The sequence below is a fragment of the Stigmatopora argus genome, chromosome 3 (genome assembly GCF_051989625.1).
Source record: "Stigmatopora argus isolate UIUO_Sarg chromosome 3, RoL_Sarg_1.0, whole genome shotgun sequence".
NCBI lineage: Eukaryota > Metazoa > Chordata > Actinopteri > Syngnathiformes > Syngnathidae > Stigmatopora > Stigmatopora argus.
In genome coordinates this window covers 20,087,026-20,372,215 of record NC_135389.1, presented here as the reverse complement: position 1 = coordinate 20,372,215, position 285,190 = coordinate 20,087,026, and the positions used below count along the sequence as shown (strand labels likewise).

The window sequence follows — 285,190 nt, the reverse complement described above, 5'->3', positions numbered from 1 at the left end:
CGGGAAATTTGGACCTTTTCTTTAGCCTGATAATTACTAGGGCATTAAGTATGACTAATTAGTAATTCAAAGTTTGTATTTAGGGAATTTGAGCAACGATTTAAATGGTCATTATCAATAACCTTCTGGGCGACCAAAAGACCGGCGACCAAAAGACCGGCGACCAATCGACCGTCTAACTATAGACTAGTGCGCCAACTATCGGGGAAACGAGGGAATTGCAGGGAAAGGGAAATGAATGAGGTCATTGATTTTTACTATAATTTGGACGTCGCCGGGCCAGATTAAAAAGCCTAACGGGCCGTATATGGCCCGCAGGCCGTAGTTTGCCCATGCTAGTATGTGTCATCGTTTATCTTCAACCTACACAAGGGACTAAAGATGGAAATTAGCCCTCGGCTACAATCTTACATATTTACATATATATATATATATATATATATATATATATATATATATATATATATATATATATATATATATATATATATGTTCATTAACATGAATAGATTATGTGCTGTCCCTTATTAAATAGATACAACTCAAACTCAAGCCTAGCAACATCAATGGCAGCTAACGAGTTAAATGAGTGCCCTATATAGAAGTTGACAAACTTTTTTTACCACAAATACTCCAACGTCATTTGCCAAGAATACCTCTGTGACAGTCATTTTCTTTTCTTTATTAAAAATACACCACGAAAAGGTTAAAAGACTTAAAATCGAACGGCATGGGGATAAAAGCTTGATGGTGGCATTTTGAATCCACTGCTGTACAAATAAAAGCCAGTAAACACAGACCCGAGTGACTCCAAAACAATAGAAAGCTATTCAGACATGCAGACTTGAGAGTTTTATTCCCGTCACAGGATTTGTTGTTCTACCGCTGACCCATGGTATCCGAAGAAAAAAAAATGTCACGGTTCGCCAAGTACTTGGAGATAAAAGTCGTGTAGGTGCTGTGCTGAGTAACAAAAAAAAAAACTAAATTACAATACGTGCTGAGGAGAAGTGACATAATGAGGCTACCGTGCAATTTTGGCTGCTGGAGCGTCGCCGACCAAGTGCGCCCCGTGTTTAGTCGCCACGACAGGCTCAGTGGTTTCCAAAAGCCTGGTGTACCCAAAACTGTATCCTAATATGCATCCCGAATTATTTGTTGACGCTTCCGAAAGAACGCAGCCACATTTGACTACAAGAGGGTTGTTTCACTGGGGAGATGACTCACTCCCTTTATGAATCACTTTGTCTCAGCTCAAGATAGCGTCAGATTCACTGGAAACAGAATAGAACAATCGATGCCGTGGCTTCAGTTTGTGCCAGCAAGCACATGTCTTCCCTTATTGATGCATTTATTGAGCAGCATTGGACAGCTCGGTGCTTCTGCGAGTCGTCATCAGTATCCACAAGGCAGGGCTCGAAATTCCCATGTCATCTTGAAATGTCTGGGTGTCGACGCAAGATTCTTATTGATTCGGAATATCTCTTACAAAAGATGGCCATGTTGGAGAGGTCATATCTAAAAGCCTTTGGTTCTACCATTCGTGTTACGATCGAGACGTCGTGGCGCGATCGGAGGGATTTGGACCCAGTAGCGGGGAAGCAGGAGGGGACGAGACGAACTGTGCTCATGATAATAACTTTAATGACTCAAAAAGCCTTACAAAATAACAAGGACTTGTACATCCCAAAACGAAACAAAACCGGAGCATAGAGAACAGTACCTTTGCAGCGATTTATGCAGTATCACGCAGGACGATCCGACAATGACTACCACTTCTGTGGTGTTTAAATACACACATCAGGAAGTAATCATGAATCACTCGCAGGTGCTCGAACCCAACGGCAAGCCAGGAGGGACAAACGAGCTGCTGCTGACAATTCGGAGGATTTCAACAACGTAGGAAGTCAATTTACTGGATTCTCGGCCTCCATCGTCGACCTTGATTAGTGCCACCTGCTTCGTCCGCCATTCTTGAGCAACAGCTCCTCCAAATGGAATTGTCATCCAACCCCACACACTTGACCCCACAACTTCCCTCGTCTACGACTCCCACACAGAAACAATTTTGACAACTTCCCTCAACTGTCTTAGACTGAGACTGACAAAAAAACTGAATGGCCTTCAGCAACCACTTTTGAAAACTGGCCTCCACCAACCCTGACTGACCCCTGCGACCTCCATTCCTGAAAACCATTTACAATCGATGGACCGGAACCCTCCCCCAAACCCCACCCACCCCCAATTACCTCCCTAGACTGACAGTCTTGACCACTACCCTTGCCCTTAAAAAAACATTTGACTTCCACCCCTGACCATCACTTTTTCATGCATTTTTTTGACTCCCTAATCAGCCAACCATGAACTGCCACTTTTGACAACCACCCGCAACCTTTGATCCCAAACTCTAAACTGCTCACATAGACTTACCGACTTCAAACTGTACCCAAGACTCCTGCGTTGGAATTTTACATCACCTTCAACCATTGCCATGTTCAACATCGACTATTAACTTTCACCTTCAAGCGAAACACTGAACTATTTTTCCCCAACTGGTGCTTTCAACCCACTCAAACCTTTGCCAGATGTTACCAGCCCGTACCACTTTTAGCTCTGTATTATAGGGCAAGTACCGTATTTTCTCACATATATGCCGTATTTGTCACTCAAAAAAATGATGACTGAATGCAGGGTACGGCTTATATGCGCACAAATTAGACTTGACATGCACGAAACGCCATAACGCAAGACAATGTGTTTACGTGCAGGCAATCTTTTCGATTCATTCAGAATCTCAGAAATACCACGTGTGATGATGTTTCTTAAGATTTTCCTTTCAAAGTAACACATTTGTACTCCTTATTAAATTAAAACATGAATATGGAGGTGAAAATTGTGAATCAGGGGCATCTTATAAGAGGGAAATTGTAAAATTCAACAATTTTAAGGTCATTTTAAGGGTGCGGCTTATACGCGAAGGCGGCTAATATGCGAGAAAATACGGTAACTATTTCTGGTCTGTTTTTTTTTCAAACTCTAGATCATATAGGCCACAATATTAGCATTAGGAGTGCATGTGTGAGCAATATGAAGACATTACGTGTGTAGCTTGGCTACTACAACATATGAGTTAACATAAGGCTGCTAATTACATGCTGTCAAAAACATTCTTTGACTGATTACTCATGAATATTAGTAGATTGAATAGTACATTACAGTTGCATCTATAACTGTAACATCTGTACCAAGTTTGTAGCATCTGTAGACTTATTTGTGTGTACACTTTACGGTGACTATACATCTCATTGTACTTGTATAATGAGTATAAAGGCATTTAATTCAATTCAATTCTATTCTATTCAACGGACAGATATTTTTAGTTTAATGTGAATTGCACCCACATTTATTCATGTTCACGATAATATGCAGTTGGTCGGTGAAGTGGATCAAATCTTTGGCTCAAATGAAAAGCTTATTCCTCGTTTTGTCCTGCAGGTCTTGTTGGCCTTCTTTTCATTCATCTATTGATTTTTAAAGCTCCACAAAATGATGTTATTATGCAGTAAAAGGCAGGCATCCAAGTTATTCTTTGAATTGCTGTCTTCAAACAATATTTTGTCTGAAAGATTAAAAAAATATGTTTCTGGGAGACAGACATTATGACCTATGAATTGTCTAATGACAAAAAAAAACCTTAGTTTGTTTTACCACCACCAAATATTACTATTTACAGGTGTTTAAGTCTTGATTTGGTGACATCATAACACTGTTTAATGCAAGAACAGTCGGATTGTCAGACAAACGAGAGTATATAAGCCCCCTCCGCATATAAGCTGTACCCTTAAAATTGCTTTAAAATCATTGAATTTGTCGATTTCTCTCGTATAAGACTCCCCATGATTCGCAATTTTCCCTTCCATATTCATGGTTTTAATAGGAGTACAAATCTTTAAAAAAAATCTTAAGAAAAATCATTGTATGAATCCAAAGTATCATTTCACGTTTTATGCAAGATAATTTTTTTCTTGAATTTCATTCATAGACGTCAAAATGTTGTTTATCTGTTTATCTTTACTCTATTTTGAAATAAATCTTTGCGACCTTGCAGTTTCGTGCGTGTCAAGTCTAATTTATGCGCATATAAGCCGTACCCTGGATTCAGTCATTATTTCTTGAGCAACAAATATGGCTCATATGCGAAAAAAATACAGTAACTGAAAAACAACTTGGATGACTTGTCGGTTCTAAACATCCACTCAAAAAAAAACAATAATAATACAGCCATGTTTTTATACTGAGCCAAGTGAGAAGTCCATGTCATGAATTAGCTAGGATAAAATGTTCTGTACCAATGTGGGTGGTTCTTAACATCTGCAGAGGCGTCCTGGGACGCAAGCCTGCAAGTTTGACCTTGCGCCAACAGAGTTGGACACGACGTCTGTGATGCAAACGGTAGGACACGACGCTTGAAGCCCGCGTGCAAAAACAACGGTAAAAAAACATACACACACACCCACCCACACGCACTTGTTTGCGGTGCTACTTGACACATTCATATCCATCACAGACAAACAAGCCCAGCTCTATACTTTCCCGCCTCGGGCCTTTTTGAAAAAACACCATTGCTGCCGTCGTCTGGCTAGCGTTTTGTTGTCATAGCCGCAGCTGCTCCCCTTCATTCACACCCTTACACACGAACACCTCTGGCTGTGTTCTCACGACAATTACACCGATACGCGAAGGCGCCCTCAAGTACAAATCAACGCAAAGGAAAATACATGAGTGGGTTTTTATTTAAACAAACAAAAGGCTCCACCGGGGCCGTCTTCGTTGTGTTACCCCCATTTCTTTCTTTTTTCCCCTCACGTTCTTCTCTAATATCCTTTAACATCGTCCCTACTTGTCCCCTTCGAGTTTCAGTCTGTCAGCCTGTTCTCCTCATGCAGGCATCTGTATTTGAGGTGTTTAACCCCCCCCCCCCCCCCCCCCCCCCCCCCCCCCAGCATCACACATCCCACTCCCTCGCAATGTCCCTTGGCTGATACATTTTATTTCCTCACCTTTCTCTCCTTACTTGTCCATCACACCAGAAGCTTGCCATGTACATTTTGCAATAGCAAATAGGGCGCTCATGTTGGCACCCCAGGTGCAATTTCACTTTCGGGTTGCTCCAATTTCCAAACTACCTTTCAACTTATACGTTTTTTCCTGTATTTTATTTGACATGTTTTTTGATCAATTCAAATTGTGTACGCCACGTGTCAAAGTGGCGGCCCGGGGGCCAAATGTGGCCCGCCGCATCATTTTGTGTGGCCCGGGAAAGTAAATGATGAGTGCCAACTTTCTGTTATAGGATCAAATTAAAACGAAGAGTATAGATGTATATTAAATTTCCTGATTTTCCCCCTTTTAAATCAATAATTGTATTTTTTTAATCCACTTTTTGTGTTTTTAGTTCAAAAAACCATTTTGTAAAATGTAAAAATATATTTTAAAAAAGCTAAAATAAACATTGTTTTAGATTTATAAAAAACTGAATATTCAAGGCTTTTAATCCAGTTCTTTTAATCCATTTATTTTAAAAAATCTAAATATTATATCTAAAATGGTCCGGCCCACATGAAATCGAGTTGACGTTAACGCGGCCCGCGAACCAATGGTCTGACACCCTTGGTGTACGCCCTGTAGCAACTTTTGTATGGGATTTTTTTAAAGTACATTTCCGTAAAACCGACCTCATTTTAGCCATTTCGGCTCTAATCCGGATCGTCTCGGTCACTGGTAGCAGAGGAAAACTTTATCGTGGATTGCTAATAGTATAGTCATGCTTTAAGCATGAAATTCACACATGCATTCCCTTTTCACAATCCAAATATAGCGCGTCAGCAAGCAATGTACCCAGACAGTCAAGTTGTCAGCGTCATACAGCGACATCTACAGAATCCATGCAAGCCTCATCCAAATAACAACAAAATGTTTTTCCATATAAAAAAGGGGCATTTGCTTGATAAAACATTTTGTACATGATTAATTTATTATTAATTTACACCTACAGTTTTGTGCCCTTTGGCTATTCGGTGGCATTTTCAATGAAGTTAGAACATTGCGTAAGCCGTAAATAAAACGCACAATGATTTACAAGGAATAAAATGAGTTTTTGTTCATTCATTTTCTATACCGCTTTTCCTCACAAGGGTGCTAGAGCCTATCCCAGCTAACAATTGGCACCAGGACACCCTGAACCGGTGGTTAGCCAAGGAGAAAGGCAACCAATCATAGGTAGGAGCGAATTACAATGTCCAACCAGTTAGCCTCGCATGTTTTTGGGATGTGGGAGGAAACCGGTGTACCCAAAGAAAACCCACACAGGCCCAGGGCACAATAATCAAACCCTATACATGAAGGTCGAAACCCACCAGGAATTCAACCCCCGGATTTGCTGCCACGACATATGCAAAAGTGCCCCATTGATTACATTTCTTCCCCTCCTCGTCGTTCTGCTCCTTTTCATCCTTAGCCAGTTTCCCCGCGCTCACATTAACGGCAAAAGTATGATTGGTCGCTTTCCGAAAGCTGAGCTTCGGGTTTACATAGCGGCAGACAGGCACGAGGTGAAGAGCTATTTTATTGTGTGTTTATCTGAGTGCAAGAGAAGGGAAACAAACAGTGGGACAACATGGAAGCTCAATATCGCCCCCTGGCGTCAGGTAGCGGTACCCATTTCCTTCAGCACACTTTTTTATTTAAATGTTCCTATAAGTTCACCAATGATTCAATCATTTAACCATTCTATTCTATACATTTTCAACGCACACAATATGTACGACCAGGTCAACTTTGATTGTGCATCTTAATTACGAAGTACAGATCTCAAACTGTAAAAAAAGTGTGTCTAGCCATATAGACGATAAATTATTTAATCATTCTTAACCTTTTAAAGAGCACTCATCTTACTCATTGGCAGCTATTGAGGGCATAAGGCGTCCTGTCCATTTTGGACTAGGAGAGGCTGGCAGTCATCTAATGCTTTTAATGGCACTGAAGAGCGACTGGTCGCTGCCGGACCTCTAGATTGGACCTCTAGCTGCGGAAATTGCACTGAAATTCAACGCTAGTATTCTCAGTTCAAGTTTCGTGCACTTAACTTATATATGTGAAATAATTATTTTTGTTTGTGTTTCTTATTTTACAAAAATAATCAAATGAACACATTTTAATAAAAACAGGCCTTAACCCTCCATTCATTTATTTATTTTCTATTCCACATACCCTTAAAGGGGAACCAGGGGTGCTGGAGCCTATCCCAGCTTACAATGGCAAACTTGTCAACTTGTGTTTTTTGTTCATTTCAAATTGTGTACGCTGTATAACAACTTTTGTACGTTTTTTTGTAAAAACGATCTCTTTTAACCCATTTCGGCTCTAATCTGGATCGTTTCAGTCACTGAATGCTAATATGGTCATCCTTTTAGCATGATATGCGCACGCGCATCAGTCATGTCCGCCCTTTTCACTATATAAATATAGCGTGTCAGCAAGCAATGTACCCACAGTCAAAAAATTTGAGGTTTTTAAGTGCACCCTACGTTATAAAATATATGCCATGTTGCATATCTACGGTATATTATCACTTAATAAGGGGAATTGCAATCACTAATAGAGGGAGCGATTGGCCGAGGTTGACAGGTACGCAATAGGTAGTAGGCAGGCATCTAGGCACACACTATACAGTGGTACCTCGACATACGATCTTAATCCGTTCCGGGACTGAGATCGTATGTCGAGCTTTTCGTAACTCGAGCGGACGTTTCCCATTGAAATGAACTAAAAACAAATTAATTCGTTCCAACCCTCTGAAAAAACACCAAAAACAGGATATTGGATTGGAAAAAACGTTTTATTTCTTCTAATTTGCCATCTATTAACAAAGTAACACATAACTAGTGGTTTAATAGTAATAAAATGTGTTTAATATAACTAAAATTGGGCGGTGTTGTGTGCACAAGTATACTTAATTACCCAGAAAGCCCTATTTTTGCCCGTGCATGCGCGTTGTCCGTTTCCTGGTCGAAACTCGTCTGAATAAATCGTTCAGTGCCCGTAGATATCTCTTATACACGAAAGAGATGCGGCAATAAAAGACAGTGCGCTACAATGATAAACAGCCTCTCATGTCATGGCCACCTGGCTTGGTCGCATCTCGAAATTTTGATCGTATCGCGGGCGAATTATTCGATCGAAATTTCCGTCGTACCACGAGGAACCACTGTATAGTATATCTATTTCGCATTTTTAGCAGGTATAATTATTATTTTTGTTTTTAACTTTAATTACTTGTCTCAGATTCTCCGCGAAAAGACCATTTATCTGCCAACGCATCACTTGACAACATCACGGCGATGGGTTACTGGTGACAAACGCCTGCACACTGCGTGACAGTTCATTGGGTTCTGGCCGTGTCGCCGAGTGGGCGGCGGGGGCCTTCGGGCGCCGGTGCCAACCGCAACGCCGTGTGGAGAGAGTACAAGATGTTTGCATGCCAATGTTGATCTGCTGTGTCAGCACAGTCTACACCTAAGACTAATAGCCAATCAAAAAAATAAATACATTTGAGAGTTCTCCGCATAGAAAGTCTGATCTGAGTGGAATCAAGAATGTCAAAAAGACAAAGTAAAATATTTCATTTTTATGGACTAATTTCCTACTGCGCTACTATGATTTGCAGGCAGATGAAATGTTAGCAAGCCATGCTTCATCTGCAAGTAATATGCAGGTGTGATGTTTCCCAGATCCTGCTTAACAGCTCCTCGAACCCGTGCGAAGAGCTCTCATATCAGTCTGGCCAGGGAAAAACGGGGGTGTGTCATTATCACCTCAGGCGCTAATGGGAATGCTTGAGAAGGACGGTCACGTGAGCTTGGTTAACATCACCCTCGTGCGTGACATTCGATCACCTCACTTGACCTTGGTCAACATGTCCTTCTCAAAAAGTCCAAAAGCGTTCAGCAATTTTTTTGCGTGGATATTCCGCGTGCCACCATAATGTGTGATGACGTTTACGTGTGAAGGTGATTCAGGGGAGTTGATAAGGTCAATGTTCTTGAATTATGTCCGCCATCAAGCATAATGGGTGTGAATGCATTCTGTTCAGTATGTGTATATGGATGTTTGTGTTCAAGATAACTCAAGAACGAATAAAGGGATTGTTATTAAACTTGGGGGAGGGGTTTATAATGGGAAACAGAAGAGATGATTAAATATGGGGGCAATTGGGGTCAAGGGACACAGAGGTATAGAAAGGAATTTTGCAATTATGGTGATCGATCCCCTATTTAATTTGCAATGAAGGAGATAGCAGAAGAAAATGTGTCAAAGGTCAGAAAAGAGTCAATTTTAATTAAATAGACATCTGCTCTGAGAGTTTCCCAATATTTCTAAATTTTTGGGAGCTTGAAAACAAAAAAGTTTTTGGGACACTTGTGTTTTTGCGTTGCGAATAATGTTTTTGTTGGATTTCTTTTAATACTTGGGGGAGTTTTTAAAGTGTGTTTAATTCTTATTTCTGTGCAATAACTTTGGGGTGTGCAATAACAATGTGCAATATTTTAGAATTTACCTTGCCAGGACTTTTTATATTTTTATATTACTTATTTATGTCATTTTACTCTGGGAAAACGCACTTTGTTATACGCAGCTGTGTATGATGACAATAAAGGTTTTTGATTTTGATTTGATTAATAAATTGGTATTGATTGGGCAGATTTGTGAATATTAACATTGTACTTAAAACAGTTCCTGGATGTCTGTGTTCAAAATAACTCAAGAACGAACAAAGGGATTGTTATCAAACATGGGGGTTTATAATGTGCGACAGAAGAGGTGATTAAATATGGTGTTAATTGGGGTCAAGGGTCACGAAGGGAGGAAAAGGAATTTTGCAATAAGTTGATCGATCACCTATTTAATTAGCAAAAAGTGTCAAAGGTCAGAAATAGGTTAATTTTAATCCCAATATTTCTCGATTTTTAGGAGCTTTTGAATTTTGACATTTACACTTGAAAACAAAACATACTTGATCATGTTGTTGGATTTCATTTGATACTTAAGGATGTGTTTAATTGTTATTAGTAAATTGGTATTGACTGGGCAGATTAGTGAATATTAACATCGTACTTGGAACACTTAATAAAGATTTGATGATGGCGACCGCTTGAAACATCAATAACGAGCACTGGCCCTTTTAGTCTACTAAAAGATCTGTGTCATTTTGGAGTTTTCAGCCTCGCCGGTCATAAAAGAGTTGCGAGATACACCCGGAGGGCTGATTGGAGCTGTTGTCATCTTGATTAAAATCTAACATGACTCACAAACTAAGCAAAACATCTCATACATGCTTGGGGCAAAGCAAACACAATAAACACAAAATGTCTGTTAGGCAAAAGGGATCTTAATAGCCAGACAACTTCTAATTGTATTATGCATGGCTGTTGTTTTTAAAATAAATAAATTACATTGTTTGGGGAGATTGCAAGCGTGTGTGGACCACCGTGGGAAGTAAAAGATGGCGGTACATTTACAGACTGAAAAAATAATAATGGTGTAGTTGTACATACGTAGCGTATTTACTCGCATATTAGCCGCATCCGCGTATAAGCCGCACCCTTAAAATTGTTGAATTTGAAAATTTCTCTCGTATAAGCCGCCCCCTGATACACAATTTTCACCTCCATATTCGTAGTTTTAATAGGGAGTACAAATGTGGTACTTTGAAGGGAAAATCTTAAGAAAAATCACCTTATGTGGTATTTCTGAGATACTGTATAAATCAATTGCTGGATGGCACATTCCAAAATGGTGTTGCCTGCACATAGACAAATTCAAAAAGGAAGTCATGTGAGCACTACAAGCAGGAAGTGTGTCCGTAGCGGTCTAGTTTGTCATCCCAAAGTAAGATGGCTGCGCCCTGAGCGAGCAATTGCAGGACAAGTGAGGTTTTCTTTACGTTTTATGCAAGATACGGTTTATTTTTTTCTTGAATTTCATTCATAGAGGTCAAAATAAATTTTAAGTAGCGTTTTATCTGTTTATCTTTTCTCTATTTTGAAATAAATGACCGTATAAACCGCATTGTCTGGCATTATGGCGTTATATGGCGTTTCGTCTTTATCACCTTGCAGTTTCGAGCATGTCAAGTCTAATTTATGCACATATAAGCCATACCTTTGATTCAGTCATTGATTTTTCTAGTTAGAAATACGGCTTATATGCGAGAAAATACAGTCGGTTCTCGCGAATAACGCGTTTTTATTCGTGGAAGCTTTCAGACGCAGACACATTGGTCTAATTACAAAAGCACAGACAGGCAATTAATGATTTTCAGTACAACGGAAGATATGAGCAAATGTCAATAAGGACTTTGGCTGGTCACGCTCGGGCATCCGAGATCCAAATAGTGGAGGGATCGGATCGTGGAGCAGAAGGTGATCCATTTTTTAATCTGAAACCTCCGTATTTATTAATGATAACACCTGCCCGCCAGCGCGTCAATTGCCAGACTGGCGAGTCAGGGAGTAGTGCACGGAGAACAGCTGCAGGCCGCTGGCTAATTACTTAAGCTTTTCCTTTTCCAAGTACTGTATGTGGCATTAGATCAATTATGAACAATCTCAGCTGGCTACCGTGTTAACACAATTCTGGCAGTGGACGACTTCTTCTTGGAAGCACTCGAGTGCACTTGGGAGACCTCCCGGCAACCCCAATTTTTACTGTTCAAAAACTTTCATTGGTGGGATAACATAAGGACAATATTTGGGACTGTTTAATCAAATAAATTGGGGGGATGAAAACATAAATGAAATAAGCAAAACTAGTGTACTATATGGATACATAAACACATTTACTTATGGGTTCTTATATAGTTCATCAAATTTAATTTAAGGCTTTTGGAAGACTATTTTGAAAATGATTTCCTAGAATGTCAACGAATTTTCCCGCAAAAGATTATTAATGCAGTATATTTGAAAATGTTATGAATTCTAGAATTGCCGGACAAGACTATCAAGATGACTATTTTTAAGACTTTTTAAAAAATGTATTCTACATATTGATATATGAAAACATTCATTCCTATCTTCCTATGAAGATTGAATTTATTTTTGAGTCCAATCCTATTTATGGAAAAACTAAAATTGCTGAATTCCCAGGTTTCCAGTCTGAATGGCAAAGTTGGTTTTTAGAAAAGTTCTCCTATCCAATTTTTGGAGACTATTTTGAAAATGATTACTTAGTTTTCACCCAAAAAATACCTAGAATGTCAACGAATTTTCCCACAAAAGATTACACATAATGTAGCATATTTGAAATTGTAAGGAATTTTAATATTGCCAGTTTAATTTTCCAATTGCCACTTTAGCAAGATGGCTATATTTAAGACTTTTTAAAAATGTGTTATACATATTGATATATGAAAACATTCATTCCTTTCTTCCTATGAAGATTGAATTTATTTTTGAGTCCAATCCTATTTAGGTAAAAACCCTAGCCCTACAAAAAACTTGCTCAATTTACAGGTTTCCAGTCCGAATGGCAACCTGAGATCGGACAATCCATCGCTTATAAAATGTTGGTTTTAGAAAAGTTCTCCTATCCAATATGTTTTTAATATTTTTGTTAAATATTCAGTCCAGTTTTTGTCTTGTGTTTTGAAAAATGGACTTGCTTACCTGCTTGGTAGATCAGTGGTCTGACTGCCCCATTGTAGAGGCCTGGGTTTGATTCCTACTTGGGGGTCGTGTTAGAAAAAGCCTCTGGTGTAAAAACTCGTATTTTGCAGATCCACTTATTTTCCCTTTGTTGACACCTGAGTGAAAAAGACGAAACTGATAAATGGCTAAAGTTTAACAGCCACATTGTCATTCTATTCATGCTATCTATCCTGCAATTCTAATTTGATGTCATTAGGCATCACGTTGGCACTGCACCAAGCTTGTTTGTACACAAAGTAAGGTCATTAACAGAAGAAGCCATCTCAGCAGACATTGAAAGGCATCGCACCAGCAAAGAAAGCTAACAAGCCCAGTGAAAGGATTACCTCATTTAGCATTCAGGCAACGCGGTTAGTTTTGTCAGTTTTATTTCTGTACACGTTAATGTGATTGTCAATTCTCTACTGAAGTGCAGCGGCTGCCTGAAGACCTCGTCGACCCAAACCTCCTTTTCAAGACAACTCTAAGTCCCTTCCAAGTCCTTTCCAAGGTCCGTTACAGTAATCATACCTGTCCACCTCTGCCGATAACTGCCCTTATAAATGATTATGATTCCCCTTACAAACCCCCCAAAAACCTTACAAACACCGTACGACTCGTACGAGTCGTACGGTGTTTGTAAGGTTTTTGGGGGGGTTTGTAAGGGGAATCATAATCATTTATAAGGGCAGTTATCGGCAGAGGTGGACAGGTATGAGTAATATAGAAAACAATTTCGCAACTCAGTGCTACAACATTACAATGCTGACCTACACTAAGTATCTTGCACACTAACAAACACCTTTTAGTCAACTTTACAAACAGTCTTAACGAGTCAAGTGATATTAAAACAGTCCATGATGAGATCGAACATCACATGTGTCTCTTGTATAACAGAATCCGGTTCATTCTTGCATGGAGCTTAGCCACACGGTGCAATAAATGACTGTAGCATTTCGAAAATATGATGACGGCGGAACTAAAGCAACTAACTGCGCACTCTTCCTCTCAAATAGTGACTTATGTAACAGTTCTTTGCTCCAGGACCATGACTATTAATCGTCACTAAATGACACGTTAGGAAGAAACTCGGGATTACGGACTCTGGGTGCATTTGGAGGTTACATTCATTTAATCCTCTAATCTTTGTCTTTGTTCTTTCTCTCGTGACGCCCATCTTTGTCCTAAGGTGTTGTAGTGTGACGTTTTACTATTGGTATCTTACTTTTTTTATTTTGACCGGGTTTTTGAGCCTTATTAATTTAGTCGTCTATACTTCATTTGTTGAGTTGTCCTGACCAGACCGAAAAAAAAATGACTCCAAAGACCTTCTACGAACGGCACCATAAAGAAACAGCATGTTGCCATGCCCAAACACGGGTCAGAAGATAAGAACGTTGAATGATTCCAGTGTGTCAGTTGAAAAAGCTTTGTTAAATTTGCAGAGTAAAGCTGTGAATTAACAAATTACCGTATTTTGCTGTTTAATATATGCCCCCATTTAATATACACGGGTATATTAAACAGCAGGGGTATATTAAAGGTACACGGTCGATTGGTCGCCGGTCTTTTGGTGGTTGCCGATCTTTTGGTCGCCCGGAAGGTTATTGATAATTACCATTTAAATCGTTGCTCAAATTCTTTAAATACAAACTGCGAATACTATTTAGTCATACTTAATGCCCTATTAATTATTAGGCTAAAGAAAAGCTCCAAATTTCCCGGACTTTTATTGTTTTTGTTGGAGAACTTATTAAGACCCTGACTGACGTAGCTTCTTAAAGGGACAACGCATGTACATACAAACTCTTATACACTCACGTCTGCTCAGTGAAACTCCTCAGGCCCATTGTTGCCTTTTATGGATGCGTAGACAGTGTTGTTTTACCTGGTTTTGTCGCCGGTCTTTTGGTCGCCCGTTGTTTGGGTCCGGGCGACCAAAAGACGGCAACTAAAAGACGGCGACCAAAAGACCGGCGACCAATCGACCGCACACGATATTAAATGGCGCACAAACGGGAAGGTACGATCCACTACGCACTCTTGTGACGGGGTGCATCAACGTTTTGCAGACTAAAAGTACTTACTGCTCAGATTAAAACTACTAACTGCTGAATAAAGTCTATCTTGGAATTTTGATGAACTTAAGTATGTATAATGATACCCCCATGAAAACCATACAAATCTTGCCAAAAAAGCTGAGTTGCCGTTTAATATACCCGGGGTATATTAAACAGCAGGGGCATATTAAATGGCGCACAAACGGGAGGCTCAAATAAGCAAAAATCATTTAATAAAATAGCATATTAAACGGCAAAATACGGTAGCTCTGAAGCAAAAATAAATCAGCTCCATATTTCGGATCCCCTGTCTTTTGGCAAGGTGAATTTAACGTTGGGAGCAATAGACTCGCTTCCTTCCTCTTCGATCAAACTGTCATTGCGATACGACTTCATTATGCTCATATCACAATAGATGTGCAGGATCACGACTTGGGCTCTCAGTCGCTCACTGCAAGAGGCCCACATTTATTTTCTCCCGTGCTCAATAACATCATTTACTGCATTAGTTCCTCTCCCTCACTCGCCACTAATCCTCTTCTTTCCTCCCACTCTGGCGGCTGAAAAGGGGGGAGTCGGAACGAACGAGTCTCGAAAGGACAGCCGAGAGAAGTGGGGAGTGATGTCACAAGATGTGAGGGAGGATTCGGGAGGCAAGGTGAGGATGCGGGAGGGGGAAATGTGGAGTGTACCGACGTGGGAGAATGGGAGAGGAATCCGAACGGTACAAAAGAGTGATGACAAAACCGAAACGGAGAAGACGCGGGGGAAGAAGGATGGCGCATCCTGTTTCAAGAAATGCCACAGACGCTCGACCACGGTTTAGTACACACTACTGAATCAGTCGCAAAAATTAATGGCCTTGTAGAGTGTTCTCGAGGCATTGACTGGATGTTGCGAGCTATTTTGCTTCACTACTTCTACGGTGTTACTTGGTTAAAGGATGCGTGTTTAAACGTTTGAAGAGACCACAAACTGGAATATGTTCCTCTTTTTAATGGTCCAAAGAGTACAAGTGATTGATTCCTATGAACCTGGCTGAGCCACATTTTCTTTTGATGATAAAACATCAATCCATTTTATATGGAGTTTGCTCTCATTCCATTAATGAGCAAAGCTATCCAAAAGCATAATATATTGGAGTCTTCGCTGAAAATATGGGAGTAGATTGGAGTTCCTTAAGAAATAAGTTATATCATTACCTGACCAAAAGTGCTTAACCCATTGTGTTCATTTGGGATTTTATGTTACAGTGTTGACCGTTAGCATCCATGAGTCACAAAAATGCAGTGTTTTTGAAACAGATGAGAACACAAGGTTAGAACTAGAACTGGACCAAAAGTTGAACGGGCTTTTTTACTATAAGCAGGTAGTCTGAAATAAAAGTCCCTTCTCGATTGTTTTTGTTTCTGATAATCTTGTAGAGCACATGTGTCAAAGTGGCGGCCCGGGGGCCAAATCTGGCCCGCCGCATCATTTTGTGTGGCCCGGGAAAGTAAATCATGAGAGCCGACTTTCTGTTTTAGGAACAAATTAAAATGGAGAGTATAGATGTATATCAAATGTCCTGATTTTCCTCTTTTTAAATCAATAATTGTATTTTTTTAATCCATTTTTTCTGTGTTTTTAGTTCTAAAATCATTTTGTAAAATCTAAAAATATATTTAAAAAGCTAAAATAAACATTGTTTTAGATCTATAAAAAGTGAATATTCAGGGCTTTTAATCCAGTTCTTTAAATCCATTTATATTAAAAAAATATCTAAATATTATATCTAAAATGGTCCAGCCCACGTGAAATCAAGTTGACCTATAAAAATATATATATGCATTTTTTTTTTTTAAACACCCAAAATGATGCCTAGATGAATCGCATCCAGAAAGTTAATCGCTGTTCAAAAGCAACTGCACATTAGTCTGGATTTAACGAAATAAGACCGATAGATAATTGATCATGGACTATCGAAAGTAAATTTTCAGCACAGCAAAGGCGCATCGTGTGTCGTCATACTTTCACAGTATTGGGTAAAACACACCCGTGTTTAAAATTATGTGAATGGACGAAGCATGGGTTGGAAAGCTTGAGAGTTGGGGAACAAGTTCATATCACCACCAGAGTGCAGCACTATGAGAATCAACTGAATCATCATAATCGCTGGATGATTGGGAGGTGGGAAATGTCTGTGTTCTGTTTCAATATCCCAAAGTGGTTGAAAAGAAGTCAAATGGCATTTATTAAACTCGTGCAACGACGGTGGGGAAAATGGAAAATGGCTCATGAAAGTAAAGGAACCCGCGTCAATGGAAGATTCGAGCTCTAAGCCTTTGCAATATTGCTCAGGTGAAATGAATGAGGGGAGAATGTAGGTCAGAAAAGTGATGGGGGCGCCATGAAAGTCGACCTGAAACAGTCGATAGGCAAGAAAAACCTTTTTGAAAAAGAACATTTCCATCTCAGAATGGCCTTGTGTAAGTTTGGCTTATGTTCGTGTCATGGAGTTGACCTTTTCAGACTGCTCTTATGAATCTCACTCCAAAATTAAAATTGATAACCCAGATAATTTGCCACAGAAACGGTCGTGGAAATCAATGTCTGGTTCCAATTCTATTGATAGACTTGACTTGTGAATTCACCTAGCGAACGTGTGAACATAAGGCAGCAAAGGTTGCGTAAAGCAAGGACACAAGCAGCTGCTCGCTTATGATAGGTGTCAGACAAACAGAGCACGTCTGCGCTAAAGTCAGGAGAATATTTTAATATGCGATGAATCCCATTGGTGCATCACGTTTTGTCCTCAAACCAAAACCTAGTTCTCACTCGTTGGGTTGTTCTTACGCGAATCCGCCTATGGAAAGCTTTGAATTGTCCTCTTATACTGTTTAACCTTCATGAGAACAACCGACTAAAACTGCATAAAAGTATCCTCGACATTTATTGAAGCATGTAAACTTCAACACAGCTTCAGTCGCGGGCTCGCAACATTCATTTACACGGTTTATTTCATGTTAACATCCAATCTACAGCTATTATTACCTAAAAATGCCAGTAAAGACCGTTCGCTACACATTTTGCTACACTGTGCTGCATTTAAGTATAAAAAGAAGTCTTGGCCCTAATGCATTTTCCTTGTAGTTTCGAACCTAGCGCTACAAATCACTTAAAAATGCTCCCGGCTGATTCTTTAATGGATTTCTGCAATGTGAGACTCCCAAGTTCACCTGCAAGCACGTGTGCTAATACTCGCTAAAAGCTCGGCTTTTAATGAGGCTTTGGAAAATAACGCTGCGTCCCGGTGTGCCTCAGATTTTACATTGGGTTTAATACGCTTTGTTTCAAGACTGGAATTTAATCAAATCATTCGGTCGATCCGATCTAGAAAATGGCCTTGTCCTCGACAGTTTTTTTGGGCCGGAGAAATCTGTCTGCTTTAAATCTTATTGGTGTCAGCACTCGCTGAAGGCGCCGAGATGCATCAAAAAAGCTCAGGGACTCATTACCAATTCCCTCTTCCAGAGAGGGATTAAATATTATTTATGGTGCAGGGGGGGGTGGATTTAAGTTCACTTCAATTGCTTCTACTCCTGTTGTCAATCTAAATGACGGCTCGCAGGCATGAGGGCCTTTATTTGAGAGCTGAGTGTTTGAAACTCCATTTTTGCCCCAAGATGTCCGCCAGATCGGCGAGCCAAAGTAGGCTGAATGCACCGGGGGGGCCCCGAGAAATTGATATTGACTGACAAGAGCAATTAGAATATGTCTTTACGTTCCCGTCTGCTAGCAACATTTGGAAGGTGACCACTGATGACTATTGATATGTGGTTCAGCTAAAGACCGATGAAATTAAAGTCCGACTTTCTATAGGACACATTTTATGTGAGGCTAAAACTGATTTAGCTACCAACCCAGTACAACTCACACAATACTCTCTACCTTAAACCAGAAGTTGTCGTAGAATCAAGACATCTGTGTGAAGAACAAAATAGCACAAAACATCAAGAATGATGACAATACAACCAAGTCGGAAGAACTAGTTAGGTTTACTCGTATTAGCTTATCTCCCTGCAACTTTGCAGTTCCAAACTATTCTACTCTGACTGACTACATTCTAATTGGCTATCATTCAGTTTTGTCTTCATCAAGGAGTACAAAATGAGAGAAATCCAGCAGATGTTGGTTTCTGCACCAGTCAAACCAATACAAAAACATGAAAATTCCAACCTTGCTGGGTTTCTTGTTCTGTTTTGATCCTTATTTTATAGTAAAGAATCCACATACCCCCTTAAGACTACGGTCTGGTAATGGGCCTGCATTGGCGGGTCGACAAACGTAAATTTCGGCAATACTTTTGTTTACAAAATGAAAATACCAGGAAAATAAGATTGGACTCAAAACGAATCCATGAGGAACTACTTTCCATCTGCCTAAATAATTTCACTGAAGCAGTATTTGAGTAAATATTTTCACATACCTGCAGCTATTAAATGTTCATTGAAAGCAAATATGTTGTTGACAAGACTTTGTGTGTATTATTCAAGTGGAAGAGTTCAAAGTAAAGGATAAAGATAGACGTGCCCTCCAGTCTAGCCAATTTTAAGCCATGTCGGAGATGTTTACCAAATAATCTGATCACAGCTTGGCATTCTTATGAAGTCTGCATCCTTGATAAAAAAAATTGGTTCCATTAATACTCCTTTGTGGGAAAAGATCACTGGCTATCTATCTTTTTAGCCCTTTGCTTTATCGATGCCGCATCCGCATTCCTTCAAGATTAATTGGTATCAATGGTGCGTTTTGATGTGGCGCCACAGCCAAGGTGTGGCGATATTGGCCCCACGTCACCGGCAGCCTTTCATCTCCGCGTTCAGTCTAGCCATCTGTTCGCGCTCATCAATGCGGGTGCCGTGGTGGGGCGAGGACGTGCTGGGAGGGGGAAATGTCTCGGTACAAAGTAACATTAAAATGTATGTGTATAGAGATCTCAGCTTTGCTAAAAAAGTGTTTCTGGGACGAGAATGAAAAGCGCTTTATTGAAGGTGTCAGCCGGTCGCTAGACACAAGACGCTGGATTTCTGACGGGATTATTTTACCAAAGACTTTGACAGAGCCTTGGAATTTAAAGCCAAGCGGCTCCCAAACGACAGAGTTTTCGGTTGACGGATAGTAGAAATCAAATATAGTCAAGTGGTTTTGATCCTTTAAGTCCTAGTAATTGTACAACGTGTGGCGGCCTCTAACATATCGACCCGGCAAAAGCTATCCTTTGAGTACAGTGGTACCTCGACATACGAGTGGCCGGACATACGAGAAATTCGAGATACGAGTAAAATTTCGGGCAAATATTTATCTTGAGATACGAGACAAATTTTGATATACGCGCAGAGAAGCTGCTCATAAGAACATCACGGGCACTGTCTCTCTCCCCGCAACTCCCTCGTGTAATGTCTCGGGTCGCAACTCCCTCTTTGTAATGTCTCTGCGAGCACTGGGCGGAGCGTTGCATTTTTTTCAGTGTTTTTTTCCCGTTAGTCAGTAAGAATGGCGTATATACTACATCCCGTTGGCAAGTGGTCGTTTGTTATCCTATTGTGAGGACATTTGTGTGCATCATTTTGGGAATATTTTGAAGGGAATACAAACTCAAACAACCCTCGATATTGACTGAAAGTCAGTGTGGAGGCGGGGCCAATAGACCCAACCCGGGAGAAGAAAAGTATCAAAATGTGGTACTCGGATGTTTGGTCGCTGGACGTTTGGTCGCCGGACGTTTGGTCGCCGGACGTTTGACAACATGACAGTTTACTGTTGAAACCAGCTCTCAAAATTATATTCATGAGAGAGAGAGTTTAATATCTAAATATCTACTGTTGAAACCAGCTGTCAAAATTATATTCACCCAAAAGTCCGGGCGACCAAACCTCCGGCGACCAAACCTCCGGCGACCAAACGTCCGGGCGACCAAACCTCCGGGCGACCAAACCTCCGGGCGACCAAACCTCCGGGCGACCAAACGTCCGGCAACCAAACGTCCGACGACCAAACGTCCGGGCGACCAAACGTCCGGGCGACCAAACCTCCGGGCGACCAAACGTCCGGCGACCAAACGTCCGCCGACCAAACGTCCGGTCATGTCAAAATGTCAAACAAAATTAAAATTAAGTTTAGGTTCGATTAAACTTATTTTTAAGTGTGTCTGCATCGTAATCCAAGTTCATTTAAATTTGTTTGTTACGAGCACGTTGCCGTGCAAAAAGCACCCCCCTCTCCCCTCCGCGAAATCCGTGTAATTTTAGTACTATTAAACACATTTTAGTAATAATAAACCACTAGTTATGTGTTACTTTGTTAATAGATGGCTAATTAGAACAAATCAAAATGTTTTTCCAATCCAATATCCTGTTTTTGGTGTGTTTTCAGAGGGTTGGATCGAATTAATTTATTTTTAGTTCATTTCAATGGGAAACATTTGTTTGACTTACGAGAAAATCGACATACGAGCCCAGTCCCGGAACGAATTAAGCTCGTATCTCGAGGTACCACTGTGCTGTAATTTTGCGGGCTAGCATTGGACAGGGTGATTCAAAACAACTGCTGAAATGAAAATGAACAAATATTTTGAGACGAGACCATCATCCCGATTAATTTTTATACACTTACTTCAAGATTCATTTGAGGAATAATGTTTCCATCCCAGTGAAACCAAAAATTTGCCCGCGCTGAAGTGTGGCCATAATGAGATGCCAAAGCAATGATGGTGGATTAAAAGATAACACTTTCATTAAGCTTAAATAAATCAATTTGGGGAAGTAAAATGAAAATTGTTCAACTATGAACGATCTGAGGCCGTAGCGTATTAGCAATCTGTAATTAAAGTCAACTCTAGAAGCAGTTAGTCATGCTTCATTAAGAGCAAGAAACACTACACGCAACAGCGGCTCGGCAAGGGTTCATCAGTTTACGTTTTTTTTCCCCCGCTTTTGACTAAATATAGACTCTTAGGCCGTGTCTTTGCCAGTCTGTTCATGTGGTAATGATTTGCCGTGATCACCGTGCCAACCTGCTCGAATAGCTTCGGGATTTGCACTTTTGAAGAAGCTGCTTTTAATTCCTTTAATGAACTCAAGTCAAGCCAAACTGCCCTCCCCTCTTGATTGCCCAACTCTTTATTTCTTCAAATCGTACTTGTAGACTCAAGTACTTGCGCAAAAAAAGTAGAAAAGAGCATTAGAAATCAGTCTACTCTTAGTACTCCAATTTCTTTGGATTTGGATAGACAAATTTCCCTGACTACCAGCTTGAGGTTTGAACTTGTGATTGAATTTTTTGGTGTTTGCTCTAGATCAGGGGCGTCAAACTCATTTTTTTGTCGCGGGCCACGTGGTAGTTTCAATTACATCTGCCTTTATGTCTTCCAACTACATTGCCAAAATTAATCGATTAATAAATTGACAATTTTTGCAATTATTGATTTAAAATGAGGAAACAGGAAATAATCTACAATCTTCATTTGAATTTCATTATAAAACTGAAAGTTGGCACTCATCATTTACTTTCTCGGGCCACACAAAATGATGCGGTGGGCCAGATTTGGCCCGCGGGCCACCACTTTGACACCTGTGCTCTAGATCCTCAAAGGAAAAAAATGCCAGAAAAACTGAATTTAGTTTTCCTAAAGCGTAATAGTGGGGGCAACTGTGAATAAAATCCAGTATTTCCAGACGAGTATACTATTTTTGTCTTTTGATCCACCCAATATAATTTCCAATTTTTCAAAACGTCGATTGTGAATGAATTACCATATTTTCTCGCATATACGCCGTATTTTTCAATAAAAAAAATGACAGAATCGATGGTACGGCTTATATGCACACAAATTAGACTTGACGCCATAACACAAGATAATGCAGCCGATACGTGATATGATCACATGATCATCTTTTTGAATTTGTCTACGTGTAAGCAACACCCTTTCGATATGTGCAACCCAGCAAACGATCCTTTTGATTTATAAAGTATCTCGGAAATAACACGTGCGATGATTTTTCTTAAGATTTCCCCTTCAAAGTAAAACATTTCTACTCCCTATTAAAACCATGAATATGGAGTTGAAAATTGTGAATCAGGGGACGGCTTATACGCGAGAAATTGTAAAATTAAACGATTTTAAGGCAGTTTTAAGGGTACGGCTTATTCACGGAGTCGGCTAAAATGTGAGGAAATACGGTAAATATAAGGTCATAATTACTTACCGTATTTTCACGACTATAAGGCGCACTTAAGTCTTAAATTTTCTCCAAAATAGACAGGGCGCCTTATAATCCAGTGTGCTTTATAAATGGAAAAAAATAAAATGTGTCATTCATTGAGGGTGCGCCTTATAGTGCGGTGCGCCTTATAGTCGTGAAAAAAAAATCGTATTTTTTTTTTTATTCTTTAAATCTGAGCTGAAGTCTTATGAGCCGCATTGATGGCTCAACTCAAGTTAGCAAAATTCAACTTTGCCTGTGATGCTCACTGGACTGACAGCTACTTCGACATCTTGAAGGTTTTGTGAATTCGTAACAAATGTTGCCAGAATTCCAAAAAGTCCAGTGGGACAGGCACAGACAGAACGTAGGAGAGAGAGATTCGACACTGGAGGACTGTGGAGGAGAGAAGATGGCCAGTAAAAATGACTGACGCGACAACTTGTTATTCATATTCCCACATGTGAGATGTGCCTGACAGTTTATGCCTCTGAGCTTTACACGAAGCTTAATGACGAATCTCTCCACAAATCTCTTCTCCAGACGAAGCCACTAAGTAGCCACTCCCCACCCAAAAAAACCTCCGTCGCCACTTGGTGGAACGAACTTGGACGAGGATGAAGGGTCTCAGCGGGGGTTACTCAATTATTCAAAAGTAGCATCTTCAGTAACAGCTCTTCTACATGTGTGTATTAAAAATGCACATGCCTACGACTTTGGTCTTGGCATGCAATGCTCGGATGGTCTTTAAATTGCGTGGATGAGCAGAAATGTCTCCTTCAAGTCCACCTGGAAACATTGTACTTTAGAGTGACCTATTTTACTTGGCGTTTTTTTCCAAAAGAGTCTCACTCTACGATGACCTGTAACTGTACTGCCACCGGATGGTCTAAATGTGAGTAAATATTGGGTTGTTGGTGTTTCTAGAATGAATTACCGTATTTTATAGCATATTGACCGCCTGCGCGTAGAAGCCGTACCCTTAAGATTGCCTTAAAATCGTCGAATTTTACGATTTTTCTCGTATAAGCCGCCCCCTGATTCACAATTTTCACCGCCATATTGATGGTTTTAATAGGGAGTACAAATGTGTTACTTTGAAGGGAAAATCTTCACAAAAATCATGGCACGTGGTATTTCTGAGATACTGTATGAATCCAAAGGATCGGTTGACATTTTATGCAAGACAGTTTTTTTCCTTGAATTTCATTCAAAGACGTCAAAATAATTTTTGTTTTATCTGTTTATCTTTTCTCTATTTGAAATAAATCTTGCAGTTTCGTGCATGTCAAGTCTAATTTATGCGCATATAAGCCGTACCCTGGATTCAGTCATTATTTTTTGAGGGACAAATACGGCTCATATGCGAGAAAATACAATGAAAAACAAAAATCTTAAGAAAAATCATCGCACATGGTATTTCTGAGATACTATACAGTATCTAATCAATTGCTGGATTGCACATTCCAAAAAATATCAAGACAATGCTAAGTAGTTTCTGTCCCGTGACATGCTCTCCCAACCCTAACCCTTAAAAGGGATTCAAAAAAATTGGACCGGCTGCCGACAAACCATTTGTATATTTGACATCTTAAATTAGACTAAGACTGCCATCTTTAAAAAGAGACTAACATCTGACAAGATATTTTCATCCAAAAATGCAAACTGTAGTCTTTAAAAGACCTTCATCAGACTCACTATCACGGGTGTCAAACCCACAGAAAATAACTTCATCTCCACTCGTGAATTTTCACACCCCAATGATTTTTAAATAGCGTTAAGTGTTGTTCTGGACACACCTCTGCGCTATTCTCTTATTGGTATATCAAAGACACCATCATAAATCAATGCCTTTGGATACATTTATGACCACAACGCAAAGTGTCATTTGACGACAGATTGTCTTCCCCTTGCACCCCAAAGACAAACAACACGCACGTGAGTCGCTGAGGCGAAGCTGTCGTCAAGGTCGATTGATTTAGCAGGCGTCTCGGGGCATAATCAAAGCCCCTCATCCCACAGGCGTCGCTTGCCTGGCTGCACTGCAATCATATTTGCACTTGATCACATCCCCAAAGAGGTTGTCACCTCGGCACTAGGTGACTCTTGAGCCCAATATACCGAACACCATGGCAGCCCAGCGATCCACTTGTTAGAAGGGAGTTGACCTTCCTGAGATCAGGTATGCGTGCAAGCTCCAGTGTCTTGTAAATGAGAAATGCCCCCTCGCCCGGGCAGGCGCGAGCTCCTTCACCCGAAAGGCTGCGAGAAAGCTGTGTGCACCAAATTTTAATTGAGGGCAAGTGGGAAAGCAGCCTCTGGTATTTTTTAAAACTTTAGCGGTTATGTACAGTCTTTTTTTTCCTGTTTGCAGGAGAGCGGAAACAAAAACCCACAAAAATATATTTGACTAAATGTTAAATGGCGGTTTGAGTGGTTAGCACGTCAGCCTCACAGCTCTGGGGTCCTGGGTTCAAATCCAGGTCGGTCCACCTTGTGTGGAGTTTGCATGTTTTCCCCGGGCCTGTGTGGGTTTTCTGCGGGTACTCCGGTTTCCTCCCATATTCCAAAAACATGCATAGTAGGCTGATTGGACACTCTAAATTGCCCTTAGGTATGAGTGGGAATGTAAACGGTTGTTTGTCTCCTTGTGCCCTGCGATTGGCTGGCCACCGATTTAGGGTGTCCCCCGCCTCTCTCAGCTGGTATAGGCTCCAGCACCCCCCGTAACTCTAGTGAGGATAAAGCAGTCCATAAAATGAATGAATGAATTTTAAATGGCCAGAAGTTGATAACATTATGTTTGCTTGGATGAAATTGTCATCGTAAGAATATTTTCCAAATCATGTACCGTATTTTCACGACTATATGTGCGCCTTATAGTCGTGAAAATACAGTATTTGATTTTTTTCCCAATAAACAGAACAAAAATGACTGAAATCCTTTAATATAGTCTCTCCTCATTCTACTCGCAGGTCATAGCAAACGAATTAAGCTCCAAATACTGCGTTTCTGTCTCGATTTCGAAAACACGGTGCACCAGGGACATGCCTATCATTGGCTAAGTACATCTAATCTCACCGATTACATATTCATGGAGTTTATCCCTGATATTAAAATGTTCAATTATATATTTTCTTTACGAGGCTGTTCAATAATTCGGCTCAAGCGCCTGCATAATTATTCCACTTTTCTCGGGCTTTACGCAGCAGACTGTAAACATGGATGCACATATCGTCCAGGGAGAATTGCCTTTGGTGGGAGTGTGGATTGCACAGATTTATTACCCAATGAGTGAGCTTCCACCAATGAAAATTGCTCAGAGATAAACAGTGGCTCTTGCCTATCTATCCAATGAGCAGGAGTCATTATTAAGCCTCAGGACACTCTGTTGATTGCATCCATACCTCTGTTTTTGTAAATTTACAAGGTAACTTTTCATGTTGTTTTTTCCAACACCGCCACTTTTATGCTTTATTGTGGATCTGCAAGTCAAAATAAATCTTAAAGGGTTGTTCGTGGACAGGCTGCACGTTTGACAGCATGGCAATCAAGTGAAACCCGTTGCGTACGAGTTTGACCCTGGAAAAGGAGTTGATTGATTGGCGGTCAAAGGGATTAATGACAGACGGCATTACGCCTGACCGGCGAAAAGACACTTTCAATAAATTCCCGGCCATTGGCCATTCTGACCAGCACGCCCCTTGTCACTTCACCTCTGGGCCAAGTGATAGATGGCAGCTGTCAGTAGGCCGGCCACTCCACCTTGTCGGCAGCTCGTGATGTCACCTCTGAACAGATAAGCAGCAGCCTCTCCATTTTTCTCATAGTGGCGGCCACGTTGGTTAAAATGGAGAGCAACTCACTGCTCCTTCAAAGAAAATAATCCAAATAGCCCCCAACTTCCAAGTTGTTTGGCACACAATTTTCATAAATGCAAGCCAAAAGCATAAAATTGGATCTCTTGAGATCAGAATCAGGCTTCATCTGACTGAAATTCTGACTCGAATGACTGCAGTGACGGCCGAATAAATTTAGATCAGATCGGTCCTGTCAATACAATAATATTGTCAAAATATTATAGTTGTAGAAGATATCATATACATATACATATCTGTCAACCTCGGCCAATTGCTCCCCGTATTAATGATTGCAATTGCCCTTATTAAGCGATAACAAAAACATACAAATGCAACGAGGCACATTTTTACCCACTTAAAAGTTTCAAATTGTCTAAATATGCACTAAATTCAAGATTCTGTCTATGTCGCTGTATGACGCTGACAGCTTGACTGACTGTCAGGGTACATTGCTTGCTGACGCTCTATATATAAACCTTGGCCAATTGCTCCCCTTATTAATGATTGCAATTGCCCTTATTAAGCGATAAAAAACAACATCCCAATGGAACACGGTACATTTTTTACCCACTTAAGTCTCAAATTTTTTCCAAAGTGGAGTATGCACTAAATTCAAGATTCTGTTGTCGCTGTATGACGATGACAGCTTGACTGGGTACTCGGACGTTCGTCGAAAGACGTTTGGTCCCCGGACCTTTGGTCGACCGGACCTTTGGTCAACCAGACATTTGGTAGAACGGACGTTTGGTAGAACTGACGTTTGGTCGCCGGGTTGTTACTGTTGAAACCAGCTCTCAAAATTATAATCATGAGAGAGAGAGAGTGAGTTTAATATCTAAATATCTAATATCCAAATATCAACAGTAAACTCCGTCATAATTTGACAGCGAGCGAACCCAGCGACCAAACGTCCGTTCTACCAAACGTCCGGTCGACCAAACGTACGGGGACCAAACGTCTTTCGACCAAACGTCCGGTCACGGCTTGACTGTCTGGGTACATTGCTTGCTGATGCGCTACATTTATATAGTGAAAAGTAAATAAGTAAATATAAAGTGACTGTCGCACCTTCACATATCATGGTCAAAGCATGACAAAATTAGCAATCGACAATAATGTCTGCTAACAGTGACCAAGAGCCGAAATGGGTACGAGATCGGTTTTACAAAAAACGTACAAAAGTTGTTATACGGCGTACACGTTGAAATGATTAAAAAAAACGTAGAAACGTGCAAGTTGACAGGTATGAGTGAGAATAAAAGCCCTTATAAGCACTGGGCACTTAACCCCATTTGCTTCCATGCGTTGTAGGGAGGAGAGCAATAGAAAGATGTGAACGTGTGAATTCGTGAGGTGAGTGCTAAGCATGACAAGTAAGTGCAAGATTTTGAGTGTCCCTAATTAATCAAGACAATCTCTGCACTCTCTGGGTGAGCATCAAAGACGAGCACTTTTGACATGACTGGCGCCGAGTGCCGGTGGCGCACCTATTCTTGCTAACGATGTCATTCGGATCTGCCAGTAGCCTAATCGAGGAGCCATCGGGATAGAGTTTCCGATCAGACCATGCCAAAAAGTCGGGATGAAGTTTCCAAACAGACCATGCCAAACAGTCTCTCACAGTTGTGCTATAGATTGCGGTTGTCACAAGACACCTTATTTCCAAAAGGTGACGATCATTGGAAAGTTTCCCAAACACGTTTCCCAATTTTTGTAAGGAATGAGAGGGAACCAATCGAGCAGAGTCACGAGGCGTTGGTGGTTGATCAAAATCAATGAACTGAAGCCTGGCTGGGCAGCAACTGCGAGTTAAAATGAACACTGAGGCAGCAAAATTATATTTTGACAGAATGATCATATCACACATGACTTACTGTCAAACAAATTGGTCATCGGCCTTCAAAACAACACTAAAACCAATTGAAACCATTTATAAGCAAGCTTTGAAAGTATTGGACCGAAAGCCAAAAACGCACCACCACCGTCAGATATTAAAAAAAAACACAAACGCCTGAACTGTAACTATACTGTTAAATATGCAGATGCTACCTTAGTTTACAAAATCTTCCAACACAAGGCTCCTCCTCCACTGCAACATTTTGTACCAAAAAATTCCAACACATCAACAAGGGCTGGCTCCAGAGGTGACTGTGAAGTTCCCATCAAAAAGAGTGCATTCAGCCAAAGCACTTTCTCAAATACCTGGATGTCAATACCAATTAGCGTACGTGAATTCCCTTCTCTGAATCTCTTGGCCAATCATCTTAAAGCCTGGCTGTTAGACCAACAAAATTAAAACTAAAACTGTGCTACGTACGTGTATGTGTGTCTAGTATGTATTTATCTTCAACCTACACAACAGACTAAAGATGGAAATTAGCCCTCAGCTACAATCTTACATATTTACATTCCGTATTTTCACGACTATATGGCGCATCATATTTTAAGCCACGGTATCAGTAACAAGTGCTATTTCTGTATTTGACACACACAAAGGACGCACCGTTTTTATAGACGCAGCCAGGCATGGCAAAACATACACCAGCTTAAACATACGTGCTACACCCACACGCTAAAAACACGTTTTTTAAAAGGCAACGGAAGCAAAACGGAGTTCGGTTGTACTTTATTTAGCCATTTTACAATGTACTCACGTCATCATCACCCACAAATCCATCAAGTCCTCTTTTTCTGTGTCCGAATTGAACAATTGTCAAAATGAGTCATCGAAAACGCTGAGTTTTATACGTTCGTCCAGGCGGCCACAATCCATTCGTAAATAGTAGCTAGCTAGTAGATGGCGTAACTATTCTGGCGCTGCCTTCCACGCTTCGTAAAGCTGTGTTGATGTCAATGTCCAGGCCACAATCCATTCGCAAATAGTAGCTAGCGTAACTATTCCAGCGCTGCCTTCCACGCTTCGTAAAGCTGTGTTGATGCCGATGTCCAGGCCACAATCCATTGGGTGTATTGACAAAAGAACTACATATCCCAGCAGTCACTGCGCAGTACTTTTTCTACGGGAAAATAGTAGAGTCGGGGGCTGCTTGCCATAGTTGTGAGAGCTGTAGAGGATGGTATACCCTATCCACTGATTTATTTTATTTTATCGTGATAATTTTAGTTTTGGTCCATATATAAAGCGCACTGGATTATAAGGCGCCCTGTCAATTTTGGAGAAAATTTAAGACTTTTATGTGCGCCTGATAGTCGTGAAACTACGGTATACATTGACACAAATACAAATGTGTTCTGTCCCGTATTAAATAAATCAAACTCAAACTCGACTTGACGCAACCTTTGATGCTACCTGCGTTTGTTAAGAGTGCAGGACATGACATGCCTTGTGATGTCTTCCCTGGAATTGCTATTCAGACTTGACATATGCTCTTTTATTGGGCACCTTAAAGAACAAAAAAAAAATCGTGAAACTTGTTTTTACCACCCATTATCGACCTCCTTCACGTCCCCTGGAAACATCCGCCATGAAAACCAGACGACATACTTTCAACTTGACGGCTGACCACCATAAAAGCGTCCATAACTCCTACACTAACTTTTTTCTCAGCTAGTGATACGAGCAAATGATCTCAACAACGAAGTAGCTGATGTGTTGCGTTCCATATTTCTCCTCAGCGCCTGCACAACATGATTAAATTTGATGATTCATGAAGGAGATGTCCATAAAATATGACCATATTTTCCATTCTCATTCAACACTTTGATGCTTTATTAAATACAACATTCCTCTCAAATGGTCCCAAGTGGTAAATAATGACTTTTTTCTTATTATTTTTATTTCCCTTCAAGGATTGGAAATACGCCTCATAAATAAAAAGGGAAGAAGATGCTTCACTCTTTTAGGTAAAGATTGAAAGTAGAAGATATTCGGATGAAAAATGGCGCCATTATCAGCGAATCACCTGCATTCTATTGATCCTGAGAGAGCAGTCTACTTTTCCAAATGTAATTTTATGGACACTGGCAGCAAATCAATAGCACACACAGGATGTGGTGGGCTGATGCATAAAAGGGAGAGAAAAAAACATGTATTTCAGGAATCACACGGCTGCTTCTTCAAAATGAGTTTCCAAATAGGTGGGAGTGGGTTTATTTATTTTTCCGGAGGAAAAAAAAAGGCTTTAAGCAACCAACCTTGGGTTTAAAATTACCTTCGACATCAATCAATAGATAAAAAAATAGGCCTTGCTAGAGTTGTTTTCGCAGCCACGCTTTGACCTAAACACTGAAAAGTGGCTCAAAATTGAATAATTGATAGTGTGAAGGAACTTGCGAGTGGATTTTGGAGTTCAAAGATGTTATGAGTGAAGGTAGGATCTATATGTATAACTGTTAGATTAGATTAGAATTTTATTTCATCCCGTATTGGGTAAATTTCTTCGTTGCAGTAGCAAGACAGACACAGAAGACATTGTAGACCTAGTTAAGAAACTGGAGCCATATACAGGAAGTCCACAAGGTGGTTAAGGTGTTACAGTAGTCATTTAATTATTGTAAAATTATATTATCATTTGGATTTTAAAACATGAAAAAGATGATTAATCAGAAGTAAACGATGGACTACATGTGATTAATCGCAAATAAAAATGTACATGTGATCAACCGCGACAAAAAATGTTTTTCTGTGATTAACCGCGACTAAAAGTTTTTCCGTGATTAATTGCGATTAAAAATGTTTTTCCGTGATTAATCGCGAATAAAAAATGTTCATGTGATTAACCGCGACTGAAAGTGTTTGCATGATTAACAGTGCCTAAAAAAATTTATGTGATTAATTGAGATAAAAAAAAAATCTGTGATTAACCGCGAATAAAAATGTTCATGTGATTAACCGCGACTAAAAGTGTTTGCATGATTAACCGTGCCTAAAAAAATTGTGATTAATTGCAATTAAAAATGTTTTTCCGTGATTAATCGCGAATAAATATTTTCATGTAACCGCAACTAAGTTTTGGCATGATTAACCGCACCTAAAAAAAGATTTACATGATTAATTGCGATTAAAAAAAAATCTGTGATTAATTGCAATAAAAAAAATCTGTGATTAATTGCGATTAAAAAAAATCTGTGATTAATCGCGAATAAAAATGTTCATGTGATTAACCGCGACTAAGTGTTTTCATGATTAACTGCGACTAAAATTTTTGCATGATTAACCGTGACAAAAAAAAAAATCTGTGATTAATTGCGATTAAAAATGTTTTTCCAAGATTAATTGCGATTAAAAATATGTATTTCCAATATTGGACCAATCTTGTCCAACACAAGATATCCAGTAATCATGAAAAAGTCAATTAAATCACAAACAGGATAGCTCAATCAAATTGGATTTTTTTTTAAATTAATGCACAACAAAATACAGAAATTCCAATTGTAAATAACAGCTGCACTATTTAAACCTCCATCTCGTATTAAAGCTGAGAAAAGCATGAAAACCTAGGCTGTATTTCCGATTCTCTTGCGGGCCATATTCACCGGTATATTCCTCATTTGCTATGGGCCAATAAAAATTAGCGTGGCCCCCGGGCCGTAGTTTGCACACCCCTTGTGCTAAAGAATCCCCCACAGCTGGATAGCAAGGTCTTTAAAGGTGATGTTGGATATTTAAGCGCGCTATAAAAGGATGCAGATGCTCGCCGGACTTGTTATGTGGCTGTTCCTTCTGGGTGGATTTTCTTACACGGAGGAGGGAAGACGACTTGCGGGGGATTAAAAGGCATAAACATGTCGGCGTGGAACACCGAGGACAGCTTGTGTGTGCATCATCCACGTTTACCAAATGCAAAAATGTGGGAAGACAGGGCAGCGGCCGTACCCTTGACGAAGACGATTAAAATGAGAAATAGCGCCACCGTTTTGCACCAAGTGGAATGTCGGCGTGACGCTGTCGGAGAATGATCGATTCAATTACTTGGGATTGATTATGTGGTAAGTTTAGTGGTTAAAAGTGTACGACATCCGCGTGGAAGGAGGCGCAAAAGCGGGTTGTCGTCGAGAGTTTATTGGCTCGTCAATTTAGTGCATTTCCCAAGAAGTTTGATTACATTCATAGGCTGTTTGTGTGCAACTATTTGTGTTAATTTTTTGATTATCAAATGAGTGGAAGGTAGGAATATTTCGCCGGTGGTGGAAAATTGCGTATTCCGAGACTTAATCCGATATATTTTTAACAAAATTAGAGATGTAAGGTTTTTTTTTCTAGTCCAACTGGATATTTAATAACGTTAATGGTACTGAAACATGGCCATTTATATTCGGTTTAAATAATTTGAAAAAATAAACTACTTTAAAGTTTTTTGTGTTTTTCTGGCTTTTCGTTAATGTATCTTAATTTCATTTAAAAATCAATTTATGATTATAAAACTAATATAAAAAAATACAATAATGAATAATAATTTATATAGAAATATTAACACTAGTCCCTTGTTTTAAATTGCCCAAAAAACTAACTAAAACTAGATTTCCTATTTTGTTAAGAGTTAGCTTTTTTTTACATTTAAAGTATTTTCACTACATGTGGCACCCAGTAAATTTTATTACCTAAAATATATCTGGTCATATATTAATCTTGCTGAATTATAAACCGCATGCTGCAGTAGAGAAAGTAGCGTTTTTAACCCGAAAATTACAGTAAATGTTTGAAATGCTTAAGCAATAAAATTTTTAAAAGTATCAAAATGACATTGTCATTTTTATTCCTTCCAGAGAAATGTAACAAATTGCAGATAATCAATATTCCGACGTACGTCATAAATTTGGCAATTTACAATTGAAATCTAGGTTTTGAGTCGCATTTTCTTGTCGAAAATCTGCATTAATGAGTTAAAGGCCAAACAAAACTGCAAAATAGTCAATAAGTTCACCAACCTTTAACCAAGTCATAACTATCAGATCATAAAAACCAACTAATTACAAAGCTACTTTCTAACCCGTCTAACTGTCAAGCTAAATAACTCCGTGATAAATAAAGAGTCACAGCAACCCTCATTGCCTTCAAGAATTTGCTGAATTTTCGCTTTTGCGTGGGAGTGATGTGAGGGAACCATCTGCTCGCAAAATGCGCACCAGCGGCAAGATGGACGACGACATTTCCTGTCGCCGCGTGACACCCCGCGGCCTCGTGCTTTGTTAGCGACAACAAGTGTTTAAATGCAAGGCACGGCGCTCGCTGGCTCCTTTTCCTCGTGCTCTGATCAATAAAGATGTCCTTCTTGCGGCACTGCTCATTTGTGCCACGGGCAACACACAAGTCGTCTGATCTCGCTAAACAAACATGGAACGGAAGTCTTCTCACTTGACCTTTTGTCCATTTCATAACTGACCTAACACAGCTCTGGTACATGGTCGATTGGTCGCCGGTCTTTTGGTCGCCGGTCTTTTGGTCGCCCGGAAGGTAAGTGATAATTACCATTTAAATCGTTGCTCAAATTCCCTAAATACAAACTGCGAATTACTATTTAATCATACTTAATGCCCTATTAATTATTAGGCTAAAGAAAAGCTCCAAAATTCCCGGACTTTTATTGTTTTTTGTTGGAGAACTTGTTAAGACCCTGACTGACGGACGTCGCTTCTTAAAGGGACAACGCATGTACAGTCAAACTCTTCTACACTCATACGTCGGCTCAGTGAAACTGCTCATGGCCAGTGTTGGCTTTTATTCATGCGTAGGCCGTGTTGTTTTACCTTGTTTTGTCGCCGGTCTTTTGGTCGTCGGTCTTTTGGTCGCCGGTCTTTTGGTCGCCGGTCTTTTGGTCGCCGGTCTTTTGGTCGCCCGTTGTCGCGGTCCGGGCGACCAAAAGACCCGCGATCAAAAGACCGGCGACCAATCGACCGCACACGCACAGCTCTTATGATTAGACAAAAATAAAAAAAATAAAAAAACCTTCCATCGTAACGTACCACTGTAAATGAGGTTTAAAGTCCGACTATCACAAAGTCTTACACACTAATTAAATGACTAAATTTTCATTCAGTTGCCCCTCCCAGTCAAAAGGGATTGGACAGCTAGCACCATCAATGACAGCCTATGAATTAAATGAGCCTGGGTTAAAGTTCCAACTGACAAACTGCAAGACGATAAACGCAAAAATGACTCAACTTTGACTCGTTGGCCCACAAAACTTTGGAGTCATGGGTTGGCAACGTCTCCACTTGGTTGGAGGGCTCCAATAAATACATTCCATGCAAAAAAAGTGGACTTGTTTTGGGGTGGGAAGGTCCATTAGTCCAAATCTACAGCCAACGCTGCAGGAAAAATGAAGTAAACAAATATAAACCGGCGTCAACTACAGACAAGAAATACTGCAGATCGCTGGAAGCAATGCAACTGTGTGTAACGTCTTGCTTTTAGTGCTTATCGCCGTCCTAATTGGTTTCCTCTGGCTCTGCATCTGCTCTCTGTTACTGTATAAAATAAATTAAACAAAAAAGAAACTATCACTTTCCCTACAGCTTGGGACTCATCTCTCGCTACCCTTCTCCGACTGGACTCCCTAAAACAACGAAAATTCAATTTCGTCGCCGCTTGGAAGAAGATAGAAAAAACATACGTTAACCATGCAACAATATGGAAGAAAATTATTTCCTATAAAACCCTGTCAGGTCATTTTTAAAATACCGAATTTCAGGAAAGGTCAGACAGAACATTTTTCTTTTATCGAGTAAAGGGGTGTCCCGACCCCAACGTGTACGAATATCGAAATACACAAAGGTAAAAGCTGCAAAAATATGAGTGGGATTTTTTTTTCAATGATTAAGAGGTTTGAATGACTTTTTAAGCATATTTGTGGAATACTTCATACTACTACAGCTCCAGTGGCTCTGGATAAATTGAGTTGAAGACCCCCTACTAAAGCCTTCAACTCGGTATCGAGAGGGCACGCCGAGAGCGCCCGCTAAAAAATGTGAGTGGCACTTGAGTGTAACTTGCAGGTCCAGCCAAACGATGGCTTATAGTTTGGAAAATATGTCTACATTTTATTTTGAAGCATCTTTCAGGTACCCAAATTCACGAAGCAAACATGGTTAAAACGAATAAAGCAGCAGAGATAATGTATTGTAGAAATTACCGTAAATTCTCGCATATTAGCCGTCTCCACGTATAGGCCGCACCCTAAAAATTGTCTTAAAATTGTTGAATTTTACAATTTCCCTCGTATAAGACGCCCCCTGATTCACAATTTTCACCGTCCACATTCATGGTTTTATTAGGGAGTACAAATGTGTTACTTTGAAGGGAAAATCTTCACAAAAATCATCACATTGAATTTCACTCATAAATGTCAAAATAAATTTAGCTTTGCGTTTTATCTGTTTATCTTTTCTCTATTTTGAAATAAATGGCCCTAACGGCAGCATTGTCTTGTGTTATGGCGTTTGGTCTTTGTCACCTTGCAGTTTCGTGAATATCAAGTCTAATTTATGCGCATATAAGCCGTAACCTTGATTCAGTCATCATATTTTGAGCGGCAAGTACGGCATATTTACGAGAAAATACGGTAAACTAAAACGGCAGATAACAGAATAAACCTGTTTCGAGTGTTGATCAATTAAAGTGATGGAGTCCGTTTTCAGTGGTCCAAAGACAAAGGGCAGAGTGGCTAAAGGTTCAATCCCACACAGAAGACAGGAGGGCAGAAGAGATGGCAAGGTAAAGGGTTTTCCAAGACCCCAGAAAAGCAAGAAGGAATGGCAATCTGGGGGAGGTCACAAAGGTATGGTGAGGTGACTTTATTGGTGGCCTTGAAAGTGCAAATTTTTATATTGGACAGAGATCCAATAGAGTTCTTACAAGACTGGAGTGATTTTTGGGGGTTTAGATGGTCCTTGTATAAATACAGTATGAGACAATTGTCCAAGAAAATGGGAAAAACTGTCCCTTTTGGCCAGTGTGGACTTGCTATGAGTAACACATGGGACTTTTAAGAAATGATGTCATCTGAATAACAAGTTTGAATATATGGAAAATATCACCGAGTGGTAAGATGTATGTGAAAAAGAGATAGCCAGAGACAGAGCCCTGGGTCACACCGGATTTAATAATAAACCAAATGTGTTTTATATATTTATTTTTATCTTTACAGGGACTGAATATTGTCAAATGCAGTGGTGCCCTTGTGAAACAAGCCCCCCCCCTCGCGAGACCCACACAAACGTAGGAGCAGTTGGCAGCTGTGTCGCCTGAGGAAAAGTCGGAGGTTACAGTGAGGGGGCGCCAAACCCCTCTCCATCTGATTTCCCTTCTGGTCCGGGTTGCGTCTGGTGCCAAACTAGCTTATCTAACCTTTAGGCCATGTCAGCCCACTTGCTTTACGTAACGCTTTTGCATTCTATTGCAAATGGGACTTTTTATATAATACTGTACATTTTCATTCAGTTTTAGCATGCAAAACACTCACTGAATATATCTGCACAACCAGATGGAGGTATGAGGTTTGGTAGTTGGTTTAAGGACCCTTTTAGAGTTTCAACTTCCAGTTTCAAATCAGAGTCGAAAGGCCGTTGAAATTTCAATCGTTAAACAATGCCTTGATAATGACAGCATCTCTCCAGCAACTAGCCTCGAGCGTTTCTATTATTGCATTCTTTCTTCCCGTGTGGAAGAGAACATTATTTTAGCAGACTACGATCAGGTTTTAACAATTTCCACGAGACACCCGCTGCTCGCAGCCTATTGAAGCTGCGGAGGAACACAAAAAAAAGGTGCAATCCGTGTGTGTGTGATCATAAGATGACCTGCCACACAATGACAAGAGCTTGTTATCTAGCAGGCTAAGAACAGGAGGTAAAAAAAAAAAAAACAAATCAGCACGACGGCACTTAAGAGTCACCCCACGTCTTTTTAGCGACCACACTTACTGCTCACTGCCGTGCATGAAACTGGCCTCAAACAAATTGACAATTTTTTCTTTAAAATATGTCCACGTTTTCTCGGAAATTGCTTTTTTTACTCAAAAATATGATGTTTCTTTAATGTATATTGATCAACACAGCCCAAAGGATCATCAACTTCCCCTACCTACCCTGTCGATCATCAACTGCCCCTACCTACCCTGTCCACTCTCTACAAATCCCGGTGCCCTAGAAGGATAGAGAGCATCATAAAAGACAACACACATCCCGGTTTCCACCACTTCAACCTGCTGCCCTCTAGAAGGCGCTACAGAGCCATAACAGCCAAGACAAACAGACTCTAGGACAGTTTCTTCCCAAGAGCTGTCACTATACTCAACTCAAGTTCTGCGCCTAGAACCTAATCAAGACTTATTACTACTACTTATACTACTTATATATTATGTTGGCCACTTATTTATCTATTACCATTTTCGGATTATTTAAAAACGAGTCTATGAACATATTATAAACAAATCACAAAGTAAAAAGACTTATCCAATTCGGTACATTTTTTAGCTGCACGCATAAAAATGTATAAATCGAGCTGGCCTATAAACTGCAGTTGTCCAAGTAAAATGGGATGTTCCCAACCAAAAACATGGAGCGCATTAACTATAAACCGGATATTAGTAAGGGTTTATGAAATTATAAACAGAAAAAGCAAAGAGCTTTTTTTTTAATTCCCGGAGACCCTCATGTCACAATATTTTATATTCCGATGTTTCAAATTGCTTAAATTATTGAGAATATTCTTGGAGAAAGTGACAATTTTTGGTAAGGTAAAAAAAGGAAGTGATTTCTTGCTTAAATATGAACTATTATTGCTTTTTCATGTAATTTGTTGAAATGTTAAAAATGTCTCAAAGCAGAAATACACTATGGTTACGACTTTTTTAATGATAGTATTTAACTTATAACATGAAAAGACATTATATACTTATTTAAAGCGGCTCATATTTCAGTGCCATTGAAGAAGAAAAAATGACTTTAAAATCTTCCTGCCCAATTAGTGCATGTATTATGGTGTTGACAGTTAATGAAACCATTTCCGATTCAGATATGTCTGCACTATTTGCAAACCACAATAAACCTCTGCGTTCCAAACCCGTCGGCCGCATTTTTTTACATGAACAAAAAAAAAAACTAAACATCATATATTACATAAGCGAGAGAAACATCTGCTCCTACTTCAGAGGAAGCCTCGTGCGCTTTGGGAGAAGCTATTAAACTCAGTCCATAGCACGCGGGACAGCCTTTGAGTTCAACATTTGCATCTTGCAGTAGATCTTTTTTTTAGGATGCAAGGAATCTGCTGGTTAAAAAAGATATCGGCTTCAGTGGCGCTTTCATGTGCGCGTGCGTTTATGTGCCCCATGTGGCCTGCTGAGATTAAAGACAACATACTGATTTTGCAAATTAAAATACCTCTGTCGCCCACATGTATCCCAACATGCTTTGGTCAAAACACACCATGAAGAAGGAACAATGTAATACTTTCGACAAACGAGTCATTCTGCGACAGTGAAACACGAATACTTCTGTTTTATAGAGTACAAATACTGCATTATTGTATGAGGAAGTCCGGAAGAAATTGACACCCGCTCCAAAATGATGTTAGATGCAACAAGAGGGTGTGCTAGCATTCGTTTTAAACGATCAAATAGGTTAATTTTTATACTATTTTATGAAACTGAAAGAGGAAGACATTGCGAAATTATTTCTGAAGCTCTCTGACAGAAACAGTTGCCACACTGTCGTTGACCTTTGTACCGTTCTCGTTTTACCGCTTCTATTGGTATGACCTTTGCGGCGGACGAACGTTATGATTGATTATCAGATTCGACCTTTATGCCTGTAAAGTTCTTGCTTTTGGGTGAATGTTTTGCAAAATGGAATGATTAATTTTCTCATTTAAATTTAAATTAAAAGAGGAGAAAAGTAAAATTCTGTAATGTTCTATGGTGTTTTATATGTACAGTTGTACCTCTACTTAAGAAATTAATTGGTTCCAAGACTTTTTTCGTAACTTGAAAATTTTGTAAGTAGAGGTGTACTTTATATGTAAATTATCTCATTCGTTCCACGGTCCTCACACAACTACCAACTAAACCCTTTAAAATTGGTCAAAGTGTCCCAATTTTGTATGAAAGGAAACAAAGAAAATTATTCATTAATGGCTTAAAATAAATAAAGCATATGAAAATGTGCCCTGCACCGCTGAAATCTCTCCCTTTGCGTCCGTTATAGATATAATACCCGTGTTTGTCCGCCAGATGGCGGCAAGAGTTCGGTTCTACAAGGGCCGAAAGCCGTCCACTTTGGAGTACATTTTAGATTTTTACGTGTGCCCTATGTGCGTGTGTGTGTGAGAAAATATGTGCCACGTTGCATTTGTAGTTTTTAATAGCTTAATAAGGGGAATTCAAAATAAAATAACAGATAATGAAAAGCATTTACTTTTTGGGGGATTTTGTAACTTGAATCTTTTTCGTATTTGCAAATAAAAAATGTCGTAACCTGAAACTTTACCTTTATTTATGACTCTAGGTACAACATTTTCAGGTTACGGAACCTTTTGAAATGCAAATGAGTGCCTCAAGATACGAAAAAAGATCCAAGTTACAAAAACGTCAATAAATTTTCTGTATGCCTTATTTTATTTTGAACTATACATACTGCAATTTTTGAACCGTAACTTGCACCTGACTATAATCCCACCAAATTTTCCAATAAAACAATGACTTGACAAAACATGCAGCTCATTAGCGATACAGGTCTACATCAAATCCACATCATTTAAAATTGGCGGAAAGGAAGCGGTTTTTAGTCCAAAGATTGAGGCATATTTTTATTATTAAGTTAGACATTGAGTTACAAACCAAAGTAAGTAAGATCATAATAAATGATTTAGCCCAATTTGTTCCTTGTAGTCATTATAAAGTCAAATTTTGACCTTGGAATGTTTTATGCTGTAGCCTGTGACAGTTGGTCATATTCCACAAAAGGGAAAAAGAAGTCCGTGGGAGGATAAAAGGCCAGTTGGGCGGTCTCTCGTCAAGTTAAGTGCTTCAACTTCTACAAGTCTGATTGCAAATGAGGCCCCCGCGCACTGGCCATTAGCTGCGCTGCGACCAGTCATTTCCCAACGGCGCGTAACCCGAAAGTCCAGATTGAAGCAACAGCTCCCCCATTCGGACCGCGATAGGACGACATTGAAGTTCTTTAGGCCATTCCAGATGTGGTCTTTGAAAAACATTAGGATTGGCATTCGTGTTGTCATACTCCGCCGCATTTGATTACGAAACAAGTGGTTTTAAATACGTTGTTCCCTGCTGATTACCACACAGCTGAGCCCGTTTAATTTGCCGAGGGAGTTCGTCACTTAAAGCTAACATTCAATCCTGAACAGCTGCTGGAAACGAGGGCCGTGACGATGAGCATAGTTGTTGTCTGTTGTAAAGAAAATTGAAAGAGAGTAGGAAGAGTGTTGAACCCGTGTGTAGAATTAGTGTTTGTTTGTTTGCGGTGCTTTAAAAAAAAACCAAAAAAAAACAATGCAATCTGGCGCAATCGAGTTCTTTTCCCCCAGCAAACCTCAGCTGTCAGTATAGCCTCATCTGGTCCCTCACTCTCTCTCTTTCTATTCTCTCGTCTGTTCGTCTGACTTTTCTTTCAGCATCTTGCAACACACTTCACCTCTGGGCTTTTGAGACCATTGTGAAAGACTGGCCCCGGTCCCGAGCCCGAGGAGGCTGGAGGAGGCTCAGGGGGGCTCAGGGTTGACTGATCGCTGGATTTCACCACAACGGGGATTGTTCAAGGAGCTTTGCCATTTCCGCAGAGACCCTCTCAGATTAAGGACTTCTGGCTTCTGTTGCAATAACATGGCCTCACATGCTGACACAAAAAAAGTACTGCAGAACAACTGGTTGTGTGATCCTTTGAAGTGCACCAACACACATTTTATGCATACTATAGATTTGTTTGCTAGGCTGTCCGTCCATCACAGTCGATCCACTCCATCCCAACATCGAATCACCATTTAATGTTTCAAATATGCTCCAGGTTCAATAATAATCTGCTTATTCATTCTCGAGTTATTTTTGAAAACAATCGTGCAGAACTGATACACACCGGTAAATTTCACCTGCTGGCAGAGTTAATAAAAAATAAAAATGGAAAATTCTGTCGAGAGTTGCCTTAATGTATCACGTTTTGACACTAATTAAATGATAGCATCTTGTCAAAGAGTACTCAAAAATAAATGATCAAAACTCACACAGATTTATAACGATTGAAATTTTACAAGAAAAATATTTCAGGCAACGGTTGGCCTCTGCATAGTTGAAACTGTATTCAGTGAAGGATTATATAGCAGAGGACATATAATTCAATGAAAAACAGTCATTGAGAATTGTTGTCTTTATCGTGCGACGAGTTGGAATACGAAATTGAAAGTGGGTCAGCGGAGGAAGTACGTAACATGTTAAAATCTAAAAATAATAACTGGGATTTTTTTATGGTACATGTCAATCAGATGCTCAAACAAGTATATTTGTGTACCTTCTTGATGTCAAAAATATTCTGAGACTTCCTCAAAATAATTGTTCATTAGAACACACCATGATAAATGTTTACATGATGCTAGGAATTAGTGGAGAATGACATTTGTCCGTTTATATTTTTATAACTTGTTCACGCCCCCATAAAAAAACGAATCCACAGCTAGTTTAAGGAAAAAACAATAATGGAAGATTTGTAACTATGTAAAAGCAGGAAAAGCTATACGTATATACATGTGAAAGATCATTTGAACATATATGATCCTCCACAAGGGGGCACTGCTTAGTACTGCCTTGACCTGCTTGCTAGCCCTATCCCCCTGACTTCATCCCACCCAGAAATCTTAGTTCTTCTTTTTCCACATTCATTTGAATGATGAGATCCATTGTAAAGTGCAAGTGTTATTCAAATTATCCTGCAATGTGCATTAGTCACTTTCATTCTTCTCCAAAACAAGATGGCAGGAGTTTTTCTTTGAATTCCACACACACAGTGTCTTCTTTTTAAAAATATCCTGCATTGGAAGGTGGAGATGTTCAGGTTCAACTCATGTTCAGGTCTAAAAGTACGACTCAAAACCCACTTGGCAACGACTATTCGGACACAAAAGGTGCAGCAACACGTGGAACTATCACAATATCTAGTGGCATAAAGTCAATTTCCTCTAAAAAGGAAGTAATATTACAATGTGTTTGTATTTAATCGGGCTAAATTAATGATGTTTTTTGCTGATATTTATCTTTTAGTTTCAACACTCCCTGACAAAATACATAAAATGGGGTTGTTTGCAAGTTTACATCTGCTTTTAAGACGTGTTTTCTCATTAAGCAAACATGTCAACATTGTTGACAGGAAAAATGAAATGTGACAAGTATCGTCCATAGAAAAATAAAGGCTCCCTTTTTTCCCCCAAAGTGTATAACAAAGCTAATTAAAATGACATCACCCCCAAAGGAAAATAGCCAGCGGTGGAGAAGCGGAAGCACAAATTAAAAGCCCGACAAATAACACCTCACCCTGCTTTTTTTTTTGATCATCTGCAAATGTTGACTATGAGGCTGCAATTGGGACTTTTTGGGTGAATTTGTCCTGTGAGCGAACCGACTATCTCGACGAGGGACTGCCACCCAAGAGACATAAGACAACACATTATTGATTCAAGCCATTTGTGAATACGAGAATAGAAGCAAATTAAATCAATTCCTGCAGCATTTGTGTCACGACTTGAACAGAGAGAGACTTCTAGTATCTATTTGTACAGAATTCAAAGCAGACCAAGTATCCTACCCCTCTCAGTGCAAGGATTTTATTTAAAAAATCCCAGAGATCAATTCTTATCATATAATTTTTCAACCTTTCTTACAAGACAATGCTCACCATGATATGTGGTCAAAATCTGTGAAACCAAAATAATCAACAAAACGACTTATAGGCATTTTAATCCTGTAACTGTAACGACTAGTAATATTGCGCCTTTAATCCCTTAATATTTTTAATCCTTTAATAATTGTAATCTGGGTGTGCAGTTGATTTTTCACTTTGTTTGGGCTCTTGTTGAGGAAAGTCTTGTTTGTTGTTGTTATTTGTGCACTTTATGGTGAAGCTTTAAATCTCATTATACTTGAATAGTGACAATAAAAGTATTCAATTCAACTCTGCCATTGACTTTGCATGGCAACCCAATGTGCGACCAATCAGAACGCAACATCCGAATTGGCAGCAAGTCCAATAACTACACATACTTTAACAGCCATGAAGTAGGAACAAAACAACCGTGACAGAATTTCAATTTCACTTCAGAAATTGAACAGAAATGTGATTGAAATGGTGTCGACTTGATCTAGTCAACAAACGGTTTATAAATGACAACCGGTTTCCACAAAGCTCATTGTTCCCACTTAATTATCCCAGCACTTTTGCCAATCAATACACGATGAGCTAAATAGCGATGATTCGCGACAGCAGGATACCCACTCAAAAGAGCGTTAGCATAACACAGACACACTAGCAAAGGTTGAATCGAGTCCTTTACGACCCAACGGTGGTCCACTGATCCCACGAGACGAGATCTAAACTGGGGCGACGAAAGGCGAGCCGACCCTAAACGACTTCGGGGTGATATTTTCGGAAAACGTCCCTGGTTAAGCCTTGCCTGAGACGGTGACGTCAAGAGGCCAAGACGTGAGATCTGATAAGAGTTGACTCCAAGTGCTAAGGGAGTCAGTCACAACTAAAAACACGTTGCGCTTTTATTTAAACCACATGTCCCAATACGAATACCGGACACTGCGATCGTTAACTTGATGGGACAGCTGTAGCTATCTAGAAGGACCGCAAAAGACCAAAGCCCTTCTCACACTGCCCGGGGCTTTTTAGTCGTGAATCAATCCATTGTATCAATCCATTGTATAGCCTTGATAGCATCACGGGTTGATAGTTGGATAGTTCTTTTGAAGTTGTCTTAAGGCAGACTAACTCAAATTTCCAAATTAAACGAGGACACCACAATTGTCTTACACATTAAAAGGAATTACATGCATCCCCAGGATTATATGTATCGTTACCGTATTTCCTCGCATATAAGCCGCCTCCGCGTATAAGCCGCACCCTTAAAATTGCCTTAAAATCGTTGAATTTTCCAATTTCTCTCGTATAAGCCGCCCCCTGATTCACCTCCATATTCATGGTTTTAATAGGGGGTTCAAATGTGTTACTTTGAAGGAAAAATCTTGATAAAAATCATCATACATGGTATTTCTGAGATACTGTATGAATCCACGCAATGGCAGGCACGAGTGAGGTTTTCACATTTTATGTAAGATACGGTTTATTTTTCTTGAATTTGATTCTTGGACATCAAAATAATTTTTTTAGTGTTTTATCGGTTTATCTTTTTTCTATATGGAAATAAATTACTGTATGGCGTTATGGCGTTTTGTCTTTGTCAACTTGCAGTTTTGTGCATGTCAAGTCTAATTTGTGCGCATATAAGCCGTACCCTTGATCCAGTCATCATTTTTTTAGTTACAAATATGGCGTATATGCAAAAAAAATAGGCTAAGCATTCCAAATATCATGTTTTCATCTGTTAGCTGGTGTTACATTTGGTGTTATAATGCTCACATGCTCGGACACTACAAACATCACAACTTCAAAGATATCCGATATTAACCTCAAGTTCTTCTGATGTTTTTTTCCTTTTTACTTAAACTTCTGATAATGTAATCATCACTACAAATTCATTCTGGGAACTTGTGACAAGGAATTCTCAAATTAGCATGCTACATGAAGAGAGACTAAAAAACTTTTTAAAAATCCACCAAAACGCTGAAAATGAGCAAAATTCACCTAATTCGCCATCATTGATAGCAATAGCCATTTAATCCATATGAACAGGAACTGTCACCATCCAAGTTCGAAAGGATGCAACGTTTACTCACGATAAACTAATTTAGATAATACCATACAATTTTGCGCAACAATTTTCCAACAGTTTCCTGCGGTAACGATACCAACTTTCTTAAAATGGCCTACTATTCCAAACGATACGAGACATATTTAGTTTTACATCTCATGCCGCAACATCTTGCAAACAATTTTTACTCGCCGCACAGCTGGAAGCAGGTATCGAGTAGCCATCATGGCGAGGTTTACGATTTGGCTAACCCAGCCGCCGTCTACCCTCACATTTCCCCCCTTTGCAACAATATCATGAGGCATTGCTAGCATTGCTGTGGAAACTTAACAGTGGATGCACATGTGTGGCTTTGCCTTGAGATGAGAGTTAGACATATATATGGGGTGTGTAGATTTTTACGCATATGACCAGAGCGGATGAGGTGATGTTCCAAAAATTCTGCAATCTAGTGGTAAACCGGGAAATGCCTTCAACATGTTGAAGCGAGGAGACGAGAAATGTCCTAGATCCAAACGTGAAAGGATTTCAAAAGATCGGAATCGGCTGTAAAAGATCGGGTTTTAAAAATGCATTTTTTATTTTTAAAGCGGCTGAGTGGTTAGCGCTTTGGCCTCACAGTGGGAGAACCTGGGTTCAAATCCAGGTCGGTCCACCTGTGTGGACTTTGCATGTTCTCCCCGGGCCTGTGTGGGTTTTTTTCCGGGTACTCCGGTTTCCTCCCACATTCCAAAGACAAGAACGGTAGGCTGATTGGACACTCTAAATTTTGCCCCTAAGTACGAGCGTGAGCGTGAATGGTTGTTTGTCTTCTTGTGCCCTGCGATTGGCCGCCCACCAATTATGCCCCGCCTCATGCCTGAAGGCAGCTGGGATTGGACGATGAGGAAATCCCTACAGGAGACTTTTAATATGCATGTAAAATGTACACACACACAAAAAAAAACTGTTTAGCTCAAAACTCGGCGGGAATCCCAGCATGCATGTTAGACCTTATTAGTGTACTTAAATGAAACATTCTGGGCTAAATCACATGAGGGACTGGCACATCTAACGGAAAAGCCCAGTGGTGATGTGGACTGCATAGCATGCTTGCAAATACAAGGGAGCTCATGACTTGAGGGTGAATTCTATGCATCCCGGGGAGGCGGGAGCGTGTCGTCGGGGTCGCAGGCTCGGTTGGGAGCCATTTTAACCATGGCTCGTGCCACATTGAAAAAAAAAAACAGGGGGGATTGTCATGTCAGAGGAGAGCTAAATAGTGTCGGGTTACGAGCGCCATGTGGCCGCTCGTTGGTTGCTTGCTTAGCATTCTTCTCGAGTTCTTTCAGATACTTGGAGCACTTTAGGAAGCAACTTTTTGCCAACACAAAGTGCTAACTTAATCATTTCTTGATTTGTGACGATGCACAATGCAGGCGTTACGACCAATTTCTGCAAAAATACGGGTTTCCCGACCAATCAAGACCAAACATTTTAAATTCCGAACGTATGTACTACGTTTTCATACATTTCACGTAATTTAAACATTGAAAATAGGAAATCATGGCACACAGCAAGTTTTTTTTTTTTTTTTTCTCAAAACGCATGGTTACACCAAAATGTACGGGAAAAAACATTTAATTTCAGTGGGCCCATTCATTTCCAACTGGAATAAAGCATACCTGTCTGTCAACCTCGGCCAATTTCTCCCCTTATCAATGATTACAATTCCCCTTATTCAGCAAAAAAATAAAATAAAAACGTACAAATGCAACGCACTGCTCATATAAAAGTCTAAAATTTTCTCCAATGTGGACGGGGTGCCCAATCAGTATGCACTAAATTCAAGATTTTGTAGATGTCGCTGTGGGACGCAGATAGCCTGACTGTTTGGGTACATTGCTTGCTGATGCGCTATATTTAGAGAGTGAAAAGGCGGACGGGTAGAAGGAGAATATGCATGCTTAAAGCATGACAATATTAGCAATCGCCAATGACATTTTCGTCTGCTACCAGTGACCGAGACGATCCGGATTAGAGCCGAAATGGGTAAAACGAGATCAGTTTTACAAAAAACGTACTTAAAAAAAAATCACGTACAAAAGTTGTTGTAGTACAATTTGAAATGATCAAAAAACGTATAAAATACGGAAAAAACAAATTGACAGGTATAATAAAGGCCCAATCATAAAGGAAAGGAACTCAAAAAAGCACTAAAATCAACAAGAAATGACCCCGAAATGACCCAAAATATGCATTAATCCAACATTATCCTTCAAAGTCATTTAAAACTGGGAGTTTTGGTTCCTTCTTTCGCTCCTCCCAGTCAAACGGACTGGACATCGAGCCCCATCAATGGGATCCAACAAGTTAAAAGCGTACCCTAAAACGGGCTCCGTAAAATAGGTACAAACCATCTGACGATTTTTCCCCCAACGCCAAATTAACATCGACGTGAACAAGAAGGGTTTGCTCTTTTAAATGGGAATCCTGTCAACAGCCATTTATTGTTTTGAGAGCTTTTCCATCCTCTTACAACATTCTAATTATATTCCCACTTCCCTTGTCAGAAGAAATAATTTGCCGAGCGGTTGACTGTGAGATGGGAAAAACTCTTGACACCGCCAGTGAAAGGAAGGTTTAATCTCGGCACCCGAGCAGAAAGTGCTAATCCTTGTCGGGAGAGTGCGCACGCTCGTTACCGGGAAAGTCGAGTGCAACACTCGATTTAAGGGAACGCCGGCTTGAAAAAAAAAAAAGTTTGTCGCGTCGGTAATGGCGAGACGTGAAGTCGAGCCGGAGAGTCCGCCGCGTGCCCGAGCGTAAGCCTAATTAGTTCGGGGAGCAGGTTAGTGGAACAAAAACATAAAGAAGCCGACATTGATCAAGGGAGAGGCAAAACGCGAGAGCTTGGCAACCTGATTGGTCTTTAATTAAAAGTAAAAGGTTTATCCTTGCAGAGAGCAGGCGGCGATCCCAGCAGGCCACTTCAATTACGCGGCAAGACAAAAGGAGGCTATTCAGACACAGGTGCAATTGTTTAACTCCGAGGCGATTATTTCGTGCTGCATTGTTTCATTTTTCCATTGTCGGATTGAAGCATTCGATCCGGAGCGAGGGGAGGCGGTAGCGAGGGGGCGGAGCTGCAATGCATTGATGGTTGGACAATATTAACTTCGAGTGGGAGAGAAATATTAAAGTGACATTACGATTGTCAGTGTCATTTTGAGGTTGGGAACAATGTTAACTGCTGAACAAGAGCCAGCAGATGGCACCATTGCAAATACAAGAGGTTATGTTTATATATGGAGGAAAACAGATTCGGTAGAGAGCTTTCACAAGTAGATTCAAAACAGAAGTGAAATCTATTTCGCCATTGCGATCCCAATAGCCAAAAGAAAAATTATATCATAATGATTCATAACTGTCAACCTTGGCCAATTGCTAATGATTGCAAATATTCACTCACATAGGCCGCACTAAAGTCTAAAATTTTTGGACGGGGTGCCCAATCAGTCTGCACTAAATTCAAGATTCTGTAGATGTCGCTGTATGACGCTGACAGTTTGACTGTCTGGGTACATTGCTTGCTGACACGCTATATTTATATAGTCAAAAGGCAGATGGGTAAAAGGGGAATGCGCATGCTTAAAGCATGACAATATTAGCAGTCGGCGATGACGTTTTCATTTGCTACCAGTGACCGAGACGATCTGGATTAGAGCCGAAATGGGTCAAATGAGATCGGTTTTACAAAAAAAACGTACTTTAAAAAAATCCCGTACGAAAGTTGTTTTACGGTACACAATTTGAAATGATCAAAAACGTATAAAATACGGGAAAAATGTATAAGTTGACAGGTATGATGATTACTAATTAAAAAAAAAAAAATCCTGACTCATGAGATCCACCCTTTGGCTCACTTTTGAATGTTGAATTTTCCTATTCTGTTTTATACATGAGCTAACATGCATGAGCGTTTTAACTACCAAAAATAGTTGCCTTATAAAGGGTTAAAAAAAACTTGCCTAATGGGTTTGAAAAATTCTAATGCAATACATATTTTGTTCACTTCTGTCTTAAAGTGGCGCCCCAAGCAACCTATGCAGGAAGTCATTCTTCAGCTGTGGAACATATGGATTTGAAAGGTCGGACAGTTGAGGAGGGGCGTATCGGGGTGGCTTGTAATGTGAGGGCGTCTCTCTCTCTCCCAGTCCCTCCCCGGCCGGACCCGGCCCGGCCCAGCCCAGTCAAGCCCAACCCAACCCAGCCCGGCCCCTTCACACAGAGCGCTATCCTGTACTAGGTCCCCAAAGTGGAAAGTCATTCAGGCCCCGGTGAATGGAGTGCGTCTAACGCAGAGACAGCGGAGGACTTAACTGGCAGCACCAAAAAAAATATGAGAGCCCTGCAACCTGCAAACCTGCTGGGTGCCATCCTGACCCTGCTGAGCCTGGCCAGCAACAGCCATGGAGGTAAGGACCCCTGATAATTCCACCCATGTCTTCATCCACATCTATTCCACGTTGGCAGAGACCGCCCTGGTCTTCAAATTTAGGTGAAAAGGTCAACATTACCTCTCAAAGAATGCCTTTAACTTTTCTTTTCGTGGTCTTATTTGATTGACTGATTGGAATTTGAATGAAATTCAAGTCTGGTGAACGCATGTCTGGTTCTCATCCGGGGTTTCGGCGCCCTGACAATGTCTACGGGGGTGTTTGCGTCAAGGTTTCTGTGGTCGGGGGGGTCGGCGGTGAGAGAGGTGGCCGGAAGCTGAGAAGATGAGGAAGGCGCCGGTGAATGGCTCTTTCACGGGGAAAGTCGACGCCGTGGGCCTGGGTTTTCGGCGTATCCGTATAGAGGAGGTGGTGGTTGAGTGGGAGCGGGGGGGGGATGAAAGTAAGAGTGCAGTGTGAGTTTTGACGGGGAGGCAGGGGGGGGAAGGGGTGTGGTATATACAATGGCCCCACAGTGTGCAAGCACAAGTCAGCCTCAGTACCTTTTCCAATGTGACATTGAACTTCCTCCACCGGGTGACTAAAGTTTTTGCAGAATTCAAAAAGGTGAATAAGAAGGGACATGGGGGAATTCCCTTAAGATTTTCCATTGAAGATTCTTTTTCAAATGGTTATGTCCGTGCACCTTGAACTATATACATTTTCTGGCAGAATGAAGATTAAAGTAGACGCAGTTTAAAAAATGTTAATTAGGTTTTGAGATCAGTTCATCCAAAGGGAATAATGGCAATGTCAAAAAAAATAAGCTCCCAGCGCAATGTTTAAATATTTCGTTTTTGTAGGAACAGGAAAGCACGTTTGTTAAATGATATTTGTTAACTTGGATCCCCAACGAGAGTGTTTGCTGTGTTCATTTCTTCCACAAAATGGTGAAATGAAACTACTGCTTCGAAATATTTGTTCTGGTTTGCTGGTCTGATCTTTCTTCATCTTTTCTGTTCTTGCTCTACTAAAAAATGAAGGTACGAGTCCTAAATGGTGGCAATCAACTAAACGATATCATAACAAACTACCAGTTTTGCAGATAGTGATACATTTCCTGCTGTTTTCCATCAAACAATACAACACAAATGTTTAGTAAAAACAACCAAAACATGTTGGCTTTAGCATTTATGCTAGCTAAGCTTCGACACACATTGAAAACAGCTAAACGATTAAAATAACAAGGCATAAAAAAATGAATTTTCATAACATTCTATGGATTTTTAACTCATTGGCTGCCAGTTGCAACACGACCACTCAATGCCATCCCTCCCTCACTATCAATCAGCTAAAATTCAAAATATTAACTTTTGCCTAAATATTTTGATTAGCTTCTGGCTATTGAACTCCACTCTACAAGAGCTGGTAGACTCAACATCAACCTTTGCCTGATTTTTGTACCGAAACGTCGCATTTTTCCGTAGTTAAAATTGCCTGGTGCACCAGTGTGACCACATCTCCCATTTGTAGCAAATTGCTTATCCATTTGTGTGCATGCAAAGTGCAAATGCGGGTCCTCCAGGGCAAAAAAAAAAATGTGACGGCTGAAATTCTGTCAAGAGTCAAAGACTGTACTTATGTTGAAATTGGCAGGATGAGCGTTGGGATTGGAGCAGCCCCTCGAGCGCATTGTCTCGAGTCGTCCGTCAGTCCCTGCAGATCCCGCGCCGCAAATTGCGCGCCGCAATTAAGCGCGGGCAAAGCTCTCCACGAGCGTCTCGCCGCCGGTTAACGCGCGAAGGCGTCACCGTTTGCACACACACAGCAACGCTTTGTTTCGCCGTCGCGGCTTGGCCGGGAAAAGCTGGAATCAATCCGTTAGCGCCGAGAAAACAGTCAGCTGTCCTTTGTTGGTTTAGAAGAGATGATTAGAGACCTACTCCGACGATTGGGTGGTATAGGGTTACGATACCTGTCAACCTCGGCCAATTGCTCCCCTTATTAAGTGATAAAAAAACAAAAAAACAAATGCAACGCGGCACATATTTACTCACATAGGCCGCACTTAAGTCTAAAATTTTGGGACGGGGTGCCCAATTAGTACGCACTAAATTCAAGATTCTGTAGATGTCACTGTATGACGCTGACAGCTTGACTGTTTGGGTACATTGCTTGCTGACGCACTATATTTAGATAGTGAAAAGGGGGAATGCGCGTGCCCAGATGCGTACAGTATAAAAATATTAGCAGTCGAAGATGACGTTTTCGTCTGCTACCAGTGACCGAGACGATCCGGATTAGAGCCGAAATAGCTAAAACGAGATCGATTTTACACAAAACATGCTTAAAAAAATCCTGTGCAAAAGTTATATGGCATACACAATTTGAAATGATCAAAAAACGATAAAATACAGGAAAACGTACAATTTGACAGGTATGTGAAACCTTACTATATATCAAATGCTAATCCCGCAAAAATTCCGCCAACAACGCTAGCTAAACTAACTCCCCACTAAGTACAAAGTACAAAGACTCAGTTTTGATGCATACGTAACTCGGTTAATCGCACAAGTAATTTGTAGTCGCAAACCAAATGGTCCACATGATAGCATCGTCCATCAAAAGGATGAAATCAATCAAAACAACATAACAGAAGACTTTCCCCTCACAACCAGAATCCTCAAGAAGAGCTCACGCTAATTCATGCCAGATGTACCAAATTGTCCAATCAGAGTTAACCTTTCCTTGATAGAATCTTCCCCACCAGCTGTCAGGATGGTGGGTGTCAAGGTTCCCTCTCTCTTCCTTGTGTTTACAACTGCAAATGTCACAAGCCATGTAGCCCACGTCCCACATATGCCAGAGACGTCCCAATTGAGCAAGCAACGGTCAATCTGCATCTGTTTGGACTGTCTCGGCTCAATCAGAAGCAGATTTCGAGCTGGGGGGACGTGAACAGGAGCCCAGAAAGTCATGTCATAACATTTTCCGATCATTTTCTGCAGCGCTGTAGCCCACAACTTTTCCACAGTTTTATGTCCTCAAGTTACTCCCTCTGAGGATCTATGAGACTATGGAATGAGTGCGAGTATTAACAGTGGCTCAGCAAGATGACGGAACAAAATATGATTGTCCAAGAGCTGCTGTTATTTAACATCAGTGCTCCGTCCAATGATTAAACTAAGAATGGATTTTTTTTGGTCATCTCCAGACCAAGGGATGCTTTGTATCACGATTGTACCTGAAATTGGACGTGACGTATCACAGTGCTCTGCAGCGCCCTATCGTGTTTGTGACTAACAAATTTCCTTCAACTTGGGCAGTAACACGATTTGCCGAAAACTGGTAGAGCAGTCATTTCCTGACTGAAAACAGATAAAGCTGTGCCTTGTCATCGATTGACGTGGAGAGGAAAGTTTCCATTGAATTTTGGCATGTGGGGATGAAAGAGGGTTTTTTTTGGTCTTATTTGTGAGAATGCGAAGAAAATGTGGGCTTGTCTAAGTGACTGTCTGCTGATGGAGAGATAGTGAATATTAAAAGATGAAGGGAGAGTGTGACATGTTGAACAGATCCATGTTTAATTGCTTAAGAGTGTTGATGTCTTTGGATAATGATTAGTTGTTTTTTAATATTGGATGTTGGATGAGACTAGTTTTAGGTCAGCCCTCTTTGGATGAAGGCTAATTTTATGTCGGACATCTTTGGATGACAACTAGATTTAAGTTTAGTGGATGGATGGAGGGCTAACTCGTTTTAAGTTTGGTGGATGGATAGACGGAGGGATAACTAGTTTTAAGTTTGGTGGATGGATGGACGGAGGGATAACTAGTTTTAAGTTTGGTGGATGGATGGATGGAGGTATAACTAGTTTTAAGTTTGGTGGATGGATGGATGGATGGATGGATAACTAGTTTTAAGTTTGGTGGATGGATGGATGATAACTAGTTTTAAATTTGGTGGATGGATGGATGATAACTGGTTTTAAGTTTGGTGGATGGATGGATGGAAAACTAGTTTTATGTTTTGTGGAGGGATGGATGGATGGATGATGGATAACTAGTTTTATGTTTGGTGGATGGATGGCTGGATGGATGGATGATGGATGGATAACTAGTTTTAAGTTTGGTGGATGGATGCATGGATGATACCTAGTTTTAAGTTTGGTGTATGGATGGATAGATAACTAATTTGAAGTTTGGTGGATGGATGGATAACTAATTTGAGGTTTGGTGGATGGATGGATGGATGGATGGATGGATAACTAGTTTTAAGTTTAGTGGATGGATGGATGGATGATGAATAACTAGTTTTATGTTTGGTGGATGGATGGATGATAGATAACTAGATTTATGTTTGGTGGATGGATGGATGATGGATAACTAGATTTATGTTTGGTGGATGATGGATGGATAACTAATTTGAAGTTTGGTGGATGGATAACTAGTTTTAAGTTTGGTGGATGGATGGATAACTAATTTGAAGTTTGGTGTGTGGATAACTAGTTTTGAGTTGGGTGGATGGATGGATGATGACTAGTTTTATGTTGGGAGGTTGGACAGACAGACGGATACCTGACTAAACCACCAAAACATTCAGTGAGGGAAATAGAGGGAGAGATATTGACATTAAAAATGAATTGCTAAAGGATATCATTCAGTTTAAACTCATAAGAAAAGGGTCATTAAAGCACAAAGGAGCATTACAGCACTCGGTGATGCTAAGCTTAACGGGGGAAATTGCATTCAGAGTGCGCATAAGAGCCTTCAATTTCCCAGTGAGTTTCATGTCACTATAGCAACATGGGAACAAAAATATAAATATGGAATCTGCCTGAGGTTTGTGAGGCATCTTGATACAAGGTCTAAGAGTATCTGTCTTTTTACTCTATTCACAACATGTTAGTTTATTTGGAAAAGAAGGAAAGTCATTTCATTCAATACATTCATAAGACATTCTTCACATTGTTTTAACTGCTTTCTTTATGAATGAATGCTCATTCCCATGTTGTAGAATTTGAGATAATGCGGATGTGTAAATATCAAAGGGCATTAGCTTACTAATTATATGTAGTCATGGGCTTAAAAGCTAGCCGTCTGTTCGGACTGTATCACATAGCTTTTGCGGTACAGCTGTTGGAACGACAGAAGCAATTTATACATCTGACCTGAAGCAACCGGGTGGCTAGCCCGCTAGCGTAGTGATTACACTCCTTACATCCCATCATGGAAATGTTTGGGGACTTGGCTCGTGTAACGGGAATAACTGTTGGCAACGTGTCCTTGAATAAGACAGACCTGCTGCAGCTCAGGATTGGTCGACAACAGATACAGTATGAAAAAATAAAAAATAAAGTAAATAAAGTAAAGACCAGTGAATGATCCTCTCACCTATCTTTGAGTAAAACAGTTCATTGCTATTGTCACATAAAAGGGCATTCATAATTTAGGCTCCGGCAATAAAATCCAAAGAAGAAATTCTTTTTAAAAAACAGTCACGGAAGGTTAAAGTAACAGAGAGTCAAATTCTAAGCAGATGTTTATCATTCTACAGAACAAGGCCAGTCCGAAGGCTGTCCCTACTTGAAGGATTCTTCATATGGAGCCCGAAAATGCAACCTTCTTTATAAATTCTTCTTGACGGAGTAGAGTACAAGGCCGTGGTCCTTGATGTCCACCCACATCTAAAAGAATCTGTCCTTGAAATTACTTTTTTAATATGGGAGCACAAAGTGTAGGGAAGGTGTGAAATTTACTTTTATGTGCCAAAAAAAATGGTTTTGACCCATTGTGCCAGGTGAAAATGTCGGACCTTTAAACATAAGTGTAATAATGTTTATGAAATACTAAAAGAAGCAATACAGAGTGACAATATTAAGCTCAAATATATATTAATTAGGAAATAATGTAAAGAACGTGGGCGCTATTTTTAATTTTAGATTCCATTTACTGTTTTTTTTCCATTTTGGTAAAAAAAAACGTGTTTTTAGGGTTTTGGGTGGAGGTGTGTGTGCGCGCTTTTTGCCTCATGTGTCCCTCCTGGCTTCCCTTTCCTCTCGTAACCAGCTGTGTGTGTTTTGTGATTAGCATCTGTCTGTGTATTTAAATGTGAGTCTTATTTTTTGCCAATTGTCGCTTGTTTTGTGTTTCCCTGATCGTTTTTTTTGCCAATACGGCTGCCTCTTCGTTCGGGATGCGCCCTTTCCGTTAGTTCGTTACTTTTGTCCCAGTTTTGCAAGATCATTTTCCATTAAAATCCGGAGTTGTGCACCAGCACTTTCGCCGGGTTCTGTCCTCGCTTGTCATGACAAAAACGGACTCCATCTGCATTTTTTTGAAGATATTTGCTGAAACCAAAGACTAAAAAGCACATGGCTTTCTGCCTTTTAGGTTCGCTACAATTCCCCTTCCCGATGTTTACAAAGTGTTATCTGGATTCACAGAACGCACTCTAAAACATCCATCCACACTAAGCTCATGATGACCACAAGTGATGCTAATACAGACATAAACATGCACGAAAAGTAGCCAGACCCCAGGACCATTTAGAGGGTTAATCCAGCTCAGTCTTGGGTGTTCCTCTACGTTCCTCCCCCTCTCATCTGGCTCCTTTGAACCATCCGGTTCCAAATATCGACCATTAACCACGCGGTATGTCTCGATTCCTGACGGCCGAGACGGCACGGAAATAAAACGTCGGACTTGGAAATAGCAACGCTACGGAGACCGAGCAGACTTTTGTCCCACTTGCAAATCTTCCCTGGCTCGCATTGAGATGCAGGACGATAAATAGAGATGGGTCCATTGCCCCGAGGACTGTTTGGCAAAAGATCTTTCCCACATTGCTCCCGTTTTGACAGGCAGCTCGGCTTATATTTGAGGGCTGTGATCTGCTTAGCGGGGGGAAGACAGCCCACACACAGTCCTGGTTTAGCCTTGAGGCTAGTGCACGTATGAGTTGCTGTACGTAAACACAGACTACATTCAGCCCCCTCGCTCAGGGAAGGTGAAAGGGCATCTCATCTTAGGCCGCGCTGTTGTTTTAACCTCGTCCACGTCAATCAGATAAATCGCCGGCGTTTAGCGAGGGGAAGGCCAGATTTTAGCCGCTCGATTGGCAGGTTAAATTGTTGATGGGGGGAAAAAACAACAACGTGATTGTCGCGTCGCTATGTAATTGCAGGGGAATTCCGAGGACGGAGTTTTAGAGGGCTACATTAGCCCGGCGGCATTCCAACATCTTGGCAACAGAGACTAATCACAGGACTGCATTCATAACTTGAATTGTTACATTGTATTTTTTTAAAGTCGTTTTTAGTTCACTGTCAATATTGTTGGAAAAATAACGTGTTTTGCTTGTTTATGCTTTGGAAATTTATCAGTCCTAGTAATCTGCGAAGAGTTAACCCTTATAGAGTGTCTGGCTAGGTCGCAATTTTGTTATTCTAGCAACCTTGGCTAATTGCTGCCCTTATTAATGATTGCAATTCTCCGTATTAAGCGATAATAAAGCGTACAAATGCAAAGCGGCACATATTTACTCACATAGGGTGCACTTAAGTCTAAATATGCACTAAATTCAAGATTGTGTAGATGTTGCTGACAGCTTGACTGTCTGTGTACATTGCTTGCTGACGCACTATATTTATATAGTGAAAAATGTCTGAAACGCGTGCGCATATCATGCTCAAAGCATGACAACATTAGCAATCGACGATTTTTGTCTCCTACCAGTGACCGAAACGATCCGGGTAACAGCCGAAATCGGTTTTACAAAAAAACTTACTTATTTTAAAACATTTTTCCTCCATACAAAAGTTGTTATAGGGCGTACACAATTTGAAATGATCAAAAAACATAAAATACAGGAAAAATGTAAAAGTTGATGATAGGTATGTATTAATAATAATCATTCTTTATTTTTTTTGGAGTAAATACATTTTTAATGAATAAAATGCTGATAAAACAAAATTAATACTATTAAAATTGACGAAAAATAAAAATACACTCTGGTTAAGGCCCTTTATAAGTGTATTTGTTCTGCTTTTATTTTTTTGACGAACGATAGACGTCCAATTCATCTAAACTGAAAGGACTGGCCGTGAACGTTGATGTTTTAGTGTCAGTGACTGTGCAAGATGTCCAGTATATTTTAACTCCCAGTTTAAGCTCCCAGTTGTAGTTATTTTAAGCCACTTCAAGTGTCTTGAGTAACATCTCAGCATTGTGAAAAGAAGATGCTAGCAAACATTATGACGCAAACGTTTTGAATCCGTCAACATTATCTGTCGAGCCTCATCACGATGTTCTGTGAATGGAACAAAAATGGTGGACAAGCTAGCAAACATTATCACCGCCCGTGCTAATAAGAAAATGTCTTGAATCCGTCAACATTATCTGTAGAGCCTCATCATGATGTTCTCTTAATGGAAGAAAAAGAAAACAAAGCCAAGCATGTGAAGTTTCTCCTCCATTTTACCTTAACCCGAAAGACCCCCAAAAAGGGACACTGGCGTTTGAAATCAAAGTGCGATGTGAATGGCAGGCTTACATCGGCCTTCCATACAGCGGCAAAGTCAAATGGTGTGTTTATTTCTGATAAGAGCTTTTGAGTGGAGGGGGCGGAGGGTTAAGCATCCAAAATGGAAACGGCAGAGAAAATTCTCATTATCACACAACTGCCAAGTTTTCAATAAGAAGGAATTATGCATGACCAGATGTTCCGATACAGCCCTCTGTGGTGTGCCATTTATTTATTTATTTTTCTCCAAAATGAACAAAGAGGATTCAGCGCTGTTTTCTATGCCTTTTTTTTTATCACCGAAAATAAATTAAAACGATGAACTGTGTAGGAATGACAACGACGCCTCCATCTTCAATATCCGGGCTCGTGACCTTAAGTCTGGTATCGCCCACATCATCGGCAGTTAATTTAATCAAACCATCATTTCAAGACATGGAAGGGAAAACTTTAACATTCTAATTAAGAAATGTGGATGACATTTCGGAAAGCTGATTTATGTCACATGCTGGATTGAATAGGGTTGAAGATGGCCGCCAGGGAAACATGGTACGCGGTGGCTCAGTACGCAACACGCCTTTTTAAAACGTAGACCAAGGGTGTCAAACCCGGGTTGGTTCGCGGGCCACATTAACGTCAACTTGATTTCATGCGGGGCGGACCATTTTAGATATAATATTTCGATTTTTTTTTTCATAAATGGATTAAAAGAACTGGATTAAAAGCCCTGAACATTCATTTTTTATAGATCTAAAACAATGTTTATTTTAGCTTTTTTTATATATTTTTAGATTGTACAAAATGATTTTTGAACTAAAAACAGAAAAAAATGATTAAAAAATGACAATTATTGATTTAAAAGGGGGAAAAATCAGGAAATTTAATAGATATCTATACTGTTCATTTTAATTTGATCCTAAAACAGAAAGTCATCATTTACTTTCCCGGGCCACACAAAATGATGCGGCGGGCCAGATTTGGCCCCCGGGCCGCCACTTTGACACGTCACGTAGACATTTCATGCAGGATTATTGGGGGTAGTTGTTATTTCAATTGGAATGACTGGCAAGAAACATTAGCATTGCCTGCTTTATAATAACACACTTTATCCATCTTTAAAACGTGCTGCATTTTTGCTTCACAAAGCGTTCTATGATTTGTGAGTCGCATTGCAAACTCACAGGAAACGATAATGGCCTGACGCGTTTAGGGGGGGGGAAATGTCCCCAACATCTGGAGCTGCTTCAAGTTTTAAAAAAAACTGTCCCTCTGCTTCTCTTTTGCCTAATATAGACAAAAGACTGGCATTACGATAAAAGAAGTCTGCCTGATACTGAATGTGTCCAACTGGATGTTGAACATGTCCTATTTAGCCCAAATATTCATGTGCATGCGTTATGTCTACGCTATAAAGACGTTTCCACCAGTGGGAACAATGAATGAGTCAGTGCTTTAAATTTAGCCGGCGAGAATCAAGCTGGAATTGGAGGGACTCCCTCCAGGCCTCAGGCTGCATGAGTCACAATCACAAGGCTGAGCTGCGGCATCATGGGACGGCAGACTACAAAGTTGGTCCCATGCTACGTCAACATGCTAACTTGCCACCATTCGGGAATGAATGAACTACATACAGCGTCTTAGCACTTCAGAATTTCAAGCAGAATAAAAAATACTTGTATTATGATCTGAATTCCATGGAATTAAATGGAGTCGTTGGAAGTATTAAACCTAGGACCAAGATTTTAATGTAACTTCAGGCTAATTGTTGCATTCCACCTTTAAACCTCCAACCAAATCCAAAAATTTCCACTCATGTTAGCATGCCAATATCAGTGCACAAATACAGTGGTACCTCGAGATACGAGCTTCATTCGTTCCGGGACTGAGCTCGTATGTCGATTTACTCGTAACTCAAACGAACGTTTCCCATAGAAATGAACTAAAAATAAATTAATTCGTTCCAACCCTATGAAAAAACACCAAAAACAGGATATTGGTGCAGACACACTCAAAAATAAGTTTAATCTAACCTTACACTAAACTTAATTCTAATTTTGCTTTAAATTTTGATACCTTTCTTCTCCCGGGTTGGCTCTATTGGCCCCGCCTCCACCCTGACTTTCCTATGCAACCTATCGAGGGTTGTTTGCTTTTGTATTCCCCTCAAAATATTCCCAAAATCATGCACACAAATGTCCTCACAATAGGTTAACGCACGATCACTTGCCAACCATAAGTAGTATATACGCCATTCCCACTGACTAACGGGAAAAAAAAACACTGAAAAAATGCAATTCTCCGCCCATAGCTCATATATCAAAATTTGTCTCGTATCTCAAGATAAATATTTGCCCAAATTTTTCTTCATATCTCAAATTGCTCAAATCCGCTTAATTTAATCTCCTGTGGCTATTCACTCATCTGAAAATGTTCCGAGATGTAACGGAGAATCCATTATACAAAGTACAAATATATGAATGCATCCCGACAATTTTTGAAAGCCTCATTACATTTTGGGATCAAAATAGAAACTTAGTGAGTTCAGGTTAGTACCAGAGGTAAAAATAGACAGTTTGGAAAGGGGATACGACGTACAGGGTGTGGATTATGCACAGTAACTGTCCATGTGCGTTCGTTCCGGTCAACACGAGCCTGGACGTGAGTGAGGGGCAGCATTAAATGTCATAACGCCAGTCGCAACATCTTAAATTAGCGAGGACGAAATTACGTGTGCCGTTGAACTAAAGCCTGGAACAGCTGCACAGGGGAGCTGAGGCAACAACCCCGCTAGAGACAACAAGCTCCTTGTGTCTTCATGCTGAATATTTTATGTGTTTGTGGAAATGTAGGCGCAAAAGAAAAAACACACTTTAACGACTACAATAGGACTCCATTAGCCAACTCAAAAAGTATACAAAAACAATGTTCTTTTCAATCGTCTAGTGTGCTGTCCATTCCCGGTTAATTGTAAAATATATTAACGCCTTGAGATACAAGTGACCTGACTTATGGGCTTTTCCAAATGTGGGCTACACAAATTGTGTCACAATTTACAAGCCATTGAATTTTATTTTATAAAAACACAATTACATACTATTTCCTTGACAAACAATTTTGGGGCCAGCTGGAAGGGGTGAATGTATTTTTTGTTTTGGATTAGATTACATTAGAGCTTTATTTCATCCCGTATTCGGGAAATTTCTTGGTTGCAGCAGCAAAACAGACACAGAAGGCAAAGTAGACCTAGCTAAAAAGCTTAACCTGAACTCATACGTAGCAAGACAGACACAGAAGGCATTGTAGACCTAGCTAAGAAACTTAATCTGAACTGATACATATCTGAAGGTTTTGTAGGTTCAATCATACACTAATTCATTTTATATACCACTGATCGGCTGATAACCACTGCAGGGCAGACTCCACCTCTCGACCAATGTCAGTAGGGATAGTCCCCACCCCAAGAAGAGAACATTAACAATATATAATTTAATCTATTAACTTGACTGTTCCAAATGCTACATAGAACATTGCTTGTACAGTCAATCACTTGAGTGTTTTTATCCGCATTAATTCATACAAGGTTAAAAAAAAATGGTTACAAATGTAGCGTTATTTGACCTTCCGCTGTATCTTTAAGGGCAATTTTATAATGCATGAATCGAGTGGCTGCATGAGGAAACATACATGAATGTTTTCCTGTGAAGTGACACTTTCAGTTACGTCAGTGGAAGACTATAGGGGGAGCTGTGTTCATTTATTGAGTACAGGATGAAGATGGGGCGCTCCTTCACGTCTTTTCTGTAGAGGCGACGCTCTTATCTTTATGTTTTATGCATGCTCCCGTCAAAGGAGACGCCGTTCATGGGCAAAGAGGACAGTGTGTGTGTGTATATACTGGGATTCTGTGTGTGGCATTCCTCTCATTTAGGATTGATGGAAATTGTGAGGCACACTTCATCTAAAAATGGGATTATGTGGGATTAGATTCAATCTCACAGACAAAGGCGTCCCGACAAACTTTGGGTATGCAATCATTTCCCCTTTTTGCTGTTGGCTGCCGGCGGCCTGCGATAACGGCAACAAACAAGAATTCCATCCTCGCCATCAGCGCGGCAGATCTGGAAATCATATTTCCGTTTGTGCCTTCAGTGGGAGTTTGCTGTGAGAAATCGTGGGGTCATTTAATATGCAGCTAGTTCGGAGTAGAAATACTTTAGTTGAAAAGCAAAGGGAAAGGGGTGTCGGCATGAATGCTCGTTTGTCGATATTTGCCATGTGATTGGCAGGTGACAAGTCAGCCTTAAGTTATTCAGGACAGACTCGGGTTCATTGGTTGAACTGCTTAGCGCAATAATTTATTCATGCACTTTCAAAATGGAGCAAACGCTGGCTAATGATGCAAAACGGCTGGTGTAAAATGCTGAACACACACAATTTGGGGTGTTTTAATGTGTCCAAAACATTAGTTTTTGTTTGTTTCTAAGTGTTTTTGCCAGCCCTTTAAGTTTTATTCTTAATATTTTGGATGCTAATAATTAACATAGTCATACATTAGTCGAAATGTGTTTTTGCTTATGAATAGTCAATAGGTTTTATTCATCAGTCTAGTTTTAGCGTAAACTACAGACACCAATATATGCTTTTTCTATGAACCCATAACGAGGCTATTTTATCTTTCTCATTTAATATTCTAATCCAAGAAAAGAAGAATAGGCTACATTACAGTGCACAAACCAGCTGCCCAAACACAGTTACGATGCAATCTGGCAAACTATACATGCAATAAGCAACAGTTTCCAAGAACAACGAGTTAGCATTTTTCGTTGTTTCGTTTCGTCAGGCGTCACCTACCAAACGTCTCCTTGTGTTTTCGTCATCGACGACATGTTTAGTTCGTTAACATGAGATCATTGTCATAATAATGGGTCATCAACTTTAACAGGGACAATACCTGCAAGTTAGCATTTTTCGTTGTTTCCTATCGTCAGGCGTCACCTACCAAACGTCTCCTTGTGTTTCCGTCATCGACAACATGCTTAGTTAGTTAACATGAGATCATTGTCATAATAAGGGATCGTCAACTTAAACGGGAAAAACACTGGCGTCTAAAATATGGTGATCAGAATCCGTTGAGTTTCTGAATCATCATTTCACGACCAAGAAAAGGACTGAATTAAAGATCACTAGCATTCATTATTCATCACAGACGAATGGATTCAAGTAGACCGAATGGCATTGGCACTAAAGTTTGCAAAGTAGGCACCTTCTCCCTCCTAAATTTCCTCTTGCTCCAAGAGCCACTGTGTGATTTCAATTCCAATAAAAATCCATATGAATATTTAATCAGTGATAACAGTCGGTGTTAATGTGTTGGCCCTCCGATGCCTTTTTCAGCTGCTAAATCTTATTGACTAAAATGGCCCACCCCCCATTTTTTTTTAGTACACATGGACACCCGACCCATGTACTAGCAAAACATGATTCGATGTAAACTGGCAATTGGACACAGTAGAGGACGCGAAGGAAGAACCGGACATCAATTCAACATTCCTGAGCCTGCGGCCTGGCTGGGTTGGAGCCAAAAGAACTGAATTATCTTCTCAGAGGCTTCCAGGAGAAAGGGAATATATAACAGCTGCATAAAAAGCATCCGTGGTTGCAAGATAGTGACTTCACCAGAGCCTGCTTTGACTATAAACTCCTCCCGATGTGAAGAAAGGAACTGTTATTGTCATTTTCATTTGGCTGCCATCATTTAAGGCCCCCAAATGTGGAAAGTTATAGAAGGAAAGTAAAGTCAGCATGATGGTGGTTACTGCAGAGGCCCTTTTTTTATTTCTATTCAATCTTAATGATCACATTAAAGCAATTTATGGAAGCGTAAAGCCTATTTTTTAAAGGGCTTTCATGGATCTGCTGGTCATTGATGGTCTAGTTGGTTCAATCCTCATGTGAAGTTGAAATAGTTCTTGTTAATTGTTTATTTGGTACAGTTTGAGTATGATTCGTACACTAAATTAGTGACAAAAGCGTAGTAGTAGTCCAGACTGGACCTTCGGAATTATGGTTTAATTGCCGCGTAAAATGAGATACTGGGAAAGTACTTTTTTTTCCATCCATTGGCAAATGTGCGACCAGTATATTTGACATTCTTTCTTACGGCCAAATTTGTGCTTCACACTTCAGCCCAGTTGTTGGCGGTAATGCAAAAATATGAAAGATGGTTCACACAGTTTGCCTGGTGAAAAAAAGAAGGAAAAGTAAAACTTGCTTGGAACCCTTATTTGTTAATCCAAAAACGGTCTATTGTATGACAATCTTCGATTACAAAATGGAAACAGAGCATTTTGTGGTACGAGCATGTAAACACCGATTCCATGAAAACAAAGAATTGCAGATACAGTGGTATTCTTCTTCATGGATTTTTATATATGCTTCTAACTAAAGCACCAGTGTATTGTAGTCGCAAAGTATAGTGAATAACACAATGTAAATTCCAGTTATATTTAAAATACAAGCCTTTACTTTTTGGATTTTTGCCTACGAGTTTCAGTTTGTTACGACCTACAGTTACTAAGCGCTTTGTGCTCTCAAGATTTCGCCAAAAAGTCACACAAGGACACTAAAAGCAGGACCTGCATTGGGTCAAACATTCCATTGGAGCCCCTCATTCAAGGGCACTTCTGTTTTGGAGTGTATTTCCCAATTGCAAAGTCATACGGGCTAACTCCCTTGTGGGTTTGGTGGTTTGGCCATTACCACGAAAGACCATCAACTATTGATGGTGGTCGCCGCCTGAACTCGACTTCTGAATTACACCACAGCGATGAGCTCATGTGGAAGTGCAGGCCCCGAAAACTGAAATATTTCCTTACATCTTGAAAAATATAAACTCTAAAAAAAGGCATCTCTACGTGACATGTAGAAAAATATTATACAATTTGTGCTGAGTGCACACATTTATGTTTTTTCCATTGCGAGGATTTTCATAGGAATGCTGCGGCGCTGAGCACTTTTTATTGCTAAATTCAACGACCACGTGTCGCGCCGCCCCACCCGGCCGCGCCCAATCTGCGCCGCCGCCTCATAATATCCTCCCAAATGTCATAGCTGCTCTTGACGCACACAAGGGTGCCATTTAATCTCATGACTGTAGAAGGAAATAAAACGGCCATCTTTCCGCGTTAACCCAAAAAACATTCTTTGAAGGCTCGCAAATGATTTTCAGCACCACTTGACTTACGATTTACGTTTTGGCTCCAAGATCTAAGACCCTTAGTCGCCCTATTTTCCCAGTACAAACCCGCTTATTGAAAACTGCCAAGCTAGGAATGTTTTTGCGTGTGATCCGTGCCACTGCACAGTTCTCCAGATTATTCCCTATATTTCCACGGGCCTTTTTTGCCGACCATCTTTAGAACATCTGAACGCCAGCTGGATGCTATCGATGGCCTTCGGCGGGATTATTGAGAATTCGGCATCATTTTTACGTACAGCCTTCATTAGTAGAAATAAATCCATACTATGCAGGTTGTTTCATTTGGCCTGTGGAATTAGAATCTCTCAAACTCATTGAAATTCTGATAAACAAGCGTAAAAATATTCATAACTAAGGGCCCGGAATTCATTTCCATCGCATTCGCAAGGGAATCTTTTCACATGTGTGATGTGTTACATACGTGTTTTTGAGCACAATATCATATCTGGGATGCATCATACTTCCACTACAAGTATGGCGGATCTAAAACCAACACGTTATAAATGAAAGGGCCCTGTTACAAGGTGGCGGACAGTGAAAAATGGACCTGGAATGTGTTATGCACACATGTTCACCAGGAGACTTTGATTTTTTTGGGGGGGTGGCAGGGGGCATTCAGGGAGTGCAGCCAATCATGGAGTGTTTAGAGGACTGGAGGTGGGCAAATGCTGCAAGCTTTGTTGTTTTAATGTGGGGGGGTTTGTTGCTGGGGTAGTGAAACGTGAAACAATAAACAGGACTAGGGATACAGGTTTTTGTGATAATGACAGTAAAAGGTTCTCTCTTACCTTGAAGTTTTTAAGACACGGGTTGAGCACCATCCATTTCTGGAGCTTTATAGCATGATACTGGAGTCTTACATCTTTGAAAGTGTATGCTCTCTTCTATACGCTAATTAAAAGAAAGAGAAAGGAAAATTAAGGTTAGCAGAGAGATCTGAACTCAAACGATTTATGCTAATTATGAGCTAGAGAGCCTGGAATTATCATTATTAGGGTTAGGTTATTATACCCGTATTATTCATTATAACAACATAAGTGCTGTGTATTTATAAATGATTTACCTTCACAATTTGTTTTATTGAATGGGTTATGACAACCTTGGATGACATAATGTTTTAAGCATATGGTTAGCGATTAAAGGTATCTATTTGTATGAAGCCGGAGGTATTATTACAAGGTGGCCACAAAAGGCCAAGCAACCTTCAAATGGCTTTACTTGTGGGTTTTTTTATTGACTAAAGTGCTGGCGACTGGAAAACTCATTTCAAATCGACGATTGAAGGGTCGCAAGTATCGTCTTTTGTCGGCAGAACCCACTTTCTTTTACGTCATTAAACCAAGGATCGGCGGCGTTGTATCGGACAGGTAAAAAACCTTTAATGAATAGTTCTCAGTTTTATTCTGGCCTTATTAGTTTTTTTCCTTGTCCTATGATCAGCATGAGTCATAAGTGACTAATTGGAAAACGACACGGTTGTCAATCAACTGCAGGAAAAGTGAGCAATAGCGACGGTAGCTTCTGGGTACTCGGACGTTTCGTTGAAAGACGTTTGGTCCCCGGACGTTTGGTCGAACGGACGTTTGGTAGAACGGACGTTTGGTCGCGGGGTTGTTACTGTTGAAACCAGCTCTTAAAATTATAATCATGAGAGAGATAGTGAGTTTAATATATAAATATCTAATATCAAAATATCAACAGTAAACCCTGTCATAATTTGACAGCGAGCGAACCCGGCGACCAAACGTCCGTTCTACCTAACGTCTGTTCTACCAAACGTCCGGTCGACCAAACGTCTTTCGACGAAATGTCTGGTCACGTCGCTTCTGAAGCAGTCTTGCATTGCGTAAAGTATCGCAAAACAACAGGCTTTGATGAAAAGAATTGTTGTGAAGTTTCTCCCAAAGTGTCAGCCTTGGCGATGACTTTTGATCAAACCGTTTGTAAAACATTTATGAGCAGCATACTGACTCTACGAGAAGCAACAGCTCCACTTCTGCAAACCAAACACTGCACCAAACAGTTTATATCGATGGCTACTGTCAAAGAAGGCTTTGTCTCATTCCACTGCAGTGACGCAAAGACACGTGGAAAGAAATAGTCCAAGTACCAGGTGGGTGAGGCTCGCTAAAAGTATTTCAGGCAACGGGCTTCGTTGTGGAGGCTCTGTGTCTGCCGGGGGTGTTGGTCCCTTCTTTCCAGTAGCGTCAGTCGCCCTGTGAAACAGCGTAATAACCTGTTTCGCTTTCTTAACCGCCGCACGTGTCTGATGTGGTGTCGCTAACTGTCGGAAAGAAATGGTGGTGCAGTCAACGCACGCGTTAGCTGGAGACCGCTAGCTATTGAAGTCAGGCACACCCACGGAAACATGTTTGTCGACTGCAATTACTGATGACAGACAAATATATTTTATATTGTCAATCACTGATGCCTTCACTTCAATATTCAAGTGTATTAAAACACTTCAATAAAACAACATTCTGGTATACAGTGTTGCCTTCGTGGGTTAAAGTGACAGAAAACCATTTGACAGAAACCACATTAAAATTTGGGAGGGAGTGGCGGTATTCAAGGTACTTTTTCAGTTATGGTAAATCTACCTGTTAACATCGATTGGACAAACGTCCACAGTACGTAAAGGAAAGGTAACTGAGGGGTATCCAGCAGATGTGCTTTCCTCGATCTTTACTGATCCATTTTTTGTGTTTTACATAGAATAAACATGTGTATTTTTTGCATGGACATTTAAAACATCAGAATTTGCTGAATTTGTGCAGATTCTGATTGATTTCCAATCTACACAGAACTTCACAATCTGACGACTTTATGTATGTTGGAGAGGTCTCAGAGGAGCCACCTCTATATTTTTGGTTCAGGGTATCTGTCATTTGTAGCTCTCGAGCCACTCCAGCTACTTATATCACGTCACTTGTTCTGTATTAGTGAAAGCGGTTATGTTCTCGACACCACGTGGCCACGGGTCATCATTCCTAATGATTCCAAGCCACGAGGAACAGAATAAGTCATGCACTGTTAATAAGCAGTTGACAGCAAAGAATTATAACCCAAGTTCAAGCTGCATTAATTTATCACACCAAACATTTTTTTTTTTAAAAGGCACTTGTGTTCAGCATCACACCCTTGTTGTGCATGACTCACAGGAAGACCACGAAACGTCACAGGACTAAAACACACACACAGCCTCATTTGTCCGAGACGCAAACATCAGCCTCCGTTTGTAGTGTTAAACGAACTCACGTCATTTATGGAAACAGGCCATGCTACTGCATAAAACACAATATACGAGTTGTTTGGACATATGGCGGCCAGGAATTCCTTCTGGTTCTTTTAGAAAGTGGTTTATATCCAATGCTGATAGCGATTCAATTTTCATCTTTTAAGGGCCCTCAGAAATATATTATATAGGACGCTTGTATCTTATATCACCGCCTATGAACGGCTGTAGAAATTTAAACTCAAAGCACGTCGCCGTCTCAACAGATCCCGAGAGCTAATCTGCAGATTTGTGCTCATCTGCTGGCGTTCAGTTTTGATCTGCGCACGAGCGATTCGTGCGTTTCGCATCTTGCGAGGTTTGTTTAATTAGCGAGAATGAACACATCACATCGGGGCCCCCCCGTGTATTATCATTTCCCGGGTTTCACCAGCGAACATATGTGGCTTTTCCATAAATCAAGGCGAAAGCTCCCAAAAATACGATAATAAAAATATCAACCAACAATGTTCTCTCCTGGCAATTCTTCGTGTTGGAACGCAGCATCTGATAAATGGAAGTGAGCACCAGGAGGTCAAAAGAATAGCAAGGAAAGCTTCCCCGAATCCCGGTAAAGCCCAAAGTGCCCTAAAATGTTACCTGAAATCGGGATTATCACCTTGGCTTCATGACGAAGATCAAAGTTACTTCCTTTTTTTTTTTTATCAGATTAAAGTGTCTCCTCTGCTCTGGTTTCCTCTTTGAAAAGGAACTTAAAGGTGCTGCGGTGTAATTTTGAAACACGCTGAGTGTGTACAAGATGTGAATTCTTATGAATGAGCTGAGGAAGTTTGGAAAAAGTCAATAGTTTTACCTCAAGCTGCGAGATCAATTTTAGAACCACTGACTGGTTACCTTGGGTTTTCAAATGAGGCCATTGGAATTCTATAAGCGCACTAGCGTACCTTTTTTTGCTAGGTTGGGTACATTCTCCACGCGTGCTGAGGTGATATATAATTGATGTGAACCACTAAAGTAATTTACAATTAACTTACCCTGTTGTTGTGAGCACTCAGAAAGTGAATGCTCTCATCGTGTTTTTCTGTATAATCTTATTTGTCGTTTTCTGTGGTTTGATTGTGGTTGAAAACCAAATCTGGGAGAGTAGATATGGTATCTGCAAAAAAAAAAACAATTAAGAATGTCAGTTAGCGATGGACGCATTGCATTCACGTTAAAAGTCGCTTTTGTTTTTGTCCAGTAATCAACTACTGTATCTGAAAATTGTATTTAACATGATATCAGAATAAAACATCATTGGAGCTAGCCATGATAGTAGATGTTAGATTGGATTGGAAAACTTTATTCATCCCGTATTTGGGGAATTTCATTGTCACAGTAGCAAGAGGGTGAGAATACAGACACAGAAAAAGGCATTTTAGACATAGATAGGTAATACGCAAGTAAATTAATAAATAAATACATAAAATTAAATATTTAAGTAAGTAAATTAATAATCTTAATAAATACATAAAATTAAATATATAAGCAAATAAATTAATAAATGAATAAATACATAAAATTAAATATATAAGTAAATTAATAAAATAAATACAAAATTACATATATAAGTAAATTAGTAAATAAATAAATACATTAAATTAAATATAAGTAAATTAATAAAATAAATACAAAATTACATATATAAGTAAATTAGTAAATAAATACATAAAATTAAATATATAAGTAAATAAATAAGCGTGTTACTGAAATATATATGTATATACATATACGTTTACATGCTATATATATATATAATTCTAAATATATAAATATACACATACATACACAGATGTACAAGTATATATACGGTTGGTCTTAAGCAATACATTATATATTCGATGAAGTTTGTATCTTGAGGGAGAATCAAAGTTCCTACTTTTGGTTTTCAGCAGAACATTTTTGGCGTGTGAAGATTGTTTATTGATTAGCTGACCAAGTTTTCAAGCGATTGTCCCCACTGAAGCATCGACTGTAGCGCCGGGCTTTATTTCACTTTAAAGTATAGGCAACCAGTCGGCTGGTTGCGAGTGGATCTCGCACCTCCAGGTGTGAACGAAATGGACATTCTTTACTCTGCCTTTAGCCAGTGTTCAGCGGCTGGCCCTCTATTGATGAACTCGCATTGAGTTTCAGAATTACGCCCCCGCCTGCTTGGATTCAACAGGGTCTGGTCGATAGTCAAGCTAGCTTAAGTGAGCAAAGTCACCTTGCGACAAACTAAATACAGCCACAAATCTACTAAAAATAGCGCTCATTTATTGCATATGAAAAGTGACGTGCCGTTATGCATATGCCATCTGTGCGTGAACGCGTCTTCCTTCGAACATCTAATTACTCACGCGTGTGGCACTTTCATCAGTACGTGTAATTGCGTTGCAGCAAGATAAAGCGGTTTCTTTCTAATGATGGATGAAAGGCTTCGGACGGCGGGTAGGATGGAGTTTGTACAGGAAAGTAAATGATGAGTGCCGACTTTCTGTTTTAGGATCAAATTAAAATGAAGAGTATAGATGTATATTAAATTTCCTGATTTCCCCCCTTTTAAATCAATAATTGTCATTTTGTAATCCATTTTTTCTATGTTTTTAGTTCAAAAATCATTTTGGAAAATCTAAAAATATATTAAAAAGCTAAAATAAACATTGTTTTAGATCTATTAAAAAACTGAATATTCAGGGCTTTTAATCCAGTTCTTTTAATACATTTATTTTAAAAAATCTAAATATTATATCTAAAATGGTCCGGGCCACGTGAAATCAAGTTGACGTTAATGCGTCCCGCGAACCAACCCGAGTCTGACACCCTTGTCTTAGTGGATGATGTGATGGTTTGTTTAGCATTTGCAGGAATGTTAGCCGCTATCAATTAGCGAACGTTTAATACAAGGGTGTCAGACTTGGGTTGGTTCGCGGGCCGCTTTAACGTCAACTCAATTTCATGTGGGCCGGACCATTTTAGATATAATATTTAGATTTTCTTTATAAATGGATTAAATGAACTGGATTAAAATCCCTGAATATTCAGTTTTTATAGATCTAAAACAATGTTTATTTTAGCTTTTTTTAAATATTTTTCGATTTTACAAAATTGTTTTTGAACTAAAAACACAGAAAAAATGGATTAAAAAATTACAATTATTGATTTAAAAGGGGAAATCAGGAAATTTAATATACTTCTCTACTCTTCATTTTAATTTGATCCTAAAACAGAAAGTCGGCACTCATGATTTACTTTCCTGGGCCACACAAAATGATGCGGCGGGCCAGATTTGGCCCCTGGGCCGCCACTTTGACACCTGTGGTTTAATATATTTATGAATTATGACAATCTAATGCTATCTTAACTCTGAATTGACTCATTTTACATAGAGCGCTCTGAAAATGACATTAAGGAATAGTCTAATGAGAGCATATTTTCTGTAGATGAAATAGAGAAATAACAGCAGTCACTCAGAGGCAATGAGGTGCGATGCTTGTAATTACTTTGTTGTCAGAACAGCAGTGTGTGCTTTGCTTATCATCTAAATGCAAATTGGATGTAAAAAATAAAAAGGATTGGTGGAAAAATATGGAGAAAAACAACTCAAACCTTCACTTATTTCTGATATTTTGCTATGTTGTTTTGTTTTTCACACCCACATCTATGCTGCTCAGTTGCTGGGGGTTCTTTGAGATGTTTTTTTGTTTGTTTGGCTAGAGGCAAAGTGGAGTTTTGAGTGAGTAATAAACTTGTGGCGCTGCCGGCTCAAATTCAGACTCATGACCCTTGTCACAAGAAACACATCAAACTTAGAACAGTACACGCTTTGGTGACAAAAGTGAACAAAAAAAGATTAAAGCCACTTTAGTTGATGGATATCAGATCGCAGACTTCCACATTTTAGCAAATCTACCCCATAATTATTATTTTAAGACAGCTCAGTTAACCTTTATGATTTTTGGTCATTTAAATACAAAACTCGCAGATCGTATTTTGTATTCTTATCTTTCAGTCCTATTCCTTTGAACCTGTCGGGTTGTCAGCAACCATTAAAAACGGCAATGAATTACTTTCTTTTGTAAATTAACATGTTTTATAAATTCACAGACGTATATCCACTCCTCCAGATCAAAATGAATTGGACGTCTAGCACTCTAAATGGAAGCCGTTAAGTTCAATGAGTGCCTTGTGAAGGATTAACCATTTGTACTACGTTAGGTTAGGTTAGAACTTTATTTCATCCCGTATTCGGGAAATTTCTTGGTTGCATTAGCAATACAGACACAGAAGACATTGTAGACCAGGGTTGATGCAGACTCGGGTTGGTTCGCGGGCCGCCTTAACGTCAACTCGATTTTATGTGGGCCGGACCATTTTAGATATAATATTTAGTTTGTTTGTTTTTTAAATGGATTAAAAGAACTGGATTAAAAGCCCTGAATATTCAGTTTTTTTATAGATCTAAAACAACGTTTATTTTAGCTTTTTTATATATTTTGAGATTTTACAAAATAATTTTTGAACTAAAAACACAACACAGAAAGAATTGATTAAAAAATTACAATTATTGATTTAAAAAGGGGGAAAATCGGGAAATTTAATATACATCTATACTCTTCATTTTAATTTGATCTTAAAACAGAAAGTCGTCACTCATGATTCACTTTCCCGGGCCACACAAAATGATGCGGCGGGCCAGATTTGGCCCCCGGGCCGCCACTTTGACACATGTTGTCGACCTAGGGAAAAAAAATCATGTGTGTAAATGAAGGAAAAATCATCTTGCATTTCTATGGTTGTCATGTCCGTTAAACTGTTTTAGTACCTGAGCAAGGCATATCCAGCAACAAAATAGGGTGACATTCCAAAGCTCCAATGTTTAACCTTAACTTTCATGATAGGGCTTGTTCTGGATAATGTATCTGATTTAAAGGGATTCTTTCGGCTATCTGTCAAACAAATTCTTCCCATCTGTGATCAAATTCTTGCTCCATGGCGCACTTTCCTTTCTCAAATAATACCTTTGGAGTGAGAGGTGGGTGCAGCAGCCAAAGCCCAACTTCCCCACCCTGTTCTCCGGGCTATTTTAGGCCAAGCGCGACCGCGGCGAGGCCGAGGCCCAAATGTTGTAAAGTAGAATTAAAATCACAGCGTCTGCCCTTTGACTAGAAAAAGATCTTTAGAGTCTTAAATGAAATATGCAGAGTTGTTTTAACAGATTCTCCCATTCAAAGGGCGAATTGTGCCGCTTTAGATTCCAGTTTTGCGGATCATCTGCACTCGGCACAACGAGGATGTACGTGGGTATGACGCACCTCAAAGGCCAATGCGGCGTGCAACGCGGCCACTCTGTGGGAAAGCCGCTTGGCGGGCGATCGCCGACTTTGCCGCCACATGTTTAAACCATTAATGACATGCAAGCCTAGAGAAAGCAGTGTTTAAACTGAAATGGGAGTTCTGTGATGAGACCTCGTGAAGAAATGGAAGGATTCCACAAGGCGGATGGATGGCGTGGTTTGGTGGAAAAAATGAAGGCTTTTGGAAAATCCTTGTTTGTATGAGTGTGCACGAAGCTGGGTGGACTGATAATTAATCACTGGAACTCATACAGAGATGGAGACCATTCCAGGAAGCTCCAGTCATGATTTGTTTGGATTTGTAGTTACTGTATTTTCTCGCATATAGGCCGTATTTGTCGCTCAAAAAAAATGATGACTGAATCGAGGGTACGGCTTATATGCGCACAAATTAGACTTGACATGCACGAAATTGTAAGGTCACAAAGACGAAACGCCATAATGCAAGACGGGGTGGCCGGTACGGTCATTTATTTCAAAATACAGAAAAAATAAACAGATAAAACGCTTAACAAAATGTATTCTGATATCTATGAATGAAATTCAAGAAAGAAAGAAAACTTATCTTGCATAAAACGTGAAAAAAAACTCACTTGTGCCTGCTATTGCTCGATCCGGTGGCGTCTTATACGAGAGAAATTGTAAAATTCAACAATTTTAAGGCAATTTTAAGGTTGCGGCTTATACGCAGAGGCAGCTAATATGAGAGTAAATACGGTTGCTATTGCTCGATCAGGTGGCGTCTTATGCGAGGGAAATTGTAAAATTCAACGATTAAGGTAATTTTAAGGGTGCGGCTTATATGCGAGTAAATACGGTAACTCATTGCCTGCAATTGAAAAGGTTAGCCATCCAATTTATTTCAAAGAGGAACACTTGCTCTGTCAGTGCAATGCAATTGAATTGGATGCCTATCATTGTCAATGGCAGGCAATGAGTTAAATGAGTGCTATTTTTAGGGCTAGCAAACCGCCAATATTATTTTCCCTTTTGGTAAAAGTGAAAACAAAAAGGCAGAAACCTCTTAAAAAAGAGGTTGGGTTCAGACAAGCATTGGGTTTGTTCTTCCAAGAAGAAACCAAAACATGCATGCCACATATTTCCACCGTTTTGCACTTTAAATGCAGTTTATTGGGGTACCATTTGGGAATGAAAACTCGGTACTGGATAGTTTCCAATATGAGACTTGGCATGGCATTTGGGTGTGGCAGGGAGGGCCTCCTCAACGGTAGCGCGGCCGAAAAATGTCGAAGCGGTCGCAGACGGCGGGCTGACTCAGCCGACCGCTATTAATTACCGTACAAGTCTGCTCAACTCCGAGTTGTGTGTTTGTGTTAGCATGTCCAGGAGCAAGTGTGAGTGTTTATGTCTGAATTTGCGCACTTAGCTTTGAACGATTTGGAGTAACGGCAAGACATAGCATCTGGATAATGCATTTTTCTGGCCCTAAATTCAGATGTCTAAGTGAAAAAGGGCTGTCTCTGGGGAAGGGGTGAGGCGCTGGACTTTCGTAAGGGGGGCAGTGGATCAGTCTGGACGGGAATGGGTCAGTCAGTCTGCCGTTGTGTGCTTTCAGCTGGTTCTCATTATGCAGGCTAATGTGACGCTCTGATCGTGAACACACACTGACTTTGCTGGTCCTGCTTCAAGTCAGATGTGTGTGTTTTTTTGGGGAGGCCCATTCACAGCAGCTTCTGTATCACTGTGACTCCCTTCGGAGCACAGGAGAGGCCAGGGCTTATTTGCAGAAAGGTCTGGCTGTCAACTTAGCTCATGGAAAATTTGAAGTTATGATGCTGAAAACTGGTTGCAGCTTGAAAAAAAGAAACAATGCTGTCCTAATTCGGGGTTTGCATTTGAAGGCCGATTCGTCATCACGGAAAAGCTGAAAGGCAACTTCAAATTCAGATTTTTTTTTTAGTCTTCCGTGAAGAATAAGTTGCTATTATCCTCTGGTTATAAAATTACACTTTCAATGTTTCCTTAGTGATGAAAACAGGGAGTTAGCTAAAATTGTGAGCGACTATGAAAAGCTCTGGAAACGAAGAAAGTAGCGACTGAGTCAGTGTATCACGAAAGCGGTTTTCAGATTGAAATAAACAGATTATCTCACAATCGAAAACCATTCTAACATCATTTTATAGATGCTTGTTCCTAGAGCACATGTGTCAAAGTAGCGGCCCGGGGGCCAAATCTGGCCCGCCGCATCATTTTGTGTGGCCCGGGAAAGTAAATCATGAGTGCCGACTTTCTGTTTTAGGATCAAATTAAAATGAAGAGTATAGATGTATATTAAATTTCCTGATTTTCCCCTTTTTAAATCAATAATTGCAATTTTTATCCATTTTTTTCTTTTGGTGTTTTTAGGTCAAAAAGCATTTTGTAAAATCTAAAAATAAATATATAAAAATATTTTCGGTTTTCCACTTTAATATTAAATATCATTTTTTTAAAAATTTGTTCCATTTGAAATGAAAAACAAATGATTATTAGATGTTTTCCCTTACTAAGAAAAAAAGTTCAAATAAACAGTTTTATATCTATAAAAAACTGAATATTTAGGGCTTTTGATCCAGTTCTTATAATCCAATTTAAAAAAATATATATATATTATATCTAAAATGGTCCGGGCCACATGAAATCGAGTTGATGTTATTGCGGCCCGCCAACAAACCGGAGTTTGACAACCTTGTCCTAGAGCTTGTCGTCTATTGAATTTTTCTTGGAGCTTTTCACAGCAGACTTCAAAAGGAGTAAAAAGGCAACACCAAGAATCAAAACCAGAACCTCTCAAACATGAGGCGCACATGCTAACGACTACAACATGCTGCTGCCCTCTGACCATTTTGGGAAATGTACCTTGTATCTTTACCAGTACAAACAGTGTATTGCTACATGGTGCTGCTCTTACCTCCAATGGCATCAAGGAACCAAAATCCAGCCAGCGCCAGTTCCAGACTCAAATTAGAATGGTTGGGTTGGTCATGATTGACATCGGGTCTTAAAACTGATGACACCTGTCGGGAAAAAGAAAAGCTTAGGTGTCAATTCTTCAACTCGAGGTAAAATTTTATCCACACATTACTGCTTGAAGTGCCTACGAATAGAATTATCATCCTAATTACGGTGGCAGAAAGTTCCGTGGCACTTTGACGATTTTCTTAGCTTCTAAAAAAAGAAATCCGAACATGGCAACAAAGTCACATTAATGCCAACAAACAAAGCTGTGGCGTTCATTTGGGATGTTTTGCTCAAAACAAATGAGTCATGCGGCGGAATGATACAGCAAATGTGGTCGGAAATATTGAAGCCATTCAAGTTTGTGTCACAAAAAAACTGCCTTTGATAAGTTGAAACTGAACCCAAACTTAAAGCCTTTGGACGTGTTCTTTACCCTAACCCAAGGGTGTCAGACTCGGGTTGGTTCGCGGGGCGCTTTGACATCAACTTGATTTCATGTGGGCCAGACCATTTTAGATATAATATTTAGATTTTTTTTTATTTTTATAAATGGATTAAAAGAACTGGATTAAAAGCCCTGAATATTCAGTTTTTTATAGATCTAAAACAATGTTTATTTTAGCTTTTTTAATATATATATATATTTTTAGATTTTACAAAATGATTTTTGAACTAAAACCCAGAAAAAAATGATTAAAAAATTACAATTATTGATTTAAAAGGGGGAAAATCAGGAAATTTAATATAAATCTATACTCTTCATTTTAGTTTGATCCTAAAACAGAAAGTCAACACTCATGATTTACTTTCCTGGGCCACACAAAATGATGCGGCGGGCCAGATTTGGCCCCCGGGCCACTACTTTGACAGATGAGCTAACCTAACCTGAAAGTGAACCAAATAAAAAGGGATTTAGAGCAGCCACTACTGGTGACAAGGGAGGCATATTTCTTGGCAAACATGACTCCAAGTTCACAAGACACAGGTGGAACTCATTCCGAAATGAATAGAAAAACAATAGTACAACCGACGGCAGACATTTTTCCTGCGATTACAAAATCTGCGTGAGCTTTTCAACTAGGGTACATCCCCGCTCTTGAACTGTTGTAGCCCGTCGAGTTTTATGTACGATAGAAAAATATATCAAGCGAACTGGAGTGTGGAATGAAGCACCATGCCGGCTCAGGAGACAAAGCAAGAGTTTGAAATATTTCAAACAACAACAGAGATGATGGAATTCCTGATGGGAGAATCTGTAGAGTTGGTTAATTTATGAGATCTGTCTGGGAAAAAGCTGGACTTCAACGGCCAAGTTCAACCGAAACCCAGTCTTTAGCAAGCATTCGCATACTGTATATAACAGTTTCCAGTTTCTCACTTCTTTGAGCTGAGATTTAGGAAGAATGATGTCCATTTTTTGTCTTCCAAAGAGGCAAAGAAAAGCCAATGTCAAGATGGTAATTAGTTGTAAATTGATGAATGGCCACGCCCCTATGTTACAAGTCTGAGGACACTCATTAAACAGCTGAATGGCGCTGTTAATACAATATATCACAAATAACTCTGAGCAATGAGGGAAGAGTTTCTAGAAATTAATTGGGATTGACTCAATCACTGCAACCAACAGATCCAATCCCTGTGCACAGGGAGAGATGGCAGTGAATGACCATATTTTAGAGCCAATTGCATACCTGTCAACCTCTGCCGATAACTGCCCTTATAAATGATTATGATTCCCCTTACAAACCCCCAAAAAACCTTACAAACACCGTACGACTCGTACGAGTCGTACGGTGTTTGTAAGGTTTTTGGGGGGTTTGTAAGGGGAATCATAATCATTTATAAGGGCAGTTATCGGCAGAGGTTGACAGGTATGCAATTGCGGCAATAGACATCTCAACTTTCAACATTTCTACAGTTCTAGTCAAATAGTTTGCTAACAGTACCTGTGGTGAACTGATTATTTTCCAAAAATGTGCATAAAATACAGCATACATGCTCAAATGTAAAAATAAGCTAACCAAGATAAAACAATGCGGCATTAAAGCACTCTAAGATAAAATTAGCTTGCAATAGCACGGTCATGGATGGAATGTGGTTTATTTCTTTCAGCTACTATTTTGTCAGGTAATTCTAGTAACATAGTCCGAATTATCTGTGTTTTTTTTATTTTCTGTTTGTTTATTGTAACGGGCGACCTATATTCCAGAAAATATGGTACTCATAACACAGTACAGCTTAGCATAAACACCAAATGTTAAGGATAATTCAGGTTTTCCACCTCATGATGAGCTCAGGACTGAATCGAGAGCTGTCTAGCGCAATATGGTTTGTTCTTTCAACATTTTTAAGCCCTTGAAGGATAATGAAAATCCGTTAATGACTTCATTAGATTCATAAGGCTCAGTCAAGGTGGAAGGGGCACACTTGAGCTAAAAGATGTATGATGGCAGAAGCCTAATATTCCAGACGTGCCTTCTTCCATTTGGAGCAAAAATCTACTGTTCCTTCCCTCCAGGCTTCACACATTCCCCTCCAACCATTTTTCACACCGTAGAAATTCACACCGGATTTCATTTGGGTGATAAAATGCGTATATTCAATTGATAAACACCTCTGTATTTCAATCCTTAGATGAAAGTGGTCTGCTTCAGCGATGTAAACCAGAGTCAACAGGCCAAAGTGTTCCATACGCAATATTCCAAGGGAGGAAGGGGCTAAATGTTGATTATTATAATGAGACCCACCCAAGGGGGATCTTGGCGGTTTTGACTCCTCCTACCTTGGGTGCACACACAAGCCTACTTTGTGTAGGGCCATAAAGTTAAGCAGAACCTCGACTTGGCCACAATGCTTCTGTTCACACTGTGTTTGGTTTACAATGTTGTTATGCCGAGTGAGATCATCATTTTAGTGGGGCGGGTAGTGATGAGCCAATGACCTGAAAGTTGGTCCGCGTTCCTTATTTGGACTTTTGAGAATGTCCCATTGCGAGAATAGTATTTCTTTGTTGCAGCGTCACAATGTGAAGGTGAATGGCGACTGGGTGTATTTTCACTGGCGGAGTGATGGAGTCAAGTTAATGAAACATTACGTTTTCTTTCCAAGTGAGTAGCATTCATGGAAGGATTTTCCAATGGTTTGGGTTTAGAAATGGTTGACGTTCCCTGCTGTGTCAGGAAAAAAAATATCAATGCTTTAGTGTTCGATGGAATATGAATGTTTACAGAAGTTTATATACCTGTCTGGAAACATACAGTAATGCATGCATGTACTACAATACATACAATGTTATACATAGAGATATAACGGTAGATTGTGGTTAGTAACAAAATAGAACGTTTGGTTTCCAATACATTGCGTAGATTTCTTTTTAAGAATTTAGTTATTATTTTGTTGGTCCATTTTTCTCATAAATTCCATCTTACCATATGACCCGCCAACAAAAAGTTGTTAAAAGCAAATAGCAACTAGAAACAATAGATACTAGACGCCTCTTTGAATTGAGCTGCTTATTGGAAGAAGACGTGAAGAAGATATGTAATGATGTAACATAAATCACAAGACATTTTTGCAAGAAACGATCATTCCAAGTCATATCCCCCCCATGTAGGGGTCTCCAATCAACCAAGTTTACACGGTTTTAGAATATCCTATCCGGAGAAATTCCCCACATACTGTAGTTCACAGGTGCCAAAGTGGCGGCCCGGGGGACCAAATCTGGCCCGCCGCATCATTTTGTGCAGCCCGAGAAAGTAAATCATGAGTGCCGACTTTCTGTTTTAGGATTAAATTAAAATGAATAGTATAGATGTATATTAAATTTCCTAATTTTCCCCCTTTTAAATCAATCATTGTAATTTTTTAATCCATTTTTTCTGTGTTTTTAGTTCAAAAATCATTTTGTAAAATCTAAAAATATATTTTAAAAAAAGCTTAAATAAACATTGTTTTAGATCTATAAAAAAACGGAATATTCAGGGATTTTAATCCAGTTCTTTTAATCCATTTATTTAAAAAAAATCTAAATATTATATCTAAAATGGTCCGGCCCACATAAAATCGAGTTGACGTTAAGGCGGCCTGCGAACCAACCCGAGTCTTGACAGCCTTGCTGAAGTTGTTCCAAACAGCGATTTGAACCCGAATCTCCTAGGTTGTTTTTTTTCTACCCTCAACCACCCCAAAGACTTTAAGAGATTCCACCATATAATATTCAATAAATCAAGTGGATAAGAAAGAAAAATCCCCTCCCGTATTGTAACTCTTCAAACAAAGTTGGACTTTTTGTTCTTTACTTCTCTTGAGAGTTCCTTCCAAGAAAGCACAAAGCCAAACAAGAGGGATTCTTTCACAATCCTCTTTACACACTTTCTCTCTCAATTTTCACACATTCATCCTCCCAATCTCTCCATTGAATTTGAGCAGGCATAATTTTTCGCCTTTCGGCCGCCGTGTCCTCCTTGTCACGTTGGCTTTTTTTCAAAACACAGAGAGCCTTGGAATTTTAACTGTAGGTCCCCCGCCGTGTCGCCGTGAGCCGGGTTTCCTTTCAGATGGGACCTCCCGAGTCCTCGCGGCGGTGTCTGGCAACCACGCGGAGGTGGTTGAGGGATGTGAAAAGGTGATGCTGAGTTGGCTTTGAGGGAGCTGTGAGGAATGGCTCCGCCAAGCCTGTAAAAGTGCGTCCCCGGTGACTTGTGAAAAGTCGGCGGCGGTGAGAAGGGGTCCATATTAAGTAGCGCTGTCAAGGAACGTAGAGTTGTGGCTCTGCCGTGTGCTTTGGAGTGGCTGGAACTTTCCGACGAACGTGTTGGACCAAAACAAGGCTTGCTGATACGCTCGTCGGCCAAAACATTCTGGAAAATCTAATATTGTGGTCCTTGAACATTTGACCACAAAGAATACTTTAATGCTGCTACTGATACGCTAGACTTTGAAACGGATTTGGGTGTGTACCGCCGTCAATGGTCCTTGATTAAAAGTATTCATTGCTGGTCTACCTAGATCACATGTGTCAAAGTGGCGGCCCGGGGGCCAAATCTGGCCCGCCGCCTCATTTTGTGTGGCCCGGGAAAGTAAATCATGAGTGCCGACTTTCTGTTTTAGGATCAAATTAAAATGAAGAGTATAGATGTATATTACATTTCCTGATTTTCCCCCTTTTAAATCAATAATTATAATTTTTTAATCCATTTTTTCTGTGTTTTTAGTTCAAAAATCATTTTGTAAAATCTAAAAACATATTTTAAAAAAGCTAAAATAAACATTGTTTTAGATCTATAAAAAAACTGAATATTCAAGGCTTTTAATTCAGTTCTTTTAATCCATTTATTTTAAAAAAAATCTAAATATTATATCTAAAATGGTCCGGCCCACGCGAAATCAAGTTGACGTTAAAGCGGCCCGCGAAGCAACCCGATTCTGACACCCTTGACCTAGATGAAATGAATTGGACATCTGTCGCTGAATGTAGCAGCAAAAAAGTTAAAATACACTAGTGTAATTGGGCAAAACGCAGTTCTATTTATTTAAGGGCGGCTCGGCGGCTTGAGTGGTTAGAGCACAGTTCACAGTTCTGGGGTCCAGGTCAGTCCACCTGTGTGGAGTTTGGATGTTCTCCACAAGCCTGCATGGGTGTTCTACGGGTACTCCGGTTTCCTCCCACATTCCAAAAACATGCATGGTAGGCTGATTGAACACTCTAAATTGCCCCTAGGTATGAATGTGAGTGTGAATGGTTGCCTGTCTCCTCGTGCCCTGTGATTGGCTGGCCACCGTTTCAGGGTGTCCCCCGCCTGTGGCCCGAAGCCAGCCAGGATAGGCTCCAGAACCCCCCACGACTCTATTGCGGATAAAGCGGTCCAGAAAATGAATGAATAAATATTTATTTTAATAAGCCGCAGCTTGAGCGTTAGCACAGTGCTTAACATACGAAGTAATAAGTCCTCAAGTAATAAACTAGCCCTGAGACCAAAAAAATATTTTTCAGGCTGAGAAGATTGGCTGGGCCACAGCCTAACAGGGGGTCCAATTTTAGTAGGTGAAAACTCACTAGCCCGTCAAGTCAAGGGGCCCGCTGACAGCCCCCGCCCAAGACCCCAGTTCACATTTGTTCCGCCACTGCTTTCAGCCATAGGTTGTTCCAAGTGGGACCAATAAGCAAAGAGTTCCTCCAACTGCACGTGGCGGCAAGCAAACCACACGCCTCAGCCACTCCCAGGCCCCCCGTTGTCTTTTTATAATAGCCAGGCAGCGCTTTTTCCTCACCGCTAAAGTGTGGATGCAGCGAAAGTGGCCAAATGGAACGGGAATGTTACAAAAACGCATCCGCGTAAGTGCGACCAAATGAAATTTGGACTCCGACGTGCAAACGACTAGCACATGCCAACAATTTACTTGCAGTCTTGACATCAGAAATGGTTTGCCTGCTCAGCAAAAAAATGACGTAATTTATTAAACATCCATTGCATAGCCAAATTGATCCCCTGCATTAGATGCCGAGTCATTAGCTAATGACTAGAATGAAAAACGAGTTCAACGGTGAAGTATTTTAACTTTTAGCTTCATTATACGGTAGCAGTGCGTCGTCATTTCCTCTGGGAAATTTTAGCTTTTAAAATGAGAGCAAGTTGGGAGTCAAAAAGCAACACAGAACAGACGACCTTGGCCTGTGTTCAATCAAAGCGAAACTAAAGAGCGATTCTGCAAATCCTCACATTACAAATGACCTGAAATATTTACAGACGTTGAGCGACTGCACCGCGCTGGGGTCAACAAACCATCTAGGGCCAAAATACGTGTTTGCAAATCAAGTTAACGGTTGACTTCTCCGTTCCTTAGCAGCTCTACAAGTCTATCTACAGTCTTCTTATAATACTCCATCCCTGGTGTAATTACCCAGAAGCCCTTGTGCCCTCGCAGCTCAGCCGCAAAGGAAACAAATGAGTAACATAACCACTATTTATAGGCTGAAGCGTGAGGGGGCGGCTTGTTTGGATCCCAGGCGTTGTTACCATGGCAAATTTGTGCTTGCCGCTGAAGAAGATTTTCTATTCAGATTTCAAAACGACAGCCCAAAAAAAATAAGCTCATGTTTTGGGCAGAAAACTAACAATTTTGGTGCTAGAATGCTTCTTTAGAGCAGTGAACACTTGAAGATTTTTGGGTGGTATAATGGTGATTTTTTTAAAGTAATTTTGTAATAGTCCTAGTTAGCATAAAACATTGTTGACCCACTCATTTAAGCCTTTTGAAATAGAGTGATACTTATGTTTAACATCACAAGGCAATTGACTATTTTTGGTCATTTAAAAAAAATAGAAATATTAGCAGTTGTTATTATATGATTTCTTAACATGAGTTATCATTATTGTAATTTTATATTATTACATATGATGTAAACATTTTTATAATGTAATAAAGTTACTAATAAAACCTGCTGTCCTATATCAAATGACACTATAATACAATAAATACCGTATTTTCTCTCATATAAGCCGCCTCCGCATATAAGCCGCACCCTTAAAATTGCCTTAAAATCGTTGCGTTTTAGAACTTCTCTCGTATAAGCCGCCCCCTGATTCACAATGTTCACCTCCATATTCATGGATTTAATAGGGAGTACAAATGTGTTACTGAGTCTAATTTGTGCGCATATAAGCCGTACCCTCACTTCAGTCGTCATTTTTTTGTCACAAATACGGCATATGTGAGAAAAGAGGGTTTAAACCCTAAGGGCAAACATTTAATGATGGAAAGAGAAATGAAATACTTCTGTGATGCATTTATTACAAAAATCATGAAATGATACAACCTAAAAGTTTCAATCTGCCCAAAAAGCAAAAGTCAATGTCTTCGTACTCATGAGGTCCTCTTCAGTTCAGTTTAGTTTTCCGGGCATGCATCAAGAGACCAATAGAGGACGAAGAGAGGAAGTGTAGACGGAGGAGAGAAAAAGCAAACAATCAGGGTCATTCATTAGGTCGTCTGTAAAAACAGCCAAACGACTCTCCGTTTCCTCTGAATGCATGAAATGAACGCCATCTGCAATGGCGCGAAACCGGCGTCGTACTTGACCCTCAATTAGTTAGTGTTAAGTGGCTTGGAGAGAAAATTAGCCTGCAGTTAAACTTCTTGTCGAGGTAGCTCAAACCGCTCGTTGATGCCTTGAAGCATCTGCAATGGACGGCAACGTATTGCTAGAATGATCCCATCAACCTCGTAGCCTCAAGTCTGTGGAGCTTGACAACAGCTTGATGGGATAGTGCTTGAAAAAGCAAAAAAAAATTGCTTTTGCGTTTGCTTTCATCATGCGGACAAGTCTGCAAGGACGCCGGCCGCGGCATGAAAATCACTCACAGGAGTGAAACAAGGCCGGTCATTTTAACCGATAGCATTTGGAAAAATGCGCTTAGGAGGACACTAATGAATTCCAGGTTGAGGAAAAAGTAGCGCTATTGTGCGGATGGCGGCTAAATGTGCTCCTCTTCCTCAAGGCGAGATGAATTTCAAACAGAAAATCCCCGGGCGCAATTGTCTTGGCATGGTTCTCGGCTTCAGCGTTTCATCCGTTCGCTGGGCGAACAATCCGACAAAAGCTCTTTAAGAAGCACCCAGCTCATTGAGCTTCTCTCCGTTAATGCAATTGCCGTAAAGAAAAGATTCTTTGCCGTCGACTTTGCAGTCTCTGCCTGGAGGCTTCTGCGCAATTAGCAGAAGTCATTCATGGAGTATATTCTCCTTGGCGTCAATTACCGGATCTACGACGTGATTGGCTCGGGTCTGTGAGACTCCTGGCTGACTGCGCGCAGAAATTGCAAAATGGCTGTTCTGGAAATAACCCCTTGGTATACTGTTTGCGCTTAGGCATTCTTTTGGGAACTTATGCTCGGTTATTGGTTGAAAGTTTACCCAGATTTTCAGCTCAGGCTAAAGCAGTAAATTTAGAATCTATGTGTTCGATGTCAATATAATGTCATGTGGTTTACTTGGACCAAAGTCGGTTTTGTCCAGTTAAGAGTTTATCAGTGCCCGCGATTGCGGAATTTACGGCAGATTTCAACGCCTTCTGGAAAAAACAAGCCAGAACCGGCCGTTGCAGAACCAGCCGGTGCAGAACCTGACATTTTAGATCTAGTTTTTAATCGAAGCAGCTAGATGTTGTGATAAAATAGCGCCCCCACTGGCCCAGCTTCTAAAAACAGAAGGCTGCTGAAGCCTAACTAGAATGTACAAAAAGCAGTTCTCTCTCTCCACAGAAATCTTAAGGAAAAAAGTGGACTTTGAGAAGAATATTTGTGTTTGGGATTTTAAATTATGAGAGAAGGCAGTATAACATTTCAATAAAACGCATGTCACTAACCCATCCATTGATGGTTTATTTGTAAAAGAGCGTAATCGTTCTTCCATGGCTAATTGGACTTAAATATATACAAATCAGACTTGATTCAACAAAAATAACTTATCCAGGGCCGATACCCAAGGTTGTCTGCACTCAGTACCCAGAACATTATCTACCTGCCTAACTTGGTTTATTTAAACAAAAGTGTTGAAGTGTTGTCCACAAATGAAGAAAAAATAAGTATCACATTTTTAGGTGAACTTTACTACTACCACCCTTTAACCCTTAATTATTCCGAAAGTATCAAATGTCTGATAAACGTCATTTAGAGAGGAAAAAAACTAGACAAAAGTGACCTGTAGAAAGTACTCATCGTTCACGCTAAACATTACAGAAGTCTGCAATCAACAGAAATGATCGAAGACATTTATCAAGTTTACTCAAAATGCTTCGGAGCGTTTGAACATGTGGTTTCGTTTAAAAGAACTGCCCCGGATATTTATTTTAGTGAGGCTACAACATCCATTTTCCTTGGCTAGTCGAGCTAACTTCTGTGCTACAATGAACGATGGAGAGACTGGCTGCGTGTTTTTGGCCAAAATTGAGTGAGCGCAACAGTCTGGGAAGACTAAGCAGATGCCTCTTAGTCAAATCTCCCAAGCAAGGGAGTGACAACGGAGGATTTTGCTTCCGTGCTTGCCGACAGCGAATGAAAATGATTTGTCCTGGATCACAGTTGCTCTGCTGATCAGGGAAGGTTCATTCTAACAGTGCAGGTTGAGAAAGAATATATCCACACAATTTTTTCGCATATTAGCCGCCTCCGCGTATAAGCCGCACCCTTAAAATCATTGAATTGTACAATTTCTCTCGTATAAGCCGCCCCCTAATTTACAATTTCCCCCTCCATATTCCTGGTTTTAATAGGGAGTACAAATGTGTTACTTTGAAGGGAAAATCTTATTAAAAATCATCGCACGTGGTATTTCTGAGAGGCAGTTTCGCGCATGTCAAGTCTAATTTGTGCGCATTTAAGCCGTACCCTCGATTCAGTCTTTTTTTTTCGCGACAAATATGCCGTATATGTGAGAAAATAAGTTATATATTTTGCGATGGTGGCTTTGCTAGCTACCATCAATTACTTTCAAGATCTAGCAACCATTGGGCATTCTTCTAATGATCTTCTCCCACATTGCATGCTTTTTATAGAGAACGGATGTTTACTGTATTGGTTCTTCCTTTTCTGTGTTATAACAACTATGACTTATTCTGTGAGTTAAAAAATGCACTCGTTGTTATTTTGCCACCAAATTTGTTGATATTAAGGGGATATTCTCATGGGAAAGTCCTGAATGTGGAAAACTTGTCTCTCTCATTGAGTCACTATTTCGAAGTCATCTTCAAAGTGTCCTAAAAAGCTTCCGTATCGGGAGCTGAGCCATGTATCTTTTAAATGTGGGAAATTGTCTTTGGCGTTGATCCAGCACAATTTCAACACAGCAATGGGAAGTAGTTGACTTCCTCTCGGGGTTCCCGCATAAGCCGAGGGTCCTTAAGAACACAGTTGGAAGCAAAATGTGTATTCTCTTGGGAATGTCTCAACTAAAGTCTAATGACGTAATTATGTCCTTAGAAGTTCTTTTAATCAATGCTTTACTGGTAAAATACTAATAGTGTACTCAGTTAAATCATTGACAACGCTAGATGTCCAATCCATTTTGACTGTCAAAATAACCCAGTTCAAATAAACGCAAGGTCACACAAGGAGAAATTAATTTTTTTGAGGTGCGAGCTTCGACCTCATTGCTCAAAATGTAATCTGTTCAATATTTCAGCAAGAATCCCTTTCTGCATTCTTGGGTTACCTTGAACTCGGACATATAAAAAAAACTAACATATGTATGGAAACGATAACAATAATTGAGACCTGACATCCCCATATGTGCTTCATTTAGACACACACTTTACGCTAAAATTGTAATACAGTAGTTTTTTTAATACCCAAAATAGTATACTGCCCTATTAAGAGTTGAACACAGTCGTAAGTAGAATTTGCATTCCGTTGGAAATTAGTCTTCTAAGGTCTGAGGACAGCCTGATGTCTTACCGTTAAAATATTTAAGGCCTTGGGAGATACTCTGGAGCAAGATGCTATAAAATAAATAGTATCCATATCATAATGTCTTACTAGGAAGAAAAAAAATCATAAAACGCTGAATTTGCAGGTGTATTTTCATGTCTTATGCCGTAACGTTCTTTGGTTGAGTATAAAAATAAAGTTGAATTGTACAAGTCTTCTTTGACATGGGCAAACTTTTGTAGTTGGTGTAAAGCCTGGCTTTTCTTTTTCCCTTTTTCATCTTCACAGAATCCTACTTTGGGGACAGTTACTGCAGCATCCAAAGCTTCCAAGATGTCTCCAGCTTCCATGTGACACTCACGATGAAGACAAGCCGTAGAAGTGGCTTGCTGCTTCTGGCTGCTGGAATGGAAGATTACTTGTTCATTGAGCTCCTCAATGGAAAAATACAGGTCATTTTGATATCATGGAGTTGTCGCTCATTTTGAATTTCGCCATTCGTGTTAATTCTAACACAAATGTTATCTTTCCACAGGTTCGGATGGACATGGGGGGAGGTGAGATGATTCTGTCTTCATCAGAAGGACTCCAGCTCAACAACCTCTTGGAGCACAAAGTTGCCGTCACGCTGCGGGATGCTAAGCTCACCTTGACAATCGATGAGCTCTTCTCCACGTTCGTTCGCGTCGATGACGACGGGGAGGAACTGAACATCGATCAGGGTATTTGGATGGGAGGAACCGGAGACCTGGACACCCGCTACCTTAGCAATGCCATTCCACCTTTCCGCGGCTGCATGAGCGACGTCAAATTCGAATCCCATCAATTCGATATTCTCGGCACGCTCTTTAAACAATGCCACGACACCAAGGAATCCTGCAGTAGCGAGTTTGAGGCGGGTGACGGAGAGGCGACCAGTTTCAGCACTCCGGATTCTTTCGTGTCCTTTCCCACTTGGAGTGGGGCTAGCGGAGGGCCTCGAGTTTTGGAATTCCTCATGAAAACCACCATCGAAGATGCCCTACTTGCATTTCATCCGGGGAGAGACAAAGACTTTGTCGCTATTGGGGTGGTGAAAGGCTACCTTAAAGGGGTGCTCGACTACGGCAAGGGCATGGAGGTGCTGGAGAACAACGAGGTGCAGTTGGATGATGATCAGTGGCACAGAGTGAAGATTCAAGTCAGTCCGGAATCCTTTGACATTAACATAGACAGCCAGATAGTTTCCCTTCCTCTTGACTCAACTCAACAGTTAGACTTGGTGGGGAATTTGTATTTAGGAGGCGTTCAGGCTAAAATGAAGGATGTCTTTCGTGAGAGCGACTTATTAAACCGGATGGAAGAAGAGATGACGGCAGAGTCTTTCATTGGATGCTTCGGGGAGATAAAGGTCAATCAGAAGGATAGAAGCCTGCAGGACGCGTTGGTGACCAAAGACGTTCACGTCAAATGCGAAGGAGAGGACTACGACTATTCCAGTTATTATGACACCGACACGCCGACGACCACGTCGCCACCACCTCGCACGCGGTACGTCGATATTGAAACTACAGAGTCGCATTGCTACCCAACGGACGACATGCCCGAGATATTCCGAAACGTGACAAAGCTCCTTGATGTGAAACCGCTGCAAGTGACAGAAGGTGGAGAGGTTTTTCTTGACATCGATCACCTGAGCCCGACCTTTGACCTAAGTGCTGCCGGATTGCGTCAGTCCCAGATCATCTTTTCCCTCAAGAGTGACCCATGGTATGGTCTGCTTGACATAGACCTCAACACAAAACGCACCCAAAAATTCACGCTCCTTGATGTAGTCAATCAGAAAATCAAGTACATGCACGATGGACACGAAGTCCACGCGGATCGAATTCACCTGGAGGTGGTAGCCAGCAGTAACGACTACCTTCCCGAATGTCTTAAAACGGCTCAAAGTTACGTGTTACCCGTTGAAATCATAAAAGCTGGCGATGTTCCACGACTAAGCGGAGGAGAAATCACCATCACGGAGAACGGCAGGACTCGCTTGAGCCCGGAACTCATCGGAATCACAGAATCTGCCACCCCTTGTGACCATTTAGTGGTAAGAGTGACATCTGAGGTTTCTGCGGACACTGGTTATCTTGAGAAAGATCAGGAACCAGAAAACATGATTACGGAGTTTACTTGCAGAGACCTGAAGGAAGGGAATATTTATTATGTCCACAAAGGAGGCCAAACCGATGCAATTACCATGGAAGTTTCAGACGGTCAATCTGTCAGCCAGGCGACAACCTTCAAGTTGTCTTTGACACAACCACATCTGACTGTTGTGACCAACACCGGTCTTCTCCTGGCTCAAGGCAGCAATGCTTCCATCGGCGTCCACAATTTGGCAGTTCTCACGCACCCTCGCAACGCAGATGTCGTCTACAAAATCACGCAACCGCTCATATATGGGGAATTGAGGATGATGGCGAGTGATGGAATGTGGGAACCGGCCACGGAGTTCCATCAATCTGATCTGGATCAAAACGCTCTACGGTACTTCAGCACAGATTCCAGTGATCAAGAGGACGTTGTGGTGGAGCTGATTCAGTTTGACACCAACATGGGAACGTTCTCCCTCGGGAATAACACATTTTTAGTTAAGATCATGCCTTCTCCGGTGAAACTGTCCATCCTGGTGCCAGTGGAGATGCAGGCTGGTGAAGAAGTGATCATTGGACAAACAGAGCTTCAAGCTGAAGTCAGAGGCAGAAACCCAGATCCAGAAAGCGTCAAATACATCCTTGTCAAGTCTCCGACACTGGGTAGTCTCATGTTATCGGACACAGAGTTGAATGAAGGTGATACTTTCACCCAGAGAGACATTATGGACAATTACGTCAACTATAGAGTTTTCCTAAGAAGATCCGTCGACAGTACCGATCAATTCCAGTTCAGAGTCTTCGCGGAAGATCAGTACTCGCCTTTATACACATTCCCAATCAGCATCCTGGCTGATTCCGATGCCCCCGCTTTGACCAATGAGGTGCTAACTGTCCTACACGGCAGCGAACAAGTTTTAAACAAAAACAACCTTTGGGTGGAATCAACTGGCTCCTCAGATTTTATGTACCAGATCAATCAAGAACCAAAGCACGGGCGACTCATGAGGGATTCCCCCGAAGGGCAACCTCGATTCGATGGAGCAATTAGAGTGTTCAGTAACGAAGACCTGGAACTTGATAGACTGATTTACCAGCACGACGGTTCAAGTTCCGATAGCGACGAATTCCACTTTACGGTGTTCGATCAGGGCGCCGACATGTTCGGCGTTCAGGAAACGATAAGTGACGTTTTCAGGATATTGATCCAAAGCGAGAACGGACACGCCCCAATGCAGGTCGTGGATCAAGTTTTCAACGTGGTTCGCCACGGACAACGCCTCATCACGACGGACGACATACGGTTCAAAGACGACGATGCAGGTTTTAATGACTCCCAGATTATCTACGCCCGCGAAGATATACTTTCTGGCAACATAGTTTCCGCACAGAACCCCTCGCAATCCCTTTACCGTTTCACCCAAGCTGACCTGCGAGATAAGAAGGTTCTCTTCATTCACCAAGGAGCCGATCAGGAGCGTTTCCCTCTGCAGGTGTCTGACGGCTTTCATAAAACAACCTCTCTTCTCCAGATCCAAGCCGGTGAAGCCTATCTCCGGATTGCAAATAATACAATGGTTGTTATTGACCACGGAAGCACCAAGACCCTGAACACAACACTGCTGAGTGCCGAATCCAACATGGATATCAGGGACGCAAGTGAAATTCAGTTTCAAGTGACAACACCTCCCACCGACGGCAGGTTAATCGTAAGCGGGATTGAGGCAAAAGTTTTCAGCCAGGAGGACCTGAAGAAGGGAGTGGTTTCCTACGAACATAATTACGAGAGCCTCAAGTCGAAGGATGCCTTCAGCTTCAGAGTCCAAGCAAAGGAACTTTCCGAGGAGGGCACGTTTAGGATTAAAATATTCAAACAAGGTTACTTCTCAGAGCCTGAAGTGGTTACCAATGAAGCCATCATTTCCTACGAGAGCGAGCACACCGTGATAAACTCCAAATTTGTGAAGGTGAATTCCAGGAAAAACCCAGTAAAAAATTCCGTCGGTTGAAAATGATGGATTGATTTAATGGTTTCAATTTGTTTACTTTGCGCGTGCTTGGTTCAGGCGACCGTGTGAAAGAATTATCTGCATCTTAGGGGATATATAAGACTATTTGAAGTCATTTGAGCAGCCTTTATCAAACGACTCACTCCAGGAATGGCTCTCTCTAATCTACATTGCAACCACATGAAAGCGGTACTAAATGTGACGGCGCAGTCGCCGCTTTTAATCTAGTTTATGTACTGAATTGCACTCTATTAAGTGCGGAAAACAGAACATTGCGTATCCCATGGGCTGTTTCCCGAAGCCCACCGTGATTTGTAAGAGGGGCCTGCCTGCGAAAGCAGCTAATGGGATTCAAATCATCCGTCAAGTCTAAACACATTCCCGTTTACGTAACTTGATTTGAGACCAATAAACAGCCCTTTTGATAGAAAAATACTTCAACCCAAAGTATACAGAAGAGATGTGCTATCCAATGTGAAGATAGGATAAATTCAAAACCCCTTTTGCCTCGACGGTTTGGTTTTTCCAGAAGTAAAATATGGCCTGGACTGGAGGAACTGCTTCTAATACGTTTCCTACAACACTATTAAATGCAAAGTAGTGTAATATGAAATATAGCGAAAAAGAGGTCATGACTGCTAAACAGGCTTAAGGCTCCCGGGAGCTGATTAAAAACTTTTTTCCCCATTGGATGACCATAAATCTGTCTGCGTGTAAAATGTGTGACATGACACAGTCTGCAACCGTGTCCTAATTTCTCACACGTCTGTTTGTGGAGTTGAAAGAGGTTTTTTTCCCCACCGAATTACTGACAGGAAATACCAGCCAGTACGACAGGCAAGAAAAAAAATGTTATTTGTTATGTCGAGCCACGAACACTTTTCTGGGATTGTTTCGCTCCTGGTCGTAGGTTCAGTGATGACCTTTGACCTTTCTGTCCGTCCTTTTAGGTGGAACAAGCTGACATTTTGCCTACAGAAATGGTTTTCACCATCAAGGAACAACCGCGCCTCGGTCATGTTGTCAAACTGACCAACAGCTCCGATGGCACGGAGTCACCGGTCCTTGACTACATTCACTCGTTTACCCAAGAGGACATTGATCATGGACGCATTCTTTACGTGTCTTCATCCATCCAGGTGTGTCTTTTACTCCCCTGTCATCGCATTCATCTTTTTTTATAAACGACAGACTGAGTTTTTGCATCTTTGCAGGGAGTTGACGGATTTACGGTGGACGTCACCAACGGTTTTACTACGGTTGAGGACTTGCGTATCGCGGTGAACATCGTGCCTCGAATTATCCCTGTTGTGTCGCTCAACTTCACCGTGAAGGAAGGCCTCAGCAAGGTCATCAATGATGAAGTCATCACCATCACGCATCCCTTCTACAAATCCTTCAATATTGAATTTGTGGTGGACGAGTCGCCGCTGCACGGGGAGATACGTTTCCAGGACGGAGACGAGCTGACTTATTTCACATGGGAAGAGGTATGGCATCAAACTTCCGTGACTAGCGTTCCAGCGCAAATAAGCATTACGATATACTGAATACGTTTTTTAGAATACCGTAATCCCTCAAATATCGCGGCTTCAACTATGTGTCATTCCAACCTTAAATTTGGCATGATGCTAACTTTAATTGTCTTACTATGTCCACTTTCGGAAGCTACGCAACATTCATTACAAGACGTTTTGCCCACAAAAATCATATCTTTTGGCCAACCATTCATAATTAAGAGAACGATAATTAGCGAGGTAATGTACTTTTTTTATGCATTACTACATCATTTTTTTTCTGGGGGAATTTTTTTTTTTGTTAATTAAATTTTCATAAGAATGTGAAAATCCACGCTGAAATTCACAAGCGGAAGCCACTCCCCTATCCTCTGCTTGCTACTAGGACTCAGCATTGAAGTAAAAAAAAATTAAGAAATAAATGTATAGTTTTAATAGGGATGACCCTACTTTGTGGTTTTTCAATTGTCGCGGCCATGTCTGGTCTACATTAGCCGCGATAATCGAGGGGTTACTGTAATTGTACTCCTAAATGCAACAGAGTCAAATTTCATGAGTTAAAAGATGCTAGCAACCACTCGACTAAAATAATAGCTCAGCTGTAATACAAAATAAAATATACAAGTAAAGTTAGCATTTTGAGGATGAGATTCTGTTGAGATTATCAGATTTTCTTTCTCATAACCCTCATTACGTCGGTCCATCACAAACAATAACGTTTTATATCAATATCATAGCTATAGAAGACAATCAAATTTGTGATGAAAAATAACAATATAGTTTTTAAAAAAAAAATTACATTGCCTCGCTAATTATCGCTCTCTTAATTATGGATGGTTAGCCAAAAGATACGATTTTTGTGGGCAAAACATCTTGGGACAAAAGTTGCGTAGCTTCCGAAAGTGGACATAGTACGACAATTAAAGTTAGCACCGATTCGTGTACGAAGATTGTAAAAGCCATGCCAAATTTAAGGTTGGATTGACACAAAATAATTGTTTTTCAAATGTTTTAGATTTAAGAAAGCGATATCGTAAAGTCTGTTGTGTTGTGACCACCTAGGGAAATCAGTATATCGGAAATGTAACGTACATAATTGACATTCAGGCAAATTGCAGTATCCTTCTCAAATACCCACGTACAAGCCGCTTCAAGAACAAAAGGGGTTTGTCAATGAGGAGTCACCATCATGGAACTTTCCCCATTACGTAAACAACAGTTGTGCTGTGCTAGCACTTTTCGGAAAATATTAAAAAACGTACTCGGAGCTACCAATGGAAAAACGAAAACCCCAGAATGTTACCACATGGTTTAGCTCGTCAGACCCAGATATCTTGGGCGCTCCCACATCCAGCCCTGGCCTGCATTTCCCTCGCTTCAGTTGACTTCTGGAAAAAGTGATGCTAGATTTTGAGCGCCCGCGGCCAAAATACACTGGCGGCGTGCATTCCTATAATAGAGTTCACACAAACCACGCGTGTTTTGTCGCTGGCAGACCGGCTCGTGGGTCTCGGCGAAATTACAAAATGAAAAAAATCAACGAGGGAGGGGCCGGCGTGGGCATTGTTTGAATCTGCCAAGGTAAAAAGACAAAACTCGTTATATTGCTGCTTTGAAATATTTTGTGTTAGTTTTACTACCGCGTTCCCAAACGAACACCATAGAGCAAGGGTGTCAGACTCGGGTTGGTTCGCGGGCCGCTTTAACATCAACTTGATTTCACGTGGTCCGGACCATTTTAGATATAATATTTTGATTTTCTTTTCTATAAATTGATTAAAAGAACTGGATTAAAAGCCCTGAACACTCAGTTTTTTATAGATCTAAAACAATGTTTATTTTAGCTTTTTTTATATTTTTAGAATTTACAAAATGATTTTTGAACTAAAACCACAGAAAAAAATGATTAAAAATGTACAATTATTGATTTAAAAGGGGGAAATCAGGAAATGTAATATACATCTATACTCTTCATTTGAATTTGATCCTAAAACAGAAAGTTGGCACTCATGATTTACTTACTCGGGCCGCACAAAATGATGCGGCGGGCCAGATTTGGCCCCCGGGCCGCCACTTTGACACCTGTGCCATAGAGGAATAATGGCGGCGAAGCCAAACTGTAATTTTTGACAATTTTCCACAAGTTGAACGCTTCCAAGCTTCTCTCGGGCGTAAGGGCAAATAGAGTTGTGATTGTTTGCACCCTCAGATTCTTGACGGGGGTTCACAAAGGTTATACGACTTTACAGTCTCACAGAATTGCTCCTATAGACGGTTCTCCACAAGGAGATGAAATAAATCAGACATGGCAGATCCCAGCGTGGGATTAGTAACTGCTAATGTCATTTTTCTCCTTCAATAAATCTTGGTTCTGTTATGTTCCTATCAGGTCATAGTCAGGACAAAGGCTTTAGGAAACGTCAGATAATTGATGGGTATTTTATATACATATAATTGGCGTACCATGAGGTCATTGTGAAGTAATGTTTTGTATCCACTAGGTGGCCTCATTCCTCTGTCTTTCCTTTGCGAGTGACTTTAGCGATTTAATTCATGCTGTGTAATGAATGCTCACATTCGGCTCACATTGAGACATTCCAGCATGAAAAGGTATTTAAAAAAAAATGGAGTAAATATAAAAATTGCTATAATTATGTAGTTCTGTGTAACGAATGCTCAAATTCAGGTATTCCAGCATGAAAAGGCATTTAAAAAATTGAGTAAATATAAAAATGTATATAATTTTGTAGTTCTGTGTAACGAATGCTCACATTTGGCTCAAATTCAGACATTCCAGCATGAAAAGGTATTAAAAAAAATGGAGTACTTATAAAAATTGATATAATTTTGTAGTTCTGTGTAATGAATGCTCACATTTGGCTCACATTCAGACATTCCAGCATTAAAAAAATTGAGTAAATATGAAAATTGATATAATTTAGAAGTTCTCTTTTCCAGAAAAATATTAATATGCTTATAACTTGTGTTGCCGCGTTTTTTTAAAGATAGAAATTTAGAGTTTGGAAAGAAACCTTATGACTTTAAGTGCTTCTTGCACATATTTCTCAATCAAGATACATCACTTACAACATACTTCATCAGTAATAGTTATCGTATTTATTTTTTTTAATTTAGATGGCCACCTTGTGGCAACTCAGTGATTTTTGCCAATCACTTTTTCCACAGCCCTAATTTTAGATTAAAAAATAAATGCACGGATCATGAGAGAACGAAGGTTACCTCAGTTAATAAATGCAACCCAAAAGAAACAATGATCTAGTGTGCACGCCGAAACCTAGCTTACAAGAAGCAGACTCGACTCTCGTGACTGTGCTCGGATGGTAATGACCAAGGTTGTTATTCCAGAAGCAGCCCGTCATATGGGATCCATTTGGCACTTCCCGTTCCCCCAAGCATTTCCTCTCGTCAGAGCACTTTACCGGCTTTTATCGAGATAAATGTACAACTGTCGTCTTTGCCGAACGAGGTGCAACATCACTGTCTCAAGTGTCAAAATGGGTCCAGGCGAACGGGACTTCGGGGCTTAGCAAAAAAAAAAAAAAAAAAAAAAAAAAAAAGATGTGGCACTTCTTTCTTTTGCGGGTATTTTCGGAAATTGACTGAATTCAGTGACACTTTTATAATAGCTCGCTCAACAGAACAAACTGTACGTGATCCCTCGGAGTTAAACATTATTTATCATCTCGGCAATGTACAGTGTATTAGATTAGACAACTTTATTCATCCCGTATTTGGGAAATTTTGTCACAGTAGCAGGAGGGTGAGAATACAGACACAGCAAACGACATTGTAGACATAAATAAATAGGTAATAAATAAGTTAATAAATAAATAAGTGTGATGCTGATATATATATATACACATATATACACATATATACACACATATACACACATATATACACACATATATACACACATATATACACACATATATACACACATATATACACACATATATACACACATATATACACACATATATACACACATATATACACACATATATACACACATATATACACACATATATACACACATATACACACACATATACACACACATATACACATATATACACACACATATACACACACATATACACACACATATACACACATATATACACACATATATACACACATATATACACACATATATATACACATATATACACACATATATATACACATATATACACACATATATATACACATATATACACATACACATACACATATATACACATATATACACACATATATACACATACACATATATACACATACACATATATACACATACACATATATACACATACACACATATATACATATATACACATATATACACATACACACATATATACATATATACACATATATACATATATACACATACACATATACACATACATACATACACATATACATATACATACATATAAATACACATACATGCATACACACTATAATACAGACTGTAAAAAAGTATGGTGAATGAAAATAATAATGAATCAATCTGGATCGATATGGCGACGTGTTGAACGTAATTATATCAGAGTTGATCAAAACAAATATTGGGTTTTAATTCAAATGCCTGAAATCATCGTAGCAAAATTTTCGCTAATTAAAATGTGTTCACATGTATTGCTTTAGGGCAAATTGAATAGATGTTTGAAAATGTGGACTATAATATTGTATTAGTAAATGGTAAATGTAGAGCACGTGTCAAAGTGGCAGCCCGGGGGCCAAATCTGGCCCGCCGCATCATTTTGTGTGGCCCGGGAAAGTAAATCATGAATGCCAACTTTTTGTTTTAGGATCAAATTAAAATGAAGAGTATAGATGTATATTAAATTTCCTGATTTTCCCCCTTTTAAAACATTGTAATTTTTTTAATCCATTTTTACTGTGTTTTTAGTTCAAAAATCATTTTGTAAAATCTAAAAATACTTTTTAAAAAAAAGCTAAAATAAACATTGTTTTAGATCTATAAAAACTGAACATTCAGGGCTTTTAATCCAGTGAAATGTGACAATTTATGGGCGCCATCCTGTTCCCCGCAGATAAAACTCGGACAAATCTACTACGTGCACGACAGCAGCGAAACCACGGAGGACAGTTTCACCATCTCGGCGTCTGCTTATGAAATTGACCGGCGCAGCCTTCCCGTCACCGTCGCCGTGACGGTCCGGCCCGTCAACGACGAGCCGCCCAAAGTGACGCGCAACACCGGGCTGGAGGTAAGAGCTTTTTATCTACCTCGACGCAGTCGGCTGTAACGTCGCCGATTGGGAAATCTATTCGGATTGAACCTTTTGTTTGTCGTGCTGCCTTTAATGAGAATTCAACGTGGGAAAACTGAAGAATGCCGCAATATTTTCAGCCTACGATTAACACCCGTACAGTCATTCAATCCTTGTTTGAACCTGGGGGTCCTGGAGCCTAGCCCGGCGCACTACGGGCACCAGGCGTGGGACACCCTGAATTGGTGGTCAGCCAATCGCAAGGGACGAGGAGACAAATGACAACCAATCATAGATAGGGTTAGGCAATTTAGAGTGTTCAACCAGCTAGCCTAGCATGCATGTTTTTTGGGATGCGGGAGGCAAACGGAGTACCCAGTAAAAACCCACCCAAGCCCAGGGAGGATATGCAAACTAAACAAAGAGAGGACACACCTGGGATCAAACCCTCGACCCCAGAACTGTGAGGCCGCCAGACCGCCTTTACACCTTTACACAACAGTAATAATTCCAATACAGTAATCCCTCAAATATCGCGGTTAATGTAGACCAGACATTTTTCATAATTGAAAAATCGCAAAGTAGGGTCACCCCTATTATAACGACCTTTTTTAAAAATATATATTTAATGTTTTTGTTCAGTACCGAGTCCTAGTAGCACGAGTGGCTTCCGCTAACGAGTTCCAGCGTGGATTTTCACATTTTTATTAACTTTAAAAATATATTATAATAAAAATTAATAATTAATACTAGAAAATTTGCGAGGAAGTGAAAGCAACTTAAAAAGATTAATAATTAATAGCAGAACAAAAAATGTGAATTCGCGAAAATCAATGGAAGACTGTACCAAGGCAACTTTGTCTATTAATACTCACAATAAATTTATGCGTTTACATATTTTGCGGACAAATGCACCATCAAATAATATCAGCCCAAGTCAGTAGTCACATGTTTACTTTTGACTTGACAGTCCCAGTTTCTTAGAGTCTCATCACTAGTTTCGACGTTTGGGGAAAGTCATGAGTAATCATCTCCCACAACTGGAACGCAAGCGTGTCATTCACCCCGCCGCGTTCCTCCTCCTGCGGCTCCACGTCTCCGCGGCAACCTATGTTTTAGGAAAAACCGCCAAAGCGTGCGTCTGCCATTTGAGGACGCCTGGCGGTGTCGCACTAGCCTGTGGCTATTCACTGTGTAACGTGATAGCACGACAGGAAGCGCGTTCGCGGTGATCTCCGAGATTACACGATGAGGTCTACGATTTGGTTTAGGCGCTGTTCGAGACAGTGGGTCTACCCTCCTGTTCTCCATTAGTGTTTAGTGCAGGGGTGTCAGACTCGGGTTGGTTTGCGGGCCGCTTTAACGCCAACTTGATTTCACGTGGGCCGGAACATTTTAGATATAATATTTAGATATTTTTTTTATAAATGGATTAAAAGAACTGGATTAAAAGCCCTGAATATTCAGTTTTTTCTAGATCTAAAACAATGTTTATTTTAGCTTTTTTATATTTTTAGATTTTACAAAATGATTTTTTAACTAAAAAGAGAAAAAATGGATTAAAAAAATACCATTATTGATTTAAAAGGGGGAAAATCAGGAAATTGAATATACATCTATACTCTTCATTTGAATTTGATCCTAAAACAGAAAGTCGGCACTCATCATTTACTTTCCCGGGCCACACAAAATGAGGCGGTGGGCCAGATTTGGCCCCCGGGCCACCACTTTGTTTAGTGTTTATAGTCATAACACAAGTTTTTAGTGCATCCTGTTATAACGAAATGCCCTTTGCATCGACACATGTATAATCTTTTGTAACAATATTCAATTAGACACAGTGGGTAAACAACTGCTGATCTATTGTTATAATTGAATACATTATGCAGTGATTCATACCGTGTTGGTTATAAAAATGATTGGCTTTTTTATTTAATGTAAACATGAACTTACCGTGTTGGTCATTAAAACGATTGGCTTTTTTATTTAATGTAAACATGAACTTACCTTGTTGCTGAGTGAAGTTATTGTGGATATTTGTCATTTATTTTAATGGCGCTGGCTGGTTTCATCTTCAGTTCCTTGTAGCACGTTGTAACATTTAAAATGGTGGTCATTCTAAAAGTAAATATATCAAAACAATTATAATCCGTTATGTCCTTCACAGTTTTATTAGTTTGAATATAAAGCTTATGTGAAACACCTGTATATAAGACAATCGTCACAACAACTTACTAGTAGATTAGCAGCAGAAAAAAAACAATTATAACCAGGTTTGCTCAATTTAACGTGGAAACTAAAGTTTGCTATTTTCTGGTTACCTGCCTTCTTTACAGCTTTTTGCCAAGCAAAAATCGTTGATCATAAGAAACCCAAATAACAAAGATTTAAATTGAAGAAGTATGAATATGATGAATTTCTTAACGGACACCCCCAACTCACCACTTCGTATTTTATGCCATGTGTCACGCCGAGTTATTCTTCGTTCATTATGGTGGCGTTGAAATACAGGTTAAAAACAGAATACAGCGAAAGAGGAAGATGTTTCAGTTGTTTTCAAGTATTTAAACATGTGCTGCACCTACCTGGCTGTCATCTATTTTGTGTGTTTATTGGATTTGTGTCATCCAGTCGTTCACGATGGAAAAGTATCGATTGATTCGTTTGTAACAGCAGCTGGTCGTGTGTGTCTGATTAACGAGGAGGCTGTAAACGTCACATGTGGAGTGAATCGTTGTCGCCATCTGCTGTAACCTTGGAGAACTGCAGTTGTTTTGAATTGAACCCTTTCAGTGTCATTAGTATACATTTTTGTTTATTTATATACTTTTATTGTCATTATACAAAAAAGATTAAAACTTCAACAGGAAGAGGACAAATAACAACAAAAACAAATAGACAATTAACTAATCAATAAATACCAAATACATAATAACAATACATAATAAATAAACAATCAATAAAAAAATAAAACATAAATAAGTGACGTCGGGTGTATTTAGTCGAAGTACAAAGAGGTTTAAAACTTCACAATAAAGTTCACAGATAAATAAGTAGTAGTCATAAAAATATTTATATATACAATAAAAAAGAAGTGGATAAATAACAACAACAAACAAACAGACAATTAAATAATAAATAAATACCAAATAAATAATAACAATACATAATAAATAAACAATCAATAAATAAATAATACATAAATAAGTAGTCAACAACATAAATAAGTGACGTCGAATGTATTTATATGAGATTTAAAACTTCACCATAAGGTTCACAAATAAATAAGTAGTCAAAAAAATGTTTGTATTCAATAAAAATGAAGTCAGGTAAAAAAAAAGTGACTAAAATAAATCAAAAACACATTATTTCATGATGAAAAATATTACATGATTTAAAATATAACAATTTTTAAGTTTAATAAATATAACCATAATTTAAATTGTTAGTTGGATGAATTAAAAAACAAAATAAATTTGGTAAAACTTACAATATATTTTGTATTTCTAATATCATTTCAATGTATAGTTTAACATCCATCAAAAGGAAACAGTCAGTCACACACACTGAATGTCAATAAACACGAACACTAAAAAAAATGTTGTCTTTTTTGATAAATTTAGTTAACTGTGTTGAACAATATTAGATATTCCCCCCACTTGATTTGTTTTCCATACTTAATATAATTTCTATGATCATAATCTCACGTCAATGTGCAAAATTCTCTCCTACAGCAATATTTTGTTTCTTTCTAATCATCTGCCAGGTCCTCGCGGGAGAGGAAGCCGACATCACATCCAGCATGCTGAAAACCGATGACGGCGACACCCCCGCCGAAGACGTCTTTTACAGCGTGGAGTCGCCTGTCAACGGGATGGTGGCCTTCAAAGACTTCCCTGAGGAAGCCGCTGTCAATTTCACGCAGGCCCAAATTGACAATGGGGAGATCATCTTCATTCATGAGGGTGAGGAGGAAAAAAATCCTATCCAGATCGTGTTCTTATTGCGTAAAGTCAAAATTTCTTGATGTCTTCCTTTAAATGGAAAAAAACTTTGACTTTTTTGCCTTTAGGTGAAGAATCCGGTGGTTTCAGTTTCACGGTAACAGACGGCGAACACACGTCGCCGCTCTACACTTTTGTGGTTACGGCCAGGCCCCTCACCATCACCATGGTAACGCAAGAGGAGCTGATGGTGTTCCCAGGTGAGGCATCTAGTTCCTACTAAGTTGTAAGTCAAAGAACTTTTTATAGCTTGAACCATAATTCAGGAAAAAGGTTTGCTGTATTGTGCGGTAGCATGTATTTGTTTGAGGGTCTTTTTGAAGCTAGCGATTTAGATCTATAAATCAGTTTTTATTTTAGGTTGTCTCATTTTTTTTCTCCAATATGTCACAATTCTTTGTGTTTTTTATATAAATGTATATATTTTCTTATCAACACCAACTCTTTTATACAGTACAGTCTTCCCTCGATTATCGCGACTTCACTTATCGCACTTTTTTTCTGCTATTAATGATTTATTTTTTTTAAGTTCATATAAAAGTGACTTAGCACTGAAGAAGAAAAAAATGTATATTTCTTTTTAATAGGGGTGACCCTACTTTGCGATTTTTCGATTGTCGCTGCCATGTTTGGTCTTCATTAACCGCGATATTCAAGGGATTACTGTACTTTTTTTTCGGAAAAATTTGCATCTACTAAAAACTCTTTTGGATATGACTTAATTTGTTTTCAATTAACCTTTCATGTTGCTATTTTTGACTACTTTTAAAAACTTAAAATTAAAAAAACATAACCCAATAAGACCTGTAAGCAAGTCGATGTGGTATAAATGTTATGCACACACATAAACTAATTTTTTAAATAAAATCGAACAAACAAGACTGACTTTCAATAGCAAACGATCACTGTCAGACCTTTAATGTAAAATAGATTGGACATCATGTACTCTCAGTGGTACCCAAAGAGTTGAATTAATGTACTTTAAACATTTATTTCATCTGAGGGACTACTAATAAGCACTAATAAAAATGTGTTTTGATAATGTCAACCCTTGAGTGTATCCCACCTTAATAATCATGTCATTTGTATATGAAATCATATGAAACACATACTAAATAGACTCCAGAGTCAGATTAACTCCACTGCCTGCAAGTTAATTTGACACTGATTAGCTGTGTGTGTTTGTGTGTTTGTGTGTTTGTGTGTGCCCTCAGGAACGAGGCAGCCCATCACGAGTGCCAATTTGGGCGCGATGACAAACGAGGACGGAAACGAGATCGGCTACTCGTTGGTCCATCCGCCTCGTTTTGGACGACTCATTCTGGCTAACGAAAACAACCAAATGGAGGAAATCAGCCGATTCTCACAAACGCAGGTGCGCTTGAGAATTAGCTCAGGGGTCAGGGGGTCAGGGGTCAAGGGTCACGGGGTTGGAAGGAAAAATGAGCCTTATCGCTATTGCTAGCAAACTGCCGAGAAGAAGCGTCTCGGTTGACCATTGGAATTCGAGAGTGTATTTTTGTATGCATTTTTTTTGTTTTGCTTGAAAGCGTATTTGCGTGAGACAAAAGTTGAGTTGAGGACACGTTGACCTCGGGGAAATGAAGCCAAGCCGCCACATTCCGGTTCTCCACCGTGAGATGCGGGACGCCAATTTCATTGCGGTTCCTTTTCAACTGCGGCGGAAAGAGGACGACGGCTAAAAAAATGTCAACTGAGCTGTCCAAAAATGGCAAACATACCTCGGTGACCTTGACTTTTGTGTCTTCTGGTCCCTTAGCTTGAGTCTGGAGCCATCTTCTACGAGCACCAGATGCCCGAGGAGCCCTTCTGGGTTGTGAGGGATTCTGTAGAACTGATGCTGAGCTCCCAGCCTGCCCCGGATGTCCGCCACGTGCTGCCCATCGTGGTCTCCTATTACGCCACGCACAGCAATATTTCTTCGCAGATGTGGAAGAACAAAGGTGAATGTCCAAAAGTTAGCGTTATGATTCATTTCGTTCTTCATTTGTGTCTTTTTCGTAAATAATTCTGTTTGGGGGCGGCCGGTGGGTGAGTGGTTGGCGTGTCGGCTTCGCAGTTCTGGGCTCGAGGGTTCGAGCCCGGGTTGGGGCGGCTAGTGGGTGAGTGGTTAGCATGTCGGCCTCACAGTTGTGGGCTTGAGGGTTCGATCTCGGGTTGGGGGCGGCCGGTGGGTGAGTGGTTAGCGTGTCTGCCTCGCAGTTCTGGGCTCGAGGGTTCGAGCCCGGGTTGGGGGCGGCCGGTGGGTGAGTAGTTAGTGTGTCGGCCTCACAGTTCTGGGTTCGAGGGTTCGATCCCGGGTTGGGGTGGCCGGTGGTTGAGTGGTTAGCGTGTCCACCTCGCAGTTCTGGGCTCAGGGGTAGGTCCTCGCTGTGTGGGGTTTTCATGTCGAACCTGGGTTTGCGTGGTTTTTTACAGGTACTCCAGTTTCCTCCCACGTCCCAAAAACATGCATGCTAAGCTAATCTAAATTGCCTAACCCTAGCTATATTTGGTTATCCTTTGTCTCCTCGTGCCCTGCGATTGGCTGGCCGCTAATTCGGGGTGTCCCCCACCTGGTACCCGTAGTTAGCTGGGATAGGCCCCAGCACCCCCTGCGAGCCCTGTAGGTAAGCGGTTGACAAAAATTAATGAATGAACGGGAGATCCTGAAAATGACGTAACGTTAGGGTTTCGAAGTTAACCTGCCAGGGGCGGAACTTGTTGGGGTGCTGGGCCACGGCCTCTAGGGGGACAGTTTTCGGGCGTAGAGGGAGCGTAGTTGGATGACGGAAGAATATAAAAATGAACCTTTGTAATAAGTTGATTGTTTCCACCCAGGTCTGGAAATCGTGCAAGGCCAGAGGAAAACCATCGACGACTCCATCTTCGACGCTTCCAACCTTCAGGCCAGTCTTCAAGACCCCGAGAGTGCGGACGTTGTCTTCGAGATGAAGCAATTCCCCGCCCATGGACGCATCACCCTGGGGGGCCGGGACCTCCCCCGGGGTTCCCCTTACTTCACGCAGGGGGACGTGAAGCGCCGAGAGCTGGAGTACCTCCACGACGATTCCGCGGGTTCCTCCGACAGCTTTTCCTTCAGGGCCCGTCTGAGGTCCGGCGCCGATGGCGGCGAGGGCGCCACGTCCGACGGCGTCGTCCTGGAGGAGGTCTTCAACATCTCCGTCAAACGACGAGGGTCCGAGCCTCCCGAGGTCGTCACCATCGACCAGTTATTGGAAGTTCTGCAAGGATCCACGGTCGTGGTGACCAAGGACCATCTGAACACCCATGACGAAGACAGTCCCCCCGACGAGGTCCACTTCACGGTGACCAAAGCCCCTAAAAATGGCCACCTGGTCGACGCCCACACCCTGGACCACCTCTCCGAGTTCACCCAGGAAATGATCAACCGTGAACAGGTGGCCTTTCGCAGCGACGGCAGCCTGGCGGACGGTTTCGTGGAGTTCGTGGTTTCCGACGGGGAACATCGAACGGAAGCGCAAACGCTTCACATCGGGATCCTGGCTCGAACCCTCATCCTGGACAAAGCGCCGGAGATCCGGGTGAAGCAGGGAGACGACGAAACGCTGGTTACCGAGGAAATGCTGAGGGCCAGCACCGGTGGTCCGGTAGAAGAAGACGTCCTCTACAAGATCACGGGCGTTCCCAAGTACGCCGCCGTCATGGTGGACCGACAGCCCACGTCGGCCTTCACGCAGAAGCAGATCCGAGAAGGAAGAGTCAGCGTCCGTTTCGTCAAGTCCACTTCGCCCCGCGACAGCGTGGCCTTCGTGGCTCGCAGTCGGGCGGCCAATGTCTCGTCCGTTCTCGACATCACAGTCCAGCCCCTGGCCCAGATTGCTCAGGACCCCGTCCTGCCCCAAGGTTCTCTGGTCCAAGTGGACCGGAAGCTTCTGGACGCCAGCGCTCTGGCCAACAAGACCCGAGCCTCCCCCGTGTTCACGGTCATCCGGCAGCCCCGGGGAGCCCGATTCGTCAAGTCCGGCGGTCCAGATGCCGGCCAGTCCCTGGACTCCTTCAGCCAGAAGGACCTGGACGAAGGTCGCGTGGCGGTGGAAATTCCCAAGGACTCTCCCGACTCTCCCGACTCTCCCGACTCTCCCGACTCTCCAGATGGGGTCGTTGAGGACGAGGCCCGGTTCTTGCTTCAAGCTCACGGGGTTCCCCCGGCAGAGTGCGTCCTCTCCTTTCGAACGGAACCCTACAACGCTTCTGGCGTCTACCCCGCCACCCTCCTGAGAGTCCCCCGGACGATCCCGGCAAAGGACGGCGAGGACGCCGCGTTCCCAGCGGCGACCTCGGAGAGTCCGCAATGGAGAGCCAACCAAGACCAAGCCCACGGGTACCCGACCACCGCACCGGCCTCGGACGGCGGCTCTCGCAGGAACCCGGTGGTTTCCCGACGCGGCAACGTCTGGTCCATTCTGATCCCCATCCTAGTCATCCTGGTCCTGCTCTTCCTGGCTGCCCTCTTGGCGTACTACCTGATCCGTAAGAACAAGACGGGCAAGCACGACGTCCAGACGGCAGCCGCGGCCAAACCCAAAAACGGCGAGGTCGCCGGCACGGAGACCTTTCGGAAAACCGACCCGGCCAATAACATCCCCATGTCCGACATGGATTCCAAAGCGGCCGACCCGGAACTGGTGCAGGACTGCCGGACGACGACTCCGGCCTTGAAAAAGAACCAATACTGGGTTTGAGACTTCGAAAGCCTTCTCCAGAGGTCTCCTACTCGGTATTAAAAACTGGTTTTCGTGGAGTTTTGTTCCTTGACGGCAACGGTCTCATCTTTTATCTGGTCTCAACTGTGGACTGATTCTCAAGGCAACAAAATACTGAACAGTTGTTTGAGACAGTTTCATATCTTGGAATGCCACGTGTATATTTATTTTATCATTCCTTTCCAACCGAGGGCACAAATGACATAAACATGCACCGACCGTGTTTGCAAAAAAAAAAAGAAATTATTCTGTTGTGCTCGACCATTTTATATCAAAAGTCCCCGTTACCTGTTGATAGTTTTTCGTGGTAGATTAGTTTTTAACCTCGTGACGTGAGTTAAGTGTACATAAATGAGTAACTCCATAGAAGTGCTGTTTTGAGGCAGTCATATTTTTATCATTTGTTGCCATTCTTCGCCATCATAGTTTGAGTGAAACAAGTTTGAAGTGGAAACTTGCAACTTAAATTAAGAATATTTTACATTAACTTCCTCTAATTGAAGAAAGCAGTTAAAAATTATTCTTTATTGGCCAGACAACATTTTTCCGGTGTTGTTAAATTTGCTGATTTCTGGTACTCATTGACTGCAAATTGTATTACATTACAATTCCTGAAGATGGGGATATTGTACGCCAAATTGTACGTTTTTCCCGTTTTTTATACGTTTTTTGATTGTTTCAAATTGTGTACGCCGTATAACAACTTTTATACGGGATTTTTTTTATTCTAAAAGTACGTTTTTTGTCAAATCGATTTAGTTTTACCCATTTCGGCTCGAATCCGGATCGTCTCGGTCACTGGTAGCAGACGAAAACCTCATCGTCGATTGCTAATATTGTCATGCTAATAGCATAATATGCGCGCGTGCATTCCCATTTTTCACTATATATAAATATAGCGCGTCAGCAAGCAATGTACCCACACAGTCAAGCTGTCAGCGTCATTAGATTTTGTTTAATTTTATTTTTAGATTAGAACTTTATTTCATCCCATATTTGGGCAATTTCCTTGGTTGCAGTAGCAAGACAGACACAGAAGACAATGTAGACCTAGGTAAAAAATAATAATAAACAGCGACATCTACAGAATCTTGAATTTTGTGCAGACTGATTGGGCACCCCGTCTACTTTGGAGAAGATTTTAGACTTTGAAGTGCGCCCTATGTGAGTAAATATGTTTTTTTAATCGCCTAATAGGGGAATTGCAATCATTAATAAGGCGAGTAATTGGCCGAGGTTGACAGCTGAGATATACAAATGGTATTTAGGATTTAAAAATGGTACATAGATAGATTTTCATTGATTTGTTAGTTTTCTATCAAATCTTTTCATGGTGGTGGATTTTACCCAAATACTAACTGTACTGTAATAGTCTATGTTGTGTGTGTGTGTTTTTTTTAGAAGATTTCAATCTGCCTTTTTTGCCTCTTCTGCGCTGTCTACCTTGTTTGTTGCTTTGTTTTGTTTTGTTTTCCCTCCACTTTTTCTCAGGGCTAAATTCATGCTAACATAAACACTCGAAGCTTTTCAGTTATTTGTCTTTTTTGGGGGGGGGGGTTGAAAATGCTAACAAAGCTAGCTTTTAAACTTGAATTTAGCTCCGAGGACTGACAATTTCTTGAACACTTGAATGGATAGGCAGCAAAATATGGGCAGGAAGTTTGGTCTTAAACCGGTCGTGACAGGCTGAAAGTGGCACAAAAGCTAGCATAGGAGCTAGCATAGAAGCTAGCTCAGGGAAAGTGGCGAAGGATAAGGATCGGAACGACGTTCCACGCATTCCGTTTCTGGATTTAAGCGAATTTTAGTCACGTACGACGATGATGGGGATTTTTATTCTGTAACAAAGATAATTGATTAACCATATTTGGTGAACGTTGATTGGTTGAGAAAGTTTTGCGTGGAAATATGGCTCTGAAAGCGTGATTTGATCGTCGATATAAATGAAAATAGGCCAAATATTTATTCATCAATTGTTGAAAGCAAGCAAACTAGACTTTAAACAAATTTCCCACTAAACGGGTCAAAGTTCTCACTTTTGCTACTTATGTTATCGCGTTAAAAACTTTATTTTAATTCATGTTCTGTCTTAAATTGTTGAGAATTTTTTTTCCAGCTGGCACAAAGCTCAGGAAGTGATGTGTTCAAAGACACTCTGTATATTTCCTGTCAAATTCGTGGGTTTTCTCATTTTTCACCCCCCCTAATCATTTTATCATATTTTTTGTAAATATTCTGTTTCATTCAGGTGATTCTATCGATTTCTATGTTTCTCTGTACTCTAATTAATCGACATTTAACGAAGACTAACTCGTAAGCTTGCTGCTCCCTTTTTTTGTATTCATTCAGAGTTTCATCACTTTGGCTTTTTTTGTTCATTCATTATTTATTATTTCTTTCATTGCCCTTACATCACCCCGTGCTATAAAAGATCTTTTTTTTTCTTCCTAATTTGAGCTTCCAAACATCAATCTAAGGTTTCCTTTACACTGATTGAAATAAAAACTCTGATGCAAGCATGGCTCTGTTCATTGATTTTTCCAGTCACGAAAGTTTGACATTTTATTAGAAGTAGAAATTGTTGAAACAGAGGCGAGGTTTTCCTTTGAAAAACTATGAAAAAAAAATAACTTTAGCACCATTGGGGGCCATAAAGACGGTTCATTTCAACTAGAAATGCAATCAAATCAAAAGGTGGTGATTCATAAAAACAGTTAATGGCCAAGAGAAGCTCAAAAATTAATTTGAAGTGACACCAAAAAAAGGTGGCCTAAAAAAATCATCAGGAAGTCAAAATAACTGAAAATCAACAGGAAGTGACCAGTGTCTACCGACCAGCAAAGCATCCCCAATTTCTATAGAAATTAGATTTTCTCATTTAATTTTTATTTACATTTATTTGAAAATTTAAAAGTTAAAAAACATATACATTTAAAATAAAATAGCTATTAATAATAACACATCACATATTGACGCATAAAACATGACGATACGTATTAAAGTTAATTTTGTTAAATTATCAAAATTTCATAGCTTTTTGGTTCAGGCCAAATTTTTAATATTTTGAAATGTCAAGGCATAGCAAAATATGATGACGTAGTAAAATAGTAGACAGTTTCCTATTTAAAGAAAATATTTTTTATTTTAATCAGTTCTTTTTATTGGATCCCTGAACAAACTGTAATCCATTCATGGATTGGTCGCCCGTAAATCCAAACTATGATTTACATTCCAATTGACACACAAGCCAGTGCTGTTTTTAAACACGATTTATGATCTTTATTTCTTTTCCATCTTGAAAAAATAAAACGTAAACATTGAATTAAATTGAATGCTTTCTTGTCATTATACAAGTATAATTAGATTTAAACCTTCACCACGAAGTGTAACAACAACAAACAAACAGACAAATAAACAATCAATAAATGATAACAATCAATAATAAATGGAAACATCAATAAACAAGTAATAAATAAGAAATAAATAAGTACTCACCGAAGAGTTGTCATGATCAACGAAACAGCTGCTATACCCTAAAATGACCACTGTGTGGCAGCCATGTGCAATCATGACAATTGAAGTGAAAAAACAAAAGAAAAAACGAAAACATTCCTGAATTCGAGGGGAGCGTGCGCATGCGTCTTCGGACTGACGCTATTCGCCAAGTGGGCCCCAGCTGCGAGCGCGTGCGTGACGTCATCTCGTCTCAGCTGTGATGTACAAGCGATGTCGCTGCTGGATGTCTTTCAAAAGGAATAGAATCCAGATCTTGTTGTTGTTATTGTTTTTTTTTTGGGTGCTCGGAGACTACCAGGGTAGTGCCATTGACGGCAATAGACGTCGAATCCATTTGGAAGAAAAAAGTTGAATAGTTTCTCCTTCTTTCCAAACATTGAGCAGACATGATGTCCCCACCAGATGAGTCCTGAACTTTGGAATATTCTTTCATGTGTCTGGCGGATGTTGTCTTGCGTAAGTTTGTGGCAAAAGGAATCCTCTTTAAAAATAAAGTCGTAATTCAAGAAAAAGATGGGAAAACAGCTCCCGGCTGGCTGGGAAGAGGAGGAGCCGTTCTTAAGAAGCTGGGACCACAAATATACTCGTTTCCTCAATGTGGGGAAATTGAAAAGAAGACAATGACTGCTAAAAGTTGTTATTTTACATTTGACCCCAAAAAAAAGCCACCTGGTAACCATTGACACAGGCAGTTTCCATAATATAACCCGAGCTATGTCGTAATGAGGTTTTAAGATAAACAAACACTAGCGTTTCCTGTATGGGCTTTATTTTGCCCGTTTTATCTCAAGAAAAAAACGCCTACAGGAAGTGGCATGCATTTGAGGGATTGTTTTTTTTTCTTTTTATGTGGGCCCACTATTGCAAGATATTCCATGAAAAAAGTGGATGTGGGAGCAAAAAGATACAATACATGAAGCCCAAATTAAAATCTTGAAATATGCAAAATGTTACAGCGAATAGAACTTTTTTTCTTTAAATCCAATGCAGTTCAGTTGTATTTAACTTTTAATGTCTATTTTTAGGGCCTCAGTTGGTAGATTATCTGAATGTGATTGGCTAGGTGAGATAGGCTCCATCACCCCTGTGACCCCTGTGATGTTCAGCAGCTTTCTAGATTAACTAATGATTATTTTTTAAATTTTGAGGAATCCCAAGACCAAATTTTAATGTATGTTAGATTTACTTACCTTTTGCTTGACTCCAGTGGAATCCAATTGTGTTTCAAATGTAAAGTTAATCACAATATTCATTTGTTAGGCCACTGTACTAGTGTACATCATTGGAAAGTATTAATTTTGCAGATCGGTCCATCTATCCATCGCAATTACTATTTATAAATACACCATTTCACAGACATGACATTTATTATCATATTAAAATAATAATAAATCTAAAGTCACATCAACATAAGAAAAAAGAATTCTCTGAGAATTGACTTTAAAGCATCTGTCACGCGAGATCCTGGGTTGGAATCGCAGAACCCCTGAGGCCACATGTCGTGGTCAGAGGTCAAAGGTCAATATAACGGAACGCCCTCGCACAGTCTCCTGGAATGAAAAGAGCATTCAGAAAGAGGAACAGTCACATGCTCTCAAACACACGAGACCCCCCACACACACACACAAACACACACACACACATACACATACACACACAGTTGGAAAAGAGTCAAGCAATTGTGTATTGTTGACTTCTGCCCACTGTAAATCACATGCGTTTTTCTGTCTCCCTCTAGTGGTTCATCAAGTAATCACTACGTCAATACAATTCAATTGCAGTATTCACATTTTCAACACTATTCTATTTAATGTTTATGTGTAATGTATAGGGTCCAATTTTATAGAGGTAGTGTTATTTAGACCTTGTTTTTGACCTAAGACTCAAAGATGTATGAGGGATTGCGACATTCCCACAACTCTCTTGAATACATCCACATAGCTGTAATTAAGAATGACATTTTGTATACAACAATGTTTAGAAATGTGTCCCATCGCCTGCCTGTGTTGGTTCACGTTGTCCTGCGGATGACAGATGATCTTTGTAAACAATCGGCGCGCTTTGTTTTTGTTTAAGTTTGCCTTAATGCGACAGTCGCTTTTACCATTAGGACAAGCTTGTTAAGGCTTGAACTGATCAACTTTACTATCTTGTTTCTGGATTTTTTTATTACACAATTCCTGATGTTTAAATGATTTTTTTTATCAAATACGTATTTAGCCCTCTATAAATGCTGCAGTTAAAAATTAATGCTTTACAGCGTCACGTTTGGCTTCTAAACTGGAATACCCCCTCTCCTCCTCCAAAACATTATTTAAGACCATAAATTTGCCTTTTAATGATTTCATTTGAAGTACAAGCTACATTCCAATCACAGCTTGCTCCAAACATTATGTGAACATTAAAAATGATGCTAGCAGCATTACCCCGACCTCATATTTAAAGATTCATAAATCTGTTTTACCGTAAAACTGTCAACATATGTAGCCTAATTCTGCTAGCAGCTAGCATAACCAAATGTGCTTGTGTTGTCAATATTTTAGTGGTTCTAGCTACAGCGTACAAACAATGTGAAGAAATAAATACTAATTCTGACAACCTGAAGCAACTAGCGAATATTAACATCTGTTTTTTGTCCACAAAATGATTGGCATTTTGTCTAAAATGCCAAAAATAATAGTCAAACAGACCAGGACCATGCTAGTTAGATGCTAGCAAAACATATACAAAAGTTTAGCAATTTAGTTGCTTACTACAAGTAGAGAATACCTTATATTATGGGAATTTTAGCAATATTAGGGGACAAAAATCAAATTTTCTCACTCACTAGAGGACTCCTATAACCCTTTGCTAAACATTTTTTGTTCCATAAGATGAATAGGTCGATCTTGAATACCTTTTTTTTTGCATGCAAACGGAGAAAGGCGGTGGTTTTGTACCCGAAGAAATGCTGACAGCGCAAGTTATTTTAAGAGGAGAGTCAATGGGATTAATGGCTCCAGAGTTGTCAAACCTTTGCTGCTTTTCATCACGGCTGTTTTTCAATATGAAGTCATCGAGCGGCGTAAGAGAGGAAAAACATCGGGTTCTCGTTCAAAAACTTGATGACATGCACAACTCTTTAAAAAGACACACTGGCCACTTTTTTTTTACCGTTGTAAACATTACACAGGTGTCTTAATTGTCATACTCTGGCGATATATTGTTTCCACCAAAGCTTGAATCGCTATGACAACAAACAATGACACGATTGGATGGCGATTCATGCTAATATTTGTAAACAATTGCCTGTATTAACCGTTTTAACTGAACAACAGATGTCCAAACTGGGAGTTCAATTGGATTGTATTCACGTTATTTACATGTCAATGTCAGTGAATGAGTTAAAAAAAAGAGTTACAAAGCTAGGCTCTCCTCCATATTAAATACATATTTTTTGTTACATCTTTTAGAAAGTAACTATAACCAACACCAGGTGCTAATTCAATTGGTCTGCAACATACTATTATTAATATACATATATATATATATATATATATATATATATATATATATATATATATATATATGTATATATATATATATATATATAATATATATATAACCCAATTTCAAATATTTTAGACATATTTATAATGATACGACAGTTGAAAACAGATATGTAAATGTAACATGATATGTATATGTTGAAAACAAATATACCACGGATCATTGAGTTTTGCAGCGGAATTGTCTGATTGTTAGCTTCACTGACAAAAAGTATTATTTTTGGGTCCTGTTTGGAAGGTCCAGAAATGGAGAGCCTTTGCATCTCCCCGCGAGATAATAGTTGGCAAAGGAATGTTGTTTACAGGGTGATGGAAATACACTGTTTCCGAGGAAATGGCTTCGTGCAGGCAAACACTTCAAGTCTGGCCAATGTTTGCCCTTTTTTGACCTGTTGCGAGACCAATAAAAACAGGTACTGTCGCCAATGATCCTGTTTCGCTGCCATTGACGGTGATAGACGTCCCGCTCAGAATGGATAAAACGAACACAAAATGCGGCAAATGAGAGATTTGACAATTGTTCAATTGCGAAAACTCTTTGTCGTCACATTGCAAAAAAACAGTTGTGTTCAAAGACCCGTTTATTTTAAATCCACATATTTGTATGTTTTCCGGAGTGGCAATAAATAGCTTGAGGCAAGAAAATCTTTTTTCAATTAATGTTCACTATCTGCCAGATGAGATGTAATGCTGCAAAAATTGCTGAAAAAAATAACAAATTGTTGTTCCCAAGACAAATAACTTTCCAGTTAAAAAAAAAGTGATTAATAGCTAAAGCTTGCGATGCAAAAAGCTAAAAAAACATTAAAAAACAATGTACAATTAGATTGCAACAGCAACTCATGTAGAAATGTCTAATGGCCGTTTTCCAAGGCACAAAATGGACGCCCCATTCACTTAAACTGGCCGTGGATGCTCATTTCTCAGCGTCATTGACGGCCCTAAACGTCCAATCCATTTTTGACCAATAAACGAACGTTCCCACTACAAAATGAAGTTCCCCTTTTTATGTTGCTTTTTTTTAACCATCTGCTCCTTCCCATGTTTGAATTTCCAGGAAGAGAATGAGGTCAAAGGTCAAATCTAGGTCAACGGGGTCGCTGGCAAAAGTCTCACGATGGTGGGAAAGGAAGGGCGGCAGTGGGAAAAGTGCAAACGTGTCAGCCAGCGCTGGCAACTTTTGCGCCTTGCAGACAAACGATGCAGACGCTCGCCCTCCCTTTCCTTCACTCAGCATTTTTGTCTTTTTATACGTATGTCAGCTGCCACTTGCTAGCGCAGCGCTAATGCTTTTAGCAGGCCGCTGCAATCCAACACTTTTTCCTCTTGCGAAGGCTTACACAAGGGAGAAGTTGAGCATGCAACGAAAAAAATTGCGGACCACCTCAAGTATCCAAAGGTTCATCCATCCGGCAGTTTTCAATACGAGGGTTTTTGGCCAATTGCAGATGTCCAAATATCATTTTTTTTGTATCTCACTTATGCGTTATGTTTAATGAGTTTTTATAAAGGCAGAATATCTAAATTAAAAGGGGAAAAATAACGTGTAGATGGTATTATAATCATTTTGTATTTGGTTGTCACTTTTCAATCATTTTTAAATCAATGTATTATAAAATATTGTTTCTGAATTAAGGGAAAATATGAATAAAAACTACATGGATACAATTTAAATGAATGACAATGAGAAATAATCTGGGGATTACCCCTAATGACACTGTAACATGTATTTTTTGTCACTTTTAAATGACCTGGGATTTAAAAAATGAAATGGAGTTTCTAAATAAATAGAATTATGAATAAAAAATCCTTATATAAACTACATGAATCAAATTAAAATGAATGAAAATGAGGAATAATCTGGGGATTACCCCTAATGACACTGTAACATGTATTTTTTTGTCACTTTTAAATGAACTGTGATTTAAAAATGAAACAATTTCTAAATAAATTGAATTACGAAAAAAAATCCTTATAAAAACTACATGAATAAAATTAAAATGCATGAAAATGAGAAAAAATCTGGTGATTATCCCTAATGACACTGTAACATGTATTTTTTGTCACTTTTAAATGACCTGTGATTTAAAAAATGAAACAATTTCTAAATAAATTGAATTATGAATTTAAAAAATCCTTATAAAAACTACATGAATAAAATTAAAATGCATGAAAATGAGAAAAAATCTGGTGATTATCCCTAATGACACTGTAACATATGTTTTTTGTCACTTTTCAATGATTATTGATATTATTGTATTCTAAAACGGAATTTATAAATAGATTGATGCATAAAAAATCCTACATGAATAAAATTAAAATGAATGAAAATGAGAAATAATCTGGTCATTACCCCAAAAAAACACAATAATATGCATTTTTTTCCGAGTATTTAACTAATTGTTTCCCTTTAACGTCGACATCCAATTGATTTAAAATTGGACGACTGACTGTGAGTCATTGACGTTGCCACACATTCAAACCAGCGAATGGTCGCCGCCGACTTGCAGGCAATCCGTTAAAGGAGTACCCTATAAAGAGTTAAGACCACATGACCACATTTTAACACAGAAGCACATTATTTAATTTTCCAAAATGTACTTTGGGATAATGTAATCCAAAAATGGTCTTAAAAATGCTTCATGGGATTTGCCAAAAATAATAACGAACTGGCAACTTTGCAGTAGTCGATGATGATCTATTTCCTTAAAAACTGCGGGCTCTTAAATTTGCTTCATGTACTTTAAAAAAAAAAATGAGCCTTGATTTTTTTACAGTTTTCAAACGTGGAATTAGAATTGTACGTTGTGTACCTTATTTCCTCCACGCTTGATGACATTTCCTTGTGTAAGCCAAATGACATCATCACCACTCATGTTCCATTCCCCAAATTGAAAGATTTTAGCATCTGGGATTTAAGCGGAATGTGTGCAAGCAGATGGATTATTTTCAGGGAGGAAATTATGATGAGGATTCAATTGATCAGAAAAAAACATTTTTTCTCCAAAACCTGAACCAGAACCTGACATTTACTTCTTTATATTACGATAGAAGTCTTCACCATCATTTATATGTAAACATTACCTAGCGAGTAGCATTTTTATAATTTCATAGAAAGTATCAAAATTAACACTCACCTTAAAAACAGTGCCCTCTACTGGATGTGGCGGGGCATTGTCACACTTATGCAACTTATAAATGAAATTATTGAGACATAACAAATCAAATTGAAAGAAGTTAGCATCTGAGTTTTAAGCGGAATGAGTGGCATTTTTCTAATTTCACAGAAAGTATCAAAATTAACTCATCTTAAGAACAGTGCCATCTACTGGATGTGACGGGGCACTGTCGCACGTGCCCCAAATGCAATTTATAAATGAAATTATTGAGACATAACAAATGAAATTGAAAGAGGTTAGCATCTGGAATTTAAGCGGAATGAGTAGCATTTTTATAATTTCACAGAAAGTATCAAAATTAACATTCATCTTAAGAACAGTGCCCTCTACTGGATGTGACGGGGCACTGTCGCAATTGCCCCAAATTCAACTGATGCAGGAAATTGTTCAAATAAGACAACCAACCAAAGAGCATTGAGTGTTATGCTGTTGTTGTTGTTTTTTTATTTTATTAAAAAGTTTCTATGTCCCCCTTCCCTTGAACCAAGTAAGGAATGCTCAGCATTTTTGAACCTCCTGTCACACCACCTTTCATTTCTATTTTACCAATCAAACTTTCGCTTTTTGTATTCCGTCTTTGTCCGAGCCCGCCCGCACATTTTACCCGCGCGAGGACAGATTCAATTACAAAAGCAGAGAGAAAATGAGCGCCGCGGTAGAAAAAAAGACGTAGGAAAATTCAAACTTGTGGGAAAAACAGCCAGAAAAACACGGTCAAAGGATATTTTCAAAAATGTAGACGCTAACATTTGGATGTGTTCACTTTAGGAAGCCAAACCGGAGTTGGAATGTCGCGATTTCAAAATAAAGCGCATCGGAATGCCAATCCAAAACGCAAGGAATATTTTCACAGAGCTAACAAAAACATTCAAATGACGACAACTGCGCCTGGAAAAACAAACAAACAAACGTACCATTGACTTTCAAAAGTAAATGATTTTTTCTTTTCTGACGAAAACAAAACGCCATTTTGAATCACATTTTTCATTTTTGATACCCTCAAGTCTGTCTCCAGCTAATACTTATTTTTATTTTTTTTGCACTATAACACAACTTCCTCCATCGTACTTTTCCACTTCGGTAAAAATCAGTACAATTCGGTCATTTTTACGATGCTAACAATACCCTGCCAGACCTCCCAGTTCAAATGGTTAGGACATCTAACCCCATTGATGGCAGTGAATGAGTTAATTGATCAGAACCGGGTCGCTTGATGTCGTTTTAAGGCACTTTGGTAACATTTGGATTAGTCAGTGCGATTTAAGATAAAAGATGTGTTGCTAACCGTTCACAAAAGGACGATACCTTGTATAAATGACTTTAAAGTGTAAGACCGAGTATTTAAGTATGCAAATTGTACATTTCTTTGACAGCTGACAAATCATGGAATAGGTTTTAAATACAAAAAAAAATGACACTACATTTGAGGGTAGCCATTTTGTGGCATCGTTAAACCAAGCCGCGTACACACAGGTGCATTTCGAAATGGTTTAATGATGTGAAAATAACACTATCATTGAGAAAATAACCTTTTATGATGTGTAGCCTCATTTACTGAATTGAATATTTGTCCATTTTAGAAATGAAGAAATAGTGATAAAGAATATTTTGTCTATTTTAAGAAGAAATAGTGATAAAGGTAGCTAGCCATGTAGATGCTAGTGCTAGCGCGCATGGTCAGTTTTTCAGGATTTGTGTATTCTTTGCTACATTCCCCAATGCATGCTAACTGTATGAAAATTGCTAAAGGGGCAAATAACTAAACAATAAATCCGATAGCAAGGATTTACTCCGCTGTCGTATTTTCGTTTTTCTTCGCTAATAGAATTGGGAAAAGTGAAATTCAGGGTCAGATAAGATTATTTCCGCGGGTTAGCGCATGATAAAGAGGTTGTCTGTCCCTTTAACAGATGGCGACGGAAGGCCAACCCATTTGAACTAGGAGGCCTGGCAGAGACCACTCTTAGTCCAAATGGATTGGACGTCTGACGTCATCAATGGCAGTTAAAAAAAACAAAAACAAAAAACAAAGACATTCCATTGTGACGACGAAGAAAAGGGGGTCGAACCCGTTTTGACGTCACGTCATCATATGTTAAATTATGTCACAATTGTTGCCTGATATGTAACAGGTGCACGGTGAGCGTCCCACAGTCCGACGTGTCCTCAAAGACACTCGTACATCCGCAACGTGCGCTCCAGTTGCTGCACCACGCGCTGGTAGAAGGTGATCTGCTCCCTGAGGTACGCCTGCATCATGTCCTTAAAGTCCACTTCGCGCTGGCGGTGGAAGTGGCTCATCTCGGCCTGCAGCGCAAAGCCCACCGTCCGGCAGCGCTTGCGGATGCCGTCCGCCTCGTCCTGGTTCATCTTGCCTTCGTCCGTCATGCGTTGGCTCTCCTTCACCTTGGCGAAGGCACCTTTGGGGGACAAACAGACGCGGTTCTTCATCAAACTTAGTAGTCGAAACCAATGTTCCCTCTAATTTTTTGTTTGTCTGGGCAGAAAGACAACCTCTCTAAGCACACTGAGTACCGGTGTGAGCAACATCATCATTGCTCGCTATGGGCACACACCAGTAGCACACCTGCCATTAGCAGGTGCATGTCTACTACACATAAATGATTAAGTAATAAAAAAATGTAATGATTAATATCTATGAATGGGGCGGCCTGGCGGATGAGTGTTTCGCGCGTCGGCCTCACAGCTAAAAAAAAAAAGGATTTTATTTTGTGCGCTCCATATGATTTGCTGGCCCACAGGCTGCATGTTGGACACCCTGGATCAAAAACCTCTTCTTTATTGCTTAGGGTGGGTTCATACTTCGAAAAACAAATTTGAATGGGCCTGAAACCCTGGCTACTTTTCGCCCACCCGCATACCGAACGTCTGAAGGCAGGTTGCAACCACATTGGCCCAGACGGGAAGAACGTCGATTTTCCACGGGCACGTCGCCACTTTCATCTGATTAATTCAACCCGCCCAAAACCGAAGCGCTAGCACAAGACATGAAGAAGAAAAAAACAGGGAATATTTTGAATTCTTCCATCGGCGAGCCAGGGCAGGCCCGCAGTCGCCAGGGGTAACGACATCTCGAGTCCGTGTCGGTGCCCGGAATTTGAGCGGAATTCCTGGCAAATGTGTGGGAAAGCACGGAGAAGAGACTGCGGTGTGACCTACATTTTCCGCAAGAGAGGAGGAGAATGTGCATCACCACGTCGCATGGCTGCTGCCATCCAGGAGTTTGGGGGTGTTTGGGGAATCGTGGGAGTTGGGTCGACATTTTTATGGATCAAATCCAGACACAAATCTGATAAAGGACTGAAAAAAGCATCCTTGGATTTTTCATACAGCTTCTTTTTATTTTGTTTGTGTAGCACTCACATTGAAGGAGTCAACTCAGTCATTTAACTCAATGGCTGCCATTAAAGCTATCTTATTAGTAGCCAGCTAGCTTATTCGCAGCCAGCTAGTTTATTAGCAGGACTAAAAAGAGAAAAGCTAAACGGAGAAAAAACTCAAATTTGTACAGATTTACAAGCTTGTTACTGTGATTAGGCCGAATACTTTAAAATGACAAATGAGCGTGACCCAATGAGGCAGTGGTTCTTCTGCCTGACGTTGGGGAAGGCAATCTGGGTTCAATTCCCACTTGGTGGCATTTCTCCGTAAAACAAACAGAACCATATTATATGTATATATTGTATTATATATACATATCTACAAAGAGTATTTCTTCTTTGTTTTTGTACAGGCAGATAATAGAACACCAAAGGGAGCAGTAAACCCGTAATAAGACCCAACCATTATATATAAAGTATGCCATGGCAAGTCATTTTGTCCAAATAACGTTATTAATATATATATATATATATATATATGGTGGTGTACCCTATCGACTGATTTATTTGATTTTATCGTGATAACAATTTTAGTATTGGTCCATATATAAAGCGCACTGTATTATAAGGCGCCCTGTCTATTTTGGAGAAAATTTAAGAGTTTTATGTGCGCCTTATAGTCGCGAAAATAAGGTAATATCACACAGAAAAAAAGCTTAAGACTTGTAAAAACAAAACGTTTTAATTCATTTTGAGGGATTTTTGGGGGGTGGGCGCTTGGACTAATGTCGCAGCGAGACAACAGTGTCACAACTTCACAATCCAGGCAGAAAACTGGATGTTTTACAGTCACAGCGAGACAGTTTAATGACTTTGTGACGACGTTGGGATAGATGGAGGGGGGATTAGGATGGGGGAGGAGTTTACGGGCCGAGCTATCCAGGCCGCCACAGTCACGCATGCGCACAGCGCCCGTAGAAGAAGAAGAATGAGGACGGACAGATTAACTGTGATCACAACACTGCGGGCGGCTGCTCCATTTTTTTTTTTACCCATAAGCCTCAGTGGAGCAGAGGAATTCTGGGAGACGGTGCACTTGATTGCATCTCGTCATTTATTTCAAATTTGCAAGCCGTAACGCCTTTAAAAGTGATAGTACACGGATGAGAAAATGCAAACAATGTTAAAATGAGAAAAAAAATCATAATAATAGAGTGTGAGGGAGTTTCAAGAATGTATGACAGGCTCCAAAACGTGCTCAAAACATTGGTGGTTGCCAAAGTTGCACAATTTATCTTGAATCGGAGGCGCTGTCACGGAATGCTGAGCCAAAATAGATTCAATTCTTTTGCTTTGTTTTTGTTTTTTGTTCTCTTTCGCACACGCAAATCAGGAACAGGATCTTTCAGCACTGATCTTAAGATCCATGAGAGGATCATATTTTGCTATGAATGAAAGAAATATGCTATTAACGAAAAGTTGAACCAAACAAGCAATTGCAAAAAAATTGCATTTTAATTGCCGCGCTTGCTTATAGCTCGTAAAAGGAAGATATTTAACTGTAAGAATCCGAGATATGATATTAATCGGGCCCAAGATGCTTTCTCCTTCTCACATCCGCCATTTTATGGTGATTTTATGTTTTAATGAGTTTGTTAATAACAAAAATTCGGTAACAAAACCTACAAAAAACACCATTGCCAGTGAAAACGAACATAGTACAACTATGGTAATCGCCACAGAATCCTCATCTTTGGAAAATACTTCCTCTTCTGACCCACTTTCGCTTTCATATTCCGACTCGTTACACAATAAAGACAACGAGTCTAGACTACCATTTTCCATTGAGTCATTTCCCCCCCCCGACCAGAGCCTTACCTTCTTTTGCGCCGTCAGTTTCGACAATGGAGAGACAGTTACATAAATTATTTTATCGTTGGAATAAGTCTGTAAAAACTCGGGTTGGAACCTTCCTTCATTGGCCCCGCCCAGTCAAAATGGCGGTCAATAAATTACCAAAACGAACTGGTCCGGCTCGCATGAGATCTAGTCGGCAATCTGTTTAACTACTCTTTTTTCCACTAAATATTGTTTTTTGTGCTTCACAGGTATTTGTCGGTTAAACGCAAAGCATTCTGGGAGAAATGTGCGGTCTCCATTGGTGTGAATCAGCAGTGCGGTGGGCCAATAAGAGCAGAAAGACCGCAGCATGTGGACGGAACGCTTCGTGTGAAGATGAGAGGACATCATTGCCTGGGACCGGATTTATGGCCAAGTAAACAGCGGCGGGAGAGAGAAAAAAAGGAAAAAAAGGAAAAAGTTCTCCGCCGTTGCCAAAGTGGATAGCGCCGCAAATAAACACGATGATAAAAGACAAGTTTGGCGAGGGAAGCTTTAGTTGACCAAGCTTATTGACGCCATGTTCTATTGTATTTTGAAATAATTGACGATGGGATCACGTCATTTTGATGAGGTAAACAACAACGCCTGTTACCATAGTGATGCCATCTATCCTCACAAGTGTCACGGGGGGGGGCTGGAGCCTATCTCGGCTAACACCCTGAATCGGTGGCCAGCCAATTACACGGCACAAGGAAATGGACAACCAATCATAGCTAGGGGCAATTTAGAGTGTTCAACCAGCTAGCCTAGCATGCATGTTTTTAGGATGTAGCAGAAAACCAGAGTACCCAGAGAAAACCCACACAATCCTGGAGAAAACATGCAAACTCCAAATAGGAATCTCCGAACTGGGATCAAACCCTCGATCTCAAAACTACGCGACCGACCCGTCAAACACTCATCCACCGTGCCATACACAAAGTGCTTCATTAGATACAACTTATTTTGGCACTCCACTCATTTCATGCTGAAGAATTATGGGAAACCAATGTCGCATTTAACCCACATTTTAACCCGCATGGATGACTCATATCAAGTTAAATGTTTGATTTGCACGCTTTCTGCCCAAAATGATCTGCCCGGCAATTTTGAAATGTGGTTTGGAAAGTGCAGCCATATGGAGAACAACTAACTTGTAGTCCAAAAGTTCTTGCAGGTGCGCATCCAGCGCCGCTAATGTCGCCGACCACCTTCTACGCGGAGGTCTGGTATTCATCCGCCCTCGTTTTTGTCTCGCTATCGGCGACCACTGAAGCCAGAAGGACAAAAATGAAGTCTTTCCTAAGACGAGACCAATTATATTTTTGGGCTGGTCCACTGTCGCGCTGTCAAATATTTGCTCTGTGGACGTTTGGTTAGGGGAAACAGTGTGGTCGCCATGGATACGGTAATGACAGGAACTGATGGGGCGCTGGAGCCGCCCACTCAGCAGTCTTGTGTTTTGTTAAAAGTGTGTAAGGTTTTAGGAAGTAAGACAAAGTTGGTTTTCAAGACGGAACAACCATTTTTTTTATAGCTAACGTTGCTATCTTTAGGCATGGAAACAGCAATTATTATCTAATAAATGTGTATGACGGCAAACTAAAGATTTGATTCCACATATAGAAAGTTGGTTCTCACTAGCATGTAGAAGCTAACGGAAAAAACAGCGCTAATGAAAAATAGCTAACTGCTAGCGTACACCACATGTGTCAAAGTGGCGGCTCGGGGGCCAAATCTGGCCCGCCACATGATTTTGTGTGGCCCGGGAAAGTAAATCATAAGTGCAGACTTTCTGTTTTAGGATCAAATTAAAATGAAGAGTATAGATGTATATTAAATTTCCTGATTTTCCCCCTTTTAAATCAATAATTGTACTTTTTTATTCCATTTTTCTATTTTTAGTTCAAAAATCATTTTGTAAAATCTACAAATATATAAAAAAGCTAAAATAAACATTGTTTTAGATCTATAAAAAACTGAATATTCAGGGCTTTTAATCCAGTTCTTTTAATCCATTTATAAAAATCAAGTTGACGTTAAAGCGGCCCGCGAACCAACTCGAGTCCGACACCCTTGACGTACATGTATGTAAGCAAAATTTTTGACGGATAGTAGCCATTTTTCCAACTCTGATACCCAATAAAAATTATTTATGTAAAAATCTTTACATAAGTCGGGCCAGTGGATGAGTGGTTAGCGCGTCGGCCTCACAGCCCTTAAGTCCTGGGTTCAAATCCATGTTGGTCCACCTGTGTAGTGGTGTTTCTCCGAGTGCTCCGGTTTCCTCCCACATTCCAAAAACATGCATGGTAGGCTGATTGGACACTCTAAATTGCCCCTAAAATTCAACAGCTTCAACTATCAATGGAAATTTACAGGATGTTACCTTTTTTTTTTTTTTTTTTTACCCTTTGCAACCTTGAGGAAAGAAATAAGACGGAAAAAGGATATGAATTCCTAGCCAAACGGAACGTGTAGGAGGCACGCCTGAGTTCTGACATAACGTGGAGGCCGGCTCCCGAGGGGCGCCTTAAATCAAGAACACATGGCGTCACGCAAACATGACGGCGGGCGTGTATTGAGACATTTAAAATTCCAGCAAATCACGCTACAAGAAGACATTCGGGAACATGCGGACTTGTTTTTGGATCCGGCCCGCCGTGCTCTGTCAATCAAATAGTTTTCAATCCAATTTTTCCACAGGCTGTCACGGATTATTGTTCGTGAAAGATGGAGTCAAAACAGAAAATCTAAAGTTATTTTCTAATAAAAAAATACAAATGACGTTAACATGACGGCTAAAACATGATCCGAGATAACTAATAAAAGTAACCTAAGCAGGTTTGACTTCTCATGTTGAAATTGTCTAAGTCAGAGGTGCCCATTACGTAGATTGCGATCTACCGGTAGATCGCCAAGGAACTATTTGTAGATGGCACGACAATAACATTTCAATTCCTCCTCTCTGTCGATTTTCTTAGCTAGGCTCTTATGAATTTGGCATGTACACCTGTGTATGTGTGTATATGTATATTTATATATATATGTATGTATATATTTATTTATTTACTTATATATTTATTTATTACCTTACTTAATACCTATTTATTTATGCCTAAAATGTATTTTGCTGTGTCTGTATTCTCACCCTCTTGCTACTGTGACAATGAAATTTCCCAAATACGGGATGAATAAAGTTATCTAATCTAATCTAATCATTTCAGAATGTTCCCATGTGCTTAGTTTTGCTACTGAGTGAGTGAAAGTTGGGTGTTAAATACCCAGGGAGCATTTGGAGTCTCGGGGTTAAAAGATTGGCATTTGCTACCTGGAGAGGTGGTTTGAACACATATGCCATTCATTAGGAAATGGGGTACTAAATGTGCATGGTTTGTATTAGTAGACTCGAACTATGTCGCAAATTAGGGGTTTCTTGCTTAGACCTCTAAAACCTGACTTGACCTTTTTTTTCCTCCCGAATATTACAATTGTGGTTTTCTATGCATTCTTTCAGTCATAAAACTTTTAGAAGGGCTCAATTACTCGTAGATTTTCACTATTCACAGAAGGGTTTGGGATTTGGTTCTTGCAAAATCCCTACAACTCTATGAATCCATTTTTTGAAAGTTTACAACAGGGGTTGTGAAACTTTTTGACTGATAGAGCCATAAACAATTCATATTTTTAAATGTCGTTCCTTTAGACTAGAGGCATAAACAGAATTTAAAAGTAAAAATAAATGTGTGCATTTTTTTGTCATTTCAACAGTATTTAAGTACAATAAGTATTTAAATTATTTTACTAACATTGTTATGCTATTGCTAATAAAACGAAAAATTATGATTAAAGTGGCGCTAGCGTTAGCGCCCTTTCAAATTTGATGTGGCAACGCCGAGCTCCCATTGGTCAATAGAAAATAAAAATTACGAGTGAAGCGGCGCTAGCGTTAGCGTCGATTGCATTTGAATGTTGCTGTCCCGACGACGAGCTCCCATTGGTCAATAGAAACGAAAATGAAACAAAAAACTATGAGCAAAGCGACGCTAGCGTTAGCGTCAGCGCCATTTGAATGTAGCTGTCCCAACGACTAGCTTCCATTGGTCAATAGAAACGAAAATGAAACAAAAAAACGATGAGCAAAGCGACGCTAGCGTTAGCGTCAGCGCCATTTCAATGTTGATGTGCCAACGCCAAGCTCCCATTGGCCAATAGAGCGCATTCGAGGTCATGACCCGAACACACATCTGCCAAAGCGAGGCTCCCAATGGCCGATGCTAGAGCTAATGTCGGCGCCACTGATGTGCCGAATACAACAAACTAGTGAAAAATTAGCGTTGAGAGCGCTAAGAGCTAACGAGGGTTTTGTGAGTGGCGTTACCTTTCTGTAGATGAATAATGTCCGGGAAGTTGGCGAGCAGGCCTTGGTATAGCGACAGCGTGTCCAGCATTTTGAAGAGGTCGTACTTGGGCTGCTCGGCGAACAGCTCGCCGATGTTCTCGTAGGTGCGGCCGGTGTGCGAGATGGCGTTGTTGAGGGCCTCGGAGCCGTGCGGCGGGTCCAGCGTAAACGACTGACTGACCGACTGGAAGGAGTTGCCCAGTCGTTGGAACTCCTTCCGGAACCCCCCCAGGTGCTTGCGAACCAACTCCGAGGCCACGTGGCCCAGCTGCATGACGCTGTCGTCCATTTTTTTGGTGAAGTTCTTAAAGGTATCCACCCGCTCCTCCACGTCCTGGAGATCCTGGTGCTCGTTGGGGATCTGGAGGGTCAGCATGAAGTGGGCCCCCACCATCTCGTCCTTCTCGGCGCGCCTCTTACCCAGCTTCCATTGCTTGTCGTCGGAGCACATCAGGAAGTGCTCGAAGCCCTCGTACTGGGAGAGGACCGGGTGGCTGGTCATGTGGTTCATCCACAAGATCAGTCGCCGTTTCCGCTTCTCGATGAAGTCCTCCTCGAAGCGCCCCGTGGCTTGCTTCTCCGGGAGGTGGGGCACCGAGATGACGGTGAACTTGTGCAGCAGCCGGTTATAGAGCCAATCAAAGTGCTTGTAACGTCGATACACCGGACGCCCCGTGTGACTGGGCGTCACCCGGTACGAAATGTAGGTCTTGATCCCCTTGAACTTGGTCTGCTTGGTGGGGTCCTCGATGGAGCAGGAGAACGGTTGCGGACTCTCCTTCCAGCCGGGACCTTGGGGGTTCATCTCGATCCCGTACGATTCGGCGATCTTGGCCATCATGGGCACGTCGCCCAGGACGAAGGCCTCCACGCCAGAACGGACGAAACTGGAGAAGCGGTTCAGGTTGCGGCCCACCATGCTGCCTTTCCTGGAACTGGAGATGCTGTCCTGCCTCTCCATGGCCGCTTTAGCCCTGTAGTGGACGTCGGGGTGGTGGGAACGCGACGGCGTCTGGCGCGAGTGCCCGTTGGCCCCGCCGCCGGGGCCCCGGCCGCGATCGCCGTCCTCCACCACGGTGGATCGGTCGTCCCAGTCGTCCCAATCGTCGTCGTCGTCCATGTCGTAGTAGGCGGCTTGCGCGTTGAGGCCGCCGTCGCTGGCGGAGGGCAGGAAACACGAGTCGTTCCCCAGAGAACCGGCCGGACTGATGGAGCAGTCCGTCACGTTGGAGTTGGAACGGGTCCGGATGACCTCCACGTAGGACGCCGGGAAGAGACCCCGCTCCCCTCGGCTGTTCTCCCCTTGGAACCATCCGTCCACGGAGTTCTCGTCGAAGATGGTCAGTTCTTCGTTCTCCCGGATGCTGATCTCTTCTTGGTTTTCGCTTTGGAACGTGTACAGCGCTTTGGCTTTGACCGACATCATGACGCCCTCCGCTTGCCAAAATAATAAAAATAAAAATAATAATAATAAAAGCAGCAAGAAAACATCTAGGCGCACATGGTGCCTCGCATTGGAAACGTCGGCATGAATATTTCAACTCATCTCACCTAACATGGATCAGGTGTACGACTAATACTGTTTTGACTTATTAATGACTATACTTTACTTATTACGTATTGCAATACAAAAATTATGACTAAACGGTTAGTGCAAAGAATCTTTGGTCTAGAAATGGATTTTGGCATTTGGATCAACCTAAATCTGCCAAGTTAAAGCACAGATTTCGACTTCCCGGTGACAAACACGGCAGTTTAGGACTTTTTTTTAAATAAAAAAAACAAAACCGGTTTCACCGAGCAGCTCCTGCAACGACGCTTTTAGTTTCGGAAGTGGACCGAAACCTTGTTTAATTTCCACTTCGCTGATTTTTGGTCACATTCCGAATCCTGGATCGGGTTCCTGCTGCAAATAATTCCAAGCCCGGGAAAAAAGCACTTTTGTAGGGAGCGATGGTGTCCGCGTACATGGTGGTCACATTCCGGTCTTTCCTTAAACTTGCTCCGTGCGTCTGGTAAACAGGTTCCTGCGCATCTTCGTTCGATCCGGTTTCAAAATCCAGACTCACAACGAGCTTCTCCGGCTCCGGATCATGTCACCTAAGCGGGCCGGTATTGTTTGTGCGGCTTAATTCCCTCACAGCCGCGACACAAAGTAACTCTTTCCATGACGTTAGACTGAGACAATTGGAGGCGAGATCGCCTGTTCTCTTTTCAAGGCTCCTTTTTTCTGCGGGGAGAGAGAAGGGAAAGAAAGGGGGAAAGTGTGACTCGATGACGTCCTCTAGTGGAAATGTTTTATCATTGCAACAACAAAGGAGTTAGGGACAAGTGACGTAGTTCTAGTGTAGTATAGTTCAAAATATGATGCGCTTAAAAATAACGTCATTTTAAGTCGTCGGGCGTCAGTAAAAGTTCAATAATAAGACTTCTATAATAAGTTTTATAATAAGCAGAACTGGCGTCCACCTAATTCACATTTTTGGGTCAGTGTTATGAGTCACAAATGGACCTAAAATGTACACTAAATTTGATTCATAGAGTACTTAAATAAAGATAAACATGAAAGGGAATATATACGACTAAGATACGATTGTTGATTTAAAAAGTCAGCAATACGCCAAGTTAAGAAATATAAACGCAAGCTATTAATTCATAACTATCAAATGAAAACATTTTTGATTAACGTTTTTTACGTGACGTTCCATACATACATTACACTGCGTTTATATTTTTTTCGGTTTATAATTTAGAGGAAAAAGTGAAACAAATATTTGTTGTAATCGCCAACCAAAATTCATTTTATATTTCTATTGCCAATAACTATAAATTAAATGAAAATAAAATAGAATAAAAAAAAACATCTTTGTTGATAATAAATCTCCGGGATAGTTTCCTGCTGGTGAGCCACGAGTGAGAGCTACGGTGTTGTGACGTCATAGCCAAGCGTCTACCTCGATGTCCAAGGTAAATTACTGATATCTCTCTCATTAGATACTACTAAGAAGGTTTTAGCTGTGTGTGTGGTTTTTGTCTTGCAAATAATACCGTTAACCTCATAATTAAACAAAGACGCATCATTGTGCGCCGTGTTAGCTATCGTGTGGACCCGCAACCTAGCTACGTTAGCTGCTAGCATAAAGAATGAAGAGTTGTCTCTTTACTAAACCTTATAACACAATTCAGTATGTGTGAGACTATTGTCAAATTTACCACTAAGGATTATCGCTTGGTAAGTTTTAACGGTTAATTTAATATCCCAAATCTTTAAACTTGACCTAAAACCGTCAGCTAAAGTTATCCCCTAAATTACACTATACTAGTGGCTACTTGGTCATTTTAACACCAAATCATGTTGTTATTCTTGCTCATACTTCGCGTAATGTCTTATTAAACGCCCCTCTTACTAATGACTTCAATCAAATTTTAAATAATTACAATGGAAATACAATATTTGGATTAAAGCAGCAAATTAAAACCTTCCCATAAATCTATTATATACGCAAAAATTGCATTGTCTGTTTTTTTCATTTGTAAAAGCTGTAGTATTACAAATGAAAGTCTATACATGATTTTCCACTGGGATGCACTTGATCAAGGTGTTGTTATCATGATGGAGTCCACCATGTTGTGTCGATGTTGTATGCTAGCTTTAAGTGACGAGTGACGCACTTGCTCAATTTGTGTTCTTTGCCTCCAGAGCCCCAATGGACGACCTGACCCGAGCCCTCTCGGCCAGCTTCGCTGTGTCCAAGGAGCCCAACAGCACAGCTGCCCCACATCCTCGGCTGTCTCTGTATAAGAGCAAGTACAGCGTGCTGGAGCAGAGCGAGCGGCGACGGCGTTTTCTTGAACTGCAGAAAATGTACGACGCGACAAAGAGCTTCTCCAGGTTTGTCCCGATACGGTACTACGCATCTTGACCGGCGGTTTGGGTTTGTCTTCGGTTTAAATCAGCAAGAGGTTCAACTACGTCGACCACGTGCGGTGTTTGGCCGATGGCGACTGGACGGGGGCGGACGACGATGGGGAGCAGGACATGGAGAAGCAGCTGGGGGAAGAAGAAGGGAAGCGGGAGAAAGATGCCGACGGCGATGAAGAAGAAATGGAGATTGAGAGAAGAAAACTGCCGAAGCATTATGCCAACCAGGTCAGTGTTTAGGAGGGGCCGAAATAGCGAAGACGAGATCGGTTTGACAAAAAAAAATACCGTAAAAAAAATTGTTATACGGTGTGCACAATTTGAAATGATCAAAAAACACGGGAAAAAACATGTATGCGCTTGGGTCGATAACATTTGCCAGCTCTTAACATCTCATTCCTATGTTTGTCCTCAGCTCATGCTGTCAGAATGGTTGGTGGATGCCCCAGCAGATCTCGATACTGATTGGCTGATGGTCGTCTGTCCTGTTGGGAAAAGATCCCTCGTTATTTCCTCCAAGGTAGAAAACTGTTAAGGATTATGTTGACATTATTGAATTTATTTTTTTACCTCGAAATGAAGTTGATGAGGAAATGAGAAGATTTGGAAAACAGGAAAAAGAGCCAAGGAAACGAAGATAGGAATAAGGGGTCCAAAAATGAGGTTGAGGTGAGAAAGCAAGTGGATGGAAGAATAAGAATAGTATATAATGATTAGTGGGAATGAGAAATTCCAAAGACGAGGAAGTCAGAAAGGTGAATTGAGGAAGTGAGGAAAGCAAAAGAGAAATGAAAAGTGGTGAAAAAACATCTAGAGCTGAGAAATGCCAAAATAAAGAACGTCAAAGGTTATCTTAGGAGAAGCCTACATAAGAGTTGTGACTCTTTAAAAGTGTACATATGAGGCACAAACACCAAAAGCCACATCCATGTATTGTTTCCATTTTTGCGTACAGGGTTCCACTGCGGCGTACACAAAAAGCGGCTACTGCGTGAACCGTTTCCCCTCCCTGCTGCCCGGTGGGAACCGCCACAACTCGGCCATAGGAAAAGGTAGCTATAATTATGACCTTTCTATCTGTAACAAGTTCCCAGTCCCACCAAAATCCAATCGTCCACCGTGACATCTCTTGTCCCGATAGACTACACCATCCTGGACTGCATTTACAGTGAGGTGGACAGAACTTTCTACATCCTGGACGTGATGTGCTGGCGAGGCCACCCCGTCTACGACTGCCCGGTGAGACGACCGCTTCCAGAAAAGCCATCCGGGAATGTTCCTCAAGCTTAATTGTTTTGAAGTAGCACCAGTCTGGAGCGCAGATGTGCTCTTATGCCATGCGTTTTTTTCTCTCTTCTGCAGACGGATTTCCGCTTCTACTGGCTCCAGTCGAAAGTACAGGAGAGCGACGGCTTGGCGGAGATCGCCAAACGCAATCCCGTGAGTGACTCTTTCTCGTTTTGTAACTCTTCACCGGATGGAATTGATATGCATTTGAACCTTGAAGCGTGCTGCTCGTCATCAGGTAGAGGAAAAAGATCAAAAATTAGTTCTGTTAGCCAAATCAAAATAATCAGATTTGCTACAAAGAAATAGATTTTTTTGGGGTGTCACATATATCATCTTTAATCCAAAATGCTTCATTTTGTTGTGAGGTATAAATTCTCTGTATTATTGAATTGAATTGGATGCTTTTGTTGTCATTATTCAAGTATAATGAGTTTTAAAGCTTTCACCATAAAGTGCACAAATAACAACAAAAAACAGACAAATAAATAATCAACATAAAGAAAAAGGGAAGTGCAATAATCAATAATAAAAATCAATAGATAAATAGGTAGTCAACATGATAACATTAGTCTTATAGAGAACATTTACAAAGAACTGTTAGCTCGCTAACTAGCTAGGCCCGCGCCTAAACCTTCCAGATTAATATTTCTCTGACCCAAATTTTTTTTTTCCAAACGATTTTTTTGGGTGTAACTAGAGATGATTAAATTTCACAGATACATAGGAATTACAATTCAACTTTATCTCGCAAGATGACTAATCCACTTTGTTGCAATCACATTTAATCGTGTTAAAATTTCATTTGAAAAATGAACTGCAAACCAAGTCAGCACAAGCACACACACACACATCTAAATTTTAGATGTGTAAGTTTTATTATTTAGTATTAAGACAATTAGCGACGCTTCATAAGGGAAACATAGTATCAAAAATTCCCCACAAAGCACGTTTCATTGTTCCAACTTCATGTTACAATCTGCTAAACAAGTTTGTTTACGATTGACAACTTATTTGCATATGTGAATGTGATTATTATTATTATTTATTTTTTTTAACCGCTGTACTAATTACTGTATCGTAATAAATGTTTCAATTAACCCTCCTAACCTTGCTGATGTTTTTTTTTTTGCTTGGACAGTTCCGCTTCGTGAGTCTCCAGAGCACCGACTGCACAGCAGCGACCATTCACGGGGCCCTGGCAGCTGAGTACAGCTTCACCGTGAGTAGCAGTGTCAAACATGCGGCCGGTGGGCCGGAAGTGGCCCGTTAGGCGGTCCGATCTGGCACGCGGCGTTGTTCTGGAATCAGATTTGCTCATTCGCCGCCTGCCGTCAAAACAGTGCCTGCAATGAGTTAATTGGGAAACTTAAAATGCCACATAACAGACAGGAAGTAACCCCGTGATGCCCAAAAATCATCAGGAAGCGACAAATGAACAAAAACAATCCCGAAAAATCCCTTAAAATCGATAGGAAGTGTTCCAAAATTTACCGGAAGTGACTTGTAAGTCCCCTAAAAAAATGACGCAAAATTGACAATGATAGATGTCACATTCACTGAAATTGCCCCTGGATGCTCATCTTTCAGTGCCATTGACGACCCTAGACGTCCAATCCAATTTGACTAGGAAGGGCAAATGAACGAACGTGTGCCCAGTCAAAATAGATTGGACGTCTATTATAGGTTTGGCCTTTTTCATTCTCATCTTTGTATGCCAAATTTGTCTCCAGGTGGACGGTCTTCTCTTCTACCACCGGGAGACACATTACACACCCGGCAGCACCCCGTTGGTGGGCTGGCTCCGCCCCTACATGGTCGCCGACATCCTGGGGCTAGAAGTACCCGTCGGACCGCTCACCGCCAAACCAGATTACGCCGGTCAGCAGCTGCAACAGATCCGGGAGCAGAAGAAAAGCTCCGGCGAGGTACGACCGGCCAGCAGGGACGGCGGCTACGAGCTAGAGCACTTGTCCACGCTAACCAATGACAATGGTCACAACCACAGAGCCATCCAGGAAGCCCAGATGGAGGGCTGATCGGATTCATGGTTAATGACTGACTCAATGGCGCTGAATCGTTTTAATTGCAACAATTTTCCGGTAACTTCTCCCACAGATCGCAAATGTTTTTTTATTACGCAGGACGAGCGCTGGTTACTAAAGCTTCCGTTTACCTTCTGGTAATAGGCGGTGTTTTGACATAAAACCGACATTCAAAATAATGAGAAATTTCAGCAGATTTATCGCCAAACTGGTTTTTAAATGTGATCGAACCATCGATTCTTTATTTAAAGAACAGAAATGTGGATGTTAAATATTTATCACCCAGAAAAAAAGGCCTATTGAAAAGGCTTTATTTATCACAATTCCATAGCATAACCGTGTATATTTTTACAAAAATATTTCCAGCCAATTGGCTATTCATTTTCAATACTATGTCATTTAGCCTACAACCCCAGTTACTAATAATTTTTTTTAAATATATTTTTTTACTTTATGATACACATGATGCATGTTTCCAAAAAATAATAATTTCCAATGCAGTCTTTCATTTCATCTGTAGGAATAATGGAACTATTTTTTAAACATTTGTGAGATTTACAGTTAAATATTTCATTTTATTTCTATTCCTGAATAAAGGCTTGTTTCCATTATTTTCTTCTGTCCTTCTTTTACCACAAGTCACATGAGCTTTATTATAGGTTCATTCACTTCATAATTTGACCTTTTAATGCTATCGGAAATTGACAAAATTTGGAATTAGGCAACATAACAACCCGCATATACCGCATTGTCGGGTACTTTTCTTCAAATCGTGACTCAGCTCGTTCTGTACCGCAGGAATCCAGGTATTAGTCAGCAAGCAGCACGGGCCGCTTTCCAGGAAACGCTGTGCTCACGTGTACTTTCACTGACAACTCTCTCACGCACTTAAAGATTGGTCGCAACTTGACCTCAACTAGCAATCGACGATTGTGATTAGTGAGTAATGTGTGGTGAGTCGTGTGAATTTTTGATTTTGTGTGTGTCCATAGGGACGCAAGAACACGACAGCGGAAATAAAAAGTCTATACACCCTTTCGAATAGCAGATTATTGTGTCATATTCATTTTCCATACTGCTCGGTTTCAGGAGGGCGGGGGTGTCGGAGCCTATGACAGTTGGTTGTGGTGTCAGTCAAGAAAAATATAAATTATTTACGTAGATTATTTTATGGGTAATTTAGAGCGTTGGGTCAATTTAGTGCATATTTTTGGGGTCGCGGGGAGAAAATATAGGCTCCAGCACCCCTCGTGACTCTAATGAGGATAAAGCGGTTCAGAACATTAGATGAGAATTTCCCCCCCCCCAAAAAAACAACATCTGTGAGATAAATAGTTTAAGGTAAGACTAAATGTCACCCTGTAACAGTGCAACTGAATTAAAAATAGTCTTTTGTGTTGTCATATTCTGTTTATAATGCCGATTATTGTAATATTACTAATTGATATTGGCTGTATTTAAGGGTGTTTTATGTCTTTAAATGCACGTCTAAATAAACCAGCTGCCAATAATATAGGCCTGATTATTATGTTGACAACTACTACTTATGATGTGAACTACTTATTTATTTATTACTTATTTATTATTAATATGTATTTATTATTTATCCGTTCGTTTGATTGTTTGTGCACTTCCCCACTTATTTTTGTTGTTGACTAATTATATTTTTTGTCTGTTTGTTGTTATTTGTACACTTGTTCACTCACGATGAAGCTTTAAATCTCATTCTACTTGTATAATAATAATAAATAAAAGCGTTCAATTCAATATTGCAGTAAAATGCAAACATTAAAATATTCATTTTGTTGACGTGACTGTAAATTACACAACGGCGTGTTTCTCTATTCTTGTTTTGCTTGCTATTTTTATGAATGAATTTACGTACTAGTCAGACGTAATCATGTGAGACCGTAACTGCGCTTCCAGTTGCAGCCACTAGAAGGCAGTACATCGCGCAGGAAACGACTGGCTGGTCTCGTCGCAGGCAGCATAAAGGAGACGTTCACGTCTCTCCGGCAAAAAAAGAAAAAAATGTTCTTGTCTGGAAGAAGTCGACAGTCATCTGCGCGGCTAGGCTAAGGCTAAGACTGGGCTGGTCTTGGCGGAGGGGACGGTTCGGAAGGCGGCCGAACCTCCATAACCGGGCCTTGTTTTTTTGTTTTTGTTTTTTTTTAGGGGCGAGCTTGCCGAAACCAACCCAAGAACCGCTCGCTTCCTCCCGTCGTTTTTTTTTCGCGAGTTTTTAGATGGAACGTTCGAGTTAATTACCCTTGGGGGGGGAAAAGAACAGCGGTATCGAAAAGTCAACGACCCCGAAAAAGCCTGGTTCTTCTTCTTCTTTTTACTCCTCCACCTCCCCGAATTGGTACCATGGCAGCTACTTTATCGCCCGAGGAAGAACAGGTAGGCCCTGTGTGCTTGTTATGTGTTCAATTCGAGGAAATGGAACCGTGCCAATGCTCGAATGCGGACTTAAATGTTGCCCGAAAGCCGAGCGGAACTGCTGATATCGATTTGTGGCGCATTATTGCATCACCGACACTTCCCATGTGTGTTTAGTTGTGTGTAAATATTTGACCTAAAAACCCTTTTCATGGACGCTTATTACAAATAACATTCATAAAAAGGCATTTTCTCAAAGTATTTCAGTATGTCGTGATGTTCAGTATGTGGGAATTTGTTTTCATTAAAAAAAGTCAAGGTTTATGAGCGCAGCCATTTTGTGATGTCAGTTTTACCCACTCATATAGTATGTATTAATTGGTATTAATGATGTTACAAGAAAGACATGCTTACATTTGATTGGCTAAAATAGTCCTGGTGTTCTGTCAGATTAGCATACTGTGTCAGGGTATACTCAAATGCAGGATATAGTGCTTTTCCAGACTCTAAATCAGTGGTTCTTAACCAGGTGAGTTGGTCTATTCATGATAATATGCCCTGCTTGACCATCACTGGCTGCAGATGATCATGTGACATTGCTTGGCCAATCAGTGCGTGAGGAATTTATATATCTTGAATTTTAAAAAAATCATATTTTAGCTATAATCCTTATAAAGTGTGATTTATGGGTGTATGAGTGTGTGTGTGTGTGTATGTTAAGATTCTCTCGCTACGTTTGTCCAAACCGTGCAACGTAGCGAGGTGATTTTTTTTTATGGTGGCCAGAAACGGCTGTCGGATCCTAATAGACGACCATTTCTTCACTCTCTGTGTGTAAACTCAATATTTTATTTGTTAAACATTATTTTTCAAAAAAATATTTTTTTAATAGCGCAACAATTGTCTTTTGGTTTTACACTAAAGTAGGATTCAATGAATGCGCATATGAAACTAGCGGGGTTCGGTGGCTCCAATAAGGTTAAGAACCATTGCACTAAGTGTATATTAAAGCGCTTTATAATACCTGTTACGCTATAGAAGACTAACCATGTGTAGTGTATACTAGACTACAATTAACAAATATTTTTAGCTGCTATCTGCTTCGGTTAAACTAAAATATTTAGGTTATTACATAATATACAGTATGATGTATCCTTATACGATGATGGTAAGGAATTTTTATTCACAGTACAAGAACAAGACAATTCTGTGTATGAATAATCAAATATATTGAAGCCGCAAAGCTAACTCGATTGCAGAAGCTACGCCAAAACAAAGAAGTTTGTTCATTCCACGCTGATAAAATATTTGCCCTCATGTCAAGCGGCCACTTCCTGGAAATACTGAAAAATGTTTCTCTCCACCATTACAAATCAGAAAAGTGAATTTGCTTATGACAAAGTCACACACGTTCATTCGCCCCCCCCAGTCAAAATGGCGCCCTCAATGATAGCCAGTAAGTTCACTTTTTGGGGCAAAAATAAACTGGCCACCAATCAGCTTGTCCTAATAATCCAGGTTTTTCACCTGCAGAAATGATTCTGATGACTCATGAAGATTTATGTAATATTGTCTTAATTGGTGGTGGGCAATTATTCATCATTATCATCATCGTTAGTTGAAAGCCTGATCTGGCTAGTCCATTTCCTGTGTGAGTTTGGGCCCCCACTAGAGTACCAGATGCCCTTATTACATCCAAAGCTTTGTGGGGTAGTGTGTATGTGTATGTGTATGTGTATGTGTATGTGTATGTGTATGTGTGTGTGTGTGTGTTGTGGGAACACTCATACATGTGTGTAGTGAAACTTCATTCAGGCAGCTGTTAAAAGTATTTCCACGAGACACATTTTAGGGTTGGGGGGTGATGGAGGAGGGATTCCCGGGTGCTTGTGTGTGTTTTTTGATCATGTGTGTGTGGTGTGTGTGTGTGTGTTGTATTTACTCCCAGGAAAAGGAGAAAGTGGGAAGAGAGCACTGAGTGTGATGTTATCGACTTCCTGATTTTAGCCATCAACCAGGCGAGCTTCAGTCGCTTTTTAATATTTGGCAGCCGTGTTAGCAAACGCAACAAATTGGAAGGGTTTTTTGTTGTTGTTGTGTTTACGCCTGCGGCAAGAAAGTATCCTCGTGACGCTACCTAGCTGGTTTTTATCTTGCTTCGGGTGCATTTTAGTTAGGTAGGAAGTCATGATACTATTGGTCTATTTTTATTGCCAAATAAAGGGGAAACATTGTTCAAAAGTGTTCATAATTAGTAGTCATTGACTACATTTCTTTGAGGTGGTTATGCTCTAGAGCACATGTGTCAAAGTGGCGGCCCGGGGGCCAAATCTGGCCCGCAGCATCATTTTGTGTGGCCCGGGAAAGTAAATCATGAGTGCCGACTTTCTGTTTTAGAATCAAAATTATCAAATTAAAATGAAGAGTATAGATGTATATTAAATTTCCTGATTTTCCCCCTTTTAAATCAATATTTGTCATTTTTTAAATCCATTTTTTGTGTTTTTAGTTCAAAAATCATTTTGTAAAATCTAAAAATATATTTAAAAAAGATCAAATAAACATTGTTTTAGATCTATAAAAAACTGAATATTCTGGGATTATAATCCAGTTCTTTTAATCCATTTATAAAAAAATAAATCTAAATATGATATCTAAAATGGTCCGGCCCACGTGAAATCAAGTTGACGTTAAACACTGTTTTGGGATTGGCCAGGCACTTCTCAAGATAGTTTTTGCCATGATTTAATATCTGTATATCAGCATGTAATCAGTTAATTACCATATTTTCCTCACTTAAAGTGAAACTAAATAACTGCCCGATTGCAACAATAAAACAGATAAATGGCACAGAAATAAGTTATTTTTTTGGTGAGAAGTTTATCTAGCCAACCATTTGTCATTATGTAGAACACAGTCACTAGTGTTACTTGATCAACAAAGAGCCTTAAGTGAATTAAATAATTGCCAAAAACGTCCTCTTATTGGCTGGCAAGCAATTCTGGGTTTCCCTCGAGTTGGGTACGGAAGATGAATGAACGAAAACCATGGCATTAGCACAGCCTCGCACACTGTGACACATGACAGTGCTACTGCTGTAGCGCTAACCTAGCGGTAGCATTCTGTGTGGTCCAGGCCTCGTATCTTACTTTACTCTACTACTACCGTATTTTCTCGCATATAAGCCGTATTTGTAACAAAAAAAAAAAGATGACTGAATCAAGTATACGGCTTATATGCGCACCAGACTTTGTGTCGCTATACCCTTTTTCACCAGTAGATATCGGCAAATTAAAATTTACTATTTGTTGGTTATATTCTGTTTTGCAGTAAGAGAACAACCATTAATGGATGAATTACTAACTTCCTTATGACATTGATCCTAATAATGTACTTTTGATTCATACAGTATCTCAAAAATACCACATGTGATTATTTTTATTAAGATTTGCCCTTCAAAGTAACACATTTGTACTCCCTATTAAATCCATGAATATAGCGGTGCAAATTGTGATTCAGGGGGCGGCTTATACGCGAGAAATTGTAACATTCAACGATTTTAAGGCAATTTTAAGGGTGCGGCTTATACTTTACTATTCTCTAAGAGCTCTATAAGTTCTTAGGCTCCTTAAAAACAGGACAAGAGGGCCCTTATGGTCAGACAATGTTAATTAAAATTCCAGATGATGTAAAATTCTACACGAGTAAAAGAGCTAGCCAAACTATGAAAAAACAAAAAACAAACTTCGACTTATATGATGACACCATTCTCCGAAGCTATAAAATAGTTGTCCAACCGCAATATTAATTACACAAGAGTGAAGCAAAATATTTGCCAGGTGTTAAACTTCTCACCCGCGTTCTAGCTTTGCGGGAAACCTTAAAAAAACAGCCCCCCCATCCATCCTCTTACAAAAGTGATACAAAAGACGGGAAATTTGCCACGCAGATGATTCACAGAATTGCAATCAGATGTGCTCTTCCAGGCACAAACAGTGCTACGAGCGACCTGTCGGATTCCGCAAAATAACAACGCCGTAATTGAAGACCTGCCATTGATCTGCCTTTGACGTTTCCAGAGAACGCGGCGGCAATGCAGGAAATTGACAAACGGCATCGCAAATCATCCATTTTGAAAATTTTCCATCAACGACTCCTTCCCGTAAAAGCATCCAAACCAAAGCGCATAGTTCCGCGGGGGGACCGTGGCCGCAGAAATGACGTCTCGGTAAGGATCCAAGATGGCGAAACATTGAGGGGAAACATCTGCCGCGATCAGGTAAATATTTATGCGCCCTCGAGGAAACAAATAAACCACTCCTCCGCTGTTAGGGCGCCAACACCAAACCAGAACGGATCTGTGGATTTGATCCCACCGGCCCCCCTCCGGTGAAACTAAACAAGAGCGACTCCTCCAGGAAGTGGGGGGGTCGTAGCTTGTAGGGCAAGCGAGGGAAGCGGACCTCTGAGTCGTAAAGCGTACCTGACGGGAAGTTGTCCTTGGCGCGAAGATCTATGAGGCTGAACTTGACTTTAAGACGGCCATTAATGTTGTTGCTTTGAAATGGTTGTCATTTTTCCGCTTTACATTTTGACAGATTTTAGCGGCAAGGTTGTAAAACGGCGTCAAGGGTTGAATTTGTGAGCAAACAGAGCGAGGGTAAAGATCTATGTACGCCGCATTTATAACAAAAAATGATGTCTGAATCGAGGGTGCGGCTTATATGCGCATAAATTAGACTTGGCATGTACGGAACTGGAAGGTGACAAAGACAAAACGCCATACGCAAGACAATGCGGCTTTCATTTGTTTCAAAATGGAGAAATAATAAACAGAAAACGCTAAAAAAAAATGATGTTTATGATTAGGGCGCCGCCATTTTACCGTACAGTGGTTGAGTGTCTGTATATATTTATCCAAGTTCATTTAAATTTGTTTGTTCGTTTACGAGTGCGTTGTTGCCGTGGATAAAGTCCCCCCGCTTCCGTGTGTATGTCGCTGTCTATATCCCCAGCGAAATGCGTCTAATTTTACTTCTATTAAACACATATTTTACTATTAAACCACTCGTTATTTATTACTTTGTCAATATATGGCGAATTAGAAGAAATAAAACATTTTTTCCAATACAATATCCTGTTTTTTGGTGTTTTTTCAGAGGGTTGGAACAAATTAATTTGTTTTCAGTTCATTTTAATGGGAAACGTTTGCTCGAGTTACAAAAAGCTCGACATACGATCTCAGTCTCGGGAACGGATTACGATCGTATGTCGAGCTACCACTGTAGTTAAACGTGTTCTGATTGGCTGTACGCGAGTAGCCTTGATACATGTGTACCAGCCAAATAATTCACAATGATCAGGAAAATATTATCTTTATAAGTCAGATTTTAGGGAGGACATATTTTTTTATTGGATCAGAAACCAAGAACAAACATGATTAAAGTAAAAATAGTTTAATGGCGAACTGGATAAACAGGCACTTAATGTACAATTTACAGTTGTTTTTTTGATAATCATTTCTCAAAAAAGGCTTTCAGTGGTCAGACAGAAGAAGAAAAAACAAGTCGCACTTGAGTATTAGTACAAACTATGCAAAAGTGCAACTTATAGTCCGGACAATACGGTAATTTGATTATGAAAATTTAAATATTTACTGGTTGAGCTTATTTTCATTTGAAGTATGTGGAAAAAATGAGAGTGGTTGATTGAATTCTACATTTTTGTGACCGTTTTAACATTTTGTGTTGCGGTAGTAACGGTTTTGGAGTGTTTGGGTTGGATTTTTCGTTCTACCCCAATAAATCGTCCGTTCAATCTGAGCGTCAGGTGCACGCGAAGCTCACGTGGTGCATGCTAAACTTTTGGAACAGAGGGGAAGCTTCATGTCGTGTCGTCTTTCCTCGAGAGAGTAAAGCGCAGACACAGTGGCTTCCTGTCTTCGGGCCCCGCCACCCCTCACTGAGCGTTTTTGTACTCTTTAAGACATTCCCATAAGTGGACTTCCTGCCTTGCACCCCCACCGCAACCCCCTCCACGCTCGTGGGTCCCACCTGACCACAAAAAGCAGAAGGCGGTGTTGGTGTGGGCTGCTGAGAAGGCGAAGATGTGGAGTGGGGGTGCGCAGGAAGCCCCTAACACGCTCGCACGCACACACCCGTGTGAGAATGCTAGCTAAATACTTTTTTTTCAGGGAAGTCTTTTCATAACGGATTGGAGTTACTTTATGTGGATTTGACAATGCTTTTCTTGTTTGGTCAATTGCCCGCTCAGATGGGTTTAGTGGTTTAAAAAAAAATGAAAAAAATGAAAGTTTTGCAATGGTCACTCCATCTTAGTGCCGATTTCGAATTAGCAGGAATTAATTTTAAAATTTGTATAATTTATTTTACATTACCCTTGACAAAATGGCTTACATATTTGAAATCAACTCGCCTGCTGCCGACTCACAACTCTGGCTTATATAAATTTTTTATATACACATAAAATATATATATATATATATATTGTGAATACACACATTTAAATAATGCATGCTAGCGTGCTCACGGCGCTAGCATGCTCAAGACGCTAGTATGCTAGCGTGCTCAAGACGCTAGTATGCTAGCGTGCTCGCGACGCTAGTATGCTAGCGTGATCACGACGCTAGCATGATAGCGTGCTCAAGATGCTAGTATGCTAGCGTGCTCAAGACGCTAGTATGCTAGCGTGCTCAAGATGCTAGTATGCTAGCGTGCTCAAGACGCTAGTATGCTAGCGTGCTCAAGACGCTAGTATGCTAGCGTGCTCAAGACGCAAGTATGCTAGCGTGCTCACGACGCTAGATGCTAGAGTGGTCACGACACTAGCATGATTGCATGCTTACGACGCTAGTATACTAGTGTGCTCAAGACTCTAGTATGCTAGCATGCTAATGAGGCTAGTATGCTAGCAAATGAGCCTGCTTTAAATGCTTCCTCCCATCATATTGTGACTTATGTGCTAATTTTACACCTCCTAAATGTTTACAATTTGAAGCATGGTTCAGTTTCTCACCCACATGAGTTGTGGGAGGATTACTGGATTCATTTAGAGAAAAAAAAGCAGAATACACTTATCAAATTGTGTGGGGTTTTTTTAAATCTCATTTGGGACATAGTTTTTTCTTTAAGGTTGTTACAAATGTTTTTGGTCATCTGTTTCAGGCCACCAGACAGTTCCTGGAGGAAATTACTCAATGGACCAATCAGCATGGCGTCTCTCCACTCTCCAAGGAATTGGCAGTCAAGTTCCTCATGGCGCGCAAGTTCGACGTCTTACGAGCGATCGAACTGTTCCACAGCTATAGGGTAGCTTCCCAAAATATCTCCGGCTCGCTTGCTCGTCTTCATCGGTTTGTATCGAACTGTCTCGGCCTTTTGCTCTCTGCAGGAAACACGTCTTAAAGAAGGAATTGTCCGACTTCAGCCTCAGGAAGAACCTCTGCGCTCCGAGTTGCTCAGTGGAAAGTTCACAGTGCTGGTAAAATTTCATTGTTGACGTACCGTATTTGTGATTAGTGTTCTTTTTTTTGAGAGTCTAATCATTTTAGACTTCTTTAGAAAGCAATATTAATCGTATTTTAGTCTTTTCCAAATTTGTTTGTCTTGTACAATGAATAAGAATGTGTCCAAAGCTTAAGTATGGTATTAATTGTATACTCGTGTACTACACGTAAGATAGCATGCTAAAATTAGCAGTGCAAAAAGGTTCAAAGATTTTGCTTACGAACAATTTACACCCAAAAATGTGAAAAACGCAACCTATTTTCTCGCATATTAGCCGCCTCCACATATAAAATTGCCCTAAAATCGTTGAATTTTACAATTTCGCGCGTATAAGCCGCCCCCTGATTCCCAATTTTCACCTCCATATTTATGGTTTTAATAGGGAGTACAAATGTGTTACTTTGAAGGGAAAATCTTAAGAAAAATAATCACACATGGTATTTCTGAGATACTTTTTAGGGACAAATAAGGTGTATATGTCAGAAAATACGGTATTTAAAAAAAAAAAAAAAACAGACACAATGACAGTACAGTAAATGTATCTGCATTTTAATACAGACAACACTACAAACAGTTCAATGTATACCAAACATCCCAAATCCCAAATTAATGAGTATAAAGTCCACCGCTAAGTAGTATAAAGCCTTTTGAATAACATATAAGATGGTGAAAAGCACTATATCGTCATAGGAGTATGCTAATCTGAAAGAACGATGGATTTAATCTTCTGAATCCCCGCAACTTGTATTTCTTTAGTTTTTTTCCCCTGGTCTTTTTACAGTAGAAATTTGATTATGTTTTTTTATCGGACCTCCAACAAGGCATACAATTGACCTTGCTAAATCCTCCTCCAAACCTGCAAAACAATCTAACAAAAGGTAAAAGATTCTCGCCACAAACCACTATGACATGACCAAAGATTTTGCTATACCGCAGTGAGTACCTGCTTACTTTATTCCTTGTGGTTTTCCTCTGTTTTCCAGCGTTTTCCAAAAATGTGCTTGCACAAATAAAAGCCCCCACCACCTCTGTAGTTAAGTCGAGAAATGCACCCTGGCACTCTTTGCGGAAATACCGTATTTGCATTTAATTCGCAGTTGACTTGGCACATTTCAGATTAATCCGCAACCTTTACGAGCGTTTTTTTTTTTTTAAATTAAGAATCAAATGTTTTTCCAAGCCGACCGCTCGTGCCACGTTAAAGATATATTCCCGTTTTTATTGGGAATATATCCTTCTCGTAAAGACTGCTGACGCAGACCATCGACGTGGATGCTGAGCATGTTGTTCATATTTCATATCCTGTCTTGAGTATTTTTAGCCGTATTCCTGGATCGCACGCCGTTAAATTGTCTTCCTCCCCACCGTCGTTTACTGAATCCAGGGTTGCTCTTCCTGCCATGGACCGAAAAGGTCTGTGTGGTGAACAGGAGTGCCCCCTTGTGGGGAAATTTAGACTTCCTCATCCTGGTTGCATACAATTTATACAGTTTTCCCCATATTTTATGCATTTTTTTATCATCTCAAATGGTGTTCGCCATATAACAACTTTTGTACGGGATTTTTTAAGTACATTTTTTTTATAAAACCGATCTGGTTTTACCTATTTTGGCTCTAATTTGGATTGTCTTGGTCACTGCTAGCAGATGAAAATGTCATCGACTGCTAATGTTGTCATGCTTTAAAAATGCACATTCCACTTCTACTTGTCCGCCTTTTCACTTTATAAATATAGCGTGTCAGCAAGCAATGTACCCAGACTGTCAGCGTCATACAGCGACATCTACAGAATCTTGAATTTAGTGCATACAAAAGGTTGAATGGGGACCTCGTCTACTTTGGGGCAAATTTTAGACTTTTAAGTGCGCCCTATGTAAGTAAATATGTTTTTTTAATCACTTCATAAGGGAAATTGCAATCATTAATAAGGGGATCAATTGGCCCAGGTTGACAAATATGTGATTGGCACTTAAAGGAATGATAGAAAAGTAGTTTTATCCTTTTGAAAATGTGATAGAAAAGGAATTGCGTCTTGTTTTGTTGTTGATTTGGAATGAAACTGTGTTGCAGAGTGCACGGGATCCATCAGGGGCCTCCATCGCCTTGTACACTGCCAAACTTCATCACCCTAACAAGACGGGGAACCACGTCGTCCTACAAGCACTCTTTTACCTTCTGGACCGTGCCGTGGAGAGGTAAGCGTCATCGTGCTCGCCCTAAAAAAGCAGCGGTAGGAAATGATATTGAAACCTTTAGATTTACAACTGCAATCTTCCCTCGCTTATCGTGAATTCACTTCTGTACGATTTTTTTTCCCCCCGCTATTAATTATTATTTATATATTTTTTAAGTTCATAAAAATGTGAAAATCCACGCTGAAACCCGTAAGCGGAAGCCGCTCTTACTACTAGGACTCAGCACTAAAGGGAAAAAAAGGTAGTTATAATAGGGGTGACCCTACTTGGCCATGCCTGGTCTACATTAACCGCAATATTCGAGGGATCACTGTAGTAGCTTAACCTTTTTATGATATTTAAATGAATTGGATGTCCAATATTGTCAGAGTTGGGCAATGAGTTCAATACTATGAAATTTCAAAAGAAAAATTGAAAATGTTATGGGGTGCATAATTCAATTTAAAAATTCATTATTGATTAAAAACATGAATAATATAATTTTAAAAAATGTAGCTAAGGTAGCACTGTAAGAACAGACCTTTGCAAATTTGGATTTAATTAGCTAATGTGTCATCAAGAACAGCAAAATTACTTTTCTGACTTCCGTGACCTTTGACATCAATACCTTAAAAGACTTGTGTTTTTTTACTCGACAATTATATCCTGCAAGTTTGATAATTCCTTTTATTTGGTCCTGAATCATTTTGAACCAAAGTGTAATCTCCCCGTATATGGACGTCAGTTGTTTTATTTTTTTAATTACAAAAATGAGTCACTTGCCCCATTAAAGGGTTGAATTATATTTATATTTTATTGTGGTCCACAGCTTTGAGACTCAAAGGAACGGCTTGGTGTTCATTTACGACATGGCCGGTTCCACCTACACAAACTTTGAGCTGGACTTGAGCAAGAAGATTCTCAACTTACTCAAGGTTTGTTTTTCTCCTGATAGCAGGAAAGTGTATTAAAAAGTATCTAAGGTTAGCTGAGTGCTCATACTTTACCGTGTTTATTTATTTATTATTATTATTTTTTACCAGGGGGCGTTCCCTGCCAGGCTGAAGAAGGTGTTGATTGTTGGTGCTCCGGTGTGGTTTCGGGTTCCCTACAACCTGCTCAGTCTTCTGTTGAAGGAGAAACTTCGAGAGCGGGTAAGCCACCACAAAATATATTCCATCACAAATTATGATTTAAATCAACACTGTCATTAAAACTACTGGCATGATTAGTTTTAACTAAGTACAATGTAGGTGTGTCAACCCGACCTTGTATTGAATTGAATGCTTTTATTGTCATTGTACGAGTATAATGAGATTTGAAGCTTCACCACAAAGTGCACAAATAACAATAAACAATCAGACAGATAAATAATCAATAAATAAGTACATGTAAGTAACAACATAAGTAGGGAAGTACACAAATAACAATCACAAACAGACAAAATCAGTAAATCGTTTAAAAAATAACAATAAATGATAATACCTTTTTAAAAATTAATAAATAATAATTATGAGATGATGATGATAACAATAATAATGATAACAATAATAATAATGATGATAACAATAATAATAATGATGATAACAATAATAATAATGATGATAACAATAATAGTAATGATGACAACAATAATAATAATGATGACAACAATAATAATAATGATGACAACAATAATAGTAATGATGACAACAATAATAATAATGATGACAACAATAATAATGATGATGATGACGACAACAATAATAATGATGATGATGACGACAACAACAATAATAATAATAATGATGACAACAATAATAATAATAATGATGACAACAATAATAATAATGATGACAACAATAATAATAATGATGACAACAATAACAATAATGATGACAACAACCATAACAATAATGATGACAACAATAATAATAATAATGATGACAACAATAATAATAATGATGACAACAATAATAATAATGATGACAACAATAATAATAATGATGACAACAATAATAATGATGATGACAACAATAATGATGATGACAACAATAATAATGATGATGACAACAATAATAATAATGATGACAACAATAACGATGATGATAATAATAATAAATACAATCATTACATTATAATAAATAAAAAAAGTTGTCAACATAATAAATAGTCAAATTAGATAAGCAGTCAACATGAATAAGTGGTCATATAAATACTGAGTAGGTACAAAAGTGACTAAAGTGGTTAGCAACCTATGGAGTTTTAGTGCAAGTACAAGAAAGTCTTGATTAGGCTGTGAATTGTAATGCATCAGTGCCATTGACAGCGCTAGACGTCCATTTGATTTGGACTGGGAGTCGCTTGCAATGATGATGGATTGGTGGTCTAGCGCCATCAATGGCAGCCAGCGAGTTAAACAAGTGCTGTAGAAATTATTATTATTTATTCTCACTCTCCACGACCCCAAAGGTTCAAATGGTGAAGATGGCCGAACTGCGCCAACACCTCCCCAGGGACTGCCTACCCCAGCACCTGGGTGGCCTTCTCCCCTTAGACGCCTTCAGCTGGAACCAGCAACTTCTAGCGGGGCAAAACGGCCGCGCGGACCCCGTGGACGAGCTGGTGGGAATCCCCCTGGAGGACTCTTCCGTTCACGTCCCGGGCTCCGAATCCATGCGTCCTCAGGAGCTGCTGACTCACCTCGGCAGGCTTCAGCGCTCCGGCATCCATCAGGAGTACGAGGAGCTCCGCAAGGAAGCTCCGCCCGGGACATTCCATTGTGCACAGTGAGTGCATTCAAATATTCATCGCCCAATCGATCGGTATATTTGAAAATATTGTCTTTCTTCTCGTTAACAGAGCCGTCTACAATCTGGAGCGGAATCGATATGGAGACGTTCTGTGCCTTGATCAAACCAGAGTCCATCTCAAAACAAGAAGGAACGAGGTCTGCAACGTTCGGTCTTGAGCTTTTTAGGATCATTCAAGTCTTGAATTCAGGGGTACCCATTATGTCAATCGCCAAGGAACTACAGTGGTACCTCAAGATATGAGCTTAATGCGTTCCGGGACTGAGCTCGTATGCCGATTTTTCTCGTAACTCAAACGAACATTTCCCATAGAAATTAACCAAAAACAAATTAATTTGTTCCAACCTTAGACAGGATATTGGATTGGAAAAACATTTTTATTTGTTCTAAGTTGCCATCTATTAACAAAGCAACAAATAACTAGTGGTTTAATAGTACTAAAATGTGTTTAATAGTACTAAAATTAGACGGATTTTGCAGCAACACGCTCGTAACATAACATAAACAAATTTAAAAGAACTTGGATTTCGATGCAGACACACTCAAAAATAGTTTACCTAACCTTAATTCTAATTTTGTTTAAAAAAATTACGCTATTCGCACAAACTAACAGGAAAAAAACACTGAAAAAATGCAATGCTACGCCCAGTGCTCGTATATCAAAATTTGTCTCGTATCTCAAGAGAAATATTTGCCCGGAGTTTCACCAGTAACTCAAATTGCTCGTATGTCGGGGCACTCGTATGTTGAGGTACCTACCGCTGAAGATCGCAAGAGGTTGGCTTAGTGAAAAATTGATCTTGGAGTAAGAAAGTGGGAGTGGCCCTGGTTTAATTGCTCAAATGTTCCAACAGAAATCTGACTACATCAACGCCAGCTTCATGGATGGCTATAAACAGAAGAACGCATATATCGGTACTCAAGGTAAGATGGCGGGAAGATAAATATTGACTCAATTTTTCTGCCCCGTTGCCATTATTTCGTTTGCTTTTCAAAGAGTATTCCCGCATATCCATTTTCAGATTGGGCAAACAGGCTTCCAAATATTCATGATAAAAATATGTTCATGTTTGTATAGAATTACTAATACTGTGGTTTAAACAAATATTTGCTCAAAACAATTCTTGCACTGCAATGGTATGCTTGAAAAAAACCTCAAATAAGCAATGTGCCTAGAGTTGAGCTCTGGGGTACTCCAGTTTTAATTTTATACAAAAATATGAACGTTTGAGTGGAATAGAAGGAATATTATAGCAGCCGTGAAAAGGGTTTTTACTAGATTTGGTAGAGTGTAGCATTAATGTTCCTAGCTAAGATTTATTTATCTAGCAAACTCTGTGGTACACGGTCGATTGGTCGCCGGTCTTTTGGTCGCCCGGAAGGTTATTGATGATTACCATTTAAATCGTTGCTCAAATTCCCTAAATACAAACTGTGAATTACTATTTAGTCATACTTAATGCTCTAGTAATTATTAGGCTAAAGAAAAGCTCCAAATTTCCCGGACTTCTATTGTTTTTTGTTGGAGAACTTGTTAAGACCCTGACGGACGTAGCTTCTTAAAGGGACAACGCATGTACATACAAACTCTTATACACTCGCATGTCGGCTCAGTGAAACTGCTCATGGCCATTGTTGGCTTTGATTGATGCGTAGACCGTGTTGTTTTACCTTGTTTTGTCGCCGGTCTTTTGGTCGCCCGTTGTCGCGGTTGGGGCGACCAATCGACCGCACACGAACTCTGTCGTAGTATCTGCCATTTTTTTTGGACATCACTTAATGCAAGATGGCTTGTTTCGCACTATTTAGGTCCATTAGAAAAGACGTACGGGGACTTCTGGAGAATGGTTTGGGAACAAAATGTGCTTGTTGTTGTCATGACAACCAGGTACTTATTTATTATTTTCTTGCAGGTTTTCTGACCGTATGGTTCCGAACAAAGTATGTATACGTTTTTTTCTCGTGTTTGCAGGACCGAAGAGGGCAGTCGAAGGAAGTGTGGACAATACTGGCCGCTGGACGAAGGCGGTCAGGAGGTCTACGGCCACATGGCGGTAGTGAATCAAAGGGTGGACCATCACACGCACTTCAACCACACCAGCCTGGAACTGCACAACACCGAGGTCAGACCGGGGGAACTTTTTCCACATGTTGGGTCACCTAGATGTAGCGTAAATGTCTTTTTGTTTTGGGATGTTTCAGACGTGTGAACAGAGGCAAGTGAGTCACTTCCAGTACCTGAGCTGGCCCGATTACGGCGTGCCCACTTCTGCCATGACGCTCATCGACTTTCTGGCGGTGGTGAAGAGGCAGCAGTTGAATATGATCAAGTCTTTGGGATCCCGGTGGACGGGGCACCCGCAAGGACCTCCCATTGTTGTCCATTGCAGTGCGGGGATTGGGAGGACAGGTGAGGTGGCCGCAACACTGGTATTTACAGTCATTTGAACATCGATGGCACCCAATCAGATCATTGTTACGCCATCAAATATTGGTCTACATGTGTTGCCCTACCATTTGTCTTTAAATATCTATTGCTGTGTGTAGTTTGCATGTTCTGCCTGGGCTTGAGTGGGTTTTCTTTGGGTACTCCGGTTTCCTCCCACATTCCAAAAACGAGCATGGTAGTCTGATTGGACACTCTAAATTGGCCCTAGCTACGATTGGTTGTCCTTTGTCTCCTTGTGTCCCGTGATTGGCTGTCCACCAATTCAAGGTGTATCCCAAAAACATGCTAGGCTAGCTGGTTGAACACTAAATGATTGATTGGTTACCCGTTGTCTCCTTGTGTCCTGTGATTAGCTGCCCACCAATTCAAGGTGTATCCCAAAAACATGCTAGGCTAGCTGGTTGAACACTCTAAATCAGGCCTTGCTATGATTGGTTGCTGTTTGTCTCCTTGTGCCCTGTGATTGGCTGCCCACCAATTCAAGGTATACCCCCAAAAAATGCTAGGCTAGCTGTATGAACACTCTAAATTGCCCCTAGCTATGATTGGTTGCTCTTAGTCTCCTTGTGCCCTGTGATTGGCTGCCCACCAATTCGAGGTGTACCCCAAAAACATGCTAGGCTAGCTGTATGAACACTCTAAATTGCTCCTAGCTCCAAGTGATTGGTTGTTTGTCTCCTTGTGCTCTGTGATTGGCTGGCCACCAATTCAGAGTGTCCCCTGCCCGGTGCCCGTAATTAGCTGGGATAGGCTCCAGCACCCCCGCCACCCTTTTGAGGATAAGCGGTTCAGAAAACGAATGATGGAATGTCTGTTTTCAAGTTATTAAAGGGATTTTTTTGGTGCCATTTCAGGGACCTTCTGCGCCTTGGACATCAGTCTGTCGCAGCTCCAAGACGTGGGCTCGCTCAACGTGTGCCAGACGGTTCGACGCATGAGAACACAGAGGGCCTTCAGTATCCAAACCCCAGACCAGTACTACTTCTGCTACAACGCCATTTTGGAGCACGCCCAACGGCACGGCCTGCTCCCGGCCAATCAGTGAGAGCCTCCGCCGCCGCCATTCCCCTCCCACAATTCTGCTGTTCCTCTGAGAGGCGTCTCGGAAATCGCCGTCCTTTTCTTTCTCGGGACCATTCGTCAGCATGTGACAAAGTACGTGTTGCCAGACGTTCAGAAAACAGGTGCGTGGGCATCTAACTGTTGTTTTATGGTCTTATTGGATGGTGGGAAAATGTTGAGTGGGGAAAAAAATAAAAATAAAAAAATGAGTTAGCTATTTTGGCTAATACCCGTCTGTAGCACATCCGTAATTATGGCAGCGATTGACATTCCTGCTCCACAAAAATTTAGAAAATCCTCTAAAATGGCGCAAATACAGCAAGGAATAACAACTGTAATAATTACTACTTTCCCACTAGGCTTTGGCAACATCTTGTAGTAACAGAGCGCGTTAAGAGCACAAAAAAATAAATAAAAAAACAACGAATAGGTGAATTCGTGAAAGGTGACCAACGATTTGTTGGAAGTTATTTAAAAAAAATGTTTTTGTGGCAATTGTTTTTCTCGTGCGGGGGTCAACAATTTTGCATAATTTTCCTGAGATGGGAAATATGGTGGCCAAGTTGCTCTGCATTTTTTTTAATCATTTTTTTTAGCGCAAGTTAGGTGTCATGATAGCTGCTCCGGCCGGGCTAGATGTGAAAGACCACGTGTGCTATTTTTCTGTCTATCGCACAATAAGACGCACGACCAATCCGCTCACACATAATCATATCGCGTTGCACACTTTTTGGATGCATCTGTTAAACTTTTAGGGCAGTTTTGTAACTCACTGCCTGGCTTTGATTGGCGCTAAATGTCCAATCCAGGGTTGAAAAACATATATAAGTTACAGCAGTGCCCTATCAACGGTTAATAAAACTGTCTGTAGTGACCCCGACATGTCATGGAAATCCCTCTTAAGCACGGGAGAACATGCCCGGAATCGAACCCACACCCCCATTACTGTGAAGCAAATGTGCTCACCACTCTACACGTTACCTCCAAAAAAAAACAGTGTAAACCACTGTTGATTCATCAAATGAGACTTCATAAGTGGTGCAATATTTTCCCTTTTATTACAAACAAACACAAAAGCGGACATTAGGGCCACACTGAAAAGGTCAAAGTATAACTTTTTGTTTCCCTTGATATTGTTTCAAGATATTTTTTTTAAATATTGGAAATCAATCAGTGCCACAGAAATTAAAATTTCTAACAGGGATTTTTTTGTAGCATGGAAATTCTTACACTTTAAAAAATGATCAGTTAATACAGATGTTTTTCTTCCATACAATTCACCCAAATTTATTCTCATATTTAAAACTGGAGCATTAGTGTCAAAGTGGCGGCCCGGGGGCCAAATCTGGCCCGCCGCATCATTTTGTGCGGCCCGAGAAAGTCAATTGTGACTGCCGACTTTCAGTTTTAGGGTCATATTCAAATGAAGATTATAGTTGTGTATGTTCCCCTTTTTAGTTCAAATAGCATTTTGTAAAATCTAATATTTACAAATATTTTCTGTTTTCCACTTTAATATTGAATATAATAAAAAATATTTTTGTTTCCTTTTGAAATGAAAAACATGATTAAAAGACCTTTTATCTTGCTAAGAAAAAAAGCTCAAATAAACATTATTTTAGATCTATTAAAAAAACTATTTGGGGCTTTTGGTCCAGTTCTTTTAATCAGTTTTTTTTTTTAAATCTAAATATTAGATCTAAAATGGTCCAACCCACATGAAATAGAGTTGACATTAATTGCAAAATCTTTAAAAAAATTCTTCAAATATTACTACTTCCATCTGATAAATTAGGATTTTTGCATCTGGTGACATTTTGTTTTTCGAATCATTTAAACCGAGTCCAACAAAATTCTATTTCCAAAACTATAACAGAAACATTCCTAAAAAAAAATCTATATTTTTATTTTTTGCCTTTTCAGTGTGGCTTTTTTTTTTTGTCTCACAAACACACACATACTCACACACACTCACACACACACTGCCTTAGCACTTTTCACTGAGAGCCCCAATATTTTGGAAATGTCTGCAGTGATATATTAAGAGTTAATATAAATATGAACCATTTATTGACCTCAAGAGTCTCCAGAATGCACACGTGTGCCTACCTTACGTCCCATTGTGATGTGTGAGACCCATTTTTAATCTGTGTGAGTGTGTTTTTTTCTTTTATGTTTCCGACTGTGGTTGTTAATGTGTGCTTTCATCTGGCCGCATTGTTATAAAGTATATAATTAATGTATGTACAATATCAGAGTATACTGTGTGTGTCATAAACCATATGGTTGCCGGGTCGAATAAATGTTTTTGTTTTTGTTTTGGTTTGTTTTTACTACAGAATTCATATTGAATTTACTTGTAGTGAAGCATTTCCGTCAGTTGTCGATTTTTATTCCTTGCTTTCGAAACCGAAATGTGGCTTATTTTTATTTTTTCTATGCTATTCTACCGCTGTTTTCATACATGATATACAGTTATCTACATTAATTTTATATTTGTTCTGTTATAACCTTATTATTGTACTTTATCGTTCTTGTGAATACTGAATCAAGCTATACTGTAATAAAAATCTGTCAATGTGTTTTGTTTGTGTTATTCTTAAAATAGGACAGGGTTTTTCTTTGGTTCCATTGTTTACGTTATTTCCTCATGTAGGTGACTTTTTGTGTAATAGTTTGTGCCCGAAGCTATTATAATAATATTCATAAAATTCAATCTTTTAATTTTTTTTTAAAGTATTCTGCCAATACGTTTTTTTCATGATAATTTGAGTTTTTTCTCATGAAACTACAACCAAATTATAACATAATAACAGAAGATTTTTGGGACTGCAAGATATCTTGAACATTTAAAACTTTATTACAACTCCCAGGGCCTTTGTGGGTTTTCTCTGGGTACTCCATTTTCTTCCCACATCATTACTTTAAAAAAAATAAAAAAATACACAATAAAAAAACTGGGATCATACAAATGAAAATACTGCCCGTCATAGTTTAATAAATATACAGAAGTTATACACACACATGTATGTGTCAGAAATACTTCAACATATCACATAAAGCTCTTACAATTTCATATTAAAATTATCACATCATTTAAGGTCATTTAAAGAACGTTTGCTAAAATATTGCAACGTACAAATACTTTTTTCTCTACTTGTGTTTTCGCGGGTGCTCTTCAAACCAAGTGACGCGCAAAAGGACGTCCACCAATAAGACGCGGGTGGGAGGGGTTAGTAAAGCCGAAGGGGGCGTGCCCCAAGTATTTTGTTCCAAACACGAATAACGTCAGGAGTACGGCGTTTGTTCTTCTTAATACCTGCTAGGTATGTAACTCCAATGTTCATTATTTTAAAACACATCCGTGTACTTTGAATAGCTCGTTATGAACAATTCTCGAACGTTGTTTAGAGCGTTTGTGTTGGCCAGAACGTTGCATGTTTGGATTTTTTTTTTTTTTTGTGTGTGCTCATGAACGTAACGTATCATGTACTACTACGCTGTACTGGAATGTCGTGTTGTTACGAATGTAAAAACCTAGAATGCGAAACGATTTGCTGTGTTTTGTTGGTCAATGGGGCATGTTTCCAAATGGAAGGAGGGGACGTGTGTGAAAAGGGGAGGGGGTGTTGTTGTATTGTGGGGAGGCAGGTTGGACAGTTTTTTTTTGGACGGAATTGAATGGGAGTATGACGAGAAAGAGCGGATTGTTATTGAACGCACCGCCGACGTCGTGTGTGAATGCTGTTCGACTTAGGCATTGTTCCGTAAGGGAGACCCTTTTGTTCGGTGCTTCGACTGACCTGCGTTTACCAACAAAAGAAAGCATATTACACAAGCGAAAGGGCGAATTTATGTCCATTGGCTAAGAATAATGTGTGATTTTTGTGTAGAATGGGTATTCGTCGCGGTTTGTCGCCGTTCTTGGTTTGAGGGGGTCAACGGGATAGGAGGGAAGCTCAGGAACTAGGAGGAATCCCGGGCTGGTGTTTGAAGCTCCGCCTATCGTGGGCGATGCTTTCACAGTGAGCCAGCGATGTGATTGGATGACACTTTTCCCCAAAGGGGGCGGGGTATAACCCGGAAAAGCTCCAGGAAAAGAGACTCGAAGTGTCTGATGAATTGTTTAGTAAGGGCACTTTTCAAATTAGATTTTCTTTCTATGTTCGCAAATAGTTAATGGAAGATTTGTGTTACTTGTTACATTTACAGTGTTTAATTTTAAATTCAGATTTTTGACCCAAGCATTACGAGTTGACTCGTACGTATAATGACAAAATCCCCGTCAAAATGATAAGTCATTAATATTAACATATTTTAAAAAATATTATATTTCCCTGTAATTGTATTTCATGAATGCAAAACCTCGAAGTTTCTATTTAATGTTAAACAGTTGAAAGCATACGATTTGTTTTGAATCTCCTCAACTCAACGGTTGTCGCGCTCCACTCAAAATGGGAGCGCTCTCTCAACGCGAGCCTCATCACTGATTGACAGCCCCGAACAGCCAATCGGGAGGCACCTGTCCGCCCCTACGCGTCAACCTCTCTTCGAATCTTCTAATAGAAACCCCTCAAGTGGGCGTGACTACACTAGCCTCCACGTCCCCGCCCACAAGCTAACCTAACGGAGATTGTTTTCCTCTCTCGGGGGTGATTTTTTCCTCACTTTGCAGCTCTACGTCTCTTATTTTTCTTAATTTTTGTTTGCAATACACCACCAAATAAGTCGCGTTCGAAACAACTATTGCTTCGGCGTGTATCCCGGCTGGAGGCATCGTGGTGAAAAGCCCGCCGAACGGATTACCGTAGAACAGTCGGCGAACTTAAAGGAGAGGGGTGAGTTCATGTTGAAAATTCATTCAGCGAGCTAAAGTGGCTAGCCACGGAGCTATCCAGAACGAGACGTCCCGCAAAAAATACATAATTTGACGTCAATTATGCCCCAAACTGGGAATAATCCCGCAAATGAACCGCGGGTGGATGTTTTCGCGACGCTCCCCGTCACCCACATGTGCTTCCCTGTTAGTCCGCTGGACGTCCCCGGAGTCGGGGTTCCTCATGTTGTTTACATTAGCTAGCAGCTAACACCGCGAAACACTGCCCCCCTCCTCGCGACAAAGCAAATTAAAAAGCGAAGTAAACCCTAATAAAGAATCCCACTCTTTACAAACCGGATATTTAGTTTGCATTTGTGTGTCGTGTTTACCCCCGTCTTCGTGGAGCACGTCGTCGACGTCTCCCCTTCCCCGACATGAGTTACCAAATGGCGGCCACGTCTGGAACTCGAGCTCGGTGCTTAATGTGTTAGGCCTCGCGGATAATATTTGGAGGGCGGAGGCTATCGCGAGGGGCTGACGGCTTCTATAAACCTTACGAATAAGTCTTTCGTCATTAATGATTTAATTTAAATTGCCTTTAACGGCATTTTGTCCACTATTCCTCCCCGTAGCGATGTTTTTAGTTGACGCGACAATGTGGAACTAAGCTAGGCTAGTAAAGCTAGCTCGTGCGCTCCAAGTTGGCATTGAACGTGCGGGCACTTTTGTACATTTTTAATCAAATGGCACGTTTACGACTTCGGGTAGACTTTCACGGAAAGTCATTGTATGGGGAAGTTTTAAATGACAGAGCGACTGCCCCCACACGTTTGTTGCTTCGATGACGTCGAGAGATGGCAGACGTGATTGGTCACACTCGTTGAGGTTTTCCTTAACACTCGCCCAACTCGTTGGCTGAGATTGACCGCCGTAGACGTCAATGTATATCAACTCATTGACACCGGTAGACGTCCAATCCAATAAAATAATTGTAATTCACAGCAGGAAGACGAAAACAGCCATATGATTGGTCGGCCATTATTGTCATTGTCACTGAAAGTTAAAATGAGTGACATAAAAGTTTAAAACCTTGTTAAATGATGGATAAAAGTTAGTAAAATGCAATTTCCATTGACTTTTTTTTGGTCCCATTCTACATAAATCATGTTTCTGGAACATTCCCCAAATATACAACTAGAACACCTCGAGTTGTCACATGATTCATAATGGCCAATCATGTAAGTTCAAGTATTTTTTTCTTCTTAAAAGTGCAATGCCTGATATGTTAAGGTGCTTCTCTAAGTGAGGGGGTTTAAAAGGAATGTCTTAAAAATGTAGTGATCAAGTCTTATCAAGTTGGTAACTCTAAAAAATTATCCTCTTCAACTTTCAGGTCTCTCAGCTCCATCGAGTATGAGTTCATGATGAAGCGGCGACTGGAGGATCAGGAAACGGTTTTTGCGTCCCAGCAGCGGCGCCTCCCCGGCAACGCCGAGAGCTTCCAGCACCGCGTCCTGGCCCCGGCGCCGCCGGCCGTGTACGAGGCGGCGGTCGACAACATGCAGCCCACTGCAGGCGTCCAATACCCGGTCCCACAGGGATACCAGGTACACATAAAAACCATAACACAATCATTTTCTCATATTGCAGCTCCCTCCTATTTCCATACCTGTCAACCTCTGCCGATAACTGCCCTTATAAATGATTATGATTCCCCTTACAAACCCCCAAAAAACCTTACAAACACCGTACGACTCATACGGTGTTTGTAAGGTTTTTTGGGGTTTTGTAAGGGGAATCATAATCATTTATAAGGGCAGTTATCGGCAGAGGTTGACAGGTATGTATTTCCCCTAATTGGCTCACCATTAGGCTCACCACTAATTGGCTCACCACATGAAGCCACTGTATGACTTTTTGTTTCGGGGGAAGAGCAAAAACATCAATTGCTATCAGATGTCATTCCCGCTTTTCGGATGTTCTTTGCAATTCTGATTCGTCCAACACCCTCAATGGCAGCCGAGGGGTTAACGGGCTATGTCATGTGTTTTTAAGGTTTTAATGCATCCTCTTTGTTGAGGAAAAATGCAAAATAATCTGCGATTTTCTTATTTGGCCAGGTTCCCACTGTGTCCCAGAACAGCGGTGGCCACGGGCACGCGCCGAGCCCAGCCGTCCACGGGGGGTCGCACCACCACAGCCCCGCCGCCGTCCAATCCCACGGTCCCCCGGTGATGCCGACGCACGGCCACGCGACGGCTTCTCAAGCCTCGACGCAGGGCCAGCAGCAGTTCCAGCGGCTCAAGGTGAGATCGTGTTTCTTTCTTGCTGAAGAGCAAAATATCAATACAGTAATCCCTCGATTATCGCAAAATCACCACTTTGCGATTTTTTTCTCCTATTAATCATTTAAATATATATGTATATATTTTTTTAAGTTCATAAAAATGTGAAAATCCACATTGAAACTCATAAGCATAAGCCACTTTTGCTACTAGGACTCAGCACTGGAAAAAAAAGTTATAATAGGGGTGACCCTACTTTGCGATTTTTCAATTATCGTGGCCATGTTTGGTCTTCATTAACCGCGATATTCGAGGGATTACTGTACTGTAGTAAAGTCTACATAAACAAGGATTGGGTTCACATGCTCACCCAAAGCTTGTAATCAAATTAAATATTTTATTTTGGTTTTCCATATTTACGGAGAGACAACTCCTTGTTCATTTGCATCCGAGCTGAAAGAATCTTGTTAAATTAATTGAAAAGATTCAGAATTTGATTTTTTTTTTCCCGAACTGTGATAGTAGCCCAGTGTTTCCTGGAAGACATTTTAAAATGCCAGTACTAGTTTAGCCACACAAATGCAAGCGTTTAATTGAAACCCTAAACCTCAGCAGGCATGCAAAGGCTAGCCTTTAAAAATAATAATAATAATAGACACACCAACACTATTAAAGCCATTCAACATTTTATAAAGATGAACTGAAACATTTAATCTTTTTTTATTTATTTTTATAAATACTGCAATGTTTTTGCTCCACCCCTCGCTTCCTCATTCACTCTATTTTCGTCTCCCAAAAGGTGGAGGACGCGTTGTCCTACTTGGACCAAGTCAAGTTGCAGTTTGGCAACCAGCCTCAGGTTTACAACGACTTCCTAGACATCATGAAAGAGTTCAAGTCTCAGAGGTGAGCACACTCGAATAATTTCCCACTTTTAGTGACAAGAGGGTCACGGCTAACCCCGCTTGTGCTCGGCCGCCAGCATCGACACCCCCGGCGTCATCAGCAGAGTGTCGCAGCTCTTTAAAGGCCACCCGGACCTCATCATGGGCTTCAACACCTTCCTGCCGCCCGGCTACAAGATCGAGGTTCAGACCAACGACCTGGTGAACGTGACCACGCCCGGGCAAATCCACCACATCACCCCGCACGGCATTTCGGTCCAGAACATCCCCATCACGGGAGCGCCCGGCTCCCAGCACCCCGCCCAGGCGCCCCCCGTCGCCACCACCAGCGTGCCGACCCTCCTCACACAAGCTGTCCCCGCCAAATTGAACAAGGTGAGTTTTTAATTATACATTGACGAATAGATGTACTTTTCTGGGTGACCCTGACCGCTTGACTGACATATTCACTGGTTGCGACCTATTAGATAAAAATACTGTATATGTTAGTCTCATGTCATTTTCTGAACCGTTCTATTTAGTATACTATGAGATTGTCTTGTAGGAAAAGTTGACAACATTTTAGTGTCAACAAACCATTTGGAAGTGACGCATCTCCACTAAGAGACAAGCTTTGAGTGTCAAGAAGCGGTTATGAAATGACGAGAAAGTTACCAAAATTGCACCGAAACTCTATTTTTGATATGAATTAAGCTCCTTTACTCACTTAAATGTACATGTTTGGGTGTCATAGATTGAAACATTCTTTGATTACTTTTAAGACTATTTCACAGTGTCTAAAAAGCAAAGTGAACTTTCATAACATGCCACAAACATGCAAAGCTAAGCTGGATAAAAGCCACAGTGTACATTTTGTTCTTCTTTATTTTCCATCATTTGGTCATTTACTGTCCTGTCCACTTGTGTGGCGGGATCCACCAAAGTACGCAGATTATGGGTGCATTTGTACCCGCGGCGCCTCGAGAAGTGACGTGCTGGAAAATCTTTGGAATTGACCGGCATGCTTTGTCCCCCTCCGACAGCCCCAGACGCCGACGCCGGGCAGCCAGAGCAACCCGTCCATCCCGGCGTACTCGGCGCCTCACTCCCCGCCCGTCCCGCTCCACCCGCCTCTGGGCGGGATGCCCACCGCCGGTCTGCCGGCGCAAAACAACCAGCCGGTGGAGTTCAACCACGCCATCAACTACGTCAATAAGATCAAGAACCGCTTCCAGGGGCAGCCCAACATTTACAAAGCCTTCCTGGAGATCCTGCACACGTATCAGGTCAGCGTAGTCAACTTGAAACTGGAAGTGTTTTTTTGTTTTAACCATTATTGGATGAATTTTATTTTAAACCAATTAGCTTTTTCTTGCACAGAAGGAACAACGGAATGCAAAGGAGGCCGGCGGGAACTACACCCCGGCTCTGACGGAGCAAGAGGTGTACGCACAGGTCGCCCGGCTCTTTAAGAACCAAGAAGACCTACTGTCCGAGTTTGGACAGTTTCTTCCAGACGCCAACAGTTCAGCGGTAAGCAGAACGACTATTGTTTGTTTTTGTTTTTGTGGCAACCTGTTGGTTCCTTAAACAATGACATATTTATAAAATGATGTATTGATATTCTAATTGTGATGACGGCAATGTTCCTTCTAATTTTTTGTTTGTCTGGGCAGAAAGACAAACTCCCTGAGCACACTGAGTACCGGTGTGAGCAACATCATCATTGCTCGCTATGGGCACACACCAGTATCACACCTGCCATAAGCAGCTGTATGTCTACTACACATAAATGATTTAGTAATAATAAAATGTTCTGATTAATATCTATGAATGGGCGGCCCGGCGGATGAGTGGTTCGCGCGTCGGCCTCACAGCAACAAAAAAAGGGATTATATTTTGTGCGCTCCATATGATTTGCTGTGCGTAGAGAAGACGAGAGTAGTGCGCAATTGTGCACGCGCGCAGCTTAGAGGGAACATTGGATGACGGGTATTGTGATATATCAACATTTCCATATCTTGTCAAACCCTCAATTATTTCCTTCCTTACTTTCTGCAGTCATACATGTCAAACTTCTTGATTTCATTCAGCTCTTAAGCAAGACAACGGCCGAGAAAGCCGAGTCGGTACGGAACGATCATGGCGGAACCACCAAGAAAATGCAACTCAACAACAAGCAGAGGCCCAATCAGAACGGCTGTCAAATTCGCCGCCATCCAACTCCCGGGGCCACGCCCCCTATTAAGGTATCCCAAACTTTGTTCAATTTATTGTCATATGTCCCACCCACTCTTGAAACCCGTTCACCCTTCAAATACCTCTTTTTCTATGTTAATAAAACAGAAGAAACCCAAGTTGCTCAATTTAAAAGATTCGTCCTCGGCCGAGAGCAGCAAGCATGGAGTTGGGACTGAGTCGCTATTTTTTGAGAAGGTACAAGTTTATTTATTTATTTTAACTCTAGGGCACAGGTGTCAAAGTGGCGGCCCGGGGGCCAAATCTGGCCCGCTGCATCATTTTGTGCGGCCCGAGTAAGTAAATCACGAGTGCCAACTTTCTGTTTTAGGATCAAATTCAAATGAAGATTATAGATGTACATTCTATTTCATGATTTTCCCCTTTTTAAATCAATAATTGCAATTTTTTGAATCCATTTTTTTTTCTTTTGGTGTTTTTAGTTCAAAAGGAATTTTGTAAAATCTAAATAGAAATATATAAAAATATTTTCCAATATTGAAAATAATTAAAAATAATATTTTGTTTCCATTTGAAATGGGAAAACAAATGATTATAAGACGTTTTCCCTTACTAAGAAAAAAAAGCTCAAATCAACATTGTTTTAGATCTATAAAAAATGAATATTTAGGGCTTTTGATCCAGTTCTTATAATCCAATTAAAAAATAAATCTAAATATTATATCTATAATGTTCTGGCCCACATGAAATCGAGTTGACGTTAATGTGGCACACGAACCAACCCGAGTTTGACACCCTTGCTCTAGGGTGTAACAATTAATTCATATAATTGTAAAGTTTTTCGTTCAAATGTCTGAATGGTTTCAGCAAGAAAATAGTCAATATAAACATCGCATTCGTAAAGGTTGAAAGATGACCACTGCAAATATTTTGCCAATCTCTTTCCCGCGGAAGGTGCGAAAAGCCTTGCGAAGTTCGGAGGCCTACGACAACTTCCTGCGTTGTCTGGTCATCTTCAACCAAGAGGTGATCTCCCGGGCCGAGCTGGTGCAGCTGGTGGTGCCCTTCCTGGGGTGAGCGTGCGCCATTTTGATTTTTACTCGACTGCGCCGATGTCACTCCAACGCCCCACCGTTTCCCCCATCCAGGAAATTCCCCGAGCTATTCACTTGGTTCAAAAACTTTCTGGGGTACCGAGAAATGTTGCACATGGAGGCGTATCCCAAGGAGCGGGCCACGGAGGGCATCGCCATGGAGATTGACTACGCTTCCTGCAAGAGGCTTGGGTCCAGTTACAGGGCGCTGCCCAAAAGCTACCAGCAGCCCAAATGCACTGGGAGAACGCCACTTTGTAAAGAGGTGAGAGAGAGAGCACCTTATTCTGGTCATTCATGTGGTAATAGTAACACCGTTACGATATAAAAGTACGTTTCTTGCCATCTATACACATGACTATTTCTGAGAATGTGTGCATGCGTGCTTTAGTGTGTTCGTCCGTCAACATCGGACAAAGTGGAGACAACACTACATCCGATTTGAATGTGTTTTTGAACAAAAAAAGGCAAATGTATGGCTCTGGGATGTTACTGCGCTCGATTTTTGAATTTAGCCCCCAGTTTTTTTTTTTTTTTTTTTTAATCGATTTTTCTAACCGGGAGTCGTGTTTTTAAGGTCAAAAAGTGCAACTTTGGCCTCATTTTTAGTTACATGCGACACTTTCAGACAAAAATGTTCATTTTTTTAATATTTGAAATAAAAACATTCACATTTTTTAAATAAAAATATGTAGGCAAGCCCCTCAGTCCAATGGAAGTAGACGTGTATTGCCGTCAACGGCAGCCAGTGGGTTCTTTATTAATGTAGGAAAGTTGTTATGAAAATGTCGACTTTCCTCTAACAACAGTTCATTTTTAAAGTAGCTCTGGTTCATTTCTCACCGTCAATGAGTGCATCATTTCACACATTTACATATTGATAGACTTCATTAGTAAAGCATATCTAGTTATAAGATAAATAATAACATGGACACTTTTTTTTTGGTGGCTTCAGGTGCTTAACGACACCTGGGTGTCCCTGCCGTCCTGGTCAGAAGACTCCACTTTTGTCAGCTCCAAAAAGACGCAGTACGAGGAGCACATTTACAGGTGTGAGGACGAGCGCTTTGAGGTAAGTTTTCTTTTAAGGTCGGATCGAAGCTTTGCCCGACCGTGCGGCATAATGTTTGATTTTGGACAGCTGGACGTGGTGCTGGAAACCAACCTGGCCACCATTCGAGTCCTGGAGGCCGTACAGCGGAAGATATCGCGGATGTCGGCGGAGGACCAAGCCAAATTTCGCTTGGACAATACACTGGGCGGCTCCTCCGAGGTGGTTCACCGAAAAGCCATTCAGAGGATATACGGCGACAAAGCTGCAGACATCGTGGACGGCCTGAAGAAGAACCCGGCCGTTTCCGTCCCCATCGTGTTGAAGAGGTGCCCGTCGCAGTGGCGACCCGTCTTTATTATTTTTTTAAATAGAAACAGAAATTTTCATCCGGTATGTCGTCTGTCTGCCCTCAGGCTAAAGACCAAGGATGAGGAGTGGCGGGAAGCCCAGCGGGGTTTCAACAAGATCTGGCGAGAGCAGAACGAGAAGTATTACCTCAAGTCCCTGGACCATCAGGGTATTAACTTTAAGCAGAACGACACCAAAGTGCTACGCTCCAAGTCCCTGCTCAACGAGATTGAGAGCATTTATGACGAAGTAGGCGCATCAAAACATTTTCCTTCTTCTCATTTTTTGAGCAAAAAACTGCAATTTAGATTCTTTTTTGTTTCTTTCCCCGAAAGCGTCAAGAGCAAGCGTCCGAGGAGAACACCTGCCCGCCGGCGGGGCCTCACCTGACCCGCACCTACGAGGACCGGCAAATCATGGAAGACGCGGCGGCCCTCATCATCCATCACGTCAAACGCCAGACCGGCATTCAGAAGGAGGACAAGTACAAGATCAAGCAGATCATGTACCACCTGGTCCCCGACTTGCTCTTCGCGCAGCGCGGTGAGCTCTCCGACGTAGAGGAAGAAGAGGAAGAGGAAGAAGAGGAGATGGACGTGGAGGACGCCGCCCCTTCCAAGAAACACAACGGCATCCCGGGGAGTGGCGGCGGAAGCCCCTCCAAGTCCAAACTGCTGTTCGGCAACACGGCGGCTCAGAAATTACGGGGCTGCGACGACGCCTACAACCTCTTCTACGTCAACAACAACTGGTACATCTTCCTGCGATTGCACCACACGCTCTGCTCGCGACTGCTGCGCCTTTACTGGCAAGCCGAGCGGCAGATCGAGGAGGACGTGCGGGAACGAGAGTGGGAACGGGAAGTGCTGGGACTCAAGAAGGAGAAGAACGACAACCCGGCCATGCAGTTGAGACTCAAGGAGCCCAGTGAGTAAACGTGTTACGTCCACCCAAACGCAAGACTTAAACTCGGTAAAAGCACCGGTGTTGGCAAACAGTACAACACAGGTAACAAGTGACGTTAAAAAATATAGATGTATAATATCATTTGGCAAGTGAATCCGCAATTTAATATTTACCGTATTTTCTCTGAATTGGGGGGCGTCTTATACGAGAGAAATTGTAAAATTCAACGATTTTAAGACAATTTTAAGGGTGCATCTTATACGCAGGGGAGGCTAATATGTTAGAAAATACAGTCGTATAATATAATTTGGCAAGCGAATCTGCAATTTAATATTTACAGTATTTTCTCTGAATTGGGGGCGTCTTATATGAGAGAAATTGTAAAATTCAACGATTTTAAGACAATTTTAAGGGCGCGGCTTATACACATGGGGAGGCTAATATGTTAGAAAATACGGTGCGTTTTTCACATTTTTAGGTGTAAATTGTTCGCAGCGTTCAAGCAAAATCTTTTAACCTTTTTGCACTGCTAATTTTAGCATGTTAGCTTACGTGTATTACATGAGTACACAATTAATATATGACTCATTACTCAAGCTTTGGACACGTTCTTATTCATTGTACAAGACAAACACATTTGGAAATGACTAAAATATGATTAATATTGCTTTCTAAAGAACACTAAAATGATTAGACTCTCAAAAAATACATCACTAATCACTTATGTAATTAATTTCCCCAGTGGACATTGACGTGGAGGTTTACTACTCGGCCTTCTTGGAAATGGTTCGCAACTTATTGGATGGTAACATGGAGGCATCTCAGTACGAAGACTCGCTAAGGGAAATGTTCACCATTCACGCGTACATCGCTTTCACCATGGACAAGCTGATCCAAAGCATCGTCCGGCAGGTGAACCTCTCGTCCCGAGTCGCACATCCTCGCTCGCTCCCCCTAAAATTCCATAACCTTCTGTTTCGCATCCAATCGCAGCTCCAGCACATCGTTAGCGATGAGATCTGCGTCCAGGTGACAGATCTCTACTTGTCCGAGAGCCCGAACGGCGCTTGTGGGGGGTCCATGTCCACGCTGTCTTCCAGGGGCTCCGCTGAGGCCGCCTACCAGCGGAAAGCGGAGCAGCTCATGACGGACGAGAACTGCTTCAAGGTAAGGATGGACTCGATGGATTCGGACAGTTTCAAAAAAGATTCTGGATTTTCGGGATGTGACATCTGAGTTTTGTCCTCACAGGTGATGTTTGTGAGGACCAGAAGCTTGGTCCAGCTAACGTTAGAGCTGCTTGAAACTGAGGAGGAGAACTCCGACGAGCCTATGGAGGCTGAGGTGAAAAACAAAATACAGGAAAAAAAACTGGATGGCTCCTAAACCAGATAGTCAGATTTTGTTGTGTTGTTTGTGTCTTATTTGTGGCTGGTGTCTTAAAAATAGCACGAGAGACTGCTTGTAGTTTGTGCAAAAACCTCTAGGTGGGTGCCTCGCAATAAGATACCATTTTCAATACAAGGCTTGCGATTACGATGCGGCCGAGTTACAATTATTGATTCCTGAAATGCAAAATTAATCTTTTTTGTGCTGCTTCTGATTGACAAATCCTCTTCCTCAAAGATTATAAAAAAATTCAGAGCAACATTTATTGTAATTAAATCCCCGATTTTGAGGACCAAGCCGAAAACGTCTTCCTAACATTAGCATCCCGCCACAGCTAGCATATTTTTTTATTTCTGCCATTTCCACTTGTGTTCAGTTTTCATTTATCTTTAATTATTTGTTGCATTGTACATTTTAAAACATATTTTTTTTCCTTCATCATTTGCTGTCGAGGCACTCATCGGTAATAGATTTGATCTGAATTGATGATTAAAGCGGTCAATTTGTTTCCGCAGCGATGGTCCGATTACATGGGACATTACCTGAACCCGGACACCACCACTCCCGAGCTGAGGGAGCATTTGGCTCAGAAACCAGTTTTTCTTCCCAGGTGAGGCACTTTAATTTGGATTTTCCGTGGCACCAGTCACTGCCTTACCCTCTTGAGCCTCACCCACCATTGATGGCGGTAGAGGTCCGATTCGGTTCGACTGGGAGGTCTCCCGCTGAAACGGCAACACTTGGCTTGTTTCAGGAACCTGCGGCGGATCCGCAAGTACCAAAAGTGTCGCGAACAGCAAGACAAGGAAGCCGCCGAGGGAGGCAAGAAGCCCTTGGACAAGGAGAAGATGGAATGCATGTTTAAGCTCAACTCTTACAAGATGGTCTACGTCTTCAAGTCGGAAAACTACATGTACAGACGCACTGCGCTGATGCGAGCGCACCAGGTAGGTCCAACGTTTGATACCGCGGGGTGATATGGGGGGAAAAATCGAAATCATATGAGCCGTGTTATATCGGAAAAGCAACATGCGACTATAAAGTACATTTTTCGACTCGTACTCGTGAGAAATTATACTACTACTTTAGGATAGTGTTATCGTTGATAATGAATAATGAATGAACTTTATATTTGAATCTAATGGCGTCCCATTGCCGAAGATACTGATCACCTTAGCTAGAGCTGGGCGATATGATAAAAATTGTTATCACGATAAGAACAAAAATAATCAGTCTATCGATAATTATCACGATAACTATCACAACTTTTTTTGTTTCAAATTTAAAACTTCAAACTTGAAGTAAATAAATTACTTCAAATATGAAAGTAACTATGCTACCTTACTTTATAAGAAATTAATATGAAATATTTTTTAAAGTATTTTTGTTGTTCTGTAGTGCAATAAAGATAAGATAACTCCCTCCTTACACTATGAAAAGTAAAGAATAAAAACAGCAGGAATTATGACAGGTGACTTTATTTTTATAAATTTGCCTTCAAACCAAAAGTTGCTGTGCAATATGAAATAAATAAAATAATCAACTGAAGACATCACCATTGGCAAGCAGACTATTTTCAGCCTCACAAAAAGAAACAGTAAATGTACCTCACATGGCCATTTACAAAAAAATAAAATAAAAAAAAGTTGGATCAACTTAACCCATTTTAACCCAACATAACAAGTTTTCGATTTTTCTAGCGTTTCAGAACATCTACATAAAAAGGGAAAACATCTTGATATCAAGTAAGAAAAAATATTACAGGTTGTCCTCAATTGAGGACAGTGGGTTAAGGATTTCAATAAGGCTGCTCTATGCACAGGAAAAAAAAGAAAACAGCAGGGAGAATTCACTTGGATCTTTTAGTGTTGTCCTGCATCTCATAATCGTTTATTTTGGCCATGTTATTGTCCTTTTGCGTTCATGCGCCGTCTTAGCCTCTATTGGTAACATGATAAAAACACGTTTCCTCGTCATCCTCTTCTCCTGAGCGTTGGTCTGGAACGAGCATTCATCTCGCAACAGCGCCCCCGTTCTCCGTGGTTGGTCGGGTGGTGTAATTACAGTTTAAAATTATCTTCTTTTTTTTTGAAAGTTTTTAATATTATCGTTGACAAAAAATATTTCCCGATAATTATCATTTTATCGCCCAGCTCTAACCTCTACTGACTGTCAATTTGCAACATTAGTCCCTTTTTTTGCGCGCCCCAAATTCTATTGACTAGCGTCTCCTGACCAATCGAGCGCGAGACCCCCGATACACGGTATTACTCTAATCCCGACCATGGAGAAAAAAATGTGGTGTTTGTCCACCCGCAGTCCCACGAGCGCGTGAGCACACGCCTCCACAAGCGCTTCCAGGCGTGGGTGGCGTCGTGGGCGGAAGAGCACGTGAGCGCCGGCGCGGCCGCCGACACCGACCACTGGCTGATGGGCGAAGGGCGCGAGGGACTTTTGCCCTGCACCACCGCACGCCAGCCCGAGGTCCTCCACTTCCGCAACGTCAGCAAATACCGCGTCAAGTACGAGCCGTAGCCGTCCCGTCGCCGGGGCCCCAGGTCAGAAAGCTGCTTCTTTTTTTTTTAAAAAAAGGCCCTTTACATGTGCGCGTTGCTCCAGCGGCGGCAAGGTTACTGTTTTCTTACCAGCGTTTTTAGCTGGAACCACGTCTCCCCCACTTTCCCCCCCTCACACAAGGGTGCCAAAACTCCAAAATGGTATCGTGCCGCTCACCAGCACTCACCTTTTTTTCTACAGTTAACGCCAATTTACCGTCCACACAGTCCCACCATGGGGGGGATTTTTTTAAAGCCAGGACAAGTGCACTTATTCAGGTTAAAAAAAAAAGATTCCCTGATTTTTGGATGGAGACAAACACCCAATCACAACTCACTTTCCTTTCCGAGCCTCCCAAACAACGTTTGGACTCAAAAGTGCACCGTTGAAAAGCTTGTCACGTCCGTGTGCTGTACATATATACATATATAATATAAATATATATATAGTTCTATTACCATACGTTATCCTCGCCGCCCTGGAAGACAACTTTTTTTTTTTTAAACGAGAAAACCTTCCGCCAATGCTCACACAAAACACACAAACACTTTGTAAATACACTGTAAATAGACTCCAGACTTTTTATGACCGAAGCGTGTTGTCGTGTTAGTAGAACTTTCTGAGCTAACTGTTAGAATGTAAAGGAGAAAAAAAAGACAAGAAGGAGAGGAGAAGCAACATTTAATACAGTTTTTACCAAAGGGAGCTGTTTTTGTCTACCAGAATCCTTTTTCTTTCTCTCTCTCCTTTTTGTGTGTGTTCTTTTACATCTTTTTAATTGATGTAGGTCCAAACGAGTGTGGAAAATAGCAATGTATCCAGGTTTTTTTCTGTTTTTATATATGATAAATCTATTTTCTTCTCAGCGTCACCTGAAAAAAAATGAATTGAAAGCACTGCGACCACCTGACTTTTAAGCCCGCACTCTTTCCTTCTTTTTCTTCCTCCTCCCAGTTGTATTTTTGATATTGGAAGTCACGCGAGCATGTCTTTCGTCCGTTTTATTTAGACATTATTTAAAGTAATAATAAAAGATACATTTGTAGCCTATGTTTACTTGCCTGGTGACTGTCTTGTTTGTCATTTTTCTGTTTTTTTTTTGTTCTTCTGATGGAAATTATATATATATATATATATATATATATATATATATATATATATATATATATATATAACTGATTAATTTGGCAGTTCGAATTTCATCGGACACTCAAATTTTAAATACAGTTAAACATTTTTTTTCTTCTAAGCATATAAAGACCTTTTTTGGACATATTTGGACATCACATTTGTGCAAGCCAGGTCTCAATTATTCATTCATTCATTTTCCATACCGCTCGTCCTCACAGGGGGTGCCGGAGCCAACTATGGGTAGCTGACGGGGTCAACTTGAATTGCTGGTCAGCCAATCGTAGAGCACGAGGAGATGGACAAGCACTCAAAAAAAAGTATGCTCTCCTCGTCAAAAGATTAGATTCCACCAGATGGCGCCAAAATAACATTTTATTACCTTGCCTCTTGGCACTAAAACACGTCATGAGAATTTAAGCGACCTGGGAAAGATTAATCTAAAAAAAAAATGCTAATGCTGAAATTCCGATCTAATCTACGACATATTAACATAGCAAGATTTTAACATGAGCATAAGTCACTTTAAATCCTTTCAACCAAGTGGTTAGCGCATCGGCCTCGCAGTTCTGGCTTCGTGGGTTCGAACCCAGGTCTGTCTTCACTGTATGGAGTTTGCTTGTTCTCCCCAGTGTGGGTTTTTGTCCGGGTACACTGTTTTCCGCCAACATCATAAAAACGTGCATGCTAAGCTAGGCTAATTGTATGCTAAGTTGCCCCTAGCTATGATTGGTTGACCTTTCTTCTTGTGCCCTGCGATTGGCTGGCTACCGATTCAGGGTGTTGTCCGGGATAGGCTCCAGCACTCCCCTGTGACCCTTGTGAGGATAAGCGGTTCAGAAAATGAATGAATAAATGCTTCCACTTTATACACAAGGACTAAATATAGTATTCTGATATTGAAAGCTGCAGGTGTGTGCTATATGGATTTAAAAGGGAAATTCTTTGGGGATGTTGGAGCCACAAAGCATGATGGGTAATTGAATGTGACAGACACGCACACTTGGCAGAATGTGACCTTTCTTTTGCATCCTCAGGTCTGTTTCTCTTCACTTTTAAAATGACAACCTATTTTATACTTGATGTTCAGGACATGAAAAGTCATGATTTGGCTCCTGAAAAGAAGAAAACTAAAGCATTTCAAGAAGACTAAAGAAACGGTAAGTTTTTCTTTATATTTTACCTTGTGACAAACACCTCAAAAAGAAGAAAACAAATACAAAGGTTTTTTTTGCTAACATTTAGCAGTAATATTGTCATTATGTGCGCTTATATACTTTAAATGCTGATGAAATATACATGTTAAACTGTAAAACACCAGCCAGGATTTGAAGTTTTATGTATAGTAACATTAACATGAGTGTTTTTAATCTTGGTAACTTTTTGAAAGGAAAAACAATTGGAAAATGTATGCTAGGGAACTTTGCTAGCATATGTGGTTAGCATATGAGCTAGCCGAATGTGCGCAAAGTATTATGGGACTGACTGTGGACTTAAAACAAGCATCAGACTTTATACTAAATTGACCAAACATTAAAAAAAATGATAATCTTGACCTTTTAGGCGGACGTTTTGGAGGAGTTTATTCATTATTGTCACCAATTGTGCCTCGGTAGGCACAAAATGGCTGACCATGAAATGAGTCATGAAGTACTGTATTTGTTTTCAACTGTAATTGTGCTTTGGATACACTACAGTTAGCGCAATCAAAAGTGGGACAGCGAGCCTACCCACACAAATGCGGGTGCCCTTCATTAAAGATGGCAAGAGGTGGGCTTTGGGGGGCCCTCCAACAAAAGAATGCCCTCATTGAGCCACCGCCAGCCGTTGCCCGTCCGTCCATTAACGTGCGACTACGGCTTTTTTGCTTCTCACAGCCGGCCGGGGTGGGGAGGAAACAAAATGGGGGCGGTCATTCTCATGCGCGGATAAGCGGGTGAAACGTCAGCGGCGGAACCCATTTGTCTGGGGGGACCCCCGACTGGCGGCCAAAGCGCTGAAAAGAAAAAGTTGGCAGGAAAAGAGACGCGATTTTTTTTTTGATGCCGCGCTGTATTCTTCTGGCTTTTCGGGGGGACTTTTGTGGGGTGCACCTGCGACTGGGTTGGGGGTGCCCCCCCTAAAAAAACGATTCATTTATTTACTAGAGCAGACAGGCTTTCAAATGAAGGACTATTGGTCAGGAAGCTTTTTTTTTGGGTGGTCCGACCTGCGTGAGAAGAAGCCGAAAGTAATTTTACAAAATATACATTGCATTTTATGTTACCTTTTGAATTTATACTTAGTATTTATTTTTTAATTATACACTATTTTTTTTCCTTATCACCTTTTCATCCATCTTAATTTTGATAGTTAATATATTTTTAGTAATTAGGTCAAAGAATGCCATGTCGTTTATTTTGTTAAAAGAAATATGTTTAATTGCAATATTAAATAATAAGAGCATGTTTTTTTATTTTATTATTCTTCAGTGGTAAGTAGTATTATAAAAATTAGATTTTTTTTAAATCAAAAACTTGAGGCGCCCCCCCCCAAAATGCCACCATTGTTTTCTCAATTAGCAATGACAGAATCACGGACGTGGACTTTAAAATATTTTTAATTTTTTTATTCTTGAAAATAATGGCCATCACCGAACATGACAAATGACGAAAATATTGTCGTTATGCATCTTAATATTGGAAATCCAAATGATGTTTTTCCTGAAGTTCACACCCGCGCATAAATGCGCGTGCACACCACGTCGTCGGCCCCGAAAATCTGCAACAACAACAACAAAAATTATATTGGACGTCCATCACTGTCAATGGCAGCGAACGCCTCTCAAGCCAAATATTCCAAATAGAGTATTTCTTCCATCGGCGGCCAACCAATCAGAGGCGACATGCAAATTGTATGTAAATGTGTCCCACTTAGCGCACAATCGGCCCGTTGTGTTCCCTAAGCTGATTACAGTCAGTCTTTAAAAATTTGGACATGGACACGATTGGCGTCAAAATGGACGTCGGTCGGCGAGGTCACCTCGTCGCAAGGTTCGCTCTGAAGTTGTCAAATGACGGATGCTCGTCAGAGCTTTTGCTTTTTAAACATACCTGTCAACCTCTGCCGATAACTGCCCTTTTAGATGATTATGATTCCCCTTACAAACCCCCCAAAAACCTTACAAACACCGTACGACTCGTAAGGTCAAATCAATTAAAAAAAAGGACCGTCAATAAGAGCAGTTAGCTCACCAGCGTCAACTCGTCGCCGTTGAGTTCTCGGGTCCAGAAGGTTTTTGGTCCGTCCCCGTCCACCAAAGTCTGCTGACAGGTGAGCTTGTTCTCCGACGCCCAGGTGACGAGACTCTGTCCAGCAATAAAAGACGCTCTTGTAGTTTTTACTTCGCCAAACAAGCTAGTTAAATCTTCTCATTTCCTGTGCGCTTATGTGGGATCTTCCAGGAAATTTGCCTAACACGATAAGCTGAGTGAGCGGTCAGCGCGTCAGCCCCGCAGTCCTGGGGTGGTGGGTTCGATCCCGGGTGGCTCCTGAATGTGTGGACTTTGCATGTCTTCCCTGGGCTTACGTTAGTTTTCTCCGGGTACTTCGGGTTCCTCCCAAATTCCAAAAACATGCATGCTAGGCTATCTGTTTGATTAATCGTATCTGTAATTGGTTGTCCTTTGTCTCCTTGTGCCCTGTGATTGGCTAGCCACCGATTTAGGCTGTTGGCTGGGATATGCTCCGGCACTCCCGTGACCCTTGTGAGGATAAGTGGTTCAGAAAATAAGGAAAGGTCTGTAAAGTTGGAATATTACTGCATATCTAGTTTAAAGTAAAACTGGTCAGACTAGCGTGTTTTTATTTTTTTATTTTTTTGTCTATCCTTGTAAATCCCCGTTGCCTATCAACGTGCTTTATTTCCGTCTCTCGGTGGAAGTGAGAAGAGCCGAAGCAGATTAAAGGAGACTCCGCCGTTAATCCCCTTAAATTCGAGCGCATCTGGTTTCAAGCCTGCCAAAATCGCACAACGGAACAATCAATATTCCATCGTTTGATCAAAAAGTGAAGAAAATCGACGAGTTGTTTCATGAAAGCAACCACCTAGCGCCTCCTTTGGCAAACCATCCCATAAACAAGAAAATCCCCCCGATTTGATAGAAAACCGACGAGAAATAGTCAACATCTTTTCCTTTTCCCACATGACGCTAAACAAAAGTGTTTTTGTCCGCTAACCCGTTTAGCAAAGCTAAATTGAAGCAGATTCCTTGAGTTTGTCGGTGAGAAAGTCCGCTCGGTAGCTCATCGCAATCCGCCCTGGGGGCCTTCGGATAAATTCCCATCCATTTCAAGGATCACGACATTAATCTGCGCGCAAACGTGAGGGCGCTAGCAATGCGCTAGCTGAGCGTACGTGCCTCAAAAGCCGTCGACGCCGTGGAAAGCCTTCGACGCCACCTTTGCGTCCGTCCCCCTGCCTCGTTATTCATTCATTTTCCGTATCGCTTCTCACAATGGTCGCCGGGGTGCTGGAGCCTATCCCAGCGAGCTACGGGCAACAGGCAGGGGACACGCCGAATTGGTGACCGGCCAATCAGAGTGTGGGAGGAGACAAAGGACAAAAATGTACGCTCACAGTCATTCCTAAGGATAATATATGGAGTGATTGGTCGCCGACTCATTATTTTTCTTCTTGTTTTATTTTGTAAAATTGCCGGCTTCTCTGTTACATCCACCCTTGTCGCTCTTGAAGTGGTTCGAGATGCCCTCACGCCATGTTTTCACCCAAACTAGCACCGCTTTTTCAAAGACATTTTTCAAAAATTTGAAAAAATGTCACGATAATAATAATTCATAAATGCTACTGTGCTTAGTACTTGTTTCCCTTGCCATCGTGTTGCGTTCCCTGCCTCTCTCACCGCCTTTACGACCTAAAACCGGGGCGGGGGCCCGGCTGGGGATGCGCCCTTCGTACCCCCCCCCTGATTTCCGCCCCTGGCCCATGCAATAAATCCACTCCTGATTCTCCACATTTTTTTCAAACAGAAAAATGTAAGGGCAGCCTTCACCTTGCACTTTCTCCCATCCACCGTCTCCTCGTTGAACTCCTCGCCGACCCGGAAGTTGATCTCGGTAGTGCGCACGGTGGTGGACGTCTTGATGTAGAACTGCTGGCCGTCCTGCCGGATCTCTACGTGGGGATTGGACGCGGCCGCCACCGCCACTTTCCTTAGCATGGCGTTCACACCTGAAAGATAACGTCGTCAAAAACGGCCAGAAGCCAACACGCTGAAGGTATTTAAAAAAAATATTTAAATTCATCAAAAAATTTGACATTGTCCATAAAATAGGGTACTTTTGTACAGTAATCCCTCAATTATCGTGTTTAATGTAGACCAGACATAGCTGCCATAAACGAAAAACCACAAAGTATAATATATATTTTATGTTTTAGAAAAATGTAATTAACAAAAAAAAAATCCCCCAGAAAAAAAACACGATGTCGTGAAACCGCGATAGTTGAAGCCGCGATATTCGAGGGATTACCGTATATCCCTTTTCTGAAGATTAACAGGAGGCCGCTATTTGAATTTGCGGGTCACGGTGCATCTCTTTGTTATGCTTTCTGAGGTCAGCGTGAGTCCGGCCGAGTTTTCTTTTCACAATTCTCGGATCATGAGAAACAGATGGAGGAGATACTAGATACATAACCGGAGGGATGACAGAGAGATCTCATTTAACGTGGGTTGTCATGTAGTCTTTCCAAGAAATACCACCTGGAATTGGCCTGAGAATTTTTTGGTGTCACGCAATTCCAAAAAATTTAGTTTTGAAGCTGCTAAACCGCCACAATGTCGAGTTCTAAGACGATTCGGCTTTGGTGGAGCGTGGCGTCGCCATAGCAACAGTTTTGTTGTGAGCATCCCAGGAGATGCGCCGTAATCCTCAACCTACATCTGCCGGAGTGCGTCACTCTTCCGCTCGTTTTGAAAAGATGCCAGGGAACGCGATGGGGGGCACGCGGGGGGCATGGCTAATGCGGATTCCAGTGCAGAGGGGGCTGCCACTTCCCATCAGCATCTTTCTAATGATGTGGCCACCGGGAGGTTACCCAGGATGCAATTTGGGTGAACAGCAGAGTTACTAGACTTTCGTAACTATCGTCAGCGAGTCACTAAAGTGCAGTAAGAATATCGAGAAAAAGAAATATTGCCCATCTACACGTGTTGCGGCGCCATTTGCCATCAAATGTCAATATTGCTAGTCGTTAGCCGGTGGATGGCGTTTTGCTTTGTGTGTTAGCATTGAGCTAAAGGACCGAATTGGGAAGTTGTTTTCTTTGGATTGGCAATCCACTTTAATGTAATGTTCACGTTTCAGTGCCAATGACGGTGAGAGGCATCATACTTAAAACAGCTTCAAAATATTTAAAAAGAATTGAATTAAATATGATTTTTTTACTACCTGATGAATTATTGCTTGTTGTACAGTGCGCTCACTGTGAGGTTTTAATCATTAAGGATTTTGACCTCCTTCAATAGGTCAAACCTACATATTATTTATTCATTTCCATATGTCCACGTAAGTTCAAGATAACTCAAGAACGAATAAAGGGATGATCCTATCAATTCTCCAATTCTTATTTTGTTCTTTCCCTTTAACCAAGGGTGTCAGACTCGGGTTGGTTCGCAGGCCGCTTTAACGTCAACTTGATTTCACGTGGGCCGGACCATTTTAGATATAATATTTAGATTTTTTTAATAAATGGATTAAAAGAACTGGATTAAAAGCCCTGAATATTCAGTTTTTATAGATCCAAAACAATGTACATTTTAGCTTTTTTTATATATATATTTTAGGTTTTACAAAATGATTTTTGAACTAAATACACAGAAAAAATGGATTAAAAAAATTCAATTATTGATTTAAAAGGGGAAAAAATCAGGAAATTTAATATACATCTATACTCTTCATTTTAATTTGATCCTAAAACAGAAAGTCGGCACTCATCATTTACTTTCCCGGGCCACACAAAATGATGCGGCGGGCCAGATTTGGCCCCCGGGCCACCACTTTGACACATGCCTGTCACCTTGATTTGAAACAGATAAATAGCTAGCAAAACTATTGCTCAAGTCCACCACCGCTCCTTTATTGTAACATTTTCCAACTCCCCCAGGAAAGCGAGATTAAAACCCCCAAACTTGGACATTTGACGCACATTAACAAGCCACTGACATCGCAACATCATGCTCCAATTACTTTCCCCCAAAACTTCCTACGGGACCAAGTGTCCTAGTCCCCCAACATTTCCGTATTGGGACCCGGACACCCCCTGATCCCTGCCGTTCCCCCTCACCACCGCAACACAAACACAATCCAATGACCCACTTAAAGCACAGGCGCCACTGTCATCACTTAACAGCTATTAAAGGACGAAGACGACACACGCGTGCATGGCCTACTTAAAAAAAGGCTTAAACATCAACAAATGTCATGCTTAACAATAACCGAATTGTGCGCAGGCTTAAATTCTGCATCTGCCAATTTTTTTTTTTATCCATCGTCATCCTCATCCTCGGCAGCTGTAGCAGCATCACCTCCGTCGTCCGCGTTTCTTTCCTAGCAAGACGCGCCAAACAATGCCGTGTTGTTCGGAGGTCCGGCATGCCATTCCCCAAAAAAAGCCGGCTGTGTGTGTGTGTGTGTGTGTGTGTGTGTGTGTGTGTGTGTGTGTGTGTGTTTGCACGAAAATGGAGGAAGGGGCGCTCACCCAAAGCTTTGAGAAGTTCGTCGAAATTCTCGCTGCTCTTCATTTTCCAGATGCCGGCAAAGTTGGCCATGTCTGCTGACCGAGGTGGAGCGAATTGGGCGGAGAACCTGTTCCACTAATCCAGTCCTCCCTGCTTCGCTCTCTCTCCTGCTATGTCACTCTTTCTCACCCTCCTCTTCCTCCTCCTCCTCCTCCTCCTCCTCTGCGGGGGCTCGCCTCCACCAAAATGTTCATCGCCCATAAAGATGAAGCTTCATTTTAATCTCAGAAGATTGTTTGAGGACGGAAACGAAGACTAGGTTTGTTATCGCGCTTACGTTTTGGGGATAAAAGTTTGGGGACAAATGAACGTGTACACCAAAATTGCACTTTTTTTTTTTTTTTTACACATTTATTGGCAGACCTTTTTGTATTTCTTCATTTCAGAAACAGCAGGAAAAGTGCATGCTCAATCAGATTCAGGTCAGGGGATTGACTTGACGCTATTCCACAGCATTTTGCTCCTCACAGTATGATTGGGCTCATTGTCCATTCATCAATGAGTTCCATATTTGGTGGAAGATGAGCAGATCAATTGTATGAATACATAAAGTATAGTTTTTGAAATCCAAACTTCTGATTTTGTCAATTGTCACATCATCAATAAAGTTTTGGCGGACAAATATGTTCCGCTAGTCATGGAAATGTGACGATACTTTAGTGTTAATGCTTTAATTAAAAGTGTTTAAAATCTTTAAATTCATTGTTTTGATATCATTAACAATGTCAACAATGTGATTTTTTTCATTGTGCCAACTTTGTTGACAAGTTGAGAACATTTTCTGATAAGTAAGCATTAATATAACTTAATTTGTCCTTCATTTTTTCCAACCCAATTTTAGAATAACGGTGTAATCAGCATTTTCAATTAAGTCGGAATATTGTTTCTTGCAGGTGCTTTTTTTTCTTCTTCAAATGTCATTTTTTAAGTACAATGCTGAATGTTGAGCAAACAATTCTCATCCTTTGCCAATAGGGGCAGTATCTAGCGAGTGGATGTACTCGCCAAGTGCAACTAAACAACGAAGAAGACAAAGCGGAAGTTACACTCTTCTAATGTTGTCATGGCCCTTCGCATGTGAATAAATTTCAATTCCTTCAAATTTATGAAAGGAATATTTGTGGAATATTCAGGTACGTAAATTCTTATTAAACTACACAATCCTTGCAAAATATTAAACAGTTTACCGCTCGTGTAAATGACGTAATTGACGAACTTTTGAACCATCTTGCTTCTGCGTCGTTTTTGAGCAATCATAAATTAGCAGTAAACGACAACTTTCAGAATATTTACAGTTTGGTATCAAAGTTATGTATTGATTTATTTACTGCAGTTGTTTTTTTTCGTGTTTAGTTTGCTAGCTCTTGACCGCCATCGTTACAAATCCAAAATGAGTACCCAGGTAAGTAAATACTGCACCCAACATTCCTCCGTTTGCCAAATAAAACCACAAATAATAATAAAATGCATCTTTTTATTCCAGTACAGCATTCTTTTTAAACAGGAGCACGGTGAGTATCTGGGCACTTTGTAAATATACGTCAAATCCATTTGGACCGGGGAAGACTGGTCTTGAGTGATCATGTACCATTGACGGAGATAGACGTCCCACGTTTATTAATGTGCTAAAGCCCTGCTGTTATACATTGATCAAACTTCCAGTTCAAATGGATTGGACGTCAAGTAGTGACAATCAGAGAACAAATAATCCTAAAATCCTAGCTAATGGATTAAAAAAAGGCACAAAATTTGGCGTCCGTCATCGTCAGTGACAATAAAAAGTTAATGGCGTGACTGGTATTTTTTCCCACAGCACACGATGATGCAATTTGGACGGCGGCGTGGGGGAAAAGTGATGCGGACGGTTCGGAAACAATTGTCACTGGCTCTCTTGACGACATGGTCAAAGTGTGGAAATGGTATGTATTGTATTTGTAATGCTAAAAAAAAAAAAGAGACAATCAAGATTTGTAATTATAATTTTTTTGAAAGTCACTTGCACCAAGTTCTTTAGTGGCAAAAAAGTTTTTTTTTTTTTTAATTACCATAACTAGTCACTTGCTCATAGGTCCAAAGGATCAATTTTTTTTAAAGAACTAGCGTCCACTGTAGTGACCACTGTCCCTGAAAGACTTTATCATAATAAAATTCATATTGTCTTGCATGGATTATTCACCTAAGGCTAGGAGGAGGAACCAATTGAGTAGAGACAGTGACATCTTGAGGCCGAGAGGTGGTAATACTGCAGTATAGCCAATGGAATCCCATCAACGTAGCAACTCGGCGCAGATTGGGTGTCATGTACTGGGAAAAAGACATGTAAAATGTCCATAAAAAGTCAAGCCATTGTTTTTGTGATGTACAACACTAATTCTAACTTTTACAGCACATACAATACTGGATGTAAAAAGTGAGATTTTTTTGTGCGGACTAACAAGCCAAAATGAGCCATAATTACCAAGTGACTCGGGCAGGTGTGACGAAAAACTGGAGCTGCAGTGGACTCTGGAGGGCCATCAACTGGGCGTGGTGTCGGTGGACATCAGCCACAACGCCGCCATCGCCGCCTCCAGTTCGCTGGACTCGCACATTCGACTCTGGGATCTGGAGTCCGGAAAACAGATCAAGTCTTTGGATGCTGGACCAGGTGAGACCACCCAAACTCGCCGTTGTGCTTTATCGCGTCTTCCAGTTTGGTATCCACAACCTAACATGTCACGCTTCCCCACCAGTGGACGCCTGGACCGTGGCATTCTCGCCCGACTCAAAGCACATCGCCACGGGAAGCCACCTGGGCAAGGTCAACATCTTCGGCGTGGAAAGTGGCAAGAAGGAATACTCTCTGGACACCAGGGGGAAGTTCATCCTTAGCATCGCTTACGTGAGGAGACGCTCGATTTCCTCTCGGTCCGTCCGCTCGGTTGTTGATTGGTTTTGACGCTCCGCAGAGCCCGGATGGTAAATATTTGGCCAGCGGGGCCATTGACGGGATCATCAACATCTTTGACATCGCTACTGGGAAGCTCCTCCACACGCTGGAAGGTTAGTCCCTTCACCGGAGAAAATGGTCCCAAAAATCTGGCGTATCAAAACCTGGTCTTCATCCTCTTCCAGGGCACGCCATGCCCATCCGCTCGCTGACTTTTTCTCCCGACTCACAACTGCTGGTAACGGCATCTGACGACGGCTACATCAAGATTTATGACGTGTGAGTAATGTTTATTGGCCATCCCCAATCATTTTAGAATGTTGTATCTGGCAACCTTTACATAATACATCAAATGGCAATATAAATTTCACTCATTTCCACATTAACACAGCAAAGAACAGGCAACGTTAGCATCTTATTTATTTATTTACTTATTTAATACCTATTTATGTCTAAAATATCTTTTCCTGTCTCTGTATTCTCACCCTCTTGCTACTGTGACAGTGAAATTTCCCGAATACAGGATGAATAAAGTTATCTAATCTAATCTTTAGCATTATTTGAGGACTGAAAATGTATAAAAATGCTCCACATGCGCACTGAATGTCCTTAACCGAATGCTAGAAAGCTAATGTGGCTAACTGACTGATCCCCTAAAACCAACTGATTGATCAATACACTGTTAGCCGTTTCTGGTACTTAAAAAAAAATAAAAATACTGCTCATATGATTATTAGTAGTATTTAATTAATTATTTTTTTTGCAGGCAACACGCTAACCTGGCCGGTACGCTGAGCGGCCACGGATCCTGGGTTCTCAACGTAGCTTTCTCCCCAGATAATACACATTTTGTTTCCAGGTAACATTTTCATTTTCTCATTTCAAGTGCGGTGAAGTTAACCTCTAGAAGCTAATGCTTGAACACCAATTAAAGAATAAAGTCTGTTCTAAAGCTAAATTAAACATACATAAACCAAAACTAAAAGACCCATAGGGAATTCACAAGCATAAAGTCAGCATTTACGTATGAAATAGTGTATTGAAATATGGAATATTGTCAGAAAATGTCCATCCAAATGAAAAACCAGTTAATTTTGACAATGAGGATATTGAAGATGTCCATTTTTGTCAATCACATGGAGACGTGTCCAATCCACTCGAACTAGGAGGGCTGCTGAACGAACGTTCTTTCGCTGCCAACCGTCCCAGCTCAAACGGATTGAATGTTTAGCCCCGTTAATGGCCTAACTTGGACCTTTTTCCAATGATTTCCCATCCCCCCCCCCCCCCCAGCTCTTCGGACAAAAGCGTCAAAGTCTGGGACGCCAGTTCCCGAGCGTGCATCAACACCTTCTTTGACCACCAAGACCAGGTAAGACCTTCCGCGTCCATTCCGTGTTTTAATGCACTTCAATTCCTCGATGGCTTCTTTAACAGGTGTGGAGCGTCAAATACAACAGCAACGGTTCCAAAATCATTTCGGCCGGTGACGATCGTGCCATTCATATTTACGACTGCCCCATGTGAGGGGACGAGGAGGGAGGGAAGGACGGAAGGCATTCTTTCATTTTTTTGGTTTTCTTTTTAATGAACAATTTTGTTCTGGCTCGTGACCAGTTCAATAAACTTTAGCTTTTTTTTTTTAACTTTTATTTTGTCTGATTTCTATTTTCACTTGAATTTCATAAATTCATCACACTAGGCATGATCAATAATGTTCTTTATTAATTCCACTGAGCCACAAGTGTCCACCGGTTCACTAAAACATTCAAGAAAATAGACAACGCGCAGCTGAAAAGATCCATCAACAGGTCAGTAAGTGCTGTTTTATTCCAGAACCAAAATTCCACTCATCTAACATGCAGTCTTTTTTAAAAAAAATGTAAATGGAATTTGTGGTTACAATAAACACAGCAATTGTAAGTAGTTAGAAAAGTGACCAAAAAATCCTAAGCTTCAGTTTTCAGGTCCTATGTTTGAATCTGCTTGATTGAAGACTCTTGAAATATTCACAGATATGGATGGTACTTTGTCTCCATGTTCCCAAGATTGGCTGGCGTGGCGACCAATCCAAAGTTTGTTGCTTTCCACCCCTGATTAAGGTGGGTGGCGTTCAAAAACATTAAACAGCGAGCAATGTTTAATTTAAAACTATTTATAATTTCAACATTTTGGCACATAAAAGAAACACTCCATATGGAGGTTATGCTTTAAAAAATCCATATATTATGCTCACGTAATACACTAGAACCCCTTTAAGTCACCCTCAGTGAGTAAAAACTTAATGTTAAATAAAGTTTGCCTGAATTATTTTGAGTACAGAGAAATGACTACAATTTGAACATACAATAACTAGTAGGATTTAGCTAATGCTAATTAAACTAGCTTGTCACTCAAATGCTAAAGGCTCACGCCTAGCCCAGTTTTATTTATAGCTTTATTATGGTAAGACCCCTTGATTTGCCACAGTCATTTTTGCAAAATATATTTTTTATATAATAAATGTATTACATTCAATTGGAAAGATTGAAATTTATAGTCTTATATTGAATGTCGTCTTTTAGTGACAAACAAATGATGCTACGGATTCACTGTGGCTAGCTTGCATAAAACAAATCACCTGCATTTATTCTCAAAATCAATCTGAAAGGTATTATTTATAGGGCAATATCAAATATGCCTCACTTGATAATATCTCTGGCTGCCATTGACGTCAATGACAGCTGACAAGATTAAATGTCGCACTCAATTGTAGTATACTTACAATTCAAACTATTAATATATCCAGGTATAAATTGACGATGGTGATTACCCAAGGTTTTTTTATCCTGACATCGAACCAGATTTTGTTCCCACCCTCGAGCAAACGTTACTTTTAGTGGGTTTAACTACAGCAAGTCTTTTTGAACATGGACATGGTTGTAACATGTTTTGGCAGTATGACGGTTCTCCAAGTGTGCTTCTGCCATGAGGTAAAGTTCCTTTTTAGGCCTTTTTTTTTTGTCCCCCGCCTACCAGCGTCTGGACTGAACCAGCTCGTCTCGTAGACTTAGCCTCTTGAGGGTCTCGTAGCCCACCACGATGAGCACCGACGTGGGGGTGGAGGAGATGATCCGGGCCGAGAGACCCTTGGTCATGGCGCCGACGCCCTCCTCCGCCAGGAGCTGCTTGAACGTGTCCACCACGGACGAGCGGCCCTCCACCTGCGCCGCAACGACCGGTGAGTTACTTATGGGGTACCAAAGAATGACGCAAATGTGTTTTCATCTGCGAGCTCCCGATCAACGAGAGAATTGGAAACAGACCTGGACCCTGGCCCGGACCACATCCATGGGGTTGGTGATGGTGGAGGCGGTGGCGGCGGCCATGGGACCGGCTAGGGCCTGCAAGATGAGGTGGGGGCACTCGCTGGGCGCCATCACAGACAGTTGCTCTACAGACACAAAAACATGGAGGTAAAGTCAACTTCGTATATTTGGTTTCTGGTACAAATGACTAGCACAGTCTTACTAAAAAGAAATAATGAATTTAATTGGTGTGGGTCCAATTTAATCCAATTTGGGGATCAGTGACAATTTGGACTGCCAACTGTTGCTGGTCTTTTTTCAATTTTAAAAATCACTGTTTTGCAATACAAGTAGTGAGATTTATCTTTGAGGACAAATTATAGTCACAAGAAACCTTAATTTATGTTTAGTTTAATTACAACTCATTTAATAAAGTACAATATTAAGCACATTATGGAATATTTCTTGTACATAAAGATGACCAATGAGTTAGATCTTTTTATCAATTGCAATGAATGCAAATGGAAGGAAATTATTTTAAGTGGAATTTTGAAAAACAACATCTATTGTCATGACATCAATGTCAATTCATTAATTAACTTATTGACGTCAAATTAATTTAGCTGGCAGCGATTCATTTTTGTTGTGCTTTTCTCAGCAAAATTTTAGTGATTTCAAGAAATATACATTAACTAAATTAATCATTTGTATAAACTTTTTTCCCGTATGCAATATGCATTTCTTGAGATTTTTTGTTATAATAAGTGACTTTAAAACAGATATCTTCATTGTCTTAGTGCTTTTATCAGCAATTGGTAAAAAAGAAAAGAAAAAAATCGCAATGAAAAAGGTCCATGAAATTAAAAAGTGTAATCAAGTGTTTTTTTCCATTTTAAAAGTATTAATTTCTGTAGTACATTTTAAAAATAGGTTAGATTTTTTTTTTTAAATCAGTCACGGCATGTTATTCAGCCAAAAATAAAATTTGTTAAATAGGTTTCAACAGCAAAAAAATGAACGCCACCCTGCAATTGGCTGAATTCATGGTTCCCCCATGCGCCCATAGGTAGCTGGGATGAGCTCCAGCACCCCCCGTGGCTCTTGTGAGGATTAGCGGTTCAGAAAATGAATGAAAAGCGAACGCCGAGTTTGCCATTTTACCTGCATAAAAGTGATAAAAAGGCCACCATAGTGCACTGTTGGGGATGTACGTGAGCAGGGACGCTACATAGCCCCTGTAGAAGCCCCGGAATCCGTCGGCGGCGAAAATCTGCACGGAAATGTCCCGCGTCTGGCCGAAGGTGAGCCGGCGCTTGGCGGCGGCGGCCAGCATCATCTTGGGCTTGGCCTTGAAGCGCCCGCTGTGCTCGCCCTGGCCCTGCATCATCAGGTGCTGCGACACCACGTCGATGGGCACCGTGATGGTCTGCGCCACCAGCGAGGCCGCCCCGCCCGCCACCACCGACTTGAGCGTGTTGCTGGACGAGTGGCGCGACACGTGGCGGCGCGCCAGCTCGTAGGTGGTGATGTAGGCCTGGCCCGACACCAACGTGAAGGTGTTGACCATGAAGCCGCGGTAGAGGCCCCGCACGCCCTCGGCGCGCAGGATCTTGCAGAAGGCGTCCACCGTGCCCGAGTAGAGCGCCTTGCCCTTCTGCACCTGCAGCCGCGTACGAATCAGGCTGGCCGGGTACACGGTGGCCCGCGTTCCCAGGGTCATCAGAACGCCCAGGGAGTAGAACTTCCTCTTGTCCAGGTCCTCCCACTCGATGATCTGGATGGCGCCTTTCTGCTGCATGCTGCCAGTCGGAGGGGTGCCGTAGCGCTAAAGACTAGCGGTGGACATCGAGACAACTAAAAAAAAAAGGCAAAGACAAAAATGTCATTTGACTAGTTCACGTACGTACTGGAGGTATTCATTCATTCGTTTTCTGAACCGCTTTATCCTCACTAGGGTTGTGGGGGGGCTGGAGCCTATCCCAGTGGACTAAGGGCACCATGGGAGGAACACCCTGAATTAGTGGCCAGCCAATCACAGGGCATAAGAAGACGCGGGGACGTTTCCCGTTTACCTTGGGACAATTTTAGATTGTCCAATCAGTCTACCACGCATGGTTTTTTTGGAATGGAAACCTGCGTACCCGGAGAAAACCCCCGCAGGCCCAGGGAGAACGTGCAGACTCCAAACACGCCGTGCTGTCGCACTGTAAGTATTCCCTTAAAACTATTACATTTTACTAGAATATCGCACAAATGGTCTTAAATATAGTTAATGTTCATGAAAGATCAAAACAAAATTTAAAAAAAGTGTATTTTCTATGTGATATCCCTTAAAAGGAAAGACAACACCTTTAGCATGCCCACTATTTTAATAAATTACTTTATAATGTGAAGAAAAATCATAAAAGCCAATATTTCCCAATGTGAGGAAAGACATTTTATAGCATACCTGTCAACCTCTGCCGATAACTGCCCTTTTAAATGATTATGATTCCCTTACAAACCCCCCAAAAACCTTACAAACACCGTACGACTCGTACGAGTCGTACAGTGTTTGTAAGGTTTTTGGGGGGTTTGTAAGGGGAATCATAATCATTTATAAGGGCAGTTATCGGCAGAGGTTGACAGGTATGTTAATGCCTTTACTATTTTAGCCAATTAAACGCGAGCATCCAAAATGATTCATTTTGACATGCACCTGCGTTCAAAACAATCAGAAAATGTGTGCGTGGGTATAACTGACGTCACAAAATAGTTACATCAGTGACAAGTGTCACTTTTTATGTCTAACTTATTTTCTCCATGATCAAATGTCTAACATTTTTGCATTTTGCATACTTAAATAAGCATCCATCTTTGACATGCATGTCATTTATACCAAGTCTTGATTCTCTCTAGCATTAGTACTTCCTGCTTTTTGGGCAACATGTTGAAAGCCTCATATTTATTATTAATATCATTCCAGTATTGTGATCACAAATTCATTCAATCCTTGATTTACCTTCATATCAGTCGATGACACGTAGGAATTAAGCGAATATTAATCATCACGCCATGTTGCCTCATTTGGAAGAGAGGCACGTGTAAAAACCCCATCGCCTCCTCCCCCCATTAGCTTAGCTCGATGCTAACGACATCAACAAACTCCCGATTTATTTTGCAAACATTTCAAATCGGGACCGGACAACTCTTTTAGACGAACCTGTTGAGAGGGCCAGTAGCCCCTTGCCGCTTGCCTCACTCTTTCATTCGGCCTCCGCGAAGAAGACACGCTAGGTCATGTCTTCCGTCCATGACTGTTGTTTCAACCGTACTGTACACTGTGCTGATAAATCGAAGGCTAAAGGTCGTCTCGATTGTTTCTTATCTTTATTTTTTCCTCCCTGCGGCAAAACATGGAAAAACGCAAAACTAACCTTGGCGAATTGTTTTCCTCTTAATGGCGAGTTTAAAAAATATATATTTTCCAACTGTTTGACCTAGTTGAAGGCATGTTCGATTTTCGCTGGGGTGCGTTCAAGTCTTTCTCACCTCTCGTAAAATACCAAACTAGTCACGTTCCTTGCTGACCGTTCGATGTCAATAAGCAAAATACTTTGAATATGACTGTTTTACTATAATTTAACGATGAGATAACAATATTTTTTTGGCATTGCTGTAATGCCCAAACACAAGAAATTGTAACTCAAATCAGTGCTCGGTTTGTTTTGCCTGTATTCATACTTGTTATCGTAATGCTCACGATGTGTTCAAGGGTGCCCCAAAATGCTGATGACACTTAGCTGGCAGACAAACGCAATCCTTAATATTGTTTCTAAACTATGTAGTTACAATTATACTGGTTAGATAATCGTTTTTACCTCTGAATATTAACACTTAAATGCAGGAATGTGGATTTTGCAGTTTTATTTTGAAAGAATCACTTTTTTTTTTTACCATAATCCGAAAATACATCTGATATATAAGGCTTGATATCTTAAGGTGGAGTCAGCAGTGTACATTTGTAACGGCCATTTTGGGTCGGAATTTTTGACGGATTTAGTACAAACGGTCTATAGTTGATAACAAACCACCAACTTTGTATTGAGGTGTTTTAAAGTATATATTTATTTTTTAATTATATAATGAAATTAGTGTACCCCCGACATTTAATAAAAGAAAACTGCTTGAAAGTTGAGCAATCTATAGCCTTTTTAAAATACTCGATCACATGAATAAATACATACTGTTATGTTAATTAATGTTCCAGACATAATATGGCCGACGAGAGTTGACGCCTGTGCCCCTACACGAAAACCGTAAATCGGGCATCTAGACTAGACCTAGAGTCCTAGACTGTGTGTTTTACTTTCTTTACGTAAATCAGAAGGCGAAAGGCCGGTGGGCGTGTTCGTTTCGCCTCCTGTCGCCTGATTGGTCGGTTCGGGTGTCGCTACTGCGCTTGCGAGGATGAATCGTGTTGATTTCATAAGTCATCATGGCGCTGGCGTCTACGGGCCAAGGTACTGAAGACTCTTCTTATTGTTCTTGTACTCCCCTAAAACGATAATATATGTGCTCACCTTCGTTGTTGACCACGCGGCTCTCGTTCGCTGTAAAAAGAATCTGTCTGCGGTTTATGTTATGGAAGCGTTTCAAACGCCACACACACAGTTTTGTTTTTACTTACGAGCTGAGAAAATGCTGAAATTAGCCAGTTCCGTCATCCTGTCCTAACTTCACCCTGACTTAGTTCTTTGCATGGTTTTTCCTACCGGTGCTTTATCTTCGGTGCCAGTTGTTTTAAGCAGCTGTGCGATAAGTAGTTCACAAGTGGGCATCACGATAAGGCTACAAAGCTAAAGCTAGTCGTCGTCTATTAGGTTGTCAACCGGGGGTCGTTTAAAAAACGTATTGGGGAATTAGGAATTCATATTTTGACTCATTTGTTTCCACTTTTCGTACAGAAAAGGCAAATGTCATGATTTTAAAAAAAATCCCTTACAGGCACCAGCATTATTTTTATAATGTTCCACATAATACATTTTTCGCTTTGTTTCATATGTTGCGGTTCTCTAAACGGAAAATATCCCACATTTTGTTTTTAAAAAAAGTACACGATACAAAATGGCTTCAATTTCCATTTTTTCCTCAATTTTCCCACATCAGAAACAGAAAAATAAAATATTTTCTTCAATTCATTGTTAATGTTCTCTTTTTACTGGGATGGATAAAGCTGTTGTCTTTCCCTTTAACGTAATAAAAAAAAGGTCACATTTAAACAATACATTGAGTTATTGAAAAGAAATAACTTAGAAACATTTGGTATCTTATATCCTTTTTGTATTAAAACAAATAGTAGCATATCAAAATGGCATAGATTTAAAGGGCATTTATTTTAAAGCTCGTCTGTTAAAAACTTTTCCTCAAAATGGCTTTGGTTCAATTGCTTCATTTGTGGAGCTGAAATGACAATTTAAAAACATTTTGCACGAAGAATCCATTGAACTTTAGTCGCTTTATCTTTTGTTTTCATCCACGGTGGGCTTTTGAAAAGCTTCTTCATTGGTGGATTAGAAAAAATAAAAATAAAATAGTACATTTAATGATGTAGTGCACACTGTATTTCTTGGGAAATACATATTGGCTTTACCAAATTTTGGAAGAGTTTATTTGGGTGATATAAAGCATTTTCTGTCAGAATCTTTGTTTTTATTTAGTCAACAGTTGTTTTGAGAGACACACGGCCTTCACGTGTGTTGATAGAACTTGTTTTTGGCAGCTATAAGTGTTTTTCCCTTATCTTTAATGCTTTCTAAAATGTTTTTATGCCAATATTCATTGTTTTTAGAGTTCACTATCATTTTCATTAGCGTGCGAACAACACTGACTTTGTTGCGGATTAGCGTTAAGCTAGCCGGACGCAAAAAAAAAGGAAGCATTGTTTTGTATTTCATTTGATAATTTAAATCTAATTATACTTGTATAAAGACAATAAAAGCATTGAATTCAATTCAATTCAGTAATATGTCCTTTTCATTAGCATGCGTGACTTTGTTGTGGATTAGCGTTAAACTAGCAGGAACTAAAATATTTACCATTGTTTTGTAATTCAATGGATAATTTAAATCTCATTATACTTGTATAATGACAATACAGTGGTACCTCGACCTACGATCAGCTCGTGGTACGACATGCTTGAGGTACGATGAAAATTTCGATTGAATAATTTGCCCTAGATACGATCAAAATTTTGAGATGCGACCAAGCCAGGTGGCCATGACATGAGAGGCTGTTTATCATTGTAGCGCACTGTCTTTTTTGCCGCATCTCTTTCGTGTATAACAGATATCTACGAGCACTGAACAATTTATTCAGACGAGTTTCTCCTACGCATGGACCAGGAAACGCACAACGCGCATGCACGGGCTTAAAGAGGGCTTTCTGGGTAATGAAGTATACTCGTGCACACAACACCGACAGCCAATGGCAGCCTTTCTCACAATAAAACTTCATTACCCACAATCAATACGTGGGTACGCTGTTATTCCTTCCTTAGCCTGTTAGCTCCCGCGATTGCTCATTCAAGACTACTTCTCGTTGGCAAGTGGTCGTGCGTTATCCTTTTGTGAGGACATTTGTGCGCATCATTTTCGTAATATTTTGAAGGAAATACAACAACAAACAGTCCATCGATAGCGAACGTGAGGGTGGAGGCCTGGCAAACTGCTAACCCGGAAAACGAAGGTAACAAAAGATTAAGACAAAACTAGAATTCAGTTTTGTGTAAAGTTACATTAAACGTATGTTTGAGTGTCTGTATATATTTATCCAAGTTAATTTAAATTTGTTTGTTTGTTTACGAGTGCCGTGGATAAAGTGCCCCCGAACAGCCCCCACCTTGTCTCTCCCCTCAGCGAAATGCGTTTAATTTTACAACTATTAAACATATTTTATTACTATTAAACCACTAGTTATGTGTTACTTTGTTAATAGATGGTGAATTAGAAGAAATAAAACATTTTTTCCAATCCAATATCCTGTTTTTGGTGTTTTTTCAGAGGGTTGGAACAAATTAATTTGTTTTCAATTCATTTCAATGGGAAACGTTCGCTCGAGTTACGAAAAGCTCGACATACGATCTCAGTCTCGGAACGGATTACGATCGTATGTCGAGGTACCACTGTATAAGGATTCAATCCAATATGTCATTTCCTTAAAAAAAATTGTCATTGCACTTGATTTGCGATCGCGTGGTTGATTGGACATTGCTAAATATACTTCATCTTCACGATTATGTCGAGCGGAAACATTATCGGCTTATTAAACCTGCTTATCGCAAATGAAGAGTTAAACCTGTTCTTTTCACCTTGTTATTAGAGCGAGCTGTTTTATGCGTCACTTGTTTATGACGAAACGTTTCGCTCTTTTACAGACATTCCGTCAGAAGCGCACCCGTATCGCCATTTAATTGACACGCTATCGGGCGACAGGAGTCTCAAGTTCTTCAACCCGCATAAGTTTAATGATCCAAGATATGGTGAGTCCACAGTAAAAAAAAAAAATGAAATATATACATATATGAATGCATACCTGTCAACCTCTGCCGATAACTGCCCTTATAAATGATTATGATTCCCCTTACAAACTCCCCAAAAACCTTACAAACACCGTACGACTCGTACGAGTCGTACGGTGTTTTGTAAGGTTTTTGGGGGGTTTGTAAGGGGAATCATAATCATTTATAAGGGCAGTTATCGGCAGAGGTTGACAGGTATGTGAATGGGTTATAAAATAAAAATGCTCTTTTTTTTTTTGAAGCCAAGCTGCCTCTGTCCATCCGCGTCTTACTGGAAGCGGCCATCCGAAACTGCGACGGCTTTTACGTCAAAGAGGAGGACGTCCAGAATATTTTGGACTGGGAAAAGCGGCAGGCTTCGGCCGAGGTGCCCTTCGCGCCGGCGCGGGTTCTCCTGCAGGACTTCACGTGAGTTTGCCATCACCTTTCGCCGCCATTGGCGGCAAGATGCGTCAACGTGTTGCGACGTTTCCTCAATTGGATTATCATCTCATCTATAAAATAACCAGAGATTTATTTCATTAGATTTTTATTATTTGACTATCAATTTAACGTCCATTGTATATCATGGTTTATGATCATTTTTACTACATCGTCATGTATTTAAAATATCTAATGATCGTTTTTACTATATTGAAGTATTGTCCGCGACACCAAATGGATAACGACCATTTTTACAATATATATTTACATATACATCCAAATATTACTATATGGATTTACCGTCTGAAGCCTAATTTTTTACGCACTTATTCTACAAAATGGCCAATGCTATTTTTTACAACAACATAACAGGTGTCCAAAAAAAAAAGGCTTATTTTGGATGATGCAAACGGCTGCTGGTTTGTCCTTTTGTAGCGGGATCCCCGCCATGGTGGACCTGGCCGCCATGAGGGACGCCGTGGCCAAGCACGGCGTGGACCCCGGCCTGGTGAACCCCAAATGCCCCACCGACCTCATCGTGGACCACTGTCTTCAAAAAGACTACAGCAAATGGTGGCTATGGAGTAACTCTCTTTACTAATTTGCTCATTTTTAAACATTTTTTGGACTCTCCCTTTCCTAATCGCTAATTTGTTCGTTTAAAAAAAATTGGACTCTGCCTTTGCTAATCGCTAATTTGCTCATTTTAAAACATTTTTTGGGCTCTCCATTTGCTAATCCCTAGCTAGCTAATTTTTAAACAGTTTTTGGACTCTCCCTTGGCCTACCGCTAATTGGCGCATTTGTAAACATCTTTTGGACTCTCCCTCTGCTAATCGCTAATTTGCTAAGTTTCAAACATTTTTTGGACTCTCCCTTTGCTAATTGCTAATTTGTTAATTTTTAAACATTTTTGGGGCTCTGCCTTTCCTTATTGCTAATTTGCTAATTTAAAAAAAAATGGGCTCTCCCATTGCTAATCGCTAATTTGCTAATTTTTAAACTTTTTTGGACCCTCCCTTTGCGAATTGCTAATTAAAAAAAAATTGGACTCTGCCTTTGCTAATCGCTAATTCCCTCATTTAAAAAAAAGTACTCTCCCTTTGCTAATCGCTACCTTGCTCAAATAAAAAAAAAGGGACTTTCCCCTTTGCTAATCGCTAATTAGCAAATTTTTAAACATTTCTTGAACTCTCCCTTTGCTAATTAGCTAATTTTTAAACATTTTTTGGGCTCTCTTTGCTAATCCCTAATTTGCTAATTTTTAAACATTTTTTGGACTCTCCCCTTGCAAGTCGCTACTGCTAATTAAAAAAAATGGGACTTTCCCTTTGCCAATCACTAATTTGCTCATTTAAAAATATATATTGTACTCACCCTTTGCTAATTTGGTAATTTGTAAACATTTCTTGGACTCTCCCTTTGCTAATGTTCCAACCTTTTTTTGGGGCGCCACAGCGCCGCACAGAACACGCCGAACCCCGGCGGAGGGGACGGCGGCGGCGGCGCCTCCCGCCCGATCCCTTCCAAGCCTTTTCCCAGAAGCGGCTCCCAGTGCGGAGTCCAACGGGGCCCCTGCGGCAAAGCGGCCTGCGGTGACCCGCCTTCGTCGGCGGGGGGTCGGCAACACGCCTCGTCGGCGCAGCAGATCGAGAACACGCCGCTTCTCTGCCCTTTCCACCTCAAACCGGTTTCCGAGTGAGTGCCCGGAGTTGAATTTCCCAACGGGGGCCCGATGGGGAAAAACTCACCGGCCGTTTTTTCCGTCTTCCGCAGTGCGGATACGGCGGTCAAGAATCAGGAATTGGAGCTGGGCCGAAATAAAGAAAGGCTTCAATTTTTTAAGGTAAAAAAGCTCAAGCCGTGAGTTACGACTCAACGCTTTAAAAACAAACATTTTCATCTGTTTGGCTAATAATTGGGTTCACAATTTTCGCCATAACGAGGCAAAAAGTGACTTTTGCACGTATGAAACGGAAAATTCGCCCTCAGGCACAAATGAAAAATAATGTGGCATGAGTTGAGTCATTTTGAAATGGTGCTGACTCAATCAAAAACTTTTAGTTGGAAAACAAAGTAGTTTCTCGTGAACTACTTTTGGGAGTGGTAAATGTCTCATCCGTTTTTCTTTTTAAATTTGAAATTTTACATAAAAGGCCACGTGCAATTGGGAAAAATAATAATTCCAGATTTCAATGAATTCATCCATTTTATCTCTCGACCATATTGATTGTTTTTTTTTAAATTTCTCCAAAAATCTCCTGTAAAATTAAAAAAAAAGACATTCATTAGATTAAATCCAGGTATTTCTATGTCATATTTTCCCCAAATGGGTCGGATTAAATCAATGGCTGCCCTTGACGGCACTAGACGTCCAAACTATTGAAATCAAATCAAAGAAATGTGGATTTGAATTCATTCATCTTAGTGAGAGATTCAACCCAAAAATGTATTCATTCATTAGCTGCGTCAGATTTTTTCAAAACAAGATTAATTCCAGATGTCATCTCGCTTTTTATTCTGTTTATTTGACAGTGTGCATTCTCGCCCAGATTTTTTAAAAGGTCCGATAAATCAATTGACAGCGATTAGACGTCTAATCAATCCATTGGAATTTTGAGATCCAGTCCAACTGGAAAAGACTGAAATTTGATTTTATATTGAGATGCATTGTTCATTTTTTTGTGCAGTGGTGCTCAAAGGCCTTCAAGAACGTCAACGTGGTTCCCCCAGACGTGGGCGCCGTCCACCAAGTCAACCTGGAGTATCTCTCCCGCGTGATCCAGGTGCGCGACGGCCTGGTCTACCCGGACAGCGTGGTGGGCACCGACTCGCACACCACCATGATCAACGGCCTGGGGGTCTTGGGCTGGGGTCAGTCAACTTCCTTCTCCTTCCACTTCTGCCGCTAACCATTATTTACCTTAGCGACTAATCCCGACAGTCAATTCCGCAATTAATTGGATAAACAGACCCTTTTTTGGAGCAAGTACCATCGGAATTTAATCATTGAAATACAAAATAAATACAAAACAAGTGAGGGCATGTTTTAAGTAAATGTGAAGACAAAATGAATGACTACTTTCTTTCAAAAAATATATTTGATCACAACTGTACTGTTTTTGATACATAAAAGCGGATCAAGTGTTGAGTTAAATAAAAGTTCTCAGTATGAAAAACAATCTTCGCAAAATTAGAGGTAATCATGTTCATTCAAATTTCAAAATTGCTGTTGGTTGACATTGTTTTTCGGATGTAATTGGTCAATTACTCATAATTACTATATTATTCCAACCAAAATTGAATTGAATGATTTTATTGTCATCATACAAGTATAAATAAATGACAGTGAAAATTAAATAATCAATACAAAATGTCATAAACATAAATAACAAATAAATGAACAGATAAATAATCAATACATAATAATGATAAATAATACATTGTTTTTCTAAACCTCGAATGTAGGACCAATAATGCAAATAAATTTCATAAAAAGTGCATCGTGTGGGACACTAATCTACAGCTCATCAACTTTACACATAACAGCAACTTTCTTGCAACTAGATGAGCTCTTTTGGCTAAATTATGTGTCAAAGTGGCGGCCCGGGGGCCAAATCTGGCCCACCGCATCATTTTGTGTGGCCCGGCAGAGTAAATCATGAGTGCTGACTTTCTGTTTTAGGATCAAATTAAAATGAAGAGTATAGATGTATATTACATTTCCTGATTTTCCCCCCTTTAAATCAATTAATTGTCATTTTTTAATCCATTTTTTTCTGTTTTTAGTTCAAAAATCATTTTGTAAAATCTAAAAATATATACATAAAAAAGCTAAAATAAACGTTGTTTTAGATCTATAAAAAACTGAATATTCAGGCCCTTTAATCCAGTTCATTTAATCAATTTAGTATATAAAAAAATCTAAATATTATATCTAAAATGGTCCTCCCACATGAAATCGTTAACGTGGCCCGCGAACCAACCCGAGTCTGACACCCCTGGGCTAAATGATATCATATTTCAAACAGAAGAAAGTGAGCATAGGGCCACCTACTGTATGAGAGCGTCTACCTGGATTTCCCCCATGTGCTTATTAGTACAGTAATCCCTCAAATATCGCGGTTAATGTAGACCAGACATGGCGGCGATAATCGAAAAATCGAGGGAAGACTGTACTTTTAGTACAGCCACAAATTGTAGATTTTTTTTGTTCTCGTTCAGAAAGGAGCCAACCTTGTTCAAACCCTCCCCATTTGTCACCAGGTGTGGGCGGAATCGAGTCCGAAGCGGTGATGCTGGGCCAGCCGCTATCGCTGACCCTCCCCCAAGTGGTGGGCTGCAAATTGGTGGGCTCCATTAACCCTCTCAGCACCTCCATAGACGTGGTCCTCGGCATCACCAAGGTACGCCCGCCGCTCTCTGGCGTTTGTCCTGGCGCTAATCTCCTCCTCCTCGCCCGCCGCCGTCACGTTTTTCAGCACTTACGGCAAGCCGCCATCGGCGGGAAGTTCGTGGAGTTTTTCGGGCCCGGCGTTTCGCAGCTGTCGGCCCCCGACCGGACCACCATCGCCAACATGTGCCCCGAGTACAACGCCACCGTCAGCTTTTTCCCCGTCGACCGGGTCACATTGAAGCACTTTAAAAAGACACGTCAGTATGAAGTCTTTTACGTCAAAGTCAAATTCCCACTTTTCCTCACGAGCACAACATAAACATTCAAATTTTTTTTTTGCAATTCCATTCCTTGGATTAACACTTGATTAACACCCATTGCTTCTAGATTTCTCCCAAGAAAAACTGGAGTTACTAGAGTCCTACCTGAAGGCCGTCACGCTGTACAGAACGTACGAGGACTCCGGCGAAGACCCTCAGTATTCAGAAGTATGAACCGCCGGCGCGCAAAATTTCTCCGGAAATGCTACGGGCAAATGAAAGAGACGACGTTTTGCGACTGGACGCAGGTGATTGAAATCGACTTGAGCGCCATGGTGCCACACGTGAGCGGACCCAAACGACAGCAAGACCGCGTGGCCGTCTGCGGCATGAAGGATGGATTTCAGAGCTGCTTGGACGAGAAGGTGAGTCGCTCGCAGCCGTCCAGCCGTCGCGGTCACGGATGTTTATTTTGTCATCGAAACGCCGCACAAATCAAACTCAGGTGTATGAAAAAAAACGGAAAAATACACATGGAAGACTTCTCCAAAATGCTATTTTTGCTGTTAAAAGCTTAAAAGATTGCACATTGTAGGGCGTTAGCATTGCTACTTTGACGCTAAGCATACCTGTCAACCTCTGCCGATAACTGCCCTTATAAATGATTATGATTCCCCTTACAAACCCCCCAAAAAACCTTACAAACACCGTACGACTCGTACGAGTCGTACGGTGTTTGTAAGGTTTTTGGGGGGTTTGTAAGGGGAATCATAATCATTTATAAGGGCAGTTATCGGCAGAGGTTGACAGGTATGCTAATGGTGAAAGACAGTGTGCTAAACATTTTAGCATTTGAGCTAATGGTACACTTCTCCAAAATGCAATCTTTGCGCTACGTACAATGACAATAAAACTTTCAATTCAATTCATTGACAGGGTAAAAGGTTTACTTATTTTTTTAGCATTCGCTTTGCTGCTTTGAGGCTAACGGTGAAATACAACGTACTAACTAACCACTTTGCTTGCTATGAGCTAATGGTAAGCTAATCCAAAACGCAACCTTTCCTGTTAAAATGTGTTTTATTAGTGTGTTTTTTTAATGAATACAATATTATGGCATATTGACATCATTTTTGAGACAATACACGGCTCTCTTGTGGTTTGTCAGTTGGGGCCGAGAGGCTTTAACATCTCCAAGGAGAAGCAAGACGTGAAGGTGGCCTTCCTGCACGCGGGTCAGGAGTACCAGCTGGCCCACGGTTCGGTGGTGCTGGCCGCCGTCATCAGCTGCACCAATAACTGCAACCCCGCCGTCATGCTGACGGCAGGTAAGATTTCTCAATGTCCTTTTTAAAGAGTGAAGAGTCAAGTTCATTGGTTCTTGGAACGTGCTATAACCAACCGCAGGCTTGCTGGCCAAGAAGGCGGTGGAGGCGGGGCTCCTGGTCAAGCCTTACATCCGAACCAGCCTGGCGCCCGGAAGCGGCATGGTCACGCATTACCTCAACGCCAGCGGGGTGCTGCCCTACTTCAGCCAGTTGGGGTGAGTGCGCTTCTTGTCATTTTGTCATTGGAAAACATCGCTATTTGATTTGATTTTAATTTCTTTTTCCTCTTTGGGCAGCTTCGAGGTGATTGGCTATGGCTGCGCCACCTGCGTGGGAAACACGGCGCCTTTGCCCGACTCCGTCGTGGATGCCATCAAACAGGTGACCTGCAATGAATAATAATCATTTTTAAAAAAACTATATTGAAATCCAGCTTTAATATAAAAAACCTCAAATTTACTTGACTTTGCTGAAGGATGATTGGACACCACACAATGGAGTTGTAACATTTTTGGGGTCTTTGGCAGGGGGAGCTGGTGGCTTGCAGCGTGCTCTCCGGCAACCGCCACTTGGACGGCCGCCCGTGCGACTGCGTCCGCGCCAACTACCTGGCCTCGCCGCCCTTGGTGGTGGCGTACGCCATCGCCGGCACCATGGGCATCGATTTCGAGAAGGAGCCCCTGGGTGTGGCCTCGGACGGGAAGGCGCTGTACCTCCGGGACGTCTGGCCGTCCAGGGAGGAAGTGCGGCGGACGGAGGAGGACGCCGTCATCTCCTCTGTTTTTAGGGAGCTCAAGGAGAGGGAGGAGGTAAAAATCTGGGGTTCTGGGGGTGGGTTGGATGCCATTTTTTAACGCTAAACAAATGCCTTTTTGCCGTTTGCAGAAAGGAAACACCTTCTGGGACGGCGTGGAGTCTCCCGACTCGGTGGTCTTCCCCTGGGACGCCAAATCCACGTACATCCGCTCGCCGCCGTTTTTCAACAAACTGGTGAGTGCGCAGACTTGCTCATTTGCGTATGGTTTAAACCCTAAAAATGAAATTTGACAAGACCTGGTGTTTTGACCTAGACTAGGGAAGCCCCGCCCCTGCCGTCGATAGAAAAGGCGCACGTCTTGTTGTTCCTCGGCGACAAGGTGACAACGGATCACATCTCGCCCGCCGGGAGCATCGCCAGAGTCAGCGCCGCCGCCAAGTACCTGCTCAGCAAAAGGTGCGTGTGTTTGACTTCATTCGGGTCGTGAGACGTAATTATGGCGATTGGATCTCTCGTGGGCGGGGCCTGTCAACGACAAATGCGATTGTGGATAAGAGATGGAGCGGAAACGCCGCAGCCTGTCACAAAATGGTGGTTGGGGGCAGCATTGGAATTCTGCATGTAGACTCCTCCCCTTTTGACACGGCGACTTGGGCAGGTTGACACCTCGGGAGTTCAACTCGTACGGCTCGCGGCGGGGGAACGACGCCGTGATGACCCGAGGGACCTTCGCCAGTATCAAGTTGCAGAACCGACTGGTGGGAAAAGCCGGACCCAAAACGCTACACGTCCCCTCGGGTCAAACGGTGAGTTTCGCTTACCTGGACGACGGCGGTCCGTGACTTCATTAGCCCCTCCCTCTCCCCAGATGGATGTGTTCGAGGCGGCCGAACGCTACCAAAAAGACGGCGTTCCGTTAATCATCCTGGCCGGGAAGGACTACGGGTCGGGAAGTTCCCGTGACTGGGTGGCCAAAGGACCTTACCTACTGGTACGGATGACCGCTCACCGTAAATCGGGGACGTCTTTGACGCGGTGGCGTTCTTCTCCCGCAGGGTGTCCGCGCCGTTATCGCGGAGAGTTTTGAGCGGTTGCACAAGAGGCAGCTGGTGGGCGCCGGCATCCTCCCCCTGAGCTTCGCGGCCGGCCACAACGCCGACACGCTGGGCCTCGGCGGCGCCGAGAGCTTCTCCGTGGAACTCCCGCCCCGCCTGGGGCCGCGGCATCGGCTCGCCGTTCAGGTGAGACGATGACGGTGGCGGTCCGGCGTCAACATTGATTTTTCTAACTTCACGCCGCCGTGGATTTTCTTCCAGACGGACGACGGCAAACGTTTTGACGTGACGGCCGAGTTGGACGATGACGCCGACGTGGCCTTTCTGCAGCACGGGGGCCTCCTGCGATACGTGGCACGGACTATGTTCTGAGACGGACCACTTTGGACGGACAGCGTTCCAAATTAGCCAGACAAGCCGAAATGTCTTTATGAGACACTTAGTTTTTTTTTTGGACTTAAGTTGACTGCGACTAGTTGGACTTCACAATAAAGGAGAAAAAAAAGCTGAGCTTGTTTGTATTTTGTCAACTAAATGATGGGTTGGATTCTTAGCTTACAAGCTAGAGCGTCTGCTTACCATGCGAGAGGTAGTTGGATCGATTCCCGTGTCTTCCAACTTCTCACTTTTCAGTTCAAACAGAATCATAGATAGCCAGCCCATGCAATTTGTAGGGTGGTGGGTTGGGTTCTTAGCTCACAAGCTAGAGCGTCTGTTTAGAACGTGAGAGGCCGTTGGATCGATTCCCGTGTCTTCCAACTACTGACTTTGATGCTGAAACAGAAACATAGTGAGCCGTCCATGCGATTGCAGGGTGGTGGGTAGGGCTCTTAGCTCACGAGCTAGAGCATCAGCTTACCATGCGAGAGGTAGTGGGATCGAATCCCTCTTCTGTCAAGTTGTCATTTTTCAGGTGCAACAGAAAAATAGATGAGCCAGTCCATGGTAAAGTAGGGAGGTTGGCATCCTTAGCTCAACAGGTAAAGCGTCCACTTACCAAGAAGTCCTAGCTCAAGTGGTAAGAGTGCCCACTTACCTGGATCAATTCCCTCGCCCTTCAACTTGTCACTTTACAGATCAAACAGAAACATAGTGAGCCAGTCCATGCTATAGTAGGGAGGTGGCCTGGGTACCTAGCTCCAATGGTAAAGTACAGACGCTCCCCTACTTACGAACACAATTGGTTCCGAGCGATTGTTCATAAGTTGAATTTGTTTGTAAGTTGATTCAGTGCTATATTTTGTATTATAATTTATGTTTAAGGCTGATATAAGTATATTGAAGGTTTATATAAGTGCATTTGTATGTTTAAGGCTTGTATAAGTAACACGCATTGGTTTGTACTGAAAAAAAAAACATTTAATAAAATGGAGAGAATATGTACAGTACTGTGGAGAGAGAGAGAGAGAGAGAGAGATTTATGTATTAGAAACTGAAACTTTCAGAAGTCACTGTGGTCCAGTGGCAAAGACAATGGGTCAGAACTTCAGGTGGACTCAAGTTCAAATCAGGAATGAGTTCAATTCCACTCTTTGCAATTCTCAAATTGTTTATTTAGGTAATGAAAAGGATAAATATAACTTCCAATCATGTATAGGCGGGCCGCCTCGTGGTGTAGTGGGTAAGTCACCTGCCTGCGACGTGGGTGTCGAGGGTTCACGTCCCGGTGTCGCCAGTCAACGACTGTATGGTGTCGGCAGTCGGCCGAAGGCCGACTGTCGAACACCACCAGGGATCCCCCCCTCCCAACTGTCTTCCGGTCAGCCGAAGGCTGACCGGAAATATTCGGCTGACCGGAAATATTGTTTTGCTGAAAAAAATGACTAAGTCTTTATTTGAATGAAAAAAGGTTTACCCATTTACTGAACTACTAGTGTAGTGATCAGTCAAACGAGAGCGGGATTCGAACCCCAGTCTCCCACATGGCAGTCAAACTAACTAACTTGAGGTCTGTCTGACCCATTGACTTTGCCACTGGACCACAGTGACTTCTGAAATGAAGCGATTGGAAGTTATATTTATCATTTTCATCACCTCAATAAACAATTTGAGATTTGCAAAGAGTGGACTTGAACTCACTCCAGATTTGAACTTGTGTCCAACTTCAATTTCAACCCATTGTTCTTGCCACTGGACCACAGTGTCTTCTGAAATGAAGTGATTGGAAGTTATATTTATCCTTTTCATTACCTCAATAAACAATTTGAGAATTGCAAAGAGTGGAATCAAACTCACTTCTGATTTGAACTTGAGTCCACCTGAAGTTCTGACCCATTGTCTTTGCCACTGCACCACAGTAAAGTTGGAAGTTGTATTTATCCTTTTCATTAGCTCAATAAACAATTTGAGAATTGCAACGAGTGGAATTGAACTCACTCCTGATTCCCGCCTCATGTTCTGACTCAATGATTTTGCCAGTGGATCACAGCAACAACTAGAAGGTGAAGAATCAGAAGTCAGATTTATTCTCCGACTCTCTTAGCCTTACTTGCTATGTCATTTTTTAAAGAAAAAAAGCCTTATTATACTATGTCATTTTTTAAGAAAAGAAGCCTTACTATACAATACCGTTTTTAAAGAAAAAAAGGCTTCCTCTACTATGTCGTTTTTCAAGAAAAAAAGCCATACTATACTATGCCGTTTTTTAAAAGAAAAAAGCCATACTATACTATGTCGTTTTTTAGGGAAAAAGCCTTCCTCTACTATGTCGTTTTTCAAGAAAAAAAGCCATGCTATACTATGTCGTTTTTTAGGGGGGGAAAGCCATACTATACTATGTCGTTTTTTAAGAAAAAAAGCCTTACTATACTATGTCGTTTTTTAAGAAAAAAAGCCATACTATACTATGTCGTTTTTTAAAGGAAAAAAGCCATACTATACTATGTCGTTTTTTAGGGGGAAAAGCCATACTATACTATGTCGTTTTTTAGGGAAAAAGCCTTCCTCTACTATGTCGTTTTTCAAGAAAAAAAGCCATGCTATACTATGTCGTTTTTTTAGGGGAAAAAAGCCATACTATACTATGTCGTTTTTTTAGGAAAAAAAAGCCTTACTATACTATGTCGTTTTTTAAAGGAAAAAAAAGCCTTACTATACATGGTCATTTTTTAAGAAAAAAGCCTTACTATACATGGTCTTTTTTGTAAATAAAGCCTTACTATACTATGTCGTTTTTAAAGACAAAAAAGCCTTACTATACTGTGTCGTTTTTAAAGAAAATAAGCCTTACAATACTATGTCGTCTTTAAAGAAAAAAGCCTATACTATGTTGTTTTTTACGAAAAAAAGCCTTACAATACTATGTCATTTTTTAAGAAAAAAAGCCTTAACGAACGCAATTGGTTCCGAGCGATTGTTCATAAGTTGAATTTGTTTGTAAGTTGATTCAGTGCTATATTTTGTATTATAATTTATGTTTAAGGCCGATATAAGTATATTGAAGGTTTATATAAGTGCATTTGTATGTTTAAGGCTTGTATAAGTAACACGCATTGGTTTGTACTGAAAAAAAAAAAACATTTAATAAAATGGAGAGAATATGTACAGTACTGTAAAGGCGCGAAATACAAAATTGGACTCGCGAACATTTTTGGACTTAAACGCAATTTGCAGACATGTTCGTATGTACCGTTGTTCGTAAGTTGAATGTTGGTAAGTAGGGGAGCGTCTGTATCCACTTACCATGCGAGAGGTAATTCGATCAATTCCAGAGTTTTCCAACTTCTCACTTTGAAGCTCAAACAAGATTACAATTAAGTTCCTTTTGAAGAAAAGAAGTTTCTTATACATGGGCATTTGAAAAGAACATTTTTTTGGAAGAAAAAGCCCTGCTATACATCAGATCTGGCCATCTAGAGCCACTATCCAGTCTATTTTCCATGTCTCCCTTCACCAACACACTTGAATCAAATCCTCAGGATCACTATCAAGCTTGTTTGTGGACAGCTTGCTGAAGAGTTGATGATTTGGTTCAGGTGTGGTAGAGGAGGGAGATCTGGAAAAAACGGACCGGATTCCTGTTCTCCAGGACCGGAGTTGGCCGCCCCCGTTTTGAATGATAAAACGTTGACAACTGCAAGAATAAAAAGCACGCAAGGGCGCCATTTTGTGCCAATTTCCACGTGTAAACAGTGCAACTTTTATTTGATTTCTTTGCCTAGGCATTTTCCGTGAGATAGGTGAACATTGATGACATTTTTCTCTCGTGTTACATTGACAGCGTACAAACACACCCACACACACATACATACACACACACACATACACACACATGCATTTGTTTGAATCCAGCTCCTGCCTACAGTAAAACACGGCATCATTTCACCTAACGGGAATCTCTTTAGCTTTCTCCAAAAAAAACAAAACATCGACTTCACTGCCATTCTTTGACTTAGCAGCCAAAAATTCATCTCCGCTTTTGAGATATTTAGTGTCAGATTGTTTCCGTTTGGCCGCCGAAATGAAAGAAAACGTGAACAAATAAAAATAAACTCAACGAACAGAAGCACAAAAGCATCGCCAGGAAGACGTTTTGGAGGAAGTCGAGATTTTACAGCAAGAAAAAAAAAAATCAACAAAATACAAGTGTAGAAAATAAAGTCAGCATTGTACAAGAAAAAAAATGATACATAATAGGTACGATAAATGAGGGGAATTTGTCATTTGCATTTTTTTTAAAGGTTGAATGTTAATGTAAACAAGTAACATTTGTAACAATCATGGAATTGAAGACTTTGTTTGATCAGACTAAACCAACTCAACTCATTTGCCACAAGCGAGAGATTTTACGATAAATGACTTCAGTTTTACGTCTTCGATGAATAACGGATGAAAACTATTACTACAATTGTTTTTCTAAAGAAAGTGTATCTTAAATGGAGGAAAAAAGCAAGTAAAAATACTCATTGTAGCAAGCGGTATTTATATATAAAAAAAAGCTTAATGGTGTTTTTTGCATGTGAAATTATTATTGTCAATATGGCAGAACAGAAGGAAAAATTCGATTAAAGCCACAATATTAGGAGTCATAATTATTAAGTCATTTGTCACATTACATGAAAAAAAAATCACATTGCGCAAAAAGGTCATCCGCTGTAATTTTACAAGATCAAAGTTGTATTACAAGAATAAATTGCATAACTTTACATATTAGAGCATGAAAGTCGACTTTAACGATGCAATACTGCAACTATTTTTGTTAGATTATGACTAATCTCTTACATTTTGAGACCTTTTTCTCGCAAAAATACACCTCATCACATACTTTACAATATTCATTTTTCAATGGAAAATGACAATATAAATGTCATACTATTGTGAGTTTAATCTTGTAAACGTGACGACTTTATTCTCATAGGTTCTTGGGATATTTTTTACTTTATTTTTGTCCTTACTTTAGGTTATTCATTTCTAAAAATGTGTTCTTGTGGAGTAAAAAACAAGTTTTTGTGGGTCATTTAGTTCTGATCAAAGTGTCAAACAGTCAATTTTCCTATGTCTTTTTTTAATTTTCATCAAACAGTAACAAATGCAAATCATCTCCACCGCAATAATTTCTTTCCCCCCAATCCTTTTGCTGTAATCTTCCTGCTATATTTAATTTTTTAATCTTTTTTAGAAGGCACACGCTTGTGAAGACATTTTGGAATATTTTCTCTATACAGTAAATCTCAACGAAATGCCTCTTGGCGGCACAAAAAAAAAAATCAAGTGACAAAAGAAAAAGACTTGACTTACTTTTGGAACAAAGTAGATTTTGGCTTTGTCCCTTTTGAGAGTCGTTTGGCCGCCAGGTGGCGACGTTGGACTCTTTTCTTGTAAGAAAATATTGGCGCAAGGTTACACGAAAGGGGAGGAAAAATATACAGGAAGCCAAAAGGGTGGATTTTGAAGCCGGCTGGACCACGCGCCACAGACGGGAGGCGGCGTCCGCTCAGGCGATGGCTTTGGCTTCGGGTAAGAAAGCCTCCCAGTATTTGATCAGCTGCGCGGAAACACACCAAGGCCATTTACGTGGCTCTTATATGGGACATTGTTTGTTTTTTATTGTCTGTTCAAACTCACCTGTTGCTGAGACTTAAGCAGATTCTCCAGATAGTTGACGATCTGTCTTTTGAAATTCCTGGCTTTCTCCTTCTGTTCAGAGGAACAGCAAAAAAAATAATGACTATTTCTCACATATAAGCCTCATCCTTAAAATAGCCTTAAAATCATTGAATTTTACAATTTCTCGCGTATAAGCCGCCCCCTGGTTCACAATGTTCACCTCCATATTCATGGTTTTAATAGGGAGTACAAATGTATTACTTTATGTAGGGAAAATCTTAATAAAAATCATCGCACATGGTATTTCTGAGATACTGTATAAACGATTGCTGGATTACAAATCTCGAAAAGGGTGTTGCGTGCATGTAGACAAATTCAAAAAGGAAGTCATGTGAGCAGTACAACCAGGAAGTGTGTCCGTAGCGATCTACTTTGTCATTCCTAGGTAAGATGGCGGCGCCCTGAGTGAGCAATGGCAGCCACAAGTGACTTTTTTCATGTTTTACGCAAGACACGTTTTCATTCGTAGACGTCAAAATAAATGTTATCTGCTTATATTTTCTCTATTTTGAAATAAATGACCGCATCAGCCGCATTGTCTTGCGTTGTGGGGTTTGGTCTTTGTCACCTTGTCAAGTCTGGTACTCGGTCATTCGGTCGCCAGTCTTTTGGTCACCCGGAAGGTTATTGATTATGACCATTTAAATCGTTGCTCAAATTCCCTAAATACAAACTGTGAATTATTATTTAGTCATACTTAATGCCCAAATTTCCGGGACTTTTATTGTTTTTTTGTTGGAGAACTTGTTAAGACCCTGACTGAACTGACGTAGCTTCTTAAAGGGACAACGCATGTATATACAAACTCTTCTACACTCACATGTCGGCTCAGTGAAAGTGCTCATGGCCATTGTTGGCTTTTATTGATACATAGACCGTGTTGTTTTACCTTGTTTTGTCGCCGGTCTTTTGGTCGCCCGTTGTTGCGGTCGGGGCAACCAAAAGACCGGCGACCAATCGACCGCACACGGCCAAGTCTAATTTGTGCGCATATAAGCTGTACCTTCGAATCAATCAGCATTTTTTTGAGAGAGAAACTACGGTATTTTTTTATTTTATTTGGGTGAGTGAGAGGACGGCGTCCCTTCTACGCTTACCTCGAAGCGAAGCACTTCCTTGCGCACGGTGGCCGACACCCTGTCAAAGTCTCGCTCGTACTGCGCCACTTTGGCCTCCCACTGGAGAAGGAGACGGACGGACTGGTGGAGCATTCCAAAAAAAAAAAATGCCAATAGAAATGGGGGACGCTAACTTACCTCGCTAATCTCCTCCTTGGCCAACTGCAGTTTGTCAGGCTTGTTGGACCACTGCAGTTTGGCTTCACTCTCCCGCTTCTTTTGCAGCGCGCCCTGCGCGTCCTGCCACCGTTGCCACGCCTTCATGCGCTGGTCGAAGGAGTTCTGACGGAAGCAGCGGCGGGTGCTTGGTTAAAGCCACGTATGGCTGGCCCGTGAAAAGATGCCCAAACGAGGAAAACTGGGAGGACTGGCTGTGAACGATCATCTTTCAGTGCCATTGGCTAGACTAACAATTAGCTTTTGACCGCAAGGGGTAAATCAGGGGTGTCAGACTCGGGTTGGTTCGCGGGCCGCTTTAATGTCAACTTGATTTCACCTGGGACCATTTTAGATATAAGATTTAGATTTTATTTTTATAAATGGATTAAAAGAACTGGATTAAAAGCCCTGAATATTCAGTTTTTTATAGATATAAAACAATGTTTATTTTAGCTTTTTTTTTTTAAATATATTTTTAGATTTTACTTAATGATTTTTGAGCTAAAAACACAGAAAAATTGATTAAAAAATGACAATTATTGATTTAAAAGGGGGAAAAAAAAATCAGGAAATTTAATATACATCTATACTCTTCATTTTAAATTGATCCTAAAACAGAAAGCCGGCACTCTTCATTTACTTTCCCGGGCCACACTAAATGATGCGGCGGGCCAGATTTGGCCTCCGGGCCGTCACTTTGACACATGTGGTGTAAATGAACATCAATGGCTGTCAATAAAAACTAAAAGTAAATGCCGCATTTTCACATTCTTAAAAGAACCAACGTTATTTCCACGACACCGAGGAAAGCGGCGTTACCCTGACGGCGCCGAGCAGTCGTATGAAGTCGGCGATGAGCTCGGCGAAGCCCAGGGCGTCGTTGGCCGCCTGGTCGTGATGCAGCTGCTCCATCTTGTCCTCCACCTCGGCCAGCTGCGAGAGGGCTCGCGACAGCGCCGTGTTGTCCTCGGCACTGCCCAGCATGGCGGTGCTCTTGGCGAAGCTGGCCGTGTTAGTGGAAAGCTCTTTGGCGCCCAGGCGAGAGGGGACATTTAGGGAAGGCCCTTTCTGCCGTCGTTGCCGAACCGCCGACCTCCTTACCTTTCCGGTGAACAACCAGCGACTCCACCAAAGCGTGGAGCTTCCGGAAGTGTTGGTCGGCAGACTCCACTTCCTGCAGTTTGTCCTCGAACCACTGCCGGCAGAAGGAAGGAAAAGTCTTTAATGTGAGGGATCCCGCTTTGTCGTTTTTTTTGGTGGGTCCTTGAACTCACCACGTCCGACTCATTCATCTTGATGGTCATTTTGCTGACGGCGTCTGTGGCTTTGTTGATCATTTTCAGGAAGCCGGCGCCGCTCAGAGCTTGCGTGTTCACAGCTCTGGGTAACTAAAATAAAAAAAACAGGCACAAATGTGTTTTTTCCCGTGTTTCTGTGTCAATCAAATGTATCATTTTTGGTGGTCACCATTCAAAAGGCTGTTCTTACTTCGTCTCTCTCCAGGAACTCACGCACGTCGGGGTCTTGAATAAGTGAAGGGTGAGTGACCACTCTTTGAAGATATCTGGAAGATAGAGACCAGAAATTTACTTCTTACATTTCACTGTCTAAATCAAGGTTGTCAGACTCGGGTTGGTTCACGGGCCGCTTTAACGTCAACTCGATTTCATGTGGGACGGACATTTTAGATATAATATTTAGATTTTATTTTTTATAAATGGATTAAAGGTCCTGAATATTGAGTTTTTTATAAATCTAAAACAATGTTTATCTTAGCTTTTTTTTAAATATATTTTTAGATTTTACAAAATGATTTTTGAACTAAAAACACAGAAAAATGGATTAAAAAATGACAATTATTGATTCAAAAGGGGGAAAATCAAGAAATGTAATATCCATCTATACTCTTCATTTTAATTTGAAACCTAAAACAGAAAGTCGGCACTCATGATTTACTTTCTCGGGTCGCACAAAATAATGCGGCGGACCAGATTTGGCCCCCAGGCCGCCACTTTGACACCTGTGGTCTAAATGCTAGACTTGACTGTTTGTGTCCGTGTCTCTGACCTCTCTAGAGCGCCTCTTCTTCTTTCAAGAAAATCGGCAGAAGACGAGTCCTCCTTCCCCACCTTGACCTTGGTCATACCTGCGGGCCAGACGTGGCGGTCAACGGCGCCCGAGGTTTGGCGGCGGCGGCGGCTCCGAGCGGGGCCTACCCAGAATGCTCTTCTCCGGGGGAGGCGGCACGATGAGACCGTTGGGTCCGTGTTTCTCGGAGAGCTTCTCGTACAGGCCCAGGAAGTCGCTGAAGCGCCGGCGCACGGTGAACGTCTTGTTTCGGAACATGGACAGCGTAGTCTATGATATGACATGAACAATTTTTTGGGACTTGATTAATAGTATACTTTCCATTACACGTGTAGCCCTCTTGAATAGCTCAAACATTACCTGAGTGGACACTTTGTAGGCCATATAGGCGGTCATGCCATCTCCTGGAACACATTAATAATGAAGTTTATAGAGTTCATGCTGGGCGATAAAACGATCACGACATTTATCGTGAAATAATTTTTGTCTGGTTTTTACAAGCCGTGAAAAGAAGGAATCTCACCGATTTTTTCAGGCTCGCCAATTGCGACGTTGATGTCAAATTTGTCCTCCAACTCTAACTCCTCCTCGTCGTCAAGCTGCAGTCAAGTCATGGAGAAGGTTAAGGTTTTCATAAAGAACAAGTCATAACAAGTTTTTCTTTTTTAATGTCTACTTGTGTGTGCACTTTAGGGTGAAGTTTTAAATCTCATTATACTTTATGACAATTCAATACGTACTGATATAAAAAAATGGATGCACTTCAGGTCTTTTTTGTTTCAGACAAAAATGTTAAATATGTTAATAAAGTAGACTTTATTGCTGTTCTATAATATTTTTCTTTTCATTAATTTCCATGAGGATACAATAAAAAAATACTATTTTTCGATTTTTCATTATTCCTGGGGGCGGGGGCGGGCGCGAGAGAAAATAATGCGGTAAATAAAGTCATTTCCCTCCAAGAAGTGAACAGCTTTCAGACTTTGACTCACTTCTTCTAGCACGTTCACCGCTGCCGCCGCCAGCGCCTTAGTGGCGACGTTGGAAACGACGGGCGCCACCACGGGAGGTCTGGGGGCCGGGTTCTTCTTCCTCTCGCTGCGAGGACTGTCCAGCGAGAGCTCCACCGTAGCGTCTGCGGGACGACGCCGGAGAAATCAAACACATCTCTCAAAATAACGTATTGGCCCGAATATAAGACGACCCCCTCTTTTTCAATACTTTTTGAAGACCAAATTCAATCCCCTTTTAAAATGTTGGGCGCCATCTGGCATTGCGAATGAGTACCCCCCACTTTTTCAGTCTTATTTCAATGCAAAAAAACAGTCTTACATTCGGGCCAATACAGAACAAAGGGAAAATGTGACGGCTTAAAAGACTCACCAGCAAATATATCTGCGCTTTCTTCCGCGTGGACTCCATTGCTTTTGGCGTTGACGTGGGGGGCGTCATCGGGGGAGGCGGCTTCCTCCGCGAAGATGCCGCCGTGGCGACGCTCCGGTGGGAACCGGTCGGCGAGAGGCTGGTCTTTCTCGGCGATGGCGCTCTCCCCGAAAAGATCCTCGTCGGGCTCGTCGAAGAGACTCTTCTTTGGAGGTGGCGAGGCGGCGACTTTGATCGCCAGCGGGTCGGCGAACAGGTCGCTGCCTTCGATTTCCGACAGATCCTGCGTCTGGACGGTTACCGGCGGAGGATCGTCGAAGAGGTCCACCAGAGGGTCCGCTAACTTGTTGGTCGGACGCGGCGCAGGATCCTGGGGCGAGCCCAGATTTAAAAGCGGCGCCGTTTCTTCAACTTCCCCTTGTGAGTCATCCGCCTCACGACGCGGCGCGCTTTCGCCGGCGTCCGCCAGGGTTTCGCTTCCCAACAGGTCGACGAAATTGTCGTGAAGAGGGTTTTCCAAAAAGGGCTTTTCTTGGGTTTTGGAGTCGGCCGATACGGACGGAGTCATCCAGTTGTCGGCGAAGTCGTCGAGTTCGTCGGAGCTCTCGCTGGGCGTTTTGGATCCCGAACCGCTGCTGATGGGGTCGCTCACCGCCTCGCTGGAAGGAGTGATCAATTCGTCGCTGGGCTGGCTGGCGGTCGGCGTCTCGCTCAGTGAGGAGTTATTCTAGGGGCGGGAAAATAAATAAAAATAAATCACTACGGTTCAAGTTGAAATTTTGATTTTCCTTTCAGTGGCACTAATGAGAAATGTTGCATCATGATGGAAAAAAATTATAACCGTCTTACCAAAACCTCCCCCCCAAAAACCAATTATTATTGACCTAAAAATGGTCAGCTATAAATCTTTTCTCTATTAAATATATCTCAGATTTGTTGATTTTAATGCATATTTACAGATGGTTCATCCCCAAACAATACATCAATAAACTTGATTACCTTGTTTTTTTGTTCATAACTGTAAGGGCACCTTACGACTAATATTTATCACAATTAAAAATAGTGATTGGTCGGTGAGTCCTTTAATCATAAACATTTCTGGAGATGAATCGACTTAAAATACCATAAGCATTTGTGTTTCTGTTCTCGTTAGGACATCCAGTAGCAATATATCACATCCCCCTCAACTATGATTGTTTTAATTTCTTATTCCACCTCCCATGACGACTCATAAAATCCATTGCAACATGTTGATTTCTGTATCAATTCTCCTCTCTCCTACTTTTCTTAAGCGTTGTGCTGCTTCCTATCATTAAATCATACCACTCATTTTTGGACTTTACCTTTAAATAAAACTTTAAAGCTATTGTAACTGCTTCCAAATGAACGCCATAACAAAAAAAGCTTAAGCTAGCACATTTGTAGTGAGGTATTTGAAAAAGCTGCTGAGTAAGCTTTTTGCCAAATTGCCCTTTTTTTTTTCCTCCTCCTGAACTTTGACTGAAGGGAAAACATCCGGGTTCTAACCACGTGACCTGCACCCGCTCACATGACAAGAGCCCCCCCCCTTTTAAATCTCCATTTAAGTAACAATTTCGTCAAATTAATACGCCTAGCTTTGTGTAGTCACGCCGAACGAACCCCATAATAACAAACATTTCAAACAATAACAACTATTACGCAGAGCGCGTAAGGAGGTTTCTCGTCTACACGAAGCAGAAACATCACAGGCCTTCAAAAGACTGACGTTAGGACATAAAAAAAGATGAATAAAGTAACTTTTAACACGTTAAAGCGAGCACAGGAATAAAAACTTTTTTAAAAACACGACACGAGGGGGGAAAGTAGTGCCGTGCTTTCCTCGCGCAATGCTATGGCTAATTGAGTGAACAGAGTGCAGAGGTAAAACGGGGACGAATGCGGGGAAAGTTGGGAACGTACCACGCTAGCGAAGAGCTCTTCTCCGTCGTCTTCATCGCTGCCACGGCCTGCGACGTCCCCGGAATCCGGGAACGGTGGTGGACAACGCTCCGAGCTGGTCGCCATCTTCAATTCGCTTAAAAAAAACTTAACGCACACGCGCGGAGGGAGATTAGTTAGGACTGACCGCGGCGAGTGGATGCTTTTCGGGAGATAATGTTGACTTCTCCGCTGCCCATGCGAGCGCGAGAGAGACGACGGTGAAAAGTGACGCCTGGGGCACGGTGCAAGTGCTCCAAAAAGTGACAGGGAAGTCGGCGGTGGCGTGAGGAAAGAGGAGGGGGAAGAAGACGAGGGGAGGCGACGCCAGTTAACCGCCGCTGTCACTTTTAACTTCCTGGTTTCCTCATTAGCGTGCTAGCTAGCCCCTGCCAACTCGCCACATAGCCTCACTTCCTGTTTGCCGATCCCACCGGTTTTCTGGACAGGACACGCCCCCTGCATACGTAGCAAAAACGATTTGCATTGGTTAAATTGACATCACGTGGTTGATAGACGCCATATTGTTGCTGAAGTAACATTGTAAATAAAACATTTATTTCATTTTTTTTTAAAGAGAGAAAATGAAGGACAAAAATACAAATATTTCTCTAAAATATATAAATTCAAAATAGGCTGTTCCACTGTGTCCTATTTTATTGTACTGTGTAAGTGTGTCTGGTACACTCGAACATCGTCATTGCATTTTTTTTTCGTGTGGGTAACAACATGGCGCCCGAAACCGTCACTGGCCAGACTTGTGTTTTTCCTGATCCCCACAACTCCGGTGGGTTCACGGGCTCGCTAGCATATCGAAACCATTAGGAAGATAACACCCGAGTTCTCGGGTCACGGGATCGAGCGAACGGGGCGGCTTGGACGTTAACAATGACTTGGAGAATTTCATCGGACGGCTAATGACAAGCGCGTTTGGGGATGCCATCTGTCAGTTCGAACGACGAAGAGCCGCTTCTCACGACGAAACGTCAGCTTCACGATGAGGAGTTGGACTCGAATGAAGGTGTAAATATGACGATGCTCACCTGTTAACGGGCTGTTACCATTACAATCGATAACAACTAATTCCCAACTACTATACCTCACGTCTTGTTCACCTAGAATTTACCAATAAAGTTTTTTTCCCCTCGCAGTGTTTACAAAGATCAGGGCAGATAATTTAAATGAATTAATTTTATAAATTCAGTTTATGATCATAGAAAGAGTTAAGAATGTTTGTCAGATTATTATTTTTTCACTTTTTTGCAAAAAGGAAATTGAAAGTATTGCAATAATAATCGTATGTGTTTTTCCTCGTCGAAATTGCAAAGTTCTTTAAGTTTCACGTTACAAATCATTTGCCGTCAATAATTTTGCACAGGGTTCAAGTAATCATGTGTTTAATATTGTTTGTACTCTGCTAATGCTATTTTAAACGATGCATTCAAGTCCTTTAAAATTATACTTTTTATGAACTACTTTCAATTAACCATTAATAATGGTAATTAATAATTTTAATCTTAAAAACAATATAACGGACTCACTGCCAGTGATTTGCAATCCATTTAAAATGATATTTTCAAGGCATATATATATTTTTATATCATTAATTTAACAATGTTGCTGAGACTCACTTAAATTCTGAATCAAAACTATCATTTTCACTTTTTTGACTATTGCGTAACTTGACAATCTGTAACTTCCCCTTCTAAAAGTACCGGAATGTTCTCATAAAGTCATAAGACGAGAAAAAATTAAAAAAAAAAAAAAAGAAATATGCTTCGACTTGAATGCAAAGCATAAAAGGATAGTAAACATTCCTTTCTAAATGTTCTTCTGATTGATTTATTCCCAGATGAAACCTTATTTGAAAGAAGCACCTCAAGCACCCCGCGCGATGACAGCGACGGCGCCCGATTATCGTATGAGGAAGCGGTCGAAGCATCGGGTAAGTGAAAAAGGAACACCATCTTGGGAATAAAAAAATGATCTCAAGAGACTTTGTTGACATGAATTGATAGAGGACATCACGCTTGAATGATAACGAATACGATAGCGAAGGCGCGACACCAGTAGATTTGACGGCTGTTTCTACATGATAACGTTTCTTTCGCACTCTTAAATTCCATTTTTAAGCCGTTCCACCAAAAACAGTTTTTAGGCACTTTTTTTCCAACCTGCCAAGTTTAGTTATTACGCTTCTTTGCCATGAAATGTAATCACATTTAAAATCGATTCCATCAAAACAGCATTTTTTTTCAGTATATAACATTAAAAAAAAACATGTTGAAATGGTTCGTTTTTTTTGGGCTGGCCATTTTAAATTACCTTGAGGATTTATTTCGAAACGTCATGTTCTAAAATAAGTTTGGCATTTTGCACGTTGTCAAAATGTTCCATTTTTTTTAAGTTTAGTGTGTTTTTTCTTTGCAAGAATGAACTATTGCGAAAAAAAGGAAACAATTTGAAAAGTATTCAAAAATTGGATAATTTTGAGCAGGGGTGGCGAACACGTGGCTCTCGAGCCACATGCGGCTCCCGGCCAAAATGAATGCTTCTTATCCTATTTTGTATACAGTGTGGCACTTTGCCTCATTTCATGTTTCTATTATTTTTTATTCACTCTTAAAACACACTCAAATTCATCAGGGCCCATTAGCATAAATATAATAATATTTAAAAATATAATTTAACAGATCTTTTTATGCTGCTTTTTATGCAAAGGCGTGGCTTTTTGACTCACCGTTTTTAATTTGGCCTCTTTGTGTTGACAAAATCTTTGACCTTTGACATCTGAACTGAGAAGAATGTGGTTTCATTGGGAGCCAATAGGAGAACTTTAAACGCCGCACTTCCTGTTTCCAGGCTTCGGCTTGTTCCACTGGCTTCTGCTGTTGGCGTGCGGCTGGGCCAACGCCAGCGACGCGGTGGAGATCGTTTGCGTCTCCTTCCTGCTGCCCACCGCCCGCTGCGACCTCCTGCTCAGCTCCTCTGACATGGGCCTGCTGACCGCCTCCATCTTCCTAGGTGAGCCACATGTGTCAAAGTGGCGGCCCGGGGGCCAAATCTGGCCCGCCGCATCATTTTGTGTGGCCCGGGAAAGTAAATGATGAGTGCCGACTTTCTGTTTTAGGATCAAATTAAAATGAAGAGTATAGATGTATATTAAATTTCCTGATTTTCCCCTTTTTAAATCAATAATTGTCATTTTTTAATCCATTTTTTGCTGTTTTTAGTTCAAAAATCATTTTGTAAAATCTAAAAATATATTTTAAAAAGCTCAAATAAACATTGTTTTAGATCTATAAAAAAACTGAATATTCAGGGCTTTTAATCCAGTTCTTCTAATCCATTTATAAAAAAAATATCAAAATATTATATCTAAAATGGTCCAGGCCACGTGAAATCAAGTTGATGTTAAAGCGGCCCGCGAACCAACCCGAGTCTGACACCCTTGCCGTAAGCTAACCTTCTCCCTTTCCACCAGGGATGATGGTGGGAGGCTACGTGTGGGGTTACTTGGCCGACCGCAGGGGGCGCCGCAGCATCCTGGTGGTCTCCCTGAGCGTCAACGGCCTCTTCGGGGGGCTAGCCAGCGCCGCGCCATATTTCTGGCTCTTCCTCCTGCTACGGTTCATCAGCGGCGTCGGGTAAGGGTGGCGGGGGAAAAAAATCTTTGGCTCTACAGTAATCCCTCGATTATCACGGTTAATGTAGACCAAACATGGCCGCAATAAACGAAAAAACGCAAAGTAGGGTCCCCCCTATTATAAATATATATACTTCAGTGTTGCGTTCTAGTATCAAGTGGAGGATGGGGGAGTGGCTTCCGCTAACAAGTTTTAGCGTGGATTTTCACATTTTTATGAATTTACCCAAAAATATTTAATTGACAAAAAAAAAATTCCCCCAGAAAAAAATGTGATGCAGTGAAGCCGCGATATTCGAGGGATTACTGTATTTCTATATACCTTTCTCCAGAGTGGGCGGGTCCATTCCCGTCATCTTCTCCTACTTCTCCGAGTTCATGCCCCGGAAGAGGCGAGGGGCGATGATCAGCGCGCTCGCCACCTTCTGGATGGCGGGGAATATTCTGGCGGCAGGTGCCGAGACGTCGCAAATGGCGTGGATATTGGACGTCGAGGTATTTATTTTGTTTTATTTTTCTACGTTGAGGTCTGGCCTGGTTGGTGATCCCGAGAACCTGGACGCATTTTTCCTTGGGGCGACTGGACTTTCAGAGCTGGCGAGTCTTCGTGGTGCTCTGCTCCATCCCCAGCGTCACGTCGGCGTTTGTCTTCAAGATGTTCATGCCTGAAAGTCCCAAGTTCCTGATGGAGGTATCTGTTAAAAAAAAGGATGTGTTTTATAAGCCTGGTGGACCGCCAGGCTTTTTTAAAATTAAAATGTTCGACTTTTAAAGTGATCGTTAAAATTGTCATTTGAGTACTGTGAATAAATGGCGGACATTGACATGATTTTCCCTTTTTAAAATGTATTTTGAAGCTAATATTTTTAATATTTTCTGCATTTTTTCCCCTCTAAAATATGCATTGCAGTGTTTTATAAGCTTGGCGGGCTGCCAGGCTTTTCTTTTCTTAAGACAAATCATCTGTGATTATTTAAATGTTAACAGTTTACAGTACTATAAACAAATGGCTAACAATGACACAATTTTCATGTTTTAAAATTTGTCTTGAAGCTAACATTTTTCATTTCCTTCCCTAAAATCTGCTTTTCTAAGAAACAAAAGTGTGTTGTCTTGGCAGGCCGGTCGAGAGAAAGAAGCCATCCAGGTCTTCCGCCAGATGTTCCGACTGAACGTACGTGGGAAAGGAGTGTCTCCCCCGGTATGTAATTATTTAAATTATTTACAGATACACCTTGCATCATGTTAAAAACGGCTTCTATAAACTTCTAGACGTCTCATTATGTGTCATGTGGACCTCAATATTGACGTGTGACCTACAAAAAGCTCCCAATTAGAATTGAAAAAGCCACATGTGGCTCTGGAGCCGCCAAATTTTAGACCAGACTCGACTGAAAAAGGCAACGTACCACAAATTAGGATATTAGGATGTCATACTTGACCTCTGACCTCGACAATTGTCATTTTTGAAGGCCTTTTCGCTGCACGTGAGCGCCCCCCAGAGAGCCCGCCAGACTCGAACCGGGACCCCTTGCGGACGACTCGGCGCCATTCTGAAAAAGGTGAGCCAGAAAGAAGCCCCGCCATCCAGTCAAGAATGTCAATAAGCGTGTTATTCCGACAGTGCGTGGCGCCGGTCTGTCAGATGTTTGACGGAGAGCTCAAATCCAGAAGCTTCATTCTGCTCATCATCTTTTACTGCATTTCCTTCGGGTAAGGACCACACTGGAAGGGTGCCGAGTGACGGAAAAATAACTTGAGCGGCTTTGCGTAGATTTTACGGGATGTGGATGTGGTTCCCCGAGCTGTTTGTACGCGTGGAAGTGGGCGGTTCCCCGTGCGCCAACGTCTCCGCCTCCTCGGCCGAGCAGAGGAACCAAAGTTGCTACCCCGTCAAGACTATCGGTGCGTAATATTATATATATTATATATATTGCAATTAGTCCGCTCATTGTTACGTGTCAATTGCATACACTGGGTGTGGCGTGATAGCTGGAAATGTTTTATTTTGTTAGCATTAAGCTAGCAGCCTTACTGTGAATGCTATGGAACTATATACTTTTTTTTGCCTTTTTTTTTATCTTTTAACTCATTGGCTACTATTTTCTCATTTACATTTTTTTATTTAAGCAGTTCCGAAAACAAATATTTATCTCATTTTAATCCATTTATTTGTTATGTAGATGAAAGGAAATACTTGTATCTGTTTATTTTTTTCAATTTATTAAAGAATAATTAATTAATTAAAATAAGGGAAAAATATGAATTTTAACCTTTCCGATATGGAACTAAATGACCAATTAAAGTGCACAAACGCAAAATAAAAAAGTCATAATACAACAGAGGCTCGAACTGGATCGAATTGAAACGGATATGTTTTGAATTTGGATTTCAAAACCTCAATTAAAAAAAAAACAGAGCTATGATCATTTGAATGGATCTATAGTTATTAATATTACGTCATTTTTACCTGTCAGTCTACAAGGAGGGCTTCATCATGGCCGCCGCCAACCTTCCCGGAAACATCTTCACCATCTTGGCCATGGACGCCGTGGGAGGGAAGCCTCTTCTCTGTAAGGGAGACCCTCTCGCCGCACTTGAGTTACCGTTTTGTTTTGACCTGACGTCGGGGGTGCCGGTCGTGTGCCCGCAGCGGGCAGCTTGCTGGCGTCCGCCATCAGCGTCTTCCTCATCTACGTGGTGAAGAGCAAAAGTCAGAGTCTGGCGCTGGCCTGCTTGTTCAGTGCCGTGTCCGTCGTGGCCTGGAATGCTCTGGACGTCTTGGCCACCGAGCTCTACCCAACGCGACTACGGTAATTTTGTGCTCGTTTTTTTTATTTATTTTTTTCACACGCAGCTTCCCAAACTTTTATTTTATTTTATTTTTGCCGGAAAGCAAAAAATGGTTAATAACATATCTGTCGTCCTCGATGACAAGTTGAAAGCTCCACAAATTTGGGAATATTTAGGTTAAGATTTTAAGTATTGCATTATTTTAATTGTTGTTTTTTTCCCTTTTTGGGGGCAAAATAAAAATGTAAATAAGTATTTTTTTTCTTATTTGTTTAAAGGAATTCTTTAATAAATTAAAAAAATAAACAGATAAGTGCTTTTATTTGTATATATAAATTGATTAATTGGGATAAAAAATACACTTTTTTCTTGGATAAAACAAGAAAATACAAAATAAATGTTTTTTGAGGTTTTTAAATGTAAAATGTAAATGGGATAACAATATCTTAATACATAAAATAAATACTTAAAAAAGAATAGTGAATAAATTCAATACATTTATAATTAAAGTGATTACACAAAAAGTGAATCGTTTTTTCTACTTTTTTTACTTTAAAAAATTTAGTGTTTTTTCACCTTTTTAGTAAATAAAAAAATGTAAAAGATAATCGTTTGCATCAAGAGCCCTAAAAAGTGTATTTAAACACTTCCCAACAATGTCTTTTTACTACTTATATTGATTTAAAATACTTACAAAAATAATACTAAATAAACTCAATAAATGTATTTTCTTTTTCTAATTTTGTTATTTAATTTTTTTTAATGAAAAACAAGTAAAAATAACAAATAGGAGATTGCAATAGTTGCTATTAAGAGGCTCTAAAAGTTGAATAGTTTTTACTCATAAAATACTACTTATATTAAAAAAAAAAAAAGAATACTTACGGATTTTTGTGTCCGGAAACGTCTTCTTAACGATCAAAATAGTTGTAGGCACATTTTTGACTTGGATGTTAGCGACAGCCCTCCGCAATGAACCAATCAACTGACGGCGTTTTTTCCCCCTGCAGTTCATCGGCGCTCGGCGTCTTCACGGGGGCGGGCCGAGTGGCGGCCATCATGGGAAACGTGGCCTTCGGCAACCTACTGGACTCGGACTGCGCCGTGCCCGTCCTCTTGGTGTCGGCCATGCTGCTCGTCGGGGGTGCCGCCGCGCTTTTTTTGCCGCGCAGCAAGCAGACGGAGCTCGCCTGAGCTTTTTAAGTCAGAATATATTAAATATATTTAAAAAAAACCAAAAATAACATGAAGTCATACTCACTCCCCCCAGTGGTTTATAAACCTGGCGGGCCGCTGGGATTTTGTAGCCCCGCCTCCTCAGGCCAGGCTAAAAAAATGGCCTCAAAGGAACATTTTCTGGGGGAAGCTTAAAATGTTAGTGATGAAAAACATTCATTGACGGTGATAGGCGTCCAATCTATTTGGACTGGGAGGATGGCAGCAATTAATTGTTGCCAGCCCTCCCATTTCAAATGGAATGGACAGTTATTGCCGTCAAGCAAACAACATTTCCAAACTATAAATCCATCATTAAAAATGACCAATTTTTCTACTATTTCAAGAATTTATATTTTTCTGTGTTATGTATATATGTTTTTTCAATGCTCATTGGAAAATAAAACTTCATTTCATCTGTCTCATTATTTGTTGAATAAATTCATTTTTAAGAGTCAAGCAGCAAGCACAATAATTTAAAAAAAACGTAATTACCTGCTTTGGTAAAATATATTTTACATTCACCAACAGACAAAAAAACAGCATAAAAGTCAGGTTGTGGAATGTGATTTGTTTTCTAAATCAATAAATATTTTTATGACTAATAGGGTTGGGATTGATGAACCAAAATTAGGTAAAAAAGGTCACAATTTTCACTTAATTATTTAACTTACAATACACGGAATATGTTTTTTGGGGGGGGAATATTAATATGAAATGGAAAAAAAGGCTACTGAGTGAGCGCTAGCAGGACGTCTTTGACCAACATGGTCCCGATCAGCATCTTGTCGCAGTTGAGCGTCAAGTGGGCGGCGCCGTCCTCTTTGGTGGTCACGCTGACCAGAACCAGGCTGCCGCCGCTCGCCGTCCTCCCGGCGAACCTGTGCGTGGGAACGGGAAGTGGAGAAACGGGAAGAGGAAGTGGAAGCGGAGGACTGAAGTCAAAACGCCAAAGTCGGCAGAGTCAAGAAAATGGAGGGAATTTAAAGATGTAAAAAAAGTTGTCAAAAAAACAACACCAGTTTTAAATGAAATCAACAATGTACACGTAGATTTATGTTTTATATCAGCAGGGGGCAGTAGAGGTCATGATGTACACGTGCTGGAAACCCCTCAGTTACCTTTCTTATCCCTTAGTTTTAAAGCATTGTTGGATATGGTTTGACTAACACTTGTTTTATTACTGCGTAAGTTATTGTATTTTTACCTGGTTTGACCTCAATTGAATTGCCACCAATCAATGCAATCCATATTTTAATTTACAGAAAATAGAAAATATCCAGCTCCCTCAAAAAAGTCAGGAAAATCCCAACCAAAATAGCTCACTTCATCACCTTTGATTAACTCCCATTCTCTAAAAAAAATACATTTGCAAATCATCTTCTTCTGCTGCTTATTCAAATAAATCAAACAATTACAATGTTACAAGATAAACATTCATACAAAATTTATCAATTGACTAATTGTGCTTGTAATAATTTGCGCCCTATACATTAAAAAATAAATACGTTCATTCATTGATGTGCACCTCATACATAAAAAACACTAATTTAGTTTTAATGAATAAACCCATGGAAACTATCCCAAACAGATTAAATCATTCATTTTCTGAAGCGCTTATCCTCACAATGTACGCAGGTGGTGCTGGAGCCTATCCCAGCTAACACCCTGAATTGGTGGGCAGCCAATCGCAGGACACAAGGAGACAAAGGACAAGCTAGGGTTAAGCAATTTAGCCTACAATTAGCCTAGCATGCCCGTTTTTCGGATGTGGGAGTAAACCAAAGTACCCGGAGAAAAACCACGCAAGCCCGGGGAGACTCACATGCATTTCATTTGCTGTCATTTTTGCTTACCTGCACTCCTTGTCAGAACCGCACGGCACCCTGCTGAGATTGGCGGCCGCCGTCACCCTCTGAACGATGGCGTGCTCGTCGCGACAATTGGCGTCCAGCGTCAGCTTCTCCGTGATCTCGTTCATGCCCATCAGTTGCCCTGTTGGCGAGCGACGGATCAGTTTCGGACCAAAACATGCAGGTCGGTCTCCGCAAAATAGACCTTTTCATCAGGCCAACGATGATAAAAATTGGAAATAGTATATGTGTAACGGCGTGATCAAAAGGTCTATAGAATTGTACAGTTCTACAGGTGTGGAGAGTTTTTGGGAGGAAGGCCGGGTAAGCACCGTTTGTTTTAGTCAGCAGGTGATGAGCACCCTGAAATTTTTAGTTCACCCCCGCATCAGAAAAAAGTTGGCGTCAGCACCTGCTAATTTGTAAGCTAGTCACTTTAGTCGAGTGTCATTAAACGCAACATTAAGTGGATCATCCATAGTCAATCTTCAACCAGTTTTTTGTTGTATAATTAACATGAAGTAGCTAGCATTAAATCGCTAAATATTAAAGTGAAAAACTAAAATAAAAGGATTTACTGGCACATTAATAAAATATTCTTTCTAGCAAAAAAAAAATGAATTATGTCCTCTACTGGCTAACTTGCACATTACAAGCAATAATAAAGCAAATCATTATTGGAATCAATTAACACTAAGCCAAGAAAAGGAAAATTAGGCTCTGAAAATGAAAATTCATCCCTGGACTTGACCGGATTTCATTATGATCCATCCTGAAACAACAAAGTAGCAATTTTAATTTGGCAATTGATTAATCTATTATTCAGCCCTGAGACAAAAAAATAATTCCAAGGATCGATGCGTATATTTCTCTCAAGTGTCCCTCCCAAATTTCATTCAAATCCGTCCACGGGTAACGGAGGAGTCGCATTTTTTGTGAGTGTCCCCGCCAAGAAAAACAACAAAAAGCTAGTTTCGGAGACCTGAGCATTCCAAAACACTTGCTGGCAAATTAAACCAACTTGCTACTGTCGAGGGGGTGAAAATAAATGCAATACGATGGGTGAAGCATCAAGGTATCAAATAGGGGTGGGGTCTTTTGGGAGTGAGGGGAGGGGCTAGACGGAGTACAACTTACCTAGACGCTGTGAAAGCGTCTCTTTTGAGGACAGCAAAGGGCATGTTTAGCAACATGTTAGTTAGATTTGGTGATATTTTAGGACGGATGCTAGTAAGGTGCTCATCATATTTTGGCATCATGGAATGGAGCAAGTCAAGATATTTTTGGGGGGAGGATGCCCCGCCCCTTTCCGTGTTATTTTATCACTCACCTTGCTCTTTTTTAAATTCGTTCTCCGTCATGAAAACGGGTTTCATCAACTCTCCGACGGGTGGCTGGATGGATACAAAGAACTTCCTGCTGTGAGTGCTGCCAAAGTAAACAGTTCGTTAGCTTAGCTTAGCGCCGGCCTTTTAAAATTCAATTTGATTGACGTGAACATGAGGCTTGAATCTTGACTTTAAACCATTATAGAAGTGTTGTTACAATTACGGCTGAAAATTAGAATATCAGCTTCAAAAGAAGCTTAAATTCAGCTTACATTGCACTTCTCAGCCTTACCACTAGATGGAGTGATTTAAATAAGACAACATTTACTGGTAACTCATCGGATAAATTTCACAATGATAGATGTCCAGTTCATTTAAACTGGGAGGAGTTCATTTAAACTGGGACTGACCGCAAATTGTCATTGTTTAGAGCAGTTGAGGGTGCTAAAAGTCCAATTAATCAGAACTCGGACGGCTGGCAGCAAATCCCCCAGTCAAAATGAAACGGACATTTTGTGCCTTAAAAAGTGTAAAATTGGGTCTGATTATTCTTACCACAGCTGGAAGTTTGCGGCTTGTGTGGAGTCGCAGAAGTCGATTCCCATCACGGCGGTGGCCGTCTCACCCGCAGGAAGCAGCTCTGAAGACAGGAAGCGTAAAAAAACACCCTGAATTGGTGGCCAGCCAATCGCAGGGCACAAGGAGACAAACAACCATTCACGCTCACTCTCATACGTAGGGACAATTTAGAGCAAGGGTGTCAGACTCGGGTTGGTTCGCGGGCCGCTTTAACATCAACTTCATTTCACGTGGGCCAGACCATTTTAGATAAAATATTTCGATATTTTTAATAAATGGATTAAAAGAACTGGATTAAAAGCCCTGAATATTCCGTTTTTTTTATAGATCTAAAGCAATGTTTATTTTAGTTTTTTTATATATATTTTTAGATTTTACATAATGATTTTTGAACTAAAAACACAGAAAAAATGGATTAAAAAATTGCAATTATTGATTTAAAAGGCGGAAAAATCAGGAAATATACATCTATACTCCTCATTTTAATTTGATCCTAAAACAGAGAGTCGGCACTCATGATTTACTTTCCCGGGCCGCACAAAATGATGCAGCGGGCCAGATTTGGCCCCCAGGCCGCCACTTTGACACCTGTGATTTAGAGTGTCCAATCAGCCTACCATGCATGTTTTTGGAATGTGGCAGGAAACCGGAGTACCCCGAGAAAACCCAAGCAGGCCCGGGGAGAACATGCATTTGAACTCAGGTACCCCAATGTGAGCCCAACGCGCTAACCACTCATCCACCGGGCCGCCCAAGATGAATTTGTATATGACCATAATTATGTACTGTCCCTTTATTAAATAAATAAATACAACTCAAATTAGGATTCAAAACGTAACAAACTACGGAGGCGGCACGAAAACGTCTCAGAACCCACCTGGGATCAAACCCTCGACCCCAGGACTGTGAGGCCAACACGCTAACACGTCTAATTCAGACCATTTTCCAGTAAAAATTCAAAAATAAGCCGCCCTGGACTATAATGCGCAAAATCGATATTGGGGTAACATCCTCCAATCCCCAAAAATGAGGGTGCTTGACTCACCAATCTCCTGGAACTCTTGAACCCGCATGCCGGACTGAAGCTTGACGTCCTCCATGTGCAAATTCTTAGCATCTACGGCGGCGCTGTTAGCAAAGTGCACCTGCACGGCCACCATTTTGGGGTCGGGGCCGAACGTCTGGCGGCTGAAGCAATACTCCACCGACAGGCCCTCGCCGGTAATGCGGTGCAGGAGTTCGATGCTCTTCTGCGCGCCAGACGGCGAGATAGCCTGATTTGGATTGATTTAATAAAGGGATATTAATGAACATATTCATCGTTTTATTCATTTGGCTCGGACAACCCATCGACAACAGGCGCTTACCGTGGGTGAGAGGACGTTATCGGACAAAGATAAACCTTCCAGGTCGGCGACCAGGCTGCTGGATAGGAAGGAGTTGAGGGGCGTGGCTTGAGGCGAAGGGGCGGGTTCGACTGGGAGGGAAAAGTGCGGATTGTGTTATGTTTATGGACTGAGTGGCAGAAATGAGACGGCGAAAAAAAAAGCTCACAGTCGTCAAGGTCCAGCAGTGACATTTCTTTCTTGCTCTCTTTGGTCGCGGGTTTGAACGGAGCTTTCGATTGGACGAGCTATAAAAAAAAATTGTACAAATGCAACGTGGCACATATTTTCAAACACACACAAATAGGGCACACGTAAAAGTCTAAAATGTACTACAAAATGGACGGCTTTTGGCCCTCATAAAACGGGTTTTTGCCACCATCTGGCGGACAAACACAGGTCTTACATCTATAACGGCTGTGGAGAGATTTCAGCGGCGCAGGTCACATTTTCATATGCCTTATTTAATTTATGACATTAATAATTACATTCCTTATGATTTTCTCAGATTTGTGTGTTTCCTCACATCTTTCATAAACAATTGAGACACTTTGACCAATTTTGAAGGGTATATGCTGCTGTAAAATATCAAACATTAAAATTATTAATGTTTTATTATTCTATTTTACCTATCCGAGTCTCCAAATATTCTCTTTTTTTTATCTAATTCTTCCTTGGAACACCCGGATGTATTTCGATACGTAATGCTGCCTTCAAGTGGTATCGTAATTATGCATGGCTGGTTGGTAGTTATGTGAGGACCGTTGAACGAATGACAGAATTTACATATAAAGTACACCTCTACTTACGAAATTTTCAAGTCAGTCTTGGAACCAATGAATTCCGTAAGTAGAGGTACGACTGTATTTTATTATTCAGCACCTTTTTCTTTTTGACGTCGACCTCCGACTCGGAATCTTGCGATTCCGACGGGCTGCTGTCGGAATCGCTGTCCTCGTCTTCCTCCGAGTCCGATTCCGAATGGCTCTTTTGCCGTTTGCTCTTTCTGCTCCTCTTGGCGTCTTCCTCGTCGCTGCTCGGTTCACTGAAGGAAAAGTTCACGCTCGTTAACTTCAATTGGACGAAAAGGCCCGAAGACCAGATGTCCGTCTAACCCAGGGGTAGGGAACCTATGGCTCGGGAGCCATATGTGGCTCTTTCCATGGGTGCATATGGCTCTCCACTAACCTGTGAGGTAAAATATGGAAATCACTGGTGAGAGAGCTGAGTCCCAAACGCACTAATATGAGCGTCACTTTGGCGTTGACACTACCTCTACCACCACTTTAATCATAATTGTGTTTTTTATTACTCTTCTGCATGCATGATATCATACCTGTCAACCTCTGCCGATAACTGCCCTTATAAATGATTATGATTCCCCTTACAAACCCCCCAAAAACCTTACAAACACCGTACGACGAGTCGTACGGTGTTTGTAAGGTTTTTGGGGGGTTTGTAAGGGGAATCATAATCATTTATAAGGGCAGTTATCGGCAGAGGTGGACAGGTATGTGATATCATTGATACTGATTTATTAGCAACAGCATAACAATGTTGTCAAAAGAATTCTGAGACTTTTGGTACTTTAAAAGTGGTGAAATGACAAAAAAAAAAAAAACACTTTTCATGTATTTTTACTTTTCAATTCTGAGAATGGCTCTCAAGAAATAACATTAGAAAATATGAATTGTTTATGGATCTCTCTGTCAAAAAGGTTCCCGACCCCTGGTCTAACCTTTGGCTTTCTGGCGCTGGCTTCTCAAACTCTTTCTTCTTGTTCTTGCGGTCTTCTCGGTCCTCCCGGTCCTCCCGGTCCTCCTGGTCCTCCGACTCGGAGGCCTCTTCGCTCTCGTCGCTCTCGGATCCGGAGGCGCTTTCGGCGGCGCTCCCGCTTTCGGAACCGCCCGAGGAGTACGACTCTGCGCGAGAGCGGCCGCCGTTGGTCGCCCGCGTACGTTTGGGCGAAAAGGCGTACGGGACGTACCGCTGTCGGCGGATTCCGTCGGGCCGGACTCGCCCTCGGAATCGGAGTAGAAAGGCTTCTCCACTTTTTTCTCCTTCCTCTTCTCCCGGCTGCTGCACTTGGTCCATTCGGGTACCTGATGGACGGCGAGGAAAAATCGTCAGGGCGCCGTTTCGGAAACGGAAACGGCGGGCGACGCCGACTGACAACGGAAACGGAAGCGCGACAAAAGTCAACCCTGAGTGTTTGTCGAGATGGATGCAAGCACCAGGCCAGTTACTTCATAACTTCAAAAAAATATGTATTTTTTTTTTTTTTTTTTTAAACGCAAGTAAGCAGTTCCATTAAGAGAAGTGATGTCTTCGGGAGTGACTCGTTTTTTGTGCAGTGGTGCAATAAGCGAGCGACTGGTTTAAAGGCGGGGTCAACCCTGGATTGGTCGCAGGTCACTTGGATACAGTAATCCCTCGATTATCGCGGTTAGTGTAGACCAGATAAACGCGATAAACAATATTTAAAATATATATATATATGTGTGTATATATATAATGTATATATGTGTGTATTTATGTGTGTGTATGTATATATATATATATATATATATATATATATATATATATATATATATATATATATCATACCTGTCAACCTCTGCCGATAACTGCCCTTATAAATGATTATGATTCCCCTTACAAACCCCCAAAAAACCTTACAAACACCGTACGAGTCGTACGGTGTTTGTAAGGTTTTTTGGGGGTTTGTAAGGGGAATCATAATCATTTATAAGGGCAGTTATCGGCAGAGGTTGACAGGTATTATATATATATATATATATATATATATATATATATATATATATATATATATATACACACATAAATACACACATATATACATTATATATACATATATATATATATATATATATATATATATATATATATATATATATATATATAGATTACTTCAGTGCTGAGTCCTAGTAGCAAGCGGAGGAAATGGGAGTGGCTTCCGCTTGCTAGTTTCAGCGTGGATATTTACATATTGATGAAATTTTAAAAAATTATTAATAAAAAAAAAGAATTTTCGCAGAAAAAAATCTGCGATGTATTGAAGCCGCGATATTCGAGGGAAAACATAGTTGAAATCTTCAGATTATATTAGATTGGATTAGATTAGATTACTTTATTCATCCCATATTTGAAAAATTTCATTGTCACAGTAGTCTTTTTATTAGTCTTTTATCGGTCTTCCAAATGACCTAATTTTGCTTAAAGCTCCCACATATTATTGCAGCCTTAATGAAAAAAAGATGTTATCCCACTCTAATTCTCAGCAGCTCCATTTTCCATCTCACACATGGATTGATGTCATTAAGATTAATTGGTTTCAGGTGGATCCGCCCGCCACTAACGATCAGACGAACACACAGAAGCTCCTCCCCCAAGAGAGCCTCTCTAAAAGAATCACTTCTCTAATGCAGTGTTTCCCAACCAGTGTGCCAGATTCAAATTAAAATATGAATCCATAGATTAAAGTCTTTTTTTTTTGCCGATTTTTATGTCAAGTACACAGGTTTTGGTTTTCCAAATTTCAACTTTTGTCGACGTCAAATCTGTGCGAACAAAAAACGGCTTTTCTCGTAATGTTAGCTGCTTCAAGTAATATTGGAAAGAAAAAAAATGTCGTAATATTACAAGATTTACGTCATTTTACAGTTTTTACGGTACGTGAAACGGAAGTTGTTTGGTTTCAGGGGCATCCACTTTTGGCAACGTAAAAGAGCACATTAATTTTTGCGTTATATTGGGAGAAAAAAGTCCAAAATTAAAAAATAAGTTTAAAAAACATTATAGATAATAGATTAAACATAATAGATTTTGGAATCATTTGATGGGGATAATTTAATTCCTGTTAATAAAACGTTGATGAGAATGACTATATAATGTTAATATAGGTGACATAGTTTTAAATTAGAAGATTTTTAATGACGTTAGATCGGTCTGAAAAAAAAAAATGGAATAATTTGGTGGGGATTATTTAATTCCTGTTAATTAAACATACCTGTCAACCTCTGCCGATAACTGCCCTTATAAATGATTATGATTCCCCTTACAAACCCCCCAAAAACCTTACAAACACCGTACGACTCGTCGTACGGTGTTTGTAAGGTTTTTGGGGGGTTTGTAAGGGGAATCATAATCATTTATAAGGGCAGTTATCGGCAGAGGTTGACAGGTATGATGAAACTTTGATGAGAACGGCTTTATTATGTTAATATAGGCAACATAGTTTTAAATTAGAGGATTTTCAGCTAGTAATGTGCCTTGAGATTTTTTTCAATGCAACAAGTGTGCCGTAGCTTTAAAAAAAGGTTGGGAAACACTGACGTAATGGCAGACACTGAGGAAAGAGGGGGCGGGGCAAGGGGCGGGGCAAGGGGCGGGGCTTTATTGTGTTTTTATAGGGCGCAACTACAAGCACAGAACAGCGAGGAGCGAGGAGCGGGGGTCTGGGTGGGGGGCGGGGCGTCAGGGTTATCGGAAGCTGCTTCGAGAGGGCGCTAACTGACTCACGCTGGTCAACGTTGTGACTCGCTCAAGCAGCGAAAATACCTGGCAAGACTGGGGGGGGGGGGGGGTGATGGAGGGGGGGAGAAAAGAAAGATGGGGATGGAGATTTGAGAGAAGAAAATTAAGATAAAATAAGAAAACATCAGGAGACAAAAAAAGCACAGGAAGGTTTGTGGTTCTAGAAAATGTTCTCCAATGGCTCCACTGGGCGATGGAAGGCGATCGAAAGTGGAACGGACGACCCCCAAAAATGGAAATGATGGTTTCGCATTGGCGTTTCGGATGGGACGTTTTCAAGATGGCGCCCATAACAATGAGATTGTTCGGAAAAGACAGGTAGCAATCCAAAAATGGAAAATCACATCCAAAAAAGGCATGCAGAAACAAATCAGAGGAGGAGGAGGAAATATTAAAAATGGTCAACTTTTTAAATCTCATTTTTAGACTCAATGTTGATTTTTGGGGTGAAAAAAAATGTTGCTCTGATAAAAAAAAAAAAATTGGAACTGAACCTTGTAAGGATTAGCGATACGGAAAATGAATATACTATAAATTGTCCCTTCTTTGTTGTCCATCGGGTGAACAGAATTTTTCAAAATAAAGTGTAGAAGGGACAGAATAGTCAAAGCAAACGCACTCCCAAACCAAAGCCAACCTCTCGCCAGTCTCCAAGCAGACCGATTCTCCCCTCGCCAGTTGTTATCACATCCTCAGTCTAAGAATGGGGTGGAAGAGTAGATTAGAAAGGCTCCTCCCCCTTCTTCGTAATCACCAATTAGTGATTTAAAAAAAAAAAAAGCGAATCTGACGATTTGGATTTTTGCTCACGTTTTTTTTCCATGAACAATAACAAGAATTTCCTCCACCTTGTTTTGTTGTAAAAACTATGTTGTCGTATGTAAAGTTTTCACTTAACGGGTTTTCCTCCACCTTGTTTTGTTGTCAAGACTATGTTGTCGTTTGTAAAGTTGTCACTTAACGGGTTTCCCTCCACCTTGTTTTGTTGTAAAAACTATGTTGTCGTTTGTAAAGTTTTCACTTAACAGGTTTTCCTCCACCTTGTTTTGTTGTAAAGACTATGTTGTCGTTTGTAAAGTTTTCACCTAACGGGTTTTCCTCCACCTTGTTTTATTGTAAAAACGATGTTGTTGTTTGTAAAGTTTTCACCTAACGGGTTTTCCTCCACTTTGTTTTGTTGTAAAAACTATGTCGTCGTTTGTAAAGTTTTCACTTGACGGGTTTTATCTGACTGAATTCATTCGCAAAGGAGTCATGAGGGCAAATAGCGGGCGCAAAAAAACGATATGAAAGGCCTAAACATATTTCAGAGAGTGATAGATATTATGATAGTCTGAAAATATTCAAGACGAGATAAAATATAAGCTCGTATTAAACAAAAAATTGACAAAATCGGCTCTATTTTTAGCGATCCAGCAAAATTTACAACATCGGCCAATCGATCGTTGAATCTTTAGCTTTAGCGCTTTTGGAAAAAGTAGCCAAATTTCACTTTATTATTTTTATATATTTTAATCTCCTCTTTTCACTAATTAACCGGCACTAAATTTGATAGATGTTCAAGCCTATTGGACTGTGAGGGATGTGCTGGTCAAAATATATCACCGTCAATGGTACATAATCATGGCATCATTAGTTAAATAAAACGAACATGACAACATGAACCGAAACTTGCTCACCATCCTTCAATTCAAAATCAAGTTTTTGTGCTTTCAATGGATGGCATCTTGATTTTGATCAAAAGCGGAGGTGCTCAAGTTTTGATTTGTAAACACTTCATCCCTTATGAGCAATCAATAGCACTGATTTAGGAGTTATAGCAACAAGCTAGCATTTTCCAATGTTAGCTTGAAAGAAAAAATCAAGTACCTACATACCTGTCAACTTATAAGTTTTTCCCGTTTTTTGTCCATTTCAAATTGTGTACGCCATATAACAACTTTTGTACTGGATTTTTTGGTAAGTACGTTTTTTGTAAAACCGATCTGGTTTTACCCATTTCGGCTCTAATCCGGATCGTCTCGGTCACTGGTAGCAGATGAAAACATCATCGTCGACTGCTAATATTGTTAAGCTTTAAGCATGATATGCGCTTTTTTATTATATAAATATAGCGTGTCAGCAGACAGTCAAACTGTGAGCGTCCTACAGCGACATCTACAGAATCTTGAATTTAGTGCATTCTGATTGGTCACCCTGTCCACTTTGGAGAAAACTTTAGACCAGGGGTGTCAGACTCTGGTTGGTTCGTGGGCTGCTTTAACGTCAACTTGATTTCACGTGGGCCGGACCATTTTAGATATAATATTTAGATTTTTTTTATATAAATGGATTAAAAGAACTGGATTAAAAGCCCTGAATATTCCGTTTTTTATAGATCTAAAACAATGTTTATTTTAGCTTTTTGAATATATTTTTAGATTTTACAAAATGATTTTTGAACTAAAAACACAGAAAAAAATGGATTAAAAAATGACAATGATTGATTTAAAAGGGGCAAATCAGGACATTTAATATACATCTATAATCTTCATTTTAATTTGATCCTAAAACAGAAAGTCAGCACTCATGATTTGGTTTCCCGGGCCACACAAAATGATGCGGCGGGCCAGATTTGGCCCTCGGGCCGCCACTTTGGCACATGTGCTTTAGACTATTAAGTGCACCCTATGTGAGTAAATATGTGTTGCGTTGCATTTATACTTTATTTATTGCTTAATAAGGGGAATTGCAATCATTAATAAAGGGAGCAATTGGCTGAGGTTGACAGCTATGTAAGAAGCTCAAGTGCTATTGGCTCAAACATGGGTGACAAGACAGCAAGAGGGGGTGCGAATGAGCTTCTGCATGGAATCATGAATTTCAATCAAGGTTGAAATGACTAAGCAAGTGAATGGATGAGCACCGCTAGCAGCGTTAGCTTGCTCGCTCCAAAGCAGGAGCCACATTCGTCCCCCCCCCGATTGGGTTTGACTGGGTATGTTACTGAATGCCACTGCACGCACAGACTCTTTCACCTCCACGTTGCGCACGGAGGGATCTGGGGCGGCTTCCGGCCAGTCGGGTAACTCCTGGTAGCCGCCGGCTTTGGCGTTCAGCAGGTGGGACAGCGAGCCCAGCTGGAAGTGGTCTCGATCTAAAAAAAAAGGGAGAAACTCAATGAGATATGAGGAGTTTGTTTTTGGTAGCACTTTAAGTTCAAATCTTAGTCTTGTTGATGAAAGTCTCAGTCGTACGTCTTTAGCAAATGCATATCTGGCAACCTTGGCCAATCGCTCCCCTTATTGCAATTCCACTTATTAAGCGATAAAAAAAACATACGCAGGATTTATTTACATATCTTGACATATTTAGGGTTCACCTAAAAGTCTAACATTTACTGCAGCCTTTTGTATGCACTAAATTACTATATTTTGACTATCTGGGTACATTGCTTGCTGATGCGCTATATTTATATAGTAGAAACAATCCAGATTAGAGCCGAAATGGCGAAGACAAGATCATTTTTTCCCAAAAACTTACCGTATTTTGCTGTTTAATATACCCCCCATTTAATAGTTTAAACGGCAGGGGTATATTAAATGGCGCACAAGGTACGATCCACTACGCACTCTTTATGCCGTGACGGAGTGCATCAACGTTTTGGAGACTAAAACTACTTACTGCTCAGGTTAAAACTACGACTGCTTTTAAATGGCTTCTGTACCTTTAAATGGAGACTCCAAAACGGGCGCAGGCTTGAGGGCCAGGAAGAGCTTCTTGGCGTACTTGCTGAGGGCGCCACTTTTCTCGGTGGGAACGATGAGCTGGCGAATGAAGCGTGCCCGATCACGGATGTCATAGTTCTGGTCATACTTGGCCAAATTGAGGACATACTGCGTCAAAAGTTTGGTCTGTCGGTAAACAGAAACGAGGTGAGGACGCCATTTATTCCCTTTAAAACGTGCAAATTAGGCTCGATTGTACTTGTTTGGAGTTGGTGAGGTACAGCTTGGCCGCCAGGTTCAGGATCTGCAACTTGACGATGTCTTCTTCGTTGGTGAAGGACTTGGCCATCTTCCTGAGGACATCTGGGGCGATCTTGGGCACGTGCTCGCAATATTCACCGATTAGCCACAGGATGCTAGCCCGCGCCATCGGCACTTGGATGTTGTCCGTTAGCTTAGCCATGTGTTTGATGATGTCACTGTGCTTCTCGGGTTGCATCTGGAGGAGCTTCTTGATGACCACCACCGATTCAGCCACCACCAATTCTGCGACCCATCCAACATCTCATCTTGTTTCCGTGACAACCAATGTGTGTGTTTGTCAGACTTCAAGGTACTCACCGTCTCTGTTGGATAGCAACTGCACCAATCCGTTCAGACACGTATCCCTCACTTCTCCGATATTGGTGGCACAGCGACCAATCGCTTGGATGGTGGCAGCCACAAAGTCTTTGTCCATGCTTTTGATGTAGGTCTGCCCATAGTCGGGAAAACAACCAAGTTGTCTATCTTTTAGTGGTTTATGTTGAGCTTAAAAAACTGTACCTGAAACTCTCTGAGAATTGTGGAGATGTTGGTCTCATTGGCAAGATTGGTCAGCACCTCAAGCTGTAAAAAATAGGAAAATCTACATCAATTGGTAGTTTATACATGGCTGAAAAAGTATCTAGTAATGTTTTTTTTACATTAGAAAAAACCCAGTAGTCCCTCACTTTTCGTGGTTAATCCGTTCCATGAATACCCGTACCATACATTTTTTTTAGCCTACTAGTAAATGTTTCGTAGGCTAGTATTTAATTTTAGACATATACTACACTGTACATTACACTTCCTAAGACACAGGTGTCAAAGTGGCGGCCCGGGGGCCAAATCTGGCCCGCCGCATCATTTTGTGCGGCCCGAGAAAGTAAATCATGAGTGCTGACTTTCTGTTTTAGGATCAAATTAAAATGAAGAGTATAGATGTATATAAAATTTCCTGATTTTTCCCCTTTTAAATCAATAATTGTAATTTTTTAATCCATTTTTTCTGTGTTTTTAGTTCAAAAATCATTTTGTAAAATCTAAAAATATATAAAAAAAGCTAAAATAAACATTGTTTTAGATCTATAAAAAATTAATATTCAGGCACTTTAATCCAGTTCATTTAATCCATTTATTTAAAAAAATCTAAATATTATATCTAAAATGGTCCGGCCCACGTGATGTAGTACATTTTTTGGGTCTACAAGGAAAACGTTTAGCAAGCTAGTACTTTTTATGACTGTATTGTAGGCTCGTATTTACATATTTTAGACGTACTGTACACTTTCTAACTTTTTCTACCGGTACTGTACATTTCTGTGGGCCTACAGGTCAACGTTTAGTAAGATAGTAGTCATTATTACTGTAATTACGATTAATAGAGAACATCCACGATACACCGAGGAATGTCGAACAGTGAAATGGCGAGGGAACACTGTATATAAAAAAAACACCTTAAGGATCTTTATCTGAGTCGGGTCTGTAGAGCGGATGTAGAAACTTTTCAGGTATGGTTCGAACATCCCCTGCAGAAAAGACGGTTAGATTTGGAGTTTTGCACTCGTTTATAGACAAATATGAAACGTTTGAGAATAACTCACCCTTCTCTTTATGGTCATCGTGGCCACATTTTGAAGAACAACATACTGGACTTCACTGGAATAAATCCAATGGTCGTTTAATAGAGACGAAAACAAAAAGGTCTGCTTAATTTCCAATGCGTAAATGCTCACCTGTGACTGCGCAGAAGTCGCACAAGAGCCTTAGCGATGACCCCGACCTCGGCTTTGGGGGCCAGGTGGAAGTACAGTTGAGCCACGGCCATGACTACCTAAAACATATGAATCATAGAGATATTGCATTTCAAAACTATGTGAGCAGTTAAACCCGGACTGTTATAGGCCTGGAGGATAGCAAAAATATTTTTGAGACATTTGCAGCCTGAATAAAGAATGGTCATGGTTCTATGAGGGTGTAAATAGCAGCCTTTAGTGGTGAAAGCCGGTACTACTCGATTAATTCCTAAACTATTCAGATTCAGTGGCAGCCAATAAAAATTTCTAGTTTGACCTTAAATTAAATTCTATATTACTTTCAGTGGGATTCAAATTTTTCAAAATAATTTTATTTTATTTTTTAACTGTTTCAGCACTTTTAACATGATATCCGATCACGTGGGTCTTTTCATCTGTCTGCTGTGAATTTAAATGTTTTTGTCACTACTAGACGTCTATACAACTTTTTTTTGTATTTTAGTTTATAACGAGCGGTCCGGAAAATGAATGAAAGAATTTAGTAGGTGTGGCCTATATTGAAATACAAAACCTGGGAGTACCAAAAAGATTAGGGACACTATTTCTTATATTCAGTTTTTTTATAGATATAAAACTGTTTATTTGAATGTTTTTTTCTTAGTAAGGGAAAACATCTAATAATCATTTGTTTTTAATTTCAAATGCAAACATTTTTTTTTAATTATATTCAATATTAAAGTGGAAAACCGAAAATATTTTTATTTTGTATTTTTAGATTTCACAAAATGCTTTTTGACCTAAAAACACAAAAGAAAAAAATGGACAAAAATTGCAATTATTGATCATTTGAATTTGATCCTAAAACAGAAAGTTGGCATTCATGATTTACTTACTCGGGCCGCACAAAATGATGCGGCGGGCCAGATTTGGCCCCCGGGCCGCCACTTTGACACCTGTGTCTTAGAGAAAGAGTTTCATTGCCCTACATTGACATGTGTCGGTTTGTGTCTGCGAAATGCAACAATTATTGCTGGTAATTGCCACATTTCCTTTTAAAGATGTGCGTGAAGATGCTCAAGGGCACTCGTTAACAAGAAAGCTGAACTGAGCCGTAGCCTCCAGAGACCGAAAAGATTGAATCACGTCCGCTAATGACGTTCCCCGCGACCGCTTGAGTTATGATGCAAATGGATGGCGAGGAGGTTTTACTGACTGCTGCGTTGCGGCTCTGAAGGAGCGGCTTGGTGTTCCTCAGCAGCAGCCGATGGTCGGGATCCATCACGTATGGCTTCCTCTTGGCCAAGGTGGCGACCTCCGCCTTCTTCTCCTTTTCTTCGCCATCTTCGTCGTCGTCGTCATCGTTGCCGTCCGAGCCGTAGAAGGTCTTGTCGCCAGCTCCGCCCTCCTCCAGCAGGGATTCCTTTGAAGAAAGTGGAAAATGAGGAAAGGTGTTTTTACAATTGAAATTTAAACGCTAATTAAAGCCTAAGCAACCAAACTCAAAGCAATGCCATATTTCTGGCCTTAGTGATTAAATATCCCTCATCATATCACTTACCCTTTTAAATTTGAGTGAAATAGGCTCGTCCATGGTCAAGTTAACCTAAAACTCGGGCTCCGGCCTTACTGTTTTAACTCAGATGAGCTCCAGCACCCCCCGCAAACCGTGGGAGGATAAGCGAATCGGAGGATGTTAGATTAGATAAATCAATGTTGTTGTTAGCTCCACTTTCTATTAGCTAAGCATAGATTGATTTATTGATTATGTATCTGTTTGTCTGTTGTTGTTATTTGTGCAATTCCTTACTGATTTATGTTGGGACTACTTATCATGTTGACTGCACTTATTTATTTATTATGTATTGGTTATTTACTTGTCTGTTTGTTGTTGTTATTTGTGCACATTCCAGTGAAAGCTTTAAATCTCAATGTACTTTTATAATGACAATAAAAGCATTCAATTCAATTCAAATGTACTTATTTTGCATCTAGACGTGGAAATTCTGTGGCTAGCAAATACAGGGGCGAATCTATTCTCTATTCTAGTCACATACCTTGCAAAACCCTGGATTTTTGGCTGTATTATGCTGTTTAAAAGAATATGCATTATAAAAATGGCTAAAACTTCATTTTCCAGAAAAGAGCACGATCTCACGGGACTCACGTTGACGTTGGGGTTGAGGAACTGCGTCCTGGCGTAGCGCGTTAGCATGTTGATGATAACCACCTGACCCCACTCCTCCACGTCGATCAGGAGGTTGCACAGCTTCCTGTAGTTCTTGTGGATTAAGTCGATCCGTTCTGGACACACCTCCTCAAAGGCCATGACCACGCTGCCCGCCACCAGCTGTGAAGTATTCATTTTACATGATGTTTTATTTTTATTTTATGAAAGCCATTTTTAGCTTGACTTGACTCAACTCACAGTGGTTTTGTCTGCAAGGAGTTTCTCAATGACTTCAATGAGTTGGTCCTTCTGTTCTGGATCCAGACTGAGGACACACAGGAAACAAGGGAAAAAATGTTTTGGACTCAAGAATGGGAATTTTGTGTGCAAAGATGAGGCCTGTCGCAAGCTAGCTTACCTGTAGAGTTTAGGGATGGCGTGCGCGGCTGTTTTGCGAACGTACGGAGACATGTCCGAAGCGGCCTCCTTGATGGCCAGCATCATGATGGGAACGATGATGGTGACCCGGATGCTAGAGAGGACGCGCAGGGCGCTGGCTCGGATGAGTTGGTTGGGATCCTGAGGAAGGAAGTACGGTATACAAGAGTCAAGTGGGAAATGTCATTGATAAACATATAATATACTAAATTGGGATTTTAAAAAAGCATTAGATTACCTATTAAATGCAATCAAATGTCAGAAAACAACATATTCCGCACTATAATGTGCAACTAAAATACTTTTTTTCTCAATAGGTCAGCCTTATTTATGGATATTGGTTAATTATTGTATGACGGGAGTTCACGTATGCTAATTGTATTGAGTTCCAGGTGTGAAGAGAGAACGTGTTTTGGCCAATTTAGCACTCTTTTTGAAGGGAACTACACAGTCACATCTAGAGCCGGCCCTTGTTGATGTGTTGGATTTTTTTTGTACCAAATCTTGCAGTGGTGGAGGAGCATTGTATTGGAAGATTTTGTAAACAAAGGTGGCAAAGAAATGTCTGAATGTTAAGACCAACCATATGTATACATATGTAGCTGTCAGGCTCTTTAACAAAACAAATGGCTGAGTGTTAAGACCTACCGTATGTATACATGTACATCTATGTGTATGTATGTATGTACATCTATGTGTATGTATGTATGTACATCTATGTGTATGTATGTATGTACATCTATGTGTATGTATGTATGTACATCTATGTGTATGTATGTATGTATGTATGTATGTATGTATGTATGTATGTATGTATGTATGTATGTATGTATGTATGTATGTATGTATGTATGTATGTATGTATGTATGTATGTATGTATGTATGTATGCATGTATGCATGTATGCATGTATGTATGCATGTATGTATGTATGTATGTATGTATGCATGCATGCATGCATACATACATGCATGTATGTATGTATGTATGCATGTATGCATGTATGCATGTATGCATGTATGCATGTATGCATGTATATATATATATATATAATATATATATATATATATATATATATATATATATATATATATATATATTTCAGCAACACGCTTATTTATTGATTTACATATTTATTCATGTATTTATTAACTTACTTATTACCTATCTATTTATGTCTAAAATTCCTTTCCTGTTTCTGCATTCTCACCCTCTTGCTACTGTAACAGTGAAATTTCCCAAACATGGGATGAATAAAGTTATCTAATCTAATCTGCATATCTAACAGCATTGTTCCAGTTCAGGCGTTTGTTATTTTTAAATATTTGACAGTAGTGGTGTGTTTATGGCTTTCTATCCAGTACTTTTAAAGCTGGCTTATAAATGGTTTCAATTGGTTTTAGTGTTGTTTTGCAGTACACAGCATATACAGTATATACTTTACTAATTTGGAGCTCATTCGATTGTGCAAATATCCATAACTGATATTTCTTGTATTTCTTCTGACGATGCATACCTTCAAGCCTCGCTGGAAGGTGGAGATGGAGAGCAGCGCCAGGTCTTGCTGCTCCTCGGCATAACGCACCAAATAAACATACACCAGCTTCTTTACCTGCCGGCGCGGGAGGAGACAAAGGAAAAAGCAATTATTTCCCTTGTAAAGGGAGAAAGAAAGGAACCCCATGGTGAGGAAAACGCTATATTTTCCCTTCAGGTGAGATAAACCCCAAAACCACAGGAGGCTGTCCAAATATGATAAGCGCTAAAGTGGAAGGGGGGGATGGTGCTTACCTCAATATTTTTACACGCCACATTTTTCACCACGGCAGGGAAGAGGTCGGACGCGTTTTTCCCTCGAGCGATCATCTGCAGGTAAAAGGCAAACATCCAGGGATTTTGGACGAAAGCTGGACTACCGTATTTTCTCGCATATAAGCCACATTTGTAACTAAAAAAAAATTCTGACTGAATCAAGGGTACGGCTTATAAGACTTTACAGCGTTGTTATACTCTTTGTCACCAGTAGATGTCTGCAAATTAACATTTATTACTTGGTTATTTTCAGTTTTGCAGTAAGAAAACAACCATTACTGGATGAATTAATTTCTTATGATATTGACCCTAATAATTTTGATTCATAAAGTATCTCAGAAATACCATGTGCGATAATTTTTCTTAAGATTTTCCCTTCAAAGTAACACATTTGTACTGCCTATTAAAACCATAAATATGGAGGTGAAAATTGTGAATCGGGGGGGGGCTTATAAGAGAGAAATTGTAAGATTCAAAGATTTTAAGGCAATTTTAAGGGTGCGGAGGCGGCTTATATGCGAGAAATTGTAAGATTCAACCATTTTAAGGCAATTTTAAGAGTGCGGAGGCGGCTTATACGCGAGAAATTGTAAGATTCCACCATTTTATGGGTGCGGAGGCGGCTTATATGCGAGAAATTGTAAGATTCAACGATTTTAAGGCAATTTTAAGGGTGCAGAGGCGGCTTATACGCGAGAAATTGTTAACGATTTTAAGGCAATTTTAAAGGTGCGGAGGTGGCTTATATGCGCAGTATTGTAAGATTCAACGATTTTAAGGCAATTTTAAGGGTGCAGAGGCGGCTTATACGCGAGAAATTGTTAACGATTTTAAGGCAATTTTAAAGGTGCGGAGGTGGCTTATATGCGCAGTATTGTAAGATTCAACGATTTTAAGGCAACTTTAAGGGTACGGAGGCGGCTTATATGCGAGAAATTGTAAGATTCAACGATTTTAAGGCAATTTCAAGGGTGCGGAGGCGGCTTATATGCGAGAAATTGTAAGATTCAATGATTTTAAGGTAATTTTAAGGCTGCGGAGGCGGCTTATATGCCAGAAATTGTAAAATTCAACGATTTTAAGGCAATTTTAAGGCTGCGGAGGCGGCTTATATGCGAGGAAATCCACTAGTATACTTGGCAATAGATTTAATTTCTCTTATGCACGCGGGCGACTTATATGAGAGAAAATACGGTATATCACTTCACGCTGAAGCTTAGCAAAGTGGCTCCCGCAGGGATGGCGGCGTTATGAATATTTAAAAAGTGGCTGTGTTTTACGCCATGGCGGTTTCTGCTCTTTCGTGAGTCCCTTCAAAGTTCCGGGACATTTAACGCGGTAAAGTCTTCCGTGCGTGTCGGCCATTAAAAATCACGCCGTAAAATCTCATGACATCCCGCAGAGATGAAGATGACTCACGGCGACGATGCGTTTCATGGCTTCCAGCTTCAGCGAGTCTTTGTTGCTGTCCAGCATCTCCTTCAGGTCGTCGTGTCTGAGAAGGAAAAAAACAAAGAAGGAATGGACGTGAGTATACTTGTGGTATCGATTGAATTATTCGCAATTGAAAGAAAAAAAATCATCTTTCAATGCCATTGACATCCAATCCATTGTGTCAGGGAGCGGCCAATGAACAGACACAACGGATTGGACGTCTACTGCCGTTAATGGCGGCCGGCAAGTTAACTTTGTGGGCCAAAAATAAACTGGTCAGGCCCCACATGAGATTTAGCGGGCATTAATGTGGCCGGCCAATCAGAGTTTGATACCGATACCTTAACGCAAGGGTGTCAGACTCGGGTTGGTTCGCTGGCCGCATTAACGTCAACTCGATTTTATGTGGGCCGGACCATTTTAAATATAATTTTTTTGATATTTTTTTTTATAAATGGATTAAAAGAACTGGATTAAAAGTCCTGAATATTCAGTTTTTTATAGATCTAAAACAATGTTTATTTTAGCTATTTTTTATATATTTTTCGATTTTACAAAATGATTTTTGAACTAAAAACACAGAAAAAATGGATTGAAAAATTACACTGATTGATTTCAAAGGGGGGAAAATCAGGAAATTTAATATAAATATATACTCTTCATTTTAATTTGATCCTAAAACAGAAAGTCGGCACTCATGATTTACTTTCTCGGGCCACACAAAGTGATGCGGCGGGCCAGATTTGGCCCCCGGGCCGCCAGTTTGACACCTGTGTCTTAACGTTTTAAATTAATTGGACATGTCTTTGTAAATAGGGAGCTATGGAACATTTTTTAATGTCATATTTTATGACAAAAAAATGTCTACGCCTCTCCGAGGGAGGAGTTTAAGGGATGCATAAAGGGGCGTGGCTTGGTGAGGGGAGAGCATAAGAGAAATGTAACATGATGTGCAGACTTCTTACATAATGTTTCAGTTTTTTATAGTTATTTCTGTCAGAGGAAAACAAGTAGTGTAATTTTTGGACTATAGAGCAAATTTGTAGCAAAAAAAAACATTACATTACAATTTAGATATCTCTAAATAGTTATACGGTCTTTCTGCACGTGCTGCTTCACCATTTGTATTGAAATTTCTATTGTAGCTAACAATGGGAGTGGCCTTAACGAGACTGAAATCGGGTTTTTCATATTATCTGCTAATCATAGATCATGTTCATATTAAAATGTACATTCAATTCTGTTCCGTAATTTGTCCCTGAATTCAATACAATGTGTTAAATACAAATGGTATGAAAAAACTGTACAAGGCCTATTTAACCGCTCGCCAGGAAGCAGTTTCCACGGCAACCAGATGTGGAGTAAAATAATTTCCCATTTTAAGTGTTCATTGCTGGAAAATGGAACCATCATAACTGCCCAAACAACTTAAGGCCATTTATATAAGGCTTCCTACTAATTAAGAATCGGCAGCTTCCGATTCAAACAAGGATGGCGCAGCTTTCATTTTCGCAAATATGAATTTGTTGTATGGCGCGCTGGCGGTTTGAGTGGTTAGCGCGTCGGCCTCACAGCTCTGGGGTCCTGGGTTCAAATCCAATTTGGTAACGTGAATCTATCTCACCGTCGGAAAGAAACCTGATGGAAAATGAGACTGGGCTCGGGTTTCCGTCCAAATAATTGGACACCAAATCCCGCTTCTTTCATTTTGGATCTACAAACAGCACTGAATTATTCAACCAATCGCAGCACCCTGGGTTTCTGCTTACTTGGAGAAAAAAAACCCTCCAATAGAAATGCCCACATGAAATTAGGACCATGCCGTAACTTTGAATTTGCCTGCTTAGGCGAACCTCTCCTTGTTTAGTTAAATGTAGGTTTGCAATTTGTCCCGATAATGTTTCATACCATGAAAAATTTGAAACCATAACACTCAAATTATTCTTAATGTATTATCTGTTTTTAACGAGCCCTGATGAATTTTAATATTTGTTTCAAGAGAGAATAAAAATAAAAGAAACATAAAACAAGGCAAAAAAGGCCGCGTTAACGTCAACTCGATTTCATGTGGGCCGGACCATTTTAGATATAATATTTAGATTTTTTTTAAATAAATGGATCAAAAGAACTGGATTAAAAGCCCTGAATATTCAGTTTTTTATAGACTAAAACAATGTTTATTTTAGCGTTTTTTAATATATTTTTCGATTTTACAAAATGATTTTTGAACTAAAAACACAGAAAAAATGGATTAAAAATTACAATTATTGATTTAAAAGGGGAAAAAAATCAGGAAATTTAATATACATCTATACTTTTCATTTTAATTTGATCCTAAAACACAAATTCGGCACTCATGATTGACTTTCCCGGGCCACACAAAATGATGCAGCGGTCCATATTTGGCCCCCGGGCCGCCACTTTGACACATCTGTCAAAGAGCGACATTCATTTTAACTGGGAGCCGCATGTGGCTCGAGAGCCAAGTGTTCTCCCCCCCTCCTTTAGCAAAATGACAATTTAACAGACAAAATGTGTCGCAAGTCGGCCTTTAGAATCGAACATTGACGTCCAACTCCTCAACTGCCCTTTTCGGCGTCCAAGTGGGAGGAGCCGGCGACAGTTATAGAAGAATGAATTGAAATGGATGGCGTGCCAACGGAAATGGCATTCGGGATTGGGGCGGGAATCCTACCGCAAAGGTTGACTCAGGGAACTCCCGTTAGCGCCGCCGCCACCACCTTCCTCCAACGGCGCTCGCTCCTCCTGGTCTCTTCCCCCGTCCCCTCCACCGGTTCCCCCTCTGCCGGTTCCTCCTCCGCCGGTTCCCCCTCCGCCGGTTCCCCCTCCTCTAAGGTGGCGCAACTCATCGGGCCTGAGGGCGTTATACCAAGTCTGCTGCCCGCCGTCGGGGGTCAGCACGGGGCTCTTGTCCTCCTCGTGGCCCTGCACCTGACTCTGCACCGTCTTCACCATGTTGACGGCGTTGACGGGCAGCTGCAGCAGCTTTTGCATGGCCGTCATCTTTGTTTCCTCCTCAAAGTTTCTCCGATATCCACCTCGAATCGACTAGGGCGTCAAAAGTACTCATCCACGCTCTGGTGGGAGCATCTCAGGCGGGCGCGACCCGGCGAGCCGTCGCGGCAGAGGCGGCGCTCCCTGCGTCGGAAAGACGTCTCCGTGGCAACGGGGTAATCCGAAGCCGACGGCCGGGGGGAGCCTTTTCCTTTTCGCAGCCGCCGTCCGCCGATCCGAGAGAAGGATGCTTATCGCGGATGGGCGTGGAGTCCGAGGCGACCCCTCCCCGCTATTCACGTGTTTGTCGTTGCAGAGCCGGCCCACCGGCCTCTCCTCTCCCCGCCTTCCGCTCACTCATTGCGCACAAAAGCATCTTTGAACTCCCCATCATCGTCGCTCTCCTCTACAGATTATTCATCTTCAATCCTCGCTTCAATGACGCCTTGTAGCTTTTTTTTCCAAAATGTGGCGTTTTCGTCATCTAATGTGACTCAGCGTTCTCGCCCATCACCCCCGAGAAAGGAGGAAAATGAGCCCTGCCAAAACTCAGTCCGCTTTAGCTCACAACGTCATCAGGTATGTCAGAAAGTCAGTTAGCTTACAGCTAAAGGCTAAGCTATAATGATCCGGCAAAACATTGCCTTATCAAGATATACCAAAAACCTTACAAACACCGAGTACGGTGTTTGTAAGGTTTTTGGGGGGTTTGTAAGGGGAATCATAATCATTTATAAGGGCAGTTATCGGCAGAGGTTGACAGGTATGGTAATCCAAATCCAAATATACTGCAGATCCCACATTGACTTGTACCAGGGATGCACAACACACTGTGTCCTAGTTATTTGATGGATTTTTCAAGCAGCACATGACTTGCAAATATAGCACACAAGTGTCAAAGACATCGTCTTCCGCTGGGAAGGAAAATAAAAAGGTAGGCAAAGAATTCATAGCCTTGGAAATGATCTCCCTCTACTGGAAATAAAGAAATGTTGCAGTTTAATCATCCATCTCTTTGAGCTATTTTTGTTGTGATTTTTTTTTCACGGTTTTTGGATATTTTCCCTTTGTTTCAGTGGTATGAATACAAATATGGATTGCAGTATCCTATTTATGGAGTCCTTCACTGACAGTTATTGACAACAAAAACATTGCTGAGTTAATATACCAATTAATACCTGATTCTAGTCCCCTTTTTAACAAATGAAAGTGTACAGATTTATTTCTGAGTCTTTAAATTTAAATTTGAAAAAAAATGTGCATACACGGTTTAAACTGAGTATAAAAATGTGGAAAATGCATATACAGACATTAAACCTAACATTTAGCAAGTAGAAAATATAATTTGAGCGATATATTTTAATCATGATGCTAACTTTGAAACTATGAAGCTGAAGTATGTTTTGTCAAAAAGTGTTTTAATTTCTGCAAAAAGTCAAACTGCCGCAAAACTAATAGCCAACAACTGACAATTGCTAAAAATGAGTAGCAGGACTCCAACTTTGACTTTTCAACCACTTCAAAAACACACGCTCAACAACCACCGTACTAAACAATTTTTACATTTTATTCTTATATACAAGTGTTTCGAGTGGAACAGTGCCTGAATTGCTGATTTACACTCAGTTAATATGCTAATTAATGGTACTTCCCACAATTTTAGGTTGTGAACTAAGTACCTTCTGTGATTTCTGCAGATAATATATTGGGAGAAATTGCAATTTCTAGTTTATCTGTATGTAGTGTATACAGATAAACTAGAAATACACCAGGGGTGGCCAACTCCAGTCCTGGAGAACCGGAATCCGGTCCTCTACCACACCAGAATCAAATCAAATCATCAACTCATCAACCAGCTGTGCAGAAACTTGACACCGATCCTGATTATTGGATTCAGGTGTGTTGGTGGAGGGAGATATGGAAAGAAAGGAGTAGACCAGCCCTGGTATACACTGATGGAAATCAATGGCCAATCCTGCAAAAGCATCCTGTACATGAGCCAATAGAAAAGGGTGGCGCTGTCCAAAAGAGTTGGTGCTGAATAAAATGGAGCCGAGGCCTGCTGGTTGTCTTTTTTAACCGGACTTTTATCACGTCTCATTTGACAGATTTATCACGTAAACCCGCCACTTCGACCAATTCAAGCTAATATCTTTCCACCTTGTTTACCTTTAATCACGCAGAAGGTCACACTAGCACACAGCGAACCAAATCACGACCACCGCACCACCAATACGCCGTTGCACATCCAAAATGTACTTGAAATGGAGCATTTAACGACAAAAAATACGAAAATTGAGTATGTTTACCTTTTGTAGTCCGTGGAGAAAATCCCGCCACTGGCCGGGTCGTGACCATATTCGGGCTCCCCGACGCTGGAGGAGCCCCCTTTTTCCTCGTTGAAGGCCGTGCTAGCGGACATTGTGGTGGCGTTTTAGTGTCTTCTTCCTCCCCCCCGAGGCGACCGAGATTTCGTGCGCAGGTGGAGATGCTGTTTCGCGGCGTTTAAAGGCGCACAGGCACCGTGTAATCCCTGGGAGGAGGGGGATAATGGTTGGAACCGGAGACGACGAGGAAAAGGGGGTTGGGGATGCACACATCACGTGACCAGGGCGGGTGATGAGAAACCCGGAAGTGTACTACCGCGAAGATTTGACAGATCAAAAGCCGGTCATTTTTTTCAGATTTGAAGCCGACCCATTTTGATAAAATTCATTAAAAAACTTGACCAATGCCTCAGTTCTGTAGGTGAGTGTTTTTATATAAAAATAATAAAATATAATTATAAAATAAAAAATATATTAACGTTTTTTATCATCTTAACTTGAAATTGCAAACATTATTAAACACATACTCTAATAGTTTGATAATATGCACTTATCCAAATGAATTTACGGTTCTTTATTTTTTTATTGACACCTGCATAAACGCAACACTGTCAATTAAGAATGTCAATATGAGGGGAGGGGTGAACTATTCACTAACAAGTGGGGAAATGTGTCATTAGAGTTGAAATTATGACTTTAAATTTTAAAGAATATATATATATATAATTTAATTTTTTTAATATATTCCTATAATATATAAAATTTAAGATGAAAAAATATATTTAACCCTTTGGGGTGCAAAGATGTGACGTCATATTGTGGTGACTTTTTAGTGAAATAACATCGCGCAGCGAACGTTTCAGATCAAAATTTCTCCAAAATATTTGTCTTTGCATGACATTCTGCAGACAAAACTGGACTTAGGTGGTTACAAATAAATTACATGAAGCTCGTCCGTCGACGTAACGTGTTAATGACGATTAGTGATGACGTAACCGCTGCCACATTGAGTTCACTCATAGCATTTTTTCAAAGACTTAAGGTGACGCGCTTCAACGAGGGGTAAATATTCAAATGAAACACTTTTTTTTAACTTCACAAGTCATATTTTTGCTAGCCTCTCATATTCTATCAATATTTCTTCTACTCTTGCTAGCTCAACGTGCCTTTTTATAGAATGACCAGCCTCGCAAATGAGCGAAAAACGGTCCAAAATCGAAGTGGGTGCTCTGACAGAGTGTGAGCTTCTGCAGTTATACAAGGTAAAAAATAAATAGACTGACATTTTTATAGGAAATAGCATGGTGTGTAAGTACTTTAGCTTATTGTTTTGGTATTGTTACTTGACAACAGGCTTTGTTGATCGGCTCGTGCCGGTTAGACCCTAGAGACCCCGTCCAGTTCCTGAAAAACACCCTCATCGGCTTCCAAGGACATGATAGTCTGCAGAATGTGGACTGGTATGTCCCACTAACATTTGTCCACTCTTACACTGTTGTTACAAGTAGAACAAATAGTTTAGGGCAACCTTTTCAATTCGTTTACAAAGGCAGTGCCTTAAAATTCCTGAAAAACAAACCTTAACTTTTCAAATTTTCTGCTACATATTCACCCATAATGGGTAATAAACTATTAAAAGGTTTAGGCTCATTTTAGACATGAATGGGAATATAAGAATTGCAACTTTGTATTGTTTTCCCCCCGTAGATGTCCATGAGTGAGACATTCAAACAAAGCTATTCATAATTTGAGGCTTGTTTGTTTTTAATGCCAGTAATATTTTATTTTTCTCATTTCCAGGAACAAGTTTCTCAGCGATAGTACGCAGCGGTCACTGCTTGCATCTCTGGATTTGGACGATGAGGCCGAATATCTGGATTCTGACCAAATCAAGGTGATGTGCATCATCCAAAGTCCAGTTTTGTGCCAAAGTCGCAGCTTCTCCAACGTGTACTTTTTTCCATTTCCTTACTAGGCCATTTTCCGGAAATACGAGAAGGCATACTCCTGTTACAGAAGGAAATTGATGAGAAAAAGTTTCAAGTAAGTTGTTAAATATGTATTTTTTTGCAAGCCAGAACAAAAACGGCATCATAGAAAAATACATAAACTTCTGATCTTTCTAAAATACCTTAACACAATTAATCTCTCCCAATGTTTAAAGGGAATTGATAAATTAAGAGTGAAAACTGAGTTATAATTTATCCAATTGTTCTAACACTGGTAAATTTGACTGATTTCCTCAATCTTTTAAATACTTATTGCCTGTTCCTTGCTTAGAACGCATGGTTGTTTTCATAGGAAAAATCCGTGCGACCTTCCACTGAGATATGTTTTGATTCAGTTATATGAGCAAATATATTAAATAATTTGTAAAAATATCCACAAACAAAATGAACTGCTCATACCTCAGGTGACGTCTTGGCTATTCTGTAGCTAACGATGGTCTCCAAAGCTTTTTCGGCCATTGGCGTCTACTTAACGCACGTTTTCGTGGCGTAAACTGACTCCTGGAGAACGCTTTGTTTCTCCTCGCATAGCCACTTCTGGACTGAAAACCATATCTCGTCTCATGTTTTGACTTCTTGAGGCCCGCGTGAACGGGAAATCCTCGGCGGAACGTCGAGATTGGATTGTAGATGTCGTTTGTCTGTGGAAATTTTGTTTGTTGGCCACGCAACTGGGAGGTACTCATTTTGGGGTTGGCATAATAATGATTACGACCATCTAGAAGTGGATTTTGGACCTCAAAAGAACCATCATGGGAGTCTTTTGCTGGAGAAATCTGAACCCTTTGCTTGGACCCTCCTTCAGGCATGTAGACCCACGATGCAATTGGATCTCTTGGTACGTAGACACGTTTTTTGTAAGGACCATGTTGAGAAGGTTTGACATTGACGTGAAACGGTGGTTTCTTGTGGCTCTTGATTCTTGATCTTCCACTGGCCATCCCACTTCCATTTGGTGGCTCCATCCTAGTGGGACTTAAGGGAACTTGTCCATCTATTGTGTTAGATGGAAATTGATTTTGGTCAAGAAGATGGTTATTTTTCCTCCAATCACCTGCCGTTTTGGTTTTTGAAGGATCAGTTTGATGAGGATCGGTTGTTTTCAAGGTTCTAGGTCTAGGTCTAGGCATGGAGATGCTGGGACTCGAGGCAGGATTACCGACTTCCTTTGCATTTTGTCCATACGTCGACTCTTCAATCTGGAGTTTGCCGTAATCGTCATTTAGATTTTGTTTCTCGGCTCCAGCTATTTCATTTCGCATGACCTCCCTCGCCGTTTGAAAATGCGCCACGTCCTTCCCGGGAGTCAAGAAGGAATTTTTTAAAGTTTCTACAAACCGCTTGAGATCGCCGACTCCTGGAAAACTGATTCCCTCCACACCTATGTCTTTGGCGTGCTCCTCTACTAGAAGGTTAAACGGATGTTGGTCGCTTGGTCGAGGTGGACTCTCGCTTGAGTCCTCATTGACTGGAGGAGCCAAGATCTGGACTCCATGTTTTTCCATGTTGTGCTTTGGAACAACAGAATTCTGTTCTTGGGTCATTGTTTTTTCTTCAAGTACTGCAGGGTATCTACTCAAAGCATGTTCCTTGATATCTTAAAAAAAGCAAACAGATCACATTTAAAGAATACTACAACACTGTCCTTCCCATTTTTTATGTTAAATAAATAACTGGTGACTTTTACTCATTAATTCGGATTGAATTACCAATGATTGAATGTGTTTTATTGCAGGTTACATTCACACAATCTTTGTCAATGCACTATTTTATGGTACACCACCTTAATTGATAGATACGTTAGCTTATCTTTGCTAACATCTTCTAAAATCTGGGATCACAGTCAATCTCTCTTGTCTAATTAAACGTAAATAAGAGACAAGCTTACTACTTGGAGAATAAAGACAGCAGCAGTCCGATAACAGAAAGGCCAACCAGATAAGCCTATTAAAACAAAACCAAACAAAAAAAGAAGTCAACACAAAACAGGTTGTTAGCATTGTTGACCTTAAGCAAAAGACTCACTGAACAAACAAGATGGCAGCCATGTCAAAAAGTTCCACCCAAGCTCCAACGCCACCGCAAAGTGTCCATAAAGGGCCAGACTTTTTTTTGCTGGGGTCACAAAACAAAGCAAGGCAGAAAAGAGCAGAAGGCACCAAGACAAGTCCCGGGTCTCGTTTAGCTTCAATTAGTTGATTACATGCAGCTGTGTGTGGCAAGATTCAGGCATTTAATATCACCGTGTCAAAACAAAAACTGGTTTGAAAAGGTCTATCTTGTATTTTGAGTTATTTCCTAAAAACTTTGACTTCTAATGCAGTTTTTTTTCTAGAGAGTAAGCAAAAATAAGTGGAACATTATTTTCTTAAATTAGATGGATTAATTTATTATTATTTATCATTTACTCTAGGGCAGCCCGGTGGAGCGAGTGGTTAGTGCGTCGGCCTCACAGCTCTGGGGGCCTGGGTTCAAATCTAGGGCATGTCCATCTGTGTGGAGTTTGCATGTTCTCCCCGGGCCTGCGTGGGTTTCTTCTGGGTACTCCGGTTTCCTCCCACATTCCAAAGACATGCATGGTAGGCTAATTGGACACTCTAAATTGCCCCTAAGTATTGATTGTGAGCGTGAATGGTTGTTTGTCTCCTCGTGCCCTGTGATTGGCTGGCCACCAATTCAGGGTGTCCCCCGCCTCTGGCCCGAAGTCAGCCGGGTCTAGGCTCCAGCACCCCCCGCGACCCTAGTGGGGATAAAGCGGTTCAGAAAGTGAGATTAGATGAGGAATGAATGATCTTACGAATTTAGTGAGCAGAAATCTGATCCAACTGAAAAAAAGTTGAATGATTTAACTCATTTTCTGAACCGCGTATCCTCACAAGGGTCACGGGGGGTGCTGGAGTCTCTCCTAGCAGACTTGTAGCAGCCCTGAATTATTCGCCAGCCAATCACAGCCGGACGAGGAGATGAACAACCATTCACGCTTACACTCATACCTAGGCGGAATTTAGACTGTTAGCCAGCTAGCCTAGCATGCATGTTTTTGGGATGTGGGAGGAAACCGGAATACCCAGAGAAAACCCACACCAGCCCGAGGAGAACATGCAAACTCCACACAGTGAGGACCCACCTGGCATCGAACCCACAAGCCCAGAACTGTAAGCCCAACGCGCTAACCACTTCACCAATGTGCTAACCACTTCACCACCGTGCCGACTGTTTTCAATGATTTATTAATTTCAATGAGTTATTTCTGATGGTGTTGGGCAGGAGCTGGAAGGATTTCACCAACGCCAGCGTATCGGATGCCTCCGAACTGGCAGAAAAGACAGAAATTGCACTACAACATTATGAAAGAAAAAAGAAGGAGATACCTTTCCTCGCCTGGATGCGCTGGGTCAAGTTCAAGAAGGAGTCGCGGGTTGGTAAGTTGCTGCAAAGCATTTTGGGAAAAATAACATGGAGTGTCCAAAAGTTGTTTTTTCTTGACAAATTTCCCACGCTTGCTTGTGTTTCCATCATCTCTTGCGTTTTGATCTTTTTAATTAGAGGCCGTCCGTAAATTGGTGGGAGTTTTGACAGCCTGCCTCCTCAAACGCGTCATAACCGCGTGGAAGAATGTCGTAAGGGACTCGCAGAGGACCAAAGATTACTTCAAGGTATCAACTCATTTGGGAATCCAGTGAAAAAACTATGCCGATTATCCTAGTCATCTTAATGCTAACATGTATTGCGAAACCCCATAGTTGGGTGAACACAAATTGACATAGTTGCTGCAAGAATGCAATACACACGTTGTATCTAGAGGGCGCCATAACTCATTTTGACACTTGAAAAGCTTTTGGTTTCTTTGGAATAAATAGGTACCGTATTTTCACGACTAAATGGTGCATCGTATTTTAAGCCGCAGTATCAGTAACGAGTGCTATTTCAGTATTTGACACACACAAAGGGCGCACCGTTTTTAAAGACGCAGCTAGGCATGGCAAACCATACACCATCTTAAACATGCGGACACACGCTAAAAACACGTTTTTAAAGAGGCAACGGAAGCAAAACTGAATTTGGTTGCACTTTATTTAGCCATTTTACAACATACTCACGTCATCATCACCCACAAATCCATTAAAGTCCTCATTTTCTGTGTCCGAATTGAACAATTGTCCAAATGAGTCATTGAAAACGCTGAGTTTTATACGTTCGTCCAGGCGGCCACAATCCATTCGCAAATAGTAGCTAGCTAGTAGCTAGCGTAACTATTCCACCGCTGCCTTCCATGCTTTGTAAAGCTGTGTTGATGTCGATGTCCAGGCCACAATCCATTGGGTGTATTGACAAAAGAACTATATATCCCAGCAGTCACTGCGCAGTACTTTTTCTACGGGGAAAATAGTAGAGTCGGGGGGCTGCTTGCCGTAGTTGTGAGAGCTGTAGAGGATGGTGTACCCTATCCACCGATTTATTTTATTTTATCGTGATAACAATTTTAGTATTGGTCATATATAAAGCGCACTGGATTATAAGGCGCCCTGTCTATTTTAGAGAAAATTTAAGACTTTTATGTGCGCCTTATAGTCGTGAAAATACGGTAATGTGTGTGTGTGTTCTGTTGTTTCAGAAGCTGCAGAATGAACTGGAGATGGAACGTGGCCAAGGCCAGATTGGGGAGGGATGTGATTGGCTCTCAGCCCTCCCAAGCCACATCTCACTGAAGGTTGTCGTCTACCTTTTTTAAAATAATTAAATTAACTCTGCCATCCATTCGCCACCAGCACCTTTCAATCAAAACCTCGACATTTCACCGTTGACCTCAGTGATTTATTTTGAAAGAAAAAAAAGTTTTATTTTGTATTTTCTTATAACTGCAGGCAGAGTAATTGAGCCTTTTGACGTCTATCACCATCAATGGCACTAAAATACAAAGTGACTTTGAGCCCTCCCAGTTTAAATAGATTGGACCTCTATTAATGTCGTTATTTGCAAGTCAAAGCAAAAAACATTCATACACAGTGTAAACATAAATACCAGCGCCTCTGGTTTATAGGTTAGTTTATGAGTATGTTATATTTTTACTCGCATAGAGAAAACAAAGAAACCCTTGTTTCATTTTTGGCAAGTAGGGGAGTAGCATATTTGCCTTTTTTTACTTTTTACTGGATAATTGTGGATATTAGTCATCCTTACACTGTAAAGGAAATTCATTGTAAATGTCTGTCTCAAACTAAAAATGTCAGAATTGGAATATGACATTTTCAATTCTTGTATCCACTGGTGAAAATGGGTGTCAGAAAATTGCTCCCCAAAATGTACCTGTAATTCAAATGACTGTCGTGACTCACTTGTTTTCTTCTTTTATGGTTTTTGACAATAGATCTTTCAGTATCTGGATCTACGAGACTTACTGAGCTGTTCCGATGTGTGCTGCAGTTGGAAAAGTCTCATCCATTCAGCCACCCTTTGGAGTCGGGTATGTACAAAATGCATGGATTTGTGTTAGCATGACAAAGTTGTTGACCCCATGGCTATATAAAAACTATTTAGCCCTTCTACTGATGTTGTTATCCTGTTATAATTTGTCACAATTGTTAGCATTGTATCAAACGGTTGATTTTTAAACGGTATGACTTCTTTTCAAATGACAAGCGTTGTAGCTTCCACCAGTCAAACTCGAACTCAAACATGCTATGTTAGCATTCCAACTGTTAGCAATACAATTCATTCCATTGTTTAAGTCAGGGGTGTCAGACTCGGGTTGGTTCGCGGGCCGCGTTAACGTCAACTCGATTTCATGTGGGCCAGACCATTTTAGATATAATATTTAGATTTTTTTTATTTTTATAAATGGATTAAAAGAACTGGATTAAAAGCCCTGAATAGTCAGTTTTTTTATAGATCTAAAACAATGTTTATTGTAGCTTTTTTAAATATATTTTTAGATTTTACAAAATGATTTTTGAACTAAAAACACAGAAAAAATGGATTAAAAAATTACAATGATTGATTTAAAAGGGGGAAAATCAGGAAATTTAATATACATCTATACTCTTCATTTTAATTTGATCCTAAAACAGAAAGTCGGCACCCATGATTTACTTTCCCGGGCCACACAAAATGATGGGGCGGGCCAGATTTGGCCCCCGGGCCGCCACTTTGACACATGTGGTTTAAGTGATCTTAAGACTTTCCAGTTTTTTTATGTCATTGAAATGGTTCTAAAATCCATGGCCACCTTGCAAGAAGTCTTTCAGAAGGGAGCGTTTCAGATATGTAGCAGCTAGCAGGCCTTTTAAAATGCTAACACTTTACTGTAACATTCGTGAAAGGTGAGTCGGCATTTTTTTTATACCTTCTCAGGTCAACGTCTCGATGGATAAACGTTGGATAACAGATGACATCATGAAGGATGTTCTCCTGAATTTCCGTCCGTTTGTCATCCACTTAAATCTCCGGGCCTGCAATTCATTGGAATGGTCCAGTTTGCAACATATCGGTGAGTTTTCTACACATTAAACAGCTTCGTCAAGCTTTGTTAATTCAAAACGGACAATTATATCCTTGACTACATTTTCACCAAAGAGTAAAATGTCGATTGATACTATTTACAAACAAAACTTTTGATTTCGTGTAGCATTACATCAATGTTAAGTGAACCAAACAACATTTAAAAATAAGAAAATAATTCGTTTTATTGCAACTTATTTTTATTAAAGAAAAAAGAAATCCGTAATAATTTTACACCAATAAAAGATCCCCATTAACTCCATGGGCACCATTGATTTAAGATTAAAAAGTAAATAATCATCTTTTACTACAATGGATTAGACGTCTATCACTGTCAAGTTCAACCTGCAAACTGGTATTTATAGCATTTTTTTTTAAAGAGATTGAAGCTTATTCATGCTCATTTTGGTGGGATTACACACCACAAAAAGTATCATCTTCATCTGATACAGACTATTTGACAATATAGAAAATGAAGTGTAGAGAGTTGTAAACAAATCCCATTCAGAAGCTTTTCCTTCAAGACAGTCTGATAATTTGGTACTTCTCACGGCGTCTCAAGTGGCTAGGCTCCATTTCCTCCTCTGGTTCGCGCTTGGCTTCTTTCAGGGAGTCCCAGAGGAACTCGTCATCCTCGTTTGGGTCCCGCTGACTCTGCTGCCTCTCTTTGGAACAACCTCGGTTGTAGGACCGTACATAGTCCTCCACTCTTTCGCCCGTGTGCTCCACAGGCGAGCGGCATAGTAGACCCGAGTGCCTCACGGCTGGGTGCAGTTGTAGCCAATACACCATGTAGTGAATGCTGAAAATGAGCAATTTAGGGTTTTTAGGATACATACCGTATTTTCTCGCATATAAGCCGCGTCCGCGGATCAGCTGTATGCTTAAAATGGCCTTAAAATCGTTGAATTTTATAATTGCGATTGCAAAAGGGAGTGCAAATGTGTTACTTTGAAGGGGAAATCTGAAGAAAAATCATCGCACGTGCTATTTCTGAGATGCTGTATAAATAGATTTTTGGATTGCACGTTCTAAAAGGGTGTGGCCTGCACGTAGACAAATTAAAATTCCAAATTTCAGCCGCCTCCGCGTATAAGCCGCACCCTTAAAATTGCCTTAAAATCATTGAATTTTACGATTTCTCGCGTATAAGCCGCCCACTGATTCACAATTTTCACCTCCCTATTCGTGGTTTTAATAGGGAAGCACAATCGTGTTACTTTGAACGGAAAATCTTAAGAAAAAATATTATTTCTGAGATTCTGTATGAATCGAAAGGACCGTCTGCTGGATTGCACATTCCTAAAAGGTGTTGCCTGCATGTAGACAAATTCAAAATGGAGGTCATGTGAGCAGTACAACCAGGAAGTAGCAGTCTAGTTTGTCATCCCTAGGTAAGATGGCGGCGCCGTGAGCGAGCAATGGCAGGCACAAGTAAGCATTGTTCGAGATTTAACTTCATTTTTAGAGTGAATTAGAGTGATTTTTTTTTCAAGATAACGCCCTCAGGTGGCAGCCGCTGGCAGTAGCTCTGTACACTCATTTGTTTTTCGTGTTTTACAGCCTTTCTATCTTTAAAAAAAAAATAATAATAATAATAATATCTCTTAATAATAAATGTAATTACTTAATTTTACTTTAATTTGTAATTTACACTTTTTACCTGAATGTTTTTACAACATTCTTTGTTTTATTAGCTTGGTTTCTTTCTGCTAGTTCTTTTTTGGAATCATTATGAGTTCATATTTAGAGTGATTCGTTTTATTTATCTTTTATTTTTTTTATACTTTGCTTAGCCGTCATTTGCAGAGTTAAAAAAAGGTCATGATAAAACACAATTGGTAAAATAATAACTATAAAACTACCTGTAGTCACACAGCCAAGGGTTTCCCCCCAACTTCAGCTTGGACAGGAAGTAGAGGTCTTCCAGGACCCCATACTGGACAAAATACAGGCTATTGTCCGACAGATCTAACTCGCGGAGGTGCAACAGCCCGAACAAAGAACCTAAAAAAGTAAACACAGATTTTTTGTTAAATTTCAGGTCACAACCTTTTTAAATTTCAATGACAGAGTTGAAGCTTGTGCACAATCCAGTTCAGCCCCCTCATATTTTTAGAGAAAGTTAATGGTCTAAAAGGGGAGGGGTCTAAATGAGAAGCAGAGTTTCCAAGATGTAAAAAAGTTCCTCCAATCTCATGCCAGATCCACAAAAAAAAACACACACACACAAAGGCCTTCTTGTGTTTAGCACACGCTGACTTTTCAGATGATGAAAACGTGAGAAACACTCAATTTTGGCAGGATTAAACTATTGAGGATGACTTTAAATTGCTGAACTTCACTCGGCTGCCACTGGAGGTGGTAGATGTCCAATCCTTTTAAACTGGGTGGGTCGGCAGTTCTCATTTTTAAAAAAAACATGCTTTTGTATGAGACGATTCTTACTTTTGTCAATGCGCTCCATTTTGTTGTAGCTCAGGTTGAGCGTTTTCAGACTCTTTGCGCCTTGGAAGCTCTTGGCCTTCAAGTGATGGATGGAATTATGGGATAGATCTATTTGGACAGCTTCCTCTGGAATTCCCTCAGGCACCTCAGTCAGACCTAATGACCAATAAGAATTAATTTCGCACATATATAATTGTGTGTACAATGGACCCATGTTGGGATTTTGGCAAAACACCAGCTGCAGGTTGATTTTTTTTTTTAATTATTATTATTATTATTTTTCTCCATAGAATTATGACACAAGCGTGGTTTGATACAAACATTATGATATCATTCCAGCATAATTCAAGTAAATTGAGTCCTGTCACGGAAAAAGTTATGCTCGTGAGTCAAGTTTAAATTGTTCCAGGCGAGGTCAAACGTGTTAAATTAGTTTATTGCTTGTAATGCAAATAGAGGCATATGTTTAATATTTGCTTACACAGTGGTGTAGTGGTTCTTTTGGTTGATAATGGTGCGGGAAGCGTAGGATCAATTCCGGAAAGGTGGCAGTGTGATAGTGAGTGTGAATTTGTTGTTGTTGTTGTTGTTGTTGTTTTTTACCAGTCTGGGGTGTCATTCACCTTTCACTTAAAGTCAACTGGGATAGGCTCCAGCACCCCGAGATGCTGACGCGGATAAGCAGTGTCGAAAATCAATTCAATGTTATATGTCATTTCACTTAAAGTACATGTTTTAGTGAAAATATGTCTCCTAAACGTCACTTATTGGAGAAAACAAAAACAAAATTCAAATGAGGCCAAAAAAACTGTCAAATAGATAAAAAGAGGCTACAAATCAGATAATAATCAAAATTTTTCCTGTTTTTTAAATACTCTGGGCGTGTTCGAATGTGTCGAAACCACGTAACGTCAACTGTCAATCAAATACAAGCAGCTATTTTTATATTCTTAAGTTTGAACGGCAAGTGCCTTTTTAACAACAACCATATGCTAGTAGTCAGACTAATTTTTTTTTTCTTTTTCCAAATAACCCCTTATCTCTGAAATGCGCACATTCCGGGCCAACAACGAGGCGTTCCGCGCCAAGACCGCCAGCGAACATACTCCGATAATAAGTGCTTCACTTATTGATAAACGACTTGTGTATTATTACGTAAGGAAAATATGTTTTCACTCCCCCGGGCGACGGAAAGTGAACAAAACTTGCCTCGGTTGCTGCAATCCACACGTACGTGAGGGAAGTAATAAATGTGACAGGAAGTGGTAGCATCGGGTTTGTTTCGTAAAGGACTGGGCTGCACTGGATCGGCCGTCTGGTCACCCTGCGTTTCATTGTACGGGTCAAACTTCTTGCACAGCGACTCGGGGTCAATCTGCTTTAACTTTTTCCCTTTTAGCTTGAGAGGCTCCGCGCACCTTTAAAAAGAAACAGAGTGAACGTTAGCGCTTAGCTTTGTTAGTGAACCTTATTGCTTAGCTTTGTTAGCGAACGTTATTGCTTAGCTTTGTTAGCGAACGTTAGCGCTTAGCTTTGTTAGCGAACGTTAGCGCTTAGCTTTGTTAGCGAACGTTAGCGCTTAGCTTTGTTAGCGCTTAGCTTTGCTAGCGAACGTTAGCGCTTAGCTTTTTTAGCGCTTAGCTTTGCTAGCGAACGTTAGCGCTTAGCTTTGTTAGCGAACGTTAGCGCTTAGCTTTGTTAGCAAATGTAAGCGCTTAGCTTTGTTAGAGAACGTTAGCGCTTAGCTTTGTTAGCGAACGTTAGCGGTTAGCTTTGTTAGCGAATGTTATTGCTTAGCTTGTTAGCGAACGTTAGCGCTTAGCTTTGTTAGTGAACGTTAGCGCTTAGCTTTGCTAGCGAACGTTAGCGCTTAGCTTTGCTAGCAAACGTTAGCGCTTAGCTTTGCTAGCGAACGTTAGCGATTATCTTGTTAACGAACGTTAGCCCTTAGCTTTGTTAGGGAACATTAGCGCTTAGCTTTGTTAGCAAACATTAGCGCTTAACTTTATTAGCGAACGTTAGCGCTTAGCTTGTTAGCGCACGTAGCAAAAAATGCTTGCGCTTTGTTCTTCTTGGCTGTCATTGACAGAAATTGATTTTAAACCAAATTTAAATGATCACCGCCGAGAATAAATAGAGAATTCGTGCAAAAAAAGTTGGAAGTGAGTTCAAAAACCTTTAACTTGTAAATATACATTTTTTTAAATGCCAGGAAGTGTAAAATTAAACAGTTGACATAATGGAAATATGCAAATGACACCATCCATTTAAAACGCCTTATGACGGTCTAATGGGCTTTTTCGGAAATTAAGCAATGGCCACCAGCCCTCCCAGTCAAAGTGGATTGGACGTCTATCGGTAGCTAACGGAGGAAAATAGTCAATAATAATAAGAATAAGTCAAATCGTACATATGATTAATCGAAGAATATTTTGCTTAAGCTCACCAAGCATGATTTCCCAGATTTCGGTTGCTGGGGACTTGAAGCGTTCGCACCAGACCGTCCATGTCACAGTGGCAATTCAAGGGGTTGTCGTAAAAGCGGAGGTAGCGGAGGTTGGGCATGGGGATCAGGCTTTCCTCTCCCAGTGAAGTCAGACGGTTGTGTTGGAGGAGCAGAGTGGTGAGTCGCGTTAAACCCTCAAAGGCCTCCTCCTCCACCAAGGAGATGTCATTTTGCTGCAAGTCCAGACTGGTTAGACTCTGGTAACCGGCGAAGGCGCCGTCACGGAGGACCTTGATCCTGTTACGGGCTAAGAGCAGGTACTTGGGCGATCTGGACCAGATCTCGGGTTTGGGAATGGAAGTGAGGCGCCGTTCTTGGCAGTCTGCAAAAACGCGGCCAGATTCCAGCGATTCCGTGCAGTTGCTTGGTTTTGGGGGGTCGGATCTGCTGTGACGACCCGCGTTTTTCACCCTGGGGGGGTTCCACACACACACAAAAAATTAAGAAATCAACTGGCTAAGGAAAATGAGATTCTAAGACCACTGAAATGAATTAAATCCAGTTCAAATATGCGCATTATTTGCCAGGTAGGATATTTCTTAATGTGTAAGAGCATTCATGCATTTTTTAACCCTTTTATCTCAAGTTGTAATCTCATGATCCTTTGGACAATTTTTTTTATTATTAATTTGATACTTCATCGAGTACTTCGCGATTAGCATAAATTAAGGAACTTTTTTTTTTGACATTGACTCATCCCTGTCAACTTCGGCCAATTGCTGCCCTTATTAATGATTGCAATTTCCCTTTTTAAGCGATAAAAAATGTACAAATGCAACGCGGCACATATTTACTCACATAGGGCGCACTTAAAAGTCTAAAATTTTCTCCAAAGTAGACAGTGTCCAATCAGTATGCAGTAAATTCAAGATTCTGTACATGTCTTTGTGTGACCCTGCCAGCTTGACGGTCTGGGTACATTGCTTGCTGACACGCTATATTTATGTCGTGAAAGGCGAATGCGCGTGCGCATATCATGCTTTTTCGTGACCGAGAAAATCCGGATTAGAGCCAAAATGGGTAAAACGAGATCAGTTTCACAAAAAAACTTACTTGAAAAAAATCCCATACAAAAGTTGTGATACACCGCCCACAATTTGAAATGATAAAAAAAGGGAAAATTTTACAAGTTGGCAGGGACGTATAAATTGGCTCCAAATCCTGAAAACAAAGACTAGCTATGTTTTCCCCCCAAAAAATGCAAAAATGACGTAAAGTGGAGTGTGTGATGCCCACCTGTCACGGCCCATCTTCTGCCTGGCTCGTTTGAGGCCTCGGCCCTTACCCGCCCGTTTCATCTCCATGAGCGGGACCTCCAGAAGCAGAATCAGGAGCAGAAAAACCGCCATGAAAGAGAAGGTGGCGTGCATGCTGGAACCGGCAGCTTTCTCTCTAAATCTTTTCTTTTTTTGTCTTTTTTTCTCCTGCAAGGGCTCTGAAATCAAGCAGAGTTGTTTTGGAAATAATGAGGAGGGGGTCGGAGGACACGTGGCATAAGCGCTGATCAAATCCAGCTGTGGAAGGCGTTTTGTTGCATAACATGCCGGGAACTGCCAAATGTGGATGTAGAGACTTGTCACAATATTTGTGCGTTTTAGCCTTCTACCACTTTTGTTAACACGGCGTGTTAAAACCTGTCCGTATATATCACAGGGGTAAGGAAGCTATGGCTCGGGAGCCACATGTGGCTCTTTGGATGAGTGCGTATGGCTGTGTGCTAACCTGGGAGGTTAGCACTACCTCTAGCGCCACTTAAGTTATTATTATTTTTCATTAGACTCTTCTTAATGCATATTGTTGTTGATTAGTAATAGCGTAGAAATGTTGTGACGATTTTTTTATGCTTTAAAAGTGGTAAGATGCACATATTTTCATGTATTTTGACTTTAATTCGGAGTATGGCTCTTAAGGAATGACATTTGAAAATAGGAATTGGTTATTTATTGTTATTATTTGTTTAATAAGGTGCCAAATTGACGGCTTTTTTTTTCTTTTCCAGGCCAATGCAAAAATCTGCAAGAGCTCAACGTGTCTGAGTGTTTTAATATCACGGTGAGGGGCGTTTTTTATAGTTTCGATCATTGAAACAGTTAAAAAAATTCAAAGTATATTTTTTACAGTGGTTACCCACCTTAGGTTCATTTCTTAGAGTAGTAAGTGAATGAAATGTATTCATTAATTAGGTCCCTTGTTATTGTTTTTTTTTGTGCCAAATTTGAATGCATTTTTGGGGCGTTCCCGTTAGCAAGAAGTTTAATGTAGGGAAATCGATCAAACCAATCAAATCGGAAGGATATCCAGTATACATAATGATTTAAATTTGGGTTAATTTAAACGCAAAGCTACAATTGTGTTCAATAATTAGCTAAATGCTAACTCTTCTATGTCTGTTGCTATACTTGGCTAGCCGTCCACCACACTTTTGATCAAAACACGAACCATGCGCGTCAACGCCGTCGTAAATCCAAATTTTCGTGGAATCCCAGCTATCCCATTCGCGGTTTCCTCTTTAGCGCCAGCGGCGCGTTAAGTCGTAAGCGTACATTGTGTAATACAAAAGCGAGTATTTTTTCTGTGTCATTTGGGAAATGATGATTTGTGTACTTTGACAGGACGCCATGATGAGGTCATTCGTGGAAGGCTGCAACTCTTTGCTCTACTTGAATCTCTCCAGCACCCTCTTAACGGATGCCACGCTCAGGGAGCTAGCAAGGTAAACCGCTACGCTGGTTAGCGCACTAATGCTATCGTCGCTGTGGATCCTCGCCCTCCTGACTCGTATTACAAACTTTTTATTTTGATTCCCAGAAGACATTTGCAGGATTTTTTGCTAGCGTGTTAGCATGCTAGCATGCTAGTGTGACCAGATGTGGCTCTTGAGACGGTTAAAAATTGAAAAAAAAATTGCTTTGTGGATGGATTTATGGGATGGGAATCATCTAGTTGTAAAACTGGAATGAAGTAGGGGATTTTCAAATTTTCTACCATAAAGTTGGACTTGAAATTTGCATGTCTCGGGGTTGTTAGCGGCAGGTGTGCAGAAGGAAATTAGTTAGCTCGCTCCTTCCTGTTTTATCAGACTTTTTAGAGCTTATTTAGTGATCGTTTAATAACCACATAATTTTGTGTTCTAGGAGAAATATGTCGTTTTTGTGCAGTTTTTTATGTTCTTGAGTTGTTGGTGTCATTTTTGGACCACAAACCACTACTTTTTTCCTGGTTTGAGGTCTGCGGTGAACAGTGCGGCTCACATCTGGGGGTTTTTAAGTTTGTTTTATGAGAGGGCGAGTTGTGTTTTATGGGGTTGGCAAAAGTATTGAAAAGTATCAAAACGATGATAGTAAAATGTTGTGTCCAGATACAATAGTTCTTTGTTTTTGGATGACCACAGGTCAACAGAAATTTGTTGTGGAGGATTAAATTTGAATTTGCCATATTTTTGCTGCCACGTTGCCAGTTTGAAATGAATCGGACTACTTGTGATAAGCGTATTTTAAGAATTTGAGTTTTTTTACAGCCACAATTAGAGTTATTTAAAACATCATTTAATTTTTTTTTAGTTTGATTTTTTTTTTTTGTACATGTTAAGATGGAAATTTTAGTATAGTGATAACAATAGTCTTTTGGTGTAATAAATATTCCTGCCATTTATAGTCCAGTTTGCCTTAAATTTGAACAAATCCAGTTTTGTCAAAATTTGCTCATTCAGGTGTTGTCCTAAAATGACAACATTTATACAGTAATCCCTTGAATATCGCAGTTAATGTAGACCAATCATGGCCATGCTAATTGAAAAATCGCAGAGTAGGGTCACCCCTATTATAACTATTTTTTCCCTTTCATTCTGTTTCCGAGTTTCAGCGTGGATTTTCACATTTTTATGAACTTTGAAAAAAAAAATATATATATACTATATATATATATAAAGAATTAAGAGCAGGGAAAAAAATTGCAAAGTAGTGAATTTGCGATAGGTGAAGACGCCATAATTGAGGGATTACTGTAATTTTATTCAAAATGATTCAGATTGTTTTTTTATCCCTTATGGTAAAATACAAACAGGTCACACTAGTACTTCAATTTGATGTCAAATAAAAAGCCGCAAAATACGTTCATGCCAGCCGCAGTTAGCCCCCAAGCCACAAGTTTAGACCCCGTTAGATTTTGAAACCCACCAAAGAGTACGATAGTCAATAGCATGTTTTTTGGGGGGCGGTAGAAACTTAATTTAATGATATTTTTTTCTTTTCCTGGTCACAGCAACTGTATCAACCTCCAATACCTGAGCTTGGCCTACTGCCACAAAATGACAGATGAAGGTTTTCAGTACCTGAGCTTAGGAAGAGGATGCCACAATCTTCTCCACCTGGACTTGTCGGGCTGCACCCAGGTCAGTTTCCGAGCTCTCGAGTCTTGAAACAATCCAGAAGATGGCCAGTACCCCGTCGTCACTCCTTTTCTTCGTTTTCACGCGTCCCCTTCTCGATCCAAGTCCGCTAAGATTCGAGAAGGGGGGGAGGGGATGAAGGACGGGGCCGGGCCCATCCCGTCGGTCCGCCCCCTCGCCATGTGCTCACGTCCACGCATGACAACACGCTCAGTTATGCGCACTTCCAGATGTACGTTTTCCTTTTACGGGGCCCGGAACGTGACGATTGCCATTCCTGCCGAGGCACGTTTTTGAATGGAATTGAATTGTAGGCATTTATTGTCATTATAAAAGGAGATTTAAAGCTTCACCATAAAGTGCACACATTAATTAGTAGTCATAAAAAGCTTTGTACAATAAAAATGAAGTGAGGTAAAAAAAATAAGCGGGGACAAAAGTCGTGAGGTAGCTATGGAGTTTTAGTGCAAGATAAAAATTAGCAGTGATAAGACTGATGTAAAAGAATATTCCTTGTTGATATGCATCTGAGGCGGCCAGGTGGATGAGTGGTTAGCGTGTTGGCCTCGCAGGTCAGGGATCCTGGGTTCAAATCCAGGTTGGTCCACCTGTGCGGCGTTTGCGTGTGTTTCCTACGGGTATTCCGGTTTCCTCCCACATTCCAAAAACATGCATGGTAAGCTAAATTGCCCCCTTATGGGTGTGAGTGTGCACGTTTGTCCTTTGTCTCCTTGTGCCCTGTGATTGGCTCGCCACCCATTCAGGGTGTCCGCCGCCTCTGGCCCGGAGTCAGCTGGGATAGGCTTCAGCACCCCCCGTGACCCTAATGAGGATAAAGTGGTTCAGAAGATTGGATTAGATTAGATTAGATGACTTTATTTATCCCATATTCGGGAAATTCACTGTTACAGTAGCAAGAGGGTGAGAATACAGACACAGCAAAATAAATTTTAGGCATAAATAAATAGGTAATAAATCAGTAAATAAATAAGCGTGTTGCATGAAATATATGTATATATATGTGTGTATATATATATACACATTTGAATGAATGAATGAAGTGACTGTGTGTTTGTGTCGCAGGTGACCGAGACGGGCTACAGCTACATCTCGGAAGCGTGCCCTTTTCTCAGGGAGATTCTGCTCAACGACGTGTACGACCTGTCGGATAACTGCATCTCTGTATGTTTGTTTCATTGCAAGGTCATTGTCGAGCAAGGGGGGCGGGGGCATTTTTGTTGTTATTGTTTTCTGAGGTGTGCAAGGTTGAAAATCTGCTACATCACAGCCCTCGCTTAACGATAACTTTCAATCTGTCTTTAACTGTCATCGTCAATGAAGACAGTGTTCATATTTGCAGTATCAAGTACCGTATTTTCCGGACTATAAGCCACACTTTTTTTGTAGTTTGGTTGGGCCTGCGACTGATACTGCAATTTTATTTTTATTTTTTTCCACTCTGACCCCCCAATAGCCTATAATAGTGTGTTTTTCGGCTATTGATATACTAGAATTTTTTTTTATGTTACAATAACATTTGCATATGTCACTATTCCTTTAACATGTTTGTTCTTGATTTCTGATTCATTATAAAACTGCCCCCCCACCCAAAAATACAACTTTAGTGCCACTTATATATATTTTTTTCCTTTCATTGTGCACTCTTTGGCTAGTACGATTGATACTTTTTTAGCATTGACATGTTTTGACAACTGTACTGACAATATTCCTTCACCATCATCATGCCGTATGTCCCACGTAGGCCCTGATGGCCAACTGCCAGTCTTTGTCGTCCATCTCTCTGCTGGAGGCCTGGCAAATCTCCGACGCCGGCATGAAAGCCATCGCCGAAGTCGCCAAACTCAAGAGTTTCAGTCTGGAAGGTGAGCTCCTCCGCCATCGGAGACCGAAATAAAAAAAGTCTATGGTCGCACGTTTCCGAGCCGGCTCGTTGGGCACGCAGGTAACAACCACGTGAGCCACGTCAGCTGGAAGACGCTGTGCAGCAACTCGCGAGGCCTCCGGCGGCTTCACGTCGTCGAGTGCCACAAGATGGGCGACACCGCCCTCAAGTCGGTGGCCAGCCTTCGAAGCCTGCAGTACTTGGACATCTCGCTTTGTAGCAGGTGAGCGTGTGGCGTCATCCAGCATTGCCGTATTTTATGGACTATAAGTCGCACTTTTCTTTCATAGTTTGGCTGTGGCTGCGCCTAGCACTCAATTGGGACTTGATTCTTTATATTTTTTCATTTCATTTCATTTTTTGAACCACTTTACTCACCCACCGGGCCACCCTTACTTATACATGTTTTTTTTTCTTCTGACCAATGACCGGCTGTTATGTTGTTCATTTTTGGCCTATCACAATTTGAACAAATGCCTGCTTATTTAGCCTCCATGTTACTATTGTTACTTTCATGTATGTTTTTTTTTTGCTTTCTGATAAAATAAGGACTGCCCTCCAAAAAATCAGATTTATATTCTAGTGTAACTCATATATATATATATATATATATATATATATATATATATATATTTTTTTTTCTTCTCCATTATGCATTCTTTAGCTGTTGCGACTTATACTGGGGTGCGACTTATTGTCTGAAATATACGGTACTTTTCTCACGCGAGTTCACTTGACAGTCCATTTCATTCCAGAGTAACGGACAAGGGAATTTTAACCCTGGCGGAAAGCCCCTCGGCCAATAAACTGCGAGAGTTAAATATCAGTTGCTGCTCTCAGATCACCGATTCGGCCATCACCGTCATTGGCCAAAGGTAAAACCCACTCACATGTTTGCTGACACAAACATACTATAGTTCAAAAATCACACTTGACTTTGTTTTTTAAACTTGAAAATCAAGTTTCTACTGTATTGCTGAATTATATTTATTCATTCATGTTCTGTAGCGCTTATCCTCACCCCCGCGGGGGTGTTGGAGCCTATCCAAAGCTAACTACGGGTGTGAGGTGGGGGAGACCCTGATTTGGTGGCCAGCCAATCACAGGGCACAAGGAGACAAAGAACAACCCATCGTAGCTAGGAGCAATTTAGAGTGTTCAATCAGCCTAGTCTGCATGTTTTTGGGATGTGGGAGGGAACCGGAGGACCCGGAGAAAACCCACGCAAGCTACACAAGAAGGTCCGGATGTAGGGTTGGACGAATTTCGAGCGGTATCAATGGCGGGCAACCATTGATGTGACCTTTTCGTGGCATAGAATCAACTGGTCCCACCCACCTGAAATCTAGTGGGCATGAACGTGGCCCCTTGAACCAAACTGAGTTTGACACCCCTATTTTATTATTGGTATATTTGTCTACGCTTTGAAGGTTCCCCAAGCTGTCCCACCTGAACCTGAGCCACTGCGAGCAGCTGACCGACGTGGCCTTGGAGTCTCTGATGGGCAGCTCCGTCACGTCTCTGGACATCAGCGGCTGTAACATTCAAGACGACGTACACTACTTGCTTGTGTTTCCCCCAAAACGGTGCGGGCTTGGACGCGTCTTTATCTGTGGCGCTACTGCATTTTCAGGGCTTGGCGTGTCTCGAGGAAGTTCCTTTGACAAGTTTGATTATCTCCAAATGCGTCAACATCACAGATATCGGCATAGAGGTAGCAACCACGTCTCCTAAGACTACCTTCTACATTTTCCAGCAAAACACAAGAAATACATTCTTGTTGTGTTTGGACTAGCGAGTTCCATCCTGTCATTTATTTGTTTCCTCTGGCTAGAATCTGTGCAAGTACGCCACCGAGCTGGAGTACGTGGACGTGTCTGGATGTTTGGAACTGTCTGATGCCGCCATTAAAGCCTTTTCCTTTTACTGCAGAGGTCTCTTCACGCTGCGGATGGCAGGCTGTCCAAAGGTAGACGCAACGCCGTATTCCGTCCGTCACGCGTCTTTCTACTTTCTCTGACCACTCTTTAATAGCTCGGTAGTTAGTTCGCTCGACTGCCGAAATGACCGCGTGCGTTCACTAATATTCTGGCAAACTGCAGCTGCCAGTATTTGAAAAGATTTTTTTTCACCTAGGGCAAGGGTGTCAGACTCGGGTTGGTTCGCGGGCCACATTAACGTTAACTTAATTTCATGTGCGCCGGACCATTTTACCAATTTCGTCATACGCAGTTTCTGGGTATGATGACAATTAGGCTTTTGTCGAGTCAATGATGATGACAAAGCCTATGTCCAATTATTATTATTATTATTATTATTATATTATTTTAGATATATTTAGATTTTTTTAATAAATTGATTAAAAAAACTGGATTAAAAGCCCTGAACATTCAGTTTTTTATAGATCTAAAACAATGTTTATTTTAAATATATTTTTAGATTTTACAAAATGAATTTTGAACTAAAAACATAGAAAAAAATGATTAAAAAATTACAATTATTGATTTAAAAGGGGGAAAAAATCAGGACATTTAATATACATCTATACTCTTCATTTTAATTTGATCCTAAAACAGAAAGTCGGCACTCATGATTTACTTTCCGGGGCCACACAAAATGATGCGGCGGGCCAGATTTGCCCCCCGGGCCGCCACTTTGACACATGTGCCCTAGCGTTTTGTTTGTCTGCTGCTGATGAGGTGATAGGACAGTTTAGGCAAGGAAGATAATCTTTAAAACCTCCTGACTACTGAGGGACTGTGCGGTAACCTCAGTCTTAGTCTGGAGAAGGTCCCCACCTTGTGGACTTCCTATGTGTGGCTCCAGTTTTTTTTAACTAGGTCTACAATGTCTTCTGTGTCTGTCCTTGCTACTGCAACCAGGGGAATTTTCCGGATACGGGATGAAATAAAGTTCTCATTTAATCTAATGTGAATTCCAACTTTTGCCTGTTTTTCATCAGATAACAGACGTGGCATTGCAATACCTTTCCCACGGAGCAGCTCAGTATCTGCGAGCGCTGGACGTGAGCGGTTGCTCACTCACCGACCGCTCCGTCAGATACATCGAGAGGCTCATCCCGCCGCTCAAGTCCATCAACATGCACGGCTGCGAGCGCATCTCCGAGTAAGAGCCCTATCATAATGTACTGCTATTCATTTGACAACCCAGATGTTTTTTTTCACTCCCGACATGAACGTGAAGGCGTCAGCTAACAAGTAGCGGAAAGACAACATTCACCATGTTGACATGACCTTTTCTAAATTGATCTCGATATTTTTGTTTCAGGGAGGCCGCCATGAGGCTCCGCCCATACGTGCACCACTGGGGCTACAGCAACGAACAAACTAAATTATGGCTTCGATAAAACCAGCTGGGAACAGCAGATGTCCTCGTCGTGAGCCGCCTCTTAGTTGAAAACAGGAATTTTGTCATTACAATCGAGGTAGTGTTGAATTCATTTCCTGTGTGAAAAAAACAACAACTGCCGTGCAGTGAAAAATTTTGATAGACATAAATCATTTTAACCCAATAAAAAGATGCTGAGATTGGAAATGGATGAAGTAGAACAAGCTAACGTCTCTGCTAAAGTCTCATGCTAGGTCAGTCATCTCCAAGATTTTGATTGGACAGACATGGACAATAATCCTTGGTAAGGCTAAATAAAGCAAGGGTGACTGTGTTCAACTTGGCGTCCAATCCACTTGGACTGGGAGGGACGAAAGGGATTATTGAACACCCATTAGCATTAGCATTTACTGCATCTGTGTGCACTTTGAATCGCGTTAGCATACCTCAAGTTAAAAGTCACTTCATTCCCATTGCTGGGGAATTTTCAGTGTAAATATAATCAATGTGATTGTAATAAATACTTGTATTTTTATTAAATACACATTTTGATAGCGCACAGCTGTCTTTTTTTGGGGGGGGTCTTTCCAGGGGCTCACATTCAATGTATGAGGTACATTTTGTTTTTCTCAAAGTGATGCAACCATGATATTAACTTTTCAGCGTCCCAGTTTTAGTGACTGGAACCAGCTTTGCGTCTTTAGGCTGACCGATCCATTTTCTGTGGCCACCTTGATCCGCTGATCAGATGGACCATCGGAGTTCATATAGCCTGAAAAAGTGACCCCAGAAAAAACTGGCTAAAGGTAAATTCAATCGTCTTCCTCTCATATTGTGCTAAAAAAAATGTCGCTCACCAGTGAGTGTCACTTGTTTTTCAGCAGTGCTCTCCTCAACTTGAAAGAGTTTGACGTGAGGGCTAATTTCCACCTTGGTTCCACGGAAATCCACGTCTGCTCGTAGCGAAGGAGGCACACGGACGCACATCGTTCCTACGGTAGGATACAAGGCATACATTAAATTTTTTTTTTTTTTTATTGTTTTAAAGTTGAATTTTTTTGTGCTCACACAATTTTTTTTTAATCCGTTTTGTAACTTTTTTTTTTTACAGCGGATTAATCAATATTCTACAATGTTAACCTAAAATGTAACGTTTTTTTCAAGATCTTAAGAATAAATATTCTTTTTTTTAACCTCCCAAAAATCTAAAAGGGAATACCAGATGATATTGTTTTATTTTTCACTGCTAAAAAATATTTATACCTAAACAGGCAAACAGTGAATATTCAATTTTTTTTGTTATATTTTTATTTTCTTAACTGTTTACATGCTTGACACCATTTCTTTTGAATTACAAAAAACAAAACTCTACTAAGAATTAATAACTATTAATTCAGGTTCTTATTTTTTCTCTGCTAAAATTTTGTCTGCCTTTACCTAAAATACATACAAATTGAAATGTTAAAAAACAAGGGGCGGGTGTAAATAAATATGCATATTCTCTTTCTGAAATAATTGTTTAACTGTTCTTTTTTTTAATTTTCTTAAAAATGGGCAAAAAAAATAGCATTCAAAAAACACACACCTTCGATGCTAGTCAGCTCCGAGCTGGCGCCGTCTCCCACATACACGTCCACGTCGCCACTTTGCGATGAAACTTTCAATAGGCCGTTGGATCCATCTGTCAACAGTATCAAAACCCCCATTTTAATCACTATTACAAATCATTTTACTGTCAAAACGTACATACCTATAAGCGTCTGCCCTGTTGTGTTCTTCACAGTGGCATCACCTTTGGACGGAATGAAGCATCAAGTCAAAAAGAGCAAGTAAACCACATCATTCTTTCCAACATGTGCTTCACAGGAAGAAAGAAGGATCTGCATTCTGTACGGGTGACTCATTCCTTTTCTTCACTCTTTCACAATGAATACATTCCTATCTTCCAACAAATACATTTGGAAGAAGCGTGTTTTTTTTCCACACCGCATAAAAAGCTACGGGAAAAAAACGTTGAAAAAAAAGCCCAAGTTTTGAGAATGTGTTTATTTTTAAGTACTATTAGCTCATTGGGTGTCATTTACGGGGATGGATGCCCAATCCATTTTGACTGGCCCAGTCAAATTGGATTAGACGTTTATGCCCATCAATGGTAGTAAAAGGGTTAGGGGCTTTATTCTACATCAGATGTGTCAAAGTGGCGGCCCGGGGGCCAACTCTGGGCCGCCGCATCATTTTGTGTGGCCCGGGAAAGTAAATCATGAGTGCCGACTTACTGTTATAGAATCAAATTAAAATGAAGAGTATAGATGTATATTCAATTTCCTGATTTTTTTCCCCCTTTTAAATCAATAATTGTAATTTTTTAATCATTTTTTTTCTGTGTTTTTAGTTAAAAAATCATTTTGTAAAATCTAATATAAAAATCTATATTAAAAAAAGCTAAAATAAACATTGTTTTAGATCTATAAAAAACTGAATATTCAGGGATTTTAATCCAGTTCTTTTAATCCATTTATTGTAAAAAATCTAAACATTATATCTAAAATGGTCCGGCCAGCATGAAATCAAGTTGACGTTAAGCAGCCCGCGAACCAACCCGAGTCTGACACCCTTATTCTACATAGTTTCCTCCATTAATTTCAACATGACAGGTTTTGATCGCAAGCTAATGAACAGATTCTGTTTAAATAACGAGCTCCGACTAGTGTTAAAGCTGAGAATTGCAACACGATGTAGGCTGGATTTAAGCTTCTTGTGCAGGCCATATTTCATAATAAAGGGTAAAAACTAGCTGTGTTATTTTGGCGCCCTTGTTCTAGTGATTTGGTCCCCAAAAACATATTGGAAACCTCTTCAAAGTACAACAGTATATGATTTCTCTGACGGAAAACCATAAGCAAAATGTGGCACACCACAAAAATGACACCCGGAAGTGGATGTGATGACAAACACATGCTGGGGTTTCAATCACCGTGTACGAGTCCCAGCTCCACTCGTCCCGTGCAGGAGGAGACGTGGCTGGAATGAGCGTAGACGGCCTTGACGGCCAGGTCGCCGTGCTCGGTGGAGACTTTCATCTCGGTTCCCTGCAGCTTCTTAACTCGAACTTCCTGCCGAATGCGTCGGCACAGTCAGAGAATCGGACGGAACAGTGAGGATTGGGGCCACCTGCTGCCCCCTAGTGTTGAAGTATATAGTACTGTACTACTGTAGACTTACATTCGTGGAACTTAGAGAAATCATGTAAAAATATGATTTTCTAAAGCATGTTAATCAGACCAATTTTGTGTATTTGCGCATGGCCCAATAAAAAAATGTTTATATTTATAGTTACTAATCTTTTTTTGTTTTGTTTTCCTACCTACCCCGTTTCCAAAAGCGCTAATGTCCACGTTTCCATGGAGAGTGCCTTCACCTGTGACATCACCACCTGACCGCACCTCCAGCTGATGGCCCTAAGGTATAAGATACTTATTTAGCTGCATGTTTTTAACTTGATTCACTGCCATGGACTTTGACAGGCGTCCAATTAATTTGAAACCATTTGGATCATCAGGTGAATTGGACGTCCATCGCCGTCAATGGCAGCCAAAGAGTTGTCTGGTCCACAAACCTTAACGGAACGCAGTAAACAGTTGCCTTTCTCTGTGTGCACCTTGCAGATGTCACTCTCCATGTTCTTCACCTCGACATGGCCTTCAGCGTGGGTGTTTATAAAAATATCTGGGCACCAAAAGTCAGGCAAGTTACTGTTGTTACTATGTACATTGCAATACTATTAAGTAACTCACTGGTCTTGATGGGTACTGAAACGTGAACAGATAAGCCGCCATCAGCCTTCTCGGCCGAGATGAGTAACTCTTTGCCCCGCTCGTCGTATTGGACGTCGAATCCTTCCACGTCCTTCAGCCTCTCATCTCCACGGACCAGGACGAAAGCTCGGTCCGCCTCGGGGAATGCGTGCGGATCGAGAGAACCGACGGAGATGCTACAACTCAGCCGTGCTCGCAGCGAGCCGAAGGGACTGACCTCCAGGCTCCACTCCTTCAGCGGCGGCGGGCGGTTCGCCTCAACCTCGCCGCCCGCTTGGGCTAATTTGCCGCCGAGGGAAGTGAAGAGGAATCGGTGTCGGTGAGGAGAACGCCGGGGGTTACGAGCACTCCGAAGCCGGACGCCTGTCCGACAACACGAGTGTGCGAGTCCGATACTGCACCGGGAGCTCCAGAGAAGCATGGTAAGTTATTAATATCAGGTGAGAGTTATTGTTTTATTGCTTGTGTGTATAAAGCAAAGTTGTGCAACAAAACACCCAGCAGGTGACGTTTTAGTCCAATGTTGATGACGTAGTATTTAAATCTAGATGTTTGACGCGCTCTGTGAGCTAAAAGGAACGAGTGTTATCATTTGTCGGCCATTTTGCGTCGCAGCCGTTTGTTAACTATGCTGTCATATTAAATAGGCCGTATAGGTTGAAATAGCTATTAATTACTTAATGAGTCAACTATTTGTAATATAAATGTCAGCGATGCAGAAAATTACCTGCAGAATTAAACAAATAATCAATAGCCATTATTTTTTTTAAATCAAACCATTTTCAAATGTGATAAATATCTCACTATTGACAAATACATGGGTAAAACTAATTTTCAAAGACTCAAACTATAGTTATTCATTTTTTTTGTTTTAATCTTAATCTTTCACTAATATAAGAAAGCAATCAAATACAACAAACTGTACTTTATTTGGAAATGTTATATTATCAACAAAGACAACAAAAATCAAATCTTGCCTTCTATAAACACTATGTACAACCTCAAATATCACATTACACAGGGTCATTGCTTTGTGCTCACTCATCACCAGACTTTTCATTTGATTATTCTGTATTTCTAACCCTGCCAAAAACCATGGACCCCCGTTCATTTCAGGATACAAGTCACTGTAAAATTATAAAAATGTTCCACTAGAGAGAAGCATTGCGCCAAATAGTGAATACCGTATTGTGTTAAGATAATAATGACTGTCAGTTTAAGTGATTGTTATGAAATGACACTCCTGATAAATAGTAAGGCAATTTTACACACACACAAAAATACACTATAAATATAACCAGATCCCCCAATATTGCAATCATTTTTGGGTAGCTTATGCTCATGTGAAAAATCCTTTTGGCCTGATCATCATCCTGACAGTTTTAAAAGACTCCCTTTCATTGGTGGGGTACAACTCAGTGGAAATGTTATGCCAGGCGCCCCAGTAGATGCCATCCCGCACCCCCTTGTACCTCCCTCGATAGTACTTCCCGTTGAGGTTGGCGGCCATGCACGCGTCGAACCACCAGCCCGAGCCGTAGTACGCCCCGCAGTTCCCGGACGGGTAGCGATCGTTATCCCGGTCCGGGGTGGTGAAGGCCCGGTTGTTGTGGTCATAGGTGGGGCTGAAACGGAGCGCGTTCCCCGCTGTGCCCGAGTAAGCCCCCAAGGTCAACCGATAGCGCATCCTTTCGCTGGCCACCCTGAAGTCCTCGTACTCGGCGTACCCGGCCGTCCCGGAAAAGTCCTCCAGTTCCACCCGCAGCGTCATGGCCCTGTCCCGGGTGAGGAGGTGGATGCGTTGGTTGCCCAGCCAGAACTCCCCTCCCGTCGAGGGCTCTCCGAAACCCGAGCGGTACTCGGCCCAGGTGCGGTTGAAGCTGACGCCGCCGTCCCGCCGGAGTTGCAGGAGGGTCCATCCCCCGCCCTGGACTTCCATGTCGCACAAGACCGGAAAACCGCCTCCGGCGTGGAGATCTGGAGTCACTTGGTAGATGCCGCTCTTTACCGAGTCTCTTCTAAGAAGGTGGTCCGAGCAGTCCCTCATCGCCTCGGAAACTGCACCTGCAGAATATTCGTTGGAGCTATGAATTCATAGCTGTCAACCTCGGCCAATTGCTGCCCTTATTAAATATTGCAATTCCCCTTATTAAGCGATAAAAATGTATTTACATATTTAGTCACATAGGGCGCACTTAAAAGTCTAAAATTTTCTCCAAAGATCAGTATGCACTAAAATCAAGATTTTTTAGATGTCCCTTCATGACGCTGACAGCTTAACTAGCTGGGTACATTGCTTGCTGACACGCTATATTTATATATTGAAAAACTGGAATGCGCATATCATGCTTAAAGCATGAAAATATTAGCAGTCGGCGATGACGTTTTCGTTTGCTACCAGTGACCAAGACGATCCGGATTAGAGCCGAAATGGGTAAAACCAAGATCGGTTTTCCAAAAAAAGTACTTAAAAAAATCCCGTCCAAAAGTTGTAATACGGCGTACACAATTTGAATTGATCAAAAAACGGGAAAAACTTATAAGTTGACAGGTATGCAACGTGACCGTTCGGATCGAAATGGCGATTAAAGTTCAATGTTTACAACGTAACCATACCGTGTAAGAAGTAGCCGTCAAGAACCTTACCCTCAGATGGGATCGACGCCCGTGAGCCACCAGGTGGCCTGCTTCCACCCTTGTTATCTTCTAGCAGATCTTGGTCCGCCGGAGGTTTTCCGATTGGGGCCACTCGGCTCCCGTTGAAGAAAGCTGCCGCCACTTGCTTAATTTTTACGCGCAACTCGCGAGCACTCGACGTGGACGATTCGGGAACCGGGATGGCCACAGGGTTGGCGGTGTTTTTTGGTCCAAGGTCAGAAATGATGTTGAGAGTATGAGGTTCTGCTTCTGTTTTCGAGTTTCGATGTGTCTTGGCCGAACCCGGATCGGTTCTGGGAATGACCGTGCGGAGCAGTCGAAGTGTTGCTGACGTCGGGGTCGAGGGCGGGTGATTGGTCGCCGTTTGTGGCCTCGGATCAGATGGAAACCTGTGGCTTGGGACTGATGGGAGACCGTGAAGGTACTTGGTGGTCTTTGTAGGAACGGGTTTTAGCTCCCTGGGATGGAAATCTGTGTCCTCGGACAGCTGTGGAACGGGACTGGGATTCGACAGAAGTTGAGGATTCTTGAAAGGTTTTGTGGTCGTCCAACTGAAATGGCGAGGTTGTTGGGTCTGGGTCGTGGTCTTCTCGTTCATTTGAGCCGGTTCAGTTGTAGCTTCTGGTGTTGGTCTGATTGACGCTTTCTGGTCAAAGACAGACCTGGGGTTGGATTTTTGGGTAGAGTCCTCACCGAGTTGGGGGGGAAGATCTGGGCTGGATTTGGTCTTGGGGCTAGCTCCAGGGTTTTGGTCTCGCACAGACTCGGGCTGCTTCTGATTCAATTTGGGCACCTGAGCAGTTTTGTACTTTTCGTTAATCTTTGGAATTCTCTGGCTGGATTTCAGCCGTTGATTGGGATTAGTTGGAAATGTGTTCGGTGACTCAGAGTTCCCAGAAGAATTGGAGTGAAGTAATGCCGTCGCTTTTTGAAGTGGCTTAGATTTCGTCTGCCGATCAGCTGGGGGATGTTGTTTAGATTTTGTTGGAGCGGATTTTTCCTTTGGAGAGTTTTTGGAAGGTTTTTGCTTTTGTTCCGATTTACTGGATTTAATGATAGCTTGGACAGGTACGTTTTTACGTTTGGAGTTTTTGTTGAGTGCTGGATTTTTTTCCGGTCTGGATTGTTTGTCAGATGCGGGTCTTGCTTGGTGGTCAGTTTGTGACCTCTGTGAATTATTTGTTCTGTGTTGAAAATATTTGGGTTTTAGCTTTTGGGGGGCGGGATCCCTTGGGCTGTCATCGGGTTTTTGGTTTTGCTCAACTTTACTGGTTTTAACAGGGCGGACAGATCCTTTCTTGGGTTGAGAGTTTGGTTCTGGTTGTTTGTCGGTCAAGGGTTCTTCTTGTCTTTCAGTGGTCTTGATCTGACCATGTTTGGGTTTTGGGTTTTTGGGGAAGGGATCCGTTGGGCTCTGATCAGGTATTTGCTTTGGGTCAGATGTACTGGCTCTAACGGAATTAATAGTTTCTTTATGAGGGGTGGTGGTTTTATCGAAGATTGGAGTTTCTTCTGGTTCTGGCGTGGTTCTTGCGACTTGGTCCGTTGGTAACCGCTGTGACATTTTAGTCCTGCCTTGATCAGATTTAGGGGCCAGATCAGTTGAGATGTTTTCAGGTTTTTGGTTTTGGTCAGTGTTAGCAGTTTTTGCAGGATGAACGGGTTCTTTTTTAAGTTTAGACTTTGGAGTTTCTTCTGATTCTGGTTTTTTGTCCGTTGTTTCCCACTGTGAATTGCTGTCTTGACCATATTTGGGTTTTTGGTTTTGGATGGAGCGATCCGTTGGGCTGATATCAGATTTTTGGTTTTGGTTAGTTTTACTGGTTTTAACAGGATGGGTTGGTTCTGTCTTTGTTTTAAAGTTTTTATTCAACATGGGAGTTTCTTTTGATTCAGTTTTTTCATCAAACGTGAGTCCCTGTGAATGGCTTTTCCTGTCTTGCGCATATTTTGGTTGCAGATTTTTGATGGAGGGTTCAGTTGGCTTTTGCTCAATGGTAACGCTTTGAACAGGTTCAGCAGATTCTTTCCCAGGTTGTGAGTTTTTACTTAACGCTGGAGCTCCCGGTTGGTCGGTTGTTAACCTCTCTGAATGACCTGTCCTGTCTTGATCATCCTTGGGGTTTAGGTTTTGGGGGGAGGGATCCGTTGGGCTGTGATCAGGTATTTGCTTTGGGTCAGATGTACTGGGTTTAACAGGATTAATAGTTTCTTTATGAAGGGTGGTAGTTTTATCGAAGATTGGAGTTTCTTCTGGTTCTGGTTGTTCGTCAGACGTGGTTCTCGTGACTTGGTCCGTTGGTAACCGCTGTGACATTTTAGTCCTGTCTTGATCAGATTTAGGAGCCAGATCAGTTGAGATGTTTTCAGGTTTTTGGTTTTGGTCAGTGTTAGCAGCTTTTTCAGGTTCTTTATTAAGTTTAGAGTTTGGAGTTTCTTCTGATTCAGTTTTTTTGTCTGTTGTTTCCCACTGTGAACTGCTGTCTTGACCATATTTGGGTTTTTGGTTTTGGATGGAGCGATCCGTTGGGCCTTTATCAGGTTTTTGGTTTTGGCTAGTTTTACTGGTTTTAACAGGGTGGGCTGGTTCTGTCTTTGGTTTAAAGTTTTTATTCAACATGGGAGTTTCTTTTGATTCAGTTTTTTCATCAAACGTGAGTCCCTGTGAATGGCTTTTCCTGTCTTGCGCATATTTTGGTTGCAGGTTTTTGATGGAGGGTTCAGTTGGCTTTTGCTCAATGGTAACGCTTTGAACAGGTTCAACAGATTCTTTCCCAGGTTTTGAGTTTTTACTTAACACTGGAGTTGCCGGTTGGTCGGTTGGTAACTTCTCTGAATGACCCGTCCTGTCTTGACCATCGTTGGGTTTTAGGTTTTGGAGGGAGGGATCCGTTGGGCGGTGAGCAGGATTTTGATTTTGTTCAGCTGTACTGGTTTTAACAAGGTGAACAGATCCTCCCTTGGGTTTAGAGTTTTTATTCAAGATTGGAGTTTCTTCTGATTCTGGTTGTCGGTTAGACGTGGTTTTTGCTGGTTGGTCAGTTGGTAATTGCTCTGACAGATTAGTGGTGTCCTGACCAGATTTGGAGGGTTCAGTTGAGCTCTTATCAGGCTTTGGATTTTGCAGAATTTGACTGGGTTTAACAGGATGAACAGATCTGTCCTTTGGTTTAAGGTTTTTATTCAATATTGGCGTTTCTTCTGATTCGAGTTGTTTGTCAGACCTTGTTTTTGCTAGTTGGTCCGTTGCCAACCGTTGGGAATTATTAGAACTGTCTTGATCAATTATAGGTTTTAGGGAGGGATCCATTGGGCTGGGATCAGGTTTTTGATCTGGTTCCATTCGACCTATTTGGACATGACGAATATCTTCTTTCTTAGCTTGAGAGTTTTCATCCAACGTTGGAGTTTTTTCAGATTCTGGTTGTACGTCAGTCGTAGGTCTCGCTTGTTGATCCGTCGCTACCCAGCGGGAATGACTGTCTTGACTATGTTTGGGTTTTAGGTTTTTGAGAAAGGGATCAGTTTCTCCCCGAACGGGAAAGCTTTTAGTTTCCCCCTCAGATTTAAATTTGTTCTCGGTTGTGTTTTTGCCTTGGGCCTTTTTTGACTCGGTTTTACCGTCTGGGTTTTGTTCTTGCCGAGCGTTTGATTCCGTCCAAGCTGTTTGGGTCCTCGTCGGATCGACGACTGGCGAGTGACGGGGAGCGAAATCGGAGAAGGGAGGCGACGGGGGAGATGAGGTGATGCTCTCGGTTTGGTCCAAGTGGAAAAAAAACTCCGGTCCTCGAGCGGAGATCCACGTGGTCGAGGCGGGAGTGGACGGACTGATGGAAACAAAGTCTGTCCTGTGTGTTCCCCTCCCGGATGCTGATTCTCCATCACTGTCCCTCTGCACGTTGTCCTGCTCCCTCTCCTCCCTTTCTCCATCCGTCATCCCACCCTGGTCTTTTTTCCTTGGCCGGCTTTTGTCCGCCGGGAGCCCGCTGTCCCCAGCCTGCTTTCCCATTTCCCCTTCCCCCTCCACCCAAATCTCGCCTTGCTCGTGCCCCCCGCCATCCGTCTTCACTTGTGTCTCCTTTTTCTTCCCGTCCACTTGATCCGGTCCTCCCTTCATTCGAACCTCTCCGTTTAGCTCCTCTAACATTCCATCTTTTCCCGCCGCTTCCTCTTTACGACCCGCTTCTTCACCACACTTGGTCTTCTCCCGATCGCCCCCCACCCGTAAATCCGGCGTCCCGTCGTACCTGCTCTCCGGGTGGCGTCTCCCGCCGTCCCGGCACGTCCTGCTCAGCCGCTCCACGTCCTCCTTCAGCGTTTCCAAGTCTTTCAGGAGTCCTTCCAACTCCCGGAAAGGTTCCGGCAGGTGCAGCGTCAAGGGGGGGAGGGTCAGGAGGTAGGGGCACCCGGACCGGCCCGGTCCGCACGGGCCCCCGGCCCGCAGAGTGGCGGTGCATGGACCCGATCCCCCCCGGGAGAGACGGACGGAGGCCAAGAAGGTCGCGAAGGTGCAGAGTGTTGTCGATTTCATCTCGAGTGAGAGGAGAAGAGGCGGGTGGGGTTTAATACCCGGGACCACCTCGGTCCGTCAGGGAGGAGGCGGCCAGGTGGGCGGGAGAAGATGAGGTCAGGAGGGGGGGTGTGATGGAGTTTTGGAGACGAAATGGAGGCACGCAATTGTGCTCCGTGTTAAGCACTTTGGACGCAGATAGACGTCCAATTCCTTTCAAGTGGGCGGAGAATCAGTTAATCCCTGGGGGCGGGGTCTGATCTTGTTTGGGTTGTGACAACTGGACCTCATGTGGGCCGGACCAGTCTGTTTTTTGGCATAAAATAGTTGACTTACTGGCTGTATGTGTCCAATCTGGTTTGAGTGGGAGGGACGAATGAACGTGCTTTATAAATGTCTCATCTCATTTTTTAACTGCTTTATCCTCACTAGGCTCGCGGGGGTGCTGGAGTCTATCCCAGCTGACTTTGGCCCAAAAGCGGGGGACACCCTGAATTGGTGGCCGGCCAATCGCAGGGCCCGATGAGACAAAGGACATCCATTCATACCTAGGGGCAATTTAGAGTGTCCAATCAGCCTAGCATGCACACTTTTAGAATGTGGGAGGAAACCGGAGTACTTGGAGAAAACCCACACAGGCCCTGGGAGAACATGCAAACTCCACACAGGTGCACCGACCTGGATTTGAACCCAGAAACCCATAGCCGTGAGGCCGGCGTGCTAACCACTCGCCATATTTACACCCCAACAACCTTTAAATTCAATTTGCCATTTCATCTCGTCCACTGTTCATCTTTCCCTTCACTCTCCACCTAAACCCGCACGCTTCCCACACTGGCGGCCAAACGTTTCCCTTCGCCACGACTAAAAAGACAGCTGAGAAACCTCTCCGGCCTGGCGTCGTCATGACAACCGGCCCTCGGAAACAAAAAAAAAAATTTGAAAAGTTGACCCCATGCAGGCTTTAAGCGTTAAACCCCCACCGAGGCTCATCCGTTCTCGCAAAGTGCGCATCTTCAATCACCTCCCGCATATTTTCGGCGTAAGATCATAAGTTATACAAGTGAAAATGAATGAAAACAAGTGTGTCGCAATGCTAGCTAGCTAGCGCAAGTGGAAAAACACATTCATATCCTGGATTAGCTGGAGCAACGGCAACATTTTACGAGCTCCTTTTGGCCGTTTCTTCTCCACGTTTTGGGCCAATGGCTGGAGAGTTTTTTTTTTATTGGGAGGATGAAATCCCCCTAAAAAAAAAAACTAGACATCACTAAGATGGTGGTTAAAACAGATCGTTGCTGGGCGGAGGCAAGGAAAGCAGTGGATAATACTTTGATAAACATTGAAAAGAGCAAGAC

The 285,190-nt window shown here is 40.9% G+C and overlaps 17 protein-coding genes and 1 long non-coding RNA gene across 39 annotated transcripts in view; 8 read left to right on the top strand and 10 right to left on the bottom strand.

Moving 5' to 3' along the window:
- The window catches only part of LOC144071757 (uncharacterized), a 163,595-nt gene extending 60,944 nt beyond the window's left edge, over window positions 1-102,651 (bottom strand). The window contains exons 1-6 of the long non-coding RNA XR_013299723.1: window positions 102,502-102,651; window positions 101,924-102,034; window positions 77,525-77,630; window positions 70,270-70,391; window positions 66,789-66,891; window positions 12,723-12,859 (exon numbers count right to left, since the gene is read on the bottom strand). This is a non-coding gene — a long non-coding RNA (uncharacterized LOC144071757). The remainder of the gene's footprint in view (window positions 1-12,722; window positions 12,860-66,788; window positions 66,892-70,269; window positions 70,392-77,524; window positions 77,631-101,923; window positions 102,035-102,501) is intronic.
- cspg4 (chondroitin sulfate proteoglycan 4) lies at window positions 50,100-111,184 on the top strand. Its single transcript, XM_077597143.1, has 11 exons — window positions 50,100-50,258; window positions 89,286-89,449; window positions 89,533-93,090; window positions 94,083-94,271; window positions 94,347-94,622; window positions 99,737-99,913; window positions 103,683-103,881; window positions 103,989-104,120; window positions 105,135-105,295; window positions 105,701-105,884; window positions 106,762-111,184. Exons 1-11 carry the CDS (start codon window positions 50,183-50,185, stop codon window positions 108,645-108,647), a joined length of 7,002 nt encoding a protein of 2,333 aa, XP_077453269.1. The 5' UTR covers window positions 50,100-50,182; the 3' UTR covers window positions 108,648-111,184.
- An 8,141-nt stretch (window positions 111,185-119,325) lies between these two features.
- On the bottom strand, window positions 119,326-130,787 carry snx33 (sorting nexin 33). Its single transcript, XM_077596709.1, has 2 exons — window positions 128,515-130,787; window positions 119,326-121,331 (listed from the first exon to the last, which is right to left on the bottom strand). Exons 1-2 carry the CDS (start codon window positions 129,959-129,961, stop codon window positions 121,078-121,080), a joined length of 1,701 nt encoding a protein of 566 aa, XP_077452835.1. The 5' UTR covers window positions 129,962-130,787; the 3' UTR covers window positions 119,326-121,077.
- A 629-nt stretch (window positions 130,788-131,416) lies between these two features.
- Window positions 131,417-136,402, top strand: snupn (snurportin 1). 2 transcript variants are annotated; one of them, XM_077596250.1, is made up of 9 exons: window positions 131,417-131,502; window positions 132,236-132,400; window positions 132,493-132,685; window positions 132,873-132,977; window positions 133,413-133,509; window positions 133,599-133,696; window positions 133,820-133,897; window positions 134,886-134,966; window positions 135,478-136,402. In XM_077596250.1, exons 2-9 carry the CDS (start codon window positions 132,243-132,245, stop codon window positions 135,781-135,783), a joined length of 1,116 nt encoding a protein of 371 aa, XP_077452376.1. In that variant the 5' UTR covers window positions 131,417-131,502; window positions 132,236-132,242; the 3' UTR covers window positions 135,784-136,402. The 2 variants fall into 2 exon arrangements, with proteins under 2 accessions (XP_077452376.1, XP_077452377.1); XM_077596251.1 differs by lacking the exon at window positions 131,417-131,502 and adding an exon at window positions 131,593-131,767.
- A 1,345-nt stretch (window positions 136,403-137,747) lies between these two features.
- On the top strand, window positions 137,748-155,320 carry ptpn9a (protein tyrosine phosphatase non-receptor type 9a). The gene is made up of 13 exons (XM_077597035.1): window positions 137,748-138,192; window positions 145,356-145,499; window positions 145,582-145,671; window positions 147,768-147,892; window positions 148,701-148,806; window positions 148,915-149,025; window positions 150,323-150,639; window positions 150,713-150,800; window positions 151,518-151,587; window positions 152,473-152,551; window positions 152,636-152,786; window positions 152,866-153,073; window positions 153,967-155,320. The coding sequence occupies exons 1-13, from the start codon at window positions 138,160-138,162 to the stop codon at window positions 154,155-154,157; spliced, it is 1,713 nt and encodes a 570-aa protein (XP_077453161.1). The 5' UTR covers window positions 137,748-138,159; the 3' UTR covers window positions 154,158-155,320.
- A 2,133-nt stretch (window positions 155,321-157,453) lies between these two features.
- sin3aa (SIN3 transcription regulator family member Aa) lies at window positions 157,454-172,758 on the top strand. 2 transcript variants are annotated; one of them, XM_077596747.1, is made up of 21 exons: window positions 157,454-157,500; window positions 160,387-160,600; window positions 161,114-161,299; window positions 162,078-162,184; window positions 162,261-162,558; window positions 163,206-163,448; window positions 163,543-163,695; window positions 164,256-164,411; window positions 164,509-164,598; window positions 165,316-165,434; window positions 165,510-165,720; window positions 166,411-166,527; window positions 166,597-166,835; window positions 166,923-167,106; window positions 167,193-167,784; window positions 168,506-168,675; window positions 168,757-168,930; window positions 169,015-169,107; window positions 169,668-169,762; window positions 169,907-170,099; window positions 171,472-172,758. In XM_077596747.1, the coding sequence occupies exons 2-21, from the start codon at window positions 160,415-160,417 to the stop codon at window positions 171,685-171,687; spliced, it is 3,822 nt and encodes a 1,273-aa protein (XP_077452873.1). In that variant the 5' UTR covers window positions 157,454-157,500; window positions 160,387-160,414; the 3' UTR covers window positions 171,688-172,758. The 2 variants fall into 2 exon arrangements, with proteins under 2 accessions (XP_077452873.1, XP_077452872.1); XM_077596746.1 differs by lacking the exon at window positions 157,454-157,500 and adding an exon at window positions 158,784-159,012.
- Window positions 172,759-175,429: 2,671 nt separating this feature from the next.
- On the bottom strand, window positions 175,430-180,757 carry crabp1a (cellular retinoic acid binding protein 1a). Its single transcript, XM_077596384.1, has 4 exons — window positions 180,593-180,757; window positions 177,888-178,066; window positions 176,070-176,183; window positions 175,430-175,596 (listed from the first exon to the last, which is right to left on the bottom strand). Exons 1-4 carry the CDS (start codon window positions 180,660-180,662, stop codon window positions 175,546-175,548), a joined length of 414 nt encoding a protein of 137 aa, XP_077452510.1. The 5' UTR covers window positions 180,663-180,757; the 3' UTR covers window positions 175,430-175,545.
- On the top strand, window positions 180,741-185,203 carry skic8 (SKI8 subunit of superkiller complex). The gene is made up of 12 exons (XM_077596383.1): window positions 180,741-180,891; window positions 181,608-181,765; window positions 181,986-182,034; window positions 182,116-182,143; window positions 182,446-182,551; window positions 183,107-183,279; window positions 183,365-183,513; window positions 183,581-183,674; window positions 183,747-183,840; window positions 184,328-184,420; window positions 184,855-184,933; window positions 184,999-185,203. The coding sequence occupies exons 3-12, from the start codon at window positions 182,023-182,025 to the stop codon at window positions 185,086-185,088; spliced, it is 918 nt and encodes a 305-aa protein (XP_077452509.1). The 5' UTR covers window positions 180,741-180,891; window positions 181,608-181,765; window positions 181,986-182,022; the 3' UTR covers window positions 185,089-185,203.
- Window positions 185,204-185,264: 61 nt separating this feature from the next.
- Window positions 185,265-190,370, bottom strand: slc25a44a (solute carrier family 25 member 44a). 3 transcript variants are annotated; one of them, XM_077596380.1, is made up of 4 exons: window positions 190,051-190,370; window positions 188,010-188,702; window positions 186,867-186,994; window positions 185,265-186,764 (listed from the first exon to the last, which is right to left on the bottom strand). In XM_077596380.1, exons 2-4 carry the CDS (start codon window positions 188,644-188,646, stop codon window positions 186,573-186,575), a joined length of 957 nt encoding a protein of 318 aa, XP_077452506.1. In that variant the 5' UTR covers window positions 188,647-188,702; window positions 190,051-190,370; the 3' UTR covers window positions 185,265-186,572. The 3 variants fall into 3 exon arrangements, with proteins under 3 accessions (XP_077452506.1, XP_077452507.1, XP_077452508.1); XM_077596381.1 differs by having other exon boundaries at window positions 190,265-190,361; XM_077596382.1 differs by lacking the exon at window positions 190,051-190,370 and adding an exon at window positions 189,850-189,940.
- Window positions 190,371-191,239: 869 nt separating this feature from the next.
- Window positions 191,240-203,135, top strand: ireb2 (iron-responsive element binding protein 2). The gene is made up of 21 exons (XM_077596964.1): window positions 191,240-191,350; window positions 194,263-194,367; window positions 194,649-194,814; window positions 195,265-195,402; window positions 196,288-196,527; window positions 196,606-196,675; window positions 197,520-197,703; window positions 199,096-199,235; window positions 199,311-199,482; window positions 199,613-199,713; window positions 199,794-199,910; window positions 200,654-200,813; window positions 200,893-201,028; window positions 201,110-201,194; window positions 201,341-201,622; window positions 201,699-201,803; window positions 201,884-202,026; window positions 202,229-202,376; window positions 202,439-202,561; window positions 202,626-202,811; window positions 202,887-203,135. The coding sequence occupies exons 1-21, from the start codon at window positions 191,326-191,328 to the stop codon at window positions 202,995-202,997; spliced, it is 2,937 nt and encodes a 978-aa protein (XP_077453090.1). The 5' UTR covers window positions 191,240-191,325; the 3' UTR covers window positions 202,998-203,135.
- Window positions 203,136-206,728: 3,593 nt separating this feature from the next.
- snx1a (sorting nexin 1a) lies at window positions 206,729-216,549 on the bottom strand. The gene is made up of 16 exons (XM_077595608.1): window positions 216,481-216,549; window positions 215,420-215,896; window positions 213,479-214,205; window positions 213,088-213,230; window positions 212,619-212,694; window positions 212,456-212,499; window positions 212,224-212,365; window positions 212,075-212,153; window positions 211,496-211,571; window positions 211,282-211,395; window positions 211,109-211,202; window positions 210,827-211,032; window positions 209,987-210,130; window positions 209,828-209,908; window positions 208,689-208,760; window positions 206,729-208,608 (listed from the first exon to the last, which is right to left on the bottom strand). The coding sequence occupies exons 2-16, from the start codon at window positions 215,522-215,524 to the stop codon at window positions 208,558-208,560; spliced, it is 2,154 nt and encodes a 717-aa protein (XP_077451734.1). The 5' UTR covers window positions 215,525-215,896; window positions 216,481-216,549; the 3' UTR covers window positions 206,729-208,557.
- On the top strand, window positions 215,786-223,516 carry sv2 (synaptic vesicle glycoprotein 2). Its single transcript, XM_077595609.1, has 13 exons — window positions 215,786-216,458; window positions 217,290-217,382; window positions 218,300-218,461; window positions 218,922-219,084; window positions 219,416-219,537; window positions 219,611-219,774; window positions 220,204-220,284; window positions 220,556-220,645; window positions 220,708-220,796; window positions 220,858-220,988; window positions 221,561-221,656; window positions 221,737-221,896; window positions 222,887-223,516. The coding sequence occupies exons 1-13, from the start codon at window positions 216,374-216,376 to the stop codon at window positions 223,068-223,070; spliced, it is 1,620 nt and encodes a 539-aa protein (XP_077451735.1). The 5' UTR covers window positions 215,786-216,373; the 3' UTR covers window positions 223,071-223,516.
- A 66-nt stretch (window positions 223,517-223,582) lies between these two features.
- Window positions 223,583-250,039, bottom strand: ap3b2 (adaptor related protein complex 3 subunit beta 2). 14 transcript variants are annotated; one of them, XM_077595602.1, is made up of 28 exons: window positions 249,733-250,039; window positions 244,394-244,469; window positions 242,954-243,028; window positions 242,679-242,774; window positions 241,143-241,303; window positions 240,983-241,049; window positions 240,722-240,904; window positions 240,612-240,644; window positions 239,771-239,977; window positions 238,537-238,634; window positions 238,405-238,459; window positions 238,258-238,329; window positions 237,326-237,388; window positions 237,122-237,254; window positions 236,760-237,046; window positions 236,500-236,686; window positions 235,799-235,929; window positions 232,779-232,826; window positions 230,224-230,338; window positions 229,975-230,158; window positions 229,119-229,281; window positions 228,406-228,484; window positions 228,219-228,328; window positions 227,897-228,125; window positions 226,828-226,912; window positions 226,275-226,372; window positions 224,948-225,086; window positions 223,583-224,026 (listed from the first exon to the last, which is right to left on the bottom strand). In XM_077595602.1, the coding sequence occupies exons 1-28, from the start codon at window positions 249,843-249,845 to the stop codon at window positions 223,822-223,824; spliced, it is 3,492 nt and encodes a 1,163-aa protein (XP_077451728.1). In that variant the 5' UTR covers window positions 249,846-250,039; the 3' UTR covers window positions 223,583-223,821. The 14 variants fall into 14 exon arrangements, with proteins under 14 accessions (XP_077451728.1, XP_077451719.1, XP_077451723.1 ...); XM_077595593.1 differs by lacking the exon at window positions 249,733-250,039 and adding an exon at window positions 247,104-247,187; XM_077595597.1 differs by lacking the exon at window positions 249,733-250,039 and adding an exon at window positions 247,104-247,187 and having other exon boundaries at window positions 223,583-223,972.
- A 100-nt stretch (window positions 250,040-250,139) lies between these two features.
- fbxl13 (F-box and leucine-rich repeat protein 13) lies at window positions 250,140-273,408 on the top strand. Of its 5 annotated transcripts, XM_077596146.1 has the most exons (22): window positions 250,720-250,812; window positions 250,907-251,012; window positions 251,104-251,210; window positions 251,551-251,644; window positions 251,726-251,793; window positions 255,027-255,181; window positions 255,306-255,415; window positions 256,375-256,470; window positions 257,128-257,223; window positions 258,111-258,246; window positions 265,211-265,263; window positions 265,824-265,924; window positions 267,472-267,601; window positions 268,682-268,780; window positions 269,361-269,481; window positions 269,562-269,724; window positions 270,257-270,376; window positions 270,932-271,055; window positions 271,135-271,215; window positions 271,336-271,470; window positions 272,464-272,627; window positions 272,790-273,408. In XM_077596146.1, exons 2-22 carry the CDS (start codon window positions 250,944-250,946, stop codon window positions 272,866-272,868), a joined length of 2,301 nt encoding a protein of 766 aa, XP_077452272.1. In that variant the 5' UTR covers window positions 250,720-250,812; window positions 250,907-250,943; the 3' UTR covers window positions 272,869-273,408. The 5 variants fall into 5 exon arrangements, 4 of the variants coding, with proteins under 4 accessions (XP_077452273.1, XP_077452272.1, XP_077452275.1 ...); XR_013299587.1 differs by lacking the exon at window positions 272,790-273,408 and having other exon boundaries at window positions 270,932-271,038; window positions 272,464-272,611; XM_077596147.1 differs by lacking the exons at window positions 250,720-250,812; window positions 250,907-251,012; window positions 251,104-251,210 and adding an exon at window positions 250,140-250,171.
- Window positions 251,490-255,178, bottom strand: LOC144071231 (uncharacterized). Its single transcript, XM_077596150.1, has 5 exons — window positions 255,131-255,178; window positions 253,785-253,968; window positions 253,648-253,703; window positions 252,159-253,356; window positions 251,490-251,757 (listed from the first exon to the last, which is right to left on the bottom strand). Exons 2-4 carry the CDS (start codon window positions 253,805-253,807, stop codon window positions 252,176-252,178), a joined length of 1,260 nt encoding a protein of 419 aa, XP_077452276.1. The 5' UTR covers window positions 253,808-253,968; window positions 255,131-255,178; the 3' UTR covers window positions 251,490-251,757; window positions 252,159-252,175.
- On the bottom strand, window positions 258,440-267,697 carry LOC144071233 (leucine-rich repeat-containing protein 17-like). The gene is made up of 7 exons (XM_077596153.1): window positions 267,542-267,697; window positions 264,448-264,646; window positions 263,152-263,622; window positions 261,915-262,123; window positions 260,706-260,861; window positions 260,123-260,264; window positions 258,440-259,059 (listed from the first exon to the last, which is right to left on the bottom strand). The coding sequence occupies exons 2-7, from the start codon at window positions 264,579-264,581 to the stop codon at window positions 258,777-258,779; spliced, it is 1,395 nt and encodes a 464-aa protein (XP_077452279.1). The 5' UTR covers window positions 264,582-264,646; window positions 267,542-267,697; the 3' UTR covers window positions 258,440-258,776.
- Window positions 273,361-277,262, bottom strand: fam185a (family with sequence similarity 185 member A). Its single transcript, XM_077596152.1, has 8 exons — window positions 276,644-277,262; window positions 276,466-276,575; window positions 276,218-276,307; window positions 275,824-275,962; window positions 274,600-274,641; window positions 274,435-274,530; window positions 273,707-273,841; window positions 273,361-273,621 (listed from the first exon to the last, which is right to left on the bottom strand). Exons 1-8 carry the CDS (start codon window positions 277,083-277,085, stop codon window positions 273,509-273,511), a joined length of 1,167 nt encoding a protein of 388 aa, XP_077452278.1. The 5' UTR covers window positions 277,086-277,262; the 3' UTR covers window positions 273,361-273,508.
- A 184-nt stretch (window positions 277,263-277,446) lies between these two features.
- LOC144070812 (uncharacterized) lies at window positions 277,447-283,853 on the bottom strand. Its single transcript, XM_077595210.1, has 2 exons — window positions 279,311-283,853; window positions 277,447-278,728 (listed from the first exon to the last, which is right to left on the bottom strand). Exons 1-2 carry the CDS (start codon window positions 283,851-283,853, stop codon window positions 278,004-278,006), a joined length of 5,268 nt encoding a protein of 1,755 aa, XP_077451336.1. The 3' UTR covers window positions 277,447-278,003.
- Between the last annotated feature and the right edge of the window lie 1,337 nt (window positions 283,854-285,190).

Bases quoted from the DNA above. Each gene is read 5' to 3' on its own strand.
- LOC144070812 (XM_077595210.1), bottom strand. From the start codon at position 283,853: ATGAAATCGACAACACTCTGCACCTTCGCGACCTTCTTGGCCTCCGTC. The intron at 278,729-279,310 runs GTAAGGTTCTTG...AATATTCTGCAG, and splicing joins GGCGTCGATCCCATCTGAGG to GTGCAGTTTCCGAGGCGATG.
- LOC144071233 (XM_077596153.1), bottom strand. From the start codon at position 264,581: ATGCACGCCACCTTCTCTTTCATGGCGGTTTTTCTGCTCCTGATTCTG. The intron at 260,862-261,914 runs GCAAGTTTTGTT...ATTGGTCATTAG, and splicing joins TGTGGATTGCAGCAACCGAG to GTCTGACTGAGGTGCCTGAG. The intron at 260,265-260,705 runs GTAAGAATCGTC...TTACTTTTTTAG, and splicing joins AATGGAGCGCATTGACAAAA to GTTCTTTGTTCGGGCTGTTG.
- fam185a (XM_077596152.1), bottom strand. From the start codon at position 277,085: ATGCTTCTCTGGAGCTCCCGGTGCAGTATCGGACTCGCACACTCGTGT. The intron at 274,642-275,823 runs GTGATTGAAACC...TTCCGTCCAAAG, and splicing joins GGAGCTGGGACTCGTACACG to GTGATGCCACTGTGAAGAAC. The intron at 273,622-273,706 runs GTGAGCGACATT...TCACTTTTTCAG, and splicing joins AAAACAAGTGACACTCACTG to GCTATATGAACTCCGATGGT.
- ireb2 (XM_077596964.1), top strand. From the start codon at position 191,326: ATGGCGCTGGCGTCTACGGGCCAAG. The intron at 196,528-196,605 runs GTGAGTGCCCGG...CGTCTTCCGCAG, and splicing joins CACCTCAAACCGGTTTCCGA to TGCGGATACGGCGGTCAAGA. The intron at 202,812-202,886 runs GTGAGACGATGA...ATTTTCTTCCAG, and splicing joins GGCATCGGCTCGCCGTTCAG to ACGGACGACGGCAAACGTTT.
- sv2 (XM_077595609.1), top strand. From the start codon at position 216,374: ATGCCATCTGTCAGTTCGAACGACGAAGAGCCGCTTCTCACGACGAAA. The intron at 217,383-218,299 runs GTAAGTGAAAAA...TCCTGTTTCCAG, and splicing joins GGAAGCGGTCGAAGCATCGG to GCTTCGGCTTGTTCCACTGG. The intron at 219,085-219,415 runs GTAAGGGTGGCG...ACCTTTCTCCAG, and splicing joins CGGTTCATCAGCGGCGTCGG to AGTGGGCGGGTCCATTCCCG.
- cspg4 (XM_077597143.1), top strand. From the start codon at position 50,183: ATGAGAGCCCTGCAACCTGCAAACCTGCTGGGTGCCATCCTGACCCTG. The intron at 104,121-105,134 runs GTGAGGCATCTA...GTGTGCCCTCAG, and splicing joins GGAGCTGATGGTGTTCCCAG to GAACGAGGCAGCCCATCACG. The intron at 105,885-106,761 runs GTGAATGTCCAA...GTTTCCACCCAG, and splicing joins GCAGATGTGGAAGAACAAAG to GTCTGGAAATCGTGCAAGGC.
- crabp1a (XM_077596384.1), bottom strand. From the start codon at position 180,662: ATGGCCAACTTTGCCGGCATCTGGAAAATGAAGAGCAGCGAGAATTTC. The intron at 176,184-177,887 runs GTGAAGGCTGCC...ATTGCTGGACAG, and splicing joins TGGATGGGAGAAAGTGCAAG to AGTCTCGTCACCTGGGCGTC. The intron at 175,597-176,069 runs GTGAGCTAACTG...TTGTTGTTGCAG, and splicing joins ACGGCGACGAGTTGACGCTG to ATTTTCGGGGCCGACGACGT.
- slc25a44a (XM_077596380.1), bottom strand. From the start codon at position 188,646: ATGCAGCAGAAAGGCGCCATCCAGATCATCGAGTGGGAGGACCTGGAC. The intron at 186,995-188,009 runs GTAAAATGGCAA...TTGTGTCTGTAG, and splicing joins TTTTTATCACTTTTATGCAG to AGCAACTGTCTGTGATGGCG. The intron at 186,765-186,866 runs GTCTGTTTCCAA...GTTGCGGCGCAG, and splicing joins TGGTCCGGGCCAGGGTCCAG to GTGGAGGGCCGCTCGTCCGT.
- snx1a (XM_077595608.1), bottom strand. From the start codon at position 215,524: ATGGCGACCAGCTCGGAGCGTTGTCCACCACCGTTCCCGGATTCCGGG. The intron at 212,366-212,455 runs GTAATGTTTGAG...GTCATATCATAG, and splicing joins CCTACAAAGTGTCCACTCAG to ACTACGCTGTCCATGTTCCG. The intron at 210,131-210,826 runs GTAACGCCGCTT...TGCTTCCGTCAG, and splicing joins GACTGCTCGGCGCCGTCAGG to AACTCCTTCGACCAGCGCAT.
- LOC144071231 (XM_077596150.1), bottom strand. From the start codon at position 253,807: ATGGCTGCCATCTTGTTTGTTCA. The intron at 253,704-253,784 runs GTGAGTCTTTTG...TTGTTTTAATAG, and splicing joins GCTGCCATCTTGTTTGTTCA to GCTTATCTGGTTGGCCTTTC. The intron at 253,357-253,647 runs GTAAGCTTGTCT...GCTTTTTTTAAG, and splicing joins CTGTCTTTATTCTCCAAGTA to ATATCAAGGAACATGCTTTG.
- ptpn9a (XM_077597035.1), top strand. From the start codon at position 138,160: ATGGCAGCTACTTTATCGCCCGAGGAAGAACAG. The intron at 149,026-150,322 runs GTAAGCCACCAC...ACGACCCCAAAG, and splicing joins AGGAGAAACTTCGAGAGCGG to GTTCAAATGGTGAAGATGGC. The intron at 153,074-153,966 runs GTGAGGTGGCCG...GTGCCATTTCAG, and splicing joins TGCGGGGATTGGGAGGACAG to GGACCTTCTGCGCCTTGGAC.
- snx33 (XM_077596709.1), bottom strand. From the start codon at position 129,961: ATGATGTCGGTCAAAGCCAAAGCGCTGTACACGTTCCAAAGCGAAAAC. The intron at 121,332-128,514 runs GTAACGCCACTC...TGTCCCCCAAAG, and splicing joins CATTATTCATCTACAGAAAG to GTGCCTTCGCCAAGGTGAAG.
- skic8 (XM_077596383.1), top strand. The intron at 183,841-184,327 runs GTGAGTAATGTT...TTTTTTTTGCAG, and splicing joins TACATCAAGATTTATGACGT to GCAACACGCTAACCTGGCCG. The intron at 184,934-184,998 runs GTAAGACCTTCC...CTTCTTTAACAG, and splicing joins TCTTTGACCACCAAGACCAG to GTGTGGAGCGTCAAATACAA.
- fbxl13 (XM_077596146.1), top strand. From the start codon at position 250,944: ATGAGCGAAAAACGGTCCAAAATCGAAGTGGGTGCTCTGACAGAGTGT. The intron at 251,013-251,103 runs GTAAAAAATAAA...ACTTGACAACAG, and splicing joins AGCTTCTGCAGTTATACAAG to GCTTTGTTGATCGGCTCGTG. The intron at 271,056-271,134 runs GTACACTACTTG...CTGCATTTTCAG, and splicing joins GCTGTAACATTCAAGACGAC to GGCTTGGCGTGTCTCGAGGA.
- snupn (XM_077596250.1), top strand. From the start codon at position 132,243: ATGGACGACCTGACCCGAGCCCTCTCGGCCAGCTTCGCTGTGTCCAAG. The intron at 132,978-133,412 runs GTAGAAAACTGT...TTTTGCGTACAG, and splicing joins CCCTCGTTATTTCCTCCAAG to GGTTCCACTGCGGCGTACAC. The intron at 133,898-134,885 runs GTGAGTGACTCT...TTGCTTGGACAG, and splicing joins AGATCGCCAAACGCAATCCC to TTCCGCTTCGTGAGTCTCCA.
- sin3aa (XM_077596747.1), top strand. From the start codon at position 160,415: ATGATGAAGCGGCGACTGGAGGATCAGGAAACGGTTTTTGCGTCCCAG. The intron at 164,412-164,508 runs GTATCCCAAACT...TTAATAAAACAG, and splicing joins GGGCCACGCCCCCTATTAAG to AAGAAACCCAAGTTGCTCAA. The intron at 168,676-168,756 runs GTGAACCTCTCG...ATCCAATCGCAG, and splicing joins TCCAAAGCATCGTCCGGCAG to CTCCAGCACATCGTTAGCGA.
- ap3b2 (XM_077595602.1), bottom strand. From the start codon at position 249,845: ATGTCCGCTAGCACGGCCTTCAACGAGGAAAAAGGGGGCTCCTCCAGC. The intron at 242,775-242,953 runs GTAAGCACCATC...CCGCGCCGGCAG, and splicing joins TGGCGTGTAAAAATATTGAG to GTAAAGAAGCTGGTGTATGT. The intron at 225,087-226,274 runs GTGAGTGATAAA...GCTCGCCAACAG, and splicing joins CGAATTTAAAAAAGAGCAAG to GGCAACTGATGGGCATGAAC.